The sequence below is a fragment of the Erpetoichthys calabaricus genome, chromosome 12 (assembly GCF_900747795.2).
Source record: "Erpetoichthys calabaricus chromosome 12, fErpCal1.3, whole genome shotgun sequence".
NCBI classification, from domain to species: Eukaryota; Metazoa; Chordata; class Cladistia; order Polypteriformes; family Polypteridae; genus Erpetoichthys; species Erpetoichthys calabaricus.
In genome coordinates, this window is record NC_041405.2 from 146,534,504 (window position 1) to 146,822,861 (window position 288,358).

Below are 288,358 nucleotides of genomic sequence, written 5' to 3' on the forward strand. Positions count from 1 at the left end.
ATCCCATCCGCTCCATACTCATCGAGCTACCTATGGAATTAAAACAGGCATTTGTTAGATTTAAAAAAAAAAAAAAAAATCCAATTTTTTAGGTACTGGAAAGCAATTGATTACAAAAATGGGGAAAAAATTTGTCCAGAAGAAAGTAAAACTGACTAACCTATACCTCTGTCAAATGAATCGCCAAAACCTCTTGACATGCCAACATCACCTCTGCTAAAGTTCTGATCAAAGCCTCCACCTAGTCCACGTTCCATCTCTAAAAACAAAAAAGATTTAAACAAAAAAAAAAAAAAAACACACCAGGGATTTAAAAAAAAAATTATATATTCTTACCATTCATCCGTCCCATTCCTGTTGGACCAAAGCGATCCATTCCACCCATGACACCTCCAAAGGAGCTGTCCATGCCTAGGAATTTAAAAACATCCAGAAAGTACCTATTACCAAGTAATCTACCAAACTACCAACATTCTCTGCTCAGATGCAACAGATTAAAAAAAAAAACAAAAAAACACACCATACCTCCCAACCGTCCCATGCCACCATAGTTCATTCCATCAATGCCTGCAAAAATAAAAAGTACCAGTATTCAAACATGCATTCAATCCCAAAAGAAACTTGAATGACTCCAGATGGGGCAGACAAGCATTCAAATAAACAGGGGTGGCCAAACAGTAGGCTTACAGTTATGAATATGTGAAAAAGTTTCTTGTATTACTTATTAACTAGCCGACGCACGCTGTACCATACGGCGGTGTAAGAATAGGAATGGAAAATGGTGAGTAAGGAATTCAGAAATCAAGAAATAAATACTTCTTGAAAGATGCAGTGTGCATGTAGAATTTCCGGCCAAGCAGGATAACATGTGAAAGTGATAAATAAATCAGGCTTTCCGAATTTACGTACTATGGCCATGGCATCCTGATAGTTTTGTTGTATGTATCTTGGATTTCCTGGAAATGTGGACGGTAATATGATCATTTTGCCTACACGTACGTTACTTTCAGCGTTTGCTTGCAGTGCGTCTGATAGTTCCATGCACAGATCTTGTTGATGCAATCCGAGAATTGAGACGCGCGCCCTGTTTTAACATACGCGTCTACGACGTACTGTTGGAATAGTTTGCCGCTGGAGTGCAAAATACTACATGTATTCCTCATTGCTAATCTGTATGCGTAAAATTGGCATCGAGTAAGCCTTATTCACTTGGCACTTTTTATCGGGAACATTTAAATCCTTGTGCCAGCCAATGTCTCCGTAGGGGAATAAAAGCGGGAAACCATAGGATCGCAATTCATATTGAGCGTGGAAATCGGTTTACAGGAGTTGCCTATGGGATAGATGCAAATGTTCCTTTCGGCAGGCGTTTCGCCATCTTCTCCGACGAAAATCACTGCAATGTCGGGGCATTGTATCGTCGTAAATCCTGCCTAGGGTTTTCCTTCATACAGATGCTGTTTGGACTGAGCGATTTCATGCATGTGTTTGTATGATTTAGCGAAGGGGTTGATAGTTCAGAGCATGGAATCTAGCTGGAGAAGTACATTTTCGCTGCATGCAGAGTTTGCTTTATTTTGTAAGTGTACTTCAGTATCTTGCGCTCTGTCAAAAACATACAACTGTCCATATCCTGGAGAGGTAGAAGTGTTAGCATATGGTGGAGAGATTTGGTGATAAATTTGCCCGTGTATTTTAAAACCGAATTGTCTGTGGCCAGGAGGTTGAGTTATCTGTGCACCCATGGAAGCAAACGCTAGAGAAGAGTTGTATTCTCAAATGTGTTCATGATCATTTTTAGCTTCTGATGTTTGCTGTGTAAGAAGCTGTTGTAAAGACGCAGGTGGCTCCCGCAAAGGTGGTAAAGCTACTTTACCGTTGCGGCAGCACCTCGAGTACTTGTTGGATGTATTACGCTCAGCAGGCTAGTATAGTGCATGACATGAAGAGGACGAATAGGAATCAAGAAATGCCGAGTCAGCTGCGTGTGGGTGGGACCGGTTTTGAAGTGGAAGCAGGACAAACCAGAAGAGATATATAAAAGATTGTATTTGTCTCCTTCATAAGGGTATCGAGTTAATAAAGCTATCTTAATAATCATAACCTGCATGTCTTTTTCCATACAACTGTAAACCTACTTTTGCCCACCCCTGTATAATTCCAGATTAGTAGACTTGCCTCCACTTCCAGGACCCATAACATTGCCAATACTACTTGCTCCTGATCTGAGTTGATTTGCATCAATGGGTTGTCCACCAGGTCCTAAACCCATTCCAATACCACCAAGTCCATCTACAAAGAGATTAAAGGAGGATTACTAAGATAAATGGCACCTTAATAGCTGAGCCACAACATATTGCCAAACACTTACGAGGTAGTGATGATCTGTCCTGAGAGGAGAAGTCTCCTTTAACCACTGCTTTTTCATCCTGTAAAGACACAACTGAGCATCAAGAAATACTTTATTTAGAAACCCTGCAAGATACTCTGAGCAAAGCAACACTTACCATCTTGACATGCATAGGTCTGTTGAATAGCTGTTGTCCATTAAACATGGCTGTAATGATTAAGGCAAATAACAAAAATACGAGGAGGCTGCAAGTTATTTACCAGCACTACTCAAAATGACCCTTATCGCCATGCCAATTCACGTTAACACAATACTTTGAAATACAACATTGCTGCCATCTGAACAGCTAGTTTGAAAGTAAGTTATCCATTCCCCTAAAACAAAACCACTATATTTCAACCTCAAACATTTGCACCACACAAATACAAATACATTATGAAAATGGCTGATCGCTAACAAAACCTTTAAAATGTTTTACTTTCACATAAATCAGTAACAGCAACAGCAAAATAAACCAGAGCACAAAATAAATGTAAACTGCTCTATTAAACGTATCAATGTCGCTTACTAAAAATCGCAACATGTTAACCCCACTGTCTACACATCAGTTATCAGTTAACAGCTGCTACTGTACTACATAAACATTATCAATTTTCTACATTAGTTAACATTCTTAGTTTTGTTTTTCACTCTGCAGAATGATCCAGATTCCTAATTTGTTGCTACAAAAGTAACCCTCCTTTCACTGGATTGCTTTTTAAATTCCCCTTCCTAAACAGACCCCACTGTAGTAAAGAGTTTTGGTAAATATGTACATCTTTATGGGTTTACAGTATTACCTGTGGTTGCGAGTATCTAGTACAACATGGGCATTTACTTTAATGTACAATTTAAATACCCCAAATACAATTACACATTAACCCAACAGCTTTAGAACACCAGGTCATTTGACACCAAAAGGATACAAATTGCCTGAACAGCTTCAAGTGACTGCTCAAATGTGACTGTGCCCATTCCTCTGCTCTTCCCATCCTTGTCTTCCAATATATCTGCTCGTACCACATTTCCAGCCATGCCAAAGACTTCTTTCAGTTTTTTCCAACCAACTTTGTAGTCAAGCTACAGAACACAAAGGAACAAACATGTTAATGCTACTTACACAGGTAAATCATACCAAGGTGTACTCAAGTTATGCTGAATCAGTTTTGTATTCTTAAAAATAGGTACATGGCTGTAATGATTAAGGCAAATAACAAAAATATGAGGAGGCTGCAAGTACATCTCTGACTAACATTTACCCTAATCAAGCCCAGTGCTTTCCTTGTGCATTAAATCTCATTTACTACAGAATGTGAACAAGAGTAATTAAAAGTCTAAATCTGACAAACTACGCTTTATGCAACAATGCCCACCTTCAAATAAACTGTCTCAGAACTGTTACTATAGGGCACTGCCTTGTTATTGCTCCTCCAGTTTCTGAATGCAAGTGTCATATCATCCAGTGATGAAGTGATTTTACTTTTTCCATCTTTAGTATATTAGGACTTTGGGCTCCTGCAGCTTACTTGTAAAGAAACCTTTTAACACCATGATTAAAAAAGGAATAGAATATTCTGTTAAAAAGGCTTGGCAACTAATTCCAATGTTACAGAAAGGGGGAGATGTTTTCAGTATAGCTCTTAAGATTCCAACCAAAGTCACTCAGAAGCAAGATAGCAGAAACAGTCCTATGCAAATTTTCAACAACCCACCAACAGGGAAAAAATTTCAACATTTACATTTAACTTTGGGGACAGATCAAATGCTACAGACTATGATTCTGTTCCTCCAAGACAAACCCTTTGATCTAGACTGCATCATATATGTTGGTAAAATTTGAAAGTCTTCAAAAATGATGACATGTTTAATTTTATCATCAATTTTCAGTTTCACCAGTAGCCACTTTTATGAATTGACCTTTCTATTCTGGATAGCGAACAGCCAAAAAAACAGGAAAAATGTAGAATTAAACAATATTTGCTTAAATGTAAAAGCAGATGCATCTACTCTGTATATTTAAAAAAGGTCTACAAGCTTAAAAATAATGAAAATTGACAAAAATCCAGCTTTAAAACAAGCCTTAGTTAATGATCTGTATACATCCTGCAGAAATAAAACTTTCATAAACATAAGCACTCAAAGTCAAGACAGACTTACATTGGCAACAAAAATGGTACTACCAAGTCTCCCAGCCTGTAGCGCATGAATAATCTCACTGGGGATGTTTGGATTGTTTTGAAGACTAGGAGGAATATTGGTCAGTGGTGTCATATTAGGACCCATACCCATCCCTCCAGATTGCCCTCCTCCTGCTCTCTGAGCTGCCCGGCGTGCAAGCTCCCCATCAGGATCCTGAAAAGTAGGGAAAAAGTGAATACTTCAAAATTACTGTTTGTTCTAAACTTTAACAATCCACTGTCTGGAGTCTTACCTCTCTCACTTTAAGAGGACGGCCATTCATGTTGTACTTGTGTACTGTCTCCACTGCCTTTTTCATGAGCTCCTCAGTTCTGAACTCAACCACCCTGTAAAAGGTCATTTTGGTCAGCAGAGGACAAGGCTTAATATACATTACACTTAGACACAAGAAGTCTAAAATTACTTACGCACAGCCCTGGAATCAAAGGAAGAAGGCCAAGGGAGGAGATATAAAATAAAACAAAACACCAAACATTAGACAAATTATTGAGAGATTGCTAAAAACTAGCACCAAAAAGATATGCATAAACCTTTGGAAATGTCACCTCCTTTCATACTTTTACAACCTCCTCCTGCAGCCTAGAAACATGCAATTTCAATCAGTTGACTGCCAATTACTACAGAACTAAACAATTAACTGCTTCTTCCACTGTATCAACCATTACAATCCCCCAACTGGTCCAACCACCATCTCAGACATGCACAAATGGATTTAACATAAAAATCCATAATCACTAATACCTTCATACAAACCAAAAAGGCAAAAAGCAATAATGACTATCTTAACAGGAGGACATTAGGAGTATCTTAATTAAATATAAAAATCCAGACTCAATACAACAACTTAACACCACCTATGTTGGAGATCACTTGCAAGTCAATATACAATTAAGGACCAGTATAGAATATGGATGTTCAATTGGGACTTTACCCGGGGGTCTTACCCCAAGAACTGGAGAACATTGATCTCGTGCCTGTACAGCACCCCTAATTTACCACACGCAAGCGTGTAAACTTAATGAGACAAAGGCACAAAACCTTAAGTTTTATAGCTGTGTATGATGTGCCTCAAACTACAAAGCCATTGAATCCATACATTAAAAGTAAAAGAAAAAGCTCAAACTTACGAACATAAAAACGTCCATCTTTCACTTACCCTCGACTTGCCTTCTGCGTCCATTAAGTGCTCCACGTATGTTACCTCACCCACTACAAATCAGATTCCAGACGACACACACCAAGGGAGAGAAGCCAAGAAAACAATGGGGATTTAGAAAAGACATCGACAACCTTGCGATGAGCACCACGCTTCAGTTTAAGAGGCCTGGGCCTTCTGCGATACCTCAGCTACCAACACTGGTGGTACAGGTGTACAAAGAATTGGTGCACATGTCCAGGAGTTCAAAAAGTCACCTCCCTTGGCATAAATCTACACCAATGAACAATTGATACATCAACAGAGGCCAATTCATTTGAAAATCCACAACCTATTTGTGAGCAAGGACCACTTTCTTAGACGGTGGCCTTAAGGTAGGGCCCATGTGTGTCAAATAATCATGGTACCCTGTACCCACAATTCCAAGATACTGTCTGCAAGTGCTACAAAAGCCACTTCAAACACTGCACACCAGGTCTGACTGCCAAGTGATTTACCGTAACACAGGTGACAATGGCCCAAAACGCAAATACCCAGACTTTTGTCTTCCTCAAAAGTAAGCAAACCCTCAAGAGTCACAGAGAAGTTTGTTACTATATATAAAACCAGCGCTCCACAACTCTGGACCTAGGAAACCACTGACTGTGAACTTCTAAGAGGCCTCAAAATCAGAAGTTTACTACAGCATTGTTTTATTTGTCACTGGGTGGTCAGTGAAAACTGCTGCAATATTAGGTGTGGTCTTAATTATCAATACGCTCTTTTGAGTAAACACACAGAACCACGTTTTGTCAAATTAACCCCCAAAAAAATCAAAACTATAGAAAGCTGGCCTTAAATTAATAGGAGAACATGTCAGTGGTCTTCAAGGGCCAAGGAAACGAAACACTGATATACCGAACAACAAGCTTTAAAAGAAAGCAGTCAAACAACAGATGACTTCATAAAACTCCAGACTAGGAGCTGCTAAGTTTCAGACAAGTGCAGGAAGCAATCTTTCTTTGTAGACCTGTACCTCCACCCACTCCTCCTACACCAAAGACAACATTTCAAGAGAAAATTAACAATTTGCCAATGTGGCTTCATGGCATGGCATTGGGATTTCAGTCAGGCACTGTAATAAATGTGGTGTAACCTAAAAAAAAGAAAGCTTAATTTTAACACCACAGAACCTTTAGCTACTCTACCACAATGCCAAGATAAAGCCTTCAGGCTGAAAGAAAAATAAATCAGCCAGATCACAGTTCATGTGCCAGTGATGAAAAAACCACTCCTGGTCACGACTGAAACAAGATTGGTCAAAGAAATATTTCACATTTACAAGACATACGATAAGCAGAATAAACTGTGGTTATTTGGCCACTCTTTTCTTGGCATTCTTATCTGTGGAACACTAATCCACTAAAGCCCAGAAAGGATGCCAAAATACCTTCAATAAACTAAACTCCTCGGCATGAAATAAGCCACTATTTGTAAAGGAAATATTTAAAATGACTGCCAAAGCTTCACAATTCCAGGTATGAAATCAAGATGGGCTGCAAAATCAGTTGCGATCACGAGTGTTGTTGATCCCCAAATGGTGCTCCAGGGTTAACTCGCTTCAGTATCCCAGGAAGGACCAGCATGATCCCCACTGATGGCACACTTTCTAACCAGCACACTGCTGCAGGTCAAGTCAGTCCATCTTAATGCCAAGAAAGTTAAATATTAATACTTTGCATTCCAGTATCGCATCCATAAATGTCTCCAGGGAACCTACTAAAGAAAGAGGCAAACAGCACAAAAATCCTCCTTACAAGTTAGTTTGTATAAGTGGCTTAAAACACATACAGCAGTTGCCATACATCTCCTAGATGCTACATTAATGACAAGTTTAATTGAAATGAGTTATGTCAGGCAGCTATAAAACACGTCTTAACCAGACACAGAGCACATCATATTAAAACGTTAAAGAAAGTTATGCCATTGGTATATGAATAAGATTTGAGCTTGAAAAATTCCACCCAATCAACAGCTTAGCCATATGGAGAAAATTAGTTCAGAAAACATTTACCAAAAGTGAAACTGATATTTTAAGGTATTACTGGATCTGAACTACAGTTAGGTCTATAAATATTTGGTCAGAGACAACTTTTTTCTAATTTTGGTTCTGTAGATTACCACAATGAATTTTAAATGAAACAACTCAAATGGAGTTGAAGTGCAGACTTTCAGCTTTAATTCAATGGGGTGAACAAAACGATTGCATAAAAGTGTGAGGCAACTAAAGCATTTTTTTTTTTTTTAACATAATCCCTTCATTTCAGGGGCTCAAATGTAATTGGACAATTGACTCAAAGGCTATTTCTTGGGCAGGTGTGGGCAAGTCAGTTATATCATTATCACTTAAGCAGATAAAAGGCCTGGAGTTGATTTGAGGTGTGGTGCTTGCATGTGGAAGATTTTGCTGTGAACAGACAACATGTGGTCAAAGGAGCTCACCATTCAGGTGAAAGAAGCCATCCTTAAGCTGCGAAAACAGAAAAAACCCATCTGAAAAATTGCTACAATATTACGAGTGGCAAAATCTACAGTTTGGTACATCCTGAGAAAAAGCAAGCACTGGTGAACTCAGCAACGCAAAAAGACCTGGACGTCCACGGAAGACAACAGTGGTGGATGATTGCAGAATCATTCTCATGGTGAAGAGAAACCCCTTCACAACAGCCAACCAAGTGAACACTCTCCAGGGGGTAGGCGTATCGATATCCAAGTCTACCATAAAGAGAAGACTGCATGAAAGTAAATACAGAGGGTGCACTGCAAGGTGCAAGCCACTCATAAGCCTCAAGAATAGAAAGGCTAGATTGGACTTTGCTAAAGAACATCTAAAAAAGCCAGCACAGCTTTGGGAAAACATTCTTTGGACAGATGAAACCTAGATCAACCTCTACCAGAATGATGGCAAGAAAAAAGTATGGAGAAGGCGTGGAACAGCTCATTATCCAAAGCATGCCACATCATCTGTAAAACATGGTGGAGGCAGTGTGATGGCTTGGGCGTGCATTGCTGCCAGTGGCACTGGGACACTAGTGTTTATTGATGATGTGACACAGGACAGAAGCAGCCAAATGAATTCTGAGATGTTCAGAGACATACTGTCTGCTCAAATCCAGCTAAATGCAGTCAAATCGATTGTCCATCTGTATCATGAAATGCCGCCCAATGACCCAAAACATACAGCCAAAGCAACCCAGGAGTTTATTAAAGCAAAGTGGAAAATTCTTGAATGGCCAAGTCAGTCACCTGATCTTAACCCAACTGAACATGCATTTCACTTGTTGAAGACTAAACTGCAGACAGAAAGGCCCACAAACAAACAGCAACTGAAAGCCGCTGCAGGAAAGGCCTGGCAGAGCATTAAAAAAGGAGGAAACCCAGCATCTGGTGATATCCAGGAGTTCAAGACTTCAGGCTGTCATTGCCAGCAAAGGGTTTTCAACCAAGTATTAGAAATGAACATTTTATTTCCAGTTATTTAATTTGTCCAATTACTCTTGAGCCCCTGAAATGAAGGGATTGTGTTAAAAAATGCTTTAGTTGCCTCACATTTTTATGCAATCGTTTTGTTCACCCCACTGAAGTAAAGGTGAAAGTGTGCACTTCAACTGCATTTGAGTTATTTCATTTAAAATTCATTCTGGTAATGTACAGAACCAAAATTAGAAAAAAGTTGTCTGTCCAAATATTTATGGACCTAACTGTAGGTAGAGACCCATGATGCATAAAGCCATTCACTCAGAAAGTGTCAAGTTGGAACCACACAGAATACACCTTTGCGCCATTGAGCAAGTAAACATCCTAGAGGTCCCAAAATGAGGCTTTATAAAGAAAGAACCACCATAACGTGCCTGTCCAAAAGCCCGAACTATGCTTTAAGAACACAAAATGGAATATGCCAAGAACATTAAAAAAATTACACAGATATCACTACACAAGGGATAGTCATATTTGATGCATTAATTACCATCCTATATACAAATTAACATTTGACAGATTAACCACTTCAGTAGATTAATGTGCTTTCACTATAGGAATGCCCGATTTTCAAATCTGAAACACTCAGGATATAGATCATTACAGATAAATCAAATTCTCTTCTGGTTACTAAAAACACAACTTCATATGAATTGCAATAACACAAACATAATGCCTTAAACTATTTACTCACACTTTTACATTAAAGGTCCAGACACAATAAATGTATTCCAAGACAGAAACTGAAATTGTTACAAAGAGTAGTTGTAATGCAAAAAGTATAAAAGCCTTATAAATAAATTACCAATTACAAACCTTAAACTGCAACATATGCAAAACTAAAGTAGTTCAAAACACTGAAATGCCGATCAGTGTCAAGTGCCATAAAATTATTGACACCTTGAGCCAACAACTATGATGTTACAATGTGTATACTGTTTTAGTGTCCAAGGCATATCCTCTAAACCAGGGGTAGGCAACGTCGGTCCTGGAGTGCCACAGTATGTGCAGGTTTTTGTTCCAACCCAGTTCCTTAACGAGAACTCAATTATTGCTGATGAAGCACATATTGCTTAAGTGACATTTTAATGCTTCATTTTAGTGGTCTCGCTTGTTAAGGTTCTCCAACCTTAATTGCTTATTTCAATCTTAAACTGCTGCATTCAGTGTTTTAATTGCTCCTTATTAGCAATAAGATGTAAAACAGGGGTAGGCAATGTCGGTCCTGGTGAGCCGCAGTGGCTACAGGTTTTCATTCAACCCAATTGCTTAATTAGAAACCAATCATTGCCAATCTCAGACCTTATTTAATTTTATGGCTTGTTAGTCTGTGCAATGTAAGGCTTTTATATCGTAGATTTTTTTCCTTTCCAAGGTTATCATCCAAATGATTTGAAGCCTAAAACAGATCATTTTCAGTCTGTCACATTTTTCTATTAAGTGTTTTATTAAATCAAACCGTGCATGCATGATGAACACACATGTAATTGGAAAAAAGCTAGCTGGAGAACTGCTGGCTGCTTTGTCTTTTACATCTTATTGCTAATAAGGAGCAATTAAAACACTGAATGCAGCAGTTTAAGATTGAAATAAGCAATTAAGGTTGGAGAACCTTAACAAGCGAGACCACTAAAATGAAGCATTAAAATGTCACTTAAGCAATATGTGCTTCATCAGCAATAATTGAGTTCTCGTTAAGGAACTGGGTTGGAACAAAAACCTGCACATACTGTGGCACTCCAGGACCGACGTTGCCTACCCCTGCTCTAAACAGTACTGGAAAGTGCCACTAGATGCTCAGGCTAACAGTGTTGAGGATTCCATCTTACTACAGGAGGAACACCAGACTAGATGGCTCCAATTCTAATCCCACTCAAAATAATCCATTGGAAAGTAAACCTACAGGAGGCCATGCAATTGAATTAACTCAAAGATGTGACCACCATTTTAAAATTAACTTGTTTCCAACCGACTAAAACAGAAGACTAACAGGAGAAAGTTATATTTAAGTGTCCAGATTTCTGTTAGTACTAGGGTGTTGTACCGTGTTAGCCATTATGAATGTAGAGAAAAGCCAAGCAAAATGACACCTTTTATTGGCTAACTAAAAAGATTATAATATGCAAGCTTTCGAGGCAACTCAGGCCCCTTCTTCAGGCAAGAAGGGGCCTGAGTTGCCTCGAAAGCTTGCATATTATAATCTTTTTAGTTAACCAATAAAAGGTGTCATTTTGCTTGGCTTTTCTACAGATTTCTTTTGGAATTCCCATCTACAATAAAACATCCATTATTATAATACTTAAACTTCAGACAATCAGTACACTTTGCTACAGTCCGACTATTACATTTTATAGATCGGCACAAATATATGAGACTAGCTTGGATTCTAACAGGTAAAACTGCATGAAAAAAAGCCACCACTCTTCTAAACACTTCCATCTGCACCAAAAACAGATCCATCACATCAAAAGATGGTACATAATACTGCAAATCCAGAACTCTGGAAACTAAATGTTCAATGTACAAAACACTTAACTAGTGTTATACTCCTCAGAGTTGATGGCACAGAATTCACAGATGCCAACGTTACCTTTTTCCTTCATTAAATCTTTCAAAGACTGCCACTTGACATCAAAAGGGATGTTGCTGACAAAAACTCGATATCTTTTGGATGGATTTGAGTAGGGCTCAAAACGGGTGTTGCCACCTCCTCGCTTCTGAGGCCTCTCTTTCCGACTCTCATTTGGTTTGCCATTCACCTCACTGTAAAAAAAAAAAAAAAATATTGAATCCAGGATCCTAAATTGGAGTTTGTGGGATTAAACTAACATTTAAACATGGATCATTTTTCATATTCAACAAATACCTGAACCCTGATGAAAAAAGGCTCTTGAATCTGTTTCAGCAAAGCTTCAAGTTCATATTTGTTGTCTTAAAACGTGTTCCACCTTCTTATTGAGGCCCAAAGCCTAACTCAAGTTTTTGGTCATTTTTTATTTTAGGGTCATGATTAAACTATGGACATATACAAACACTTCACAAAGGTGCAGATAGAAAGCATGTACAGGAATGAAAAATTCAATCTACGATAGACGTAATCACTTACTCCAACAAAAAAACAGTGTAAATATTTGGCACAGTGAATTTCTTATTTTAATCAGCAGTAAATTTGACTTTATCCACAGATAATTACCATAAACCTTGGCCAGAAGGCCACCAAGCAGACGTATCTTCTGGCACCATTCTTAAAATTACAGCGCCACATTTACTTCAACTGCTGTTTAACCGGTTTCAGTTAATTCGTCAGAGATTCATTTTATTCAGAGACAAAATTTACCCAGAATCAAGTGATCATATCAAGATGAATATGAACAGAAGGCAGTCACTAAATCACCATTAACATTTAACGTATCTTGTTTTGAGCAATTAAATCAAGATATAGTGCAATTTGAATAAAGAAAAGGCATGTCAAATTTGGGAAAAAACAACACATTCTTACCTTTGAATAAGGCACAATTGTGTACTACTTTATTAATGTACAAACATGACACACAACTATCATTAATCGGAGAAAACTATTCATGATTACAATGCGTATTTATCTAAACAAACTTGAGTCCACCTGGAAAAGAGCTGTAAAGTGTGCTTGTTATGCCAAAGAATTTGGACTGTGTGTTATGTTCAAACCAACACCCAAGTTAAAGGCTAGATCTCTCACACACACACACACACAAAATCTGGCTTAAAAAGATCAAGATTTACTGCAGTCAACTTGAAGCATGAAACACTCCATGAAGCTACAACGTTAAATATAAAATATGCTTCTTTAGCAAAGTATGGACGTTGTCCTTTCAATTTTGTATTTCAAATTAAGCTCAACAAGTGCACCCAAGAAGGTAGCACATCCTTTTGTAGAACTCAAAATGTTAATGCAGATTATACTTTTACACATTGTATTAAATTTGAGTACACACTTATTCTGGGCATGCTTGTGGGGGAGCTGCAGCCTATCCAGGCAACCATGGGGCGCAAGGCAGGAATCACTGGACAGGGTACCAGTCCATCAAAGAATGAACACAGGCACATACAGCACACACACACACTAGGGCCAATTTAGTACCCAATCCATTTAACCTGAATAGCTTTGGATTGTGGAAGGAAATCCATGCACCTGGAGGGAACCCACACAGACCAGCAGAGCTCCACTGTGCCTCTAAGTTACTTAATTTTTTAATGAGTAAATACCACATTCACAAATGCTATTGTGGTCATATATTCCATCTTTGAATTCCTTTTCAACTGAGTTTCAGACAAATATTTATATACTTGTAAAGCCTAGTTATCCTCTAATTATTATAATTTATCACTTAATATACTTTCAGTACTGTTAACTTACTGTAATCACTGAATTGTCTTTTCCATATTTTTGCTAACCATTTATAATAAACTTTAGTGTCAGCAGCACTAATTCAGGGTGTGCATAAAAAATGAGACCTTGTGCTTGACATGTCATTTTTAACTTTCACTCAGAGGGCGTGGACTACTGGCAAATGTCAAAACACCACAATCATGAAAAGCAAACTCACAATAGTATTACACTCACAAAACTTGGGGTTTGGTAATTTAGGCATGTGGAAAGAGTAACCCTTGGGGTCGGTTGATACCCAGCTTCAAGTTATTCCTGATCTTTTTTGCTAAAGACGCCAACTGGTTTATTCCTTAAGGGTGTATTTCCTGCACAAAATATGGATAAAAAAATACCCCCAAATTTTTTGGGCTTAGGGAGCCAAAATAGGAGGAACTCTAAAAAGACCATCAGCTTGCACAACTAGACACCAAGAAGAATTGAATGGTATATTATATATTGGTGATCTCAAAGGATGGTGATCTCAAAGGATGTAAAGATGCAAAAATAAACCTCAAGTGATTTCAAAGCATTAATCATTCTTACGAACACACAAACTCGATGAAAGTCAATACTACTGCTTTCTTCCCCCCAGACACTGGCACACTGGGATCACAAGTAACAATCCATTATTTCCAAATACTGGATGGAAGTTCCAACTTTTACTTGTAATTAATTAATCTTCTAGAATGTATTATACATTCATGGATATTTTAGATAATTAGTAAATGTTATAAACAGACTTCTATTCTCAACTTTAATATTTAAAAGACAGTAAATAGGATAGATTTAGCAGCTTTTGTGGTACCCTATTTCAAAGCACCAGACCATTTAGTGTTCTAGTATTTCCCCAACACCACACAGCAAATAAATACCTTCCTTTACCACTAATCTCCCAAATGTTTTCCCCATTCCCTATAAAATGCCTTAGCTATACATTTAAATTAATATTTGTCTAAAAGTACCAGAGAAGATTTCTGTTCTAAACAAAAATGAACTTTTAGCTAACTTACATGCTCTTTTAATGACATAAAGGACATTTGTGAGCAGGGATCCACAAAAACTTCAATGTTTACAAGTTATTGCGTATTTTACTTTCAGTTAAAGATCACTTCTATTTGATGGTTTAACATAAGGCCTTCACAAATAAACGAGTTAAAATACCAGCATTCATTTCCCTATTTTAAATTAACAGACGTCATGCCTGCTAAAAATAATTCATTTGAAACTCGTATGACTTTTTCTATATGCACGTTAATAATAACTACTTCAGGTTTCGCACGGATCCTTCATACTCCGCCCATTCCTGTTCCCGTTGTTCCCAAGTACAAGAGGACCAGCGCCAGGAGCCACGCTTTAGGCCTCCGCACCGCCTGCGAGAAACTTTGAGAACATACCTGGCGACGCATTAATCGCGACAGAATTTTCACCAAATGGTCATATCAGCGACAATTCTGACCTGGAGTTTATCATTCGGTCCCTCACCTCTCTTACAAATTACTTGGTTAGACGGGGCCCTTAATCCTCCACCGACACAAAGAAACCCCTCACCTCTAAGGCCTCTTTTCAGAAAGAGATCGCAGATCAGCCTTCAAAAGCCGGCACTCCATTTGTACCAATTTAATAAACAAATACCCACACAAGTTAAAAAAAACACACAAACTTTGGAGAACACGAACGGCGACACTGCAGATCTCCTGCAGAAATGAATGAAGTAGTTGCACAAGACAATCTGATGCTAGGCTTTAGTTTATTGAACAATCGAATGGATGAGATTGCCGAAAGGGCCACGCGCTTATTCTCAGCACCACTCAAACTCATTAAATGAGTTAAATATGCGCACAGAAAAAGACACACTGTCCCTACATAGAATAAATGAAGTTATGGATAGAAAAGCATGATGCAAATATAAAACACCCACCTTTGGCTAGTTGTCTCGGCGCTTTCAACTGGTGCCTCTGCGGACATCTTGACGTAGTTCTTTTCGTCTTCCTTATTAAATTAGAAAAGTTAGAAGTCTAATAGTAAACGGGTGGACACGCAGAGAACAGAATGCGTTGCAAATGCAAACCTAGATGCGAGGTATGAAAACAAAAGTAACCTGCCACACAAACCCGTGGAACAACGTAGCCACTACCACTCCAAGATAAATGAAATGGCGGCAAGCGCGTCGTTAGGTAAGTTTTTATAGGCGCGCGATGTATGCTGGGAGTGACGCCATAGCGTAAGAACGCGCGCGCTCTTATAAAATGGCAGAAGTGCTTAAAAAAAAAATCCGACTACCAATGAATTGAAATGCCACCTGCTGTTAAAACCAAGAAGACGAAGACGAAATATATGAAGATTAATTTCATTATATGTGAATATGATAGGTAATCAGATAGATAAGCAGATATTACATGCAAAATGAAAACCTGTACAAATGTATAAACTTACAATAGTGCAGATGTCGTGAAAACGTTTAGATAGATAGATACTTTATTAATCCAAAGGGGAAATTCACAATTTTAAACAAGATGATGAAGCAGTCAGCCGTTTTCTACATGAAAAAAGGACAGAAAACTAATTTCTAACGAAACCTTATAATTTCCCTATTATATTAAACATAATGACCATGTCTGGTAGCAATCCGAAATTTTCGACCGTAGGATGTGTGCAGAAAATTTCCCAGGTGGGGATTTTCTGTGCCCCTCATAATATGTTATGCGAAACACAAGATCAATGAACGTTCATGAAGAACAGCACGTAAAAAATGAGCGGTAAACAGTATTTTGATAGTAAATAGCAATATTAGAAAATGACATCTAACTTCCTGAGTCTGAAAAATCATTTTTTTATATTAAGCATTTCAGTCAGTGTATCCAATAAAGTCTAATATTGTGAGGGTGGATAGAGACGACTATAATATGCATGGCTGGATCTACCATTATGGTGAATTGGGAGCGAGCGCACCCTCGGGCTTTTAAGCAGCTGCAGCAGATGCAAGAGAAAAAAAAAATGACTTAAAAAAGGAAAGGTCCACGTTTTCACCAACAGTACAGGCGCCCACATCAGTCTGCTGTGCAGCACACACCCCTGCCCCTATCCAATCAAACATAAATACAAAGCATTTATAGAAGAAAACTGTGGGTCCTGGCTGGTTGACGTGAATGCAGCATGAGCAGAGCAAGTCTCCCTGATGAGATTGGTCATTCAAAACAAGATCCCAGTGGTGCAGCAAAAAATAGATGGAAACAAAAAGCCCCATTGTGTTGAAAACGATACCAGACATGTAAAGAAAAGTAAATAAAATAATGATTTGAATAAGTACTTTGAACAAGCTGCAAATACTGCAGTTGAGACTAGTGAGAATAACGTTACAGATAAGGAGCTTTTCCTCCTGTGGGAACTTTGTTTTCAGGAACCAATGAGTTCATGTAGGCCCTGTGACCTTTATACAAAATATGTGATGTGCAAAGAAGAGTGATGCAGTGTGAAGTGTGGTGCTATCAGAACACGCATAATAATGACTAAAAAAGGAAGAACAGTAAAGAGAATGCAAACATCCGACTGAACAGTCCTAGTCATGAGGCGCTATATAGGAGTATTGCTGGTGGTATGAAGGAGCCCCCGTCATGTCTCTTGACACACTTCTGTTGAATAAATTATTGGCTGAAAGTCCTCAGTGTTAGTGTGTCAAGGAGAGGATGTGCAGCATTGTTCAAAATGTCACTCAGTTTTGTTTTAGTTCTCTCGTTCACTACAACCTCCAGGAGGTCCAGTGTGTGTTCTGTAACTGGGCCTTTCCTTTTAATTAGCTTGTTGATTCGGTGGGACTCTCTTGAGGTGATGTTACCAGCCCATGCCTTGGTATGGACGATGGCAAGTTTTTAAGGTGTCTCAAGGGTACGCTTAAGGATTCCTTGATTTATTTTTTTTTGTTTGCCATTGTTTATTTGTTCTGCGGTGGATTGGCACCCTGCCTGGGATTGGTTCCTGCCTTGTGCCCTGTGTTGGCTGGGACTGGCTCCAGCAGACCCCCGTGACCCTGTGTTCGGATTCAGCGGGTTGGAAAATGGATGGATGGATGTTTATTTGTTTTATGCCTTGAATTCATAAAACATTATGATATTAAACTGTGTGCATTTCCATAAAAACTGAAAAAACTAAAACATTTGACCAGTAGTGTATACAGGAAAAATGGCACACTAGATTACATCTAAACAATAGCTCACAAACCGTCAAACACTTTACGGACTGTCCTTTTCAATGCCACAGAGACAAGAACCACAGTTTACAGCATTCCATGCAGTGCATGCCCAGCGGTATACGAGGGACAAACATCTAAAAGACTTGCAATCCCATCAGAAGGAAAGACCCACGGTCTCTGATTTACACACATGCAAGTTCCACCAGACACACACGTTTAACCCGAGACACCGTGAAAGTAAAATTCAGGGCCAATGCTAAGAGTTCCAGAGAGCGGTCAGAATCGTAGCTCTCTAATGAAAACGCCATTAACAGGCACTTGGACTTAAACCCAGCCTATGCAGGCTTAAAAAGAAGAACATGCAAACAATAAAAAAGACTTTATGACCAACACCTTCCGAACCCCACCTTATTAATCCAAACCTACTCACTATATATACATTGCCTTTGATTCCTGTACATCTAATCGTTTTCCACTGATGATGACACCTGGTAGGTTGACAAAAGCTTAATAATAAAAAAAAACTATTTTCAGATACGTGACTTGTTTTCTTCCTTTGTGGATCCCCAGCTACAGTATATTGTGTCTTTTAACATTTTTTGTTAATACTCAGTGAGACGTCAAGAAAAATGACACGTTTTATTGGCTAAATAAAAAGATTACAATAGTTGCCTCGAAAGCTTGCATATTGTAATCTTTTTAGTTAGCCAATAGATAGATAGACAGATAGATAGATACTTTATTAATCCCAAGGGGAAATTCACATACTCCAGCAGCACCTTAATGATACATAAAACAATATTAAATTAAAGATTGATAATAATGCAGATAAAAACGTGTCATTTTGCTTGACTATCACTACATTGACAATGGCTAACACAGTACAACACCCTAGTGTTTTATTAACTCATTAATCCTTTTTAAACTTTTATCCGGCAGAGGGCGCCAAATATCCATGATTATCGCAACAGACATGGCGAACTTAGCGGCAGCCCGCAACACACTCATCCAAGACAACAGACCTACTGTACTTTGCAGCGTGCTATTTAATATTATTATTATTATTATTAATACCTAATTACATTTATATAGTGTTTTCCTAACTTACTCAAATGCTTTACGTCAACAGTGTAGAACCACTTCAAAACATATCAGGAATGTGGTAGAAACCCCAGCAACGTATTAGCGTGAAGATGGAGGGATCAGTGACAGCTGTCTTGGTTAGAACTCTCTCTCTCTGTCTTTCGTGGTCCCGTTACTACAACTCTCAGCCCTGTGCAACCCTTAAATGTCTGGGTTTCAATGGCAGTGATGATCCCACTTTAACAAGTCACTGTCATCTGCTGGCCAGTCGTATTTGTTTAAGATCAAATTTGTATGAATTGTTATCAATATGTAAGTCAAGTAATCATAAACTATTAAATATATATATATGTATATATATATATATATATATATATATATATATATATATATATATATATATATACATATATATATATATATATATATATATATATATATATATATATATATATATATATATATACTGTATATATAAAAGGGAATACAGTCAAATAAAAAAGTTTGGGAACCCCTCTTAATTCTTTGGATTTTTGTTTATCATTGGCTGATCTTTCAAAGTATCAACTTCCTTTTAATATATGACATGCCTTATGGAAACAGTAGTATTTCAGCAGTGACATTAAGTTTATTGGATGAACAGAAAATATGCAATATGCATCATAACAAAATTAGACAGGTGCATAAATTTGGGCACCCCAACAGAGATATGACATCAATACTTAGTTGAGCCTCCTTTGTAAATATAACAGCCTCTAGACGCTGTTCTCCTATAGCCTCTGATGATTATCTGGACTCTGGATGGAGGTATTTCTGACCATTCTTCATACAAAATCTCTCCAGGTCAGTTACATTTGATGGCTGATGAGCATGGACAGCCTGCTTCAAATCATCCCATAGATTTTCGATGATATTCAAGTCAGGGGTCTGTGACGGCCATTCCAGAACATTGTACTTCTCCCTCTGCATGAATGTCTTTGTAGATTTCGAACTGTGTTTTGGGTCATTGTCTTGTTGGAATATCCAACCCCTGCGTAACTTCAGTTTTATGACTGATGCTTGAACATTATCCTGAAGAATTTGTTGATATTGAGTTGAATTCATCAGACCCTCGACTTTAACAAGAGCCCCAGTCCCTGAACTAGCCACACAGCCCCACAGCATGATGGAACCTCCACCAAATTTGACAGTAGCTAGCAGGTGTTTGTCTTGGAATGCGGTGTTCTTCTTCAGCCATGCAAAGTGCTTTTTGTTATGACCAAATAACTCAATTTGTGTCTCATCAGTCCAAAGCACTTTGTTCCAAAATGAATCTGGCTTGTCTAAATGAGCATTGTCATACAACAAGCGACTCTGTTTGTGGCGTGAGTGCAGAAAGGGCTTCTTTCTCATCAACCTGCCATACAGATGTTCTTTGTGCAAATTGCTTAGAATTGTAGAACGATGTACAGATATACCATCTGCAGCAAGATGTTCTTGCACATCTTTGGAGGTGATCTGTGGGTTGTCTGTAACCATTCTCACAATCCTGCTCATATGCCACTCCTGTATTTTTCTTGGCCTGCCAGACCTGCTGGGTTTAACAGCAATTGTGCCTGTGGCCTTCCATTTCCTGATTCCATTCCTTACAGTTGAAACTGACAGTTTAAACCTCTGAGATGGCTTTCTGTAGCCTTCTCTTAAACCATGAGACTCAACAATCTTTGTTTTCAGATCTTTTGACGAGTTGCTGTGAGGATCCCATGCTGTCACTCTTCAGAGGAGAGTCAAAGTGAAGGAAGCACAACTTGCAGTTGACCACCTTAAATACCTTTATATCTCATGATTGGACACACCTGTCTATGAAGTTCAAGGCGTAACGAGATCATCCAACCAATTTGGTGTTACAAGTAATCAGCATTGAGCAGTGACAGGCATTCAAATCAGCACAATGACAAGGGGACCCACATTTGTGCACAGCCAGTTTTTCACATTTGATTTAATTTCATAAAACTAAATACTGCTTCACTAAAAATCTTTGTTCAGAAAACACCGCAGTACTCAGATGGAAATGAAAGACATACCACTGTTATCTTTTTGGTTGAAAGTAGAGTCTATTATTATGCAGGCTGAGAGGGGGTCCCAAACATTTTCATATGACTGTAACATTGCCAAAGGAGCAAATGAAGAAGTGGACTCAACACTTATTGTTGATGGCACATCTATAGAAATTTTCTATAAAGAAGGCAGGGAGTCAGACCAGGCGATACACAAGGATTGATCCAAGGAGAATGACTTGAATCAATCCAAAGCAGAACCGCTAATTCCGTGTTTCTCAAGGCAAGAGATAAGCAGAGAATGGGTCACAGTATTGAAAACTGATGAGCGGTCAAGAAGGGTGAGGACAAGGGAAAGAGAAGCATCTCCAGGAGATCTAAGACCTTTGGATCATCGGTAGGTAAAGTGACCCTTGCAAAATCCAGATTGAAGTGTTTCTAATAGATTATTGTCAGAAAGAAATGAAGAGAGTTGTTTGTAGACTAAGGTAAGAGTCTTGGACAGGAATGGCAGGTGGGAAACAGGAGGGTAATTCTTAATGGCAGAAGGATTGAGACAGAGTAGATAGATAGATAGATAGATAGATAGATAGATAGATAGATAGATAGATAGATAGATAGATAGATAGATAGATAGATAGATAGATAGATAGATAGATAGATAGATAGATAGATAGATAGATAGATAGATAGATAGATAGATAGATAGATAGATAGATACTTTATTAATCCCAAGGGGAAATTCACAAAATGCACAGAAAGATACAAAACAAAACAAAAAAGGTAGAAGGCAAAAGAAGACTGAAGCCCAATATGAGAGACAATAATCGACTGTGGTTGAGAAAACAAGAGGGTCAAAACCAAAAGTCCATGCCAGAAAAGAGAGTTTTGTGTTCTTTAGAGTTCTGGTATCTGCAGATCAGATAAGAATTTGAACTCAGAGCTGTCCTTTTATCCCATTGTGTCAACAATTCCTGGGTCACAACATCAGAGGCCACGCTCTTAGCAATGCAGGAAGCGGACCTAGCAACGGAATTAAACAATGAAGGCATCTGAGGACCTAATATCATACCAAATTATGAATGTTCCTTGAGAGTTAGGATTACATGAGACTTCTTGAAGTTAGGAGGAAAGATACCAAGAAGGCATTGAAAAGAGAAGAGATGCAGAGCCTCGGTGTCCAGCTCTGGTCCTGGAGGGCCGCAGTGGCTGCAGGTTTTCATTCTAACCTTCTTCCTAATCAGTGACCAGTTTTCACTGCTAGTTAACTTCTTTTCCCTTCATTTTAATTGAGGGTAGGATTAGGGTTAGGGTTAGAATTGATTCTTTTCTTCATTAAATGGCAGCAAAACAGAAATGAGATGTGAAACGAGTAAACAGATGACCAGCTAAACTGGGGATTCAAACTCCAAGCAGTTTCACTCCAACCCGTTTCTTTATGAGAAGCCGATTCTTGATGTCCGTTATTTCATTCCATGGCTTGTTACTGCTCTCATTCTGCCACAGCAGACATTTCCAAAACTGCTGATTTTCAATTTTTTACTAAGAACATCGTCAAAAAGTTTTGGTGACCTGAGAGATCAACCTTACTGAGACCTTCCTCCTTCTTTATTTTCAGATATTGTGTGGTGGGCACAGATGAGCTGCTCATGTGGTGGCTTGTTTTGTGTCTCATTATTGTTTGGCTGCTAATTAAGGAAAAAGGGACAACTAAGGGGTCTGAGTCAAGTTAATTAAAAGTAAGGCAAAAGAAGTTAATTAGCAGAAAAAAAAACTGGTCACTAATGAAGAAGACGGTTAGAATGAAAAGGATTCCAGGATTGGAGTTTGACACCCCAGATGTGGAGGATCAGGGAGAAAGAGATGAACCAAAGAAGATGTAAAGGAATGGGGTCCAGTGTGTGGGTAGAGAGTGTCTGTGGTGGCAGAGCAAGGTCAGAAATGTCAGATTCATTTACAGTACTGAAGGAAGAAAGAGAAGAATGACGCAGAGGAGAGTCACAGGAGTTTTTGGGGTCTTTGAACAGTTATTGGATGTTGGTGACTTTGGAAGAGAAAAAGGAAGCAAAGTCATTAGGAAGAGAAGGATTATGATTTGTTAGCAGCAGGAGGGCTTAAGAGAGACTTGAGGAGAAGGTGGGCATTTCTATTTAAGTAGTGTTTCCTGACCTTTGTGGTGCCCTGACTTAGTTTTTCACTTGCCAATGTGTTTGCCACCAATGGGGGTGGTGGTAGTGGTGTTGGCGCTCAGTTCAGCACCATCGTCTGAGTGGGTCCCAGGCAATCACCAGTGCTTATCCGCCTTGGTGAGTTGAGAGTGATCGTAAGAGCAGGGATTGGGGAACCGTTTCAGGATCGGCTGCTGTCCACATATGATGCAATCATTGGGCAGGTGGATCCAGGGCTGGCACCACCATTAAGGCAAATTAGGCATTTGCCTAGGGTGCAGATCATAAGTGGACAGAAACCCAGCTGCAAGGGTTAGCTACTGAACATTCAGTTGGCACACTAATAAGCTTGGCCTAGGGCACAAAATAACTGAGCGCCGGCACTGCAGTGGATCAGGGCCGTCTTACCAGCATCATAGTTCCCCAGGTAAAGCAGGGTGCTGGGGCCCCTGTTTTGACAGGAGAAACAGAAACATACATAGGCATCAGAAACATTGTGCCCATACGTTAAGATGGCCTTCAGTGGATGGGATTTCATCCCCATAGGTTGGGGAAAGCTGTTTTAGAGGATACAATTAAGTTTTGAAAGAAGGATTTCTTTGCAGATTTGTGTAATGTATGATGAAGAAGCTTAATTTAAGCTTTCATTGCCTTGTGTCGCTCGATTCTGTCCAATGTAAAGTATAATAAAAGCCGTTTTTGTAGCCTGGCATCACTCACTTCACCCTGGTATAAAGTGAAGCCTGATTAATTCTGCACAGTTTAGTTTAATTTAATTCTGGGGTGTGTGTATGTCCTGGTTTAAAATACAGCTTATTTTAAGCCTATGTGTCCCTCGGTTTAGCCAGATGTAAAGTGAAGCTCAATCCCCTGCTGTGTAGCCTGGTGAAAGATCAAGTTGAAGCAGCCTTACATAGCCTGACATCGTTCAATCGTTGACACTTAATTTAAATGTCGGGAGGCTGATATTGCTCACGTAAGCTGAACTCCGTATCATTCTCGCCCATCTCGGCTCTTTTCTGCAGCTGGGTACGCCTTCTTGACGTCCTGTGCGGCCGGACAGCCATAGTCGACCCCTATTATAGAGGACGGTGGTTCCTTATCATTCTGCTGCTCTCTCAGATTTGCGTTTCATTTCCTGCTCCCGGTCGGTTGCGGTGCCGTGCGGGCGGGCTCGTTACAGCACCTTTAACATTAGGCTCCGCCCCTTGGCTGTAGTCCCACCGAGAGGCTCTGGGCAGCTCCTGCGGTCGAATGTGATAGCCTCATTGTCTGCCGTCTGCGGACGGGGGTGGCGGTGGTTAACTCAAAAAAGGAAGAAAAAAAAAAAAAAACGGCATTTCGCAAGCAGCATCGCGCAGCAGACAAACCCCTCATTCGTCGCTTCGCGTTCGGGGCAGAACATGGGGAACCGGGACGACGAGTACGATTTCTTATTCAAAGGTAAAGGAATATCAGCAATTGCCGCGGCGTGTGCTGTCTCCTTCTGTATACATAAAGCTGCATATACGTGTGTGTGTGTGTGTGTATGTGTGTGTGTGTGTGTGTGTCCACAAAGCAGCGGACTGCTGGGGATTTTGTACTGCATGTATTGCTGCTCTCCACCCTTATAATGCTGACATCTGCACAAATCCCCTTTGTTTCATTAAGATACGAAAAAACGGAGAATCGCAAAAGCAGAAGCTAGAAATCGCGAACATACGGAGGTATTCACCGCAAACCGCCAAAAAAATAAATCAGCCTTTTGTCTTTGCACACGTTTTTTTTTTTTTTTCAAATCAATAATTCAATGTCAGGCGAATGTGACATTAAAAATGATGCACGGCGTTGTTTAGCGAGCCAGTACTGCATGTCGAGTAATACGTCATAAACCCGACATACAACTGCCAAATAGATGAAGTCATTCGACTTTATTTAACGGACGTGGTACATTCCAGATTTCGGTCGGATTAGGGTTAGTGTTGGACAGATCATTTGGCAAGTAGCCTGAGAGACCCCAAAGGTATAAGGAAAGTGCGTTAGTCGGGAAGTCCCCCGGGGCGTCGGGGTTAGCGCCTTGTTATGATGCCATAAGTCCGCAGTGTCACCGAGGACTGGCTGAGCACCTGGCTGCACCGTTAGAAAAGGCGTGACGCATCAAGCAGATCATCAACCCGCATATCAGGAGTCGATAACGAGGCTCAGACAAAGGGCAGGCGGAAACAAACAGGGCGCAATCGGCAGAGGGGCTGCTGTAGTTATATAGCGTCTCTATTGTGAGGTCCCGCAGAAAGCTGAGCATCGACTGCCCGCTTTGGTGGTCGCTTTGAGATGAATGTGTGAATGCGAACAGCTGTGAATGATCTGCATTATCTGTACTATGAAGCTTGTTTTTATGGTTGTTTAAAACCCTGAGGCTGTGTGGCACCTTCAGCTCCCTGGGTCATCAAAGCAGGACGCTTTTCTGGCGTGTAGAGGAGACAAAACGAGCCAGTGGTATAAAGAAATACATTCATTTATCTTTATTATGAAGTAGTGGAGATATGACAGAATTTATGCAGTGGGGGAAATAAGTATTGACGGGGTGAACATTTTCTTCAGTAAAGGCTATTCACATGAAATTCTCCAAAGACATTGATAGCAACTCAAGAAATCCACAAATATATCGAGTTCACAACATTAAAGGCCGTAAATAAAGGTAAAGAGGAATGACACTGGGTAAAAATATTCGACATGCTAATTTAATTCTTAGTGGTCAGGGCTGGTGACACCATTAAGGCAAATTAGGGTTTCACATAGGGCACAGATCATAATGGGGGGGGGGGACCCAGCAGCACGGGTTAGCTACCGACAAGTCAGTTGGTACACTAATAAGCTTGGCCGAGGGTGCAAAATAACCGACTTTTAGTCGACACTGTTAGTGGAGAAGCTTTTGTTTGTAATGACAGCTTCCTGTATGAAGAAACCAACTGCCTGCAGTGCTCAACTGGGATTTTGGCCTATTCTTCTAAAGCGATTGTCTTTAAATCTTGAAGTTTCCGGGGGTGCCCTCTTGTGGACCCTCATCTTTTATTTCCTTCTACAAATGGGGCCACTACTTTTTTCAATTTACATCCTGCATTTAGGTGCAATTTGGGTGGCACGGTGGTGCAGTGGTAGCGCTGCTGCCTCACAGTTAAGAGACCCGGGTTCGCTTCCCGGTTCCTCCCTGCGTGGAGTTTGCATGTTCTCCCCGTGTCTGCGTGGGTTTCCTCCGGGCGCTCCGGTTTCCTCCCACAGTCCAAAGACATGCAGGTTAGGTGGATTGGCGATTCCAAATTGGCCCTAGTGCGTGTGTTTGTGTGTGTCCTGCGGTGGGTTGGCACCCTGCCCAGGATTGGTTCCTGCCTTGTGCCCTGTGTTGGCTGGGATTGGCTCCAGCAGACCCCCGTGACCCTGTGTACGGATTCAGCAGGTTGGAAAATGGATGGATGGATGGATTTAGGTGCAATTTTCAGAAAACATGCAATCTCATACCACCTATATGCTGACGACTGCCAAATTTATTTCTCCCTCAAGTCAACTGACTCCACTAAACCTCTTCTCGACTGCTTATCTGACATTAAGGACTGGCTGGCTGTAAACTTCCTTCACCTGAACGATTCAAAAACCGAGGTCATTGTTTTTAGTCCTGACCGCAAACAGACCTTACCCTTTGGCCTCGACTTTCTTCCCATTCCAGTAACTTCGTCTGTTTCCAATCTTGGAATCAAAATGGATATGGTCCTGAAAATGGATGCTCAAGTCAACAGCACAGTAAAATCCTGCTTTTTCTATCTCAGGCGAATTGCCAAACTCAAACCAATTCTGTCTTACCACCTCCTGGAATCAGTAATCCATGCATTCATTACGTCCCGGCTCGACTATTCTAATTCCTGCCTATATGGTATTAGTAAAGCCACTCTTTCTAGACTCCAATTGGTTCAAAATGCGGCTGCAGGGCTTTTAACTGGAAACAGCAGAAGCCAACACATTACACCGATTTTAAAAACCCTACACTGGCTGCCGGTTAGATTTAGAATTGATTTTAAGATACTCCTCTTAACCTATAAGGCACTAAATGGTCTAGCCCCTGCCTATTGGGATTAATAAAGTATCTATCTATCTATCTATCTATCTATCTATCTATCTATCTATCTATCTATCTATCTATCTATCTATCTATCTATCTATCTATCTATCTATCTATCTATCTATCTATTTGAGTGTCTTGCTCCATCGTCACAATCCCCCTCGTGTTCTTAGATCCGCAGATCAGCTGCTCCTAACCGTTCCCAAGGCACGTTTTAAAGTTCGTGGTGAAAGGGCTTTTTCCGTCTGTGCACCCAGGCTCTGGAACTCCTTACCTTTAGTGGTTAGGCAAGCCGCTTCAGTCGCCTCATTCAAATCACACCTAAAAACGCACTTCTTCACATTGGCTTTTAATTCTTAACCTGTCTTATTTCCACTTGCTTTTTGCTATTTCTCTGTTTTATTGGGTCCCTTGACCTGTTTTTACTGTCTCTGTTTTAATTCTCTCTTAATGTTTGTTTTTAATATTTTGCTTTTAGTCTTGCTTGTTTTAACTGTACAGTGCTTCGGTCAGTTGTAATGCTGTGTTTTAAGCACTCAACAAATAAAAATGGTATGGTATAGTACAAATGTTCTATTGGATTGAAGTCAGCTGATTGACCGTGCCATTCTAATAAGTTGAATTTCTGATACCAGTTGAAAGTTTCCTTTGCTGTATGTTTTGGGTTATTGTCCTTCTGGAAGGTCCACCCACGTCTCATCCTCATCATCCATCACTTCAAGAATCTTTCTGTGCATGGCCCCATTCATCATTCCTTCAATTGCATGAAGTCTGCTAATACTATGAGATGAGAAACAGTCCCACATGATGCTTCCACCTTCAAACTTCACTGTTGGCGTATGGTGTTTTTTGGGTGAATTGCAATGCCATTCCTCCCCCAAACATGATGTGGAATGTGACAGGCAGAAAGTTCAATTTTGGTCTCGTCTGACCAGACTCTATTCTCCCAGTATTTCATAGGCTTCTCCAAATGTTGTGTAGCAAACTTTAAATGAGCTTCAACATCCCTTTTCTTCAGTAATGGAGTCTTGCAGGGTGAGTGTGCATAAAGGCCGTGCTGGTGGAGTGCATTGCCTATTGTTTTCTCTGTAACAATTACACTCGCTGCCTCCCGAGACTTTCTGAGTGATCTTTGGCTCTTGGGCTACTCTTCTGACTTATCCATCAACTCCCTGGTCAGAAATCTTACAGGGAACTCCTGTGTGTGGCCGGTTGATGGTGGACTGGTGTTCCTTCCACTTGTAGATAATGGGCTTACTTGAAGATTCAGAAGTTTTGAAATACGCCTGTAACCAGTTCCAATGATGTAGTTTGCAACAGTCAGATTGCACAGGTTTTGGGAGAACTCTTTGCTTTTACCCGTCATGAAATGTTTCTTGTGTGACACCTTGGTAGCAAAACCCCTTTTATAGCCCATCAATATGTGCTAATCCAGCTGATATCAATTCGCACAGATAGGAGGTGGAATTACTTTCTAACTACAGTAAAACCTCAATTATCTGTCAGGGGTCGGGACCGAAGCCACGATGGATAAGAGAAAAGTCGGATAACAGAACAGCTACTTAGAAAATGATATACAGTAGATTAGTTTAGTGAATAGTCGTATTTACTTACAAAACAAAACTATCCATCCATCCATTTTCCAACCCGCTGAATCCGAACACAGGGTCACGGGGGTCTTCTGGAGCCAATCCCAGCCAACACAGGGCACAAGGCAGGAACCAATCCTGGGCAGGGTGCCAACCCACTGCAGGACACACACAAACACACCCACACACCAAGCACACCCTAGGGCCAATTTAGAATCACCAATCCACCTAACCTGCATGTCTTTGGACTGCCCGGAGGAAACCCACGCAGACACGGGGAGAACATGCAAACTCCACGCAGGGAGGACCCAGGAAGCGAACCTCAGGTCTCCTAACTGTGAGGCAGCAGCACTACCACTGCGCCACCCAAAACAAAACTATATTAACAAAATATAGTATTAACAAAATTAATTAGTTCATATAATATTGTCTGCGGTGGGCTAGCGCCCTGCCCGGGGTTTGTTTCCTGCCTTGCACCCTGTGTTGGCTGGGATTGGCTCCAGCAGACCCCCGTGACCCTGTAGTTAGGATATAGCAGGTCAGATAATGGATGGATGGATATAATATTGTAACGACCAGAATAATAAGCAAATACAACTCAGAGGTAGTGGAGTTTTCTATACGTTTAACTTGGAGTCTTAGTTCCATAACAAACGGTGCCCTGTCTTATCTGGGTTACGGTGCACACCTCCACAACAGTCAAAGTGAGCTCTCCCTACCAGTCAGCTTATCTCCTGCCACTCACGTTCCTTTTTTTCTGTATACCACAGACACTCCTGCTTCTTGTCCCGACTCCCTACTCCGCACCGTCCTTTTTCTGCTGTCACTCCTGTCCGCCCCTCACAGAACAGAAGCCCCTCATTCAGTCCCACCACTTACAGCATTCATTCCACCCTTTCTGCTCCCTGACAGCTCATTACAATCTCCCTTCTTCTTCTTTCAGCTTCTCCCGTTAGGGGTTGCCACAGCAGATCATCTTCTTCCATATCTTCCTGTCCTCGTCATCTTGCTCTGTCACCCTCATCACCTGCATGTCCTCTCTCACCACATCCATAAACCTTCTCTTAGGCCTTCCTCTTTTCCTCTTCCCTGGCAGCTCTATCCTTAGTATCCTTCTCCTAATATACCCAGCATCTCTCCTCTGCACACCCTGCACATCACAATATATTATCAAAACATAACAGAAATTAAAAAGAAAAGTTCAATTTATATTAATACTGAATAACAATACCGTCAGTGGCTTCCATTTTCGACACATTTTTCAATTGTGTTAGCATTGCGCTTTATATCGTTTACTGTTGTTCTTCATACTCTGTAAATTGAAGCAATACTTTCACCATTTCCAACATGTGTAATAATTTAAATTTTTTGTGACGATTCCAACACTACACGCATATATTTATCGGCCATTACAATGTATGTTAGATTAATTATAACAAGAGAAAATCTACAAAACGCCATTAAAACTGAAGGTCTGTAACTAACTCTGTGATTTCACAATGTGGCCCGACATGCTGGTGCTGGGGATGAAGACGACGCGCTAGCAGAGGGGAGAGTCGCGCCAATGTGCAGAGCAGTAGTAGGGCAGTAATAGGTGGGCTCTGCCGTGCACAGTGGTGTTTTTATTTATTTATTTATTTTGACAGTTAATGGAGACTGACGGTTAATCGAGTGACGGATAATCAAGGTTTTACTTTACTTACACATTTCAGCTGCTTCCTTGCCTTGGTCTACTCTTTTTTCTTAGTGTATACAATGCTTTTTCTCTGTGTCATTCCACTTTATTACTCCTTACCTTTATTTATGGCCTTTAATGTTGTGAATTCCTTATATTTGTGGATTTCTGGCGTTAATACCAATGTCAGGTGAGAATTTCATGTGAAGAGCCTCATTGGAAATATATTTACTGAACAAAAACATTGACGCGTCCAATACTTATTTTCTCCACTGTACATAGTGGCTATACAGTATATACAGTGAACCCTTGTTTATCACGGTTAATCCGTTCCAGATCTACTGCGATAAATGAATTTTCGCAAAGTAGGATTCATTATTTATAAATCGAATATTTTCACAGTTAGAGTATAGAAAAGGCAGCACGGTGGCGCAGTGGTAGCGCTGCTGCCTCGCAGTTAGGAGACCTGAGGTTCGCTTCCTGGGTCCTCCCTGCGTGGAGTTTGCATGTTCTCCCCGTGTCTGCATGGGTTTCCTCCGGGCAGTCCAAAGACATGCAGGTTAGGTGGATTGGTGATTCTAAATTGGCCCTAGTGTGTGCTTGGTGTGTGGGTGTGTTTGTGTGTGTCCTGCGGTGGGTTGGCACCCTGCCCGGGATTGGTTCCTGCCTTGTGCCCTGTGTTGGCTGGGATTGGCTCCAGCAGACCCCTGTGACCCTGTGTTCGGATTCAGCGGGTTGGAAAATGGATGGATGGAGTATAGAAAACCTGTTTACAACCTTCTAAGTACGTTTTTTTAACATTATTAGAGCCCTCTAGACATGAAATAACACCCTTTAGTCACCATTACACTCGTATTACCCAATATATTAGAGAAAATAAGATATATTAGACGTTACAAATATCATATTATTAATATTGTATTGTACATTTAATTACACACACCCACAGGTCTTACACACAACCACTAACCTATGAAGGCACGAGCTCAGTAGGAGAGTCTTCAGGTGGTGCAGTATCTTCAGCAGGTGCGTCGTTGTCTTCTTCCGCTGAAGGAGTACTAGGAGTAGGCAGTGGGTGTCTGGGTGTGCGGCTGAAGAACATCTTGATAGGCAGTTGCTGGCGCTGTCTTTTCATACGCGTGAGGAGGCTTTTGTAGGGTATTGCCATCTTTGATTATATCCAAGAGTTTCACCTTCTCCTGGATGGTACGCATCTTCCTCCGGCGCTTAGTTTCATTGTCAGAAGGCTTTGAAAAAGCAGCACGTTTAGGAGCCATCATGGGGCTTAGATAAAAGTTCTCAGAAAGCGCATGCATAGTGACGTAAGCGTGTATGAGAAAAAAACGCGATAGAGTGAAGCCGCGAAAGTCGAAGCGTGATATAGCGAGGGATCACTGTATATATATATATATATATATATATATATATATATATATATATATATATATATATATATATATATATAGTCAGGTGAAAAAGTAAGTACACCCCAGTAAATGTGTATTAATTTTTTAACTTATGTAGACAAATCAAGATTTGATTGTCATTTAAACAGATGTACAGATAAAGGTGCTATAATATAACAAACATCAGGCCACATTTCCATTTTGGAGTTCCTTGTATAAAATTTCACTTATGGATAAAGTACATGCTGGTTCTTTAATGGTTCTTTACTGGGTTGTGTGGTTCCTCCTAGAGCCATTGCTTGACAAAGCACGTCTTCATTCTGGGATAGGTACTTTGTGCTTTGAAAAACTTCCTAATATGTGGAAAACAAGGAAGAAAAAAAAATGTTTAATGTTTGGTACGCTACCCTAGCAGGACATAACAAATTAAGAAAACCTGGAGTTAGTCTGTGTAATTGAATACAGGGAGAGTCCTTTTAAAATCAGGACCCATCTGTTCACGGCTCTTCACTGTATGGAGCCTGTTACAGATTAGATAAATAAAAGTTTCTTTCTGGAACCTTCTTGTGGATTGTTCTTGTGGGAACCTAAAATGGCTCCCCTATGGCACTGCTATAAAGACCGGTCCAGCACCTTTATTTTTAAGAGTGTAGGAATAAAAACTTGAACTATTTAATGTATGGTTTGCTACCTAGCAGAACACAAACTCATTAAGGAAACCAGGACTACGCCTGCTGTGTTATTGTATTCAAATCGGGAGCCATTGGTATCTCACAAATCTGTTATCATCTATTCATGGTTATTTATGGAGACAGTTGCGGCACTAAATAAATCAACGTTCTTTGTGGAACCATCACGTGGGTGGGTTATTTGGGAACCACAAATGGCTCCCCTATGGCATCGCTCTGAAGAACCGCTCTGGCACCTTGATTTCTAACAGTGTGCACCCTTACATTTATCACATATTACAATCGGGTGCAAATGATTACAACTTCAATAAAAAGGATCTCATCTTCACCCATCTTATTTAAACCTCAGACACTTAGTTTGCTTTGCTCTTTGTTGTTGAAGTGTGTGTTATCACCATGAAGAGACTCAAAGAGCCCTCTGTGTCCTTCAGAGAGAGGGTTATATTTATTTTTGCTTCACGCCTTCCCGCATCATAACCTATTGATTATGATTTGGCTCAAAAACTAATCAGCACATCGTCATCTCATAACAGGCTTAAGTTTTGAGTTTGTTTTTTTCCGTCCAGCCATTTTAGCTCAAGACCGTCCTCATGAAACTGTGACACACAGACACACACCCATCATCGAGATATCAGGGGATACTAAAACATCGAGATCATTCCAAAACTGGAGGTCGAAATGTTGGAGGAATCTTAAAGCTTTCGCTCCTCTCCCATAGACGATAGGTTATAACAGGGGACGACACAAAGCAAATATGAATTCCACATGCTTCAGACAGACTGGTACAGACATGGAAAAGGACCAAACATGACATTAAAAAACATGGAAACTACACTCACTGGCCACTTTATTAGGTACACCTGTTCAACTGCTTGTTAACACAAATATCACATGGCAGCAACTCAATGCATTTCGGCCTGTAGACCTCATCAAGACCACCTGCTGAAGTTCAAACTGAGCAGCAAAATGGGGAAGAAAGGGGACTGAAGTGACTTTGAACATGGCATGACTGTTGGTGCCAGACAGGCTGGTCTGAGTATTTCAGAAACTGCTGATCTACTGGGATTTTCACACACAACCATCTCTGGGGTTTATAGAGAATGGTCTGAAAAAGGGAAAATATCCAGTGAGCGGCAGTCCTCTGCATGAAAATGTCTTGTTGATACCAGAGGTTAGAAGACAATGGCCAGACTTGGTCGAGCTGACAGAAAGGCAACAGTCACTCAAATAAGCACTCGTTACAACCGAGGTGTGCAGAAGAGCATCTCTGAGCACACAACATGTCGAACCTTGAAGCAGGTGTGCTACAGCAGCAGGAGACCACACTGGGTGACACTCCTATCAGCTAAGAACAGGCAACTGAGGCTACAATTCACATGGGCTCACCAAAATTGGACAACAGAAGATTGGAAAAATGTTGACTGGTCTGATGAGTCTCGATTTCTGCTGTGATATTTGGATGGTAGGGTCAGAATTTGGTGTCAACAACATGAAAGCAGGGATCCATCCTGCCTTGGATCAACAGTTCAGGCTGGTGGTGTAATGATGTGGGGGATATTTTCTTGCCACACTTTGGGCCCCCTAGCACCAACTGTGCATTGTTGAAATGCCACAGCTTATCTGCATATTGTTGTTGACCATGTCCATCCCTTTATGATCTTCTGATGGCCCCTTCCAGCATGATAACATGTCATGTCACAAAGCTCAGCTCATCTAAAAGTGGTTCCTTGAACATGACAATGAGTTCACTGGTCTCGAATGGCCTCCACAATCACCATATCTCAATGCAGTAGAGCACCTTTGGAATGTGGTGGAACCGAAGATTCACATCATAGATGTGCAGCTGACAAATCTGCAGCAACTGCGTGATGCTATCATGTCAATATGAAGCAAAATCCCCGAGGAATGTTTCCAGCACCTTCTGGAATCTATGCTATGAAAAATTACAGCAGGTCTGAAAGCAAAAGGGGGTTCAACCTGGTACTAGCAAGGTGTACCCAAAAAAAGTGGCTGGTTAGAGTATATTTATACTTGGACTAAACTATAGCATGCTACTGAATCAAAAATATTTAACTCAAGGATGCATGGGTATACTTATAGTGCACAATATAAAAACTAGGAAAATACGGATCAACATATATTTAACCGTTAATCTCTGGTAAAAAGTCGCAGAGTGGGTGTCCCTAATTAAGGAATCTCTCGGCTGCCAGTTCGTAAAGTGCGTATTGAAAGATGCTGTCAGTTTCTTCCATGCTGTATTCCTTCAGAATGTTGTGAAGGTATTTTCACAGGCGTCCTCCAGATCTGATATGAGATCTCTCACAATATGTATTATATAGAACTAGCTGACCCGCGGCGTAGCATACGCCGCATAATTATTTATCGATGGGTGAACACTTCCTGAAAGACACAGTTGTCCAAATGGGGTGGGTTTGAGGATACGACTGTAAGTGAATGAAAAGATGGAACTCTGGAGACAGCAACATACAATTGTCCGTGACTGAAAACTGGGTTTGGCAGATGCAGGCATATCTTTTTTAAAGTTTGTCCCTGTGCCTTATTAATTGTCATTGCAAAGGCCAATCTAACAGGAAATTGTCTGTGTGTAAAAGTAAAAGGCAAATTTGAATCTGATGGGGTCAGGGATATCCGGAGAATAAGGACAGTTTGTGAGGTAGGAGCTGCGATAGTTTTACACTCCAGTACATTGCGGTGAATGCTGGTAACAGTCAGTCTAGTGCCATTACAGAGACTTCTTGCTGGCATGAGGTTTCTGCGAAGCATGACGACTGAACCAATTTTAATTTTGAGTTTATGCGGAGCCATGCCAGTGGGAATAAGACTGCTAAGAAATTCTTCGGGGAATGAAAGTTGATCTGCGGGATCGTTTGTGACGATGGAGTCAACACTAGTGAAAGTTACTTCGTTGGTAGGGATAAGTTTCAGTACTTGTTCATTAAGGTGTAGCGAGTCTTCGTTGGTGAAGCGACTCAGGATGTGTTTGATGAGGAGTTGGGGGCGGGCACATGAGCAGGCAGTGCGCATGCCTTGAGAGCGAGGGTGGACGCAGGAGGAGGGTTAGAGTTGGCGGGCGGGGCTCTGTCGTGCGTACCCCATGGTCTTAGAGTTGGCGGGCGGGGCTCTGTCATGCGTGCGTACCCCATGGTCGGGCGACTTGGTCTTTTATATATATAGATTATTGTGCTCTACTGTGAAATTCGTGCTGTGATGAGACATTCTTTATGAATTTTGTCCCACTTGTGACTAGGTGTTTTATACATTTTGGTGACTGTTACTTTAATTTGGTTTATTAGGACAAATTGTGTGGCTAACGAATGGCAAGTAGCAACTCTTCTGTCGTATCTTCTGTAGGTAATTGGGAAATGAGTTAGTGAGAGACAATTATGCTTCAAATACAATTCTACTAATGTGTACCAATTCTGCCTGAAGACGAGACGAGGTCTGGGAGATGAAATGTTTGTTAAAGCTGAAACCATAAAGACCAAACACTCAACACCAAAGCCTAATCAGAAATCAGAAATTAAAGTCAAAGGGAGAAACAGTAGAATCAGTAACCAGAAAGTTGAAAAATAATATGTGTTTTGTTTGGTAGAGTTTTTATCCCAATTACGGATAGTGAATGAATCTTTGTGCCAGATTTAAAGGGTCGTACCGATGACGCAAGGTGCAGTGTCGTGCTACGCAACTTTCATGTCAACAGGGGGCCACATGCCAGTAATGGGAATGATAATGTGGCCGATTGTTAAACAAAATAATGTCACAGCACTGCAAATAATTAATCACTACATTCAGGTAACATATAAAAGCAAAGAATCCACACAGAAGACGCTAGAGAAGAAGTTGCCCACATTCTCACGTAATATATTAATATGTAAAAAGCATTTTAAGAGAGAAAAAAAATTGTCAAAGTGCAGAATTCATAACAGAACCTCTCATTGTCATTACTTTCCATACGGGAATTTCAGCGCCCTTTCATGTGCTTGAAGTGAATAACATTTATAATAACAACAACGGCACTCATTTCGATCTAACGTAGCTTAACGATTACAGTCATCTTTATGTGAAGCACAATGTACTTTTTCCCTGTGCTCAGTCCCTTTAAATCGAGAGGACTTTGTAGCAGCATGTTGTTAATTGAGAGAGGACCAGATGTTAATAGGTGGCACTGCTGCCATTTATGAGCAATCAGAAAGCTAGCTGAGCAAACTGAGGAGAAACATGAGACCAAATTAAGAGTAGCTGCAGATTAGTTAAGCTTGGGACTGATCTTGTTTCACTGTTCACTCCGACTGCACTTACACCTGAGGTTCATCTCCTCTATGTATCGCATTACGTACTCTGGGCTTGATCCACTGCTAGTACAGGGCTCTGCAACTGACCCGTGATGATCAATTCTGTATACTCGTAATGTAACGTGTTCCCAAACAGTCCACCAAGCTGATAGTTGCTCGATTATGTTGACCTCTTTAGTAAGTTGCTTTGGAGAAAAGTGTCTGCTAAAACCGATGTCACATTATGCAACTTTTTTTTTGTCAGATTTGCCAATCATGGTTGCTGATCTCGTTGCCAGACCAGGTCAGTTTCAACAACTGAAAATCGATGGCCATCTGAGCGCCGATCTTCCAACACGGCTGTACTCACCCCTTTTTTCTCACCACTTTTTCTGTAGCGGCACCTTGCAAAGGGTTAATAGCTCTGGTGCGTTCAGTTGCAGTCTCTGCCTTTTTTTCCCATTCTGTTTTAGTACATAAAACACAGGACATCAGATATATGATCTTCGGTTCTGTTTGTGAGGTTCCAAACACCCGTGTTCCTTATTCCTTGTCTCTACAGTCGATGCATTGTACTTTCTAGCTGAATGCTCATTGGTTCTCAACTCTCCCAAGCACAAAGCCCACCCCTCTGACAAAAGGGAGAATCAAAGCTGTTGACTTTATCTTAGCCAGTCACCGGCTGCAGAAATGACAAGTCTCAGAAAATAAAAGTTGGGACGCCAACCAGGTAGCATCTTTTAATTCAACTGAAAGTCTTAACAAAAACGATACCTTTTGGTGTCTAGGCTTCTCACCCTCAAGCTTTAACTGAACAAAAAGGTTTGGCTTTGGCCACACATTAAGGGTCTGCACGTCACAGGCTCCGTCCGACGGGTCGCTCTGGTCACAAAAGATGCCTCCTTCTAGGCAGCTGGGGTTCTTATAGCTGGGGAAACCGGAAGGGGTGGGGCTAAGTGCCCTCACTGGGCGGTTGCTCGGTGGAAGAGAATGTTAGCAACAGCGCCCCCTCTCGTCTCGGCAGAATGACGCACCTCGATTGAGCCTGTGAGGATATCTTCCACCACGCATGCATGACGCTCAGCTTCACTTGTGGGTTTTTAATTGTGTTCACTCAAGAAATTTTTTTCAAGTTTACCAACAGTTGTATGTTCACAGAGGAAGGGGAATGCAGTAGTTAAAGAGGAAAAAGTGTCATTTGTAAATGCAACATGTCTAAATACAATTCAAGATGAGACAAAAAGATGGACACTAAAATAAACGCTGTAATCGAACGAGACAATGAAATTGTTATCCCAAAGTGGCTGAGAGAAAAACACACACACACACACACACCCACACACACACACACACAGAGCAGTTCCCACCTTTTATGACGTGCCACAGTTGTCAATGCTCTTATTTAGATTTTGTGAGTGCCAATAAAATCGTCTGGAGAAGCACACTGGCTGATGGGAGCTGTAGTCCCCACATCACCATTTACAACAAGGTTGTAGATAAGATAGGGGAATATATTATTTAATATCTTTTTTTTTAACTGAATCAGTTGTGCTAAAATGACTGTGTTCACAGCCACAGCACCTGGCAAAAGCGCACCTGCTAAACACGTCTTCATTGAGCGCCGCCAAACTTTCCTCCTCTCCCTTCGCTTCTGCAGGTGGCCTTCATTTGCATAAAGCAGCCTGCCTTGTTTCTCCATGCGATCGCTGTCAATATGTTAGAGTGTACTACTTGTTAGAGCGTTATTCACAACAAGTATCAAGAAATAAAAAAAAAACGTGTCAGCTAATTTTCTTTTTCCTACAATGTCGTCAAATTTCAATCATATCCATCAAAGCACTTTTGAGATTTAGAGGTGTTTAGGTTTTCTATTATGAATTTTTTTAACCTTAAATATTGAAATTTCCTTTCTTAGTGGATACCCTTAACCTTAAATGTATTATCCTGCCAAATATCAGATTTTAGTTGAATGGGAAATAGTGTTTTGTTATTTTGTGTGTAGTGTACTAAGTAATCATATTTATAAAAGGCACCGTATAAAGCCTAATTTAACCACACACTAGATTCTCAATATAGGATCATTAGAAAAAGTAAATTTCCAATTAATAAAATGACAAGTGTCTGTGTGTCGTCTGTCTGGATGATGTGTCTCTGTTCTGTGCCATTTGGTATGGGATTAATAAAAGCAGGGCTAAAGTTTGTGTTGCGTCATCTGTTGGAATGACAAGTGCAGTGCATTTTATTACTACAAATGTTTGTGATGCACCATCTGTTAGAAGAACAAATGCAATGCATATGTCTCTGTTATATGCTCTTTGGTATGGGGTTTATAAAAGCAAACTTAATGTTTATGATGCACTATCAGTTGGAAAGATAAATGTAATGCATTACTACTATTTGTGTAACAAAATACATTCCAATAGATAACGCTGAGGTCTATGTTGATCACTTAGATTACTACCAGTCTACCACTTTTTAGATCTATGTTACAGTACGAACAGAAATACATATGGAGAGGGGGGGCTCGGCCCCTATGAGACTTGAGCTGCCAAAATAGGGTCTTTAATTAACCTTGGTGGAGTCTCTACTGTAATTTAAATGTTCAGTCTTCAATATTAAATTATTTTATAAGCTATGTATTATAATTATAAAAGTAGAATACGAACTGTCTGTGCTAAAAGTGCCACCCGCATAAGATGAGCTGAAATCTAAGAAATCAACTGAGACCTCAACGTTAATGCTGGCTGTGCACCAACTGTTGGAATGTATCTTGTAGTTTGTTCAGTAACAAAATGCATTGCATTTGTCATTCCAACAGATGGCACATCACAAACATTTGTAATAATAAAATTCATTATTGTGTCTTGTATGTAAATAAAATAGTATTTTGTATAAATCTGTACATAAAATGTATTATAAATTTAAATTTGTAATTTTCCCTTAGGGATAAGTAAAGTATCTATCTATCTATCTATCTATCTATCTATCTATCTATCTATCTATCTATCTATCTATCTATCATATAGTGCCTTTCCCTTCTATCTATCTATCTATCTATCTATCTATCTATCTATCTATCTATCTATCTATCTATCTATCTATCTATCTATTATATAGTGCCTTTCATATCTATCTATCTATCTATCTATCTATCTATCTATCTATCTATCTATCTATCTATCTATCTATCTATCTATCTATCTGCTTTTATACAGTGCCTTTCATATCTGTCTATCTATTATATTGGGCCTTTCATATGTATTTATCTGCTGTTATTTGGTGCCTTTCATGCCTGTCTATCTATTTATTGCCTTTTCGATCTGTTATTTAATGCCTTTCACATCTATCTATTTATTATATAGTGCCTTTCATATCTATGTATCCATTATATAGTGCTTTTCCTATCTATCTAGCGATCTTTCTATCACATTTTAGCTCTGTTATATAGTGTTATATAGTGCCTTTCATATCTACCTATGGCCTTTTAGATGTGTTATATGGTGCTTTTTCTATCTATCGCCTAAGCATGTTTTCAAATGGATGAATTTTCATATTCATTTCTGAATAACAACAATAAAATTGTGTTAATGATTTTGTAATTTTCTTTGTGGGAGGTTAATTATAGTTCTTAATATGTAAGGCCCCATGTAACATAATGATTCGTTGATTTTTTTACGTTTTTGCTCTGGACATAAAGACAGTCCAGATCTGATCATGACCTTTGTCTATGTGATGTTCTTCTTGGTGATTCACTTGTTATGAAAGGTGCTGTGTACAAGAAGGTTGTGCTTTTTAGGTTTTGCAGACTTTATTACTTGCCTTTGTCATTCTATTGTTGGCAGTGCAGGTGGAGTATCTGAAGTGAAAAGTGAGGGGATGTCGGCTTTTATGACTGCAGTTGCTGATCGCATTGCCAGACTGTGTCATTTCACCTGACTGTAATTGCAGGGTTTGTCAAATTAAACAACTGTGTAATGGCTTTCCAGCACACTTTTACATTTCTAAATTATCGCAAGCTGGCAGCCTTTTTTTAACAGCCAGTAGCATGCTGCCTGACAGAGCCAGTGCCCGTGCAAAGCGTAGGGTAAGCTGAGCCGCAATCTCTTTCCCTTATTTTTTCCTTTTTCCATTCTGTCGTCGTACATAAAACACAAGACATCAGGCAGACGAGCCTTCTTTTTGCGAGGTTCAAAATGCTGCCGTTGCTTATTCCTCGTCGCTGTGTTACTGTATGTACATTGCAGTACTGGGCCGAACACTCATTGTCTGCACTAGTTGGACTGAGTCGCTGGGGATGTCACACTACACGACTCTGGGGGGCTTTGATTCACAAAGGCAGTTGCAGTCTGATTAATTCTGTAGCACACAAGGTATCTGCTTCCCCTCAGCATTCAGTAACATTGGCACCCATGTCTACACTGCTTTTTACTAACTGTGAGTACCTGGATGCAAATAGGACAGCAAACTCCACAGACAAAAGAGGAGTTAAAAAGAATGCAGGAAAAGCCGGTGGTTCACATCAAAGGGGCCCTTCCCTGCATTGAGTCTCCATGTTCTCCCTGTGTGCAGGTGGGTTTCCTTCGACAGCCACAAAGACAGGCAGGTGTGATGAACTGATGTTGTTAAATTGGCCCCTGATGTGTGTGTCTGTCCTGTGATGGACTGGCGTCCTGTCCAGGGATTGTTCTCGCCTTGCACTCTTTGGTCACTGGCGTAAGCTCCAGCCCCCTTGGTAGCACTTCTCAGGATAAAGTGGGTTTAGAAGATGAATGGATGGATAGTAAAAGAAAGAATTTCATTCACATGTAACTATCAAGCTAACACATCTTCTGAATGCAAAATAAGAGAGCAGACATTTAAAGAAGTAAGATGGTAACTGGTTAAAATGAAAACCAGCAGCCCCACTGGTACCCCAGGACTGAACCTGAGAACCGCCGGTCTGCACAAAGTAATACACCACGTGAACAGGGCAGCTCATGAAAGGTGTTCTGTAAAATAAAGAGTCTGATTAATCCCATTGTCAATGGAATCTGTGATTTGGGGGTTCAGTTGCAGGGGTGTAGCACCAAACTCTGGGCCCTGTGCATAAGCAGCCTCTGCGGGACCCTTCCTCCCTCTCAGAAACAAACCTTTCATTCCAGGCTTCAAGCCAACTACCCGCCACCTCTCCTCCTCCTCTTCCTCAACTCCCCTGCAGTGGGCCCTGGGTAATCATAACCTCCCCCACTACGACGCCATGTTCAATTGTAGTGCTAGCTATGAAAGGTGCTATAAAAAATAAAGACTTAGTTATTTTTGTTCAGCTCCTAAAGGCAAATAGCATCTTATTATTGCTTTTGCCCCACTTCTAGTGCTATTACACGAAAGGCGCCATGTAATAATACTCGATTATTTTTCTGCTTTGTTTCATACAGTAAGGAGTAAGTGGCGTCTGATTTCTTCTTTACTCTGTTGTTTCACTCGGCCCTTTTGAGGTGTCTCGTGATCACACCCTTTGTATGTGGAGTTACAGTTGATGTTTGCCATTGGAAGGAAGGAGGCCCAGAGCTGCTGATTTGGACTTCCTCTTAGATGCAGCAACAGGACATCAGGTCATCCACAAGGAGACATGGCTTCCTGACTTGATGTTTAAAGCTGCAAGCCAGTGTGTACAAATTAAATCTGTCACAGGCTCCTCTAAGCAGCACTGGCTCGGTCCCTTAGTGACACCCAAAGCATCCAGCAACTCTTGTTAGTAACGTGAAGACCACTTTAACATCCTCCATAGTGAAAGGTCACTTTGAACCTGAGTATCTACTACAGTACATGAACACAACATGCAAGACAACTATGAGCCAAAGAAATTCATAATAATAGTAATAATAAAAACAACTTCATACAGCACCTTTCATACATAGAAATGAAGCTCAAAGTGCTTTCCATAGACTGTAGAAATGAAAACGTCTCTTTAGTTTGTAAGTCTTGTGTGTTTAAGGGAAGTTGTTGTTGTTTGTTATATTTCTGTATTTCATGAACTTCTGTAAAAAGCTACATTGTGTGGGGACAAATTATCTACTGATTATACAGTGATTATATAGTGTTAATTATATAGTGATTATATAGTGTTAATTATCTACTGATTATACAGTGATTATATAGTGTTAATTATCTACTGATTATATAGTGCCTTTCACATCTCTCTATTGATCTATCTATACAGTATATATTTATTATACAGTCCTTTTCAGATCTATTTATCTACTGATTATACAGTATCTCTTGATCTGTCTATACATTATATAGTGCCTTTCACATCCACATCTATCTATTGATAGTACGTCTCCTATCTACATTTTTATTGATTGTGTAACTCCCATCAGATCTATTTACCTATTCTATTGTGCTTTTCAAATCTATTTATCTATTGATTGCATAGTGCCTTTTTGATCAATATATTTATTGATTATATAACACCCATCAGATTTATTTATCAATTGTATAGTGCCTTTCACAACTGTCAGTCTATCTATATATGTATTATATAGTGCCTTTCACATCTATCTATCCATCAATTATATGGAGCCTTTCACATCTATCAATTATATATTGTCTTTAACATCTGCCTATGGTACCTTTCAGATTTATGTATTTGTTGATTATTTATCATTTTTAATTATTTATCTGTGTTTTAATTACATACAGGGTGGTTCAGATCTAATTATGCAACTGTTCGACTGACCACCGTCTCCCCGCCATTTTGGAATGTAGGGCAGGTGCTGCCATCTATCGGCAACAAAAAGAAATTTAAATGAAATCTCTATGTAATAAACTTACTAAGTTATAGCATAATGAAAATTGCATAATTAGATCTGGACCTTCCTATAGTGCCATTCAGATCCATGTATTTATTGATTATACAGTGCCTTTCATATCTATCTCTTGACCTATCTATACACTATATAGCGCCTTTCACATCCATATCTATCTAGTACATCTCCTATCTACATATTTATTGATTTAATTGCCATCAGATCTATTTACCTATTTTATTGTGCTTTTTCAAATCAATATCAATGTTTTAATTACATAGTGCCCTTCAGATCCATATACATTATTTATTGATTATATAGAGCCTTTCACATTTATGGCTCTATCTATTGATTATATGGTGCCTTTCACATCTATCAATTATATATTGTCTTTAACATCTGCCAATGGTACCTTTCAGATTTATGTATTTGTTGATTAGATAACACCCATCAGATCTATTTATCTATGTTTTAATTACATAGTGCCATTCAGGTCTATTTATCTACTGATTATACAGTGCCTTTCACATCTATCTCTTGATGTATCTATACATTATATAGTGCCTTTCACATCCACATTTATCTATTGATAGTACGTCTCCTATCTACATATTTATTGATTGTGTAACTCCCATCAGATCTATTTACCTATTCTATTGTGCTTTTCAAATCTATGTATCTATTGATTGCATAGTGCCTTTCAGATTTATGTATTTGTTGATTAGATAACACCCATCAGATCTATTTACAATATCAATGTTTTAATTACATAGTGCCCTTCAGATCCATATACATTATTTATTGAATATATAGAGCATTTCACATTTGTGGATCTATCTATTGATTATATTGTGCCTTTCACATCATTATCTATGTATCCATCTATGAAACAAAATGACAAAAAAACATAATAAAATTAGGCATTGTGTAAAAATAACATTCTAAATTATAATAAAGTGAGAAGTCAAGCAAAATGATACCTTTTATTGGCTAACTAAAAAGATTACAATACGCAAGCTTTCGAGGGGACTCTGGCCCCTTCTTCAGGTGAGATGTAATCATACATTATATCATAAATATCATATCATAAATATCAATATCATAAATTATAATAAATAAAATCAAAAATCTCTGGTCATTAACAATAGGATGGAAAAAATTGTAGATTAGATTTTATCATTACTAGTTTTAAACTGTAGTAAGTTCTAAAGCAGCGTGTCGCGAGTTGCTATTGCTTATAATGGTAGTTTGCCACAAAGTGGGCTGTGGTGGGTCACCACTCGGATATTTATGCATTGCTACACCCCAAAAGTGACCCTCAACCATTCTAAACAATAGCAACTCACAACATGCTGTTGTAGAATGTACTACGGCTTAAAACTAGTAATGATAAAATCAGCCAGACTTGGGAGGGAACTCACTCAGTTAACCAATTAGGCTTCCCTGTTCTCGTGATTTCACTCAGCTCACCAAGGGGGAAACTCTGATGATCGCAAACAATTCACCCACATGGTGGGCCGCGATGACACTCACACGGGAAAAACTGGGTCGCAACACCAAAAAGTAGAGAAACACTCTTCTAAAGTGTAATTTGTTTTCTGAGTACATATGTTTATCATCAGAGCACACCGTCCTGATGTCATCAGCATTGTTAGAGACCCTGTGTTTAGCTCCAGAGATTGTGAACTTTGACTAACAACAGATCCTTGAGCTCTCGTCCCCGTCCGAGATTGTGGATTCAAAACCATTTGCGGTTCATTTCCTTTCTCATTCTTAAAAGTCCATGCTGGTTTTTTGACTCATGCCTGTATTTTTTAATTTGACTTTTGACTCTTGTTTGGGTAGTAAGTGTGGTTGACCTCTCAGTTCTTACTTCTACTTTATTTTCAACTGCACCTCTTCTCTCAGTATTGCCTTCAAATCTTTTTTTTTGCAAGTGATTTCGCATAACAGTACCGTGGAACCTAACATACCACTGTCAATTGTTTTAAATATATATAGAAAGAATTTTACCAAATCTCTGGGTTCTGATCTGAATGACACACTGGTAGCACTGCTGCCTTGCGGTAAGGAGATCATGGGTTCGCATCCTGGGTCCTCCCTGTGTGGAATGCAAAGTGCTTTGAGTAGTGAGGAAAGCACTATATAAATTTAAATAATAATAATTATTATTAATAGGTGGTCATCTCTTCAGCAGACTGTAGCTGTAAGAACTAGATAGATAGATAGATAGATAGATAGATAGATAGATAGATAGATAGATAGATAGATAGATAGATAGATAGATAGATAGATAGATAGATAGATAGATAGATAGATAGATAGATAGATAGACTGATGTTAAAGACACTATAAGATAGATAGATAGATAGATAGATAGATAGATAGATAGATAGATAGATAGATAGATAGATAGATAGATAGATAGATAGACTGATGTTAAAGACACTATAAGGTAGATAGATAGATAGATAGATAGACTGATGTTAAAGACACTATAAGGTAGATAGATAGATAGATAGATAGATAGATAGATAGATAGATAGATAGATAGATAGATAGATAGATAGATAGATAGATAGATAGATAGATAGATAGATAACTTTATTAATCCCCAAGGGGAAATTCACAAAGTCGTACACGGAGCTGCTCCCGGCGGCGCCTGTTATGTTAAACAGAATATCCTTCCAAAGGTCCCTTTCAGAGCAAATATTTTAAATCAAACAATATGCTCACTGTGGGTCCTTCTCATATATCATTCATTATTTATATATATATTTTTCTATTTTCTCATTTTCATGTGTATGAGGACACAAACAGAAGTTTCTTGTAATATTTGCGAACCTCTTTTAATTTCAGTGGTGCTAATCGGCGACTCCGGAGTTGGGAAGAGTAACCTGCTCTCTCGATTCACACGCAACGAGTTCAACTTGGAAAGCAAGAGCACCATTGGAGTCGAGTTTGCTACCCGCAGCATCCAGGTGGACGGCAAGACGATAAAGGCTCAGATCTGGGACACGGCAGGACAAGAACGCTATAGGGCCATCACCTCTGCGTAAGTAGTAGTCGTAGTATTGTCATGTGTACAGAGTATAGTGAAATTCTTACTTTCATTCCCAACCAACAAGCAACACGTTACCTCTCCCTGGTGCTAATCAAGAATGTAATGAGGCAGAGAATTCATTTTATTTCATAGAAAGCGCAAGTAATCTTTCCTGTAGTTCCTACCCCCTCTTTAGTTATCTTCCCAGTGTTTGAAACCGTGTAGAAGAACTCGAGAAGAGTTACAAAAGATTTATCCATATATACAGTCATATGAAAAAGTTTGGGAACCCCTCTCAACCTGCATAATAATTTATTCTACTTTCAACAAAAATTATAACAGTGGTCTGTCTTTCATTTCCTGGGAACATCTGAGTACTGCGGTGTTTTCTGAACAAAGATTTTTAGTGAAGCAGTATTTAGTTGTATGAAATTAAATCAAATGTGAGAAACTGGCTGAGCAAAAATTTGGGTCCCCTTGTAATTTTGCTGATTTGAATGCCTGTCACTGCTCAATGCTGATTACTTGCAAATACTGTATATTTATATATAAATATGCCTACTGTTTCTTTTAGTCCACTATATAAAGAAACACAGTGGCGGATGGTAGTAAAAAAGATGGAGCAGGGTACTGGGGCAGGGGTTGTGGGTTACCGAGAACAATCAGCACAAATTTCTTTCTAATCTAAATGGGAGTTGGCCACTTTCATTTTAAACTAATGTCACATTACAAGACATGTAATCAGAGGGAACGTTAAACTTGACAGCTGCAGTTACTGATCGAGGGATGTCACAAGAAATCACAGGGGATGACAACTGAGACGACTGTGTAATGACTCTCCAGCACAGCTTCATATCTCCAAAGTATTGCAAACTCCTCCCTTCTGACAGCTAATAACGTGGCTGCCGGACAGAGCCGCTGCTGTACGAATCTCATCCAGGTACAGCAAGTTCACCCCCAATCTTGACCCTTTACTTTCTTTTTTTTCTGTTCTGTCGTGTTGCACAAAACACGCAACAATGGATGGATGAGCCTCTCTTCTGTTTGTGCAGTCCAAAGCACCTACGTTCCTTATTCCTTGATGCTACATTACACGCATTGTACCTTTGTCCTACGACACTTGTCCCCAAGATTAATACTTCCTTGATTATTTTGACCTCTTTTGTAAGAAACTTTGGATAAAAATATCTGTTAAGTGCACTTCTAGGTGTGGTCGGCGTGGTCGGCGTGGTGGTAGCACTGCTGCCTCACAGTAAGGAGACCTGGGTTCGCTTCCTGGGTTCTCCCTGCGTGGAGTTTGCATGTTCTCCCCGTGTCTGCTCCGGGCGCTCCGGTTTCCTCTCACAGTCCAAAGACATGTAGGTTAGGTGGATTGGCGATCCTAAATTGGCCCTAGTGTGTGCTTGGTGTGTGTGTGTGTGTGTGCTTGGTGTGTGTGTCCTGTGGTGGGTTGGCACCCTGCCCGGGATTGGTTCCTGCCTTGCGCCCTGTGTTGGCTGGGATTGGCTCCAGCAGCCCCCCTTGACCCTGTGTTCGGATTCAGCAGGTTGAATGGATGGGTGGACTTCCAGGTGTGTGTTGATTGGTTGTCCACACTCATAAACACAAAGCCCATCCCTACACTCAATGGCCACTTTATTAGGTACACTTTGCTAGTACTGGGTTGGATCCCCTTTTGCCTTCAGACCTGCCGTAGTTCTTCTTAGCACAGATTCAGCAAGGTGCTGGAAACATTCACCAAGGATTCTGGTCCATATTGACATGATAGCATCAGGCAGTTCTCGCAGATTTGTCAGCTGCACATTCATGATGCGAATCTCCGGTTCCACCACATCCCAAAGATGCTCTACTGCATTGAGGTCTGGTGACCGTGGAGGAGTTTGCATGTTCTCCCCGTGTCTGCGTGGGCTTTGTCCGGGCGCTTCAGTTTCCTCCCACAGTCTAAAGACATGCCAGTTAGGTGGATTGGTGATTCTAAATTGGCCCTAGTGTGTGCTTGGTGTGTGGGTGTGTTTGTGTGTGTCCTGCGGTGGGTTGGCACCCTGCCCGGGATTGGTTCCTGCCTTGTGCCCTGTGTTGGCTGGGATTGGCTCCAGCAGACCCCCGTGACCCTGTGTTCGGATTCAGCGGGTTGGAAAATGGATGGATGGATGACTGTGGAGGCCATTTGAGTCCAGAGAACACTTTTTCATGTTCAAGAAACCAGTGTGAGATGATTTGAGCTTTGTGACATGGTGCATTATCCTGTAATAAAATGGATTATATGTTTAATCTCTGCACAAAAGGGGCAATACTATAAATAAATCATATAAAGCATTGTAACGGTATATTGTGAAGTAATAGAAATCCTAGAAGAGACTGAAACCTCTTAATACCAAAGGCCATCACAGGTATTCTTATATAATTTCTTATGTCTCGTCTTGTGAAGTACAGACACTGTTTGTTAGAAACTGTCCACTAGGTGGCAGCAGAGAGTTGTTTTATTGTGTCTTTGTAAAGTGGGAGGATACTCAGGCCGTACAGGCAGGCTTAGTAATTAATCAAAGGTTAAAAAGTATAATAAAAGTTTAAAAAAAAGGTACATATTTGAACGTAGCACATCACAAAAACTCCAGTCAGCACCATCTAGGGGGAAGTAGGGGTTGTGGGGATAAACCGCTGGAGGGTCCATGGTCATTTATAACAAAGTCAGAAACAGTCAAGAGTCCCTGGTAACACATTTAAATTGCCATTTTTGCACTAAATGTGCCTTTGCTGTTTGTGCCTCCGCCTTTCATAACAAATTCTGACTCGGCTAAACGACTTTTTTTTTATTTAACTTTCTGAAGTCATCAGTAGATTGTAAATCAAAGGTATTAGTCTACTGAGAAGTAATAATTTGAAATCCTTTAGCTACAGGGCTCCCCAGCTGCCTGCTTGTATAAGAGAAGCCCTTTCAATTTCAGCTTTTGAACCTTTTCAGCGTTATGTTTACCCCCGGAAAAAAACAAGCCAGGAATGCTGAATTCTTTTCAACAATAAAACAAATATTATGTGTAACAGAAACATGTAAATACCAAAACGTCACCATAACTGCAGAAGGGAAAGCTACGTCTAGTGGCCACCGCTGTACTGGTGCAAATGTAGCACACATCCTTCATGTGACTTACTTTGAAACTGTCACCAATGCACAGCCCGCTGTCGCAGCTGGGACAGTAGAAGGGGGTTTCTTTGCGCACTTTTCTTTTCTTTTGTGCTTTTTGCGATTGAGAGGGTAGAATGTCAGCGCCTGAACTGCACGACTGATGCACCCCTCATGTTGTTTGCCTTTCTGTCACGTCGATACTGCATCCCGCAGCAGCTTTACATGACAAAAGTTGCCAAGCATATTACGGTGGTTTGGTTGTACTGTGCCATATACACCACTTTCACTATCTGGGTCAACGTCTAATGCAGGGGTGGGCAGCGTCGGTCCTGGAGGGTCACAGTTTTTTTTTGCAGGGTTTGGCTCCAGCCCAGTTTCTTAATGAGATGTCAATTATTGCTGATGAAGCACGTCTTGCTCAAGTGACATTTTGATGCTTCATTTATAGTGGTCTCGCATGTTAAGGTTCCCCACTCTTAATTGCTTATTTCAGTCTTAAACAGCTGCATTCACTGTTTTAATGGCTCCTTAATAACATCCATCCATCCATTTTCCAACCCGCTGAATCTGAACACAGGATCACGGGGGTCTGCTGGAGCCAATCCCAGCCAACACAGGGCGCAAGGCAGGAACCAATCCCGGGCAGGGTGCCATCGCAGGACACCCACACACCAAGCACACATTGGGGACAATTTAGGATCGGCAATCCACCTAACCTGCATGTCTTTGGACCCAGGAAGCGAACCCAGGTCTCCTTACTGCGAGGCAGCAGCGCTACCCACTGTGCCACCGTGCCACCCTCCTTATTAACATTAAGATACAAATGACAAAGGAGCCAGCAGTTCTCCATGTAACTTGTCTCCATTTACACCTGTGTGGGTTCATCATGCACTATTTGGTTTAATAAAACACTTAAGATAAAACATTACAGACTGAAAATGATCCATTTTAGGTTTCAGATCATTTGAATGCTATCATTGGAAAAGTAAAAATATACATTGAAAGAACCTAATAATAACAACATTTATTTCTATAGCACATTTTCATACAAATAATCTAGCTCTCAAAGTGCTTTATAAGATAAAGAAAGAAAAAATATAAAAACAAAATTAGGCAATACTAAGAAATAAAGAATAAAGTAAGGTTTAAACCCAGGGAGGACTGAAAAAACAAACAAACAAAAAAAACTCCAGACAAAATCTGCAGGGGTTCTGAGGCCATGAGACCACCCAGCCCCTACTGGGCAACATTGTAGACTAACAAGCCGTAAAATTAAACAAAGCCTGAGATTGGCAAGGATTGGTTTCTAATTAAGCAGTTGGGTTGCAATGAAAACCTGCAGCCACTGCGGCCCTCCAGGACCAATGCTGCCCCCCCAGTCTAATGACCAATTCACACTGTCATCACTGTCACTTCCATCCATCCATCCATTTTCCAACCCGCTGAATCCAAACATAGGGTCACGGGGGTCTGCTGGAGCCAATCCCAGCCAACACAGGGCACAAGGCAGGAACCAATCCCGGGCAGGGTGCCAACCCACCGCAGGACACACACAAACACACCCACACACCAAGCACACACTAGGGCCAATTTAGAATCGCCAATCCACCTAACCTGCATGTCTTTGGACTGTGGGAGGAAACCGGAGCGCCCGGAGGAAACCCACGCAGACACGGGGAGAACATGCAAACTCCACGCAGGGAGGACCCAGGAAGCGAACCCAGGTCCCCAGATCTCCCAACTGTGCCACCGTGCTGCCCCTCACTGTCACTTGATTCAACTAATTCAACTTCACTTGCAGTTTGTTCTAAAATTGGCTTTACAGATTTTTTACATGCCATTGTGTGTTTTGGTTGAAGGCTGAATATTAAAAAGTGGCATCATGTTTGCTACGTCATGTTATGTTATCCACTAGACGGCAACTGTCCCGGGTGTTATTGGTGCTTAACACTTTACACTGGGGATCACAACAGCTTAACCCAAGAGACACTCGGGCCTAACCATTTTTACATAGAATTTCAAGCCAGAAACATACTCAGGCCTATTCCCAGATGAGGACTGGTGATGAGCAAAGCAGGAAAGTTTCAAATCTACATACAGTATTGTGAAACCGACATTAAAATTTGTTACGAGAAACTCATTAAAACGTTTTTGGGGGGAGGGAGTTGAAGGGATTTTTTTAGGATGGGAAACAAGGAATACTGCCCCTTACCGCCCTGTGTTTACCTGTGCCCCTTTCTGCTGTGGCATAAAGAATGTATTCCGTCAAACCAATGACAGATCAATGACCGACACCTGTCAAATCAATTCCATTTATGTCTTTCATTCACATCACAATGCATTTGTTTTTAAAAGATGTGACATGCTGCACATTTTCCATACAAAGACACACCAAAATGCACCAACATCCCATGACTGTGATCTGTCACTATATGGGTAGCCCTACCCGACCCCCGCTGTTACCTAGCAATTGCCCTTTCCTGTGCCCTCATTCCTTCAGATGAGGGTTTGCACACTTCAAGTGTCGTGGAGTTTCCCATCTCTGATGCATCTTTAGTTTTGCAATCACCAAGAGTATCACCATAGTTGTTTTTATTGCATTTTGGAAAATATCCCCACTTTTCTGGAAGTTGGGGATTGTAAATAAAACATCAACGGATATTCTATTGAAATTAAGCAGACACACTTATGTAAATTTAACATTAACCTTAACTCTCTAAGATTGTCTCTCACAATGAGGGTTTATAAATAAAACATCAGCGGACTCATTTCCCGTCACATGAAGCACATTTCGTTGAGCCGCCAGACGTGTCCTGGTAGTACGATCTCCACTTTGCCAGTTATGATGACACTCTTGGTGATCGCAAAACTCGAGATGAGTCAGACACGGGGAAGTTAAGTGAAGCGGAAATGGGGTTTGTAAACACTGAATTACAGGGAGATACATTCAGAGTTAATGCATGTCAACACTTCCAGACAGAAACTAAACTTTCTAAACTAAACTATCTACAGTGCATCCAGAAAGTATTCACAGCGCATCACTTTTTCCACATTTTGTTATGTTACAGCCTTATTCCAAAATGGATTAAAGTCATTTTTTTCCTCAGAATTCTGCACACAACACCCCATAATGACAACGTGAAAAAAGTTTACTTGAGGTTTTTGCAAATTTATTAAAAATAAAAAAACTGAGAAATCCCATGTCCATAAGTATTCACAGCCTTTGCTCAATACTTTGTCGATGCACCTTTGGCAGCAATTCCAGCCTCAAGTCTTTTTGAATATGATGCCACAAGCTTGGCACACCTATCCTTGGCCAGTTTCGCCCATTCCTCTTTGCAGCACCTCTCAAGCTCCATCAGGTTGGATGGGAAGCGTCGGTGCACAGCCATTTCAAGATCTCTCCAGAGATGTTCAATCGGATTCAAGTCTGGGCTCTGGCTGGGACACTCAAGGACATTCACAGAGTTGTCCTGAAGCCACTCCTTTGATATCTTGGCTGTGTGCTTAGGGTCGTTGTCCTGCTGAAAGATGAACCGTCGCCCCAGTCTGAGGTCAAGAGCGCTCTGGAGCAGGTTTTCATCCAGGATGTCTCTGTACATTGCTGCAGTCATCTTTCCCATTATGCTGACTAGTCTCCCAGTTCCTGCCGCTGAAAAACATCCCCACAGCATGATGTTGCCACCACCATGCTTCACTGTTGGGATGGTATTGGCCTGGTGATGAGCGGTGCCTGGTTTCCTCCAAACGTGACGCCTGGCATTCACACCAAAGAGTTCAATCTTTGTCTCATCAGACCAGAGAATTTTCTTTCTAATGGTCCGAGAGTCCTTCAGGTGCCTTTTGGCAAACTCCAGGCGGGCTGCCATGTGCCTTTTACTAAGGAGTGGCTTACGTCTGGCCACTCTACCATACAGGCCTGACTGGTGGATTACTGCAGAGATGGTTGTCCTTCTGGAAGGTTCTCCTCTCTCCACAGAGGACCTCTGGAGCTCTGACAGAATGACCATCGGATTCTTGGTCACCTCCCTGACTAAGGCCCTTCTCCCCTGATCGCTCAGTTTAGATGGCTGGCCAGCTGTAGGAAGAGTCCTGGTGGTTTCAAACTTCTTCCACTTACAGATGATGGAGGCCACTGTGTTCATTGGGACCTTCAAAGCAGCAGAAATTTTTCTGTAACCTTCCCCAGATATGTGCCTCGAGATACAGACAATTCCTTTGACTTCATGCTTGGTTTGTGCTCTGACATTAACTGTCAACTGTGGGACCTTATATAGACAGGTGTGTGCCTTTCCAAATCATGTCCAATCAACTGAATTTACCACAGATGGACTCCAATGAAGCTGCAGAAACATCTCAAGGATGATCAGGGGAAACAGGATGCACCTGAGCTCAATTTGGAGCTTCATGGCAAAGGCTGTGAATACTTATGTACATGTGCTTTCTCAATTTTTTTATTTTTAATAAATTTGCAAAAACCTCAAGTAAACTTTTTTCACGTTGTTATTATGGGGTGTTGTGTGTAGAATTCTGAGGAAAAAAATGAATTTAATCCATTTTGGAATAAGGCTGTAACATAACAAAATGTGGAAAAAGTGATGTGCTGTGAATACTTTCCAGATGCACTGTATATACTCACGTGAAAAAATCAATCATAAAATCAGACCCTGACTTATACGCCTGTTCAAAAATGCAACCCTTATTTTTTTTTACATCTTTTTGCCTCCTCCCGTCTCGCATCAGTTTCTCAGACGCATCGAATTTTGTTGCAGCAGCGTAGTTACCAATTTCTTTAGCTACTTCAATGACGTTTAATTTAAAACCAGCTTCATATTTTCTTCTGATTGAACGCTCCATCGTAGAAAAGGGATGCTATTACAATGAAGCTGTATGCAGGGTGTGAGAAACAAAAAACTCAAATCAGTGCAAATGGTGCTTAGGAATAGTTCAGGTGTTACCGTGTGGTCACGTGGGCACAATAGAGAGACAGAGAGAGGTTAGGAGCACAGGCTGGTACAGCGCATTGCCACACCCACATAGAAAAGAAAGGCCTTGTGCTCCATGGTTACTCTCCCAGGTGGGTATTAGCATATCCCTTGTACCAATAGCGTGAGTTTTCCACATTCGACTTATACGAGCGACATTATAAAATACCAGAAAATATACTGTAAAATCAAGTCCTGACTTATCCACGGGAGAACTTATCCACGAGTATATACGGTAAACTAAACTTTCTTCTTGTTTCAATGGCACGGGTTACTCTGGAAATAAAACAATTTATTTTGTGAAATTTTTTTATGAAGCATAACATGACGTTTTGCTGCAAATTCAGTTTCTCATCACTACTGTAGATGGATGACTTTAGTCAGGCATACCCTGATTAGAGCTGCTGATTATTTGTGTATAATGCATCTTTGTTTGTTAGTCATCTGTACTAACTACTAATAGAATTAAAACAATAATTCTGAGCTGTTACTAATCCTCCTCGATTTTGTTTCTCTTCACGGTGTTCTGCTTTAGTACTTGGTGCCCTTGCTCTACTGCCAAGCTGCTTGCTTGACTTTTCGTAAGACACCTGTGATACTGGGAGCCTTGGAATCAAACAATGGAAAGTTTCTGTCATCAGATTAGACAGCCCAGCACTGACTTTACTGTAGTACTGCCAGGATGGAGTGGGCAGCCAGTTGTGACTTGTTCTGCCAAAGCAGAATGGTTTTTATTTCCCGGAAGACATAAACGAGAAAAAAACAGAGTCAAACCCAAAGAGAGACAAACCAATCTTTCACCAAACCAGAAACGTGAGGCAAGAATCAGAATTGTAAACCAGAAAGTAAGTCAGAAAAACAAGAGAAACAAAATACAGAGAATCACAAGTTAAGTGTTTTAGATTTTTCCAAAATAGGGATTCCCAAATGACACAGAAATGACCTTTTTAAAGGGTCGCACCGATGACGTCATGCGAGCCCACTCCCTGGAGACTTCTGGGAGGTTGCCTTGGTAACAGCCGATGCGAAAATCACAAAACAGCTCTGCCCGTCAATATTCAAAATGGCGCCACCATAAGATACCAAAAAGTTACGACTTAGTCAAGAACCAAGATAGGATGAAATAAATGGCATAACCCCCAGAATAGCCAACAAAAAGCCCCAAAAACTCCTTAGGAAAGTGTCAACAAAATGAATAAAGAACACCAATCACAATATGACCACGTCTGACATTTATCTTCCTAACTGACCGTGGATTCCCCAGAATTTTAGTTTTACTCAGAGGCATTGCTGACTGTGGTTTTGTTTTCCTCTCCTCTATTGTCAACTGGTCATAGTTCAACAAAATCCACAGATGTTTATTGTTAGGATCCTTTTGTGTTAATCACTTTGAAATTATATTGTTATCTTTGTCTTCACACTAATCTATATTTTTATGTGGTGGCTCTGAGGCTCATTCCAGTTCCCGGTTCGAATCCCGTAAATGCCAGAAGTGAGTCCACTCCGTTGGGCCCTTAACCTTTAATTGCTCCGTCCTGAGTATGACGTTAATCTGCGTCCAGCCCTGCAAGCAGGTCCTGCAACATGTAGAGAGAACTTGGGGGGTCGGTGGCAGGACTGGCACCCCAGCCACTGTCAAAAACCTCCCAACTGTTCCACTCCATTCAAACTAGTGTGGTGCTGAGGTATCACCCGTTCACGACTGCACTAGGGTCCTAATTTGGGATCCTCAGGTGGTGGGTGCGGCACCACGCTGTATCAGTGCATGCTCCCAACCTCTCATTATGAAATTTGTAAAGTTTGAAATTTTATTTTACTTGTGGACTTCCAGTGTGCAGAGCACTATACCTACCCAACCTGACTTGACTTGGAAGCATCTAACATCCATGCAACATTTTTGAAACAAAGTGTGGCACCTTTGTGAGATCCTTCCTTTGTATCATTTTTATTTTTGCAGGTATTATAGGGGTGCCGTGGGCGCCCTGCTGGTGTATGACATTGCCAAACACCTCACATACGAAAACGTGGAGCGCTGGCTGAAGGAGCTGAGGGATCATGCCGACAACAACATTGTCATCATGCTAGTGGGAAACAAGAGTGACCTGCGACACCTGAGGGCCGTGCCCACTGATGAAGCCCGTGCCTTTGCAGGTGTGGTTTTTTAAATTGTCCTCCCCCTCATGTCTGCTCTCCCCCACCTACACAAGCTAATACATGTCTTTTGATTTTTGTCCTCTGATACAGAAAAAAACAACTTGTCATTTATTGAAACATCAGCTCTGGACTCCACCAACGTAGAAGAGGCGTTCAAAAATATTCTGACAGGTAAAACGTCTGAAATGTGTGCAAGCCGGGGTTGTTAGATTACATAAATGTACTGTGCACACATGACAGTACACTTGAACTGTGTCCATAGCTCATCTGACCTGGCAGCACTGGGCATAAGGTAGGCATAAGGTAAAACCAAGCGCTGGCTGCTATGCCAGTCAATGTTTCACACACAAACACACACACACCACAACAGTTGTGACTAATGAAGTAACCAAACATGGACACCTAAGGGATGGGAGTCTGGACTATGGTAGGATAAGGGACCGGCTAGATCATTCTGGCACCTTCTGACATCATCTAACAAAATCTAGACATGTAGATTTAAACACTAAGTAGATCCGGGTAACCATTGAGTGTCAGGGAAACATGTTGGCTATGAACTGCAGGAAACGAAACAGAAACGCCTTGAGTTTAGAATCAAACAGCTTTGAGGTAATGAAGGACAAGCCGCAAAGACACAGACAGCCCACATGGCATAGCGCAGCCTGCACACTGCATGCCCAGTAGCAGTGCCAGCTGTTTGCTGGTCAGCGTCAAAGCATCAAACATCCATCCATTATCCAACCCACTATATCCTAACGCAAGGCAGGAAACAAACCCCGGGCAGGGCGCCAGCCCACCGCAGGGCACACACACACACACACACAGAGGACAATTTAGAATCACCAATCCACCTAACCTGCATGTCTTTGGACTGTGGGAGGAAACCCACGCAGACACGGGGAGAACATGCAAACTCCACGCAGGGAAGACCCGGGAAGCGAACCCAGGTCTCCTAACTGCGAGGCAGCAGCGCCACCCACTGTGCCACCGTGCCGCCCAAGCATCAAACAATTACAAAAAAATAAAGTAAAAAAAGATTTTCTACCCACAGACCTATTCTTTCCATACCCGGATTTTGCACTTGTTTGAAACAGCAGCAGCACACCGCTGGCTTCTTTACCACAAAGTGGAAGGAGTAGACGTAGGCTTCTGTGGTGGCCTTTTCAAATTTAGCATGACCCTTCTCAGAAATGGGTGCAAATCAAGATGCTGCATGATGTCTTTGCTCGATATAAACCTAATATAGACGTCCTTTTCCTTTTTTCTCAAATTACTGTGGCTACTTTTAGGGAGCAAAGGATACTGGGCTTTTTGTACCTCGTCAAAGGCGTGTGCTGCATTGCCTTGACTGGGAAAAGCTCCCAAAAGTGGGCAAGTAACAAGGACAGGGTAGGAGTTCAGTTTGTGCCACCCTCAAAGAGCTACTTAGGGCAGGGGTTTTCAGACTCGGGACCCCCTGCGGCTGCAGGTTTTTGTTCCAGTCAGATTCCTAATCAGTGACAACACCTGATCACATTGTTGTCATTTAATTAGCTGGTATGTTTTTCTCTTATTCTACAATCAGAAAAGCACAGCAGCATGATTTTTACATTTAGAAATATTTCTGCTTTTGCTATAGATTTAAATGCTGTAATAAAAAGGCGCTATATAGGCGCCTGACCTGACACAGATGAGCACAGAGGCACGTATGAAATGAAAAACTTTTTATTTTCTCTTCAGCCGTGGGGCACGTCTTCCCCGTGTCCCACAGGCCCAACACAGTCCCAAAAGCACAAGCAAAGAGACACAACACACTCTCCGACTCCTACTCCTACTCCTACTCCTACTCCTACTCCTACTCCTACTCCTACTCCTACTCCTACTCCTACTCCTACTCCTACTCCTGACTCTGGCCCTTGAGTAGTGGCTGCAGGCTCTTTTTGTAGCCCTCCCTGTAGTGCTCCAGGTGGTAATTGGCCTAATTAGGCTGCACTTTCGGGTGTGGCTGCATTCCAGCCCACAGGGGCTCGTTAAGCCTAGCAGCTCCTCCGGGTGGTGGCCACGGAGCCCAACAGGTCTGAGTCCTGAAGTCCCACACCTGTGGCCCCGATGTAACCCAGGAGGGCTGCCACCACGCGTTCTGGGAGACGTAGAGTGCATCCCATGGCTGCTCCCCCAAATCCAGTGTTGAAGGGGCGTCCCGGCGTCCCGTCACAATGCTTAACTCTCTTTTGTTGGTTTCATTCTATTTTGCCCTTTCTCTGTGCAGTTTGTTCCTTTTATTGTATCTTATTAATGACAATTAAAAACAAGCAGAGCAGACACCCAGGCAGACAACACTGAGTCACGAAAGGCTGCAACTATTGCAGCGTCAGACTCACTAATCAGTAAATAATGGATTAATTAGACAATTAGAGCACCTGTAAAAACAGAATGAACATCAAGATGAAAATATAGTTTTCTAATTTTTGTATTGTTCCCAAAATACAGAATCTGGGAAATAAGAGTTCACTCAGTTATCCCAGAAGTCCAATTAAAAACATAAGCTGCTTGGAACAAAAACCAGCAGCCACAGGGGTGGGGTCCCCAGGACTGAGTCTGAAAAGCCACGACTTAGGGGTACAACGCACAACAGACTGAGCGTGGGTTTGTCGGTGCCTGAAGAGACGCTTTTGCTTCTGGGTATTAAAATCTTTTAAGATAACTGTCATGTTTGGTGTTCCCGTTATAAAATACATCTTTTCCAAGTTCTTAGTTATTGATATTGATTTAATGAATTACTTTATAAGAGCCATTTGTATAATAATATGTAAATGCCTGTATTAAAGTATACGTAAGTATCAGTTGATTAATCATGCCTGTGTATAATAAGTCGTTGCTCCATTAGTCTGTCCTGCCTTAACGCTGTAAAGGGGAATGGGTGATTTGATTGCTGTCGAGCAGGACATGGAGCAACAGTTTTTTGATCATTTTAGTTGGATATAATTCCATACAGTCACTGACCACTTTATTAGGTGCACCTTGCTAGTACCAGGTTGGACCCCCTTTTGTCTTCAGAACTTCCATAACTCTTCATGGCACAGAATCAACAAGGGATTTTGCTCCATATTGACATGATGGCATCACGCAGTTGCTGCAGATTTGTCAGCTGCACGTCCATGATGCGAATCTCCCATGCCATCACATCCCAAAGGTGCTCTACTGGATTGAGATCTGGTGATTGTGGAGGCCATTTGAGTACAGTGAACTCATTGTCATGTTCAAGAAACCAGTTTGAGATGATCTGAACTTTGTGACATGGCGTGTTATCCTGCTGGAAGGAGCCATCAGAAGATGAGTACACTAAAGGGATGGACATGGTCAGCAACAATACTTAGGTAGGCTGTGGCATTTAAACAATGCTCAGTTGGTACGAAGGGGCCCAAACTGTGCCATGAAAATATCTCCTACACCAATACACTACCAACCTGAACCATTGATACAAGGCAGGATGGATACCAGTTTTCATGCAGTTGATGTCAAATTCTGATGTCAGAATGTCACAGCAGAAACTGAAACTCATCAGACCAGTCAACATTTTTTCTAATCTTCTGTTGTTCAATTTTTCTGAGACCTTTGAAGACTTGTAGCCCTCAGTTGCCTGTTCTTAGCTGACAGGAGTGTCACCCGGTGTGGTCTCCTGTTGCTGTAGCCCACCTGCTTCAAGGCCTCTACGTGTTGTGTGCTCAGAGATGCTCTTCTGCATACCTCGGTTATAACGAGTGCTTATCTGAGCTCCTGTTGCCTTTCTATCAGCTTGATCTATCAGCTTGGCCATTCTCCTCTGACCTCTGGCATCAACAAGACATTTTCACCCAGAGAACTGCCGCTCACTGGATATTTTCCCTTTTTTTGGACCATTCTCTGTAAACCCTAGAGATGGTTGTGCATGAAAATCCCTGTAGATCAGCAGTTTCTGAAATACTCAGACCAGCCTGTCTGGCACCAACAGCCATGCTACGTTGAAAGTTACTTCAATCCCCTTTCTTCCCCATTCTGATGCTCGGTTTGAACTTCAGCACATCATCTTGACGAGGTCTACAGGCTGAAACTCCTGCCATTTGATTTGCTTATGAGATGTTTGCATTAACAAGCAGTTGAACGGGTGTACCTAATAAAGTGGCCTGTGAATACAGTAAAGGAAATTGCATTTTTGGAAATGTTAGGCCAAGTTTAAAACATTTAGTATGTTTTCTAATTTGCCTGTGTTTTGTAATAAAGTTCTTTAAATCATATGGAGGAGTAGTTTAATGTGTCGGAATCTTCAGTCCTGATGAAAGTGGCACTTTACAGGGGCTCACCACCATATACTGGGTTTTAACTAATAGCTAGACTTGAGACTTATTTCAGTTTGTTTCCTCCTTTAAGGTAACTGTTAGCGATTTTATGCAAGTACTAGCCGACGCCCGCCATAGCATACGGTGGTGGAAGAATAGGAACAGAAAACGGTGAGAAAGGAATTCAGAAATCAAGAGGAAATAAATACTTCTTGAAAGACGCAGTGTGCATGTAGAATTTCCGGCCAAGCAGGATTACATGTGAAAGTGATAAATAAATCAGACTTTCCGAATTTACATACTATGGCCATGGCATCCTGATAGTTTTGTTGCATGTATCTTGGACATCCTGGAAATGTGGACAGTAATATGATCATTTTGCCTACACGTACGTTGTTATTTTCAGCGTTTGCTTGCAGTGCGGCTGATAGTTCCACGCGCAGATCTTATTGATGTAATCTGCGATAGTTGAGACGCGCGCCCTGTTTAAACATACGCATCTATGACGTACTGTTGGAATAGTTTGCCGCTGGAGTGCAAAACACTAAATGTATTCCTCATTGCTAATCTGTAAAAAATTGGCATTGAGTAAGCCTTATTCGCTTGGTGCTTCTTTTATCGGGAACATGTTGTAAATCTTTGTGCCGGCCAATGTCTCCGTAGGGGAATAAAAGTGTGTAAACCATAGGATCGCAATTCATATTGAGCGTGGAAATCTGTTTACAGGAGTTGCCTATGGGATAGATGCAAATGTCCCTTTCGGCAGGAGGTTCGCCATCTTCTCTGACGAAAATCGCTGCAATGTTAGGGCATTGTATCGTCGTAAATCCTGCCCAGGGTTTTCCTTGAAAACCATTCATACAGATGCTGTTGGATTGGACTGAGCAATTTCATGCATGCGTTTGTATGATTTAGCGAAGGTGTTGATGGTTCTGAGCATGGAATCTAGCTGGAGAAGTACATTTTCGGTGCATGCAGAGTTTGCTTTATTTTGTAAGTGTACTTCAGTAGCTTGTGCTGTGTCAAAAACATACAACTGTTCATATCCTGGAGAGGTAGGAGTGTTAGCATATAGTGGAGAGATTTGGTGATAAATTTGCCCGTGTATTTTAAAACAGTATGGTCCGTGGCCAGGAGGCTGAGTTATCTGTGCACCCATGGAAGCAAACGCTAGAGAAGAGTTGTATTCTCGAATGTGTTCACGATAATTTTTAGCTTCTGATGTTTGCTGTGTAAGAAGCTGTTGTAAAGACACAGGTGGCTCCCGCAAAGGTGGTAAAGCTACTTTACCGTTGTGGCAGCACCTCGAGTACTTGTTGGATGTATTACGCTCAGCAGGCCAGTATTGTGCATGGCATGGAAGAGGATGAATAGGAATCAAGAAATGCCGGACCGGTTTTGAAGTGGAAGCAGGACGAACCAGAAGAGAAATATATATAAGAGATTGGTCATTTTGTATTAATAATTTTTATTTTAGTAATTTCATTTTGTATTAATAGTTATGTTTATTTTGGTAGTTTTTGGGTACTACTTTATTGGGCATACTTTCAAATATGTTAGTTACAGACCCTCCACCACTAACACACATCAATCAGTGTCTTTTGTTTGTTGTTTTTTTGTTTTTTACATCACTGGAATTGAAATCTGCCGTGTATGAAAGTCTGTGTAGGCTACATGTTTAACTACATGACATTGTAAAGTGCACATATTTAACATAGTCTACTAACACATGCAATTGTATACATGTATTGCTGTAATTTCTCAATATGACTCATTGCCACAAAAATATTTACTAAACAAAAGTGGGATAACAGACTCTTAGAAGAAGAAACTAAAAACAAATGCACAATGCTGCAACTGTCACATCAGTTAGTCCCTGAACGCACCTGAAGGTCACGCCATGCATACATTTTCTAATTTGTTCAGGAATAATTTAGCTACTCAATAACACTTTTTTTTTTTTACCCAGTTTATTGAATTTTTAAATGATGACTGGGATACTGAACTATGTGCATTAACACTATCAGATATAGAGAAGACGTGTTCCAAAAAACACTGTCTTCTTTAGCCTTGGTGTTAACTATCCCAGGCACGGAGCTGGACAGTTTGACATCCGTCGCGGAGTGACGGGTGCTGAGCAGACTCCTGTCCATCATGGAGAATCCACTGCATCCACTGAACAGGATCATCTCCAGACAGAGGAGCAGCTTCAGTGACAGACTGCTGTCACCGTCCTGCTCCACTGACAGACTGAGGAGATCGTTCCTCCCCCACACTATGCGACTCTTCAATTCTACCCAGGGGGGTAAACGTTAACATTATTCAAAGTTATTGTCTGTCTGTATACCTGCATTGTTATCACTCTTTAATTTAATATTGTTTTTATTAGTATGCTGCTGCTGGAGTATGTGAATTTCCCCTTGGTATTAATAAAGTATCTATCTATCTATCTATCTATCTATTATATAGTGCCTTTTCTCTATCTATCTATCTATCTATCTATCTATCTATCTATCTATCTATCTATCTATCTATTATATAGTGCCTTTTATCTATCTATCTATCTATTATATAGTGTCTTCCATATCTATGTATCTATATCTATTATATACTGCCTTCCATATCTATCTATTTATCTATCTATCTATCTATTATATAGTGCATTTTATCTATCTATCTATCTAACAGTGGAGCTCATTTCAAAAATATTATTTGAAAAGTAATATTATCCATCCATCCGTTTTCCAACCCGCTGAATCCGAACACAGGGTCACGGGGGTCTACTGGAGCCAATCCCAGCCAACACAGGGCACAAGGCAGGAACTAATCCCGGGCATGGTGCCAACCCACCGCAGAAGTAATATTATATAATGACATAATAAATCAATTGCGTTGATTACATTTTTTTTTTAATCCATCGCCATTTGTCATGTGACTATGTGAAGTGACCATTCCTTTCAAAAATAATCACATCTCCGCACTGCTCAGCTTTACTAAAGTGTACACTAAGCACTCACCCTGGCAGTGATAGGCCTCACTCCCGGTTTTCAATAATATTTATTGTTTTATTAACAATATATTTGGTTTCCAATTTTCTCTTTCGGTTATATTCATGCGGTAAGTATGCTAGAATGGAAACAAACACATTAACTGTTTTTTGTTTGTGCCTAGAGGGGGTTGGGTGGTCTCATGGCCTCGGAACCCCTGCAGATTTAGTTTTTTGTTTGTTTTGTTATTTCTGTCCTCCCTGGCCATTGGACCTTACTTTATTCTTTGTTAATTAGTATTACCACATTTTTATATATTGTTTCTTTCTTTCTTCATCTTGTAAAGCACTTTGAGCAAAATCATTTGTATGAAAATGTGCGCTAGAAATAAATGTTGTTGTTGTTCAATTGTCATTTTTAGCTGTCTGCGCACGGCTCCACTGTCGTTATGTTAACAATTCTCTTATTGGGCTCAAGTGTGGTACCAATTTTCTTATTTGGGTCCTCGTATTAAAAAGTTCAAGAACCCCGGTGTTAGGCCTAATCATAATAAAGAGGCTAATCTGCCTTCTGATTTTCAATGGGTTATAATGCCCCTTTTTTTTAATAATGGGGATCATTAAAGCTCACTCCTATTTCTGTTCTACCCTTTTAGAGATTTACCGCATCGTATCACAGAAGCAGATAGCTGACCGGTCAGCACACGATGAGTCCCCGGGCAACAACGTAGTGGACATCAGCGTACCACCCACCACCGACGGCCAGAGGTCCAGCAAATTGCAGTGCTGTCAGAACCTGTGACCTCCAGCACCTTCCTCTTGAATCTGCCGACTGTCCGTTTCTCTGCTTTTGACCCCCAAGTCTTGTGTCTGCGTGTTTTTTTTTTTATTATTATCATTATTAATGTAACAAAAGAGCTCCCCCAAAGCTGCATTTGATTAGCCTGCCCTCCTAAAAATGTTTTTTTTTCTCTCAAGTAGTTTGTGGTTCATACAGAGCTGGGGGGGGGGGGTTGTAGGGGGGTGCAGCAGGAGAGATGATGGGAATGGGCAATTTGGGGTTTGGAAAGAAACAGAAAAATATCTCTTTATAATGGGAAGGGCAGCCCTGCCAAAGCCTGAGTATAATAGGAATACATTTCAAACACATTTATTAGGATATACATGCTTTTTGGGGGGGGGGGGGGGGGGGGGGGGGGGGGTGTTGTACATCACAGTAGGCCTGCAAAAATAGAAAAACTGGCAAAAGTTTAAATGAAATAAAATTAATGTCAATCTTCATTTTTAGAAATATATCCACATGTGGAGCATCTTGACAGAAATAATCACAAACAGTGATCTGGAGACCCAGTTTTAATAAAAAATAAAATGTTCATTATTAAATACGTGCTTACTACTTGGATTTTTTAATTTTGTTTTTAACAGCAAGACAATTTAAAGCCATAAGAAAAATCTGCTCACTTTCTTACCTTCACACCTGATCTACAGACAAAGAGGAACTGTGTGTGCAAAGGCACTGAGCAGCTGTGGGCAAGAACACACACACGTCCTCACATTCACATACACACACACACCCTCACATACTAACACACACACACACACGTCCTCACATTCACATACACACACACGTCCTCACATACTAACACACACACACACGTCCTCACATTCACACACACACATATTCACACACACACACGCCCTTACATTCACCCTTACATTCATATGCACACTCACACACACCCTCACATTCACACACACACACACACTCAAATACAAACACACACACACCCTCACATACAAACACACACACACACTCACATACAAACACACACACACATGCACACACACACACCCTCACATACAAACACACACACACCCTCACATACAAACACACACACACGCCCTCACATTCACACACACACACCCTCACATACAAACATACACACACATAGACGCCCTTACATTCACATGCACACACACACACACCCTCACATTCACACACACACACAAACGCCCTCACATTCACCCTTACATTCACACACACACACACACCCTTACATTCACACACACACACACACTCTTACATTCACATGTACACACTCACACCCACCCTCACATTCACACACATGCACACACACCCTCACATTCACACACACACACCCTCACATACAAACACACACACACACCCTCACATTCACACACACACACCCTCACATACAAACACACACACCCTCACATACAAACACACACACCCTCACATTCACCCTTACATTCACACACACATACACACCCTTACATTCACATGCACACACACACACAAATGCCCTCACATTCACCCTTACTTTCACACACACACACACATGCACACTCACCCTCACATACAAACACACACACACTCACCCTCACATACTGTACAAACACACATTCACACACACACCACATCCTCACACACTCACACCCACCCTCACATTCACACACACACAAACACACACTCACCTTTACATTCACTTACATTCACAGACATGCACACACCCACAGACACACACACTTTCACACTCCCTCCTACCAGCCAGTTTAGGGCTGCTAATCAGCTGCAGCTTTAAGAGGTAGAAAGGAATCTTGAGTACCTGGGGAAACAAACATGAAAACTCCATCGAGGTGAGATTTAAAGCCTGTCGTCTGGAGCTATGAGGCAGCAGCCTTCAGCACTGTAGACAAATAAAATAATATTTATTACTTAATTACAGTAGCATAGTGTCATTACACTGGTGAGTATACATTACATGAATACACAATGAGAAGTGTGAGACCTGAAAGTACCTGCCTTGAGAAGGACCTGGGAGACACAGTTGACTGGTCACCATCTACACCCAGACGATGGAATGAGAAGGCCAATGGTGGATGTGTGCAGTAAATTTCAAACAGGGTTATGCTTAAGCTTTATAACACACTTTTGAGGCCTCAACAGGAGTACTGAGTGCAGTTTTAGTCTCCATATTATAACAAAAGAAGCAAAAGAAGATCAAGAGGAGACCTGACTGAAGTGTTTAAAATTATGAAAGGAATTAGTCCAGTGGATCAAGACGGAGACTTTAAAATGAATTCATCAAGGGCTGGAAACTTCTGAAGGGTAAATTTCACACACACATTAGAAAGTTTTACACAGAGAACCACATACACAAGTTAGTGTGGTAGACAGTAAGACTTTAGGGACTTTCAGAATTCGACTTGATGTTTTTTTAGATACACAACGGGAGGTCAGAAAATCAAAAGTTCACCTTATGAGAAGATTTAGGAGTCACAGTGGATTCGACACGATCAACTGCCAGTCAGTGTTCAGAAGCCATGAAGAAGGCTAACAGAATATCAGTTTATATAGCGTCTTGATGTGTGGAGTACAAGTCACAGGAGGTTGTGCTCAAGTCTTTATAACACACTGGTGAGGCCTCATCTGGAGTCCTGTGTGCAGTTTGGGTCTCCAGGCTACAAAAAGGACATAACAGCACAAGAAAAGGTCCATAGAAGAGCGACGAGGCTGAGTCCAGGCCTACAGGGGATGAGTTATAAGGAAAGATTAAAAGAGCTGAGCCTTTACAGTTTATAAGAGGTGACTTGACTGAGGTGTTTAAAATGATGAAGGGAATTAGTCCGGTGGATCAAGACTGGGACTTTAAAATGAGTTCATCAAGAATATGGAGGCATTAGAACACTCTAGATGAGAATAGGCCATTCAGCCCAACAAAGCTCGACAGTCCTGTTCACTTATTTATAGTTGGAAACTTGTGAAGAGTAAATTTCACACAAACATTAGGAAGTTTTTCTTCACACAGAGAACCACAGACATATGGAATACGTGACCAAGTAGTGTGGTGGACTGAAGGAACCTTCAAAATTCAACTTGATGTTATTTTAGAATTAAGAGGACATGACTGCCGTGCTTTGTTGGTCTGAATGGCCTGTTTTAGTCTAGATTGTTCTAATGTTCTAACTCAGGGGTCCTCAATCACAGTCCTGGAGGGCCGCAGTGGCTGCAGGTTTTTGCTCCAACCCAGTTGCTTAATAAGAGCCCTTATTGCTCAAGTAACACTTCTGCATCACACACGTTAAGATTTTAAACCCTTATTGCTTATTTTAGTGCACTATTGGGTTTAAATAAATACTTGGAAGGAAAGTGAAGAGAAAAAAGTGAAAGACTGAGAATCACTCATTCATTTTAGCCTTCAAATCATTTGGATGATATCCTTAGAAAGGGGAAGAAAACTTAAGATATGAGAACAACCTGACATGGCAGAGTTAAAGCACCAACAAGCCATGAAATTAAATGATAGGCAAGAATTGCTTTCTAATTAAGCAACCAGGTTAGAACAAAAACCTGTAGCCACTGCAGCCCTCCAGGACTGTGATTGAGGACCCCTGATCTAACAAATGAGAAAATGTACACAACGGTGTGACATTCAGGGCATTCATAGGCCTAGTTAACCGATTTCAGAGTTTAAGGATTTCAAAAATGTTTTAGTCTATCATTTAGTTACTATATTTGAGTTTATTAAAAATGTAATGTAACAGTGAGTCATTTTCAAAAAGAACGGTGATTATGGAATGCTTTACTCTCCTCCTGGGAGCTTCATCCTACTTCCGCTCCCGACTCTCGCTCCTCGACTGTAGGAAGGCGGCCCCTTTTATTCTCCAGGAGCCTGATGACACTCTTCCGGCAGCACTTCCTGGTGTGGCGGAAGTGCTGCCCTTGCACCCAGAAACACTCTGGGCGTCCCTGGAAGGATCTTCCTCCATCTTCCTAGGTGTGGTGGAAGTGAATGTTTCCCAGGCTCCATGAGATTCGGGGCGCCCCCTGGAGGTGGCCACAGGCCCCAATGGGCTTGAGCCTCCTTGCTCCTTTCCCGTGGTCCCTTCAAATCCAGGGCAGTTGCCCCCTCATGGCCCAGGGGACATATACGCCACCTCCCAGTCCTTCCAGGTATCCCGGCTGGGTCTGTCCCCCAGCCTCCTGTGACAGTGTCTAAACTTGAGTTGCAGATCAATATGGAATAACATTTTTGGCTTGAAAAATGGATGCATTTTTTTTTTATAATGGTAGGCATATGCTCTATTATAAAATGCAAGAATGGGCTAGTTATTTTTAAAACTTTAAAATATGCTTTACTTTAGAATACAAGTTCATTTGTCAAATGAATATACATGATAATTGTGAAGAAATAACTTTGACTTGAAAAACACCAAACGCATTCCTTTAAATATTTTTGTGCTGCTGATAATAATAATAATAATAATAATTCATTACATTTATATAGCGCTTTTCTCAGTACTCTATCCACACAGGGAGGAACCGGGAAGCGAACCCACAATCTTCCACAGTCTCCTTACTGCAAAGCGTGATGTCATGTGATACGACTTCAGGGGGCGTGTCCTCAGCATAGGGCACCACATAATTGCTGTGAGTGCACATAGAAAAAATAAAATATGATTGGAAAATAAAATAACAAATCTCAAATTAAAATGAAAGTGAATCAAAGTAAAAAAAAAAAAAAAGGTCCCAGGAAAATGTATTCAATCCAAAAAAAATTTAAAGAAATGAGGCCAACAGAACACCAATCTACCTTCTCAACATAATTTTGTGCTCAGGTCCCAGAAACCAGTGATTTTGCAGATTTGGGCAGCAGCTACACTACTGGCATTCATTGTGGTCAATTCTGTCTGACACTTTTGTTTTCATTGGTTTTGCACGTGTGGGCAACATTCAGGATGCATGTCTGCTCACACTCAGAAGATCTGGGCTGTAGGAAAAATAATTTGAGCAATATTTGTGGCAAAAAGCAAAACTGACTCACTTTTAGCTGCTGTGGCTTTAGAGTTGCCAGTGAATCTGACATGCGTACCCAGAGAAAAGCCGACATGAACGCAGAGAGAACGTGCAGCAACATTTATTTATATAGCACATTTTCATAGAAATAATGTAGCTCAAAGTGCTTTACATGATGCAGACTCCACAGTGATAATGGTGCAAGGTTCAAATGCGACACTGCGTGCCCGTGAGGCAACAGGGATAACCGCTTCAAGACTATGCCACACACAATCTTACGAGAGGTATGTGATGGGAAATGCGCCTACATATGAAGGAGTGATGTCAGGTAAATGACGTGTTTTCTTAAGTAGGCCACACTTGTTTGTACCGTATATACTCACGGATAAGTCAGGGCATGATTTTACCGTATAATTTCTGGTATTTTATAATGTTGGTCGTATAAATCGAATGTGGAAAACTCACGCTATTGGTCCAAGAGATTACGATATTCTAACGCCCACCTGAGAGAGTAACCACGGAGACCACAGCCTTTTTATTTCTATGTATTGTGCCCACGTGACCACACGGTAATACCTGAACTATTCTGAAGCGATGTTCGCACTGTTTTGTGTTTTTTTTTGTATCTCACACCCTCATACACCTTTATCGTAAGAGCATCTCTTATCTACGATGGAGCTTTCGATCAGAAGTAAATATGAAGCTGGTTAAAAATTAAAAGTCGTTAAAGTGGTGAAAGAAATTGGTAACCGGGCTGCTGCAACAAAATTCCATGTGTCTGAGAAACTGATGAGAGATTGGAGGAGGCAAGAAGATGTAAAAAAATAAATAAATAAATAAATAAAAAAATGCAGATGTACAATTTAAACAGATTGTTATTTTCATGGGAACTGTTACATATGGATAATAGACCTAACTATTTTACATTACAGCGAGTAATTAACCATAGTAAAAAATAGCAAAACGTAATGAATTGAAATAATATTATGTTTCATGTTGAGTTAGAGGACTTCCTTCTATCCATCAACTGTGCGATATCCAATATCTAAATGGTACTGATAATAACTGTGCAATATCTGTATACTGTACAATATCATTACTCTCCGGGTCCAACATCCACTACTCACTGCACATGATCATCATTACTGTGCAATATTTAAATTGTGTGCAATAACCCAATAGTTATTTATTCTTTCCAGTATTTAAATAATGTGCAATAACCCAATAGTGCAATTGTTATGTATTCTTTCCATATGTATATAGCGTCGCAGAACTTTTTTGCAACTTCTTTGCAACTTTTTGCACCATTTGTTTATTTACTTGTTGTGTTCTACATGTATGTCTGCACTGAAGGAGCTGCTTTTAATCTCATTGTACATGTGTATAGTGATAATAAAAGGCATTCTATTCTATTCATTGCGTAATAGCCTACGATTTCATTCTGTTTGGCTTTGAAATTAACATGCAAATACTTTTTAAACTTACACTTTTACTGTAAAACTACAGTAAAAACAAGAATTAGAATGAACTTTTCTTTAATATCGCATTGAATTTTGATTCTGTGTTTGGACTTTTCATCGTGACAGCGCAACGTATAACTGCCCGTGAGTGAATATCGTTTCTTTCTCTCTAATAAATAAAATGACTTTTTCGAATGTTTGTCCCTGTGATTTGTTAATTGTCACAGCAAAAGCTATTCTAATGGGAAACTGTAAATGTTTTAATACGAATAGCATATCAAGATCTCCTTTGGTGTCTAATGTCATCCCCTGAAGATGTACTACATTACCTTTCTTGTCGCCTGTTAAAATTTTACATGTCAGAATTGTTCGACCAATTTTGAATACAACTAATCTTGTCCCATTGCATAGCCCATCACTCAGACATAAATTACGCAATAACATTACGATACGTCCTTCTTTCAACAGTAATTCGGCCGGTGGAAGACCCGACGGTGTTAACGGTTGTAGATATTCTTCGTGATATTGTAAGTTGATGTTTTCATCTTCCGTACCATCACCACCAACTGTTTCAGCAGAGTCTATTGATACGCATTTAACCAATTTGCTGTGTAACCGATTGATAATTTTCGCATTAATTCATTTGACTTCATCGTTTCTCGGTGTTTGGATTGCCCGTGTACTCATTTCTTCTGCTGATAACCCTTCGAGATGAAATTCTTCAATAAGATTTGGAATAAGTCTTCTTTTATTGGGAACTTAAAGTGAGGAAGACGTAAAAATTTATAAGAGCTGAGAGCGCAGGAACTGTGTCTGACAAAAGCATTCACAGGAATGAGAGATGAGAGGACTGCAGGCGTGGGCCATTAACCGTAAATGGTTGTGAGGAGGGCGGAACTTGAAAAAATCTCTTGGCAATAGTCTCGTCTCAAGATTTTCTTTTATAATAGAGAGGTGTATTCTTATAATAATTGGTAATTTCTATGTATTAGAAAAATATTATAAACACATGAGAAAAGTAGACACTATATTTTACTAAGCATTAAAATGTAAGAGTTAGGATTAAAAAAGATTTATGCCTATATATTTTGTATTATTCAGTATGAGCTAGAAACCACCAATAGTTTATTAAGCCAAAGGTTAGACGTGCAGGAGAGCTGAAAAAAGATGGGTCCCTCGCTTAAAGAAAGAATGTGAACTCTGGCTGTAAATTATAGTAGCAAGCAAGAATAGTCCTTATCAATCAGATAAGATGGACAGAGCGGGGTTTGATAACCCCTTAACTAAGAATTATAGGTGGAATTAATTAGAGGCAGGACTAGAGCAATGGAATGCTAGAAGTCAGATCATGAAGAATGATGGCTGAAATGATAAACATTGTAATAAAAGTAAAAGGTGCTCACTGCTGGGGCTCATTGTTCCATCGTGAGTCTGTATGCGCGCTGTACAATAATTAATTCTAAACGCTTAATTCGCTATCTGTTCTGAGTTTCCGAGTACTTTCATTGGGGCTAAGGGTGCCTGTGTCAGCCTACTTCAACAACATTTCTATAAATGCATGGGAAGAACATGTAGAGTCTGGTGTTGTGAGGCTGGAATGACAGCCGTGCGCTACCACTCTGCATATGTTAAACCATCTGTATTAGACTTAACTAGACATCAATCTGATTAAACTTAGGTAAACTGGCGTTACTAAACTGACCCTATTATTAACCGAGAATAGCAATTAATAATATTAAAATTCCTGGGTGGGTTGCACGGTGGCGCAGTGGGTAGCGCTGCTGCCTCGCAGTTGGGAGACCCGGGTTCACTTCCCGGGTCCTCCCTGTGTGGAGTTTGCATGTTCTCCCCGTGTCTGCGTGGGTTTCCTCCGGGCGCTCTGGTTTCCTCCCACAGTCCAAAGACATGCAGGTTAGGTGGATTGGCGATTCTAAATTGGGCCTAGTGTGTGCTTGGTGTGTGGGTGTGTGTCCTGTGGTGGGTTGGCACCCTGCCTGGGATTGGTTCCTGCCTCGTGCCCTGTGTTGGGATTGGCTTGGCTCCAGCAGACCCCCGTGACCCTGTGTTCGGATTCAGCGGGTTGGAAAATGGATGGATGGATAAAATTACTGGGTACAGTGGTAGCACTGCTGTCTCACACTGAAGGAGATCAAGGTTTGCCACTGTGTGAAGTTTCCCCCAGGTGCTCCATTTCCCTCCCACAGTCGAAACACATGCAGGTTGGGTGGACTGGCATTGTTAAACTGGCCCTACTTATGTGCCCGTATGTATATTCACCCTGTCCAGGAATTGCTCCTGTCTTAAGTCCAATGTTTACTGGGATAGGCTCATGACATTTTTTCCTAAAAGTAGACCAGACCTTGTTTTGTAATTCCTGCCTACTTTCAACCTAGCAATTGTCAGCGACCAGACTGACTGACTACAGCCCACCAATAACTCCACCACACGGAGCACACTTGTCAGTGGAAACATTGCAAGAATGCAACTTTGAACTGTGACACTACCCCCCCCCCCCTTTTTATTCACCAACTTTTCTTTTTCCTGAGATGAACGAACACCGGGTGTGGTCACTGTTTTGACACAGATGATGCCGCTGACGATGACTGACGAGGTGCTGTAGTGTTATGACTCGTGAGGAGTTTCATTAATCCGAGGGCAACCAGAGGCCGAAAAACCGGTGGGAGAAAAGCATCCAACTTTATTGAAACTGCACTGAAAATGACCTAAAACGGCATTGTGCTACACCCCTTCCTTACAATTTATTTTTGTATAGCCCAAAATCACACAAGAAGTGCCGCAATGGGCTTTAACAGGCCCTGCCTTTTGACAACCCCCCAGACTTGACTCTCTAAGAAGTCAGGGAAAAACTCCCAAAAAAAACCTTCTTGGGAAAAATGGGAGAAACCTTGGGAAAGGCAGTTCAAAGAGAGACCCCTTTCCAGGTAAATTGGGCGTGCAGTGGGTGTCAATACAATACAATACACAGAACAGAACAAATCCTCAATACAGTATAAAAAATAAAAATTTTAGAAGTACGGAGCAGAATTTAACAGTAGATGATATCACATAAGAAGATTTGGATATATTTATAATAATAATTTTTTGCATTTATATAGCGCTTTTCTCACTACTCAAAGCGCTCAGCAATTGCAGGTTAAGGGCCTTGCTTAAGGGCCCAACAGAGCAGAGTCCCTAATGGCATTGACGGGATTCGAACCGGCAACCTTCCGATTGCCAGTGCAGATCTCTAGCCTCAGAGCCACCACTCCGCCCTGGAGACCTCATCCATCAAGCTGCCGCCCCCATTTGGCCATTCCACAGCTGAGTTAGTGCTGGGCCAGCCAATCCAATGAAAGGATCCCTCTTTCCCACGATTCCTGCGATCCTCCATCAGGGATGACTTTTCCTTAGGCAGGCAAAACAACTTTGCAAGTGGGCCATGGCACCAAGTGCCACATTTGAGTACCGAGAAGAGAAACAGAATAGGTGAGGGCTAGTATCCAATTATAACTATCATATTACTTATGTTTTAGTGCTAATGACTGACAACAGATATGTAGTCTGTACAGTTAATCAGCAGCTCTAGTCAGGGTGAGCTAAACTGAAGTAATGAGTCTTCAGCCGGGATTTAAAAGCTGAGACCGAAGGAGCATCTCTTATAGTAGCAAGCAGACCATTCCACAGTTTAGGGGCCCTGTAACTAAAAGCTCGACCTCCCATTGTTATTTTATTAATCCTTGGAATCCTAAGCAGACCAGCATCTTGAGATCTTAATGTGCATTCTGGTTTGTAAGTCATGATAAGTTCAGACAAGTAAGCCAGACCTTGGCCATTTAATGCTTTATATGTTAAAAGGAGGATTTTGAAATCTGCACTAAACTTAACCGGGAGCCAGAGTAAGGATTTAAAAACTGGAGTTATGTGTTCGTATTTTCTTGTTCTTGTAATAATTCTTGCAGCCACATTTTGGATTAACTAGAGGCTGTATAAAGTACAGTTTGAGCATCCAGTGAACACCGCATTGCAGTAGTCAATCCTACTAGAAATAAATGCATGAATTATGTGGTAATTACCAGGTAAGCTCACTTGGCTTCAGACCCCCCCTTGTATACGCATAAAGCAATTTCTGACTGTCCAGCAGTTTCACTCTTGTTAACTATTGCAATACACCGTCTTTAAGACTGTATTTTGTAATGCATGTAGTTATAAAAAGTGCATTGCATTTTTCATTCCAACAGATGGCATATTGCTGCTGAGATTCCGATTGCAAATGGTATACAACTGAAGTAGCAGACAAACAGACAAACTTTATAACTTGATAAAGGAAACTTAAAAAGAAAAAAATCTCTATATGTAAAATCCATCGTCTGTCTGTTTTTCACGAGAGAACTACTTCACAGATTTAGATCGGGTTTTTTCTATAATTCGCTTGAACATTCCGATTAATTTTGCTACTTCTCTCATCGTGCTAAGAATCATAGTTGGCTTGAAGAAGCGATTTATTCACGCTAATCCGAGAGAGGCTGTGGGAAGAGGGAAGTGTGATGTCAGGAGTGGGGAGCCAGGCAAGGACCCTCTTCACTTACCCGCCAGCCTTCGTTCGAATTGCTCTACTTCTCGCCACGTTTTGCAGCGAACCTTGCCTCTGTTTAGCTAGCGATACCTTTTTTTTTTTAATCGATTTTTAAAGTTTGTCCTGTTTCACTACTACATGGGCAGAGCCGCAAGGGTTAGCTAGTAGTAAATATAAATGAATGATAGAGGGAAAACCAAACTCATTTCTAGCCATTAAACATTTTTAAAACTTCCATGAATTTCAACAAGTTTGGTTATCTTTGAAAATTGTAATTTTTCTATTTGTTTAAGAGCAGGATAAAGAGCAGGATAAGAAAGAGAACAGCATTTCTGTGAAAGATGATGTCAGAAGAGGAGTGGTTGCTGCAGTTTTACCTCCAGCCACAGGGTGGCGGTGATAGGAGACCGAGTTACGGGGGTCGAATTGTACAGCAGATGGCACAGAAATGAGACAAATGGACAATCTGACACTATAACTTAAAAGTGATTTTAAATAGAAAAAATACAGGAAATAAAGTATGATAGAAGGAGTATTAATTTCATTTGTGGCCATTAAACATTCTGGTTATCTGTTCCTATTAATGCAGCAAAAAAAAAAAAAGATGTAAATAAATAACAGATTCTATAAAATCGCTATAAAGTGGACATCATGGCCTCTCAGGATCTGAACTTGAAACTACCCCCCCCCAGTCAGACCATGAGCGTGACACTCAATAGGCCTCCAAAGACTGTACTTCTACTTTAGATTCATCAAAAATATCGACCTCCGGTTTCCAATGGGTCTCAACGTTTTGGGGTCCCCCGATACCAAAAACATCAATACCCCGATGATGGATGTGTGTGTGTGTGTCGGTCTGTATGTCATAGCTTCTTGAGAATGGTTTACAGCTAAAACGACTGCATGGAAAAATACCAAACTTGAGACTTAAGCCTGTTATGAGATGATGATGTGCTGATTAGTTTTTGAGCGAAATCGTGCAAGAGAAAAAGGCGCTCTAGAAGAACCCTCATATACCGTAATTCTGCAGTGAATTATGAATTCCAGCCAGTTGCTATCGTAATGACCTATTTTATGATCAGAAAGATCAGTATCAGAGCAGTAAATAATTATTAATAATTTTTTTTTTAATTTCCTTTATCAGGTTATAGTGTTGGTTGAACTAGAATGATAAAGGTAAAGACTTACCAGCATAACAACATAATGGTTGCCTGACCCAGCATGTGCATCTCCCCATCCAGGTTTGGTTCCAGATTTGCATTCTGTGCTACAAGAATAGACCCCAGCCCCCAACATTACAGTGTCCTCCATAACGTTTACAACAAAGACACATTTTTCTTTGATTTCCCCCTCTGCTCCATAGTTTAAAATTACAAATCACACAATTCAGACGTCATTATTAAAGTGCATATTGCAGACTTTCGTTTAAGGGGATTTTACAGACATTTTACAGTCAACACTTTTTCTACATGGAGCCTCACCCATTTCAGGGCACCATAATGTTTGGGACAATTGCCGTCACAGGCGTTTGTGATTCCTCAGGTGGATTTCACTGCTTCACAAGATACCTCAGCTTGCTTCTACCCTTTGGAGTCTGTAAACTCAATTTACAGTACCAGTGGCAACTTAATCCATTAATGCCAGATGATAAGGACTTTACAAAATGCATCTATTTCCACACTAATTGATATTTTCCTAGAGACCAACAGTTCCCTGGAGATTTCACTCTGGAAGCACTGAATGCAGTTTTAAAAGGACAAATCATCCTCTTAAAATAAACTGCAGACTAGTAAGGCATCACAGTTGATTACCAAGATTTCCATAACTGATTATGAAAACGTTAGAACGACAAATGAGGCATTGGTGTCTCAATCTGGGAATTCACGGTTTACCTGCAATGAACTAAAAGAGGCCTTTGGGTTACACAGTGCCAGTCAAAGGTATTCATTCCTGCTGGACTTCCTCATGCTATTATTGCTTTACAACACTCAATTGCAATGGATGTAATCAGGATGTTTATCACTGCTTTATCAAGAGAGGTGAAGAAGAGAGTGCAGGCAGGGTGGAGAAGAGTGTCAGGAGTGATTTGTGACAGACGGGTATCAGCAAGAGTGAAAGGGAAGGTCTAAAGGACGGTAGTGAAACCAGCTGTGTTATATGGGCTGGAGACGGTGGCACTGCCCAGAAAGCAGGAGACAGAGCTGGAGGTGGCAGAGTTAAAGATGCTAAGATTTGTATTGGGTGTGAGGAGGATGGATAGGATTAGAAAAGAGGACATTAGAGGGTCAGCTCAGGGTTGGGAGACAAAGTCAGAGAGGTGAGACTGCGTTGGTTTAGACATGTGCAGAGGAGAGATGCTGGGTATATTGGGAGAAGGATGCTAAGGATAGAGCTGCCAGTTAAAAGGAGAAGAGGAAGGCCTAAGAGAAGGTTTATGGATGTGGTGAGAAAGGGCATGCAGCTGGTGGGGGTGACAGAAAAAGATGCAGGGGACAGGAAGATATGGAAGAAGATGATCCACTGTGAGGACCCAAACAGGAACAGCTGAAAGAAGAAGAAGATCACTGCTCATCAGAAAAAGACTACAAAAATGATCTAAATTTACTGCAGTTATTAAACACAAAACAATTGATTACCTACTTACTCATGGCACACCTAAATCATTACTGGTGTAGCCAACTGTTTTTAAAAATGAAGTTTGCAGTGGAAGTGTTTTGAGTGACTGTAGTATAACCACACCTGTATCTGAAAGGTGAAAACTGCTTGGAGTCAGGTAAACTAACATTATGAGACACGGGAATGCACCAAACAACTCCAGGACAGGGTTATTGAAAAGTTACAGTCAGGAAACAAATACAAGAACATTCACTGACAATCCCAGAGTCATTCAGTGAAAAATGGAAAGAATCTGGCACAGCTTCAAATCTGCCTAAGCAGGCTGTTCTCAAAAACTGACAGACAGTGCAAAGAGGGCATTAATGTGAAGACCTGTGACAGTTCTGAAGAAATCATAAGCTACAGTGCAGACAACAGCTGTGTCCAGGTTCTTCACTAGACGTATCTTTTAGGGACAGTGGCAACGAGAAAAAATACACACACATCTCAGCACAAGGGAGACTCTGAAGTCTGCTGGTAGAGGGTTCTATGACCTAAGTGCAGTGGTTTTTGTTCTAACCAACTTCAGTTTTTCATTGGACTTTCAGCCTAATTAAGTGAGTCATTATTTCCCAGTTTCTGTGTTTTGGACACAATGTAGAAATTACAAACTAAGTTTGGTAGATTTTTATTAAAATATAAGCAGTTATATGGGGAATATGTAGTTTTTTGTTTTAAGTCGTTAACAGTATTTTCCACCTAATGTTCATTCTGCTTTTCCAGGTGTATTTACTAATTAGCGAGTCTGACACTGAAGTCGTTGCTGCTTTCATCATCTCAGGTGTCTGCTGTGCTGGTTGTTAATTGTCACTATTAGGGTAAAATGAAGGGAGCAAACTACACTGGAAAAGGGGAAAATAATAGGAAAACAACAAAAGAGAGTTAAGCATTTATAGCTGTAGAAAAAAATAAATATTTCTAAATGTCTTATAAATGTAAAAAACATACTGTTGTGTTTTTCTGAATGCAGAATGAGAGAAGAGTAAAAAAAGACCAGCTAATTAAATGAGATCAGTTATCGATTATCACAATTGATTGTGAATCTCATTGGAACAAAAACATGCAGCCACCGTGGGTCCCCAGGATCGAATGTTTCTGCTGCCTCTTTTGAGTTTTGCTGAAGTTACTTATTGCAAAAGATTCCCAGTATTCTACTGCAGAAATGGGGATTTTTGGGTCCTTTATAATTTACATTACAGTAATCCCTCACTTATCGCGGGAGATAGGTTCCAAGGCTGACCGCGATAACTGAATTTCCGCGAAGTAGGGACACCATATTTATTTAATGTGTATTTGGACGTTTTTAAACCCTCCCTGTATTGTTTACAACCCGCCCTTTACTCTATTAATAACAGGGACAACTGCTAAGCAATATGAAATCGGTAGATAAGTTTACATTTACTGTATAGCGAAGTACACGTAGCTATATATGACGTGATGATGGTGATGAATATGCTGCGCAGTAAAAATGATGACGATGAAGGTGATAATCCCCTGAATGCAGTAGCAAGAGCACGTTAATGCTGAATGAGTGAGATGAGACTTCCTGGTTAATGCAGCACTCCGTCGCTGAGCCAATCATCAGCACACAGGAACTTAACTGCATGCTCTGATTGGGTAGCTTCTCAGCCATCCGCTGATAGCATCTCTTGTATGAAATCAACTGGGCAAACCAACTGAGGAAGCAAATACCAGAAGTAAAAAGACCCATTGTCCGCAGAAACCCGCGAAGCAGCGAAAAATCCGCGTTATATATTTAGATATGCTTACATATAAAATCTGCGAAGTCGTGAATCCGCGTAAAGTGAACCGCGAAGTAGCGAGGGATTACTGTATTTTGTGATCAATTGCGTATTTGAATGAAATGCTTAAGAGCATTTATCAGCACACTAAAATCAGCCAAATGTCGCATCGGGTTTGGACAAATACTATTTTCTAGAACGAATCTACGCAACAATGTACAAAATACCATATCACTTATTAAAAGTGCCGTAAATTACCAAATTCAAAATCTATAGGTAGATTCAAAATTATCTCATTGATGGAAGAAACAATGAATAAAGTGAAGCCTATTTTTGTGTAACTGGCAAACCAACTGTTCCATTTTGATTTATCTGCTCTTTATGGTGAAGGCCAAGGTGCAAATAAACCATGTTAATATGAATAGATAAAAGACTTGGAGTGTGCTTGATGATGCCTTTATATTCCCTTTGCATGAAAGTAATTTTTTAGGAAGTCATTCGGGCAACCCTGAAGTACTGGATATGCTCTTTCTATAGGACTAATTGTTTTGTCCCTGTTGTTTGTAAAATCACCACACAGTTAACTAATCATGTTATCATCAACTATATTAAGGTCCACTAGTTAGTCTTTATTTTTCAGAACAGTATTCATATTATTAAAGTGGACAATTTTGTTAAAAAGTTTTGCTTCCTGAAAAGTCTTTGGTTATTACGATAACACACAGATACTGTATATGTTCAGATTGACTATCATGCAGGGATGCAGAGAACATGAAATGTAACTTCTGTTGAATTTAGTGTGTTTTAATGTTTAATGATGCCAACACATTGCATTTGTTCAACTAAGCTCTGTAGTTACTAGGGTGTTGTACCATGTTAGCCATAATGAATGTAGAGAAAGCCAAGCAAAATGACACCTTTTATTGGCCAACTAAAAAGATTACAATATGCAAGCTTTCGAGGCAACTCAGGCCCTTGCCTCGAAAGCTTGCATATTGTAACCTTTTTAGTTAGCCAATAAAAGGTGTCATTTTGCTTGGCTTTTCTCTACATTCAATTGAGCTCAAAATGTTTTGCTGCTGATTTTTGTTAGTACTCAGTATCTGATGTCTTCTGTTTTAGTCGGCTAGCACTGGTGAATTCCACTTGCCCCGATACTTTGTTTCCATCTTTGCAAAATCTCAGCAAAACTGTTCACCGTGTCAGTTACTGTGTCAAGATTAACATGGAAAAACTCCAGGAGTAAATGAAGAAAATAAATCTTTAGTGACATTTTGCACTTCATGGTTTTTGTATGCCTGAAGCATATTGTCAACCAGATGGAAGTAGTTTGTTGCAATGCAGTTGCCAAGAAAATTCTCAACAACATCCTTGAATGCCCTCCATGTGATTTTCCTCAGGCCACACACTAGCAGATCTTTGAACTGCTCATCATTGATGACATATCTGACTTATGGAACCACAAAAATTCCTTCCTTAACTTTGCAATCAATTACTCTGCCTCAAATGCTGAAATCCCTCACCTTCCTTGTTCATTGATTTCATGAACCTTTTCATCAGTCTTGGTTTCATATAAAGAGGCGGCAAAAATAATTTTGTTGGGTCGACAAGTGGTTTATGTGCCACACTATTCTCTCTTTATGGAGTGGCTAGTTGTTTTTAGCGTAATGCGAGTCATTAGCACGACTGTCCCACACGCAGTACTTAAATCTGAGCTGCATTCCTTGTAGCTGTGCCACTACTTTTAGATCTCCACAGATGTTCCAGTTGTAGTTTGTGGCGGATGGCTGGGGCCCTTGCCCGGCCAGGATGCCCAAAGCGTGGAAGGACCGGGGGATGGAGGATTGTTGGGACAGTTTCTTCCCTGGGGCGATAGAGGGAAGCCCCCTTGGTTTCCAGTGGGGTCACGGGTTATGAGCATGGGGTTCAACCCTGTTGGAACCCGTGGCCACTGCTAGGGGGCACATGGACCTTTCCAGGGCCTTATTTGGTCATGCTTCCGCCAAACCAGAAAGTGTGGCCAGAAGAAGCTCGTTAGGCCATCCAGGTGCCTTATAAAAAGGAGCCGCCTCACTCCATAAGTGGCCAGAGTCAGGAGGAGAGGACAAAGCCTGAACAGGAGTGGAGGGAGAAGGACTGGTGGCAAGAAGGGACTGAATGGTGTTGGTGTGTCACGTTGTGGTTAGTGGCATTGTAAACTGTAAATAAACGTGTGGAGTATGGCAAAACTTGTCTCCTGTCTGTCTGTATCTGGGTTAGGGTGGCGGTATGCCCCCAGTGGCTCACAAGTTGTAATGTATATGCATGCTTATGATATGACAGGACATCACAAAAATTTGCAATTGTAATAAAAGTGCACTACTGGAAAATATTAAGACAATTTTTGGAATCAGCAGACCAAAATCTATAACATACGCCCAAAAGTGTTCAGGAAGTAAAACTTTCATTGTCCAGTGTTATTATGCATGTGAATATAATTCTCATACATGTATGGAAAATACAATATTATAAGCTTGTTAAATAGTAAATCACACATTTACTCTAATGCATATGCAAACTTATGTTCCAAGATAGAGGATCAAAACTGTTACAATAACATTTATTTGTAAATTTTAACATTTGTTCAGCAGGCACCTGAAGGTCTACAGTTAAAACCTCACAATATCCCAATGTACAGATTTAAATATAAAAAAAAGCAAGATAAACACTTCTCATAGTTTGATGGGCTACTGGAAGAGGTGATCTTCAGTGCAATATTAGGTTTAAAGATAATTAACAGTAAATGATAAAAACAAATGCTTATTTAGAAAAACTGCACTATAAAGCTTGATTGAATATGTTTCTCCCTATTCCATCCCAATTTAGTTTTACAGCATTTCTTCAATAACCTACTTGACACAAAAACAAAATGATCAAGCTTTTTTTTATAGCACCTTTCATGGTCAACACCACCCTAAATACTTTACAATTGTAGAACAACAACTCTATAGAAGGACATATTTACACCACCACAGAAAAGGCAGTCAAAGCATCTTATTCAGGGTTACTCAGTAATCTAGCAGTGGAATTAATTGTTTTTAACTCTTTAAAACTGAACCACAGAATGCCAGGGGGATAATCCCATATAGATGAATGTGTCAGCAGCAGTCCTCTAAAGCCAGCCTCCCATCTGTTCAGGTAATATATTTCAGTTTGTTCAATAAAATTCTTTTTGGTGATACTCACTAACAAATGAGCTGTTAAAAGGACTGGTTTGTTTATGTGAAAAATGCAGACTCTTTGAAAATCTCCCTAGCATTCATTTTCAAGGGCTTCTCCACTCTCAACATTCACGTCCAAGACTGAGATCTCGCTCTCTCTTCTACTCTGCATCTGGAAAAATATCATTTATTTATTATTTCTTTGGCATTATTTTTCTTTTAAATAAAAACAAATTTGCAATTTTTCCAAATAATTGTTATGAATTGTACTTTACTGTACTGCTAACATTTCTCCATTCAAGTTTAATCCATCATCAGCCACATACTATAATACTATTCAAGGTTACTTGATGCACTTTATGACCATGATCAGTTTGACTGACTGAGAACCTCTCATTGAAATTCAAATATAGTCCACTTGGCAAATTTTGAATTGCCATAAATGTATATAATAACTTCTAAATATTTAAAACACGCACATCTAAAGAATGTACTTATTACAAGTATACATTAAAGCTGAATATATTTATAAATCTTATATACACCAAATTTACAGTTATGCTTAAAAACCCTATACTTTTATATTTGAAAATATAAAATATGGGATAAGTCAAAGTCAGATATTTAAATGTACAATTTTAAAAAGTGGGAAAAATAATGGTTAATTTCTTAATGCTGCATATACTGTATTTTAAACATGCAAAAGTATATCTGGTTTGAAATGCAGGAAAGCAATTTCAAGGGTCTAAAATACAGACTGAATATGCACATTAAAATATGCTACCTGAACTGAAACTGAAGTCGAGGGTTTTTGCTTCACAAGTGCTAAATCTACTTGAGAAGCAGATGTGATTTTTCCCTAAACATATGGAAAATCATTTGGCATAATTACATTTTCATTCCATCTTACAAGAGCTCCATTGAATTCACCTGCTTTCTCCTTGGTTAACGTGGGTCAATGTATACTCCATTACAATTCAAATCTTAACTACATAACTGAAGATAGCAGCAATCATCATGGTGCATGTAAATATAAATTTCACCCAGTATAATAACATAATTTTTAATTAAATTGTGTTTGTTCTGAATAACAAAGTCATACAGAATCAGCACAGACAATCATTGTAGATATATATATATATATATATATATATATATATATATATATATATATATATATATATATATATATATACTGTGTAAATGCACTCGAGTCTTCTATAAGTACTTGTAGCAAACTGCAGCACCTTAATGTTAGTTCAAAACTGACTGCAAAAAAAAAAAGGAAAAAAATGTCCTTCCAGTCCATTACGTCTAAACAGATGGATTTTTAAAAAATCTTTATTGAATCACACTTTCTTTAAAAAAAGATGCTCTTCAGCATGCAAGAAAACACATTTGTGTGTACCTTTTAAGTGTGAACTCGTTTATTCACTTCACTACTTTCTTCCAGCACTGTGCCACAATCTTTAACAATGATAGGATATAAAACATTATTGCACATACTTGTGGACAGCAGAGCTCAAATGGTGGTCTCTCTGGCTGTCTACAGAGAAAAGAAATTATACACCATTCAAGGTCCACTACCACAGTGGGGGCAGAGGGAAAGGAGCATGGGACGGTGTGGAAGGGGCATAGACAGATAGATAGCTTTTACGGGGTAACCTACCTACATATATCTACGACGTATTCATTATTCACCAGTTTCATAAAATATTCATGCACTTCACCCTCTCGGCTCCACCAGAAAAATAGTATAAACAGTTGGAAAATCTATTGTAACAAAAGGACATGTAATATACTATAGTTATTTAAGAGAAGTTGTTAATGACTGACAAAACAGGCAGGTATACGGATGTAAACTGCAATATTATTCCCCCCTAGAAAACAAATTAACATCATTAGATCAGCGTGTATCTGCTGGTAAGTACAGTCTCTTGTATGCAAAATTGAACTACTTATTTTAACAACATACGAGTATCACCTGAAGAGGAATGTCTGGGGTACTGACATAGGCAAAAATGATCAGAGAATGGATGAAATCAAACAAAACCAAAACAAAGTAATGAACATTTGCAAATTTCAAAGAGGCTGGTTTCAGAAATTTAAAAAAAGAAAAAAAAAATCTTGATGGCTGCCGGACGTTGGTGATTCACGTTATTGATGCGGAGAACAAGATGATCCCACAATGCTTGCGCTTGGATTCAGTGAAAGAGCTTGTAAAGAAGCACGCAGATACACTCACAAAATTATACTGGGACAAAACTGACAGAAGAAAAGGGTGACCTTGAAGGCTGAAACTTTATAAATCTTATTGATTCCACTATTTCCCCAGAACTCAAAAAATTAGGAATGGGGCTAGGGTGCTGTGTATAGTTCATACAATTGTCTCATCTGCAGTCTTTTTCATTATCTTTGTGGAGAGCAAGGAATGCTGGGTAGAATGGGCGCCCTTGGCATCAGGAATCAATAGGCGAACCTTCTGATTGGTGCGTCTCCACTCGGAGTATAGCTGACAGTGATAGCGGAATGAAACCTAGGAAGTGATAAGAGTACAAAAAAAAAACCACATAAGCTTTCTCTTAAGAAAATACCACAAGCAAACTTTCAAGGCAACTCAGGGCCCTTCTTCTTCTTCTTGTAATCTTTTTAGTTAGCCAGTAAAAGGTGTGATTTAGTTTGACTTCTCACTACATTTCTAATGGCTAACACACCCTAGTACTACAGAAAATGCAACACAAAAAATAAAGTGCATGATCTGAAATAAAGTATGGCTATAAATAACGGACCAAAATTTGCCAACAGGGTTCACACAATCTTTTCTATTGAGATACATACAACATTCAATAATGTGCTCAAACTAGTAGCAATGAACATGCACTATATGAAGAAAAAGCACTCTTCTGCTCTAGATCAGGCAAGATTCTTGCTCAAAAATGGTGAGCAATTTGTTTAGCTCTAAACCTTATATCTGAAACATGGTACTCACAAGGGTCCAAAGGACGTAGATGGTGAAAAGTGCAATAGTCAAAGCAATGAGCCCCACTGCTTCCAGCCGGCTGTTGAACTGCAGATGGTCCTGGGCTCCCCTAAGACATAGCCAGCCTGAGATGGCAGCCAGAGGAGTAATGAACAGGAAACAGACCATATCACAAAAAAGTGTCCTCTTCTCATTGCGAGGTCCAGGGTCTCTCAGCCACTGTAGGATGATATAATTGCAGCATTAGCAGGAATGTAAAATAATTTTTTTTCTGAGATCAAAATGTTAATTGCTTGATAGATCATACTAATTTACCAAAAGAGGTAGTCAAAAATCTCAAATTACAAAGGGGTGTTAAAATAAAAGGACCCAGGATCCACATCAGCTTATGTCAGAAAACATGTTTCACAAAATATTATTTTTTGCTTTATTGGTGAAAGGAAGCCTAACTCATTTATTACACTGGTCAGTAGAAACTTCAAATAGCCCATTGAAAGTGATAAACTAGGAGAACAGAATCTAATCCATATAATGCAACGGTGAGTGGAAAGTGTGGGTATAAAGCCTGTTACAGCCTGTTTGACCCAGGAGGCCTGCATAAGATTGAGGTCATCTCATCAAGTCTGTGCTAACAGAAATGCCCCTCAGTCGAAGATGTACACACAACTCTCAAAGACATAACTGAAGAACTGTAAGACAACTGTATCGTCCCATGGATTCTCTTTGGCTATACATATACAGTGGGGGAAATAAGTATTTCATCCCCTGCTGAATTTGTAAGTTTGCTCACTTACAAAGAAATGAACAGTCTCTAATTTTTATGGTGGCTTCACTGTAATGGAGTGAGACAAAATATCAACCAAAAATCCAGAAAAAACACATTACATAAAAGTTATAAATTGATTTGCATATCACAGAGAGAAATAAGGATTTGATCCCCTAAAACCAAGCCATAATTTTGGCTCCCACAGATTGACTGTGTGCCCATGTGGCACACAGACTACAATCAATCAATCAGTCAGTCAATCAATTACAGATACTCCTGATCTCAACTCGTTATGTGTATAAAGCACAACTGTTCACAGAATCAATTTCTTCCATTCCAACCTCTCCACCACCATGGGCAAAATCAGAGAAATGTCAAAGGACATCAGGGACAAGACCTGCACAAGGCTGGAATGGGCTACAAGACCATCAGCAAGAAGCCTGGTGAGAAGGTGACGACTGTTGGTGCGATTATTCGGAAATGGAAGAAATATAAAATGATCATAAGTCGCCCTCGGTCTGGATCTGCATGCATGGGGTGAGGATGATCAAGAGAAAGGTGAGGGATCAGCCCAAAACTACACTGGAGGAACCTGTTAATGATCTGAAGGCAGTTGGGACCACCACAGTAACCGAGAACACCATTGGTAACACGCTATGCCATAATGGATTGACATCTTGCAGTGTCTGAAAGGTCCCCCTGCTCAAGAAGGCACATGTACAGGCCTGGATGCTAACTGGCAAACTTAAGACGGACGCAATATCAATGTAAATATTTTCAGGATTGCTTGTGATAGCACTGTAAAACATGCCTTCTAAGGCTGCTTTTAAAGTATACTGATCCAAAAATACAAGCAACATACTGGTAAATAACCTAAAATGGTTGTGTTTGGTTTCAAAAATAAAACACATTCAATAATAAAGTAAGTCAAAAGTTAGCACTATTCATTGTTCAGTGTTGCTATCTCACAAATTCAACATCCTAGGTTAATATCCCACACCTGGTTGTTTTCCGCATTGAGTTTCCACATTAGTTCCATTTCTGAAAAGGTTTTCTTCTCGGTCCTCTGTTAAATGAGTGTTTTATTACCTGGAAATTCAAAATAAGCACTATGTGTGTGTGTGCTGGAGTAGACCCTGAAATGGGTTGGCATCCTAGCCACAGTTAGTTCCTAGCTTGTACTACAAAAGTAGGCACCTGTGTCACATGATCTTGAATTAGATTAAACAAAGTTTTAAAATGTTATTTATTGTCTAAATAGGTAAATGGCGGCAATGTGTTTGTCAGCTTACCACCTGCTCCATAACCCTCCTACCTGTACTACTGCGTTGTTTATTTTGTCCAAAGCTTGATGTTTCTTCATGTTTATGATCATCAGACTCTTCATAGCATTGTTTGTTGTGGAGAATGCGTATAGTGGATACCCAGAGAAATACAGGCTCTTTAACCGATACCTAAAGGTGTCTGCCACTTTTGCAGCTGCTACTCTTTTCAAAGAAATGGCACAGAAAGAAGGGATAATGATAAAGCATCCTAATGAACATCAGGAGAGGTCACAGGTGCAAGCATCTGGTGATGTTGTGTCATTTCTCTATCTATCTATCTATCTATCTATCTATCTATCTATCTATCTATCTATCTATCTATCTCTGGGTGGAGACATAGGATGGTCTCAGCCTGTTGTCCCAGACTGTTTGTCATCATTTTTTGCAGCCATTTCCTGCCTTGTGCATTTCAATTACTTTTTTTTCCTCACATCTGCAGAATGTGCCTTTGTCTTCATTTGTAAATTGATTGTCCAACAAAAACTGTGGCCCTTACAAAGGGGGCCTTTTATATCCACAGAGATATAAAGGACTCAGAAGTAGTACTTAATTATTTTTAATTATGGTCAAATGACTATTTCCTTTGTGTTGTTTGTGATTAATTTGTCATTTGTTTAATCCTGGAGCCTCCAATGCACAGAGGTTTAAATACTTAGTCAAAAGTTTGCTTTTTTCTTTCTTCAGTAAAACATCTACAGAAAATGGTTTATTTTGACTTTGAAAATGTATTGTTTACTATAAAAAATACTGAATGGATAAATATGTGTACAAATCTTCTGTCATGCAGAAAATCATGACGACTCTGAAGGAGACTGAATACTTTAACATGCCACCATAAATGGGAAAAAAAGCTATATTGTGTGTGTGTGTGCGCGCGTGTGTGCATGTGTGTATACAAGCATCAATGAGGTCAGACAATGATGCTCGGTGATTAGGTGTGGCTTGTAAAAGGCACTCAAATTCATCAACAAGGAGTTGAGTTGAGCAGAGGTTAAGGTTCTATGCAGGCCAGTCAAGTTCTTCCCACTCTGCTCTAATCAAACCATTACAGCATAGACCTCATTATCATGCTGAAAAGGGATATGACGTTCTCCAAACTTTGGCCACAAACTAGGAAGCTCGGAAAGTCAGTGTATGCTTTGGAATTAAGTTTCAGCATCACTGGAAGCAGGGGCCTAGCCCAAACAAAAAGAACCACCTGAAGACCATTGCACCTCCCCAACCACACACCTCAGATGGCACTACTCACTGAGGCAGGTAGCTTTATCCAAGCATCTGCCAAAAATCAGACACATCTATCAGATTGCCAGACAGTGAAGTATGACTCATCACCTCAGAAAATACACTTCCACTGTTCCAGTGCCCAATAACACTCTAGCTGACACTTGGCACTGCAGATGGTGATCACAGGCTTAGGAGTTGCTGCTTGGCCATAGAAATGCATGTTGTTTAGCTCCCAATAGAACAATATGTGTGCCGACATTACTTTCAGGGGCAGTTTAGGTTTCAACTGAGGCTCGACAATTTCTGTGCGCTATGTGCTTTACTTCTGTGCAGTCCCTGGCACTTCAGGGGTAAGCTGCTGCTACTGGTCATATACATTTCCACATCACAATAATGTCACTTACATTTGAGAAGGGCAGCTAAAGCAGTACGAAAATTTGATGCACAGGTGGCATCCTATGATAGTTCCTTGTTGAAAGTCCCTGAGTTCCTCCATTTCAATTCAATGTTTTTCTATGGAGAGTAACGTGGCTGTGTCTGCAATTTAACACTTGTGCAAGCAATGGGTGTGTCGTAAACAGCCAAAATCCACTAATTAGAGGCTGTGACAGGGGAACAATTCTGGACAGAACACCAGTTCATAACACGACACTCACGCACACAATTATATTGAGCAACTTTGGGATCTCTAATCTAATACATGTGTTTTTCCAGTGTTGGAAGAAGCAGAAGTATTCAGTGAAAATCCAAGTGGATTTAGTAAGAATGTGTGAACAGACGGTGACCAGGCTGGAATTTTGTTCAGCTGTGAGGAAGCAGTGTTAACCATAATTAAAAACAGGAGCAAACATGTCCTACATGCTAAAAAAGGTTTACGGCAATTAGTAATTTCAAGTGACTGATGACACTAAAGGTTAAGTAGAAACAGCTTTTTTTTAAACTGTACAGGAAAAACACATTATCTAAAAATTCTATCAGATAAACTTCATGTATACTTCCCCCATTATCAACAGAGCAGAAAGTTACTGAAGATTCTGTTAGCTTCCCAGGTATCTTGCTCTTTTATTATATACAGCCATTCTTTTGCCAACATCTGGAGATGGTAGAATGCTATACAAAAAGAGGACTTCCTTGCTTGGTAATTTAAAATGAATAGAAACAACATGAGAAGTCAAGCAAAATGACACTTTTTATTGGCTTACTAAAAAGACTACAATATGCAAGCTTACGAGGCAGCTCAGGCCCCTTGTACAGGAAACCACATCTTGACTGTCTTGAAAGCTTGCATATTCTAATCTTTTAAGTAAGCCAATAAAAGGTGGCATTTTGCTTGACTTCTTATTACATCCATAATGGCTAACACAGTGCAACACCCTACTACTATACAAATAACATGCACTTCTTATTCTTAGTTTCCATATTTTAAAGTTCAAGATTAAAGTAACATTAAATCAAATTAACTAGTTAAAATGTTCTAAACATCCATTTAATCATGTTAACATTTAAGGCAAATGTTTACCAGCAATAAAATAAATCTCCATTTTGAAAACCAGATTTGTTGTAACATTAGAAGGAATAATATATGGGTTTGAGCATTGACCTTTGTTACCTCTGTAAGGGGCCGAGGCCGTCTCTCAACTGTGAACTCTGTGTGACACAGCTCACAGTAGCTTGTATTTGAGGAGGAAAGCCACTTTTCCAGGCAGCTCTTGTGCACTGTACCCAGCGTACCAGTGCAATCGCATGGGGACAGCAGTCCTTCTCCACTGCCTCCCTCATGGCAGATTCGGCAGATAGGCCCTTCACTGTGAAATTAGGAGAATGGATTAAAACAACAGAACTTTAATGGGACGAGTGTATTAACATTTTTTTTAACAAAATCAATGACAGTTAATAAAACTGCTTCAAAATGAAATTATAATTACTGACCAAGGTTTAAAAGACTTGAAGCAACATCACAAACTGGTAAGACCGCAGTAAGAATTTAAAATTGTACTTAGCAACATTGCATGAATGTCAGCAATTTCAAGAAAACTTTTCCAATACCAGCTGCTTATATAGATGACCATAGTTCGCCAAATAACCATTAAACAAGAGGTACAACCAGTAATCAGTTACTCAAGACTATAATCTTATATCAAAATGTGCAAGTAATTTAGACTGTGGAGAAAGTCCATCCAGCTGAAGTTGCAGGGTCCAAACTAAGGAAGGCCTATTACCTTTTGTTTTTAGTCGACTAGATTTTTTTAATGCACTCCTAAGAGGACTACCTAAGAAAGACATCAATCTGCTGCAATTAGTCCAGTCTACAGCAGCCAGAATCTTATTCAGAAAAAGAAAATCTGAGAACATCTTGCCAGTTTTAACATCATTACATTGGTCATTAAACTTACTTTAAAATACTACTAATGGTGTACATAAAGCCTTAAATAATCTTGCCACATCCTATATTTTGGAATGCCTGCCCCCCTACACCCCAAGTTGTAACCTTAGATCTCTGTATGGAGGTCTGCTTATAATTCCAAGAGCCAAAATTAAAAGAAGTGGTGAGGCAGTCTTTTCCTATTATGCACCAAAAATCTGGACTACTTCAGCAATTAATTAAGATGTTGATTTCTACTACAGGTCATTTTAAAAAAAACTGCTAAAAACCCATTATTTTAATACAGCTTTTTCATAGCTACATTTTAGTTGTATTTCCTGATAGACTATATGGGCATAGAATAATCATATTCTTCAGGATTCGCTGTCTGTGCTAATCTCTACTATTCTTTGCTGTCTATTCCGGATCTTCTGCGGTGATCTATGCCACCACCACCTAATCAAGGCATCATTCAGCCCCTTTGTATTAATGGATTGAAGGTGGGTGTCCCAGCTGTCCACAAGAGCAACATCATCAAATAGTATCAAGTGAAGTGAAAATAAACAGGACTGATTTATGACCATTTATATTAGGTAGAATGCCCAGTGGGGGCTGGGCAGTCATTTTGGCATTGGTACCCCTGCAGATTTTGTTTTTTTCTCTGGCCTAACTGGAGTTTTTTTTTCTGTCATCCATGCCATCCGACCGTATCTTTTTCCTTTGTTATTTATTCTTGCCTAATCTTTTTTTTTTCTTTTTTTTCTCATCTTATAAAACTCTTTGAGCTACACTGCTTGTATAAAAATGTGCTATATAAATAAATGTTGTTGTTGTCTTACCGGTACTCTGTTGTCATAAAGGATTCCTTGGGATCTAGGGTATTGCTCAATGTCATGTCTAAACGGCCAACCATGACCTATTCATTCTGGCCCCCTAATCATTCCCTGTTCCTTATTGGCTAACTCCCTCACCTCTTCACCACCTGATAGCTAACGTGTGGTGAACATATTGATGCAAAAAATGTCTGTCGCTGCATTACCCAGATAGTGAATCCTATTAGTGGTGGTTGAATTCGTTGCCCACTGTCTATGTAAAATGCTTTGAGTAGGTTAAAAAAGCAATAATGTAACATAAGGAGTGTAACATTTTAAAGTTCTAGTTATTCTTCCACAAAACCCCACCCAATCCCAACATAGTCAAATATTTACCATTTTTAATATTTGACTTGCCTTGTTTAGTTCTTATATATTGTTAAAAGGTATCTAAAAAGCAGATCATAAAAATAAACCAAGATCAAAAGATTGATTGATTATTACTGTTCGTAAATTCGTGGGCATATCTATGACATATAATGGCAACGTGTGGCACCTGGTGAGTCAGTCTGGGGATTCTCTTACTTGAAATCTATGTCTTTTGTAAAGATAGTAAGGGGTTAATCTCAAACAAGTTAGTGTATGTATATTTTGCTTTATTTAGACACCTTTATTTATAATGTTTCAAATACTGGATTTTGTTGATTTTTGTGACCTCCTGCCACTCACTCATCATGTCTTAGTTTGTACCGCCAACTGGTATTCTTACTAGCTGACAGGATGTTAAACAGTGCTTTACAAAAAAAAAAAAAAAAAAAAACGTTAAGTGTCAAGACCCCTGGATGTTTCTTTGATTACATACACGTAATCTCTCGTTTAGTTAACTTGTTGCTCAGATCCTTCTGGCATTCTGACCTTTTGCCAGTCTTTGACTTTGTCTAGTTTACTCCTTTTAAGGTATCGGTCTTCTGCTGTTAAGGTTTTCCATCTTAGTATGGCTCTTGCTGCTCGCATGATCATAACACTGCTTAGATAAATACTTCCACAACACCAGAGAACCACCTCTGGACAAGATGGAAACATCTATCTTTCAATAAAAGTGCAACAGTCATTGCTGGCAATTTGTTAACTCTTTCAACGATTTAATCCAGGAATCCCATCACTGATCCCAACACTCTTCAGATTTGTCTTGTGTTCTTTTTACAAAACATATTTTAAAATGTGAGGCTATAGACTGTACCGCCAGTAAGCACCATACTAAAGTTACATTATTTAAGAACAAAGTGTAAAATGAAGCCTGCCAACCATGGAAATAATCTGTATTGCTTTTCCACTCCATTCCATACATCTAACAAAAAGATCTACAAACACCGAAGCAGCAAACTTTGTGAAAACCAATATTTGAGTCATTCTCAAAACTTTGGCCACGGCTGTATTATGAGAAATGCTTGCACATTTTTTTGTTATAAATACCCAGAACAGTTTATTATATTAAGACGAGTATTACATATTTAAGAAACAAAAGTTGGTTACAAGTAACTTGAAACTACAATGGGCCACCATCTATTGGCCCCTTATAACTGAGTTTTGAGCACAGAGCAGAAACATTAAGTGTATGATGAGTGACAGGTTATGTTAATCAGCCCCTGTGTGTTTATTCAAAATACAGGAGAAAGAAAACAAATCTTTCTGTCCACTTTCTTAAATCAGGTTCCACAGTTGCAGGGTCTAAGGTTTTGTGGAGACAAGTCTTATAACCAATATTTGAACAATTTTCTTTTACTGAGATCATTCCTCATTTTTCACTCTCTTCTATTTCAGTCATAGCACTACTTTACAGAATGTCTCTATAAATTTGCTAACCTCTGATGGGCAGACATCAGTATGAAAGATATTTTTTCATTATTATCTGTTAGGTGGAACACAAAATTGTTGCATTCGATTTCTGCAATCTCTTTTATATATGTTTCTCTTCTGGTTCGTCCTGCTTCCACTTCAAAACCGGTCCCGCCCACAAGCAGCCGACACGGTATTTCTCGATTCCTATTTGTTCTCTTCCAAACCCTTCACCACGCTACCTGCGGCTCCTCTTCAAAACCGGTCCCGCCCACACGCAGCCGACAAAGCATTTCTCGATTCCTATTCGTCCTCTTCCATGTCATGCACTACACTGGCCTGCTGAGTGTAATACATCCAACAAGTAGCTTTACAATCATTGCAGGAGCCACCTGCGTCTTTACAACGGCTTCTTACACAGCAAACATCAGAAGCTAAAAATGATCGTGAACACATTTGAGAATACAACTCTTCTCTAGCGGTTGCTTCCATGAGTGCAAAGATAACTCAACCTCCTTGCCACGGACCATACTGTTTTAAAATACATGGGCAAATTTATCACCAAGTCTCTCCACTATACGGTAACACTTCTACCTCTCCAGAATATGGATAGTTGTATGTTTTTGACAGCGCAATCTACTGAAGTATGCTTAATAAATAAGGCAAACTCTGCATGCAGCGAAAATGTACTTCTCCAGCTAGATTCCATGCTCAGAACCATCAACCCCTTCGCTAAATCATACAAACACATGCATGAAATCGCTCAGTCCAATCCAACAGCATCTGTACAAATGGTTTAAAAGGAAAACCCTAGGCAGGATTTACGACGATACAATGCCCTGACATGTCACACCGATGTTGTAGCGATTTTCGTTGGAGAAGATGGCGAACCGCCAGCCGAAAGGGACATTTGCATCTATCCCATTGGCAACTCCTCTAAACAGATTTCCACGCTCAATATGAATTGCGATCCTATGGTTTACCCACTTTAATTCCCTTACGGAGACATTGGCTGGCACAAAGATTTACAACATGTTCCCGATAAAAGAACTGCCAAGTGAATAAGGCTTACTCAATGCCAATTTTACGCGTACAGATTAGCAATGAGGAATACATTTAGTATTTTGCAATCCAGCGGCAAACTATTCCAACAGTACGTCGTAGATGCATATGCTAAAACAGAGGGCGCGCGTCTCAACTATCTCAGATTACATCAACAAGATCTGCGAGTGCAACTATCAGACGCACTGCAAGCAAACGCTGAAAATAACAACGTACGTGTAGGCAAAAAGATCATATTACCGTCCACATTTCCAGGAAGTCCAAGATACATGCAACAAAACTACCAGGATGCAATGGCCATAGTACGTAAATTCGGAAAGCTTTATTTATATATCACTTTCGCATGTAATCCTGCTTAGCTGGAAATTCTATGTGCACACTGCGTCTTTCCAGAAGTATTTATTTCTTCTTGATTTCTGAATTCCTTTCTCACCGTTTTCCATTCCTATTCTTACACCGCCGTATGTTACGGCGGCCATCTGCTAGTATATAATATTACCAAAACAAAACCTGTCTTATATCATATTGTTTTTCTTGTATGAAGTTACCATATGACTGAAACAAAACACAATGGCAAATGAAATGTCGAGCCCCTCACAGACCGAGAATGCCCTGATTAACTACAAGTCTCTGGTCTGGCAGAGTTTTGGAATTCCAGTAATAATGAAATTGTCTCCTGATGATATATAGTAGGTTGAAATATAAAATAATCTGTAGACTTTTTAAAGCTGTGCTTCCATATAATGGTAACAAAACCAGAAATAAGATGGTGCATTTGCATTGCTACAACAAGGAGAAATTAGCCCAAAACACACAGGTGTTAAGATTTAAAACCCAGCTACTCAACCAATGGACAAGTTGTAACCAGAAATGAAAAATAAGTATTTGATAATTGTGATTTCTGACCTTGGATGATTAAAACATGCCTGACTCATCACCTCAGGCGGACCCATCACTTTCAGGCAGAGGCCATGAGTGATTAGAGCATGTGAACTGTGTTTAGATAGGAAAAAAATGCTATTTGGGTCTTAGAAGAGCACAGTCCATATATAACGTAAGTTCAGATGGTATTTACCCACACCTGACAAGTTTCATAAAGAGCTCAATAATATGTAAAATGTGTGAGTATTTATAATGGTGAAGGACTGTCTAGTAGTCAGAGGACACCTACAAGAAGAATGCCTCCTGCACTTCACCGAACCGGACAATAATGGTATTACTCCACTGGTTCTCTTCAGTCTGGATATATACTGGATTGGGCAAAAGTAGGGTTACAATTGTTCATATGGAACAAAGACACACAGGTTATGATTATTACAATAGCTTTATTAACTCAATAGCTTGATTAATTCAAAAGAATGTCACAATGGCACAGTGCACTTACAGTAGGTGCAATCTGGTAAGTGCTCAAATTGCTAGCTTCACGTACTCACAACTATAAACCTACTTTTGCCCACCCCATATATATATATATGATTACATTCCATTATATATTGGAACTGAAAGCTGCATTGTAAAGCAAGTTAAATATATATATTGTTTTTGGTACCATTCTTTTCTTGTCTGATTATTTCTGCCATGGTTACTGAAGGACTATATATACATACAGACTCAAATATGTCCTGCATTTCTACAAAAGAATACAATCCCAGGAAGCAAGTGCCCCATACTGGAGACACAAGTGAGCTTGTTGTAACCTTTCTGCAGCAAATTTCCACGAATGTCCCAGAGATCTTAGGAAATTACTAAATGCATTGTAATGTACATAACTCGTCACATAAGTCCCTTTCTGTCACCAAAAGCAGGGCTTTTAAAAAGCTGATTGAAAGGCTAGAATCAAGCTAGAATCTGCCAGAACTGCTATTCCCAGTCTCTATAATGATGTGAAGGATAAAGTTGCAAGTGGCATTAGGGAGTCAATTGCTCTCATTACTGACTGTTAGACATTTGCAACTACAGATTTATGTTATAATCATAGCCAATGTGATCACAACAGCTCCAAAACTGGCAAGCTTCTTCTTCTTTCAACTGCTCCCGTTAGGGGTCGCCACAGTGGATCATCTTCTTCCATATCTTTCTGTCCTCTGCATTTTGCTCTGTTACACCCATCACCTGCATGTTCTCTCTCACCACATCCATTAACCTCCTCTTAGGCCTTCCTCTCTTCCTCTTGCCTGGCAGCTCTATCCTTAACATTCTTCTCCAAATATACCCAGCATCTCTCCTATGCACATGTCCAAACCAATGCAATCTCACCTCTCGGATATTGTCTCCCAACCGTCCAACTTGAGCTGACCCTCTAATGTCCTCATTTCTAATCCTGTCCATCCTCGTCACACCCAATGCAAATCTTAGCATCTCTAACTCTGCTACCTCCAGCTCTGTCTCCTGCTTTCTGGTCAGTGCCACCGTCTCCAACCCATATAAAATAGCTGGTCTCACTACCGTCCTGTAGACCTTCCCTTTCACTCTTGCCGATATCCATCTGTCACAAAATCACTCCTGACACTCTTCTCCATCCACTCCACCCTGCCTACACTCTTTTTCACCACTCTTCCACAATCCCCATTACTCTGTACTGTTGATCCCAAGTATTTAAACTCATCCACCTTCGTCAGCTCTACTCCTTTCATCCTCACCATTCCACTGACCTCCCTCTCATTCACACACATGTATTCTGTCTTGTTCCTACTCACCTTCATTCCTCTCCTCTCTAGAGCATATCTCCACCTCTCCAGGGTCTCCTCAACTTGTTCCCTACTCTCGATACAGATCACAATGTCATCAGCAAACATCATAGTCCAAGGGGACTCCTGTCTAATCTCGTCTGTCAACCTGTCCATCACCACTGCAAATAAGAAAGGGCTTGCAAACTATATACTTCATGGTATATAATTGTACTTAGGGCTGGCAAGCTATATACTTCATATACCAATGAAAACTGGCAAGCTATATACTTCAAAAGAAGTCCTCTACATAAACTGTACACCAGCATCAATATCGGCAAACTACAACAGTCTGCTGTAGAAAAGTAAGAGAGATCAAAGTCTCAGACTGCTGTTGTGACAGACAGCGTGTGTAACATGGACATCGCTGTACGTGATAGATGGCTAGGACAACATACTGTGCACACACCTAATTAAGAAGCCCAGAAAGGTTTGAAGATACCTCGACAACTTCTTTCTCTTTTGCAGATACTGATCCAGTGATAGGAGGCAGATTTTAGAAAATCTGGAATTATATATAGTAGACCTCTGGGCTAGTTACGAGAGAATGAAGCTAAATTCCTAATGTTTGCCAAACCATATGTCTCTGCATACAGAGATAGCAGGGACAGAGACATATTTTTAGCCGTTGGGGAAATTGTCAGAGTAGTGAGGTGTCAGCCTCATGCAAAAAGTGATGGCATACTCATTTTCCTTAAAAACAAAGAAGCAAACAAAAAATGACATCCCAAGTCTTTCATAACTAATGGGGTCAGTATAAAATTCAAGCAGGGAGTATAAGAACAGCTATTACTTTAGCAATGTTTATATACAAGTTTGCTCTTTGACATTAACTCAGAAAACAAAGATTTTAAAAATTCTGATTGCTTTGTACTGCAAAGTTAATATTATATCACTGCCGTGCAAATACTTAATAATATTGACTAAACTACTCTGTTAACATTTAAAAAGAAAAAGCTTAGAACAGCTTATATAGAGGGTTACGTTTTTGTACAAGGATTTTAATTTATTTGCAGTGTTTTGAATTAAAAATGACTAATAATAAATTAGTAATTTCCAAAATGTTTCTAGTTTACACTCTTTAACATTTATTTTTAAGAAAATCTCATATAATGGGACTATTGAATCATGAAGCCTGAATTGCCATAGGAATTGCATTATGGGCTAAGTGTATTGTTTCATGCCTATCTTTCACACCAGTATTTGTTCATCATTAGCCTGGTAAATAAATTACCTTGCCAACATTATGCAGCGTAAATAAAGACTATTAATTTTAAAAAAAAGTACAAATCTACAATGCTGCCAGATTTCTTTAAATGTAAGAATAGGGAAACATCTAGTAAGATTACGCAAAATGTTCTACCACAGACTTGGAGCACTAGAGTTGGTGGCTATCAGACTGACTATAATGAATGCTCTCCAAGACCAAGTTAGCTCACTAACAGTCTATTTTGACAAAACATATGAGTATGATATGCAATCAGAATTTGGTATGTGTTGTGGAAATGTTACTGTAGTGATCTAGCAGGATGAAGATTTGCTTACTGGTGGGAGATCCAACATTAGTAGATTGATCTAAAAAACAGACCATTAAGTTACCAAAAGGTAAATTACGCCAACAAGTGAAAGTGGAACCTTCTTTAATCAGTTGGCAGAGTAAACAAAGACCACATCTACATCATATATTTATAAGAATTACACTTGAAAAAACATATGTGCACTACCACTGTAGCATGAAATACTGACCTGTTAATTTCACCAATTTACTGCTAACATCAGCTAAATGTGCCAGGAAATTGTAATCTGAACATCTTAGTGCTCCATGTTGGCCAAATTTGATATTTCACAAAACTGATTTTTCTGAAGTACTCCGTTATAATTCCTCTTACTGTTTGCAAATAAACAATGTACACATTCACTGATTTAACATCACAAGGAAGTAAAAATATGAAACAGTATGCAGAAGCAGCCTGCAAAAGACAGCAACATTTTTTAAAAAAGGTAATCCATATATCCTGAAGTAGTAAACATTTGCCCCATGAAGACTAAGGGAGTCCTCTCATCCCCTCAAGCAAATGGCAGAAAAGCTGTGGTTTGAATACATCTGTCTCTCTAAACCTTTTGATCATATATTAAATAGTAAAAGGACTACCTCCTGTTGAGTTATCATAGTGAAACATATGATATAGCCATATTGGGTTCAATAAAACACAGAAGCAGGAGAGCACAGAAGAAATATTTAAAAGCTGCATTCCATTATATGCAGCACACAATGGCTGCTCCAAGTTTTCCACTTCCATGTTATTAAAAAGAGGACAGCACAACCCCACACCTAACAGCTAAAGCACTGTGTTTCAACATGCACCGCTGCTTCAAAAAGCTTTACAGGGGGCTGCTTTTTGTGATATTTAAGATTACTGTCGAACAATCCCATCATTTAGGCCATGTTTATACAATATTAGCTTGTTAAATTTTATGAGTTTATCAGTTTCATCAGACCTGTGTTTAAGGTTAATTGGCTATTGTAAACTGACTCCTGCAAGAGTGCCAGTGTGGCTATGTGGGTGTGACTGAGCTCTGTGAAAGACTGGGACTCTGTTCAGGGATGGTTCTTTAGACTTTTCATGGTCACAAGTGTCCCACTGTGTTAATCTACTTTCAGAATATTATGCTACAGTATGTTTACTAGTGAAATACCATTTGACTCCCTACAGTTTTTAGAAACCACACCCCCACCTTTTGTTCATAATAACTTCCAATGTACAGATAACAATGAATGCACCATGAAAGCTTTTTGTTCTTTAAACCAACCTCATGAAAATACTTTTTCGATACAGAAAATATCCTGTGTATATTTACCACATTTTAAAGTGTCTGCTCAAAAATGGCTTTCATTTAAATGGAAACTAATGCAGTAGTTCTAGGAATCTGTTCTTTAAGCATTTACATAATGTACTCAAGCACTTATGAATAATCGCACTACACCTGAAGAAAAAGAAAAACAAATGTCCAGCTGGGAAAGATTTTATTAAAAGTAAAACTAACACATCACATAGCTTTCAGTTATTCTATAAATGTGGTTTAACAAGATGCCTTCTCCTTTTGAGTAAAGTTAGGATTAGGTTTATTATGCTATAACTTCTGGCTTTTGTTAATTTGTCGAAATCATACAATTTACAGACTTTGTAGGCAGGGTCAGGTTTGTGTGTTTAAAGCTCATAAAAATGGGAAATCATCAGCTTCATTTTTTGTATTTATTTGCTGTTCTACTTTAAATATAGGCAGTCCCCATAACTATACACATAATATAAACATCTGAATCCTAGGCTTTCTTTGACCCCTCTTTAGGAAACCAACTATGACTACAACCGTGAGGATTGCTAGAATCTATATTTACTCAGAAAATACAGAACAGTAAAAGAGAGGTATAACACTAGTTTCAAACCTATATTGTTGTGTTATAGGTACACTAAGTATTGCTAACATGGCTAGATTCAAACAGTCAGTTTAAAGAAAAGATAAACCACCAATATTCTATAAATATTTACATCTTCAATGCATAGACTCATATACCGAAATCAGAATCACACCTCAACAATATAAACTGGGTGCTGAATTCATCATTTACCTTTATTAAAAAAACCACACCTATTACACAAATATACAGTAATACCCTCACACTTGAATCCCCCCCCCCCTTAGCACAACATGTCAAAATCAATCCTATAAAAAGAATAATGCATCAACATAAAACAGTCTCAAATGAAGGTTAACCTCATGAATCAAGGCTTGGAGAAGGAGGACATCTCACAATCCACTAAGATACAGATGCTACATCTTGAGCCCCAAATCTAGGAGCCAACAGAACTAACAATCCTCAAATCTAGAGTGTACCTTTTGATACCAGCTTAGTAGTTCAATTGAAGGTCAGTGTCCTCCCTCCTGTAGCAGAAGAAGTCAAACTCTGCTTCTTTCTTTCTTCCTAAGCATTTTGAAACTGGCCCGGTTCCTTTATCAAGGACTAATCTCATATGGGAAATGATGCACTATGTCTTAAAAACACATTAGGGAACATTACCAAAACACAATAAACTTTGCACATCATAATCCCTTACACATACACACACAGTAAAAACAAAATTTGGGACCCAGTTTATATTGTTGAGGCTGATATCAGTATGTGGTTCTATATATTGAAGATATAGATATTTATAGAATGTTTTTATTACAGTGATTTATCTTGTCTTTAATCTGACTGTTCAAATATAGCCATTTTAGCAATACTTACTGTTGTGTTAGAGATGCGCTATAGGTTTGAAAATTGTGCTACACTTCTCTTTTATTGTTACTCTCTTTATGAAATACATGTTAAAGTAAGAACTGGAGAGAAAACAATTTATAACAAGAAAATATATAAAAAATAAAAAGAACTTGATGAACATTGCCTTTTTCCAACGTTGAGATGGAAGGTTCTGAAAATATTCCAACAAATTTGTGCTACAGTATTTTTGTGCAAAATTTAATAATTCCTCAAAACCAATAACAAGTGTGCCAGTTATAAGTGCAATAAAATACTGGCACTATTTGCCAACTGACCTCTGCGGCCCCAGTGCTTTGATGACAGTGGAAAGGAGTCTGCCGTCCTTGGCGGTGACCTGGGTAACGTACTGTGCTCGTCGGATGTCGGAATCCTCCACTGTCTTTGACAGAGCGGTGTTGCCTGTGCAGTCACACAGTGATCCAGGAAGATGACAGCACTCTCCAGTGGTCATGTCAGTTTACAGGGAATGCGCTCCCTCTACTGACACATCAGGCTGGCCCTACGATTAAGCAAACTGACAGGACGTTAGCTCTCTCTGTTTTCCACTTTTTACCTTTTCACTTCTATACATACTAAATAAAAACAGAACAGACTTTCTAAGTTCTAAATTACTACACATATACAATATGAATATATTCCTAGTATATTTCTGTGATGTTTTAGGGAAAAAGTTACCTTTGAATTAATTGTTGCCTCACCAATATGTCTGCTCAAAAGTAAACACGATTTTTAAAAATGTGTACCACAATATCAATGCACAGCCCTAGTATCCCAAATATTCACACAGAAGCTAAATATACCAAATTCTAAATTTACCTGGTAAAAGGCTGAATCAGGACAATCAGGTTTTTTAATATACACATTTTTAGATCATCTCCTTAGTCAGTGATTTCTATTAGGACGACCATTAAACAGAACAGAATACAAAGCTGACACCAAAAAGGGACACAATTCTAAAACAGTACACGGGGGAACAGATAATTAAAATCAAATCAACTTTTCTTTATTCAATATTTTGCTATAACAGCTATTACTTTTTTATATCACAAATCTGTTTTTTTTGGCTATAAAGTACATTTCATCCAATACGCCTGTTATAATAATAATAATAATAATAATAATAATAATACATTTTATTTATATAGCGCCTTTCCCATGCTCAAGGCACTTGAAAATGTTAGAAAATGTTCGTCACACCATGCAAGCGTGGATGTACAAACAAAAGTACTGCTGTTGGCATCCAGGTACTTTGAGCTATCTCTTGATAGTGCGGTGCCTCGGTTTGAATTTTAACTACACCCTTACACAGTGGCTACAATTATCACTAGTATCAGTTTAATCTCAGAAAAGTCAAAACATACTCCAATTTATGTTTTAATTAATTTCATAACTAAAGTTTGCAGTGAGACAAGTCAACTATGCTGTCAGCCTGGGAGGCAAGCTTTTTCCTCTACACAAATGTGATAAAGATCCAGTTTTTCCCTCTTATATACCATACCCTGGCTAATGTGAGAAATTATTTCCATCTTATTAGTAGTTTCTTTGGTAACTGATGAGTGAATCATTTTATATACTGGAAAAACAAATCAAGGGGTGATGGTTACATTATACGTTTAAGAGTGTCAGTGGTAAATTGATTGGGGTTTTTTTGATCAGATGAGAGTGCATTATTACTTTCCTCATATAAAATTGTAAGTAAGAAATAGATTTGTTGATATGTTTTTTTAGACCTGTTTTCAGGAATGGATTTAAAAATCAGATAATAAGGGGTAACTCAATTTTAAATTTAGCCTCATTTCCTCTTGGAAATGAGACAGACTATTGAGCTATAATAAAATTAGATTTAAACATGTTTCAGAAATGTCTGTTATGAAATGAACTTTCATTTCTTTAAGTACTGAAACAATAAAAAAGGAAACTACATGTAAATCTTTTAACATATACAACAGTGCATTGTAATCAGTTACTGAAAATTGATGTAAAATTTACTTTTTTTCTTTAAAGAAATCTGCAGTATTTCCTTCCAATGATTTCAAAGCTCTGGTAAAATGACGTTAAGTCACAAAAAAGCCAGATTACTGATCCCAACTGTGCCACCACTTTAGAAATATTTGAATATGATGGTATTAGCATAACAACAATGCAAATGTGAGCTCTGCTACTTTATGCTCACTTTATCATTTTTCAAAAAATCTACATTATTTCTAGGATATGCAAGTTTTTAATCCACCAATGAATTTACTGAACATGCCTAATCCAATTTTAGGGGCACAGGGAACTGAAGCTTTTTAGGCAAGTAATTGGGAACAAAGCAAGAACCAAACCTGGAAGGTGGTGACTGTATCAAAAAGCAGTTATTACGGTAATATTTATAAAAACCTAATGAAGTATGTTTTTGCTTATTCCTCTACTGTAATAAAAAGCAACTCTGCAAAATACTATAGAGACTGTCAAAGTTAACTGTGAAACCAACATTTACAAATATCACAGACATCTGAAAATATATCACTGAATGCCTGCCAATAAACACATTCATTTCTACTTGTGACTAAAAATCAAATTTAGTATCTTCTTAAATTATTTTTATTAAAATAAATTACCAAGCCAAATATACAAATATTAGTCATGTACCACTTGTAGGTGCTTTCACATAATGCTAAGCACGTCTACCATATCTGTCTGTGTCTGTACCAAATGGATCCAGATGGACCAATTTTGTTGAAATTGGACACACTTTAAGGAAATTTGTTGGGAATGGGAATTTTCATTTGGATACCTCAAAAAATGGCAAGCTGTACAATTTTTTGAAATTTTAAAATGCCACCTTGAAAACCACTGGTGCTCCTGTAAACTAAATAAATTTAAAACAATAATATATTCTTTGTGACTTCAATTAGTGGTTAGTTTACTGATTCAAATTTACCTTGAGAGTGGTCACTTCAACTTGTATATTTTGTATATTCTCCTCTTTTACGCGTCCAACAGCCAGTCCTGATGATAAAACAGATCCCCAGTACAAGTTAGTCAAATACATGGTGAGGTGCACACAATGATGCTTGAGATAAGTTAACCATAAAAGTTATTAAAAAAAAAAGTCACTTACATAATAAATTTCCTCTCACAATTTGTAGATAAGTGTTGCTCACCAAAAATTGAACAAATTTGTACTCTATATTAACAGTATGTTATACTAATTATGCTGAATTACTGCACAGTATGATTCAGTCTTTCTCTGACACTATCATTTAATAGGAAAAATTTCAGACCTGCTCACCATCATGGTTCGAAACAGCTAATAATTTTATCTCTAGACTTCACCAGGTTTCATCTCTTAGGGTACATCTTTTAAAAATTTTATTTAAAAAATACAAACATCTCTAGACTTCACCAGGTTTCATCTCTTAGGGTACATCTTTTAAAAATTTTATTTAAAAAAAACAAACAAAAAAAAAAAAACCCGAATGACATTTAACTAGACCCACCACAACCAAAAAAAAAAAAAAAAAGATGTCAATGGACGACATTTTAACATCACTTAAATTGCCATCTGCTGTCTGTTAAAGCTATTGGGCCAAAACATGCCTATTATGGCTTTATTTTTTGCTTTGTGCTATTTTAAAGTCTGTTAAAAAGTGTGTATCTAATGTAGTCTACTAACACATTTAACTATATTCTACTATCACAGTTATTGCTTTGCACCCTTCCCAGCTTAAACTATCACCTGTGGGAGAGGAGCGAAAGCTTCAAATTCATTGAAAATTTCAATCTATGGTTTTCGACGGATCGCGATGTTTTAGGGTCCCCCGATACTGAGATCTTGATGATGGGGGTGTGTCTGTCTGTGTGTCACAGTTTATTGAGGACGGTCTCAAGCTAAAATGGCTGGATGGAAAAACACCAAAATTGAAACTTAAGCCTGTTATGAGATGATGATGTGCTGATCAGTTTTTGAGCCAAATCGTGCAAGAGAAAGAGGTACTCCAGAGGAACCCTCAAATACAATAATTCTGCAATGAATTATGAATTCTTCTCGTCAATTACTATCATGATGATTTATTTAATGATCAGAAAGATATAAATCAGAGCAGTAAATAAATACTGAAATGTTAAGAGAATAGTTTGGATAATTTGGTTCCTAAGGGGCAAAGCCTACTGATGCTCACGTCCAAATTTTTTTTTTTTGAATTGTGACTTAAGGTTACAAAAATATTTAATAAACAAAAATGTGATAACTGTTTAAATTAACTAAACAAGTAACAATGCTCCAAATTTAAAATCAATTAACTAAGCCTACCAACACAACTGGAAGTGACAGCAACCATACATTTTCAGAATCAGAATCACTTTTATTCGCCAGTACTTAATGTACAGGAATTTAGCTTGGTAGCTTTAGAATTACTTACAACAGAACAAACATCACATCCAAATACCATAAATAACAAAGTAAGTTAAACAACATACATTAAAAACAGGTGCAGAATAGTGCAATTATAAAGAAGTTGTGCAAATGATGTTAAAATAAAAGCATGCAGGTGTATGTATAGTGTGTATATACAAACACCCACACATACGAGGGTCATTTGATAAGTATGATAAAAAAGCAAGTTAAACACCATTTTTTTGGGGGAAAAAAATCACTTCAAATGTCTATAAAACATAAACAATGTGCTGCTTTTGGCTGAAATTAGGCCTGACCTAGTTTGAAGAGTGACACTTGTTAGCCGTAACGTCACCAAATGAACTGTGGCTCCATCTCACAGAAATTTACCAAACTTATCAAACAACCCTTGTACTTGTCAATATCCATACACCCACTCACAGCTTCATATATGAAAAAACAAGAATAAGTGAGGAAGACAGGCTAAATTACAGTTTTTCTAAGTTGTTTTATTTTAATACTGTGTAGTTGTGTTTGATTGATATTGCTTTTTTTTTGATAAGAGATTAAAACCTTTCTGGTAATTTCAGCTACTTATGACACGTTTCAGTGACGCGTTTTTTGATTAGTGGCGTATTAATTTTACTGGTCTGTTTCCATATACTTGCTAACATACTGAAATCTATTAGGTGTGTAGCAGTAATGGTGCTACGTAAAAACAGGCTTGTTGCAATTCATGCTACTATGAAATGATGAAATGTTTGATGTATATTGGTCTACAGCAAAACATTTTTACTTGAGAGATACAATTATTTATAACAACTGGTTAAAACAAGACATAGTATTAAGATGTCTGGGTCTCTTTAAGTATGAAGGTACATAGTGCATTCATTTACATTTGATCCACTTTAACCAATTTCAAGGTCCTAGGGTTTGTAGCTTATCCCAGCATCAATGGAGCAAAGGCAGAAACTACCCCTGGAGAAGGTGGCAGTCTTTTGAATGGCATACAAAACCACATATCCACATCCACATCCACATCCACACACACAAACTCATTCAGAGCTAATTTTGAATCACCAAATTATCCATGACCAACGTCACTGGGATGTGAAAATACAAATCTGGCCAGACTGGGATTTGACCTTTGGTCTCTAAAAAGGAGTAGCACTGATCAGCGTGCCGCTTAGAAAACGTAAACTGGGGAAGAAAAAACTTGTCATGTTAAGCATATAATCCCACCTGAATTTGACATTAATTAATAGAAGTTATGTAAAACAGGGCAAGGTCAGAAGTGTAGCTCAAGACTAAAATTCTGCCTTAGTGATCTGCCACATTAAAAGCTAACAAGATTAATGCAATTCTGGACAATTCATACCACACACAAAACCCAGTGTGAATTGCATGACATATATAATTAAAATAATATTGACCTCTGGTACTTGCTTCAGTATGGTCATAAAGTAGAACTGTCTGTTGAAAGTGTGTCAGACAGAATGGGATTGTAAAATTCTAGATAGATAGATAGATTAGATAGATAGATTAGATAGATAGATTAGATAGATAGATTAGATAGATAGATAGATTAGATAGATTAGATAGATTAGATAGATAGATAAAGATAGATAAGATAGGATACTTTATTAATCCCAAGGGGAAATTCACATACTCCAGCAGCAGCATACTGATACAAAAAACAATATTAAAGAGTAATAAAAATGAAGGTAAAAACAGACAATAACTTTGAATAATGTTAATGTTTACCCCCCCGGGTGGAATTGAAAAGTCTCATAGTTTGGGGGAGGAACGATCTCCTCAGTCTGTCAGTGGAGCAGGACGGTGACAGCAGTCTGTCACTGAAGCTGCTCCTCTGTCTGGAGTTGACACTGTTTAGTGGATGCAGCGAATTCTCCATAATTGTTAGGAGCCTGCTGAGCACCTGTCGCTGTGCCACAGATGTCAAATTCTCCAGCTCCATGCCTACAATAGAGCCTGCTTTCCTCACCAGTTTGTCCAGGCGTGAGGTGTCCTTCTTCTTAATGCTGCTTCCCTAGCACACCACCGCGTAGAAGAGGGCACTCGCCACAACTGTCTGATAGAACATCTGCAGCATCTTATTGCAGATGTTGAAGGACGCCAGTCTTCTAAGGAATTCTGTTGCTTACACGGTAACAAAGATTTTACTTTAAAACAGACAAAGCCTATAAATAAAGTACAGGTGGTGTCAATAGCAAAATAACTAATTGATAAAGTTAGGTTACAATTTACAAATGTAAAGCAAAACTCCAGACCCTGATGAAATTGGATGTAAAAATTTACAAACTCAGATGAACCAGTCATCACTATATTTTCAAAGGTCTATCAACGGTCAGTACATAGCAGGGAAGTCACTGGCCATTGCAAGAAAAGGAAAAAGGAAAAAAAAATGCATCTGTGGCCAAGAACAATAGACCATGACTAATGAGTCATCTGTATCCTGTAGGTTTAACCTCAATACCCTTGAACCGTTCTGAGCAGAGTGTATTAAGACAACATCCATCCAGAGTTCACTCTAATTTTGGACTTAAACCCATATAATTAACAAGCAAAAATCAGTGCAGAGGATACCCTTTAAAACCCTTAACTATGATGGTCCAGATTGGCTGTAGTTGCCATAATGTCCTTGAACATGGGACCGTCAATAGTCAAAACTGAGATGAGCAGGGCAATGAGAACATTTAACAGCAAGAGGATGGTGCAAAATGTAATTGTGCATTTATTCAAAACAAAAAATACCGTCCCAAACAAAACACTGTGCTTCTTAATGAATAAATAAATAATCCATGATAAAAACCAGCACTCTTCAAGTGGGAGTAAATTCAGTAATAAAGTTCATAAAATCCAACAATAAAACCCTGCAGACATCATGTTCCTTCGACTCCGATCAGCCTTGTGTATCTTTCCACCTCCCTCAGCAAACCCTTCAGGTCTTGCAGGCAGAGATGATAACAGCTGTGGTCCCTGGCTCTCATCCCGACTGCCTCCTCCTGCATCTGCCAGGACACTTAGAGCAGACTCCCTCATTCCTGCCTCCACCATCAGGCTCTGCATGAGCTTTCAGAGCACTCGGTCATTCCCTGTGGTGCACAGCAGGAGTGATCTGCACTTGAAGTGCCATTGCTCTCATTCCCTTGAAGGGCTGCTAACCACTCTGCTTTCTCTCCAACCCGCTGGCTCACATTCCAGATTCTGCCATTGCTTTCCTTTAAAGTCCGATCTCACCCACTATCCTGCCTAGGCTCCATTTTTAGCATTTATTCAGACCCAAGTGCTATGAGGAAACTGGCTGCCCTGCACATCCACACATGAATGCAGGCTCGCCAATCTCTCAGTACTCTGGGTGCCACTCGACCACACTACAATGCACCAGCACATGTCCAGAGGCCACATGCTCCACTTATTTAACACTGCACATGGCCACAGACCTCTGTCACAAGCTATACTACACACACTCCACAGAACCCAATCCTGCCAAGCCTACAATGGCACGGATGGGACTCACAGTCAGAGCAGCCAGTGCAACTGGCAGCCAAGGTCAGTCATGTGGCCTTCTCACACTCTTATCACTACTAAAAACATTAAAACAGAAACCACACAAAAACAAACTCGAGCTAGCCTTTAAAAACAGGACATTAAAAGAATAAGAACTATTTAAAAAATGCAATGAAACAATCAATATATTGTTCATTAAAAGTTCAGTTATTCCATTCTTCATACTTGGGTATATGGGTTCTTTTTAAAGTCAGCCACCAAATCCTCTTGTTGTATTCTTCTTTCATTCTTTGTTTCTCATTGCCATTGGCTCATCCCACCCCTACCACAAAATGTGATGGTCCGGATTGGCTACAGCTGCCACACTCCTTGAATACAGAACCGTCGATAAATCATGATCTGGATAAGCCATGAAATGAGGACACATAACAAACAAGAGTGGTACAAAGTGATCAAGTGCTTTTACTTTACAATAAGATTGGGTTCTAAACCCCAAGGTGTGAAAAGGCAGTTCTTCAATAAATAGTCAATAAATAATTCACAAAAACAGGTGATAAACAGCACTTAGAAAGTCAACACTAAATAAACAAATCCATAAAAACAAGGTTAAAATCCACTGGTAGGTTCCATCCACAAACACAGTGATGAGCTTCAGTACTTCTTTCTAAAAACTGACGTTTCCTCTCTTTAACCTGAAAGGGTCTCCGCAGCAAGAGGAGACAGCAACCATTTATCGTAGCTCAGGTCCATACCTCTAATCTTAAACATCACACTCCTTACTCTTTCTTAGCCCTTAGTCCTTAGTGTTTGGTGGCTCCTGCTTACATATTTTTAACCTAGGCTGAAAATACTTCACTATTTTTTAACCTGACACTTCAGTATAGAAATGAGAGACTAACTGCATTAACATGAGGAAAAATGGATAACTGAATGATCACATTCTACAAATATTTAGGGAAGTAATGTGACAATTGAAATGTTTATGATTGTTAAAATGGTTATCTGTAATCACTGCACAAAGTGACTGAAGCAAGCTATATTACTTTGCTGTTAATGGATTCCATTGTGCATATGCTGCATAATTCTATCACATTATTAAAGGACAGATATTAAGGTTAACAAAAATAACCACAAAATTTCCCTAAAGCATCTTCTTCAGATTCCTAAAAATCTCATAGTCTTCACTATAGATTCTGACTTAGCGGTTTAAAGTCTCCTAGGACGACTACGATGTCAACAGACAGTACATTCCTGAACAGTAAATCAACTCTTAAAAAAAATAATACTCTGAATAATTGTAAAAAGCATACACACAAAAAACAGTAGAAAGCTTCCACTCTCAAAGCTAAAGTTGCACTGAAGAAACTCTTCCACCCACTGGCATAAACTCCAATTTTATGGAACCCATCAGGGGTGTTGTGAATATCCACACTTCCAACCCAAGGTCCTTGCCTCTGGAAAAACTACAAAGTACAAGGGTAACAACTCATGATGTCTGGTCAAATACATGACATTACATATACATATTTGGCTGACATCTTTATCCAAGAAGACTTACAACATTTATGGCACAATTGGTTACATTTCATTTTTGGTTTTCCAATCCAAGTACAGGGAGGTCAAGTGACTTGCTCATGATTACAAAGTGTAAGTAGTGGGATTTGAACCCCAGAGTCAATTCTGAGAGTGGAGAGAATACTCCTATCTAGATGGTGGCTACAGCTCTTCCCATGCCAGAGAAATGTCAAGGTCCTGTACATGTGGTGATCCACCTCATTCATTCTTTTCCCAGTTCAAGGAGGTTCAAACAGGTTTGTTAAGATTTTAGGGAAGTCTCAACTAGGGTTTGGGAAACTATTTGCACACACAGGAACGATAGGCAGAACATCTCTCAGAAAGGGTGGGGAAACATGGCGCTCAACTATGGATATTGTTGAGAGAGTACTTTCCATGAATGAATAATAGTATTTAAGGAATCCGTTGCTTTGTTATTTGTTGCTAAAATGCTTCCTGATGATAATGACAAAAATGTTAATATGACTAAAATGCTGCATAGAAAGAATGATGATGACTAATTCAGCATACTAAATTGACTAAATATGTTAGAGCAATCTGTGCACAATTTATGTTGCCCGTTTAAGTTGTCTTTTTATATCAAAGAGTTTTTCGACTTTTTATTTGAACAGATGAATCATTACCATATTAATTGTTTATTTTAAAATACTATCATCGAAGGCCATTCAGTGAATCAACATATTACAAAAATTACTGCTTCTGACAGTTTCTCAGAGAAATGATCAATCATCTCCACAAAAGAATGCACCTTATGTCGGGTAGTAGGCTGGCACGGTATACCAGTAGTAAAAAAAGTACCAAAAAAAAAAAAACAATTTCTTAAATGGTACATTATCGGCATTTCTGTAATTTCAGTAAATGAAGTAAACGGTAGTTCTCAAGCAGCTACTATTCAGCTGTTAATCAGCATGAGCACAACTCCCCATCGAAACAATCCCCACCCAACCTGCTGTTCGATGAATAATATATGTATTACGTCTAGCCTGATTCACCACAGGGAACCCCCAAACGCACCAGCCCCACCTTTTGAACATATATATGGGGTGGTTATCGATGACCAGCTGTCCTTCAAGCACCAAGTTGCTACGGTCTCTCCATCTTGCAGATTAACTCAGTACAATATCCGTAAGATCAGACCTTATCTGACAAGATGATGTAGCACAACTCTTGGTCTAGACTCTGATTTTGTCATGGCTGTATTACTACAATTCTCTGCTAGCAGGAGCACTGGGCATGTGTCACCAAGCCACTGTAGCATGTCTGGTGGTCCAACCAGCCAAGGTGGGCACAGGTCACATCTCTCTTCAGACCACTACACTGGCTTCCTGTAGCAGCAATTGTGAGGTCCTATGCTTCTTCTTGATCCCTCATATCTGCTGGTGAATAGCAACTGGTAACGCCACCTCTCTGTGGTAGCAAATCTCAGTCCACACTCTTTTCATGTGTAGCTTCTGGCTGAAGGAATGGGCTAACCAAATCCAATCGAAGCTCTAACTCTCAATGTGTTCAAGAAGTGTTTGAAGACTCTCTTGTTTTGTGAATCCCTGTCTATACATTTTATACGAGGGACGTTCAAAAAGTTTCCTCACTTTTATATTTTCATTGGAAACGGTGGAGACAGGAGGAGTAGTGATTGAGCATTAAAAAGTTGGTACAAAACTGGGAAAATTGCATCACAAAGGAAGGTGACTATGTAGAAAAGTGCTTGTCATTTGTTTTTGAAATTCTTCATAGAGTTAAAAAAAAGTGTGGAAACGTTTTGAATGTCCCTCGTAAATCTGAGACATGTAAATTACTTGTATTTTGTTCTGAGTTCTTCACTTGGGATGATCAGTTTTGTACCCTTGTCCTCAAACAGTTCCCAGGCTGATGTTATCGATTATGTTGATGTTTTGTAAGTCAGTTTGAACAAAAACGTCTGCTAAGCAAATAAATGTAAATGTAAATATTAACAGGGCAGGGAGGCACACCATGGTGTGGCAAAGCAGGAAGGCTGCTGTGAGATAGGGATGGGGTGTTTAGGAGGTAATCCGTTATTTGCTTTGGTACAGCATTGAGATCTGAAAGCAGGTATTGATTCTGAAGCCAAAATTGCAGTTTGAATCCAACATTACCAGGTAGACACTCAGCACTGAGCTGGACATCAGGTATGGACAAACATGTCCAGGAACTCATGAAAATCTATTAGAAGCTCACCTGTCAACCTTTGCACAAGCTGGTAATGAAAACAACTCATTCTCAGCAACATACACAAATATGCAGCTTCTGGAATGTCCACCTTAAAAGAACCAAATAGTCCCATTCCTTGCAGTTGGTTACAGTGTTCTGCTATCCATCAGACAGTGCTGTATCTTCTGCACTTTATCTCAAACTATTTATCATTCACAGTGCTATTTCTTCTACACTTATCAATGTGAACGAAATGTACAATTTTTTTTTCTGATCTCTACATTTTAACAATAAGGTCCTATGATCTTTTGTTAGCTGAATAAACCCTCAGGGGAGTCTTACAAGGAACAGCATATTTTATTTATGGCAACTCATAATTATGGAAATAAATGTCAGGTCAAGGCAAATTACTTTTGGGCATAACTTAGTATGCGAGTGCTTACATTTGAACACAGTTACAAACCCCATTATAAACAGCATGAACATTTATGCAAGCGAGACACTGAAAGTTTTTTCCCCTTTTTTCACTTAATACTGTTGGTTAAAAGATTTTACTAAAGGCAGAAAAACATTACACAATAAGCATTGTACATAGCTGGCCCCACCCAAACAATAAGTGCTCTCATTTTCTGGGCGCTACACTACCAATAATTTTACTTATTCCACATTTGCAACCTTTTCAATACTTAAATCAATTAATTAAATACATTTATTAATTATTAAGATTTTTCTAAATAAAAAATTCATTCCAAGTAGTAAAGGCCTCTACTGGCTTGTAAAGAAATGTTCATTGTTAATGGTTATTTACTCTCGACTAAAATAATGAAAGGACATTTGGTGTCATCCTTGTACTTTCTAAATAGTACGCATTTGAACAGGTTCAGAGAGTAACATAAAAGTAAAATAATTACTAATGCGAGTACTTTTTGCAGGAAGCAATGAGTAAAGTTTTCCTATTACCATTAGACAGAAATAAGCAGCAACTTGCAATGGATTACTTTCTTTGAGTAACCACTGCAACTCTGCAAAAGCTACCTTCTCAGTCTACAACTTTATACTATCTAGTTTATTGCTAAATAAACCCATTAACACATTAACTACTACAGTTACATTTTCTCATTTGCTGGATCATTTGCTGTGCAAAATAAAATGTGGACTGTTAAAATTTTGATAGATTAATTTGGATTGGTAATCACAGCAGGCCTTGCATTCTTACACTGTTTCATACTTTAGTTCATCCAGACCGTAAAGTTGAATTTTTGTCTCCATTTACGCTCTAATTGTTGGCAATCTAATTAAAGAGAGTGTATTATGTCATTAAACCACTGCATTTCCCTTTTCATGTAAATTAGCTTTGTTTTGAGAGGAGCTGCAGGTCTCTGTTAAAAAGCAGTTATTTGCAAGGTGATCTGCACTAGCATTAGTCTGATTGCTTTGTCCTAAGATTCAGAGAATACTAATAAATCTTGACTTGCTTTATTAATTAGATAAATTACAGTACTGGTTCAAAGCATGATTGGCAAAGGCCGGAGCAGAGGAAAAAATCAAAAAAATCCACCTAATCAATATTACAACATGAAAGCACTGTATGCAACATACATACTAGCAAATATATACTGTATATAAAATTGCACAGTATGTTGCATACCATATATACTTTTTTGTGTACATTTGGGTTAGTATTTGTTAGTACTGTGGTACTGTCCCTGTTCCAAGTAGTATGAATTTCATTATACTATGTTTTTGATGTACACAGGACAATAAATCTGGAACTTGAAATGACTTTATAAACAGCAGTGTTTTTGAGTATAAACACCATGAGTGAAAATTCAATGTAGTTTTGACTACAGGAGGAAGATGGGCCATTCACATTTTGGAATAAAAAAAAAAAAACACTACAGAAACAATTAAAAACATAAAACATCTGCCATGTTTGATTCAACATCCATTCCAATAATGATATCACCGAATATGATCCAACAATATTGATTTACCCTTGGATAGAAGGTTATAGGTTTTTCAAATTTATGTCATAACTGCATTTGGTTTAATCTACCATATCGACCTCACTGACTGCAATACCATCTCACCTGTTTTAGAGATTTCTGAAGTTTAACATAAAAAAATCTCTCTAAGCTTATGTCCTCAATTTGTAGTACATGATATTCTTGGAGGGGCTTGACCTATCAGTTGAAGCTTCGCTAAATGAATAATGCCCTCATGTCTCAGTATTTTGTTTGGCTAGGTGGCCTTTTTTGCCCTAAAACACCTGAGGGGGTTTCATTTCTCCAGCATCCCACCAACTGAAGTTTTTATTTTCCTTTCACCTCTGGCCATTTGCCCCTAGTTTTTGGTTACCAAGATGTACACTTTGATTGTCATTTCAGCTGTTTTAGGAACCTTTATATTCTTTTGTAAACTCTAGCCATTTTTATTGTAAAATACTCTGAACTACTTTCATGTCTGACTCTGATAATGTGCTACATAAATACATGTAGTAGTTGTTGTTCAACAGTGGAGAAATAAAAGAAAAGCCCCAGCCTTTGTTTTACATGAGGGACACTATTTTGTATCTAATCCTGTTCACTAACTTTCAAGTATTCTTTATGTGTAGAGTGTATTATTGTTCTTATTGCACTTATGGTTTGTAAATGTATTATATTTTGACTGGAGTGACAGAACAGATACTCTGTGTGACATCCCTGTCATTTTCTGAGCATTACCTTTAGGAAACTTAACAACTCAGCTTCTTCAGACCATAGAGTATGTGTATGCATACACACACACACACACACACACACACACACACACATATAATTTTATTTATCTGTCTATTTATGTATTAAGATATTTAAGGAGCTTCTATGAACAGCCAAATTTCAATCTTGGGAAAAATAAAGTCTTATCTGTTTATCCATCTATTGTTATGCATGCATAGAAGAAGTGATGGTAATTCCCAGCTGCTCCACAGGTTGATATTGTATACCAATACCTTTTTTCTTACTCTCCCTATAGACTGGAAGACTGGTGGTTTTAACACCAATGATGCCATTTCCAGTGTCTGTTCCCATGGACCTGCCTCTTCTTGTCGGAAGTCCTTAAACCACAATAGAGTCTAACTTCAAACCTCCAGAGCTCTGCTTCGTTAAGGAGCTATCTGAAATGTGTATATTCTGTGATGTTCAGTGTCTGGTGCACTATAAGTCAGTGATGTTATGCGGTACTGCCAGTCATTCAAGTGTCATTTTGACAGTGTATCTTGCTCTTCATTTTCATAAAAAATTTAGGGAAAGTTATCTGACGGTTATATTATAAATGATGCCTGTTGGGTGGGTGTGTCTTGGAGTAGGCATGTCATGTAGAGCAACTGTCTCTTAGATAGCAACTGTAATCCATGTGACATGAACATACAATCCGATTGGCTGTTCAACAGGGATACTGAATTCCGGAACTGTGGATGTCTGCTGCTGGACCCATCACCCTTAAGGATGGAACATCTTTCATCTTGGGGAGTCAAGATGAAGACTCGTGCCTGAAAAGTCATTTTTTCAGAATGTTGTTTGTACACTGCAATTATTTCTCATTGTAATTATACCAGGTTTGTCTAGGGATGCCTCAAATCTTTGTGTCTCTGCTTACTTTATTGCACTAAACTGCTAAGCTTTGTTGGGATTAATGGCCTTTTTTCATTAAAACTGTTCTAATATTCTACTATACATATAAAAATATTTACTAGGCATTATATCAAAAAATCAAATAAAAAAAGAACAAAAGACTAGAAAAAGATTCAACTTTGGTGTCTTCAGTATGAAATTAACCAGAAACAGAATGCAATCCAGTTGCCAAATTTAGACAGATTGTTAAAGTTTGCTCCTGAACTGCTTTTCTCATATTTTTTGCTTAATAAGCTTTATGATGTTTATGAACCGCTATCTCAACCAGTAAAAAGAGCCTTAAAAGTGAAGAAAATATGGGTCTAGTATATAAGATATATAATAATTTATCAAGTGATGGACAGATCATTAATATGCGGTCTAGTTCTTTTTCCTCAAAATTCTCCAAAATGACTAGGGGTGTAACAATTCTCCATATCCACAGTTCGGCTCAGACTGTTGATTCTTGATCCACAGTTTGGTTCATACCTCATTTTCAAGAAAAAAAAAAAAAAAAATTTTTCTGGGTTTTATTAAATTATCAACGATTAGTAAGACGAAAGAACACCAAAGATCATGGCAGATTAACTTAACTTCAAATAAATTAACTACAGTTAGATCCGTAAGTGTTTACACGGTGTCACAATTTTCATAATTTTGGCCCTGTACGCCAGGCATGTCAAACTCACTACCATTGGTGGGCTGCTTCGACTGCCATACGTGCATCAGCAGGCCGCACTGTAACAAATACTATTATACAAAGTTACTGTAGCTTTCTTTCCAATACTGAAAACTTTAAAAAATGTAACACTTAAAGTTTAAAGTTTAAAGAAAAGCAATTTATTTCCATACAGTCTCCATATAACAGTGTAGAATTACAGTCTTAGCCTCTTAGCTAGGTCCTTATTAGATTTTATTCATTATATTATATTCATTGCTTATATAGGAGCCTTACAGTGTGAGATTTATTTCTTTTGTCCCGACACTTGGCATCACTGGTTAGTAACCAGTTCGTCAATATCAGGCTTGAAATCTTGTGAAACGTGAAAATATGTGGGCTATTACTACTCGTGATGGTCAGTTCTGCCCAGTGGCCAGTCTCAGCAGCCCAGTCAGTAGTGTAGCCTTGGCAGGGGCAGCTTGTGGCGGGCCTAGGTAGAGAAAGAATCGGTGGCCCCTTCGCCTGGCAATGTCAATACGGTATCTTATGCACGGCGGATGGCCACATCCGTTGCGGACACTGCATAGCCGCCTCGTGCTCATGACACGCTTCTATATACGCGTGTCCGTAACTTGAAAACCAAGTGGCGGCCCATGATATTCTCATTACGGTAGAACGTTATAATACTACATATAGCTTACTGCTCCGACTCTAGCGACATTTGTAAATACAGCATACTAATTAACAAGAAACACAATGTTTTTCAGCCACATTGCTGTCAGCTGTGTCATTATTTTCTCCTTCTGTTTTATATTTAATATATATTGGCGTGACGGCCCCTGGGATTTGGTGGCACTGTGCAGGTGCACAGTTTGCACATGCCTAAGGCCGCCCCTGCTGCTGCAGCGTAGCACTTCAGTTGTGACGCTGCGGCTCATTAACTTTGGTCAAGGCTCATGGCTATACTAGCAGATGACGTTTCCGGTACTGTAATGCCATGGGAAAACGCGCTTTTGTCAGAAGGCAAAAGTAAGAAAAGTCAATAAGTAACACCAAAGATGCAGAATGATTCAATCACAAACAATAGTAATCATTTTGTACAAGTTCAGTGCTAACTAGGATCTGTCATGCGGGCCGCACAGATTTCTGTTGCGGGCCGCATGTTTGACATGCCTGCTGTACGCCACCACAATGGATTTTAAATTAAGAAATCATGTGATTGGAGTGTAGACTTTAAGCTTTAATTTAAGGGGTTTGCCAAAAATATTGTATGAGCCGTTTAGGAATGACAGCCATTTTTCTGCATAGCCCCCTCCCCATTTCCAGGGGCTCAAAAGTATTTGGACATTTGACTGACAAGCTGTTCCAAAGCCGCGGTTGAGAAGTTCCCTCATTATTACATTAATTATTCAGCAGGTGAAAGGTCTGGCATTGATTCCTAGTGTGGAATTTGCATTTGGAAGCCGTCGCTGTGAACTCTCAATAGGACATCCAAAGAGCTGTCCATGCAAGTAAAAACAGTCCATCATTAGGCTGAGAAGACCAAGCAAACCCTTTAGAGAGATAGCAGGGACACAAGGAGTGGTCAAATCGACCATCTAGTACATTCTTAAAGAGAAGAAACACACTGAAAAACTCAACAACACCAGAAGGTCTGGACAACCACAGAAGACAACAGTGCTGGATGACTGCAGAATTCTGTCCTTAGTGATGAAGAACCCGTTCACAACATCTAGCCAAACCAAGACCACTCTCCAGGAGGCAGGCCTATCAATGTCAAAGTTTACAATCAAGAGAAGACTTCGTGAAAGTAAATACAGAGGGTTTACCACAAGGTGCAAATCACTGGCAAACCTCAAGCATAGAAAGGAGAGATCAGACTTTGCCAGAAAATATTTTTAAAAGCCTGTCCAGTTCTGGAACAATTTTCTTTAGACAAAGAAAACCAAGATCAATATATACCAGAATGTTGGAAAGAGAAGAGTATGGAGAAGAGAAGAAATGGCCAATGATACAATGAATACCACATCACAAACATGAACGTGAAACATGGTTTAGGCAGTTTTATGGCCTGATCATGCATGGCTGCGAATGGAAGTCAGTTACTGGTGTTTATTGATGATAGGACTGCTGGCAGAAGTAGCAGGGCGAATTGTGAAGTATCCCAGGGGGCTGTACTGTTTGCTCAGATTCAGACAAATGCTGCAAAACTGATAGGACAACACTTCACAGTACAGATGGACAATAGCTAAAATATACTGTGAAAGCAAACCAAGTGCTTTTCAACACAAAGAAGTGGAATATTCTTCAATGGCCAAGTCAATCAACTGATCTCAACCCAACTGACCATGCATTTCACTTGCTGAAAACAAAACTGAAGGCAGAAAGTCCAACGAACTTTCCAACGAGCACCTGAAGACTGAGGCAGTAAAGGCCTGTCAAAGCATCACTGGGGTGGAAACCCAGCATTTGGAGACAGTCATTGACTGGAAAGGATTTTTGACCAAATATTGAAAATGATCATTATTTTCATGATTATGTTAAGTTTGTCCAAATGCTGAAAAAAGCGGGACCATGTCTAAAAAAAAAAGTGATTCATTCCTAAACAGCTTACACAATATTTTTGATAAACCCTTAAAATTAAAACTGAAAGTCTACACTTCAATCAAATAATGATTGCTTAATTTCATATCCACTGTAGTGGTGTACAGAGACAAAACTATTAAAATTGTGTCACTGTTCAAATACTGATGGGTCAAACTGTCTGTAAACTTAAATAAATAAATAGCAATCCCCTTAAGACTAGTCTAAGTAAACAAAAAATAAATAAAAAAAATAAAAACCCATTCCAAAATGAACAGTGGTTGGTGCACTGTTAATCACACATTTTTGTGGAAATGCTTCAATTAAGTTTTTTAAGTTTTTCTTCAAGAGCACCATCATGTCCACATTCTCAGGTGAGAGGCTTGCTCTCTGTGCTGTCACAATGTCCCCTGCACTTGAGAAAAGCCTCTCACTGGAGACAGATGTCGCTGGAAAGGGCAGGGATTTATAATGTGGGTCAAGTGCAGTGCTCACACGAAAGAACTGAATTAAGTATCACCCAGTCAGGGGAATCTGTTGCTGAATTCAGATGCAATTGCAGATTTGACATCTTTCACAACTGCTGAATCAGAGTAACTCTGCTTTATGGCTGCCAGGATTGTGTCTTCCAGTGGCATTATGTCATGTCATTATCCTAACACTGGGTCACTGGGGTCTGCTGGAGGCAATCCCAGCCAGCAGAAGGCAGGAACAAATCCTGGGCAGGGCACCAACCCACCGCAGGGCACATACACACACCAAGCACACATCAAGGACAATTTAGGATTGCCAATGCACATAACCTGCAAGTCTATGGACTGTGGGAGGAAACCAGAGCACCCAGAGGAAACCCACACAGACACGGGGAGAACATGCAAACTCCATTCAGGAAGGACCCGGGATGCAGAGGCCTCCTTACTGTGAGGGAGCAGCTTTACCACTGGGCAGTACCACTGCGCCACCGTGCTGCCCAGTGGTATTTATTATTGAAATTGCTGGCTGCTATTCAGTGCTCAACAGAGTTGTCACCGTTTTCAGTTGTTTGAGAGCCTGAACCATGTCCTCAGCTACTTTTACATCTTCATCAGACAAGAGTAATAATGTCCTTAATGTTCATCTTAATACTCCTGTCTGTAAGTGCTGAGAAAACAGCAGCCTGCTGTTCAAGGTAGCGTTCAAGCATGTCATGGCTCCAGATCCACCTAGTGGGAACATCTTTAATAAGCTTGTGTGAAGAAAGCTGAAGCATGTCTTGTTTTTCCTTTAGCACTGCAGCAGTAGAGCTACGATGGAAAAAACTGACCACTTTTCTCATTCTGTCTAATAGCTGGGCTAATCTGGCTAACACCCACTCCTTTCTGTTATGCCAGGTTCACTGTATGTGCAAAGCATCAAATGTGTGGTTAAAATCCAGCCTCTTCAACTCCATTCACAATGTTCTTCCCATTATCTGTTGTGATGGGAATGGTGGAGTTTGGTCTGTCAATACTAAACTCTGCTATAGCTGCCTATAGTATTGCTGACCTGTGGTCACTTGTGTGACTTTCGTAAAAAGCGCATGTCTGAAGAACGGGATTTGAGGAAATTTAGTGTGCAGTGATTACGATGAAGCTCTCTGTTACATGTGAGACACTCAGCATGGTGGATCCTCAGGGCCATCTTACCAGTATCATAGGGTCCCAGGCAAAGTAGTGTGCTGGGGCCCCTATTTTGAAAGCAAACCAGAAACATAGTGGGCCCCTATGCTCCTGGGGCCCCCAGCCAGTGCCCATATTGTGCCCTTATGTTAAGATGGCCCTGGGCCCACTCATCTGTAGTTAAACCAATGTGCTTTTAATTGGTCAAATGCACCTGCAGTTTAGCTTTTACTGTTACAAAGGCAACACATTTTTGACTGAAATGCGATCAGCTTGACATTTCGTATCTGATTTCCAACACACTAAGCAAATAAGTATTCATATGATTTTTTGTAACTTCTTTTTTCACTTTTGTGGTTGCTACCTCGTGCTTTCACCATCTTTGCGGCTATGCAAAGTAGAGAAAAAAAGTTTGAGGAGCGATATAAGATGTCATAGATTTTGAGGTGTGATTGACATTTTTGACAAGGGGGACTGACCTGGATGACATTTTTGACAAGGGGGACTGAATTGGATACAACACCTGTCTTGGTCACCATACCATCATAGAGGAAAGAACTCCCCATGCATTTGTTGAATATTTTCCTGGTTTTGTTAAGATCTCGGCAGTCTCAGGCTCTCCCGACAGCACTGGCTAGTGTTGTTTTTTTTTTTTTTTTAATGTATTATTTTGATGTTAGCGCAAAAGATCACAGAATTCTAGGGAATGACTAGTGAGAAAAAAAATATATTTTTTGCATGTTAGCAATTGAATTTTTCTTTACTGCATTTTATGGGGTATTTCATGGTTACTGTGTTACGAAAAGTGAATATTGTCAAAAACAGCGTTTTTGTTAAAGAATTCCATGACGAAAAGTGCATCTCTAGCAAAAGATTACTGTTTTTGTTTATCACTGGAACCTAACTCCTCATTTCCCATAAGTTAAATGTATTAGCAGTTGCAACTTCAACTTTTTGTGTAGTTTTTTAAGAACAAATTTCCTGCGAAAGTTGAGGATTGACTATTTACAAAATATACAGTTTGCCCTAACTTTAAACAGAATGGTACCTTCATGATTTACATGCTTCATAGTGTTAATTGTGAAATAAGAAATGAGTTTTGCAACATAATGAGAGCTCAACAGGCTGCTGCTAAAGCGGTGTCAGCGTGTTGGTGGGTGTAGCAGGTCCGTCTTTCACAACTGCACCATGAGGTCATGGATGTTTGAACGGAGGTTTTGGTCTTGGCTTCTGAATCGTCACACACCTAAAAATGACCTTTCTTAGTTCTGCTCAATCCATCTCAGAGTCACTGGTAGCCACAGCGTATTCGGGTAACATGAGCTGCAAGACAAGAGCCAACACTGGGGTGCTAGTCCTCTGCAGACTCCACTCATTCACACAGGGACAATTTGGAATCAGCATTCAACCTAATGCTTACATTTTCAGGATGTGCGAGTAAGACGGAAGATAAAACACTATATTAGCACAGGAAAAACATGCAGAATCTACACAAATTTTGCTAAATCTTTTGGTGGCCAATACAAGTTATTTCTTTGTACAGATTTGAAACAGCATTTCTGTTTGTTATAATCTGAATTATACAGGCTGAAATATACTCAGCTTATAGTACCTTCAGTATTAAGAAAACTGCAGCCAAGGTCATATTACTACCATCAAGAAGAACATCCAAGGGACAAGAGCTAAAGCAATTAAAATGAATTTAGGCTGTGTTGTCATCACAGATTTCTGCCAACCCCCTAAGTGGGCCCTTTCCTCTCTATTTAGACTACAATATTTATGTTTTAGAGGTAACCAATATCGGGGTGGGATTGTGGTAGCGCTGCTGCCTCGCAGTAAGGAGACCCGGGTTCACTTCCCGGGTCCTCCCTGCATGGAGTTTTCATGTTCTCCCTGTGTCTGCATGGGTTTCCTCCGGGCGCTCCGGTTTCCTCCCACAGTCCAAAGATATGCAGGTTAGGTGCATTGGCAATCCTAAATTGTCCCTAGTGTGTGCTTGGTGTGCGTGTGTTTTGCGGTGGGCTGGCGCCCTGCATGGGGTTTGTTTCCTGCCTTGCGCCCTGTGCTGGCTGGAATTGGCTCCAGCAGACCCCCCATGACCCTGTAGTTAGGATGTAGTGGGTAGGATAATAGATGGATGGTAACCAATATCTGCTTTGAATTTAAAATTCATACTGCAAAAAATTAAAAACGGACAAACTGTGATGACATTAACATCTTTATTTAGCTGATACTTCTATTTCAAGTGAATCATTTTCAGAAATACTATAAATATTCAAGAGAGTAATACAGGCAATAAGTTACATGTACATTATTTTTAAATAATTCTGCGAGTGTTGGATAACAAAATACATAGAATGTAAATAAGTTTAGTAAATGCTACATATGAACAGTCTGACCTGTACATAAAGCCAATCATTCATACATAAATACTGGTTTTGTAAAAGTGACAAGCGTTTACTCAGAGGTGTCTGAAGTGCTCAGCAGTTAGATGATTAAGTTTCCAATGTGCACAGTGAATTCCCGGATTACAGTATAGTTATTAATAGAGCCAAGATGTTCCCATTTTCGAAGGATCACGCTATGCTTTGCAAAAGATATCTTTAAAAGTCTGAGAAGTGATTGAAATGCGTATCATGGTGCTATTCTGAGCATGATATTGGAGAGAGGAAAAAAAGTGTAGCTATCAGACAAAAAAAAACAAAAAACTGATTTTATCCATGCTACAAACTACACCCCTCTCTCAGTATGAGAATTTGTCTTAATTTTCACATTTATAGTTAATACATGTTTTGTTACTTTTGAGATATGTATCATTTTTGTCTATGCATGTTCTATTTTATGTGTCTGATATGCATTCCATGCCTTAGTACATAAATTTAATAAAAAGGAAAAAGCAAAAATGAATTAAAAACTTATTTCACTCAAACAACAGAACTTTAACCAAAAACAAAAACAAAAGTAGACATATTTTATTGATTCTACAGAGTAATATTAGGTTTGGCCCAAGTAAATCTGCTGCAATTTTTAATATACCAGCAAACCCGCGATTCTCACAAATCCAAGAATGGCAATCACTTTTTTGTTCCCTCCGATATTTGGAGGGAAGAAAAATCATGGAGGGTGGGTGCGTCCTGGGAAAGTTTTCATTTAATTAAATTAATATATTTGTACTAAAGCGGTTTCTTTTTGGAGCCGTGACTCATCTGATTCTGGTCTTTCAGAAGCGCGTTGTAGGTGCCTGTGTTCATTGTTTTTATCCATGCGGTGTCATATTTTTTTTTTTATGGCTATGTCGTTAGCTAGAAGTCGTTTGGTGATGGCGGCGGATTTGCGTGCTGAAGTGACCATGGCGGCGGATCCAGGCTTGGAGGGCTACATTACTAAACGAAGGTGGTATGTGCGGTCGTGTTCGGGCCGAGGTTGTACGGTGTACGGCTTGCTTGTGGCCTCTGGCATCTGTGCATATACAGTGATCCCTCGCTATATCGCGCTTCGTCTTTCGTGGCTTCACTCCATCGCGGATTTTAAATGTAAGCATATGTGAATATATATCGCGGATTTTTCACTACTTCGCGGATGTCTGTGGTCTACAGTACGTGTGCTTCCTCAATTGATTTACCCATTTGAATTCAAACAAGGGACGCATTTGAATTCAAACAAGGGACGCTATTGGCGGATGGCTGAGAAGCTACCCAATCAGAGCACATGGTTAAGTTCCTGTGTGCTGCTGATTGGCTCAGCGACGGACTGCTGCATTAACCAGGAAGTCTAATCTCACTCATTCAGCATTAACGTGCCCAAGCGCCAACAGAAGATGCAAATGATTGCAGAAAAGGTAAAAGTTTTGGATATGTTGAAGGAAGGAAACAGCTACACCGCTGCAGGACACCATTACAGCATAAATGAGTCCACGATTCTTTTTATTTAAAAAGGAGGAAAAGCATATAAGATCTACGGCCGCAGTGTCCTTTAACCAGGGCGCAAAACGAGTTGCAAGTGGACGTGATAAGGCAGTAGTCTGGATGGAATCTGCTTTAGGGATTTGGATTGAAGAGTGATGGAAGAAGAACAATGGCTGTGCTAAACAGTCGCCTGAAGAGGCTCCTTTAGAAGCGCTGTAACGCTGTCCTTTATTGTGCAGTAAAATTAAACTCATCGTTATCGGACAAGTCGTCGTGTCATTGTTGGTGAGTAACCATAATTAATTATTTACATATAGTACTTATTACATGTACATAGTTTAGTGTCACTGTACACACATTTTACTGTATACAATTTTTCTTGCATTGTACGTATTTATTGCTGGTGGCCTGTCTGTCGTAATGGCTGCAACATATGTGATATCGGAGACGCTCGATATCTTTAAAATAATATTTAGGTTTTACTGTATGTAAACTGTGTTTACATACATAATTTCAATGAATCTTACCTAATATCTAAGAGAATACAAAGGGTTTATGCTGTATAATTGTGCGTGAAATGTTTATAATAGTGTGGGAGAGTTTATAAGGGCTTAAAATATATAAAAATAACCATATAAACATATGGTTTCTACTTCGCGGATTTTCTTATTTCGCGGGTGGCTCTGGAACGCAACCCCCGCGATGGAGGAGGGATTACTGTATACAACCTGGCGTGCACGCTTTACCTCAAGTTTAGTTTACAGGTCGTGTTGTGCTGTTTGGACGCCACCTACTGACTCTGGGAAGCTGAGGCGCAGTATGCGTGTGGCATCCGTGCATATATACAACCTTCGTTTAGTAATATAGATATCCGCTGCTATTTTTTTCTGTGTGTGTGTGTGTGTGTGTGTGTATATATATATATATATATATATATATAATATATTATATATATATATATATATATATATATATATATATATATATATATATATATATATATATATATATACACACACACACACACACACACACACACACACACACAGTGGGGCAAAAAAGTATTTAGTCAGCCACCAAAAGATGAGAGAGGCCTGTAATTTTCATCATTGGTATCCCTCAACTATGAGAGACAAAATGAGAAAAAAAAAATCCAGAAAATCACATTGTCTGATTTTTGAAGAATTTATTTGCAAATTATGGTGGAAAAAAAGTATTTGGTGATCCGTATCTGTGATACGGTTTGCATATTTGCAGCTGGAGATCCACAAAGGGAGAAAAATGAATCACGTATCACAAAATAGTTTTTATTCCTGAGCTTTCAACCCCTGCCAGGGGTCTTCATCAGAGGATAATGCTTAGACTTACAAGAATCAAAGGCAATATATAGGAATAAATTACGTGGGGGGGGGTGGGGGAGGTGGCTAAGGTGGTATTGGGTGTAAAGTCTTGTTTAATATGAATATGTTCTTCTTAAGTTTGCATATGCTGGATTTATGTCCAAGTGTCTGTTGATGGCGTTCTCATTTGATAACCAGGATTCGGCCAGGTCTCTGGCACTTTTAGTACTGGCCTTGAATTTTACTTGTACATTGTCCCAGTTAAATGTATGTCCTGTTGATTTAGTATGTGTATAGATCAATGATAGTAAGTCCTTTCTTCTGACAGCGTTGCGATGTTCCTGTATATGTGTTGTGATTCTTTTTGAAGTTTGTCCTATGTATACCACCGAGCAAGAACTGCATGGAATGCTATAAACTGCGTTTCGTGTTTCTGCTGTCGATTTCTTGTTTTTAGCATTAAAGAGGACCGTGCGTAAATTGTTCGTGGGTTTGTATGCTATTCTGATGCCCGACTTGGCCAAGATGTGTGCTGTACCTTCAGACACCTTGTGGTGATAAGGGAGTGAGTGCCAGGTGGAAACGCCAGGTGGAAATCCAGCATATGCAAACTTAAGAAAAACATATTCATAATAAACAAGACTTTACACCCAATACCTCCGCACCCCCTGACCACACTGACTTAGCCACCTCCCCCACCCCAAGTAATTTTTTCCTATATATTGCCTTTGATTCTTGTAAGTCTAAGCACTATCCTCTGATGAAGACCCCTGGCAGGGGTTCAAAGCTCAGGAATAAAAACTATTTTATGATACGTGATTAATTTTTCTCCCTTTGTGGATCTCCAGCTGCAAATTATATATATATATATATATATATATATATATATATATATATATATATATATATATATATATATATATATATATATATATATATATATATATATATATATATATATAAATATATAAAAAAAATGATTTAGATAGGAGGGCGGCACGGTGGCGCAGTGGGTAGTGCTGCTGCCTCGCAGTTGGGAGACCTGGGGACCCGGGTTCGCTTCCCGGGTCCTCCCTGTGTGGAGTTTGCATGTTCTCCCCGTGTCTGCGTGGGTTTCCTCCGGGCGCTCCGGTTTCCTCCCACAGTCCAAAGACATGCAGGTTAGGTGGATTGGCGATTCTAAATTGGCCCTAGTGTGTGCTTGGTGTGTGGGTGTGTTTGTGTGTGTCCTGCGGTGGGTTGGCACCCTGCCCAGGATTGGTTCCCTGCCTTGTGCCCTGTGTTGGCTGGGATTGGCTCCAGCAGACCCCCGTGACCCTGTGTTCGGATTCAGCGGGTTGGAAAATGGATGGATGGATTTAGATAGGAATATAAGTAACAAGCTGGTTATGTTTGCAGATGATACCAAGATAGGTGGATTAGTAGATAATATTGAATCCGTTATATCATTACAGAAGGACTTGGATAGCATACGGGCTTGGGCAGATTTGTGGAAGATGAAATTTAATGTCAGTAAATGTAAATAATTACACATAGGAAGTAAAAATGTTAGGTTTGAATACACAATGGGCGGTCGGAAAATCGATAGTCCACCTTATGTGAAGGATTTAGGAGTCATAGTGGACTCTAAGCTATCGACTTCCAGTCAGTGTTCAGAAGCCATTAAGAAGGCTAACAGAATGTCAGGTTATATAGCGCCTTGATGTGTGGAGTACAAGTCACAGGAGGTTCTGCTCAAGCTTTATAACACTGGTGAGGCCTCATCTGGAGTCCTGTGTGCAGTTTGGGTCTCCAGGCTAAAAAAGGACATAGCGGCACTAGAAAAGGTCCAGAGAAGAGCAACAGGGTTGATTCCAGGGCTACAGGGGATGAGTTAGGAGGAAAGATTAAAAGAGCTGAGCCTTTACAGTTTAAGTAAAAGGAGATGAAGATGAGAACTGGCTGAAGTGTTTAAAATTATGAAGGGAATTAGTCCAGTGGATCGAGACTGTTATTATAAAATGAGTTCATCAAGAACACGTGGACACAGTTGGATACTTGTGAAGGGTAAATTTCTCACAAACATTAGAAAGTTTTTCTTTACACAAAGAACGATAGACACTTGGAATAAGCGGCCAAGTAGTGTGGTAGGCAGTAGGACTTTAGGGACTTTTAAAACTCGACTTGATGTTTTTTTTGGAAGAAATAAGTGCATAGGACTGGCGAGCTTTGTTGGGCTGAATGGCCTGTTCTTATCTAGATTGTTCTAATGTTCTAGTACAAAAATATATATATATTTGTTTGTCTTGCTAAGTTTCCTAATGATGTGCCTAAGAATTGTGAGGTGATCTTTGACTGGGATGATTTTAAAATTATCAACTGAAGAGGGCTACAGGAACTGAAAGCAAAATAGACATCATGTTTCAAAAAGTATGAGTCACTACTTTAGTGCATAAACACAACATTTTTAATACAAAATCATCATTGAATTAAAATTAGTGTTTACTTGTCAAAAAGAAAGAGTTTATAGTCTCAATTTCTATGCACTGCTAACAGGGATTGATGTATGCAGTAAGAAACAAAAATTAGATGGAAAGTCTCAAAGAAATTCATATTGTTCATGACCAGTGATGAGCAAACACAGCAAAGTTTGTTTTGCTGCGAACTTAATGAAATTACAGAAATGTTAAGGGAAGTTTGACGAACTCAGTGAAATGCTGCAAAAGTCAATGGGTTTTTAGTGGATTCAAATGGTGCAAAGGCCTTTTAAGTATCCCTGAAGGCTAGACAAGCTTCTGCTAACTATGCTGGACAAATTATTGTGGTTAAAAGTGTGACTTGAGCTGTGAGGCAGCGTTGTTTAACACTGCACCACCATGCCTCAAAAAACAAACAATGCACACAGGACGATAACCACAAACTAGCAAAAAGGTTAAAAAACACAATCACTTCACTCACAGAGTTCAAGTCTTCAAAGCACTGAATGGCCATGCCACAATGCAGCAACGCAAGACTGGCTCATTCCATTGTTTGAAGCTGCACCTCCACAAAACTTTACTTTATTTGCTTCTGATCTATCAATGCAGATGCTTCACATTTTATTCTTCCATCAAGATGACAGTAAACAGTAATCATTTTTTCATTATTATTATTTCACAGGGTTTCATGTGTTTTCTGCCTCTGAGAGAAGTCAAGGTCCTTTAACTCTTTTAGGGCTAATTTTTTTTTTGTTTCTTTTCTCCCAGGGCTGAATAATTTTCCAGAAACTAACATTTTTTAAAAAAGAACACAAAGCAATTGTTTAACATATCAAATCAACAAAAAATATTTACTTTTGACAAATGTTACTGTCTTGCATGTTGTATGAGCCTGAATTCTCTATGATTTCACATACATATCACATACATTTTACACAGTAAAGTCTGATCTCGCTCAAAGCAGCCAATTTCAGTCATTGCCACATTGCACTCCTTACAATATGTGTTGTTTTGATGCCTATTTTTCAATTGTCTGTTGCTGCATTTTCTAACATATATTGTTAGTGTGTACTGTAGAGAGACATCTCTATTTGTAATGCCACAGCGCGCTTCATCTCGTCTTTCGTTGTGGGTTTCCACTTTGAAAAACGAGAATGCAATGCAAACGCAGCCCGCGATTCAAAAAAAATCTCTGCCTACCTGTTTGTCTCGTCTGACAGTAGCTGAAAAGCAGCATCAGGAGAGAGCAGCCTGAAGTACAGCAGCTGGTGATCTGTCGTGTCCAAAAGCAAGCCATGCCATCTTGTAAACTCCGGTAGCCAGATCGGCTCTCAACGGATCAATGTATGTGTATTTATCCCATGCGAACCTTGCCGTAGATGCATCGGCTGCGCGAAGGCACTCAACTGGCAGCAGATCCGCTCGCGCGGCATCGGCTGGTGTCTGATCAGCTGATGCCTGCTTCTAACTCTCTTGCTCGATCTCCTGATCACTGCCAATAAAGTCCAATTCTGAAAAATCAAGAGTCAGACTCTGCGGTAATGCGCAAAACAACGTCTGCCAAGTGTTTTCTTTTCTGCACTTGCTTCGCTGCCTTTTCACATGTCGGTGCCATCTTGCCTTTGTTTACATTTCGCAACTCACGCACACGCAATGTTTATTTGCCGAGTCAACGAGTCTAGCATTCCTCCAAGCACAGAGGGAATGCCTGTGACGTGACAGTGAGATTTGTCGCCATTAACAGCTGATTGTCACCCTTTATCCCTGGATGTCGACTTTTGTCGACATTCGCCTTCAACCCCTCCTGTCGACAAAAGTCGACATCCGCCCTAAAAGAGTTAAGGTTTATCTCAACTGCCGCTATGCCTTGTGGCTATTTGCACATGCTTTCAGCCAGAATACTATTAGCTTTGTGGCATGGCAGTGATTCAGTGAGTGCACAGGAAAGGCGCTATAGAAATAAAATTATTATTATTATTATCATCGTCATCATACATTCAGCAGCAGTACTGATCACATTCTCATGTTAGTCAGTTAATATATCCCTTAAATGAAAATTCTGCAAGTTTTTATTTTTCTTCTTTTTTCAATGCATAGTGTGTGCAAATCCATGTGGAACACCAAGCGGGTAGTGACATCACAACATGTGTAAAGCAGACTGGGCAACAACATAAAATGTGAGGTGGAGTAAGCTTATAGTGTTCATGCATGAAAGTTCTACGCATGGCTGCTACAGCTCTGCGATGTCACAATGATCTTACAAAGCATCATGGGGCACTGGGAAAAAAGGTTGTCTATGCCAGGTGCACGGCAAATTTCCAGGAAAATATACAGAAAACAAGTTCACTGACAAACATAACATATTTGCTGTGAAAAAACTGCTGAATTTCACTGACCAGTAAAGAGTGGAGGTGACAGCATCCTGTTGTGGGGGTGTTTCTCTGCTGCAGGGCCTGGGGCTCTCATTAGGGTAGAACGAAAAATGGATGGGGCAAAATACTGTCAAATTCTGAGGAAAACCTGCTATCCTCTGTCAGAAATCTGAAGATGGGCAGAATGGTCACCTTTCAACACGACAACGACCCGAAGCACACAGCAAAATTGACCACACAATGGCTGAAGGAGAAAAAAAATGAATGTCCTCATGTATCCCAGTCAGAGCCCAAACCTAAATCCCATTGAAAATGTGTGGAAAGATTTGAAGATAGTAGTCCACCAACGCTCATCTTACAATTTGACCGAACTTGAACAGTTAAACTGTAAAGAAGAGGGGGCAAATATTACACAATCTAGATGTGCAAAGCTGATAGAGAAGAATCCCAACAGACTCAAGGCTGTCATTAAAGCAAAAGGTGGTTCAACAAAATGACACTGACATTAGGGGGTGATCCTTTATTAATCTCAGTATGTCTTGTTTTTGATTTTGTATAATTTTTCTGAACTGTAGATGTGATATCTTTCACTTGGATGTTATAGGTTGCATTGAGTATTTAAAGCTGGGAAGAAATATTTTTGTGTGTGTTTTCATTTAAGGCTGTAAAGCAAAAAAAATGGGAATATTTCAAAAGGGGGGAATTTTTTTCTATCCCCCTGTATCTGTAAAGCTTGGACATTCTAGTTACTTTTCTTTTACTAATCACCTACACATGAAGAGAACAATAATTAGAATTAGGAGCTATTAAAGGGATCACTAATTTTTGCACCTTGTTTACTTTAACTTAGACAACGTGATGTCTGGTACTGGCACCTAAATAATCACAATTTACATCTAGCTGTCTAGTAATACAAACTATTTATAGTAAAATAACAATTACACTAGAACAACTTAGCATTGTTACAATTGTGCAAAAAAAAGTTACAAAAATAGCTTTAAAATTAACTTATTGATTTAGAAATGTTTCAGTAATTCATTGTTTGAAAAAGAATAAAACGGTGGCTCCCTTGTATTTTCCTGAACAGCCAATGACCTATTTCAAGATGGAGACAAGGATCCCAGATGTTTGCCTGTATTTTTATTTGAAACCCCAAAACAGTCTAGTGCTTGAGTTTAAAACAAAGCTGTATTCTAGGCACTTGCTTAAGAAATTCCATGCTCCATGCCAGGCATCTAGACGGAAAGAATAACTCACATATACAGTACACACAGGGCCTGGGAATGACTCCACATCAGCAAACAACACAAGCCAGTGACTAAATCTCACAACTAGGAGCAAATATTCAACCCTGAAAGGAAGCTGACCCTATGACTCAAAGCTTAACTTAGCCAATTAGATTACAACACAGGGCTTAAACACGCTAATAAATAAGGTGTTTAAGTACTGCAGTGCATATAAAAAGCCTTAAACTACGGATAACTAGAATACTTAAGTGGGTAAATTAGCAACATCAAAGAAAAGCAGCAACAATTAGTATATTATGTAAATTCTACTTTAAATGCTCAAACACCTAACTAATGGAGGACCAACATGGTAAACACTGACAAAACAAATACTAAGCAGCAGCAAATATAAGGACGTTCTGCTAGCACAGGCAAAGACAGAACAAGCTCCAGACTTCAAAAATATAAAACAAAACCCAAGGTTTAATCCTGAAGAAAGGACTTGCCAAGAAAACAATAATTGGCTTATTTAATGCTATGTTTACGTAAGCGTGAAAAAAAAATCAGCTGGTAGAAATACTTTAACATAAAAACCTGAAAGCATTCAAGTTTTTTTTTTAATATGCTAATATACAACACAGAATGTTACTAGAGCACAGATGTTCTGTAGCTAAGCCAACAAAGTTATGCTTACTACCAGACTGAACAAAAACTTCTTTCAACTGGTCCTCCTTCAAAAATCCTGTCTGTCTACACTTAGGTCAGCTCAACAAGTACAACAGCATACAGCCTGAAAAAAATGCACCACAGAATTTCAAATGGGATCCGTAACTTGGGATGCTCTAATCTGTGGTCATAAGATATGTAGTTGAGGTACACTCCAGTCAGTAACAACTGACACAGTGTGATGTTTTGGGAATTGCCATTACCATTAATGGAGTCGCCTATTTCCTTCATGTTCAGTATCAACAATGTTATGAACAACGATCACTATCTGGGATTTCTAAATTTCTAGAAACCCGTGCTAACAAAATTGAGGCCATGCTCTAGGTGTTACTGGAGCACCTGAATACTAGACCTTCTAAAAAGGTACTTTTTGCTTACGGTTTTGTGATGTCTTTTGCATTAGAGTACTCTCCTCTGCAATGCATTGCAATTGGTACTAAACCTTTGGGTTTATTTTTTTAACTGCTTTAACACCAACAGCATTTTTTATTTTTAAATCCATCAGGTTACTATTGCTAAAGTTTTAAAAACACTTCAATGCACTATCCGAGGTGTTTCTTATTACAACTTGCTTAGGCTCATATTGTGGGATGTATGGTGAGGGATAAACCAGCAACCTTCTCTTTCACAATTCATTTGAAGTACCACTATCTTTTACTTTTACCTCTATGTATCCACAGATCTCTCTCTATATAAAATCCAATGTCTGTCTGTCTGTCTCCACTTTTCACGAGAGAACTACTTAATGGATTTAGATCTGGGTCTTTTTATATGATTTGCTTGAACATTCCAGGTTTATTTTGCGACTTCTCTCATTGTGCTATGTATCATAGTTCACTTGCGGCAGCGATTTATTTGTGCGAATCCGAGAGACACGCAGCGGGCCTAGGCCCTGCTCACTCACCAGCCAGCCTCGGGGCGTACCTTACCTCTGCTTAGATAGCGAATGAGAGAACTACTTTGCCGGTTTTAGATCAGGTTTTTTTCTATAATTTGTTTGAACATTCTGATTGATTTTGCAACTTCTCTTATCGTGTTAAGAATCATAGTTCGCTTGCAGGAACGATATATTCGCGCTAATTCGAGACAGAGACTGTGGGCCAAGAGGAGGAGGAAGCATGACATCAGGAGTGGGGAGCCGGGCAGGGCTCTCCTCATTGTCCTGTTTCACTACTAAGTAGGCAGAGCCGCGGAGAACGGCTAGTATATTATATCTACTGTTTATATATAAAATCCTAAGCCTAAAAGTGCAACGATTTTATGTGACTTTTTTGTCACGTTTTAAATCGGGCTTATTTTAAAACCTACATATATATGTTTGGTATCATTCTTTTCAGAATTTATCAAACTTTAATGTGATGTTGTTAGATTTTTTAGATTCTTATTCCATTTTTAAATTATAAAACTAAAAAAATTTAAGAACTCATGTCCCGCGAGACAAGACTTTGTACCTAGAGATTTAACCACGCCCAGAACCGGAAATAAAAGACAAAGAGTAGATGACAAACACAGCTGCTGTACAGGCTTTTATATGTTCAAAGTGCCATACGAGATGCAGATCACGCGGCATGGCATGATCGAGCAAAGAGGAGGTTAAAAAAAAAAAAAAAAACTATGTTTCCCATTGTATCACTGTTTAAGAGAGTGTTTTGGAGGAGCGACCGCGTCTCCTTGGGGTGCGTTCAGACCCCTCTTCACAACACGAGCGGCAGAGACGTGCAGTAGCTGGCACATAGCACAGAAAGGGGCGGTTGGCGAGCGAAGTGAGCAGGGGGGTAAGCCCCCTAGTTGTATTTATGTATTTTAAATATATATATGTATATAAAATCAACACAACAAAACAGGGAAAAACAAACATTGCCTGCATGAAATGTCTCTGCCGTGTTTCTCAAAGTCACAGCTCTGTTAACTTCACTGTCCACCTGTTCTCATGTACAAACTAACTATAGTCTGATATTTTGAAGTACATTTGTCAGTCTTCTAAACCCACTTATCCAGGGCAAGGTTGCAGGGCAGATGGAGTCTATCCCAGCATCCACTGCACAAGGCAGGAACAATATCTGGACAGGGCACCTGCCATCACAGGGCAAATTCACACACACAGACACACAATTGAGCCAAATTAGTAATGGCAACTTGTCTAACCTGCAAATCAAACTATAAAATTATTTTTCACTCCTATTTAAAATCTAAAAATATTGAAGGAAAATATTTACATATATGTTCTTGCTATGAAAGGCACCATCACAAGATGATTTAGAAAGAAGTAAACACCTAATATCAGTAATAACCTAACAACAGAAACATGTGGACAGTAGACTTCTCTATTCCACATATTCACCTCCTCCTGGGGAATTCCCAAACACTCCCACACCTCCTTTAAGATAAAGTCCTTCCTGAATGTGCTACATCTAATGTATCAATAGATGCCAAATCCAGGTTATCCGGTTTTACTCACTCCAGAGAAGCAGAAGTTCTAACTCTTTGGTAAGTATCCAACGTTCATGGTGAAAAAAGAAAAAAACTGATTGCAACTTAGACCTTTTTCTAAGTATTTAGGCCCTACACCACAAACTAAGGTCACTGCACCACTGTTCAGTCTCATAAGCTCCTCTACCTTCAATTACGAACCAGACTCCAAAGTACTGAAACTCTGTTGTTTGGAGCAGATGATCTTCCTTCACCTCTAGGGAGCAAACCTACTTTTTTTTTTGCTGTGAAAGGACTATGACTTAAGATATTAAGGTGTTATTCTATTCATAACCATATCATGCTCTGCTGCAAACCACTTCAGTTCAAACTCAGACAAGACCAAGCAAGTCTCAAGTCCCAAATTAGATCATTTCCAAGCCTTGCCTAAGCTGTGCTATCCTTTTCAACAAAAACAAGACAACAGGACTTGATGTACAATTTTTACAGTGTCCACCTTAAACAGATTTAATTTAGTGACAAGTATCTGAATGCATCGTTCCTTGAAAGGCCAGAGTTTGGTCAAGTCAACTGGTTGACTCAGTTATAAGATTTTGGCTAACTCTCCAGAAGAAGTGAGACAACATGGAGTACAGTATCAGCTTATCATAAAAGAATTCCAAATGAAATAAGGCTAATGGCAAATGAGGCCACACCACCTCTGTATAAAACTCAAAGTCATGGGTATCCCTAAAGCAGCTAGGCACAAGGTACAGAATATTGTAAATAGCTTATTTCAACAATAAGCAAAGTATTTTCAGAGGGGTTTTGCCATCTTTGCAACAACATAAGCCAATAAAAGGAGGATTGGCAGATAACCTAGAATTCATTCAATCATTACAGAGGGACTTGGACAGAATACAAGCTTGGGAAGAGCTGCGGCAGATGAAGTTTAATCTAAGTAAATATAAAGTATTACTGTATATACTCGCAAATAAGTTCTGCTGCGGATAAGTCAGGAGTTGATTTTAACGTATAATTTCTGGTATTTTATAATGTCGAATTTGGAAAACTCCAAGAGCTTATGGTATGCCAACGCCCATCTGAGAGCGTAACCGCGGAGCACAGCCTTTTTTTTTTCCCTTATGCATTGTGCCTACGTGACCACATGGTAATACCTGAACTATTCCAAAGCAACGTTTGCACTGTTTTGTGTTTTTTGTATCTCACACCCTCATACACCTTTAACGTTAGATCATCCCTTATCTACGATGGAGCGCTCAAGTAGAAGAAAATATGAAGCTGGTTTTAAATTAAACGTCGTTGAAGTCGCGAAAGAAATTGGTAACTGCGCTGCTGCAAGATACTTCGATGCGCCTGAGAAACTGATGCTAGATTGGAGGAGGCAAATTTAAGAGTCGCATTTTTGAATGGGCGCGTAAGTCGGGGTCTGATTTTCTGATCGATTTTTCAGGTTTCAAGATCCGACTTATACATGAGTATATGTGGTATGCGTAGGAAGTAAAAATGTTAGATTTGAATACACAATGGGAGGTCTGAAAATCAAAAGTACATCTTATCAACTTTCAGACAGTGATCTGAAGCCACTAAGAAGGCTAACAGAATGTCAGGTTATATAGACGCCCTGATGTGTGGAGTACAAGTCACAGGAGGTTCTGCTCAACCTTTATAACACACTGGTGAGGCCTCATCTGGAGTACTGTGTGTAGTTTTAGTCTCCAGGCTACAAAAAGGACATAGCAGCACTAACAAAGGTCCAGAGAAGAGCGACAGGGCTGATTCAGGGCTACAGGGGATGAGTTATGAGGAAAGATTAAAAGAGCGGAGCCTTTACAGTTTAAAGAAAAGGCAATTAAGAGGAGACACGACTGAAGTGTTCAAAATTATGAAGGGAATTAGTCCAGTGGTTTGAGACTGTGACTTAAAAGTGAGTTCATCAAGAACACAGGAACACAGTTGGAAACTTTTAAGGGTAAATTTCGCACAAACATCATAGAACACGTGGAACTGACCAAGTAATGTGGTCAAAGAGTAGGACTTTAGGGGACTTCAGAAGTTGACTTGATGTTATTTTAGATTAATTAAGCGGACAGGACCAGCAAGCTTTGTTGGGCTGAATAACCTGTTCTTGTCTAAATCTTTCTAATGTCCTTAATGTTAAAAAAAAGAGAAAAAAAAGATTACTAAATAACTAGTGTAAGTGAGAAATATATCTGGAGGGTTGTACATTTGAAAACTAGGATAGGTTTTCTCTAAGCAAATCTGAAAGTCAAAGTGACTGTTTATGGTGTTATGTGTATACAGTAATCCCTCCTCCATCGCGGGGGTTGCATTCCAGACCCCCCCGCGAAAGGTGAAAATCCGCGAAGTAGAAACCATATGTTTATATGATTATTTTTTATATTGTCATGCTTGGGTCACAGATTTGCACAGAAACACAGGAGGTTGTAGAGAGACAGGAACGTTATTTAAACACTGCAAACAAACATTTGTCTCTTTTTCAAAAGTTTAAACTGTGCTCCATGACAAGACAGAGATGACAGTTCCGTCTCACAATTAAAAGAATGCAAACATATCTTCCTCTTCAAAGGAATGCGCGTCAGAGAGAGAGAGAGAGAGAGAGAGAGAGAGAGAGAGAGAGAGAGAAAAGCAAACAGTCAAAAATCAATAGGGCTGTTTGGCTTTTAAGTATGCGAAGCACCGCCGGACAAAGTAGCTGAAGGGAAGGGAGCAAGCATTTTTTAGAGGAGCGTCCGTATCCTCTAGGCCAGTGTGCGAACAGCCCCTCTGCTCACACCCCCTCCCGTCAGGAGCAGTGAATGTCAGAGCGAGCGAGAGAGAGAGAGAGAAGAAAGCAAACAATCAAAAATCAATACGTGCTGTTTGATCTTTTACGTATGCGAAGCACCATGCGGGAAGCATATCGCTTGCAAAGCAGCCACATGTAAGCCCAGCAAAGAAGGGAGCACTGTGAAGGTAATCTTTCAGCGTTTTTTGAGGAGCGGCCGTGTCCTCTAGGGGTGTAAACAGCCCCCGTGCTCACAATATATTTGAGGAGTTTTATTTAATACATAATACGCGCTGTGGTTGGGTAGCTTCTCAGCCATCTGCCAATAGCGTCCCTTGTATGAAATCAACTGGGCAAACCAACTGAGGAAGCATGTACCAGAAATCCGCGAACCAGCAAAAAATCCGCGATATATATTTAAATATGCTTACATATAAAATCCGCGATGGAGTGAAGCCGCGAAAGTCGAAGCGCGATATAGCGAGGGATTACTGTATAGGGATGGGATTAGATAGATAGATAGATAGATAGATAGATAGATAGATAGATAGATAGATAGATAGATAGATAGATAGATAGATAGATAGACAGACAGACAGACAGACAGACAGACAGACAGACAGAATATACTGTAAATCTGCAAACATTGTGTTTGTGCCACTTTGTTGATATTCATTCAGGATTTAGCAAAGTATAAGTTTCCCCAAGTTTTGTAATTGTTATACATCAAAGGAGACTCTTCCACTTTAATCTTAATACAGTAGCATATGGACCATATTATTGTTAAAACACTGATCCTCTTATGTGGAACTAAATGCAGAATGGGAGCTACCTTCACAGCATCACTCTTCTACTGAAAAACACTTGATAAATAAATGTGACTAAATAACATTGTATTAAATTATGATAAATTTAAAAATTGTTCTTGATACATGGTCAAAAAATGTGTGTAGGACTGGTTTACAAGTCTTAAATTATGGATTGATTTGAGTTTTTGGTTTATTTGACAAATTGTTTTTTTGCAGGAAAGGCAGTTCAGGAAACTAAGCTTGTGCAATGTTGTACTTTTGTTTTGCTGTGTTTCAACCAATACCACTAATCAGCTACTGCACACAGTTATTTCCTTGCTTTAAACTATGACATGATGACAAAACCTTTTCAGGCTCTTCAGATACCAAATATTCCTCATGACTAATCAAATATTTAAACCATGTTTTTAACAAGTCTTTTTTTTTTTAAGTTACCGACATTATATTTATGTTGTGTTAAGTTCCATGTAAAATTACCCTCTTTGAAAGCTAGTAAGTATAAAAAATAAAGGCTAACTTTACTAATAAAGCACCTTGTGGTTTCTTTTAAAAAAAAAAAAAAATATGGATGATTGAACTGATGAAGTGCCTTGTGACTGTGACTTTTATGCACAGGGTTAAACAAACCACTCGGTTTTTTTTTGTTTTTTTTTTTTTTTTTTTTTAAACATCATACAATTAACATGATTTCACAGTGACCAAGATATGGCTAATTAAAATCTTCCATTTGTTTCTGATGTGTGTAATAATCTACTTCCAGTTAATCAAATCAATTTTCCAAACCCCTTAAGGGGCCCATCTCACACTCTTATTTTATGTAGTACCCTTCTATAATAAATATCATGTGTTTACACACATATACATTTTTATGTTAAATGTACACACACACACACACACACACATATCATGTAAGGGAGGCACTATGTCTATAGTAACCTCTTCTCCCTTTTTACCGGCAGACAGAAGGATGTTTCTGGAGAAAACGCACAATATCCCTCCTGGTGCCGTGATGGAAACCCTTGCCCTTCCATCAGGATAACTACATAAGAGTGCAAAACACCAGTGGTTGTCATTCACTTTTGAATCAAAAACTTGAGGTGACAAAATATGTACCTCAGAATTCAAGTCAGGTCAAGTGGCTTTATTGTCATACCATCAACACATAGCAGTGTAGCATATAGCTGCATAAAATAACATTCTTTAGGACCGCAGTGGGACATATACATACACTAAACACAGGACAAGTGGGAGTCAGGAAAAGAACTATTCTACACTGTAAATAAATAAACAAATAACAGGTAAGTGAACAGATAGTAGTAATATGAAATACATTAATAAATAAATACAACTAATAATTCAAGTAGCAACAAGTATGCACATAAATAAGCCACTTGGATCAGATCTGATGGCAGGGTGGCAGCTCAGATTTCAGAGTCTGGAAAGCCAAGGAGTAGATGCTCTTTTAGAACCTGGCAGAACTGGTTCGGATATTACAGTAACATCTGTTAGATAGAAGTGCAACAAAGAGACCGTGGGAGAGAAGGGAGTGGTCCTTCATAATCCTACAGGCTTTATAGACACAACACTTTAAAAAGAGATCTTGAATAGAGGACAGGGAGGTCCCAAGGATCTTTTCTACTGTGTGCACTATTTGCAGTAGGAGATAACGTTCAGAGGCACTGCAGTGAGAGTGATGCAGATGGTCATGACACTCTTGATTTTTTTTTTTACAGTATATTTTATAAACACACACAGTATATTATACTGTACATTGTGAGGGATGGCCGGCCAAATATTCCGGTCCATACCTCCAGGCCGCCAGATGGAGGTCTCCCAGCAACATGGAAGGTCCCCAGATTCCAGCAGGGCATTATGGACATTGTAGTTGTTATAAACAACCCGGCTGGATACCATGGGGACCACCAGGAGCTGCTGTAGAGAGGTTTACGGAAGGCTACGTGCCCTATAACCCGGAAGTGCGTCATGATCACATGACCGGAAGGAACGACGTGCTTCCGGGTTGAAGAAAAGGACTTTTAATCTGACCCGGAAGTGATGAGGACTTATGGATTGTTGGGATGGAACCACTTCCGGGTCAGGGACTATAAAGGACTCTGGGAAACCCCAGACGAGTGAGCTGAGCTGGGTGGAAGGGTGGCAACGTGTCTGGGAGTGGAGGATTGGTTATTGTTTATTGATTATTGTGTTATTTATGAGTATAGTGGAGTGGAGAGTGCTTGGTGCACATAATTATTATAAAATAAAGTCATATTGGACTTTTATCTGGTGTCTGACGTCTGATCTGAGGGTTCAAGGGGACGACAGTACCTCTATCTTTCACAACATAAGACGGGTAGCTTATGTTAGCCAGTATTTCTAAGCTGGTAGTACTTGGGGTGAGTGTGGGTGTGAGTCCCAAGGTGGTCTTGTGCACAGTGATGCTGGGAAAGGTTAGAGCTGCCCAGGACTCTGAATTAGATTAAGCTGGTTTGAGAAAGTGCATTTTTCTTCTTTAAAGAAATTCATCAAGTTTAAAAGGCTTGTTCAAGCTCATATAATGTGTCAAACAGAAAATTTGTGACATAGTTCAGTGTATTTGCCACTAGGATACTCTCTTTGCCACAGCCACTTACATCTGAGCAATCCACAAATGCCAAGAGAAGGTGCAACCACTACACAGATATTGAGGAATACTTCAGACAAAATAAATATGAAAAGGCATTGTGAAATATGGCATTAATTAAATAGAAACACAACAGAATGTGAGCATAAATAATTGAATGATTCATAAAATATGTTTTTGTTCCTTACTTCTTTATTTATTTAAATATTTTAGCGACACCACATGCAATGTGAAATACCTCCGGAAATGAAAATTGACATTTTCACCTCTTAGAGTTGAGAGGTTGAGCTCTAGTGTGGACTGTATTATGATTGGTGAATTGTTGATAGAATGTCCATAAATCGTTGATTATCAAGTGCTACAGTGACAGGCAGACATTTCAGATGCACACTCTGGAGATGATGATGATGAATTCAGGGCTTAAGTAGCTGCAGTAATTCTGGCTAACATTTTCTTGCACTTATATCCAACAAGGATGCACACAGTCACAACTTTGAGCATGTGCCTTGCTTACCTTGTACATGTGCACAGTACCATGTACTGTGCGTGTCCCTTCTACTAAGGGGTTGCATATTTATGCTATTTTGTCCAAAATGTTCCTCCATGCACAGCAGTAGTGTCGCATGGTACACTAATGCCAATAATATATGGAAATAGCAATTTTTTTTAAAACAGAACTATACCAGCATTATGCTATGCTAACCTTTCACTCTGACTGCCACATTCTTCAAAGTAATAGATTTACTGTATTTTACCATGCTTGAAACTCAAGGAGGAAACCAAACCCCTACGTTCCCCATTATTAAACATGTATATCAGTGCAGTTGGTGTACCACTCAGATTGCCCCTGACAATGGGTGAGCAGAGTGCTGTGGAATCAGGTGGCACACATGTATGTAGGCTGGTGAGACAAAACAACTGGGAGCCAATAATGACGTGTGAATGCTGGAATCTTTACCAAAGTCAAAATGTTTTGTAATAATAATAATAATAATTCATTACATTTATATAGCGCTTTTCTCAATACTCAAAGCGCTATCCACACAGGAAGGAACCGGGAAGCAAACCCACAATCTTCCACAGTCTCCTTACTGCAAAGCAGCAGCATTACCACTGCGCCACCTGTGAGGATCCAACACTAATACACAGAATTGAGGACCCGATCCTTAACCACTGCTGTTCTTCTCTATAATGAATAGTATAGAGAGGGTAGAAGTGTAAGTAAGTGTGCCTTTGTGACTATGCACCCATTTTGTGATTTTTTAGCCCGCTTATCAAGTTCAGAGGACTTCAAGTGCAGGGACCTGGCACTATTTGTGGGTGTGGTGCATGCAAAGAGGGGACTAACACTTAACGGGACACACTCATGCACACACCCACACTGCCCAGTTCAGAGTTGCCAATTGGCCTAACTGCTGCATCTCTAGGATGTGGTATAAAAAAAGAACACTACATTTCTCTGAGAAATACTGTTGTGCAAACTCAACACGGGCTGTGGGTTTCAACCCAGACGTCTGGAGTTGTGAGGAAGTAACACTGACCACTGCATCACCATAACATCCCGTCAACAAAAAGCAGCAGGAAGGATTGAAACAAAAAACAGGAAGTGCTAACACATGACACCAGGGACACTTAAAACACATCTCAAAATTCTCCTTCTACCTTATAAAGCTGTGAAAGGTTTCACCCCTCTTTAAACATTAACATATGAAGCTAAACAACAAACCACCATGTAGTCTCCAATAATAAAATGCAGGCCATCATATAATTTTCTAGGATAATTCAAATGCATGTGAGGTACGGGCTGGAAGTTCAAGGCACATAAGCTTTGATCCAAGGCCAAGTGCAAGGGGTGTCTCAAGAAGGCCAATGACTTTACCTCTGGCGGTGTGTTCCCGACATTAGTAATATTGTCTTATCTATTGAGCGCTTTACCCTTTTAAACACAGATTTCAATAACATCGTTTTGTGCCCGTTAAGCCAGCTATGATAAAGTGCAACGCGCTATATAAAAACACCCGAACCTGAACACGAAAGTATTTACAGGTATAACACAACAAACACATTTCTGCACTGTAGATGCCTACAAATGGAATACGCGCATCATCAAAAATCTGCCAACGTATCAGGATGTCTAAAGCACTAATGGGCACGAGACATGAATAAAGGTGACATGGGAAGGTGTATTCCGTTAAATGTGAATGGGAGCGAACCCTGCTGCTCGCGCATCCCTGGATGAGCACGGGAGTTGCGGGAGGCCCGAACACTTGCAGTCCTCCGCCAGGTGTTGAGGTCACTGGCCAATCGGGGGGGGGGGGGGGGGGGGGGGAGTTGTGTATTGTACACTGGTTTTAAATAAATGTCCCCAATACATATGCTAAAAGGTCAACCCGTGGTCACGTACAGCGTTTGAAAAAAGAAATAGAAAAGGGCAAGAGCCCAAGGCCTTGCAACCGAGCACCCACCCCACCGTCCAAGCTGTGAAATTACACGCATGTCACGCGTTATAACACCCAACCACATCGTAGACCCCCCCCCCCCCCCCCCAATCCATATCATATGCATTCGCGCTCCTTTTATAGTCAATGTTATAATGACGCTTCTTTAAAACATACAAATCCATACGTACACACCCCCGACGAATAACGGTGGAAGTCGCGCCTGACAAATAAATAAGGTTAGTTAGGAAAAAGGCCACTCACTGCGTTTTTGCCTTCTCATCTTCAACTGGTGTCATTCGACGTACATTGACGCTGACATGGGCACATCTGAAGTGAGACAGTTTAGGATATATTTCAGTCCGTGGCTGTTGTCTGTATCTATATTCCGCGATTTATGTATTAAGTGTTTTCTTTCCTTTCGTTATCCCGTTCCCGTTTCTCCACCTCCACCTCCTCCTCCTCCTCCTCCTCCACTCCCCAACCGGCCGAAGGAAGAAAAAAAAACAGCTGAAGACAGCCTTTTCCGACCGCTAGTGCTTGTGCGCGTACCTCGCACTCAATCACTTTACGCCCCCGCCCACACACTCGCGCGCGCGCGCGCGTCGGAGAAGACGTCAGGGGAGGGCGGGGTTTGGTGTGTTGGGAGCTGACGCATCGCCACGCAAACACAACATAACGTAACGCTACAGTCTCAAACCCACTTAATCCAATTTAGTTGGGGAGGGAATCAGGCAGCATCAGTGCAGGTCCGTCAATGGGCAAATTCGGAATCTCCAGTCCACTTAAACAGCACGTCTTCGGGGATGTGGGAAGAAAACCTACGTTTATTTGGGAGAGAACGTGCGAACTCGACTCGGGCAAAGACCGGGCTTAGGATCTGAAGTCAGGACTCTGCATCGGTGGCAGCCATAACAGGGCAATTGTAAAGGTTTAGGAGAAGATATTCGAGAACTGTGCGTTCTATGAAATTGACGAGGAAACTAAACCTGCTTGTTTTAAAACTGTGTTTGAAATACTTTTTGGTTTGGAATGAAAAGATTTTTATTTATGGCAAACGTCAGAGTAAAATTCAAAAGTATACATTTTTAAAATGTATTTCAACAATATAATGATTAGCACGGACCACATTTTCAGTGAGGTGGTGGCGCAGTGGTAGAGCTGTTGCCTTGTAGTAAGGAGGCCAGGGTTGCAGAAGGCATTTCAGGACCTCCCCACATGGAGTCTGCATGTTCTCCCCATGTCTGTGTTGGTTTCCTCCCACAGTCCAAAGACATGTAGGTCTGGCGAATTGGCGATGGTATACAGTTAGGTCCATAAATATTTGGACAGACAACTTTTTTCAAATTTTGGTTCTGTACATTACCACAATGAATTTTAAATGAAACAACTCAGATGCAGCTGAAGTGCAGACTTTCAGCTTTAATTCAGTGGGGTGAACAAAACGATTGCATAAAAATGTGAGGCAACTAAAGCATTTTTTGAACACAATCCCTTCATTTCAGGGGCTCAAAAGTAATTGGACAAATGAAATAACTGGAAATAAAATGTTCATTTCTAATACTTGGTTGAAAACCCTTTGCTGGCAATGACAGCCTGAAGTCTTGAACTCATGGACATCACCAGATGCTGGGTTTCCTCCTTTTTAATGCTCTGCCAGGCCTTCACTGCAGCGGCTTTCAGTTGCTGTTTGTTTGTAGGCCTTTCTGTCTGAAGTTTAGTCTTCAACAAGTGAAATGCCTGCTCAGTTGGGTTAAGATCAGGTGACTGACTTGACCATTCAAGAATTTTCCACTTCTTTGCTTTAATAAACTCCTGGGTTGCTTTGGCTGTATGCTTTGGGTCATTGTCCATCTGTATCATGAAACGCCACCCAATCAATTTGACGTCATTTAGCTGGATTTGAGCAGACAGTATGTCTCTGAACACCTCAGAATTCATTCGGCTGCTTCTGTCCTGTGTCACATCATCAATAAACACTAGTGTCCCAGTGCCACTGGCAGCCATGCACGCCCAAGCCATCACACTGCCTCCACCGTGTTTTACAGATATGTGGTATGCTTTGGATAATGAGCTGTTCCACACCTTCTCCATACTTTTTTCTTGCAGTCATTCTGGTAGAGGTTGATCTTGGTTTCATCTGTCCAAAGAATGTTTTTCCAGAACTGTGCTGGCTTTTTTTAGATGTTCTGTAGAAAAGTCCAATCTAGCCTTTCTATTCTTGAGGCTTATGAGTGGCTTGCACCTTGCAGTGCACCCTCTGTATTTACTTTCATGCAGTCTTCTCTTTATGGTAGACTTGGATATCGATACGCCTGCCCCCTGGAGAGTGTTGTTCACTTGTTTGGCTGTTGTGAAGGGGTTTCTCTTCACCATGGAAATGATTCTGCGATCATCCACCACTGTTGTCTTCCGTGGATGTCCAGGTCTTTTTGCGTTGCTGAGTTCACCAGTGCTTGCTTTCTTTCTCAGGATGTACCAAACTGTAGATTTTGCCACTCGTAATATTGTAGCAATTTCTCGGATGGGTTTTTTCTGTTTTCGCAGCTTAAGGATGGCTTCTTTCACCTGCATGGAGAGCTCCTCTGACCGCATGTTGTCTGTTCACAGCAAAATCTTCCACATGCAAGCACCACACCTCAAATCAACTCCAGGCCTTTTATCTGTTTAATTGATGATGACATAACGACAGACTTGCCCACACCTGCCCATGAAACAGCCTTTGAATCAATTGTCCAATTACTTTTGAACCCCTGAAATGAAGGGATTGTGTTAATAAAATGCTTTAGTTGCCTCACATTATTAGTTGCCAATTAAAGCTGAAAGTCTGCACTTGAACTTCATCTGAGTTGTTTCGTTTAAAATTCATTGTGGTAATGTACAGAACCAAAATTAGAAAAAAGTTGTCTCTGTCCAAATATTTATGGACCTAACTATATGATAGGCCGTAGCACGTGTTTGGGATGGAGGTGTGTTTACCCAACGATGGACTGGTGTTTGTTTCTGCCATACACCCAATGCTAGCTGGGATAGGCTTCAGCCCCCATGGCATCACCAATGATCCTGGTCTAGATTAAGTGGGTTAAAAGATGGCATGACATTTTTAATGCATTTATTGTTATGGGTAATTTTATAATAGAACAAATAATATGAAGATGAGAAGACCTCATTTCAAGTAGTTTAAGAACACACCAATATTTTAATATTTAGAGTGCCAGTCCAACGTCTGGACACACTCAGAAAATTTCATGATTTTGATAAAAACTGATACCTTTTTTTATAAAGACGCCATTGAATTGGTTTAAAAATACCACCTAAGACTTGGCCATTTCTGAACCCAAAACTGAACTTTAGGAGTACCAGCTCCTTGTAACCCAAATTAACTGGATAACCAGTTTCAACAGTGCTAATGCAATTAGAAAGGTTTCTCTGACAACCAATTTGCATTTAAAATGACTCATTAAGGCTAAGATAAGGCAGTTGACCATTAGGACACTGAAGGAATGCCTGCTAAAAATGGGGCTTTGCAATCATGCGTGAGTAATAAATAAACAAATCCGGCATTTCAAGTAGTAATAGCCATTTCTGGGTGTATTGAGAGTATTGACTGGTGCTGTATGTTGTGAAGCCACCAGGGGGCGTACAGGCACCCTAACTCAAATACAAACAGGCAGGACACAGGTTCAACACAACACCCGGGTTTATTTACAGTTTATAGAGTGCACAAAACACCAACACACAGTCCCATCTTGCTGCCAGTCCATTCACCTCCTCTCCTCCTCAGGCTTTGTCTTCTTCCTCCCAACTCTGGCCCCCCGATTGCAGCGATGCGGCCCTTTTTATATTGGTCCTGGATGTGCTGCAGGTGCTCCCTAACGATCTTCCTGAAGCACTTCCTGGTGTGGTGGAAGTGCTGCATAGGCACCCGGAAGCACTCCAGGTGCGCCCGGATTCTCTTCTGACAGCACTTCCTAGTGTAGCGGAAGTGCTGCAGTCCATGGCTCCAGAATTGTCCAAGTGCCTTCTCGTGTCCCGGGAGAGATATTGCCTCTCTCCCGGTCCTCTCATCCTCCAGGTGTCCCAGCTGAGCAACAGCCCCAGTCATCCGCCACAATGTAATAATAGAAACAAAAAGTAAAGTCAGCCAGTCAGTCATTTGGTAATCTGCTTACTCCAGAACAAGGTCATAGGGGTCTTTTGGAGCCAAACCCTGGACAGTGTGTCAGTCCATTGCAGAGTGAACACACACACACTAGGGCCAATTTCAAGTTGCCAGTTCACCTAACCAGCTTGTCAGTGTGTGTGTGTGTGTGTGCCCTGCAGTGGGCTGGTGCCCTGCCTGGGGATTTGTTCCTGCCCTGCACTCTGTGTTGGCTGGGATTGGCTCCAGCAGACCCCCGTGACCCTGTGTTAGGATATATCGGGTTGGAGAATGACTGACTATATTTGTTCCATTCTGTTAAGAAATTTGAATACAAAAAGTCATTTTTTAAGGAATACTCTGTGAAAAAATGACATTTATTTGTTTATTTGTTCCATGTAGTTTGTAGTGATTGCCGAAAAAATTTTAATTTGTTTTGTAATAGGTAACTGCTGTGAAGGAACCGGGCACCAGTGAGCCCCAAGCACAATCCCAGGTTCAAATAATAGATGATTTATTATCCAAAAATAAATCTAACCAAGCACAAGTTATCTTTCTCTTCCAATCTCCTCTCCTCTCACCACCGCACTGCCCTCCTCCAGTCGAGTGCTGCCATCCTTCCTCCCAGCTTCAACTCGCCTGGACAAGGCAATGCTGTCCCTTTTATTGAGGACCAGGAAGTACTTCCGGTGCCAGGGCTGTTGCCCGACGGAATTACTTCTGGAATTGTACTGGGGAGTGCGTCTCCCTGTAGCATCCCCTTGCGGCACCCATGGACCTTAGCAGGGCTGGGTTGCTGGACTACAATTCCCGGCATTCCCTGGTGGTTCCTGAATGGGCGCTGTCATGGAGGGCTGCTGCCATCTAGCGCCTGAGGGAATTATATATCTTTCTGTGACAGTTCTCCCCATCTTCTTCTTTTATCCTGGCCAGCGAAGGTATTTAGTACATGTCTGGTCGGGACACCTGTCCATTTATTTGGGGCTTCCCACCCGGGTAAGGAATTATCACTTCTGTTTGGGATGTCCATCCAATCCCTTAGGGTAGCCTTGTCCGGGTGCAACCTCCTTCCCTGACTTGGCCAGGATGCCTTTCTGTACTCTTGGGGTCTCCCATCCAGGTTAAGGGATCTTCCTGACTTCTTGTCGGTATGCCTGTCCATCCTGTGTGGCTCCTACATTGTTTATCTTTGTTGCATTGTATTTACTATATACATTCTTGTGTATCAGCCAGTCATTACTTTAAGTGCCTTGAGCATGGGAAAGGCGCTATATAAATAAAATGTATTATTATTATTATTATTATTACTTTATATAGAGTGATTGCTGGCATGCAGCTTTGCAAAGCGCTTTACAACATTCCTTCTTTTTCTTCTTCCTCTTCATCTTTTCCCACTTCTATTTCGAGTTGATGTGCTTAATCAACCTTCTCCATACAGGTCGGTCCTGCACCTCCTTGCCAGTCACACCCTTTCCTTCAAATCTTCTTTTACTTTATCCATCCACCTCCGCTTTGACCTCCCTCGATTTTCTTCCCCTGGACTTTCATTCCCATCACTCTTTTGTCCACATATCCATTATCTCTCCTCACCACATGTCCTTACCACTTCAGTCTACTTTCCTCTGCTTTCTTAGATAGCTCTGCCACTTTTGTTGTGCCTCCAGTTGTCTCATTTTTTATTCTGTCTTTTTTTGTAACTCCACACATCCATCTCAACATTCTCATTTCTAACTCATGTAAATTCTTCTCCTGTGCCCTGTTTACTGTCCATGTCTCTGCTCCATACATCATTGCTGGTCTTACTAATGTCTTAAAAACCTAACCTTTAACCATCAAATTAATTCTTCAATCACACACTCCTGATACCTTTTCCCAATTGTTCAATCTTCACTGCACTCTATGGGTTATCTCTTCATCTAGTTTTCTATCTTGGGCTACCACTGATCCTAGATATTTACATTTATCCACTCTTTACAATAGTTCTCCCATCAGGCTCACCTCTGAATCCTGATCATCATTAAAACTCTTATATTCTTTCCTTTTCCTATTTATCTTCAATCCTCTATCTTCCAAAGCCCTTCTGCATCCTTCCAACTTCCTCTCCACTTCCTCTTTTCCGGTGTTACACAACACAGCGTCATCAGCTCAATCCAGGGGGATTGCTGTTTTATCCCAGGAGTCAACACATCCATAACCAGACCAAAGCGGTAAGAACTTCAAGAAGACCCCTGGTTCGGACCTCCTCTTACTGGGAACTCTTCTGTTACCCGAGTCATCCCTTCCTTATACAAATTGGGTTTTGAGTGCATAGACCATTCACCCTTCTCACCAGAGGCCTGATGTATAAATGTTGCATATGCCCGTTTCCACGCTTATGTCAAGATGTACAAAAAATAACTTGACATAACGCTACGCACATTTTCACGGCAGACTCGGACCATACGTACGCAAGTTTCTGCTTTGTTTTGTAATTGGGCGGCACCCAGTGTCAAAGCAGTAGTACGGTTTCTGTGTGGCTTCCCTTTCTTTATACTTTCTCGTACGTATACAAAGTATAGGGAAAGTATTGTAATCATCCAAAAATTCAACCTCGAGATTTTGGTGATTCTCGACGTTTTAGACCTCCCGGAGTCCCAATTTACTTTCTTGTAGGGAAAGAATTATAATCGTCCAAAAATTTGAATTAGAGATTTTGATGAAACTCGACATTTTAGACCTCCCTGAGTCCGAAAGTACCATTTTTGCAATTCTGCCTGTGTGTGTGTGTGCAAACACGACAACTTGAGTACGTTTTCACTTTGGTCAACCAAATTTTGCATCCAAGTATTAGGTACAAAACGTAGATTTCTGTCAACTTTTGAGCTATTCCCGCTAACTGGCAGTGGTACTTTTTTATTCATGCAGCTGCAGAGACCGATTTATTCAACTTTACTTTTATAATAATTGTTCAGTATATTATTCATTTCATTTTATTTGTTGTTGATGGTTCTTTAATGCACGTAATATAAAAATATAATCATTGTCTTGCGGTTTACTCCTCAAATATCCATTCCCATATCTGAGTATAAGAGACAGTCAAGGGGAGACCACTCCCGATTTTTTTTATATTCACATCCACGGCACGGTCAAATGCACCAAAATTAATTGCATATTGTTTACAAATTTAAAGCAATTCATTTGTAATCAATCTGTAACCGTTGCAGGAGATGGCCGGCTGTTCATCCCGGCCAATACCCCCAGGCCGCTAGATGGAGCCCTCCCTGTAGCATGGGAGTGCCCCGAAGACCAGCAGGGAATCATAGACAATGGAGTTTTTATTCCCGAACCCTGCTGGACACCGTGGGGCCCCTTAGAGGACGCTGCAGGGAGGCTCAAGGACTTATACGTGCCCTATAACCCGGAAGTGTGTTCTGATCACATGACCAGAAGGAACGACGTGCTTCCGGGATGAAGAAATTAACTTTTAATCTGACCCGGAAGTGATAGCGAATCATGGACTGCAGAGTTGGAATCACTTCCGGGTCAGGGGATACAAAAGGACTGTGGGAAAGCCCAGACACTGAGCTGAGCTGGGAGGAAGGGTGGCTAAGTGTCTGGGAGTGGAGGAATTGTTATTAATTGCTTATTGATTATATGAGTAGTGTGGAGTGGAGGGTGCTTTGTGCACTTTGTTATTATAAAAATAAAAACTCTTGGACTTTTACCTGGTGTTTGGCGTGGTACCTGAGGGTTCAAGGGAGCACTAGCGCCCCCTACTGTTACACCGTATAATGGAGCACAGAATGGCCAAACTACTCCAGCTACCATCGCTGCTGTAGCATTGTTAGAAGACTGCAAATGGAAGAATTAGAGCGCATATTTAGATATCATACTGATCGATTTCAGTTTCCAGGAGTTCTCCTCTTGGTGCTGTGTGCTGAACTGGCGCCTGGCTTTACAAAGGCAGACCTGGAGGAATTGTGCGCTATCTGCTCCTTTGCAAGGTCTGTTCACTCTCGGGTTTTTATCCACAGGAGCTTTCCATCGTGATCTGGCTGACTGATTGGGTATTTCTCAGTCATTTCTGATTCACGCCATGCCAGCTGTATGGGATGGTATTACCTGCTTGTCATCCAAATATATAAGATTTCCTTTCACTGTTGTTGAGCGGCAAACATCAAAGCACAATTTGCAGCAACGTCCAGTTTTCCAAATGTAATCGGAGCGGTCGACTGCACACACATGGCTATAAAGGCACTTTCAGAGAATGAATTTGCTTATGTAAATAGAGAGCATTTCCACTCTATTAATGTGCAAATTATCTGTGATGCGAAAATGCATCTCATTAATGTTGTGGCGAGATGGCCTGGCTCAACTCATGATTCACTCATTCTGAGAAATGGTAGTGTTGGGAACAAACTTGAAAATGGTGTTGTGTGTGATGGCTGGCCTCTTGGTAAGATAAGACATTTAACATTAGCCCTTTGGTCAGTGGCTGTGGGGAATCTGTTGGTGAAGAAAGATTCACTGATCTTGACTTTGCTGACGATGCTGTGATCTTTGCAGAGTCAATGGAGGTTCTGATCAGGGGTCTCGAGAGACTGAGTGTTTGGGCTTGCGAGTGTCCTGATAAAAACCAACATCCAGGCCTTTAATGACCTCTTGGGCACGGCCATCAGCAGTGAGAGTGTCGACCCTGTTGAGAGGTTTACTGACCTCGGCAGTGACATTCATGTCTCTGGTGACTCTTCCTATGAAGTCTATAGATGGATTGGGAGAGCATGGGGGGTCATGAGGTCGCTGGAAAGGGGTGTGTGGCGCTCCCAATATGTCTGCATAAGGACAAGGTCCAAGTCTTTAGAGCCCTGGTGCTTCCTGTTTTGCTATATGGTTTGTGAGACATGGATGCTATCCAGTGACCAGAGACAGCGCTGATTAGAGTCACCAATGACCTCCTGATGGCTGCTGACCATGGCTCTCCATCACTCCTTATCCTCCTGGACCTTACAGCTGCATTTGATATGGTAGTTCATAATATTCTCCTTCATCATCTTCACTATACAATTGGACTTTCTGGTATTGCTTTGGAGTGGTTCGAGTCCTATCTTACAGACAGGACTGAGTATGTGGCCTTGGGAGATGCTAAATCTCATACCCACCCTGTCACCTGTGAGGTCCCACAAGGATCAGTCCTTGGGCCAACCCTCTTTAATATCTATATACTACCTCTGGGTCACATCATCCGCAAGCATGGAGTTTCATTCCATTGCTATGCCGATGATACGCAGCTCTATGTGAGACTGGATTCGACTTCTCTCACACCTCCATCAACGTTTTCCTCTTGCTTGGATGAGATTGAGGCCTGGATGTCCAAGAACTTCCTCAAGCTGAACAGCTCCAGAACTGAAGCTCTTTTAATTGGCACCCTCCATCAACTTCATTCCTCTGTAAATTGTATTTCCGTTTCTGACCGTACCATTGCCCTTTCCCCTTCTGTTACAAATCTGGGTGTCAAGTTAGACTCCCATGTGTCATTTGATACACATGTCCATCACCTCAGTAAAATTGCATTCCTTCATCTCCGAAGCATAGCCAAACTCCATCCCTACCTCTCCCTCTGTGATGCTGAGTGCTGGTTCATGCCTTTGTCTCATCCAGACTGGATTATTATAATGCACTCCTCATCGGGATACCCAACAAGAGCCTTGAAAAGCTCCAACAAATTCAAAATAGTGCTGCAAGGATCCTGATGAAGGTGCGGAAATATGACCACATTTCACCAATCCTTCGGTCACTTCATTGGCTCCCTATCCACCTCCGTATCGAATACAAACTCTGTTTACTCACCAGTGTATCCATTAAATGCTCCACAATATCTTAAAGAACTCCTTATACTACAATCCACTACAAGAAACCTCCGATTTACAAATACCTACCGCCTTCGCCCCCCTGTGACCAAACTTCATACAATGGGTGACCGAGCCTTTGCAGCCGCTGCTCCAGGGCTCTGGAATGTCCTACCAGAGAGCCTGAGAACACAGCAGATTGTGAGCTGTTTTAAAAAACACCTAAAGGCTTTGCTATTTAGGAAAGCTTATTAACAAGAATGCTACTAATTATTGTTGTTTTTATCTCTGTTTTTAACTTGCTTTGCCTTTGTTTAATATTTTTATGTTGCACTTTGAGATTTACTGCTAATGTAAAGTGCCCCTATAAATAAAATGAATTATTATTATTATTATTATTATTACCTGAGACGAAGACTAAACTCCTTCGGTGTCTCTTTGAAGAATCCTTGGGTACCTCTGGTTTGACTTTGTATCGAATGAGTGCTTACTCATGGAGTCCCGAATGAGGCACATTACCTGCATTGTGAGGGAGAATCAGTTATGGCACTACGGCCTTGTGGCGCGTTTCCCTGAGGGTGATCCGGCTCGTAAGATCCTCATTGTTGGGGACCCGAGTGACTGGACCAGGCCAAGGGGTCGTCCACGTAACACCTGGCTGCGGCAGATAGAGGCTCATTTCCGGTGGGTGAGACTGGACTGCGTGTCTGCCTGGTAGGTTGCCAACATGGGATCCCGAGTTGTTTCATCGTATAGTGAGCGCAGCAACGCACTATACCAGTGCACGCTCACCAACATGACTTGAAGCATATAACACGATTGCTTAAGTGACATTGGGTATCCACTAAAGATGTAACTTCTCACTCCACTCGCTAACAAGAGAGATGTTATAATGACCTCCGCTCTCAGGCTCGAGTGGTGGTAAAATGCCAGTTCTAAATGACAGGCCAATAATTGCAGCAGCTCGTTGCTCAAACTGTGTGAGCCTGGAAATTCCGCTACCTCCTCCAGTGGTGTTAACACTCCAATGGTGGGCTGCAAGTCATCATTTCCGATCAACTTTGATATTTGACCACTTCTTTTTTATTTCAGACACTGTGCGACTTTCTGAAATTGAGCTTTTGAGTGGCTCCGCCACACTGTGCCACTCCATCAATTTCCTTTTGTTGCTTATACCGCTGCTTAAGACACCGAATAGTACGTTTTTCTTTGCCTCCACTTCACATTCACTGAAAGTCTTCCTTTGTACATGTGCTTTTGCCATTCTCTTTTAACAAAACACTGAATGGAAGGGGCTATTGATATTGATTTGCATCCATCCATTTTCCAACCTGCTGAATCCAAACACAGGGTCACGGGGGTCTGCTGGAGCCAATCCCAGCCAACACAGGGCACAAGGCAGGGAACCAATCCCGGCCAGGGCGCCAACCCACCGCAGGACACACACAAACACACCCACACACCAAGCACACACACTAGGGCCAATTTAGAATCGCCAATCGACCTAACCTGAATGTCTTTGGACTGTGGGAGGAAACCGGAGCACCCGGAGGAAACCCACGCAGACACGGGGAGAACATGCAAACTCCACGCAGGGAGGACCCGGGAAAGCGAACCCAGGTCTCCTTACTGCGAGGTAGCAGTGCTACCACTGCGCCACCGTGCCGTCCTGATATTGATTTGCATATTCAAATAGGCACAATTCTGGGAGGAGTCGGAGTGGGGCTGTAGGCTTGTGTCTGTGCATTACCAAAAAAGACATCAATCGTTTGCAACGAGTGCAGAATGCAGCTGCTAGAATCCTAACCAGGAAAAGAAAATCCGAGCACATTTCTCCAGTTTTGATGTCACTACACTGGTTACCTGTGTCATTCAGGATTGACTTTAAAATTCTGCTTATCCTCTTTAATAAAATCCCTGTGTGCGTCCAGGTGTGTGTTTTCTGGTGAAGTGCGCATGCGCAAGGCACGGTGAGACGCGCGATATTACTGTCAGAGAAAGTTAGAGGCGTTTTACGGAAATACAAACCAGTATTACTGCGAGAGGAAATTAAAGGTACACAATACAGTGACGCATATTACAGCCGCATACAAGCCAGTATTACTGTCAGAGGAGATTAAAGGCATATTACCGACGCGCACGCCTGTATTACCGCCAGAGAAAATTAAAGGTATATTACGGACGTACGGACGTACAAACCAGCGGACGTACAAGATGGCATCCTTCAATAAGGGCGCACAAAAAGGTGAGCCTCAAAAGGGCGACCTCAATTGGGCGCAGCGAATAAAGGCGCGCGCAAATAAAGATCTGCACCTTTGTTGCTCTTGACATATTCCAGAGCCATTTGAACTAAATTATCTACGAACGCCTTTATTCGCCGCGCTCAGTTGAGGTCGCACTTTTGAACCTCACCTTTTTGTGCGCGCCCTTATTGAATAGAGCCTTGAATACAAGACAGTATTACTGTCACAGAAAATTAGACACACAATACACGGCGGCAGCCCATGAAGAACGGTCAGCTCAGCAAGTAAACATCAACAAAAGAAAGGCTGAAAGACAAAGAAAAATACGACCAACAAAAAGAATGAGGTCAAAGTCCCTTGCCATTTAATACAGACTGTACCTACTAATGTTTATGCGCTACTGTTCTAGCGCCCGTTATTGTAACGGGCTAAATGACTAGTCCTCTTTAATAAACCCCTGTGTGCGTCCAGGGAGTCCGTGTGTGTGTCTTCTGGTGAAGTGTGCATGCGCGGGGCCGCGCATCGCACAGTGCCATGCGCAATGTTTATGCACTACTGTTCTAGCGCCCGTTATTGTAACGGGCTTAATGTCTAGTGGTTTATAAAGCCTTAAATAATCTCGCCCCATCTTATATATCGGAATGTCTGACATCTTATATTCCAAATCGTAACCTCAGATCCTCAACTGAGTGTCTCCTTAGAATTCCAAGAGCAAAACTTAAAAGAAGTGGTGAGGCGGGTGGCCTTCTGCTGTTATGCACCTAAAATCTGGAATAGCCTGCCAGTAGGAATTCGCCAGGCTAATACAGTGGAGCACTTTAAAAAACTACTGACAACACATTACTTTAACATGGCCTTCTCATAACTTCACTGTAATTTAATCCTGATACTCTGTATATCCAATTAATTATAATAACTATTCATGGTGGCTCTAAAATCTGTACTAACCCCTACTCTCTTCTGTTTCTTTTTCCGGTTTCCTTTTGGTCTACCACCATCTACTCAATGCACCGTGATGTTCCAACATTGATGGATTAAAAGCCAGAAGTCTGCATGACCACCATCATCAAGTGACTCCGTGAGAACCCTAACTACAAAGAGGACTATTTCATTTTAGGGGACTGGGTGGTCTCGTGGCCTGGAACCCCTGCAGATTTTATTTTTTTCTTCAGCCGTCTGGAGTTTTTTTGGTTTTTTCTGTCCTCCCTGGCCATCGGACCTTACTCTTATTCTATGTTAACTAATGTTGTCTTATTTTAACTTCTTACTTTGTCTTTTATTTTTCTTTTCTTCATTATGTAAAGCACGTTGAGCTACTTTTTTGTATGAAAATGTGCTATATAAATAAATGTTGTTGTTGTTAAAACTCAGGTCGATTGGGGCTTATAAAGGAGAAGTGCATAGAACTTTTCTTACGCACAGTTTTATACATCTGAATTTTTTTGTGCATTCACACATTTCTAGTTTTGTCCACACACCATGTTTAAGTGTCAATTCAACACAAGAGGCCCCAGATCTTGCTCCACTGGACTACAGTATATCCTGTTTACAGACCTTAAAAAGAGTTTGGAAGGGTGGCAATTTTTGATCGATTGGGAGGTGACTGCAGCAGCAGAGCAGTATTCCCGTGACCAGACAGCAGAATTTATTTTATTTATTTTGGAAGGGTGACAGAAACTTCAGACACGATGTGCCAAGTGTGTTGAACTTTGGGGTGAATATGTGGAATAACATGTAAGTTTCATGGCTCCACGTCATTAGAGCTTTTCAGTAACCCCTCATAATCCGTTCCCGATTCGCATATCACAGTCACTTTCTTTCTTAGGCCTGGAATGTCTTTTGATTGAGGCTTCGGGTGCTGCCTGTTGAGACCTTTAGCCAACTTCACATTGCTGGAAAGGTTCTGTTCAAGAGATGTCTGGATTTAATAAGGCTGGCAGCCTTGGGTGTGTCTAGTCAAAGTTAACCCATTATCATTGAAATTTGGTTTATTGGTCTGTCCAGGCGTGAGGCGTCCTTCTTCTTTATGCTGCTTACCCAGCACACCACTGCATAGAAGAGGGCACTCGCCACAACCGTATGATAGAACAGCTGCAGCATCTTATTGCAGATGTTGAAGGACACTAGCCTTCTAAGGAAGGATAGATAGATAGATAGATAGATAGATAGATAGATAGATAGATAGATAGATAGATAGATAGATAGATAGATAGATAGATAGATAGATAGATAGATACTTTATTAATCCCAATGGGAAATTCACATTCTTCAGCAGCAGCATACTGATACAATAAATAATATTAAATTAAAGAATGATAACAATGCAGGTGAAAAACAGACAATAACTATGTATAATGTTGAATGTTAACGTTTACCCCCCCGGATGGAATTAAAGAGTCGCATAGTTTGGGGGAGAAACGATCTCCTCAGTCTGTCAGTGGAGCAGGACGGTGACAGCAGTCTGTCACTGAAGCTGCTCTTCTGTCTGGAGATGATACTATTAAGTGGATTCTCCATAATTGATAGGAGCCTGCTGAGCGCCCTGTCCTTTCTTGCACATCAGTAGTGGCAGTCCAGTCCAATTTATCATCCAGCTGCACTCCCAGGTATTTAGAGGTCTGCACCCTCTGCACACAGTCACCTCTGATGATCACAGGGTCCATGAGGGGCCTGGTCCTCAAATATAAAATACTAGCTGTGCTACCCATCTAAGACGGGCTGACATCTAATTCATCAGTATAGACCTCAATGTGTGCAGTGTTTATATTTATAGTACGCCATCTATTGGAGTGAATTTTGTAATGCACGTAGTAATAAAATGAATTGCATTTGTCATTCCAACAGATGGTGCATCACAAACATCTGTGGTAATATAATGCATTACTACCACTGTTTGAGATGTGCCATCTGTTGGATTAACAAATGCAAAGCATCTGTCTCTGTTGCAGATGCCCTCCATAATATTTAGAGCAAAGACCCATTTTCTTTGGTTTGCTCCTCTGCTCCACAGTTTAAAACGACAAATCAGATAATTCAGACATTGTGATTAAAGTGTGCATTGCAGACTTTTCATTTAATGGGATATTCAGAGACTTCGGTCACACTTTTCGGCAACACTTTTTCTACATGTCCTCCCATATCAGTACACCATAATGTTTGGGACACAGCAATGGCAGGTCTATTAAAGTCCTGGTCATATTTAGGACTTTGTCGCATATCCCTCACATGCAATGACTGCTTGAAGTCTGTGAATACTTACGTACATGTGATTTCTCAGTGTTTTTATTTTTAATAAATTTGCAAAAAACTCGAGTAAACTTTTTTCACGTTGTCATTATGGGGTGTTGTGTGCAGAATTCTGAGGGAAAAAATGAATTGAGGGCGGCACGGTGGCGCAGTGGGTAGCGCTGCTGCCTCACAGTTGGGAGACCTGGGGACCTGGGTTCGATTCCCGGGTCCTCCCTGTGTGGAGTTTGCATGTTCTCCCCGTGTCTGCGTGGGTTTCCTCCGGGCGCTCCGGTTTCCTCCCACATTCCAAAGACATGCAGGTTAGGTGGATTGGCGATTTTAAATTGGCCCTAGTGTGTGCTTGGTGTGTGGGTGTGTTTGTGTGTGTCCTGCGGTGGGTTGGCACCCTGCCCAGGATTGGTTCCCTGCCTTGTGCCCTGGGATTGGCTCCAGCAGACCCCCGTGACCCTGTGTTCGGATTCAGCGGGTTGGAAAATGGATGGATGGAAAATGAATTGAATCCATTTTGGAATAAGGCTGTAACATAACAAAATGTGGAAAAAGTGATGCGCTGTGAATACTTTCCGGATGCACTGTAGATAAGAATAATGTGTTTTGTTTTTTTAACAATATTTTCATCTTGATTTTCATTCTACTTTTCCAGGTGCTCTAATTATTTAATTAATCCATTATTTACTAATTAGTGGGTCTGATGCTAAAGTAGGGTGGTGCAGTGGTAGCACTGCTGCCTTGCAGTAAGGAGACCTTTGGGGTCCTCCCTGCATGGAGTTTGCATGTTCTCCCCATGTCTGCGTGGGTTTCCTCCTACAGTCCAAAGACATGCAGGTTAGGTGCATTGGCGATCTGAAATTGTCCCGTTTGTGGGTGTGTGTGCCCTGCGGTGGACTGGCACCCTGCCCAGGATTTGTTCCTGCCTTGTGCCCTCTGTTGGCTGGGTTTGGCTCCAGCAGACCCTCGTGACCCTGTGTTAGGATATAGCGGGTTGGATAATGGAGAGATGATGCTAAAGTAGTTGCAGCCTTTCACGATTCAGTGTTGTTTGCCTGGGCGTCTGCTCTGCTCATTTTATTTGTCATTATTAAGATACAACGAAGGGAGCAAACTACACAGAGAAAGGGCAAAATGTAATGAAACCAACAAAAGAGAGTTAAGCATTTAAGTCTATAGCAAAAATAGGAATATTTCCAAATATCTTATAAATGTAAAAAATCAAGCTGCTGTGCTTTTCTGAATGTAGAATAACCGAAAAATAATACCAGCTAATTAAATGAAATCAGTGTGATCAGGTCACTGATTAGGAATCTGATTGGAACAAAAACCTGCAGCCACAGTGGACCCCCAGGACCAAGTCTGAGAACCCCTGCTCTAAAGAGCTCTTTTGCTGTTGGCATCATGATGATGATGATGACGATGATAGCACACACATCAATAGCAAAGAGAACACCAGATCCTCAATCTCTGAAGTTTTAACAAGACAGTAAGGTCCGCCTGCAGACTCCATGAGAGTCTTCTAGTGATGGCCACCTCATCTGAAACACCCGATACTAATTTGATAGATTTGAAGTGGTGATAAAGGGAGGGGTGGATTTACTTTTCCATTTGACAAATCTGCATTTTTTTGTTAATTTAAGTTATGAGGATGAATACGCCATGTTAGTTTGATGTGTCACTTGTTCAAGTAGATCACCTTTATCTGTAGGCACTGCCTGCATGAAGATCTGCTGTCTGCCTCTGGAACACGTCGACCACTTCCATGGGTGCACTTACTTATTCACGCGACTGTGCTTGGCAGCTTCACCGTCCATAACCTGTGGATATGAGACACAATAATCTGGGAAAACGGAAAGGTGTTCCGACGCTGCTGGCAGGGTGAAAAATGTCCTCTTGTGGAAAGGAAGGGGAAGCGTATGGGAGATGGAAACCAGAAAGCGCTGTGGAAATCAGGAGGACGGCGCCAAGTTATGTAGCTGAGGCGGAAATCCTGAATGGGATATGGTGGACCCTGACTGACCGAACAACCTTCACGGAAACCAGGTTCCTACTTTTCATTTACATTTTAATTTATGTCTATGTGCCTATTTTTTTGCCATAATGACTATAAAATTCTTTGATTATACAAAGTAAAATTTGTTACTTTATTGTCTTGTTTAATGAGGTGCGCTTTAGACACAGAGCTCTTGCCACTAATTTTCATGTCACATATTGCATCAGAAGCACATTCTTTACTTAAGGTTCAACAAAAAAATAAAAATCTTCCACTTTCATAAAGGGATAAGTGTCTGAGCAGCTGTGTGTCCATCCAGTTGCTATGTCTTTGTCGTTCCAACAGATGGTGCATTACAAACATTTGTAGTTATAAAATGCATTGCATTTGTCGCTCCAACAGATGGTGCATTACAAACATTTGTAGTTATAAAATGCATTGCATTTGTCGCTCCAACAGATGGTGCATTACAAACATTTGTAGTTATAAAATGCATTGCATTTGTCGCTCCAACAGATGGTGCATTACAAACATTTGTAGTTATAAAATGCATTGCATTTGTCGCTCCAACAGATGGTGCATTACAAACACTTGTAGTTATAAAATGCATTGCATTTGTCATTCCAACAGATGGTGCATCACAAACATTTTTCTTTTATTAAAAAATATCTTGGAAGAAGACGAGACGTGATTGTCTCGGAGACACTTTCACGTCCCGCGAGACGAGTCTTTGTGCCAAGCGATGTAACCACGCCCAGGGCAGGAAGCCCAGCGAGACAAATACTTATGCAAAGAGATTTGGAAAAGTCCTGCATAGTTATGTCAGACACATTTCTTGTAGAGAGAAAGAAACGATATTCACTCACGGGCAGATGTAAGTTGTGTTGTCACGATGTAAGTCCAAACATGGAATCAAAATTCAATCCAATATTGATGAAAAGGTAAAAGCGAAAAAAGATTGAATATATGGACATAGGTGATATGACAGAAGTGCACCACCTGAGACGCAGATCACACGGCACGACAGCAGCAACAAGCCAGCAGCTGATCGAGCAAAGAGGAGGTAAAAAAAAATATTTGTTTCCCATTGTATCACCATTAAGAGGGGGTGTCGGAGGAGCAATCGTGTCTCCTTGGGGTGCGTTCAGCCCCCCTCTTCACAACGCAAGCAGCAGAGACGCGAAGTGGTTGGTGCATAGTACAGGTGGGGGTGGGCAAGCAAAGGAAGCAGGGGGCAAAGCCCCCTAATCTAGTAATAAAAGGCATTGCATTTGTCATTCCAACAGATGGTGCATCACAAACATTTGTGGTAATAAAATGCATTGCATTTGCTATTCCAACAGATGGTGCACCACAAACATTTGTAATAATAAAATTCAGTGCATTTGTCATTCCAACAGATGGTGCATCACAAACATTTGTAGTAATAAAATGCATTGCATTTGCTATTCCAACACATGGTACACCACAAACATTTGTAGTAATAAAATTCCGTGCATTTGTCATTCCAACAGATGGTGCACCACAAACATTAGTAGTAATAAAATACATTGCATTTTTCATTCCAACAGATGGTGTATCACAAACATTTGTAGTAATAAAATGCATTGCATTTGCTATTCCAACAGATGGTGCACCACAAACATTTGTAATAATAAAATTCAGTGCATTTGTCATTCCAACAGATGGTGCATCACAAACATTTGTAGTAATATAAATGCAGTGCATTTGTCATTCCAACAGATGGCGCATCAAAAACGTGTAGTAATACAATGTACTGCACTTCTCATTCCAACAGATGGCACATCAGAAACATTTGTAATAATGGATTTTATTACTACAAATGTTTGTGATACAAAATGAGCCAAAACAACGGATGTCCACCATACAATATCTGGAAATAAAGAAAGGTGAAGGTCTCAGGAATGCTGATCCGCTCAGGTCCACAAAACATTTTCACAGTGCTCTTAGAAAAGAGAAAATCAACAATTTCAGAAATATCTGCTATTGCACAATGAGAACAGCGACAAGCCCTGGAATTAAAGAACGGGTTTAATTAACAACAAGACTCGGTGCCTAATTAATCTACTGGTTGGAGTTTCAGGCCCTGACTTAGTTGGTCTTCTGTTGGTGCACTCACTTCACATTTCATTTCATTTCTGTTTAAGGATTGAAATGAAGCAATTCAGAGGAACAAGGGTTAGAATGAAAACCTGCAGCCACTGTGGTCCTCCAGGACCGGAATTGGGGACCCCTGGTGTAACTAAATCCCTTTTTGTGATGAAACTCCATAAACTCTAGGCCAGGGGGGTCAATTCCATCTATAAGGTTAATTTCCTGAGGCAATTCTGCAGGCGATCGCGTCATTCCTTCTCCCGGCTGAAATAATCGGTAGAGCAGTAGGGTTTGTATACGAGAAAGTAAAAATAAACAAATAAATAAATAAATAGTGAAAATGTGGGTTCTGTATTCTTTCAACATTTCTGTTTTGTTCAGGTGTTTCGGGTGACTTTTATGGGGTTGATTACGGAATTGGAAGTGTTCGGAGTAAGCGATTTTGCGGGACATTTGAACTTGTCGGCATTCGTTGGCTTTCTTAATGAAGTGTGCGGTGGGTAACGGGGTCTCATCTGCTCGTAACAGGACTTACACTTGAGGCCGTAAGTTCCCATACTGTACACCTTGGCTAAAAACTTTCAGACTCAAAATCCCCGAACTTCACACACACACACACACCATGCTACCAAACGCTTCATGTGTAAAGTCAATTAGTGGGTCTACTTAATTTCCATTAGACTTTTTTCTCCAAAACATGCATTAGCTGACTCATTTATTTATTTCAGCTTTTAACCACAATGTTGGATTTTCAGTGGGTCAGAACTTTACGTACACCAAACTGACAGCAAAAATGACTCCAGTAATAGATGTCATCACATTTAGCACCTTTGGAGTTGCAGATTGTCATAATTAGTGGTTAATTTGTGTGTGTGTGTTTATGCGTGCATCATCCAGGTATCTGAAATCCTCAGAGGCTCTGATAAAGTTGATCAGGTAACCAGAGGTCGCCTTAGGGGTGGGCGGGGCCTAGGGCCGGTTACGTCAAATGCTGTTACCCATAGACATAGAATTACTAGACGCCTCATGACCAGCAGCATCGTACGTCAACGTCGCTGCCATATTGCGAGTGGCACTGCTGTGCAGTGAAGTAATGGATAAAGATGCTGCAACCTCGCAGTAAGGAGACCTGGGTTTACTTCCCGGGTCCTCCCTGCGTGGAGTTTGCATGTTCTCCCAGTGTCTGCGTGGGTTTCCTCCCACAGTCCAAAGACATGCAGGTTAGGTGCATTGGCGATTCTAAATTGTTCCTAGTGTGTGCTTGGTGTGTGTGTGTGCCCTGTGGTGGGCTGGCGCCCTGTATTGGCTGGGATTGGCTCTAGCAGACCCCCGTGACCCTGTAGTTAGGATATAGCGGGTTGGATAATGGATTGGTGGATGGATAATCTTAACTTTAGCTATGCCAGGCTAAAATAGTGAAGCTATGCATTTATGTGCTCAAGTGAGCCTCAAAAACGACGTTTTGGCTAAACATATTTAGTCACTAACTATGTAGATTGTTGTTAACTGTTAACATTTCTCAAACTTTGAAAGTTTCCCAAAGAAATCCACCTCAGGAAGCAGTGGGAGGTAGCCCTTAGACAGGATTTTGAGAAAGTTGTCCTGTGATGTGTGCCCTGCTAGTTTGGTAGCAGATGCTGTACCGGCATCATATGATCAAAGCTACCACTCGCTCACATTAAAAAACAAAGGAGGTTTGGTCAAGGTGGTCAAAGTAGCTGAGCGTGTTATCCGACAGTGGACATTAGGACAAGCTGTCAGTGGATCGTTGATCGATCAGTTTGTTCAGGCTCAGATTGGTTCAGATGATGTGTTTTTTCTCAAGGAGCACATCGAGGAACCCCAGTTTGAAATTGACAACCATCATTTTATGCTCATGTCTTTAGTTGTCTTCCACAAACTAAGGCTGCACCATATTGCCGGACTGAATACTCTCAAATTACAGGGTGGCAACACACGGAAAAAGCTATGTAAGACAGTTCTGTTTCATGGATTTTAGATCCTATCCTGTATATATTAAAGTAACCACATTGTGTGTGTGTGTGTGTGAGATTGAGAGAGGAATGAGTGAAATGTTTTCAGAAATTAAGCCAATCTGTATACAATAAAATTGTTTATTCTTGTCATTGAGTATCATTTCACTGTTAAAAGAAAGACAAACAAAGATAACTGGCAGTAACAGTGCAAAATTCACAATTGGTATGCCAGTTTGAAAAGATAAGTTTTGAGGGTAGTTTTAAAATGTGTTATTGAATCGAGCTGACGGATATGAGAGGGAAGAGAATTCCCGAGTTGAGGAGCACAATGAGAGACGCTCGAGCTCCCACAGAACTGAGTCTGATGTGCGGTACAGAAAGTCGAGCTGCAGAGGAGGATCTGAGTGAGCGAGAGGAGTGTCAGTCTGGAGGAGATCAGTGAGGTTGTGGAGAGCTTTAAACGTTAAGAGCGGTATTTAGTATTGTAATCGGTAGTGAACTGGGAGCCAGTGAAGTTGAGAGAGGAAAAGGTGAAATATGTTCAGTGGATTTAGAACAGAATTCTGGCAGCAGAATTTTGAAAAAGTTGTAAGCGATGAATATGTTTTTGTGGGATGCCAGATAGAATAGCATTACAGTAATCTATACGTGAGGTGACTCGGCATTAGCCAATACTTCAGTACTGTGCTGCATAAGAACAGGACAAAGTCTAGAAATGTTTCGGAGATGGAAGAAGGCAGTCCGAGAAATGTTACTTATATGGGAAGAATTATTTAATAATTATTATTATTGTCATTATTAGTGTATAAATGGATATAAATAATTGCATTTAAACAATTCGCCAAAATCTGCTGTATGTAAACGATACTGTTTTAAACGTTATTGTTTTTACATCAGAAAACCCGGTTTCCACGTCTACCTGTATTAGTTTAAATGGCACTTTTGCCACTCGCAATATGGTGGACGCGCTGACGTATCGTGTCGAATGGGCAACACAGTGAATGCGCCGTCTACCTATATATGTCTATGGTCGCCCCACTTGGCACCTCCAAACGCCGCTCTTGCCAGCAGCATTCTTTCAGCTTAACGGTGAATCGCCTACTCGAGGACTTCAGTGGAAATTAAGGGGAAGTTCATTTAGGACTGAAGCTAGGAACCTCTTCAAAGAGTTGTGGGACTCAGGAACAAACTACCGAGACATGGAGTCAAAACAGAAACATGGACAACCTTTAAGAAGAATGCGGAGGAGATGCTGGGACAGCTTGGCTATTAGCTAAACAGATGGGCTTGACAGACTGATTGGTCACCTCTTGTTTGTCAAATTTATGTTCTTGCGTGTATATACTGTATATATTTACTTAAAAAGGTTTTTGTAAAAAGGACAAATTTCCTTCTGGGGACAAATAAAAATCAATCTATCATATAGTGCCTTTCCCATCTATTTATCTATCTATCTGAGACACTTGGTGTGATATGTAAGGGCCTGCCTGTAAAGCCAGTGCCGCCTTCTAGTTTTTATCTATTTATCACTCTTTAATTTAATATTGTTTAAATTAGTCTTGTCAGTATGCTGCTGTTGGAGTATGTCAATTTAATAAAGTATCTATCTATCTAGTTAAATCAAGACCTTAGGGGGAACACCAAATCTTCACAAGTCAGGTTCCTCCTTAGGAGCCATCTCCAAAGGGTTCAAGGTACCAGGAGCAACGGCACAGTCAATAGTATGAAGATGTAAAAAGCTTAGGACTACACAGACTTTACATGGTTCAGGAAGAAAACATAATTTGACTCTCACGGATGAACAAAGTCTACTTGGAATTCCAAGAGATAAACTTAAAAGAAGTGCTGAGGCAGCCTTCTGCTGTTGGGCACCTCAAATCTGGAATAGCTGACCGATAGAAATTCACCAGGCTGATACGGTGGACCACTTTATAAAACTGCTAAAAACTCCTTACTGTAACATAGCTTTCTCGTAGCTTCATTTTAGTGTAACCCTGATATTCTGTATATGCGTTGAATTCTCATTTTTATCATGGCTCTGTACTCACCCCTACTTTCTCTGTTGTTCTCCATCCGGTTTTCTGTGGAGGTGATCTGCACCCCCACTACCTGATCAGGGCACCATGCAGTCCTTACATTGATGGATTGAAGGCCAGAGGTCCACATGACCATCGTCATCATCATCATCATCAAGTTCTTCTATGTGAAGCCTGAAAACCATGAGGACTGATTGAGGTCATTTATGTTAGGCAGAATGCCTAGAGGGGAGCTGGGTGGTCTTGTGACCTCTAACCCCTGCAGATTTAATTTTTTTCTCCAGCCGTCTGGAGTTTTTTTTTTGTTGTTGTTGTTTTTTCTGTCCTCCCTGGCCATTGGACCTTATTTTTATTCTTTGTTAATTAGTATTGCCTAATTTTATTTTTTATATTTTGTCTTTTTTTTCCCTTTCTTTATCCTGTAAAGCACTTTGAGCTACATCATTTGTATAAAACATGCTATAGAAATAAATATTGCTGCCGTTGTTGTCGTTCTGTTTCAACAGAACTCCAAGGTAACAACTAAGGAACTGGTGAAGGAGTTGGAGGCATCAGAAACAACACGAGAGCTCTTTATCCCCACGGCCTGAAAAGCTGTCAACCAAGGAAGAAACCATCAAGAACACAGCATTAAGAAACACGTCTGCACTTACTTACCAGGGTGAAGATATAATCTTTTGGAGAAGTGGTCTTTGAGCAGACAAAACAAAACCTGAACTCTTTGGCCATAATGATCAGCGATATCTATGGAGTCTGAAGGGTGAAGCTTCTAAATCAAAGAACACCAACATCAAATTGTGACGGTCGAGATTTGCTGAGAAAGGGCCTGGAGCACTTCATGGAATAGACAGCATTATCTGGAAATTCTGAAGCAGCCAGTAAACTAAAGCTTGGTGACTAATGGGTCTTCCAACATCACAACGATCCCAAGCATACATCAACAGGGGCTTGCAGACAACAATATGGCAGTATAAGTATTGGAGTGGCCAATCAGCTTCAGTCACACCTTACGCATTTCAATTGATTTGAGAAATTCCAGTCTGGTTTCCGCACTGGTCATAGTACAGAAACGGCACTAACGCGGGTTGTAAGCAACATTCTGATATCCTCTGATGAAGGAAACTCCACTGTAATTATTGTATTAGACTTAAGCGCAGCATTTGACACCATCGACCATGCGATTTTACTACACAGGCTGGAAAGTCACAGGCAGTGACTGTGCTCACTTGGTTTAGTTCTTATTTATCAAATTGATTCCAATATGTACAGAAATGTGCTGACAGGACTCCATCATTATACACAGAAGTTCAATATGGTGTCCCGCAGGGCTCAGTACTGGGACCTTCACTGTTTTCACTTTACATGCTTCCACTTGGATCTCTCAATAGGAAACATCATGATAATTTTCATTCGTACGCAGATGACACCCAGTTATACCTTTCATTTAGATCAAATGACGTTTCTCCAATGTCGTCTTTAATTAGTTGTGTTAGTGAATTAAAGGAGTGGATGGATGAGAACTACTCATCTTTAAACACAGATAAAACAGAGATGTTAATTGTTGGAGGGAATGATGGCGATCACGACAATATTCTGTCATCATTTAACTCAACTAGAATCCCCATTAATTTTACTGAATCAGCCCACAATCGAGGAGTTATCTTTAACTCTAGCATGTCATTTAAAGCGCACATTACAAAGTTGTCCAAATCAGGTTTCTTGCATCTTGAAAATGTTGGGAAATTAATGTGCTTTCTAAATAAACAGGATTCTGAGAAATTATTCATGCGTTTATTTCTAGTAAAATTGACTACTGCAATGTGGTGTTCACTGGATGTTCAAACTGTTCTTTATACAGCCTCCAGTTAATATGAAATGCTGCTGCAAGAATTATTACAAGAACAAGAAAATACAAACACACAACTCCAGTTCTTAAATCCTTACACTGGCTCCTGGTTAAGTTTAGGGCAGATTTCAAAATCCTCCTTTTAACATATAAAGCATTAAATGTCCGAGGTGCGGCTTACTTGTCGGAACTTATCATGACTTACAAACCTGTGCACACATTAAGATCTCAAGATGCCGGTCTGCTTCCGATTCCAAGGATTAATAAAATAACAGCGGGAGGTTGAGCTTATAGTTACTGAGCCCCTAAACTGTGGACTGGTCTGCCTGCTACTATAAGAGATGCCCCTTTAGGTCTCAGCTTTCAAATCCCGGCTGAAGACTCACTACTTCAGTTTAGCACACCCTGACTAGAGCTGCTGATTAACTGTACAGACTGCATCTCTGTTGTTAGTCATTAACACTAAAACATAAGTAACATGATAGTTAGAATTTGTTATTAACCCTCACCTATTGTGTTTCTCTTCTTGGTACTCAAATGTGGCACTTGGTGCCATGGCCCACCTGCCAAGTTGTTTTGCCTGCCTAAGATAAAGTCATCTCTGATGGAGGATCACAGGAATCATCAGGTAGAGGGGTCCTATCATCGGATTGGCTGGCCCAGCGCTGACTCAGCTGTGGAATGGCCAATAGGGTGGAGGCAGCTTGATGAATGAGGTCTCCAGGACTCTCTGAACAAATCCAAATCATATTATGTGATATCATCTACTGTTAAATTCTGCTCTGTACTTGTCATATTTTTATTTTACTATTATATTGATGATTATTTGTGCTCTGTGTATCACATTGTGTTTACCCCCCTTTATTTTTGACACCCACTGCACACCTAACCTACCTGGTCTCTCTCTGAATTCCCTTTCTCAAGGTTTCTTCCATTGTTTTTTTGGGAGTGTTTCCTTGTCTTCATAGTCAAGGCTGGGGGGCTGTCAAGAGGCAGGGCCTGTTAAAGCCCATTGCAGCACTTCTTGTTTGATTTTGGGCTGTACAAAAATAAATTGTATTATATTGTATTATAAAACCCTGCCTCGAATCCCATAGAAAATCTGGACTGGAGTGAAGAAACACATTCAATCAAGGAAACCAACAAACTTGACTTGATTACATCAGTTCTGTCAGGAGGAATGGGCCAGAGTTCTGTAAGATATTGTGAAGAAGTTGAGGAAGGATATCAAAAGCATTAGCTAAAGACAGCACCCCCTAATACTAACTTGGTGTATGTAAACTTTCAACTCTTGTGAAGTCTGACAGAATGGTTCTTAGTGGTTACTCGACTTGATATTTTGGAAGGATTTGCTGGATAGGACTGGCGAACTTTGTTGGGCTGAATGGTCTGTTGTCATCTGGATCATTCTAATGTTCTAAAAACTTAAAACACATCTGTCTTGTAATGATTCTTTTGAGAAGTCAAGCAAAATGTCACCTTTTATTGGCTAACCAGAAAGATTACAATATGCAAATTTTCGAGGCAACTCAGGCTGTATACTTAAGATCTCGCCTGAAGAATGGGCCTAAGTTGCCTTGAAAACTTGCATATTGTAATCTTTTTAGTTAGCCAATAAAAGGTGACATTTTGCTTGACGTCTCACTACATTCATAATGGCTAACACGGTACAACACCCCACTACTAACGATTCTTTTGGGAAAAGGAAAAAAAAAAAAAAAAAAAACTTACGGAAATCAAGTAGCATTTCCAATGGACTTCACATGCAGATCTTTTGGTAGTGTCACTTGTGTGAGGTTGGAGAATTTTGAACGTCGTTAGCCAAGGTGTTTGTAAACTTATGGCCTCAAATATTTCAGTCATTTTAATTCCTGTATGAGCAAAACGGCCCTATGACTGGGCGTAGAACTGGAATCTGTAATTAGTAGCCCTCTAAAACTATTAAAGCAATGGTCGATTTATTTTTTTGCTTTTAAACGTAAGCTGGTGACCCATATAGGGTGCCCAGAGGCCCACATTTGGGTTACGACCCACAGGTTGAGAAACACTGCACTAAATGGTTACAATTTGTGCCATTTCTACTATTAGAACAATCCAGATGGGAACAGGCCAATGAATTCAACAAAGCTCACCAGTCCTCTCCTCTTAGTTGAAGTTGAGGTTTGAAGGTCCACAAAGTCCTACTGTCTACCACAGTACTTGGTGTCTGTGGTTCTCCGTGTAAAGAAAAATGTCCTAATGTTTGTGTGAAATTTCCCCTTCACAAGTTTCCAACTGTGTCCCCGTGTTCTTGATGAACTCATTTTAAAGTCACCGTCTCAATCCACTGGACTAATTCCCTTCATAATTTAAAACTCGTCAGTCAGGTCTCCTCTTATAAACTGTAAAGGCTCAGCTCTTTTAATCTTTCCTCATCACTCATCCCCTGTAGTCCTGGACTCAGCCCTGTTGCTCTTCTCTGGACCTTCTCTTGTGCCGCTATGTCCTTTTTGTAGCCTGGAGACCCAAACTGCACACAGGACTCCAGATGAGGCCTCACCAGTGTGTTATAAAGCTTGAGCAGAACCTCCTGTGACTTGTACTCCACTCATCAAGGCGCTATATAACCTGACATTCTGTTAGACTTCTTAAGGGCTTCTGAACACTGTCTGACAGTTGATAGTCGAGTCCACTATGACTCCTAAATCTTCTCATAAGGTGGACTCCCATTGTTTATCTAAACTAACATCAAGTCGAGTTTTGAAAGTCCCTAAAGTCCTACTCTCTACCACACTACTTGGTCACTTATTCCAGGTGTCTGTGGTCCTCTGTGTAAAAAAAAAACTTCCTAATGTTTGTGTGAAATTTCCCCTTCACAAGTTTCCGTGTCACCGTGTTCCTGATTAACTCATTTTAAAGTCACCATCTCGATCCACTGGACTAATTCCCTGTATAATTTAAAACACTTCAGTCAGGTCTCCTCTTAATCTTCTTTTCCTTAAACTGTAAAGGCTCAGCTCTTTTAATCTTTCCTCATAACTCATCCCCTGTAGCCCCATAATCAGCCCTGTCACTCTTCTCTGGACCTTCTCTTGTGCTGCTATGTCCTTTTTGTAGCCTGGAGACCCAAACTGCACTCAGGACTCCAGATGAGGCCTCACCAGTGTGTTATAAAGCTTGAGCAGAACCTCCTGTGACTTGTACTCCACACATCAAGGCGCTATATAACCTGACATTCTGTTAGACTTCTTAAGGGCTTCTGAATACTGACTGACAGTTGATAGTCAAGTCCACTATGACTCCTAAATCTTCTCATAAGGTGGACTCCCATTGTTTATCTAAACTAACATCAAGTCGAGTTTTGAAAGTCCCTAAAGTCCTACTCTCTACCACACTACTTGGTCACTTATTCCAGGTGTCAGGTATATAACCTGACATTCTGTTAGACTTCCTTCGTAATGGCTTCTGAACACTGTCTGCCAGTTGATAGTGTCGAGTCCACTATGACTCCCAAATCCTTCTCAAAATAACTATCAGCGCCTAGAGCACGGGAAAGGCGCTATATAAATAAAATTATTATTATTATTGAATCTACACTTTTATGAAAGCACAATATACTGTTCACTATAAAAGGTGTTATTGAACAGATGTATTGAACAAGTGATTATTTTATTGGAAAAGAAAGTGCTAATGAAATAAAAACTTATCAGAATGCAACAGAAAAAACTGTCCCCAGATTTAAAAAAACAAAACAAAAAACCACACCACAACACAAACCAATTCTTAGGTTTGGCAATGTATTCATCCACCATATGTTACCATGCACAAACTGAGTGAGGCGTATATATATTTACATAGTGGATTGCACTTAACAGAAATACAGGTACACCTGCAGAACAAAAGTGAGAAAGATGGCAGGGAGGAGGTGAGGAAAGTAAAAAAAAAAAAAAAAAATGGTGATGCACTTAAACAATCAAAACAGTAAAAAAAAAAAAAAATGCTTACAAAAATAAGTAAAGCTTTGCTCCTGGGAGCTAACTGTCAAAATTCAATAAATTCAAAGTGTTCTTAAATCGACCGCATGAATGGTAAGTACAACCTGTACTGTTTCAAAGGCAATTCTCAAAGTGGAGACAAGCAGGAAGAAGGAAAGGGAGAAGTTAGTTTCCTAAAAAAATGACAATGAGATTCAGCTGATCCAAGTACGTTTGTTTTCTTCTTTTTTCTAATAAAGCTTCCCAGAAATGCATTAGACCAGGTGCTAACCTTGGGATATCAAGAAACAACTTCATTAACAGGACGTCCTGACTGTCAGATCTCACAGACTTCATTTGGATTTTGAGTGGACCAAGTGCCTACCTGGAAGGTCTACGATTCCAGGACACAAGTGGTCATCTAAGGCCACTAGGTTGCATGTCCTTGGGCTGTACAGCCAAAAACAAGACAGGACAGACAAGAAGGAGGAGGAGGAGCCCGATTTGTTCTCTTCAGGCACCAAAGCAGACAGACCCTCACAGGAAAAAAAAAAAAAAAAAAAAATAATAATCATAAAAAAAAGGAAAGTGTATGCATTTCTGTCAAGAACACTACCAAGAGCCCTACGCAAGCTGCGTTATACACGTTACCGTGACAGGCGTTGCGCGCTAATATCTAAAATAATGGCTAAGGATATACCGTATTATTTTACAAGAAAAAAAAAAAAGAAAAATGAGGAGTCACGTGCAAAGGTGACCAAGGTTAGATGATCCTGTCATACGATTTATATTTTTATACATCATATATATATATATATATATATATATATATATATATATATATATATATATATATATATGTATATATGCTTATGTGTATGTGTGTATGTATGGATATATATATTAACCAGAATGCATTACTTAGGCGGTGCAGTCTTCAGACCTCGACTGGACAAGCATTGCAGGGTGTGAAAATTTTGCCTTATCACTGCATGGGTACATCACACACAGTTTAGTGTTTAACACCCACTTGAACCCCCCCCCCCCCCCCCCAGGCCTCCCTCCTTACATTAAAAAAAGAGGAGGAAAAAAAATCTAGTTTACCATTCAGTGCAACACCATACAAGTTCTGGAAGACTTTGTCTGATATCCAGTCAAGCACAGGTAGGGAAAAGGACATCTACAGAATACAAATAATGGCGAGTGCTATGTGACGCCTTATGTGATGTCTGGTATGGGTTTGGGGGGGGGGGGGGGGTGCTCAGCTTGCAATTCTTCAATCAGTCTAAGCCACTTTTTTAATATATCTTCAAGTTTTAAACTGCCTAGCATATGCACGATTTGGTAGCATTCTATTCCGAATATATTTAAGTAGCAGAGGGGAAAGGTCATTCCATAATAGATTACAAAGAGATGCTGGACCTTAAAAACAAAAAAAATAAAAAATAAAAAAAGTGTGAGCCTCAAGCTAATGCAAAAGATTTTTCTTTTTTGGTAATGATTGCTGATTCCTTCACTGTGGACCTGCTCAGTTTCACACTGCTGCTTTTGCAATCATCAAGCAGCATGCTAACATAGTCAGGATCAATTAGCCATCTTCCTTTTGTTTTATTTATTAGCACATACGACCACATTTCACACAGTGTGCAGACCCAAGGGCTGTCCTGATCTGACTAGCAGCCCTTCAGAATGTTGCTTGGGCTGGGGTAGCTAGCCAGGTTACCTGGCCGTTCCAACAACTGATCTCTCACCAGCATCCTTTTCCAGGTGTGGATCACATGATCAGTGCAGAATTTTTCCAGCCCTGAAGAACTTGTCTCATTGAGAGAGGAAATTGTCAAAAAAAAAAAAATTATAAAATAAAATCAATAATGAGAGGGCAAAAAAAAAAAAAGGCTGGATTGGATAGAAGGAGTAGGATAAATTATAAAGGGAATGTCAGAGTTAGACTTGTAGCTTTGGAAAAAAAAGGAAGGAAGGAAGAGCATAGAAATCACAGGGTATACCGGACAGCAGCACGCACAACACACAAGATCAAAAGCGGAGAGCACTGGGTAGGAAGGATCCTGGAGGAGGGAAGGAAAGGATTTGGAGGTCACAGATTCTGACAGCACTGCAGTTTGTTGGCTCTCTGCCCGTCCGTGGTGGGCGGCACACTGATGTCTACCACATTGTTGCCAGGAGATTCGTCGTGCGCTGACCGATCAGCTATCTGTTTCTGTGATACAATACGATATATTTCTGCAAAGAAGAAGAAATTAAAAAACAAAACAAACATTCAGTGCCTTGGTACATGTTCACAATACAAAGCTAACCTTAAAAGAGAAAGACAGTGCCATATTACAAATTTCCATTAAAATGCCACCTGCATTAACCTGTTTTTGGGTATGAGGTGACCTAGCATATACAGAAGACATGCGAATATTATAAAAACACAAATCCTGAGTAATACTTTTTGGTCTGGATTAGGACAAGGTGTGGAACATTACTGACTATCCTTATTTAAAAAAAAAAAACAAACCTATACTCGCTAAATTCTACAAACTTCAGTGCTTGTAGCTGCAGGATAAGGCAAACTTTAGAATTCAAAAATCTCGTCCATGCTGGAAAAAATACTGCTCAGTTTCAAGGACTTAGACAGAATCTCTGAAACATACAAAATTATTTTACAGTCCCTCCCTTTCAATGATCCAAGAGGACAATGGGAAAAAGATCTCTTAATCAATATACAATAATCCCTCGTTACTTCGTGGTTCACTTTTCGCGGATTCACGACTTCGTGGGTTTCTAAATACAAGTGATTGCCCGCCTATCACTGAAGTTATGTTCCAGACCCATCAGCAACAGGAGAAAATCCACGATATAGAAAGACCATATAAATAAACATTTTTATAGTTTAAGCCTTAAAATACCCATCCCACATGCTTTAAACACATGTAAACTTATAAAACACACTTTGTTAACACATATGATATGTGGATGTCGGGCTAAGGATATGAGTAACATCTCACTATTATAAAACATTTTAACTTCACGCAAGACAAGACAGTGAGACAGGAAAATTGGTGATGTACAGGCTTTTAAATTATTGCCAGGCAGAGCGACAAGCAGCACAAAGTCCACTTCTCCTTAGCGTTCATTCAGCTCCCCACCCCCTTGACAATGTGAAGTGGCAGGAGCGTACTGCGCCTCCGGGGAGGGGGGTTTGAGCGAACGTGCGTTCAGCCCTCACACACCCCCACTCCTCCTCCTCCTCCTTCCGAACGCGCAGAGCGACAAGCAGGCTTTTTGGCAGAAGCAGCACAAAGTCCATTTCTGCTCAGCGTGAGATCAGCTGCCCCCCTTCACAAAGCGAGTGCAGACACATTGACGTCTGATCGCTGCGTGCAGTGTGCAGTGTTGGTCTGCGGTGTTTAAGAATGCAGAAAGTGTTTAAGAGCATAGGAAGTGTTTATAAGAGTGTGGGAAGGGTTTATAAAGCCTTAAAATATGTATAAATAATAAAATAAATATAGGTCGCTACTTCGCGGATTTTCACCTATCGCGGGGGGCTCTGGAACGTAACCCCCGCGGTAGGTGAGGGATTACTGTATCAGAAAGGGAGTGGAAAGTAGCAATGCAGAGACTTCACTCGACCTCTATATGCACAAATCATGCAATTATTCAACTCAAAGTTATATATCGAGCACATCTGTCTCGCCTAAAACTGTCCAAAATGTTTCCAGGGCAAGATTCAACCTGCAAACGCTGCAATCAAGTCCCAGCCTCACTGGGTCACATGTTTTTCGGCCTGCACCAAATTAACATCATTTTGGACTAAAAGTGCCTCTCAGACAGCCTTGGGGTCACAATCCCTCCTAACCCATTAACAGCTGTGTTTGGTGTTCTTCCAGATGGGTTTAAAGTGGAGAAGGACAAACAAACTGATTGCATTCACTAAACTTTTGGCACGCAGACTTATTTGGCTAAACTGGAAGAATCCTAACACGCCTCTTTTAAGTCAGTGGGTAACTGATGTTTTATACTACTAGCCAACCCGCGGCGTAGCATACGCCGCATAATCACGCCGCTTCTTTAATGATTTTTAAGCACAGGGAGAAAAATGAACATTTGCAAAATTCGTAATTTAATTCGTAATTGCAAGCCCTGGTCTCCAGCACAAATGGGGTTCAACGGCCTACCCACGTCTCTAGGCGCCGAGTAGACTCACGTTGATCCATTCAGTGTAGCGCACGTGCAGTACGGGACATCCAAGGGCATCACAGACCTGTTAATGCTCAATCTGATGCATAATTATTTATTGATGGCTAAACACTTCCGGAAAGACACAGTTGTCTAAAAGGGGTGGGTTTGAGGATTGAAGTCCTCGTTACAAAATGTGCAATTGAAGGTGAGAGTGGAATTAGTTTGTAAGTGTTTCTTGAGAGCGCGAGTTGTTTTGAAGCATTGCTGGCAATGTTCAAAATTGCATCATTCGATTAGTGTTGTGTTTTTTTAAATGTGCGTTCAGATATTTCTGCACTCGGAAGCTTTTGGAACAAAAGGTGCATTGGAAGTCCTGTGTGGAATGCGTTTGTTCAGGGGAGTGTGTCTTTAAATGTTTTTCAGGAAGAGGAGAGTGGGCAGGTGACATCACATTAGTGTGGCGAGCAAGTGGGTGTGCACATACCGACAGCGTCAAAAGATGTCACCAGAAGGTAATCACGTGTGCATTTGAGAGGCATGAGAACCTCGTAATGCCCATGATCCAAAAATCCGCTAAAGAGCAGGGATATGGAGAGACGTTGGGCCAGATTGTAAACTCGAGGAGAGGCATGAGGACGTTGTTGGAAGTAAATGGTGATAGTAGCTGGAAGCATTAGGGACATTGCCACAATTTCTGCCTCGCCACCATAGACTCCAGACGTATTCATATAGTCAGCGTATTGTTGAGCAGACTGTATAACAATGCTTCTGTGACTAACAACAACGGACACCACGTCGCCAAAGTTATCCCAATGTTGGCAAACAAAGCCAACAGCCATGTTGCAAAGTTTGAGAGCAACAGTTTCATCAATGACATTTTTCCAGAAAAACTCGACTGATAGAAACAAACAGCTACCTGATGCAGGAATTTGTATAACATTGAAAGAAGTGTTGTTTCCATGAAATACATTTGAAGCGGTAGCCATGGAGGGCAAATGAACAATCAACGTGGCTCACAGTTGGATGTGGACTGTAGCACAGACCAAAGTGAGTGAGTATGTGTTTGGTGAGCTGTTGGGGGTGGGCACATGAGTAAGCTGTGCCTCGAGAGCGAGGGTGGACGTGGGAGGACGTTTCGAGTTGGCGGGCGGTGCTCTGAGGTGCGTTCCCTATCACGTGGGAGGAGGGTTAGAGTTTGTGGGCGGGGCTTCGTTGTTCCTTTCCCATGGTTTTCGATGATGGATGCGGTAATGTGTCATAACCGAAAAGAATAATGAAAAGTTAACGTGGCTCAGAGGTGCATGTGGACTGTAGCACAGACGAAAGCGACTTACGGGGTGGTTAGTGAGTTGTTGTGTGCGGGCACATGAGCAGGCAGTGTGAATGCCTGGAGAGCGAGGGTGGACGCGGGTCGGGGAATAAGGAGTGTTGGTGGGCGGGGAAACGTTTTCTGTGTTCCTGCAGGACCATCTAAGACAACACATGTTTGTCGCGGATGCGAATCGCTGGATGTAGCGTGTAAAACAGTTTGCGATGGTGCACGCGGTCGTGCGTTGTAACCGAAAAGTCAACGTGGCTCAGAGATGCATGTGGACTGTAGCACAGATGAACATGAATTACACCGTGTTTTGTGAGTTGTCACGTCCGAGTTGGTGGGCGTGGCTCTGTGAGTTGTCATCGTATCCAATGGTCTTAGAGTTGGTGGGCGTGGCTCCGTCCTGTGTGCGCCATGGGTGTCTTACTTGCTGGCGGCTTAGTGAATTATATATATATTTTATGGAAAAAATCAAATATTCAGTTAGAGGACGTGTACAGAATTTTTTTAAAACCTGGCAGGATATAATCAATAAAATTTTAGAATAAGCTCTTAAAGCACAGAGGAAGCAATTATCTCCGCATTTCTTTTTCTTCTCCATTCATCTCTACTGGCCTATTAAACTCATCAATTTAGGTATGTTTACAAGCCTTAAGTTTTACCCCGTTGGCCATGCTCTCTCTCTCAGGGGTGGGGGTCGACTTGTTTTTTCAATCCTATTTTTTGTAAAAATTGATTGATTTGTATGGAATGATTATAATAAAATTAAAAAAGAAAAAAACATTCAAAAATGTAACATGGAAGCCATCCAGAAGCAAAGAAGGAAACAATACTGTCCTTATCCTGTCATATGAAAAAGTAAGTGCACGCCATGAAATGTTTTTTTCTCTTTTAACATACGTGGACATCAACATTTGATCTTCATTTAAACAGTATTGGGCATCATGGTGGCACAGTGCCTTGTAACAAGGAAACCAGTTTGGAGTATGCATGTTCTTCCTGAGTTTCTTCTTGGTGCTGCCGTGCCCTCCCTTAGTAAAGGTATGCAGGTTAGGGGAGTTGGCATTGCTAAATTGGCGCATGTGTGTGTGTGTGTGTGTGTGTGTACTTGAGTGCCTTTACAGTGTGATGGACTGGCGCTCTGTCTAGGGATTGTCTCTCCGCCTTGCACCCAATACTTGCTGGGATGGACTCTAACATCCCCGTGTCCCTGCTCAGAATAAGAGGGAAATGAAATGGATGGGTTAAAGAACACCTATAGATAAAGATAGTATAACAAACATATTTCGTAATTCACTGTATAATTTAAATAAACATAAATGTAAATTTTGCATGTGGAAAAAGTCAGTGCACCCCTACCATTTATCACCACTCCAAATATCTGAAATTAGAACTGGGTGTTCCAGATCAGATGTAAATGGTTAGAGCCATCATTAGGGAGGATCTTGTCTGAGCCATTCTTATTTAAACCTCAGATAACTCATTTGGTTTGCTCTTGTGTTATCATCTTGCTGAGATCGAAAGAACTCCGTCATTCAGAAAGAGGGTTATCAAGTGCCACCATGCCCAGATCAGGCTATCCCTAGACTTGCTGAGGTTTCTGCATTGATTACTTAGATTTCAATCCATCTTAAGCTGGGTAGCACAGCTAGTTTAAAAAAAAACACTGGCCTACCATGTGTAACTGGCTGGGCACTTTCCAGCACTGCTACAAGGTTCTCAATGCTATTCTCCCAATTACTTTATGACAAATTAACTTTTATATTATTACACACAAAAATGCCAGGAACTGAGAGCATAGAGACAGAGGTAAGGAGCTCCTCAAGAAGATGATTTTCTGTTAATTAAAATGAAGCTATGCACCTGAATTCCCCCATGGGATTAATACAGTTTATCTAAAGTTTATCTAATCTAATTTAATAAAAAATTAGAATGGAGTGAAAAAGCACATGGTAATACTAAAAATGATAATAATAAATTTTATTTATATTGCACTTTATATTTTACTATTATTAACTACTACTACTCACTGGTCATGGGTTGATCAGTAGCACCAATGGATGAGCAATTAGCTTATCATAACTGCTACAAAGACAACAAATGATTTCTTGGTATGATTTTAATAACTGCAAATCTTGGGAGGGCTCTAGTTGCTTCCTTCATAGTTATCCTTATTTGTTTTTTGATCACACTTAATCTATACATTTGTTACAGCCAAAACATGAAGTTCTGCCAGTTCCCGAATTGGCCGGCCATTTCGCATTTTGGCCGAGAGGTGTGGCCAAAGTCCAATTACTAGAAATGACCAGTGTATATGCTACTTTGGCCGGCAATTTAGTAAAAGTGGCGGGAAATCCCTGGCCAAAATTTGTTGTGCTGATATAAGACTGTCTGGTAGTCGGCACATCTTTCGCTTCTGGTGTGACAGTGGCGTGCACGTGGTAACAAGGAAGGTGCCACTACAAACCATCATGTCTTCCCAATCACTGACTGGCAGCGAAGGCTACACTCAATGCAATTACACAACAAATCGCTGCAAATGTAGAAATAAGAAACTTATGCCAATCGAAAATGTCATAAAAGTTCATCTTGTTGAACCAAGTGATGATGGATATTCATAAAGTAAAGAGATTGTATAAAGTATGAAATTATAGAGACCCACCAAAATCTGCTCATGCCTTTTTTCTTCTGACTTTGGCCGATCGCCCCATGCTATTTCGCAACCTTTCTGGCCAAATCCCGAAATCAAGGAAAGATTGGACATTGGCTGGTCAATTTACAGTGACATTGGCCATAACATACATTATATATATCTATATATATAAAATCCCTATGTGCGTCCAGGTGTCCGTGTGTGGGTGTCTTCTGATGAAGTGCGCATGCGCGGGGCACGGTGCGATGCACGATATTACTGTCAGAGAAAGTTAGAGGCGTTTTACGGAAATACTAACCAGTATTACTGCAAGAGGAAATTAAAGGTACACAATACGTGACACATATTACAGCCACACACAAGCCAGTATTACTGTCAGAGGAGATTAAAGGCATATTACCGATGCGCACGCCTGTATTACCGCCAGAGAAAATTAAAGGTATATTATCGACGTACAAGCCAGCGGACGTACAAGACAGTATCCTTCAATAAGGGTGCGCACAGGCTTCCTTCAATAAGGGCGCGCACAAAAAAGCGAGCCTTAAAAGGGCGACCTCAATTGGGCGCAGCGAATAAAGACGCGCGTAAATAAAGATCTGCACCTTTGTTGCTCTTCACATATTCCAGAGCCATTTGAACTAAATTATCGCCGCGCTCAATTGAGGTTGCCCTTTTGAAGCTCGCCTTTTTGTGCACGCCCTTATTGAATAGAGCCGTACAAGACAGTATTACTGTCACAGAAAATTAGACACACAATACACGGCGGCAGCCCACGAAGAACGGTCAGCTCAGCAAGTAAACATCAACAAAAGAAAGGCTGGAAGAAAGAAAAATACGACCAACAAAAAGAATGAGGTCAAAGTCCCTTGCCATTTAATATAGACTGTTCCTAATAATGTTTATACACTACTGTTCTAGCGCCCGTTATTGTAACGGGCTAAATGACTAGTATTATATAAACGTCAATGTATGTGTGTGTGTGTGTGTGTATGTATGCATGTTCCAGCATCACTTGCGAACGGCTGGAGTGATTTTCATGAACCTTGGTACACATGTTTCTCATTGGTCAACTCAAATTACTGTAGGGTGAAATCAACCCTAATCCACCACCTTCCAGGTAGGGTGGGGGGTGATCTTACGGTCTTGTATGCACGTTATCATCCAGTTGACACTTGGAACAACCACCAGAAGGCGAATGGAGGTGACTGGCAGCATTCTTTATGTTTGAGCAGCAGCGCCCCTGTTGCTTTTGAAATGAAATCGAGTTGGCCGGTTCTGAGCGTAACATACCTACAAGACCGCAAGAAAAGCACATTAGTGAGTCTTCATTGTTTGTTATTTTATTTTTAAAGTTGTCTTATTTTATTTGTATGTGAATTTCCCCTTGGGATTAATAAAGTATCTATCTATCTATCAATTTTTATTATATTTTTCTCAAAAAAAAAAAAAAAAAAAAAAAAAAAAAACAACTTTATTTTCCTCCCAGGCTACGCTAGGTATTTCAGCTGATATAATATTTAAATACAACAAAACACAAGTGTAAAAAAAAATTCAGAAAGATTTGTAAGGAAGTTCTTTTTCACAATGATGACTAAATAAGCCTCGTCTTCAGGAGGAACTCTCCTCACTGAGAATGGTCCTCACCCACAAGCTCTGAAAATCAAAAAACATTCAACTTTTAAGAATTTTTTAACAAAGCAGTTTAACGTTTTTTTTTCCACTTGCTATTATGTTTTTTTTTTTTTTTTGTATTTCTTCAATAACTAATACATGATGATGACACACATTAGCGCAATCAGTTGGAAATCAACCTGATATAGCACGAAAAATGCTGTGATCTGCTGTTCAGGAGAATTATCCTTCATAATTTTAACAGGTCAGCAAAGTCAGCCTACCATCTGCTCTCGCACACAAATATATACGGTGGGAGAAGTAGGTATTGAACTTGTTAACGTTTTTGCGCAGTAAATATATTTCTAATGAGGTTATTCACATGAAATTCTCACCTGACATTGGTATTAACTCAAGAAATCCAAAAATATAAAGAATTCACAACATTAAAGGCCATAAATAAAGGTAATCTATAATAATAAAAGGCAAAGCCCTCACTGACTGACTGACTGACTCACTCATCACTAATTCTCCAACTTCCCGTGTAGGTGGAAGGCTGAAATTTGGCAGGCTCATTCCTTACAGCTTACTTACAAAAGTTAGGCAGGTTTCATTTCGAAATTCAAAGCGTAATGGTCATAACTGGAACATATTTTTTGTCCATACACTGTAATGGAGGAGGCGGAGTCACGTATCGCGTCATCACGCCTCCTACGTAATCACGTGAACTAAAAACAAGGAAGAGATTTACAGCACGAGTCACACGCGGGAACGAAGGTAAATGACGTTAATTTTTGACTGTCTTTTAATACTGTGTAAGCATACATATTAACACATGTGCAATTAAACGTGTGCATTTACGGGGTGATTTCTCAGGCTTAAAAGCTCACCTTTTATCAAACGCGGGAACAAAGGTAACTGACGTTGTTCACTGTCTTTTAATACTGTGTAACCATACATATTAACACATGTGCAATTAAACGTGTGCATTTACGGGGTGATTTCTCAGGCTTAAAAGCTCGCCTTTTACTAAAAAGGTAAATGCAAAACTATTTTCAATCGGTTTATTGAAACGCTCCCGTTAAGGATTGCAATAACATATTCGCGAGATAAAAGAACGAAGTAGGGGGAAATGGAGGAAGAGCCGCGAACAGCTAAGAGCAAAAAATTAATTAAACAATTGAGAACGGAGCGAGTTAAGCATACAAGCATGTTCATAAGGGAAACAAAGCACGGTGTAAAACGTAAGTTTCAATTAAGTTTATAGAAACGCTCCCGCTGCGGATTGCAATAACATATTCGCGAGATAAAAGTTTAATGAGAAGACACGAGGTATAAACGAACCACACACCGTGGCGCAACGTTAGGGGCAACAGTTTCAACCATTCTATGATCTGCTTCTCGCAACTGAAAGACGGCACATGGCGGATGTTTGCCGACTTGCTGACCGCAACGTTAGGGGCTTCAACTATGGCGCTGACGCCACATCTCAGTGCCAACACTTTGCAGACTGTACTTAAAAGACACGCCCTACTCACTGCACAGTTAAAAACACCAATCAAACTAACGATGACATCAAGTATTACCCAATCCAAAGTAGGAAAGGAGGCATCTTCATAAAATGCGTGTGGGATGATTTGCATGAGACGCTGCTTTAAAAAAAAAATGATAAAAAAAATACGGGATAAATCCCGTCCAGTATTGATTCAAAACGGGACGCGCAATTTCATTCTCAAACGCGGCACGATTCCGTATTTTAAAGGACGGGTGGCAACCCTACAGTGCCAGGTAACCACCCATACAATCAGATTGTGATTCAGACTAGGAATGCAATGAATGTAATTACCCCGATTTACATACAAGGCGAAAGTCTTGCAACATTCAAAGATGATGGTTTGGGATAAGTACACCATACAACATAAAAGAGCTTATGAAGCCTTGAACCGAAAAAAGCAAGATCTCAGAGATCGTAAAAAAAAAAAATAGGAGGTAATGTCGTTTTACTCGCTGTAGATTTTAGTCAAACATTACCAGTTATTCCACGAGGGAGACCAGCAGATGAACTCAACGCGTGTTTAAAATCCATGCTTCTCCCACGCTCGGTTATATGTCGCGTGTTCTCGGGTAGGTGCACCAAAAAATTTATACATTTAAGCATGTAATGGGCAAACAAAAAATGAGGTATACCCGAAGGCACTGCAGTAGTACTTCATGTAACTTTACTTCTTAAATGTTAATGTTTTACTGTTTAATAATTTATACGCTTCTTATATGTTGTTCAAATTCTTTTATCAAAATACCACTGACAGCGCAATGCACGATAACATGGAGTGAATACACCATACGCATCCGCCCACGGCTGCCCTGCTGTGCGCAGATAGGAGTTGATTCTACAATAAAATAAAATAAAGATTAAAACAGTAAAACAATCATCACCCATAAAGCGTGTGTGTGTGTATATATGTGTATATATATATGTTGATATGTGGATGTGTATATGTATATATATATATATATATATATATATGTAGATATGTATATATATGTGTATATGTATATGTATATATATGTTTATATGTGTGTGTGTGTATTTTATATATATAAAACACAGCAACACTCATAACAATGACAACACAATTACATTGACAATCATGTTACGTTATTTTTAAAATGTTTCCTTTTTTTTTCATAACCTCTTTAACACACTACTTCTCCGCTGCGAAGCGCGGGTATTTTGCTAGTGTGTAATAAAGTGGAATGACACAGGGAAAATTTTTGAACACGCTAAGAAAAAGCAGTACATCAAGGCAAGGAAGCAGCTGAAATCCAAAATTAGTAAGAAAGTAATTCCACCTCCTAATTGTGCAAATTGATATCAGCTGGGTTAGCACATATTTGATGGGCTATAAAAGGGGTTTTGCTACAAAGGCGTCACACAAGAAGCAGCTCATGATGGGTAAAAGCAAAGAGCTCTCCCAAGACCTTACCAACTATGCTGTTGTAAACCACATCAGTGGAACTGGTTACAGACGTATTTTAAAACTTCTGAATCTTCCATTAAACACCATTGGGCCCATTATCTGCAAGTGGAAGGAACACCAGTCCACCATCAACCGGCCACACACAGGAGCTCCTTGTAAGTTTTCTGACCAGGGAGTTGATGGATAGTTAGAAGAGTAGCCCAAGAGCCAAGGATCACTCGGAAAGAGCTCCAGAAAGCCTTGGGAGGCAGCGGATGTAATTGTTACAGGGAAAACAATAGGCAATGCACTCCACCAGCACGGCCTTTATGCACACTCACCCTGCAAGACTCCATTACTGAAGAAAAGGGATGTTGAAGCTCATTTAAAGTTTGCTACAAAACATTTAGACAAGCCTATGAAATACTGGGGGAATAGAGTCTGGTCAGACGAGACCAAAATTGAACTTTCTGCCTGTCACATTCCACATCATGTTTGGGGGAGAAATGGCATTGCAATTCACCCAAAAAACACCATACGCCAACAGTGAAGTTTGAAGGTGGAAGCATCATGTGGGACTGTTTCTCATCTCATAGTATTAGCAGACTTTATGCAATTGAAGGAATGATGAATGGGGCCATGCACAGAGAGATTCTTGAAATGAAATCTGCTGCCATCCACCACATAGATGCGGGTGAGACGTGGGGGGGACCTTCCAGAAGGACAACAATCCAAAACATACAGCAAAGGAAACTTTCAATTGGTTTCAGAGAAAGAAAATCAAGTTATTAGGCCCGGTCAATCACCTGACTTAAATCCAATAGAACATTTGTAGAAGGAACTAAAAGATCAGGGGTTCACAAGACGGCCGCCCGGAATCTTCAATATTTAAAAACAATCACTTTAGAAGAATGGGCCAAAATCCCAGCTGAGCACTGCAGGCGATTGATTTCTTCATACAGGAAGCAACTTGAAGCTGTCATTACAAACAAAGGCTTCTCCACTTACGCAGGCTTTATACTTCACGCGACACAAGCGGTGTACTGTTTATACTTGTGCGCACACTGTATGTAAATATTAAAGATTCCACCAGGTGACAGTGCAAGATATCATCATGGTGAGAAAACGTTCCGCTTCGCTGTGTTGTGAATTGCATGAAACGTTCATTAAATTCCGAGGACACCTTGTCACAATATCTCTGAAAAGGATGTTTAATGATTACATCCATCAGTCCAGGTATGTGCCCATTCCAGCAAGTATCAGGCGCGACATAGAAACAATCCCTGGATGGGGTATTAGCTCATCGTAAGGTGAACACAAGCACACACATACACTGGCGTCATTTTAGAGTCACCAAATCCCCAAACCTTCATGTCTTTGGAAGGAAACCGTAGCACACTGTGCCAGGCAGGGAACACCAGGGATGTGACTCCCTGTGAGGCAGCAGTGCTACCACTCTGCCACCGTGCTGCCTCCACATGTGTAATTATTAACAGTATTCATTATTTACATGAAGTTAACGACTTACTTGTAAAATCTAATATACATACTTTAGATTTATACTTGAAATGCACTAAAGATTCAAAATGTGCAGAGAGCTGGAATATCAGTGTTTTGTGTGGCTTGCCGCTGCTTTCAGTTCAGGTGGAAGCCCCAGAAGCACATAACGATTTAACAACTGGGTCAGTTTTTAAAATGATGTTTACAACGGTCTACTTTAATGATAAAATATTCTACAAGATTAAAGTTGACAATTCGAGATTAAAGCCAAAATTTCTATTTTAATTACAAAATAGACTTTTTCACCGTATCCTTAATTTTTTTTCTATGTGGCTCAAACACGCTGCCGTACATTTTGATGCCGTTGTGAATGTGCCCAAAAAAAAAAAAAAAAAAAAAGACGGCACAGAAGATGGTATGTAAGACTTTTAAAATGTATCATGTCATTACGTGGGGGGAATATTTGACACTTGAATATAAAAGCTCCACAAATGCATTTGTATGTCGGTGTTTTGCTTCACCACATCAAACCATTCATCAAACATCGAAGCAGGCGCATCGATCCTGTAGGATCCGCAAAGCGGCTTTCTGTCACATGTAGATAGTAAACAGAGACTCTGACATTACGTTCCGACGTGATCACACTACACCCCCCCAACTTTTTGTTGGGACTGCAACTCGCGCACGCATCACATTCATTTCTGAGGACATGCTCAGAGGATGCATCAAATGAATGCTGGGAACGCGTGGCAGCCATGATTCGTGCGCGTACACATTCTGAGCGTGAAGTATAAACTGGCCCTAAGTGTTAAATTACTGTTTTCAATACTTTTTCTCTGTGTCATTCCACTTTATTACACATGCCTTTATTTATAGCCTTTAATGTTGTGAATTCTGTATTTGTAGTTTTCTTTAGTTAATACCAACATCATCTGAGAATTTCATGTGAAGAGTCTCATTGGAAATTATATATATATATATATATATACACATACAGTGATCCCTCGCTATATCGCGCTTCGTCTTTCGCGGCTTCACTCCATCGCGGATTTTAAATGTAAGCATATGTGAATATATATCGCGGATTTTTCACTGCTTCGCGGATGTCTGCGGTCTACAGTACGTGTGCTTCCTCAGTTGATTTGCCCATTTGAATTCAAACAAGGGACGCATTTGAATTCAAACAAGGGATGCTATTGGCGGATGGCTGAGAAGCTACCCAATCAGAGCCTTTGGTTAAGTTCCTGTGTGCTGCTGATTGGCTCAGCGACGGAGTGCTGCATTAACCAGGAAGTCTAATCTCACTCATTCAGCATTAACGCACATTACTGCTACTGCTGCAGGAGCCGTATCCAAGCGCCAACAGAAGATGCAAATGATTGCAGAAAAGGTAAAAGTTTTAGATATGTTGAAGGAAGGAAACAGCTACACCGCTGCAGGACACCATTACGGCATCAATGAGTCCACGATTCTTTTTATTTAAAAAGGAGGAAAAGTATATAAGATCTACGGCCGCAGTGTCCTTTAACCAGGGTGCAAAACGAGTTGCAAGTGGACGTGATAAGGCAGCAGTCTGGATGGAATCTGCTTTAGGGATTTGGATTGAAGAGTGATGGAAGAAGTACAACGGCGGTGCTAAACAGTCGCTATAAGAGGCTCCTTTAAAAGAGCTGTAACGCTATCCTTTGTAGTGCAGTAAAATTAAACTCATCGTTATCGGACAAGTCGTCGTGTCATTGTTGGTGAGTAACCATAATTAATTATTTACGTACAGTACTTATTACATGTACATAGTTTAGTGTATCTGTATACAATTTTTCTTGCATTGTACGTATTTATTGCTGGTGGCCTGTCTGTCGTAATGGCTGTAACATATGTGATATCGGAGACGCTCAATATCTTTAAAATAATATTTAGGTCTTACTGTATGTAAACTGTGTTTACATACATAATTTCAATGAATCTTACCTAATATCTAAGAGAATACAAAGGGTTTATGCTGTATAATTGTGCGTGAAATGTTTATAATAGTGTGGGAGAGTTTATAAGGGCTTAAAATATATAAAAATAACCATATAAACATATGGTTTTGACTTCGCGGATTTTCTTATTTCGCAGGTGGCTCTGGAACGCAACCCCCGCGATGGAGGAGGGATTACTGTATACAACCTGGCGTGCACGCTTTACCTCAAGTTTAGTTTACAGGTCGTGTTGTGCTGTTTGGACGCCACCTACTGACTCTGGGAAGCTGAGGCGCAGTATGAGTGTGGCATCCGTGCATATATACAACCTTCGTTTAGTAATATAGATATCCGCTGCTATTTTTTTATATTATATTATTATATATATATATATATATATATATATATATATATATATATATATATATATATATATACACACACACACACACTGAAAAAAATGTTGACATGTGCAACATTTATTCCACAATCCCCTCCCCCCCATTCCCATTCTTCTAGTTAACAGCCATTTTCTAAAGCAGTGTAAGTGAGATTATATTTTCAGCACGTGAAAAATGTGCACCGTTATATCCCTCTTTTTTATTTTTTACCTGTCAATATATTTTTAAATGCCTCTTCTACATTAGTGGAGTCCAGGGCTGATGTTTCAATAAATGACAAATTGTTCTTTTCTGTAAGGAGGAAGACAAAAGTATTAATCCCCATAAACCTAAAATCAATAAAGAAATGCTGATTTAAATACATTTTAATTCTTTCTTTTTTTTTTTATCAGCAATACAAATTTACCTGCAAAGGCACGAGCTTCGTCGGTGGGCACGGCCCTTAAATGTCGCAGGTCACTCTTGTTTCCCACTAACATTATGACAATGTTGTTGTCAGCATGGTCCCGCAGTTCCTTCAGCCAGCGCTCCACATTCTCGTACGTGAGGTGTTTGGCGATGTCATACACTAATAATGCACCCACAGCACCCCGATAGTACCTTTAAAAACAATGTATTTAAAAAATAAATGAAGTATACATTTATACAACAAAGAACCCTCATGCTCAGAGACAGCATGCAGTCTAAATTGGTTACGTCTGAATTCTCTTCTTACTATGGCCACACACTGGTGCATTTGTCTGTCTCAAGACAATGAGAAGTTGGCACAATATAAAAAAGGACTGAGACCAAAGATGAGTAATGTGCCCACTTTTCCATATTAAGGTGACAGAAGAGCAAATCAATCCTTTTACAGGGATGTTCTGATTAAAACCCTGTCAGTCACTGCACTGATCTCACATGCACACAATTATGCTTATGACTATGCCCTTTCTTCGCCCCCATCTTACCTCCTCCAAAGACCACCCCATACTTACGCAGAAGTGATGGCCCTATAGCGTTCTTGTCCTGCCGTGTCCCAGATCTGAGCCTTTATCGTCTTGCCGTCCACTTGGATGCTACGAGTGGCAAACTCGACTCCAATGGTGCTCTTGCTTTCCAAGTTGAACTCGTTGCGTGTGAATCGAGAGAGCAGGTTACTCTTCCCAACTCCGGAGTCACCAATCAGCACCACTGAAATTAAAAAAGAGGCAAAATCATCAAAGGAATGTTAAAATACATTGCTCTTTGTACAGTTCAGTAAAACTCCCACAGCACAAGAATACAAATCTACTCAAGGAATACTAGCAATTAACATTAATGGTCTTTTCAAAATGTTTTACAAAAGAACTTAATTATCACTACTCAGACCTTTTTAAACTATATCAGTTTATTTGAAAACTTGAAATTAGGTTTCATCCTGGTAACAATTGAGCATCTATAGCTAAGGGTTAAATGCTGCTTTCGATACAAACAGATCATGTGGTTATACAGTGGTGGGGATGTGGCACACTGATTAACACAGTTATCTCACATTTCTAGTACGCATGTGGAGTTTGCATATTTTCACCCCATATATACAGTGCCCAGCATAATACAGTGGTGTGAAAAACTATTTGCCCCCTTCCTGATTTCTTATTCTTTTGCATGTTTGTCACACAAAATGTTTCTGATCATCAAACACATTTAACCATTAGTCAAATATAACACAAGTAAACACAAAATGCAGTTTTTAAATGATGGTTTTTATTATTTAGGGAGAAAAAAAATCCAAACCTACATGGCCCTGTGTGAAAAAGTAATTGCCCCCTTGTTAAAAAATAACCTAACTGTGGTGTATCACACCTGAGTTCAATTTCCGTAGCCACCCCCAGGCCTGATTACTGCCACACCTGTTTCAATCAAGAAATCACTTAAATAGGAGCTGCCTGACACAGAGAAGTAGACCAAAAGCACCTCAAAAGCTAGACATCATGCCAAGATCCAAAGAAATTCAGGAACAAATGAGAACAGAAGTAATTGAGATCTATCAGTCTGGTAAAGGTTATAAAGCCATTTCTAAAGCTTTGGGACTCCAGCGAACCACAATGAGAGCCATTATCCACAAATGGCAAAAACATGGAACAGTGGTGAACCTTCCCAGGAGTGGCCGGCCGACCAAAATTACCCCAAGAGCGCAGAGACGACTCATCCGAGAGGTCACAAAAGACCCCAGGACAACGTCTAAAGAACTGCAGGCCTCACTTGCCTCAATTAAGGTCAGTGTTCACGACTCCACCATAAGAAAGAGACTGGGCAAAAACGGCCTGCATGGCAGATTTCCAAGACGCAAACCACTGTTAAGCAAAAAGAACATTAGGGCTCGTCTCAATTTTGCTAAGAAACATCTCAATGATTGCCAAGACTTTTGGGAAAATGCCTTGTGGACTGATGAGTCAAAAGTTGAACTTTTTGGAAGGCAAATGTCCCGTTACATCTGGCGTAAAAGGAACACAGCATTTCAGAAAAAGAACATCATACCAACAGTAAAATATGGTGGTGGTAGTGTGATGGTCTGGGGTTGTTTTGCTGCTTCAGGACCTGGAAGGCTTGCTGTGATAGATGGAACCATGAATTCTACTGTCTACCAAAAAATCCTGAAGGAGAATGTCCGGCCATCTGTTCGTCAACTCAAGCTGAAGCGATCTTGGGTGCTGCAACAGGACAATGACCCAAAACACACCAGCAAATCCACCTCTGAATGGCTGAAGAAAAACAAAATGAAGACTTTGGAGTGGCCTAGTCAAAGTCCTGACCTGAATCCAATTGAGATGCTATGGCATGACCTTAAAAAGGCGGTTCATGCTAGAAAACCCTCAAATAAAGCTGAATTACAACAATTTTGCAAAGATGAGTGGGCCAAAATTCCTCCAGAGCGCTGTAAAAGACTCATTGCAAGTTATCGCAAACGCTTGATTGCAGTTATTGCTGCTAAGGGTGGCCCAACCAGTTATTAGGTTCAGGGGCAATTACTTTTTCACACAGGGCCATGTAGGTTTGGATTTTTTTTTCCCCCTAAATAATAAAAACCACCATTTACAAACTGCATTTTGTGTTTACTTGTGTTATATTTGACTAATGGTTAAATGTGTTTGATGATCAGAAACATTTTGTGTGACAAACATGCAAAAGAATACGAAATCAGGAAGGGGGCAAATAGTTTTTCACACCACTGTATAAGAAACAAAGGCACAATTTTCTTTGATTCACCAACCTGCTCCAGAGTTTAACATTACAAATCAAACAATTCAGACGTGATTAAAGTGCACATTGCAGACTTTCATTTAAGGGAATTTGCATAAATTTCAGTCACACCATGTCGAAATGACAACACTTTTTCTACATGGTCCCCCATTTCAGGGTACCATAATGTTTGGGACAATTGGTGTGACAGGTGCTTGTCATTCCTCAGGTGGGTTTGGGTGTTTAGTGCAGGAATAAGATACCTCAGACTGCTTCTACCCTTTGGAGCCACTGTTCAACTCGAGGACAAGAGTAGTGTCCATGAAAGTCAAAAAGCCATTATGAGGATGAAAAACAAGAACACAACCATTAGAGACATCAGGAAAACATTAAACATTACCAACCAACTGTCTGCAAAATAATTAATAATAAAGAACATACTGGGAGGCTCAGTAAATCACAAAGGGACTGGCAGGCCAAAGAAGATCTCAGCTGCTGGTGACAGAAAAATCCTCACCATGGTAAAGAAAAGGCCCCAAATGCTTGTTTGACAGATCAGAAGAAGTCTTCAGAAGACAGAAGTGTGTGTCAGAGACAATCATCTGCAGAAGACTTCATAAACAGAAATACATAAGCCACATTGCAGGATGCCTATGACTAGTGAGCCATTAAAACAGGATGGCCAGATTAAAGTTTGTGAGCGTGAGGAATTCTGGAAAAAGGGCTTGAGGACAAACGAGACAAAGATGAATCTGATCAAAGTGATGGCTGGCAAGAGCAAAGTGTGGAGACAAAAAGGAGCACCTCATCTGTTAAACATGGTGCTTGAGAGTATTATGGCTTGGGCATGTATGGCTGCTACAGGTCCTGGCACACTTCTCTTCATTAATGATGTGATTGCTGACATCAGTGGCACAGTGAATTCTGAGCTGTGTAGAAACACCTTACCTGCTCAAGTTCCAGTTAATGCCTCCAAACTTATTGGAAGGCACTTCATCCTACAAAAGATAATGATCCAAACATACTGCTGAGGCAAATCAGGAGTTTGCTAAAACATGGAAAATTCTTGAATGGCCAAACCAGTCCCCAATTTAAAATAAATGCAATGGAGCAAGACTTCTATATGCTGAAGAGAAAAATTAAGGGGACAAACCCCCCAAAACAAGCAGGAGTTGAAGATGGTTGCATTAGAGGCAAAGGCAGAGCATCTCCAGAGAAGATCCTCAGCACCTGGTGATGTCAATGAATCACCAAACTCAAGCAGTCATTGCATGTAAAGGGATACGAGATAAGTCCTAAATATGACAGCCTTCATAGACCTTCCATTGCTGTGTCCCAAATATTATGATACCTTAAAATGGGAGAACCATTGTTGGCATTACTACATGGTATCATCAAAATGTATGCAAATCCCCTTAAATGATAGTCTGCAACATGCACTTTAATCACATCTGAATTTTCTGATTTGTGATTTTAAACTGTGAAGCAGAGGAGGAAAAATGTATCATGACCTTAAACATTGTGGAGGGAACTGTATATAAGTTTTCATTCTCATAAACTAACACTGCAGTCTTATTGATAACTGCCATAACAGAGGGCCCTGCAATGGACTGGTATCCAGCATTGATTCCTAATTTGCGCCCAATGCTGCTGGGTTAGGCTCTGGATATTTGCAACACCCATACAGATTAGGCAGGTCTCAGAATATTTTGCTAGGTTTTTATGTGGAGACTGGGGAATGTCTAGGTACTCTTTTAGGTCATTTCCAGCTATTTATGAAATTGTTTTCAAAATATACAAAAATCTATTGAAAGGGGGATTTTATTTTTAGATCAAGTTAAAAGTGAAGTTCTAAAAGCTTTAGTTCTGGGACAATAGAAATACCAATGACATACTTCATTCACTGTTGACTAATTGATGCTTCATGTTATTGGAGTACTGGGAGAGGGTTGGGCAGAGGAAGAGAAGTCCCATTGATTGCTGCTTTGGGAGGAAGGGTGTATTTTATAGGTGGTTACAATGAAGTTCAAAGAGAACATGTACAATATACACACACTATTATATTTTATATATATACACATATACACACATATATATATATATATATATATATATACACATATATATATATATATATATATACACATATATACATACATATACTGTATATATATATATATATATATATATATATATATATATATATATATATATATATATATATATATATATATATATATATATATATATATACACACACACACACACACACACACACACACACACTAGGGGGCTCTGCCCTCTGCTCGCTTCACTCGCCCACCCCTGGGATTGTTTAACCGTATATACAATTTAAAGAGATTGTTATTTTCATGTGAATTGTTACATATGCATTATTTTCAGTTTTACTTTAAAACTTTTGCAAAAACAATACTTGTCCTTTATTTCCGTCCCCGAGTGTGGTTAAATCTCTTTCTTGCAGGACGTATAACACTGCTCGCGTTGGGGGGTGGAGGAATGCATGCTAAGGAGATGCTGTCGGATCAGCTGCTGTTGGCGAGCTGTGTGTTCTTTTTGTCGTGTTGCGTGTCGATCACTTCAAATCCTGTACAGCTTCTGTCCTTTTGCCACTTTGCGTTGCTGCCACCTGCATTGTGGAGGGGGGTATTTTTGGCTGAATGCATGCTAAGGAGAAGCGGTCGGATCATCTGCTGGCTTGCTGCTGCTGGCGAGCTGCATGTTCTGCTTGTCACTTGTTGTTGTTTTAAGAGCTGGGAGCAAATAAAGTGTGTCTGCCAAAAGCATTCCAACAACTGCTAGGTTAAACGTCTGTGGACTTATTTTAAATGTTGTCTCACTGCCTTGTCTTGCAGGACGTTAAAGTGTCTCTCGCGGGACGTCAAATTGTCTTCTGAGAAAATCAATAGTACACCGGGGGGTGCTTCCGGGTACCCATGCAGCACTTCCGCCACACCAGGAAGAGCTGCAAGAAGGTCATCACAGAGAACATCCGGGTGTGTTATAAAAGGCGCCGCCCTAACTCCAGTCGGGGAGCAGAGGACGGAGCTTACGAGAAGAGGAGTAGAGGCGGCAGAAGAATAGAGAAGAAGAGACAGAGAATGAAAGGCAAAAGAAAGGACTGAATAATTATGGGTGTTTGGGGGCACTGTATTGTGTGCTAATAAGGAGCAAAATAAATGCGTGTGTTTTGGACTTCTGGCTGTCTCAGTGTCTGTGTCTGGCTTCTTTCACAAAATAAATATATATATGAGAAACATTTTAAATACATAATCATTGTGGAATTCTCTCATATTTCCCTCTGGAAAGACTGGACAATGAAAGAATCTTTTTCAAAAACTGTAAAAGGGTATACCTTGTAAGTTTTTTGTTCACCACAGTCAAATCTGTCATATTCTAGGGGACAGCGGCCTTGATGAGTCTTCTCTGTATTTGTCCATCTTGCTTGCACACGTTCCTCCCTCAGGTCTTTCCACTGCACATCCCTGCCCACGCATTCCCTCTTTCCCTGTCCAACCCGAACATTCTCTCTGCGACTGACCTTTTCCAGACTCTCTCAACCATGCCTAGATACCACTTTTCCATATTATCTCAATATACCTTCTCTAATTTCCTCACTGATTGTTACCATCTTCTCTTAAGGTGTTTTTACACCTAGATAGTTTGGAACAGTTTATTTGAATTTAGGATTGATTTATCCTGTAATCTGGTTCATTTAAAGCAGTGTCATATTAGATGACTTTTCCAGTGATTTTCAGTCGCAGTCTTCATTTACATAATCTTAGCCAGTCAGAGGCAGTCAGTGACACACTCCCGTGAAGACAACTGTCTAATGTGACATACCCAACGACTGAGACCAACTAGTCTGCGACTGGCCAGGATAAAATCAAACAGAACTGACTTTCTCCTTGGTAGGAGGGTTGAACACTTTACATGCAAGAGTTGAGAGCAATGAACGTTCATCCAGCAGTACAATGCATAAAATGTAGCAACAAGGAAGAAAGAACATGTTTTGAACCTGGTCTGTGTGATACGTCATATTTTACATTACACAACTGAACTGAAAAACAATTAATGGGCAGAAATTGCTGCTGAACTCTCCACAGTTCTTAACTCCATGGAAAGTGCTGCTCCGCCAGGCAGCACGCCATTGGCTGTCAGAGAAAACACAGCTGAGAGATCAGAGATTGGTTGGCAAATGCGATATGGCTGCAATTTTTAATTGTTTAATTTAACATGGTGTAGCAACTGTAATCGGCAAATATGACATGGCCCACAACAAAGAGTCTTGTAGATGCAAACAAGCCAATCACATTCTGGTGAGGACCAAAACAGCGGAACATTTAGAAAAGTATTTACAGTAATCCCTCGCTATATCGTGCTTCAACTTTCGCGGCTTCACTCTATCACGGATTTTATATGTAAGCATATTTAAATATATATCGCGGATTTTTTGCTGGTTCGCGGATTTCTGAGGACAATGGGTCTTTTAATTTCTGGTACATGCTTCCTCAGTTGGTTTGCCCAGTTGATTTCATACAAGGGATGCTATTGGCAGATGGCTGAGAAGCTACCTAATCAGAGCGCGTATTATGTATTAAATAAAACTCCTCAAATATATTGTGAGCACAGGGGCTGTTTGCACCCCTAGAAGATACGGCCACTCCTCAAAAAACAATGAAAGATTACCTTCACATTGCTCTCTTCCTTGATGGACTTAAATGTGGCTGTTTTGTCAAGCGACATGCTTCCTGCATGGTGCGTCGCATACTTAAAAGCTCAAACGGCACGTATTGATTAATAAAGTATCTATCTATCTATCTATTGATTTTTAATTGTTTGTTTTTCTTTCTCTCTCTCTCTAACTCTCTCTGACATTCTGTGCTCCTGACGGAGGGGGTGTGAGCAGGGGGGGCTGTTCGCACCACTAGATGATACGGACGCTCCTCTAAAAACATGCTGAAAGGCTATCTTTACATTGCTCCCTTCCTAGCAGCTGCGTTGTCCGGCGGTGCTTCGCATACTTAAAAGCCAAACAGCCCTATTGATTTCTGATTGTTTGCTTTTTTCTCTCTATCTCTCCGACATTCTCTGCTCCTGACGCGCACTCCTTTGAAGAGGAAGATATGTTTGCATTCTTTTAATTGTGAGACGGAACTGTCATCTGTCTTGTCATGGAGCACAGTTTAAACTTTTGAAAAAGAGACAAATGTTTGTTTGCAGTGTTTGAATAAAGTTCCTGTCTCTCTACAACCTCCTGTGTTTCTGTGCAAATCTGTGACCCAAGCATGACAATATAAAAATAACCATATAAACATATGGTTTCTATTTCGCGGATTTTCACCTTCAGCCGCTTGTATTCGCGATCTCGTTCTTTCGGTCACTACCCATAGCTCATGACCATAGGTAAGGGTAGGAACATAGATCGACTGGTAAATTGAGAGCTTCGCCTTGCGGCTCAGCTCCTTTTTCACCACGACAGACCGATGCAATGCCCGCATTACTGCGGATGCCGCACCGATCCGCCTGTCGATCTCACGCTCCATTCTTCCCTCACTCGTGAACAAGACCCCGAGATACTTGAACTCCTCCACTTGGGGCAGGATCTCGCCACCAACCCTGAGAGGGCACTCCACCCTTTTCCGGCTGAGGACCATGGTCTCGGATTTGGAGGTGCTGATTCTCAGAATACAAGCGGCTGAAATGAGTTTCCTCCGCAGGGTGTCTGGGCTTTCCCTTAAAGATAGGGTGAGAAGCTCAGTCATCCGGGAGGGGCTCAGAGTAGAGCCGCTGCTCCTCCGCATCGAGAGGAGTCAGATGAGGTGGCTCGGGCATCTGATCAGGATGCCTCCTGGACGCCTCCCTGGTGAGGTGTTCCGGGCACGTCCAACCGGGAGGAGGCCCCGGGGAAGACCCAGGACACGCTGGAGGGACTATGTCTCTCGACTGGCCTGGGAACGCCTTGGGATTCTCCCGGAAGAGCTAGAAGAAGTGGCCGGGGAGAGGGAAGTCTGGGCATCTCTGCTCAAGCTGCTGCCCCCGCGACCCGACCTCGGATAAGCGGGAGACAATGGATGGATGGATGGATGGATTTTCACCTTTCGCGGGGGGGTCTGGAACGCAACCCCTGCGATGGAGGAGGGATTACTGTAGTATTTTAAGTATTTAGAAAAGATGTCCATGGTGCGGTACCAAGTAAATCCTGGAGTAGTTCACATAAGGTATGACGGAAATGATCTACATACACAACACCATGCACAACTACCATTTAATCAGATAAATCCTGGCACTCGGTTCAGTGTCAGAGCATCTTTATCTCTCTCACAATAAACGGTAGCAGTTGATTACGTAAAACCAATTCACTTGCGATAAGGCAGATCAAACCATATACAGACACGTGTCCACAAAGTAATACCCATGTGACCGATGATTAATCTGCACAGTTAGGGTGAAGCAGGCAGGTGGGCTTCCTCTCAATGCAATTGCACTTCAGGCATGATGCAGACATTGGAGACGCATTAACTTCGATTCTATAAAGAAAAATGTTAAATCAAACATTCTGGAACATTAACAACACATATTTACATTCTTAAAGAAGGCAGACATGCGATTTCAGGTAAAATAAAGAAAGGTGACGGTCTTACAGTAGGCTACTGGAGTAAATACACAACCTCATACGTTGCATTAAAAATCACCTGATTAGGTTTACTGTCTAAAATTGCTTCTACCCAATGAAAGAGGTCTACAACACGCCGATGCAGTTTTTATTGTTACTTTTGGTTTGCTTGATAGCTTGCTGTGTGAAAGGCCATCAAACCAAATGGAGATGGAAACAAAGTTTCTAATCATCTCCCGATCAGGCACAAAGCAAACTGACTATGACTGTGAATACAACCTTAATCTTCTCGTTCCTTTGGTTCTTCCTCAGTGAGAGGCTCAACGCCTACCTAAGCACTCTCATTTCAGCTCTTTCAAGTTTCTCTTTTGCTCCATCTCTCTCTTCTTCTCCGGTTACTTACCATAACCTCTGATCTTTCAGCACTTTGTCCTCAATGTTCTAGGACTTCCCATCAATTACCCTCTTCTACAAATCCTCCTCTGACCCTGCCATTATCAGCAAGGTCATCAGCACATAACTATTCTCAGAATTCGCTACTCCACATATCTTCAACAAGGAAAAAAAAGGGAAAGGGCCAAGGGGTGAACCCAGATGTAGATCTACTTGCACATTAAACATTTGTGTCTCCACATACAAGTACAGTTCTCACCACTATTACTGATCCCTCATACTTCACTTCTGCCAGTCGTGCCAGTTTTTCTGGAACTTTTCTCTTCCTCATACCCTAAAACAATGCATCTCTTGGAATGTACCTAGATTTATACACACATGATACAGTTTTAACGCTCTCTAGCCTTATTTCTGTAATTGCACAATAAATACTGCATCAACCATTCCTTTAATGCTATTGAAACCATACTGCCTCACAAGTTCCCTTAATCTATCATCTATTACCCTTTCTATCACCATCATCAAGTGTTCCATTAACCTTTAACCAAGGTACAGATCTCAAATTTCACTTTGTGGTCCATAAAGTGAATCTGGACAAGAAAGTGGACAGGGAGAAGCAGGTGGGTGACTCATTTAGTTTTGCTGGCAACAGACTCTCTAAGATAAGCACACAATGGTTTTAAATGTCACCATTGAACAAGAAGCTTCAATGCAAGTGATGCCTTATAATTCAAACATTAATGGTAGGATTACAAAAGAAATTTACTTTCTGTTTGCTTTTGAACTGGTTTACTATAAAGCACAGGAACATAAATCTTCTGGTTGAGATAAAACTATACATAAAACCTGGAAAGGGGTCTCTCTTTGAACTGCCTTTCCCGAGGTTTCTTCCATTTTTCCCTACTAGGTTTATTTGGGAGTTTTTCCTCGTCTTCTTATAGAGTCAAGGCTGGTGGGCTATCAAGAGGCAGGGCCTGTTAAAGCCCAATGCGGCACTTCTTGTGTGATTTTGGGCTATACAAAAATAAATTGTATTGTATTGTATTGTATAAACTCCTACAGCATCACACCCTACAGGCGTGTTTTTGTCCTTTTTTTTCTGCTGCTTACTGCAACAATCAGTCTGGGTCATACTGTGGTCATTTATTCCTCTCCAGTTACATTCAAGTAAATTAGAATCTGAAGCAACATAACTTTGTCACATTATGGATACCTGCGGCCTGGACAGCTTGACTACTAGGTCATTACTTCAGCTTCCTTGACGGCACCTATAGTTTTGCATTTTTCATTTATGCCAACTGTTTGGTACTTTTTTGTTATTTGCTTTTACTGTTGACATGGACTCTCAATGATGATTAATCACAGAATCATTTACACTCCTTATTTCCAATCTTACATAACCAGAAAAATAGATACTTATCAAAAGGGTCATTAAGTGAGCCAATAATGAAGTCAGAATGCATTTCAGGTTGTAGTCATACTAGGAAGCAAGGACAATTACAACATCCCTGCCAGGTTTCTGTACACTTGCGCAATCCTGCATTATTGAAGTCAGCTGGACCAATAATTAAGATTTCAATGTTTTACACTAGAAATGTATGTTAATTGAAACATAATCAGAAGTGGGTGGGATAACAGAGGTCCGTGGCAAAGCGCAATCTGTATTACTAAACCACAGTTTAATTCATGCACGGGCGCACCGAAATGCATGCGCACTGCGCTCAAACGCAGCGGTTTCCCACAGTCAGTAGGTGGCACCCACTTCAGACACACCAGAAGCAAACACGTCACGGCTCCACTTTGAAAGAGCTCAACTAACGGAAATACAAAACGAGCCCGTGTGGATAAACACAATGAACGAACGTGCCCACAACGCGCTTCGCCCGTATGAATAACAACAATGAACGAAGGCGCCCACACAAAGAAACTGCTGTTGTACAAATATGTGTAGTTAAATTTATGCACGGCGGACGCACCGAAGCGCAATGTGGTGCCACAGAGTCAAACGCAGCGGCTTCCCAGAGTCAGTAGGTGGCGCCCACTTCAGAAACACGTCACGGCTCCACTTTGAAAGAGCTCAACTAACGGAAATACAAAACGAGCCCATGTGGATAAACACAATGAACGAACGTGCCCACAATGCGCTTCACCCGTATGAATAACAACAATGAACGAAGGCGCCCACACAAAGAAACTGCTGTAGTACAAATATGTGTAGTTAAATTTATGCACTGCGGACGAACCGAAGCGCATGCGCACTGCTGGGCCCACTTCAGAAACACGTCACGGCTCCACAATGAAAGAGCTCAACTAACGGAAATACAAAACGAGCCCGTATGGATAAACACAATGAAAGAACGCGCCCACAACGTGCTTCGCCCGTATGGATAAAAACAATGAACGAAGGCGCCCACACAAAGAAACCACTGTAGTACAAATATGTGTAGTTAATTAAATGAAACCTTTACCATGGCTATGACCTGTGAAATACACCTGAGGTAACGCGTGCACGCCAGGTTGTACCAGATGAGTCACAGCTCCAAAAAGAGCCCGCTTTAGTACAAATATATTTATTTGATTAAATGAACTTTCCCAGGACGCACTCACCCTCCATGATATACCACCCCTCCACGTATCGGAGGGAACAACAAGTGATTGCCATTCTTGAATTTGCGATTCTTTCAAGAATCACAGGCTTGCTGGTTTTAAATAATCAGGAGTCCTGAAGCATGAAGGCTCTAGGCAGATGCATGCGTTGTCCCGAGGCTGACTGGGTTGCTTGGCTGATTGTGCACTCAGCGGGTCGGTCAAGTGTATCATTCATACCTCTGAGCAGGTGGAGGGCAGCACTGGCACCCAATCAAAATCAGGAAGGAGAAGAATCAGAGGTTAAAGAAAGATCAGAAGTAAAAGACAAAGAAAGGGTCAGGATAGAAGAGGAGCGAGCCTGTGCAAGTGGAAAGGAAGCAGATGGTGAGGAAGAGAAGCACACAGTGGGAGCATGAGGGGCAGGGGTCAGTGCTGCTGGGTAATCTCAGAGTAGGGGCGATCCAGTGCTCAGTATGGACTTCTGCCTTAATAACAATAATTATTTACATTTATATAGCACTTTTCTCACTACATAAAGCACTTTACATAGACAGTAGGGAGCCACGTCAACCACCTCCAATGTGCAGCATCCATCCACCCGTCACTGCGATCCACATTCAGAACACAGGCTAAGTTCCCCCAAACTTTTCCTGGTTTGTCTCCCATTCAAGTACTGACCGGGACCAAACATGGATTATCTGTTCTGAAGTGCATCGGGTATGGCTGCTGTGGCAGGGGACGGGAGATGGAGCAAGGCATGGCATGCCATCCCACTGAATTGCAACAGGGATCTGTGCTCTGTTATGGTTGACTGCACCTGGTGTAAGCAGTGGAAATGTCCGTTTTTAGAAAGGAGGCACTGTGGCTCAGGGTTGCTTTTGAAGGACAGGTTCTGCCTGGGATTTTAACCTCATTTGAACAGATTATTTATTGTTTTTTGACATTTTAACCTCCCCTTTTTAGCACCTTTTTTCTTTTTTAATGGGTAATGTATTGTTGGAGCACTGCACTTTAGGGCATTTTGTCTTTTTTGTGAATAAAATCACTATAATACTTTGCATCAGCCCTTGCCAACTGTGTGTGTTCTTATTTGCATGGCTCATAATCAGATATGCTATTGACAGTTCTGGGTTCAAGTGGCTCCTGGAAGTAACCAAGGAATGTGGAGCTGACCCAGAGGGTCACAGTGAGTTAAAGATTTCAAAGAACAATTGCACATTCCCATAGGAAGTGAGAGTACACCAACAGGTAGACCACCAAAATGCTATTTTCAGAATAAATGATTAAACCTTGATATATCTGGCAGGTAATGGCGTTGATGGTAACTAGGCTAAACCAAGGGAGATCAATGTTGGTCCTGGAGGGCCACAGTGGCTGCAGGTTTTTGTTCCAACTCAGTTGCTCAGTTTTTAAACAATCCTTATCATGACTTTAAACTCTACAACATCAGGTCATCCTTAAATTGTAGATTTGTTTTCCTTTCTAATAATATCATCTAAATGATTTGCAGCCTAAACCGGATGAATAACTTTCAGTTTGTCCCCTTCTCTGCAGTTTTCATCTATGTATTTTATTAATCCGAATCATGATGAATACACACGGATGTGAATGGAAACAAGGTAGATGGAGAACTGCCAGTTCCTTTGTCATTTGTCTCTAGTTGCTAATAAGGAGTCATTAAAAACAGGGAATACAGCTGTTTAAGACTAAAACAAGCAATTTAGGGCGGCACGGTGGCGCAGTGGGTAGCGCTGCTGCCTCGCAGTTAGGATACCTGGGTTTGCTTCCCGGGTCCTCCCTGCGTGGAGTTTGCATGTTCTCCCCGTGTCTGCGTGGGTTTCCTCCCACAGTCCAAAGACATGCAGGTTAGGTGGATTGGTGATTCTAAATTGGCCCTAGTGTGTGCTTGGTGTGTGTGTGTGTGTCCTGCGGTGGGTTGGCACCCTGCCCGAGATTGGTTCCTGCCTTGTGCCTGTGTTGGCTGGGATTGGCTCCAGCAGACCCCTGTGATCCTGTGTTCAGATTCAGCGGGTTGGACAATGGATGGATGGATGGACAAGCAATTTAAGGGTTCAAAATCTTAACCAGTAAGACAACTAAAATGAATCAGTAAAATGTCACTTGAGCAATAAGTGCTTCATTAGTAATAAGTACCTTCTCATGAAGCAGTTTGGTCGGAATAAAAACCTGCAGCCACTGTGGCCCTCCAGGACCGACACTGCTAACTCCCAATTTAAAGGATCAGAGGCTTAAATAGAAAATCAATTAAATGAAGTTAATCAGTTATAAAAACTGGTCACTAATTAAGAAAAGGGTTACAATGAAAACCTGTAGCCACTGCAGCCCTCTCACTTCCGATTAAATAAAATAATCTTAAATAGAAAATCGATCAAGCAATAAAAACTCGTCACTAATTAAGTAAAGCTTTAGAATTCAAACCTGAAGCCAATGTGGTCCTACAGGATCGAAGTTCGACACCCCTGGGCTAAACAATGTGGTTTTGAATTCTGATAAAGCTTCAAGTTAACTAACCAGTTTGGCAGTTATTACTATATTTTTTACATTAAAGCAGTTATTACTGTATTTTTTACAATTATTAATGTTATTTGTTTTTACTGTTAAGATTTGGCCTCTGGCATGTTAAATGGGTTTTAAAATTGAAGATATGCTGCTGTCATCAAAAAGCCAAGTCCATTTCAACTGCCTTTTGGATGTGCTGAGAACTTGAAAGAGGTCACAGGGAAAGCAAAAAGGATATGAAGTTAAGTGTACAATATCTGAGAATGTAAGAGACTCAGAGGAATGTCAAGTGGGAAATATTAACTATTCCCATGCTCAGCTGTTAACACTGTGATCACTAGCGCCTAGAGAGCTCTATGACAACTAATTGGAGGAGCAGATTGTCCAAGGATGGAAAACAGCACGTTCTGGCAGCATGAAAAATAGAGGGCTTCTTACCAGCCCATAAACAAAACTGCTTACGGTGGTAAGAGCCTTTGATTACATGAGGTGTCAACATTTGGAATTACCTACAGCCAAATGTAACAAGTGGCTCACATTTTTCAGGATCTAAAATTGTATATCCACCTCATCCTACAAAAGCACACAGTGGAGCAAAACTGGCACTGGACTTGTAAACTTATCAGAGGAGCAGGTCATTAGTGGATAGTGAAAGGAAAGATCTGGAACGAGGATAAAAGTAAGGTGGAAAAAATTCAGTACTGACCTGCCTCCACTTAATGAGAAATGTGCAATCTCTTTTTAAAAAAAATGTTGGATGAAGTGTCACATCTCATGGTGAATCATAGCAAGGTCAGGTGCCGAGACATTTTGAGTACTGCAGAGAACTGACTTAAAACTTATTTCAGATGCGATTTTCATGCTGGACGAGTTTCATCTTATATGGTAAGACAAAGTGGAAAAGGCAGTAGGGGGACTAGAAATCTACATATGAGAAAAGGTAAGGCAAGCACATTATAACTAAAACTAAAATGTATAATCCAGACATTGAAATCTGGCCACATTATCTGTGTAGGGAGATAAAGTTACGTCATCCTGGTTAATGTTTATTAACTCAACAACAGAAACGATTCACTCTGTTACTAAAATTCTAATGATCAGTCACTCTCTGACCCCGGAATGCTGGTAACTTCAACCAAAAGAAGAAACTTCTATCAGCATGTTCCTTCTGTGGACACAACAAGATGGACCTGCTCTATTCCAAAGTAAATGGTTTTAAATGTAAACCTGTGGTACAACTGGGCAGGTCTGCCCTTATCTTACTGTCAACTTCAAGTCTGACCGAAACTAGCACCTTTGACTAACAGTGGGCCGTGTGATCAATGATATGCAAATTGTCCATTGATCAATGGCCAGGAGTACCATTCACAGAGATCATTGATCACACGGCCCATTGTTAGTCAATGGTGCTAGTTTCGGTCATTACGCAAAATTATTGTTTATAAGGTTGGAGAACCCCCGTGACCCTGTGTTCGGATTCAGCGGGTTGGAAAATGGATGGATGGAAGGTTGGAGAAACCGGCAGTCAACTGAGACTGAGGAAGTCACTTGGATCAGTGATGTAACGTATCTTCTTGGGAAAGAACTATGTCCAGATGAACTGAATCAACTTTCTAGAAGTCGCTCTGTTCAGCTTTTCCCTGACCCTATTTTCCCAGTCCCTGCTGCCGCCACCACCATGCCTCACTGTTGGAAAGTTATTGTACAGGTGGTGAGTGGTGCCTGGTTTCCTCAGTCTGGGATTCCCTTAAGTGTCTTTTTGAAAACTCCAAGATGGCTTTCAAGAAAAGAGGCTACTGTCTGGTCACTCTGCCACAGTACCCAGATTGGTGGAGTGCTGCAGTGATGGTTGTCCTTCTGGAAGTTTCTGCAGTTGCCATGCAGCTTCTCTGGAACTCAGCCAGAGTGACCATAGGGTTCCTGGTCACCTTTCCTACCAGGCCCTTCTCTTCCAATTCCTCAATTTTACTATGTGACCAGCTCTATGGAGACGAATGTGCTCTTGGGAACCCTGAAATGCTACAAGATTTGTTTCTGGCAGCTTTCTCCAGATCTGTGCCACAACACAATCCTGTCTCTAAGCTCAACAGGCCGTTCCTTCAAACTCATGACTTGGTTTTCGCTCAACTGTGGGACTTTCTATACACAGATGTGTGCCTGTTCTAATCATACTAGGGGGCTTCGCCCCCTGCTCGCTTCGCTCGCCAACCCCTGGCGTTGGGGCATGACAAAGAGTGAGATGTATGATTTAGATATAGTACAGTGTGCAGGTTTGGATGATGCGTATAGAAATAAAAAATAGAGTGTTTGGCATAGAGTAATGTTTTATTGGAATATTTCTTTGTATACAACATTAGTAGTAAAGATGGTGTCTTGTCCTTGAATGAGTCTTCCTTGGCATGGATCATTTATAATTTTAACTTTAACGTCAGATGAACGTCGAACACGTGAGAAGGCAACATAAAGTTGTCCATGTCCAAAAACGGGTTCAGAGAGGTAGATGCCAACTTTGTCCATGGTTTGTCCTTGTGATTTGTTGATGGTCATTGCAAATGCAGGTTTAATGGGGAACTGTTGGCGTTTCAATGTAAAAGGTAATTCTAGGTCAGAACTCGTAAGGTCAATTCTAGGAATGAGAACAGTATTGTTAGCATGTGATCCTGTAAGAACTGTTGCTTGAATAACATTGTGTGTCATGGTGTTGACGACTAACCGTGTGCCACTGCATAAACCCTGTTTAGTGTTAAGGTTTCTTAATAGCATGATTATTGTTCCGTTTTTAAGGGTAAGGTTGTGTTGTGGTAATCCGGCCGGGTTAGTCTTGGATCTTGTTCTTTGTCCTTTATCAAGACCAAAGCAATTGTAGTTGCCGCTATACCGTCTGCATTTGCTTTTGTATTGGCCTCCTTTTCAACTTCATGTAGCATTTTTATAGACTTAGCCAATGGGTGATTGTTTATGACATGAGAGACGTTTCTCATTATAAGCTTTGTGCATTGTTTGTTTTCAGGAAGGTTCATTCGTTGATAGATTGCCTCATCTAGATCTAGGATGTAGATTTGTGCATATTTGCGTTGTTGATTTGTTTCAGGGTGCACTGTTCCAATGCGATGCAGTATTTGTGCACATATGCGAAAGCAGTATGGGCCATTGCCTTTTGGTGGCCTGATATTTACTCCGGTAGATGCAAAAGCAAATGAACTATTGTAGGATCTAATGCAGTTCATATAAAGTTTTTACTTTCAGGCACATCGTTAGTTAGAAGCCTCTGTAGATATTCAGGATAAGAATGTAAAGGAGTCAGTCTAATCTGACCCTTTTGACAACAATGTGTAAATTCATTATTTGTATTGCCAGTTGTTTCTTCTGGGAAGTTAAGTGAATGACAATGATTGTAAAAGACATTCATTAATCCCAATGAATTTTCCTCAATAGTGGATTCATTATTGAAGGCGTTTTCAGCCATTTGGCTTAAGCGTTTAATATGTGTCTGGCGTTGATGTCCGCTACGTGCATGTTTTGCTTTTGGCGTTTGAGTGCCGCGTTGTTGCATGTCCAGTATTTGGGACGCGCTATTTTTTTCTTTTAATTTATTCGCCTCCGCTTCACGCAAAGACCATTTCAGTCTACGTCTTGCATTGTTTGTATCGAGCCTTGTCCGTTTTTGTATGTCGGTCATTTGAGCTTTCTCCTTTTGGAGTCTTGCTTTCTTTTTTTCTGGCAGTTCATTTGTACTTTGTACACGTCAGCGTTCATTTATTTTTTCTCTTCGCTCCCTTTTTTGTATGTCTGAGACGCGAGCTCTTTCGTTTTGAAATCGTGCTTGTTTCGATGCAGCACTTTGAGACGCGCGCTGTATAACCCTATGTTCATCGTGTCTGTCCATTTGGGCAAGTCTCTGTAACGGTGTTACTTGTGCTTTGCGTTTTTTGATCCGCGACATTTTTTCTGCAGGAGTTTCAGAAGCGCGTTTTATGCTCCGCCGTCTATTTTGTTGTTTCTTTCGTGTTCGTGTGTTTGTTCCTGTTATCCTTTCCTTTTCGTTTTGTACCCGTGATCGTGTATTCATGACTTGTTTCTTTCTCAGCATGCGAAATATGGATAAGTAATAAGGAGGATCGCACTCACTGTTAATATGTTTCCTTTTCTGCAGTTGAACGGTTAATAGTGCTTTATTGTAAGGAGATCCACCTATGCTGACACCTATGCTGCCTAGTATGAAGGTGTTGACGTTCACTTTAGAATATGTGGCTTTGGGTGTCACCTCTTATGGATGTGTGTGGGGGGGGGGGGGGGGGGGGGGTGAGGATTATTGTTGCGCGAGCGTCTTCTTTCTTTTTGTGTTCCTGTGTCTTGTTGAATCCCCCTCTTTGTGTGTGTCCCGTCCCTCGCTTGTAGGGTCTGTGGGGTGGTTTTGTGTTCTTTTTTTTTGTCTTCCATGGGCTTGTTGAATCCCCCTCTTGGTGTGTGTCCCGTCCCGTCCCGTGCCTGTAGGGTGGGGGGGGGGGAAGGGGGGGGGTGGTCGTGCCTTGCTGTTGTGCGCTCGTCTGTTCTTTTTTTTTGGTGTGTTTAGTTTCGTGTGCAATGTGTTTCGTGCTTTGCCCGCGTTTGACTACTTTTTTATGTGCCTTTTCCTTTTTTCGGTGCTTGTTGCGCCTCATTTCTGTGACTCCTTTTTGTATGTGCTCACTCCTTTTTTCTGTGGTCTTGTCCGCCTCTCGCGGCCCCTCATCCGCCTTTGTCGCCCTCTTTTGTCCGCCTTTCTCCGACTCTCGCGGACTCTTTTTGCGCCTGCGCCTCTCGCGGACCCTCATCCGCCTCTCGCGGACTCTTTTTGCGCCTGCGCAGTACGTCTTTTTGCAGCTACGGCCCATGGCCGGATGTGCCTGCGTCCATCATCCGGTTTAGCATTCTCGGTTAGTAATATGGATGCCATCAAATGAATTTACCACAGAGAGACTCCAGACAGGGCGGCATGGTGGCGCAGTGGGTAGCGCTGCTGCCTCGCAGTTGGGAGACCTGGGGACCTGGGTTCGCTTCCCGGGTCCTCCCTGCAGGGAGTTTGCATGTTCTCCCCGTGTCTGCGTGGGTTTCCTCCCACAGTCCAAAGACATGCAGGTTAGGTGGATTGGCGATTCTAAATTGGCCCTAGTGTGTGCTTGGTGTGTGGGTGTGTTTGTGTGTGTGTCCTGCGGTGGGTTGGCACCCTGCCCGGGATTGGTTCCTGCCTTGTGCCCTGTGTTGGCTGGGATTGGCTCCAGCAGACCCCCGTGACCCTGTGTTCGGATTCAGCGGGTTGGAAAATGGATGGATTGAGACTCCAGACAAGGTGTAAAAAAAATCTCAATGATGAGCAATAAAAAGAGAGTGTCCCTGAACCAAATGTCAAGTGTCATAACAAAGAGTCTGGATACTTGTGTAAATGTGATATTTCAGTTATTTATTTTTAATACATTTGAAAAAATTTCAAAAATTGTGTTTTCACTTTGTCATTTTGGAGTATTGCTTGATGACGGGAAAAAAATTATTTAAAAGATTTTAGAATAAAGCTGCAACATAGCAAAATTTGAAAAAAGTGAACTAAGCAGTTGAAAAAAACTTCTTGCTCGGGTCAAAGGCACCAGGTACAGGAAGGTGGTGATAGGAGGACATGTTGGCTCATTTTTCCACATTAGTAGTTGACAGAAAGGGCTGAGAGTAACTAACATACAGAGACAGAGAGCTACCTGGTTATCTAAGCTTACAGAATACTTAACATAAAGCATATCATATTACTATTTTGTCAACATCTGTACCTGCTTGCTTATGTTTTGGGGTATTTTATGTATAAGACATGAATTAATGTGTTACATTTTTTTCTCCTGTCAGTTTTAGCTCTCTATCTTGTTGCCTGAAGTCATAGATATAAAAGGTAATGTAACATATGAGGGTTAAACAGGGATTTGGGGCATTTTAGATTAGATTAGACAAATATTATAAATCCCAAGGGGAGACTGAGATTCAAACAGCAGCAGAAACATAAAAACAAAGATACAGAGTCACATTACAAACACAAGAAATCAGTCAATCAGATAAATTTGTATTGTCCAGAAATTGCAAAATGAACTTTGAGTAGCAGAATTTAGTTTGAGATGTCAGAAGGAAGCAGAACAGACCCTCAGAGGTTCTTCTTAGCACATTGTGGTGGAAGACAGCACCCCCTGGGGGGGGGGGGGGGGGGGGGGGGGATGAAGAGGATTTTTCAGGGTGGCATCCAATTTTGCTACCATTCTCTTCTCCACAATAGCTTCCAGTTATTAAGGTTTACATAATAAAAGACTAAAAAAAAAAAACAAAAAAAAAAAACAGGGTCACCCTAGGACCCCACCACAACAAAACACTAGCTTCACCTGGACAATTACCAATATTGCTAGTCAATTTCTATTCACTTGCACATTACTCGAGTTTAGAAGTTTCCAAATATACTGATTTCTATCACACCATTTGGCATCTTATTCTATATGTTTATAAATTTCTGTATGAAAATCTACTAACATTTTGAAAAATTTACCTTACCAGTCTCCATTCACGTCTCCGGGTTCTTGTTGAAGAACTCATTTTACGGGAACCAAAAAAGTTACTTCATTTGATATCTACTGTATTAACATAACATACACTGTATGACATATGAAGAATAATTTTGATGCGAACAGGTCACTCAGGCCAACATATCTCGTCAACTTCTGTTTAGCTAACTTCTACAAAACACAAGAGTTGAGGAAGGAAGACCCCTAAAGTACTACAGCCCATCACACTATTTGGTTACTTAGATATGTGGTGTATGTTTTTTCTGTGAAGAAAAACTTTCAAATAAACTTTCATTCTGTGCCCCTGTGTTCTTGAAGAACTCATTTTAAAGTAACAGCTGGAATCCACAGTACTAATTCTCTTCATCATTTCTAACACTTCAATCATGACACCTCTTAAATCGGTGTTTACTTAAAGTAGGAAGGGTTCAACTCCTTTACTCTTTCTTCACAGATCATACCTCTCAGTTGCTCTCCTCTTAATTTTCTCATTTTTGTATTATGGAGACCAATGCTTCACACAGCATTCCAGATGAGTCCTCACGCACGCATTATATGGCTTAAGTACAACTTCCTTTGACTTGCACTCCACAGATTGTGCTTTGTAGCCTAAAATCCTGTCAACCTTCACATCCTCTTTTATACTTGTATTTTTCCTTGAAGATACTGATGTTAATACATAATGTACATATATCGAAGTATATTGACAAAACCAAGATCACATTTTTTTAGAGACAATGTGACAGGTTACTTATGGCCATTCTGCTATATCTGATCTCCCAATGTATATGGTGCCCACAAAGCTATCCCTTACATACGAAAAAGTTTGACTTTACAGAATTGTTTACTTATTGTCATGGGCAGAAAAAAATAAAAACGCAGTACTGTTCGAGTGTGGTGTGTGAAACAAACCTATGGAATCAATGAGAATGAAGAACAATGACAGTGCAAGGGATGCAGACATGTAATTAGACTGAATCTTTTTTACGTCTTTTCTTTAGCATTACTGGGAGTTTACTGAATTGGGTCAATGGAACATGTTGCAAACATCCAATTTGGATAAATAAAGAGCTTATAAATAGTCAAATAATATATTATTTTTCCTGATCCCTTTATCCAAAGCACCTTACAACACTTAAAAGACACAATTGCTTATATTTCTTTTGTTCTTTCAATTGGAGCACACGCAGGTGAATGGACTTGCTCATGGTCACACAGTGTCAGTGTTGGATGGGGATGTCACTACCTTATCTGTGACACTTGCCTGATTTGCGTCACACATGCTCAGAGCTTTCACACAAGTGTATTTCAGGCGTACTCCACCACACGTTTTATGGCGCAACCTGATCTGCTTCGTGCATGTAGAAATAATTTATGACATACATGCATGTGTGATGTCACTATTCAATAGGTACTTCAGCATGATTTACACTATGCTTGCATAAAAAACGGCAAACAAAATGTTATTTTCATTTGAGGAATACATTTGCCGACTATAACAAAATGAGAATACAGTGGAACCTCGGTTTGCGAGTAACTTAGTTTACGAGTGTTTTGCAAGACGAGCAAAAATTTTTAATAAATTTTGACTTGATAAACGAGCGAGGTCTTGCAGTACGAGTAGTATGCATATGCTTTGTCTGCTGAGCATCACAACTGAGCTGATGGTTCTCTCTCTCTCGCTGTGGGATTGTGGGTAATCGTCTCCTATTCTCCGTCTGAGTCAGCGTGCCTCACTCATATTGTCAACATCTGTACAAGCATATACTCTTTACTACAGCATTGTGACTGTGTGTGCGTATGTGTGTGTGCTCGCATGTGAGTCCCCGTCTTGCACCCTAAAACAAGAAGCGGAGTCTCAGTACTTTAGCAACACCAGCTTTATTCAGCTTGAAACAGCAACAGCGCGGTTATTTATACACAGACACAGCAGTCAGGCAGGGCCCTGCGCATTTATAATGTTCCTTGTTCCTTGTATCACCCATCGACGGCAGGCGCTTATAGTATGTCCGCGATCTTTTCAGATTCGCTTTTACGGCGAACTGCTACAGCACTGGGAGACTGTGATTGCTTTGGGACGCTCTTCCGCGTGTCGTCCCGTTGGGTGCAATCCCACAAGAGTTTAGAAACTCACTCACACCAGCCATGGTTCTTTTCAAAGGTAAAGTGCAGGTTAATTTGTTTTATGTATTTTTACTTTAAATTTTGTATTAATCATTTTTATATGAATAGTTTTGGGTTGTGGAACAAATCATCTGAGTTTCCATTATTTCTTATGGGGAAATTCACTTTGATATACGAGTGTTTTGGACTACGAGCACGTTTCTGGAACGAGTTCTGCTCGCAAACCGAGGTTCCACTGTATTATCTAAATACTTCATTAGTTTGCACAGCTTCATTATATGTTGTGTGTTAACTGTGAGACTAAGTATGCTATGCTCCTCACTATGTAGTTTAGAGAGGGTAGTGACAGACTGCCCCCCCCCCCCCCAAGTATATAACACTGACCCCTTGCATCACAGGCTCTGTGGGTGTTGGATATTCGTAATGATAGGAGCTGGGGAGACACAGAGAGAAAAAAGAGAGTATAGCTGTATCTCAGAGAGGCACAGTAGTTGGCACTGCTGCCTCACGGCTCAGGTCACATTTCTGGCCACAATAATCAGTCCAGTATAGTTAGCAGATGCTTCTCTAGCCCTCAGAGATACTTCAAAGACCATTGCACAATTATAATCCACTCATTATTTTCCAGTGAAGTTCAAAACTAGTGAGCTCTCATTTTACCTTTATCATGAATTTATCAACGTTTATGCCGCAGCATGTTCACCTAACACGAAAATAAAAATGGAGAGCTATTTACCACAGCATAAACAAAGTTGCTTACAGTGGTAGAATCTTTCATCACAGAAGGTGCTAACACTTGAATTACCTACAGGCAAATGTAACAAGTGGCTCACATTTTTCAGGATCTAAAACAGTGGCTTAAGAGTGATTACTTTAGTACATCCACAATCATCCTACACAAACACACAGTGGCGCCCAAATGGAACTGGACTTGTAAACTCAGAGGATGGTGAAGGCAAAAATCTAGAAAAAGGATAAAGGTAAGGTGAAAAGGTTTCAGAATTGGCCTGTCTCCATATAATGAGTAATGTTTGATTGTTTTTAAATAAGATGGATAAACTGTCACATCTCAGGGTGAGTCATGCCGAGTTCAGGTATTGTGGCATTTTGGGTATGATAGAGAAATGACATAAACCTCTTATCTCAGACGATATTTTAAATATGGATGGGTTCGATCTGCCAGAGTGGAAAAGACAGGAGGGAAAGTAGAAATTTATGTGAATGAGCAATGGTAAAAAACAAAAAAACAAAAACAAAAGCAAGCACATTATAAAAAGAATTAAAATGTGTCCTCCAGATACTGAAATACTGACTGAGGTCGTCCATGTTACTACCTAGGGAGATAATAAATTTTACCAAAGACAATGTAACTTAACTCAGCAACAGAAATCATTAATTCTGTTACCAACACTCGGATAACGAATCATTCTGACCCTAGAGTGCTGGTGGACTTCATGCAGGGGAGCTATGGAAGGAATAAACTTCTCTATCCAAATATTAATGCCTTTAAATGTAAACCTGTAACACAACTGGGCAGATCTGCTTACATCTTACTCCCACTTTCAAGCAGCAGCACTTCAATAATCCAAGCCAGAAGTTCTTGCTTTTTTCTAAAAGTTATATTTTTCTATATAAAAGTTTTTCTTTTATAAAAGTTTTTCTATAACATTAATTTCATCTTGGAGACAAAACTAACTCCCAGTGCAACAATACAGTTACTTGAAATTAAGATTGCAGATGTTCTTGGGCAACCTAATTAGTCATGATCTCAATTCTTTCAGAAATCCTTGGCAAGATCTCAGAATTTCTGTACATCCCTATTTCCCCACTAACTTGACACAGACCTGTTTGAAACTCGCAAAGGGCATATATTTCTCTATCATCATCTGTAAACATGAAGGAAATCTATCCATAAAGATGACTTTGGTGTTACAACTGCCAGCCTACTGAACCTGGAGGGAACACCAAGAAATACTGTCATGTTAATTTAAAATTTTTTTGGTTTGAACCTTCCCATAATTTTTTTGACAATCTGGTGAATTTTTTAATCTGTTTGTCATATTCAGATGGATTTTAATCCCCTGTTTATTTTATGAGGCGTGTTTTGCACTGCTAGTTTCATTGCTGCACACATTTTTCAATACAATCAAGAGTAAATATTTATCTATCTATTAATCATGTTTATCACAGGTGACAAGATGATGTAATAGATCATGGGGACATGGTAACATAGTCTGCTGGTATGCCCTGTGTTGGACTGGCACACCATCCACAGCTGGTTCCTTCCTTTAGCCCAGTGCTGCTGGGAAAAGGCTCAATCTCAGCTATTCTGATTTGGATGAAGTGAGTCTGAAAATGGATGGATGGAAGGTTATCATTACAGTAACCGATACCATAAGCATCCAAGCCATGCAGCTAACACTCCTTACAAACAATTAAAGAAATACTCCACCCAAAAAGATTTACTTATTCTGTTCATTCATTGGTCAAGTGACCTTTCTTCAATTCAAACACACAATATTATGCAACATCTTTTCAAGGAAATATTAATAATATTTCAGGAGAAAATGCAGAAATTCTACATATTTTGAATACGACGAATGGATAAAGGAAATGTGGATTATGTGACACGTTATGCAAAAATTGTTTCTTTTTTTTCCCATGGACATTTTTCACATAGTTTACACCTTCGGACAGAACGGGTCACCATTAGGTTCCACTGTTTCATAAACTGCAATAAGACAGAAGATTACAAATTTTTCCACAGACACCACTACCCATTAGCATTGAGTAAGTAACACTTAAATAAATATCATTTTTGGGTTGAGTAGTACTTTAATATAAGCTTTAGGATTTATATATATTCCCAAAATATTATATTTAACTTTTGTATTAAATAAAACAATACTTCATTAATGCATTCTTTGATAAAAGTGCATTGAATTTTATACAACTCATTAAAATATATTTTTTTTCATAGTTATTCATGTATTTTTATTTCTTCTTCATAGGAAGTTTGCAATAACCTGTCCATTCTCATATACTAAGATGTGCATTAATATTATTTTTCTTCTCTGGAAGTATAACATTATCTATTTATATATTCTGCAAATTTCTCTGTTCCCATATCAGGTCTATTGGCATAGATTTATACTTTTCCTTTGATTAGCCTCGTTGGCCCACCTCACCCTAAGACCACTAAACCTCTTAAAGCTATGGAATGTGGCATTACAATAAAAAGAAGAGGTGACATCATTAAACTCAGATGCCAGATTGAGCCATTTAGGCACTGCACAGGTCCCTAACTCATTCTGACACTTGCCAGGATAGTCAAAAGGCTGCCTGAGGGTCTGGATGACTTGATGACTAGGACTAACTGAATTTCTTTCTACAGTATTTAAAGGATTGAAGGCCTATGGGAGAATTCCTCCCGGATGTGTATCATGCTGGAGCGGGTGTATTCGTGGTTTAAACTCTGGTATGTGCATGTGTTGTGTATTTCGACTTCTGCGTAACTTATTGAATTGTTCATTTTCACACACATTGATACAATTCAGGGTTTTAACCTAGGTAATAACGTGAAAATACAGCACCAAAGTGCATTTCATTTTACCCTGCCTTCTTTGCCTAAAAAAAGAAAATGCCTTCACATTTCATAATGCTGTATTTTCAGCTTATCTAATCGAAACACTTGCTGCTAATAGCCACAATGACCTTGAGTCTAATGCTGCTAGGAGTCTCATGGTACAGCTTCCTTCTAGCTGCCTGGAAGTATGACTTCTCTAAAACGGGAAATGACGTTAACAAGTTATTTGTTCATGCTAGGGCAAGTAAGTGTAAGTAAGTGTGAGCCAAGTCCTGCTTCTAATTACATTTTATTTTTTGTGGAGGAGAAAACTGTATCGTTGATCTGACAGTTTCAAGACAAAGCATTTAGACTAAAATAGTCGTATGGCAGCCAGGGCCTTTCTCTAATCTGAGAAGCAACATTAGCAGAGCCAGATGGAAACAACATCTCAGCAGGCAACACAAACGTATGTGGACACAAGTCAGCAGGTTATTTACATTTGGAGAAATCTCAAGTTCCATGAGTAATGGTACCAGGGAAAAAGGACCTCAAAATAACCATAACAGCAGCACAAGCACCAGGATGAGGAATCCAGTAGACATCTGCTGCAGGTACAACACAACAAACTGCAGATAATGGGCCAAAGATTTAAAATATTAGAAAATAACGATACCAAGTACACTCAAACCAAAGGAGGCCACCAGAGAAGTAGGAAAATGTTAATACTCGGTGTTCAAGTCCAGCAACTTATGATGACAAGTCTGCATGGGGAGAACATTGGTGATTACAAATTTCTGCTACAAAGCGTCAGCGAAAAGCAGGCCAACTTGTTAATGTTTCACAAATTAATGTACCTAGAGCGCCATATAATTTTTTTAAATCAATCTTGCCCTTCTTGGTGTCTTCGAGATCCAGCCCAAGATGACCATCAGAATCAGGTGAAGAGAATCGCCACAGATGGGCATAGCAGGGGGGTTCCCCCTTGGAGAATCACAATCGACATTCATAGTGGCACAATATCGATTGCTTAAACAGCGGATTGTGACCCATCATGAGACAATTCGCTAACCATACTAAAACCTTTCCCATTAAATGAAACGGTGAGTCACGACCCTGCGTGATGTATGCAGCAGCTGTGATGTATGCTTTAGAGTGAGGTGAATGTGAGACGCAAAGGAAAACACACCACTAACAAACACAGGATTTAAATATTAAATTTCACTACTAAGATACTGGTTTCCTCCATGGTTTGAATAAAAACATTTTAAACTATGATTTGAGAATTGTACTTTGGCATGAATGCCTTCAGGTGAAATATCACAGTATGGCTATGAGAACACTGAGAGCCTAAGAAACAATGCAATACATGACCCATTCCCAACACAGAAAACAGACTAAAAGAAAGAACAAATACAAGATGGTCAACGTGCCCTTTATAAATGGATAATGTGCATGTGTAACTGTGAAGGCCATGACACAATAGAGACAACTCTTCCAGTGATTTTCAGTCACAGCTTTCATTTACATAGTCTGAAGGAGTCGGTGGTGCGCTCTGGTGAAGGTCAGTCGCCTAGGGTGACACACACAGTGACTGCAGCCTGCAAGTTGCCTAAATAAATTAAACCGGTTTGATTTTTTCTTTGGTTTTAACTTCAGGCTGTGTGTGCGCATGACAGCTGACAAGCAGTTAACGCTGAGCTGGAAGTACAATGCATATAATGCAGTGATGAGGAGAGGAAAAAGGAACACTGATGTTTAGGACCTCACAAACTAAAGAGAAGCTTGTCTGCCTGATATCTCGTGTTTTAACCTCACAAACTAAAGAGAAGCTTGTCTGCCTGATGTCTTGTGTTTTATGTGCCACAACAGAATTTTGGGGGGGGGGGGGGGGGGTTTTGAGGGTTTGGGGGTTAACCCTTCGTACAGCATTGGCTCCGTCAGACAGCACATTATTGGCTATCAAACGCGGCTGTGCTAGAAGATCAACACATAGTTGCTAAATTTAACATGCCCAGTGATTTCTAGCCATGTAAACTGACAAGGTCTGGTGAAGAGATCAGCAACTGTCTGATAGACCTAGACAGAAGTAGTTGTGTAATGCGACATCGGTTAACCTCTCAGAATGTCAGCTTTCAAAGCAGACTTTGATAGAACAACATTAACAGATCTGTTGCTCAAATGTACCAAGTCATTATCCTTACTCCTTGTTTTACCACTCTCTCCCAGTGCCTTTCACCAACACAATGCCCCCATTTAAACACACACATTCTGTAGCAAGATGGTTTGATGAGTTTGACACCAGCATCATCAATACTTCATGGCCTTCTCAAATCTGAACTATCTTGGGCAGTGAAGGGCATGCTACTAAGCCTTCACATGTGATGAAATTGAGAATTCAATATTTTTACATACATATATCAGCTACTTTAAGGGCTGTGTAAACATATACTGAGTATATACAAAATATTAGGAACTGAAGGTGAATTTGACCTTAAAAAACAAAAGCAACATTCTAAAAACATCTTAACTGTTGAACCTCCATCACATATGTCATAGGGAGCCAAGCCGATAAGACATACAGATGAGAAAGGGATACAAGCCAACCTGAGATGATTAGCATGGATTAGCAAAGTGTGAGAAGATAAAAAGTAAGAATAAACAATTAGTCAATTGCTGGGAGACTCAAGATCAGGGTTTATACACCAATTTGGCCTAAAAATCTGGAATAGCTTGCCAATAGGAATTCGCCAAGCTAACATGGTGGAGCACTTTAAAAAACTGATAAAACCCCCTTACTTTACCATGGCTTTCTCATAACTTCATTTTAGTTGGATCCTGATACTCTGTATATTCAATTAATTATCAATATCATTCTCTACTGTTCTTTTTCTGGTTTTCTGTGGTGGCGATCTGTGCCACCACCACCTGATCATAGCACCGTGATGTCCCTCCATTGATGGATTAAAGGCCAGAAGTCCACGTGACCGTCATCATCAAGTTCTTCCATGTGAACCCTGAATACCATGAGGACTGATTGAGGTCATTTATATTAGATAGAATGCTTAGAGGGGAGCTGGGTGGTCTCGTGGCCTCGGAACCCCTGCAGATTTTATTTTTTTTTTCTCCAGCTGTCTGGAGTTTCTGTTTTGTTTTTTTCTGTCCTCCCTGGCCATTTATTTTATGTTAATTAGTATTGCCCAATTTTATTTTCTTATATACAGGTAAGCCCTCGATTCGCTAGCGAATCGGAAATCCAAGAATGGCAATCAGTTTCTGTTCCGTCCGATATTTGGATGGATGACATATCATGGAGGGTGGGTGCGTCTGGGGAAATGTCATTTAATTCAATAAGCATATCTGTACTAAAGCGATTTCATTTTGTGAAGACGTGATTCTGTTGCCTTTGCTGACACCGACTCTCGTTTTGTATTTCCGTTAGTTGAGCTCTTTCATTGTGGAGCCGTGATGTCTTTGCTTCTGGTGTGTGTGAAGCGCATTGTGGGAGCCTTTAGTTTACAGGTTGTGGTGTTCGTGTGCCAACCACTGAGTCTGGGAAGCCGCTGGGTTAGAGTCTGTGACCGTCATGTGATCTATATTACTGGCACAGTGGATTAGAGCAAGTGTAGTGCGCTGCGTTTGACTCTGGACTGGGGGCGCTCACAGGTTGTGTTGTTTGGGCGCCACCTACTGACTCTGGGAAGCCGCTGCGTTTGACTCTGGGACGGGTGCCACGGTGCAGTACGTTGTGTTATTTGGGCGCCACCTACTGACTCTGCGAAGCCACCGCGTTGTGGGAAGCTGCTGCGTTTGACTCTGGACTCTGGGGCAGGTGCAAAGGCCGCAGTGTGCATGCGCCTTGGTGCGTCCGCCGTGCATAAATTAACTGTGGTTTAGTAATAGAGATTGTCTTTTTTTCCCCCTTTTTCTTCATCCTGCAAAGCACTTTGAGCTACATCATTTGTATGAAAATATGCTATAGAAATAAATGTTGCTCTTTCATTCTTCTTTTTTTGTTTGCAGGCCACAGGAGACCTATAATCTCTCTGGGATGTCTTAGGTCTTCCCTTTAACTCTTTGAGGGCTGAATATTTTTTTCCCAAAACATGCAGGTTTCTGAAAAGCATCCAAAGCAAGGGTCTCACACTTAAATCAACCTAAAATATCAGTTGCTGGGTGCTGTGGTCCGCCAGCATTCTACATTTCCAGAGAGCAGGAATATCATGAAGTGAATGTATTCTGTGCGACGATCGCTGCCTGAGCCTCCTCAGTGCAAGAGGAAGTCAGTTTAAGAAGAGCGTAGCGATTAACAGCTGGGTCGGGGAACACTTAACACAAAGCATTTAATGTGCTACATTAACTCATGACAGGGTTTGAGAAAATCTAGTAAATTAAGCATTGATTTTAGGATGAAGTTTAGTTTATGACATTCTACTTTAATTATAAAATAAACTATGAGAATAAAGTGGAAATGTCGACTTTATTCTTGACATAAGCGTCGAGATTAAAGTGGAAATGTCGAGAATAAAGTCAACATGTCGACTTTATTCTCGACATATAGTTTGTTTTGTTTTTTTCTTCACTGTGGCCCTAATACACTTCCGTAGGGCTATACCACAAATAGCATTATATATGTAAGTTGCAGGTTTATTATTTATGCATATAGCTTAGCTTGAAGCAAGGTCCATGTTAATGCAGTTTGCCTTAATGATGGTTCATTTGTTAAAGATGTCATCACCAAGTTGCACTTGTTTTATTTTATTTTAATTTGGTGAACACTGTGTAATGCACCTGGGCTTGAAGTCTTAGAAGTAATAGTATTATTACTGGAAGTTGCATCATTATTTATTTTATTGTTATTACTTATTAGTTTAAATATTATGCAGTTTAATGATGGTAAAATTGTTTAGAAAGGTGCTTTAATGTGTCAGTGGACAGAGATTGTTAACATTAACAAAGTGTAGTTGGTTTACAAAAAATATTTACTATTTATTCCTTTTCTAAGACATGTTCAGTGCAATACAACTTTTGATAAGCACCTCTGGATATTTTACTAAGTCTAAATGCCTCTTTGGATGGTTGAAAATATGTTGTCAAAATTTTAGTTTAAAGTTGTTTGCAAACTTTGTTCAATAAAAAGGTTCTATATTTTGACTGCATCTGTCATGCAATGTGAGTCCTTCTTTTCATTAGTGCCACCTCCTTGAAAACTATCACTTTATGGGGCCATGCAAACCTGTATTAATACTTGTGTGCACATTAAAATCTTTTTTTTGTACAATGTACAGTTCTCATGACCGTGGAATAGGTTATTCTTATCCAGTAATTGCAGTTAAAAATGTGGTTAACACCAACTCATCCATGGGGAAAAAAATACCGTCCAATACCATGAAACCAGTATAATTTTGAAAAATACCGTGATATAGAATTTTGGTCATACCGCCCAGCACTAAGTGCAGCGCAATCTGTTTTGTACTTCGTGTCATTATGAGTGGCGATCTTCATCCACACAAATGCGTTCGTCACCATGACCAGCTGGAGATCAATCAGCTGATGCTGGTTCCTCACTTTCATTTTCGATCACCAGATCACTTGAATCATAGTCTGACAGGTCAGAATCCAATTCAGTGATAATATACAAAACATCGTCCACAGAGTACTTTCTTTGTGCATTCGCTTCGATCTCTCACCAGATGTCGATGCCATTTTTGTCGTTCTACTACTCCCGCAAGCACATGGGAATCTCGGTCAAACCAACAAAGCTAACTTTCCTTTTAGCAAAGAGAGTTGAACTCAAATGTAATGGCGGGTTTTGTCACCGTTTATAATTGCATGCTGCTCTCAACCCCTCCTGCTCACAAAAGTCGACATCTGCCCTGAAAGAGTTAATGTCATTCCTTGTCTGGCTCACTTCCAATATAGAGGAGCACCAGTTGTCCAAAAACACATCAGGTTTCACTTCTTGGAAGACTATACAGTACATGTACCACAGTGGGTTTGGAGAGGTCTATTGTTTTTTTAAATTAGCTGAGAACACGTTTAAAGTATTGACCACACACACACACAACTAAACCAAAAAAAAAAAAGGTATACAAAGGAGAAATGGAGATTAATGCCATATCACCTCATCTCTTACTTGTATCATTAAAAGCAGTTTTTCTGTTTTATATACCAATTCAGCAATTCAGTTTTCTACAAGTAAGCCCGCGATTCGCTAGCGAATCGAACAGCCAAGAATGGCAATCAGTTTCTGTTCCGTCCGATATCTGGATGGATGACATATCATGGAGGGTGGGTGCGTCTGGGGAAATGTCCTTTAATTAAATAAGCATATCTGTACTAAAGCGGTTTCGTTTTGTGGAGACGTGATTCCGTTGCCGTTGCGGACACCGACTGCTGGCAGAGTGGAGCAGAGCAAGTCCAGTTTACAGGTTGTGGTGTTCGTGTGCCAGCCACTGAGTCTGGGAAGCCGCTGGGTTAGAGTCTGTGAACGTCATGTGATCTATATTACTGGCACAGTGGATTAGAGCAAGTGTAGCTCACAGGTTGTGTTGTTTGGGCACCACGTACTGACTCTGGGAAGCCGCTGCCTTTGACTCTGGGGTGGGCGCCACCGCGTTTTGGGACGCCGCTGCGTTTGACTCTAGACTCTGGGGCGGGCGCCAAACTGAATGACCGTTATGTGATCTACATTACTGGCACAGTGGATTAATAAATAATAAAATAATTCATTACATTTATATAACGCTTTTCTCAGTACTCAAAGCGCTATCCACACAGGGAGGAACCGGGAAGCGAACCCACAATCTTCCACAGTCTCCTTACTGCAAAGCAGCAGCACTACCACTGCGCCACCTGTGAGGTTAGATTAGAGCAAGTCGATTCCGTATTGTAATACTGTAATGTGATTCAAATATGCTGTGTAGTCTGGACGTCTGGGGATTCTGTACTGTAATACTGTAATGTGATTCACATATGCGCTGAATCGTTTCGTTTTTGTTTTCTCCGTGGCTGTGTCGTTAGCTATGGGCTCGGATTTGTATTTCCGTTAGTTGAGCTGTTTTGTTTTTGAGCCGTGACTCCTTTGCCTGGGAGCTGTTTCGTGCGCTTCATTTGTCTAGAGGGTGTGTTTTCCCCAGTGGCGATCATACTGGTAGGCGTGTTTTCTGTGGCTGTGTCGTTAGCTATGGGCGGGCTCGTTGCAGTGCGCATGCGCTTCGATGCACCCTGCATCCATAACCTTCTGTTAGTAATATGGATACCCACAAATTTTCACCAACTGATGACATTAAAAGCAGTTTTTCTATTTCATCCTGCAATTTTATGATTCAGGTTTCAATACCCACCCATTTCATCCAACTGGTGACACCTCGCCTCCCCACAGCTAGTCAAATGTACAAGCAACTTTACACTAATGCCAGCAGCTTGGTTCTAGAGCCTTTCCCTTCATAAGCAAGGGCTTTAATGGAAAGTTGCTGATCACAACATACATAAGCAACAGCTATTTGTGCACTTAACCCAAAAGAGTAAACATCTGCAGTGTTAATTGTTCTTTTTGCATCATTTTTCTTTATTGCCAATGTTTTACACAGTTAGGGGTGCCCAGTTCTTCCAGTTTCTTTTGACATTCTTTGCTTCATAACAGATCAAAGTCTCCTAGTAGCACTGGAAACTGTCACAAAGTACCCACACTTCATCTTGCAGCCCAGTTCTACTGATACTATCTCTCTATTATTAAAAAAAAAAAAACTTGCGACGAGATGTGATCTTTTGAGAGACAGAGACACTTTCAAGTCTCGTGAGACAGGCAAGTCCCGTGATACCAATGCAGAGCAGGTTAGAGACAAGGGAAGTAGGAAAATTCGAAAGTCTCAAAAAAAATGAGAGTAAAGATCACATTAGCACAAACAAATGGAAAAAATTACTCAGTGAAATAACGGAACAGCGAGATCGAATAGTGTTTGAGGATGTCTGGGAGAGAAGAGACAAGGCAGTGACTTTAAAACATTCTAAGCGCCGCACGAGATGCAGATCACGTGGCACGGGAGCAGCAGCAGCAGCAGCAATCCAGCAGCTGATCGAGCAAAGAGGAGGTAAAGAAAAAACACAACTGTTATTTGTTTCCCATTGTATCATCGTGTAAGAGGGGTTTCATAGGAGCGAACGTGTCTCCTTGGGGTGTGTTCAGCCCCCCTCTTCTCAATGGCGCGTAGCCGTAGAGATCGCTTTAGCGCAAACAAACGGAAAATATTACTTGGTGAAATAACAGAACACCGAAAAGAGATAGAATCCTCACAGGTGGCGCAGTGGTAGTGCTGCTGCTTTGCAGTAAGGGGACTGTGGAAGATTGTGGGTTCGCTTCCCCGGTTCCTCCCTGTGTGGATAGCGCTTTGAGTACTGAGAAAAGCGCTATATAAATGTAATGAATTATTATTATTATAGAATAGGGTTTGAGGATGTCTGGGGGAGAAGAGAGACAAGGCAGTGACTTTAAAACGTTCGAAGCGCGGCACAAAATGCAGATCACGCCACACAGGAGCAGCAGCAAGCCAGCAGCTGACCGAGCAAAGAGGTGGTTAAAAAAACAACAACTTTTATTTGATTCCCATTGTATCACCGTTAAAGAGGGGTTTCGGAGGAGTGGCTGTGTCTCCTTGGGGTGTGTTCAGCCCCCCCTCTTCACAACGGAGTGTAGCACTTGGCGAGCAAAGCCCCCTCGTCTTTCCATAAAAATCAAATATTGCACAAAAAATCCAGACAATGTAAGCAAGTGCATGAAACACACTTGTCACATGTATGAGGGCATGGGCTGTAGCCAATGTCACCATGGCCTCAATGAGGATCTAACAAACCTGAACAGGCTCAACATACAGAACAAGAACCAGCCACTGCAATAAACACACAGATGTGTTTTGATAAACCAATTGGAAAACGTCACTAGTGAAAGAGCAGCAACAATGTCCACAGAAAATGGACAACATCATAATGCAGACTCGCCTTGCGCATCAGGCACTTTCTTTTGCAACCCGGACCACAGAAACAAACGCAGCTGCTATGTCTTCAAGAATGTCGTCATCTCTCGTTCCCAATAGATATTTCACTATAACCCAGGGGGACATTTTCCTGTTTTATCATTTGCAAACAGTCATCCTGTTCTGCCTTTGTAAATTGCTGGAAACATTCTTCAAGTAATACAGTAAACAAAGGTTATTTACAGGACACGTCTGCAGAGATTTTAAAGTTTACCCAAGGTTTAAAATGAAGTTGCATTTAAAGGAAACATCACCCAAAAATATTTTTTAGTTTTAGCTCGTAGTGATGGCTAAGAAAAAAAAAAAATTGTATCTAATGTCTTCATGGGAGAACAGAGATAACAAGGTTTATGCTAGAATGGCGTCTTTTGGTGACCAACACAGGACAACAGCAAACCATATAATAACATCAATGGAAAAAATCTCATATTCCTAGTGTTGCATAATCCACGTGCCAAGCCATCCAGTCATAAATGTTCACAACATGCAAAACACAAGCATATTTTTGATAAAATATTGTTAAACAAGTAAGTGTCCCCATCATTCACTGGTGAAGACTCCCGTCTTCAATTCAAAAGCTTGTTCCTGTGTGAAGAGGTTTCCTATTTGTGAACTACTTTCATTTTCTGTTGTTATTTATTTAACCCTTAAACCGCCAGAACCAGCTATACAGTAGTCGGTTCCCAATACAATTTGCCAGCACAAAGAAGCCGAGTATATTCGGCGACGTACATTCATGGAACGCTGCTACCGGCTATATTTGGCTCCCAGTGCAATTTGCCAGCATGCCGGAGTTGATCAGTCCATGCCGTACATTCCTTGAGCAGCCAGCTCATGACCACTGCCGCCCCCTGCAGCATCATTGTGCGCTTGCGTGCAACCAGTTCAAGCGCAGTTGGCTCAGTGATTTACTGAATTTCATTAATTGCGTCAGTTACACCGTGTATGCATAATAGATTGTTGCAGCAGTTTTTTTTTTTAATACAACATTTATTTATATAGCACATTTTCATACAAAAAAAGTAGCTCAAAGTGCTTTACATAGTGAAGGAAATAAAAATAAAAGACAAAATAAGAAATTAAAATAAGACAACATTAGTTAGCATAGAAAAAGAGTAAGGTCCGATGGCCAGGGGGGACAGAAAAAACGAAAAAAAAAAAAAAAACGCCAGACAGCTGGAGAGAAAAAAATAAAATCGGCAGGGGTTCCAGGCCACGAGACCACCCAGTCCCCTGTGGGCATTCTACCTAACATAAATGATCAGTCCTCTTTGTATTTAGGGTTCTCACGGAAGGATTTGATGATAATGGTCATGCAGACTTCTGACTTTTAATCCATCACTGTTGGAACATAATAGTTTTTACAGTTCATTTTGGCAGTGTATAAAATGATCAGTGTTATAGTAATTATGATGCTATTTGCATAATAAAATGTGTTCCATTAAAATTTCACTTTCTCTTGCTGAATTGTGACGTTTCTTTAAAAAGTGTAGCAAAAAACTATTTGGCGTCCAGGGGTGCATTCACCGTCAAGTATGTGGCAGTCTAAGGGTTAACAATATTAGAGCAAAAAATGCAAGCCTTTTGAATGCTGCTGAATGGATTATGCAACACCGGTAATGTGTGATTTTTTTTTCACCGATGTTTTCGTCATCACAGACTCCTATCCATATTACTAACCGAGAATGCTAAACCGGATGATGGACGCAGGCACATCCGGCAATGGGCCGTAGCTGCAAAAAGACATACTGCGCAGGCGCAAAAAGAGTCCGCGAGAGTCGGCTGAGGAGCCAAGAAAGGCAGACAAAAGAGGGCGAGAGAGGCGAATGAGGGGCCGCGAGAGGCGGACAAGACCACAGAAAAAAGGAGTGAGCACAGGAAAAATGGAGAAATGAGGCGCAAAGAGCACCGAAAAAAGGAAAAGGCACATAAAAAAGTATTCAAACGCAAGTAAAGCACGAAACACATTGCACACGAAACTAGACCCAAAAAAAAAAAAAAAAAAAAAAAAAAAAAGAGGCTCGCGCACAACAGCAAGGCACCCCCCCCCTACAGGCACCGGACGGGACACACACCAAGAGGGGGATTCAACAAGACACAGGAACACAAAAAGAAAGAAGACGCTCGCGCGACAACAATCCTCAACCCCCCCAACACACACACACACACACACATCCATAAGAAGTGACACCCAAAGCCACATATTCTAAAGTGAACGTCAACACCTTCACACTAGACAGCATAGGTGTCAGCATTGGTGGATCTCCTTACAATAAAGCACTATTAACCGTTCAACTGCAGAAAAGGAAACATATTAACGGTGACTGCGATCCTCCTTATTACTTATCCATATTTTGCATGCTGAGAAAGAAACAAGTCATGAATACACGGTCACGGGTACAAAACGAAAAGGAAATGATAACAGGAACAAACACACGAACACGAAAGAAACAACAAAATAGACGGCTATGCAGCATAGGTGGATCTCATTACAATAAGGCACTATTAACCGTTCAACCGCAGAAAAGGCTCCATATTAACAGTGAGTGCAATACTCCTTATTACTTATCCATATTTCTAAAAGAAAAAATGTCTCGACTCCAAAAACACAAAGCTCAACTAAAGCTTCTAACTAACGATGTACCTAAAATTAAAAACTTTATGAACTGCATTAGATCCTACAATGGTTCATTTGCTTTTGCATATACCGGAGTAAATATCAGGCCACCAAAAGGCAATGGCCCATACTACTTTCGCATATGTGCACAAATACTGCATCGCATTGGAACAGTGCACCCTGAAACAAATCAACAACGCAAATATGCACAAATCTACATCCTAGATCCACATGACGCAAACTATCAATCAAAGTGCTGCATCACAACAGGCACGGATTCAAAACGAAACACCTCCCGTCTCAGACATACGTTAATGGCAGCGAAGGCTACAACGGGCTTCTCACACAGCACAGGCAAATCGATTACAGCTCCAAAACAACACGTCCCAAATACTACACATGCAACAACGCGCCTCTCAAACGGCACAAGCAAAACATACACCAGGAAAATTCATTCGGATTAATGAATGTCATTTGCAATCATTGTCATTCAGTTCAATTCCCTGAAGAAACAACTGGCAATACAAGTTATACATTTACACGTTGTTGTCAAAAGGGTCAAATTAGACTGCCTTCTTTACATTCATATACTGAATATCTACAAAAGCTTCTAACTAACGATGTACCTGAAAGTGAAATCTTTAACAACTGCATTAGATCCTACAAATCGGTATCCACTATGAACATTAACGGTGGCACTGCACGTGACATCCGTCTTGAAAAAATGTTGTTTATTGATGAATGTACAATGGCATGAAGTCACTTACTCAACACCATTCATAAACTTCTACAAACGTTTATGAATAATAATATTCCATTTGGAGGAAAGGTACTTTTATGAGGAGGAGATTTTAGACAGTGATTAGCTATTCTTCCAGATGCCATGCACTCAGCTATTGTTCAGTGCACCTTAAAATACGCAGACAATTGGCATTGCTTTCAAAAGATACAGTTAGTAAAAAAGATGCGATGTCCAGAACCAGATCATAACAATTGCTTATTACAACTGAGAGATGGTACACTCACCAATACAGATGGACTTCAGCCACATATTATTACAATTCCTCAAGCCTTTATCTGCGACGACTTAGTTACAGAGACATTTGGAACAGCAATCTCATTAGACCAAATGCCCCTTTTAACACAACGCACTATATTATGTCCAAAAAATATTAATGTGGAAAACATTAATACCCAAGTCATTCCATTACTTCCTGGAGAGACACAACTCTTTCTAAGCTCTGACAAACTTGACTCTGATCACAACAATAACCATCTTAAATGACCTTACAAGTTCTGAGCTGGAATTACCTTTTACACTTAAACGGCGTGTACAAAGAAATTTTCAAATAAACCTTTACACTGTGCCACACACTTTATTGTTTGCTTTCTATTTGCATCATCTACACCGTCACACTATTCTATATCTCATTCATACATCACGCTCTTTGTCATTCCCAACACCAGGGGTTGGCGAGCAAAGCGAGCAGGGGGCAGAGCCCCCTAGTTATATTAGAAATGTTATCTCGGTTCTCCATAAAAACAGGAGACTGGCTGAGAAAAATCTTGAAACATGAAGCCCCTCACACGAGATCACACTTCTGAATTGAAGACGAGACTCTTGATCGATGAATTAAGGGGAGAGGTGAGTCTTTGAGATGTATTAATTTTGCAAAAAAAAATGCATGTGTTTTGCACATTGAGAACATACAACTGGATGACTCGACATGTGGAATATGCGACATGAGTCATGGGAGATTTGTTGGTATTGTTTGCTGTTGTCCTACACTGGTCATCATAGGCTTCAAATTTATCAGAAACTTTGTTAACTCTTTTCATCATGAAAACATGACATTAAACACCTTTCTCAGGCATGGCTACACACTGCATGGGGTAAGTAATGTGTGTGTGTAACTCTCTATATATATGTACAAGGGGGCTCCACCCCCTGCTCACTTCGCTCGCCTACCCCCAGCGTTGGGTATCCTGAAATACATTAGTCGAGCTTGTTCATTTTGGAGCTGTGCCCGCGGCATTTCAGACGCGCGTTGTAGGCGCCTGCATTCATTGATTTTATCCAGGCGGGCTCGTGTTTGTATATCCGTCAGTCGAGCTTGTTCATTTTGAACCCGTGCCTGCTTTGCTTCCGCAGTTTCAGACGCGCGTTGTAGGCGCCTGTGTTCATTGATCTTATCCAGGTGGGCTCAAGTTTGTATCGTTGAGCTGTATTGTGTTTGAATTTGGTGTAAAGCGTTCAGCAGTTTGTACAATTCCAAGCAGCACATTATTCCTAACTTCACTCCGCAGTAGTGCCACTCACAATATGGCGGTGACGCCTGCGCCTTCACTCCGCAGTAGTGCCACTCACAATATGGCGGTGATGCCTGCGCCTTCCGTACTATGTCGGGTTTCACTATGCTGTGTAGGCGCCTTTGCCTTTAGTACTTTCCCGCGCCTTCAGTACTAAATTTGTAGACCTGTGGGGCCTCCGTAGCCTCTTCCGTTTGAATCCGGGCTACACCGCAAAATCCTCTTCTTTGTGTGGCTGTGTCGTTAGTCATTAGTTATGGGCCCGTTATTGCTTCATTTCTCATTCACGTCAGTTGAGCTCTTTCGTTTTTGGGCCGTGACTCCTTCGTGCGCGGTGGATACGACTTCGCTTGCGATTTATGAGACGTGCGCTGTACGCGCCTGCGCAGTACGTCTCATGGTCCCATCGCTGTGTACCTGTGTCCGTGCCATCCGGTTTACCATTCTCGGTTAGTAATATGGATATATAAAATACGATGTCTGTCTGTCTGCTTTTCACAAGAGAACTACTTAATGGATTTACATCAGGTTTTTTTCTATAATTTGCTTGAATGTTCCGGTTGATTTTGCGACTTCTTTCATCACGCTAAGTATTATAGTTTGCTTGCAGGAGTGATTTATTCGCGCTGAGCCGAGACAGAGGCTGCGGGCCGAGAGGAGGGGGAAATGTGATCTCAGGAGTGGGGAGCTGGGCAGGGCCTTCCTCACTCACGCGCCAGCTTCCATTTGAGTCGGTGTACCTGTCGCCACATTTTGGAGAATACTTTGCCTCCACTTAGCTAGCGATACCGGTTTGCTTATTGATTTTTAAAGTTTGTCCTGTTTCACTACTATGCGGGTGGAGCCGCAGAGGACAGCTAGTGTGTGTGTGTATATATATATATATATATATATATATATATATATATATATATATATATATATATATATATAGTAATAAGGCGCCATATTGCACCCAACCCGGCACAGACTCACACGGAGGCACGTGTAAAAACAAAGACTTTTATTTTCTTCACCTGTGGGGAACGTCTTCCCTGTGAACCCCACAGGCACAACACAGTCCAAAACAGCACAAGCACAAACCACAACAGTCCCTTCTGGCACCACTGCTCCTCCTGTCAAGCTTCGTCCTCCTCCTCCCAACTCTGGCCAATGAGTGGTGGTTGCTGGCTCTTTTTATTACGCACCCGGAAGTGCTCCAGGTGCTTGATTGCAGACATCCGGCTGCACTTCCGGGTGTGGCGAAATTAGTGCCAAGAATGGGCCAGCAGCTTCTGCTGCAGTACTCCCTGGCAGTGCCTGCGGAACCCCCATGAAGCCCTGCGGGAGTCCAAAGCACCGCTGCAACCCAGGGAGGCTGCCGTCTAGAGTCCAGGGGAAGATACTGGGTTTCCTATCCTTGCTCCCTTAGAACATATGCTGCAGGGGCGTATACAGTCAACCCTTGATATACGACCAGCCTGACATGCGAACAACCTGATTTACCACCAAAATTTTTGTTTTGATTTATGACCAACGTCTTGCGTTACGACCTGAATGTGGTCACGTGTATCCGCTTGCACGATTGTAAACAAACAGCCGAGAGCGTTCGTAAGTGTCAGTTGGAGCCCAGATACATGTGTTTGTGGATGTACTTTCGGTCAGTGCAGTGATTTATATAATTTTTTTCGATAATTGCTAAGGAAGGAACAGAAGGTAACGAAGGTAAAGAAAGCAATCACAATCGAAACGAAGAAGGAAATTGTGCGGAGATATGAGGGTGGTGTTCGTGTGACCGATCTCGCTAATATGTACAGCATGTCGAAATCCACCATCTCGACAATTTTACAAAGAAAAGATTTGTATAAGGAGGCTCCTTCCAAACAATAACCACCTTCCATTTCATTCTCCTCCTCCTCCCTTCCTGCAGCCCAAAGATGTCAAATTAAATGGTGAGTACAGTATGAAATTGTTGTTTCTGGTAGGCTAGGCACTTTTTATAACTTTTTGGTTAGTACATTAGAAAAATTATTGTTGTTTTGGTAAATTATGCACATTATACAACCCTTTTTTATTATGAAAAGGTTAAGTAAGTGTTGCTGTGGGAGGTTCGGAACGCATTATGGGTATTTCCATTATTTCTTATGGGAAAAATAGTCTTGACTTACAACCAACTTGAGTTACAACCAGCCCTCACGAACGAATTGAGTTCGTAAGTCAAGGGTCCACTGTATATACACACATACACCAGTAACGGCACACTGCACGATAACGTGCCGTGAATACACTTGACTTACTTATAGTTTTCCTCCTCTTTCTCTGTACGTTTATCATTCATTTGCTCAGAGGTTGATGTGCTTGCTGTTTCCGGAGCACCACATCTTCTCTCCACCCTAGCGGCCCGCTTCTCCCCTTCTTTCATCGGCATCTTTTTGCATTAAAAATGATTAAGTCAGTGTTTGTGTTGCAACTACTTAGTACATTTTCCTTAATTTTTCACTTAAGCTGGCACTTAAGTCTTCAATTGCCTCAAGAATGATTTAAGATATGAAGAGGTAGGGGAAGTGACGGTGATGGTAGTAGGGATGAGAACGGCACCCATACACATGCGCCGCATGGCCGCCCTGCTGGCTGCTGCTGAGAGTTGATTCTACAATAAAATAAAGTAAAAATAAAAAGAGGAATAACCTTGGAGGTCAATCATCACCCCAAAAGCGGATAGCAGGCATCACGTAGTAGTTGTGTACCAAATTTCAGGTCAATATTTCAAATGGTTTGCGAGCAACAGGTGATTTCACATCCTGGACAGACAGACAAATGAAAAGCCATGGTAGTTTATTATAAAGATATAAATAAATAAATGCAGGGGAGTATTCCTCTAAAGATCTCGGTTGCCTGTAAATGCAATTTCAATACACATTGGTGTAGCTTAATTACAAGTTTATTAACCACTGCACAGGTGTGCACAGACTTTAAGCAAATTCCGGATTTCTTTAATTTTTTTTCCTCTCTTTTTTAAAAATGTAAACTTCTTGATACAGGTTATTATGTGGCATCCACAATTATTAGGCACAGCAGGCTGTTCGGCACGTGACCTATAGAATATTCTGGAAACAGGCCAGAAGACTTTTTTTTTTGCCTCCTGCTGGGTATGAATTGGTTGTGTGTTTTTGGAAGAAGAGAGTGGCGATTGTGAAGAAGCGAGAAGGAAACAGAACCGGCAGCTGTTCTGTTCTGTGGAGCAGTAAGATTAGCATCTAAATATGTACCACCAATTGAGAAAAAAAAGATAACACGGAGTCGTCTGAATCAGAAAGGCAAACAGGAAATGATAATTATTCAAAAGAGATGTTCACTTTTAGCAGAACAAATCACTGAGACCGAGTGACTGCATAACCAACCTTTTAAGTGCATTATGTATCAAGAGGGGTTAAAACGGACATGCAGTCAGCATTGTGAAAAATGATTTACTTTTATCAATAAATACACATATATGGCAAAATTGATTTTATAAAGCTCATTATGACAATTCACAGAAAACCTGAACTCAAACCAATGGATTAGAGAATAAATCTTAGTAACATATGTAGCATTAACGGGGCTGCCTGTAGAAATTGGAAGTAGCCTTGCCAGTGTTACTTTTTTGGTTTTACAATTTCAAACAAGGATTCCATTTTAGGATACTGAAAAGCAAAGGAGAATAACGGTTACTTGTTTAAAAGACCAATTTAACTCTCTAAATAAAGATAGCACAGATAATAAATAATTCTTTGCATTTATATAGCACTTTTCTCACTACTCAAAAGCGCTCAGCAATTGCAGGTTAAGGGCCTTGCTCAAGGGCCCAACAGAGAAGAGTTTCTTTTTGGCATTTACGGGATTCGAACCGGCAACCTTCCGATTGCCAGTGCAGATCCCCAGCCTCAGAGCCACCACTCCGATCAGATCAGTATCTTCAACCTCAGAATCAAACATTCAATTCATTTTTTAATCCTAGTACATTTGCCATTGACATTTTCAAGTACAAACAGCATTTCTCTGTTATAATACGGTTGAGAAAAATGATGTCATGAAAGTGGCAAACTTGTTTTAGACTAAGCCTTCAGTGTTGATATATATAAGCTTTCATTTAGACCTGGAAATGCTAGCAGGGACTGCAGAGAATGAGATATGAGAGGAAGACACCGTGCTTTTTAGACGTAATGTGCCATTACTTTAGAGCAGTGTTTCTTAAACTTTTTTTGTCACGACCCGATCTTGCCATCCTTAGCGTCTTCCCTATTCCTTGTCTATCATCAGAACTAGGGGATTTGTTTTCGGAGTGATCTCCCTGGGAGACTCACAGACCATCTTCATTATGTGGGGGTTCCCCTTGAAGAATCGTTGGCCAATCTCAAACCGTATGTGACCCGTTCACAATAAATACAACAATGACTTGTGAAACAACAACAGCACTCTGCAACCCATAGTTTAACAAACCCTGCTTTACAGCCTTACACCTTGGACTTTTAAGGGAAAAGGCTGAAACTTCAAACGATACCACAGAATTTCTATATACAGATGACCCATCTACCTATTTTCTGTCATTTATGCATCTCCGGGTCGAGAGGGCAGCAGTCAAAGCAAAGATCCCTATACATCTCTTTTCCCCTAAACACCTCCTGCAGTTGGGGTGTTGGGGATCGGGATATCAAGGTGTTCCCAGGCTAGCCGGGAGATATAATCTCTCCAGTTTGTCATGGTTCTAGACCAAAGTCTCCTTCTCTTTGGACATGGCTAAAACACCTCGCCAGGGAAGCATCCTAATGAAGTCCCCAGACCACCTCAACTGGATCCTTTTGATGAGGAGGAGCAGCAGCTTTACCTTTGAGCTCCTCCGCCCCCAGACACCCTGCAAAGGAAGCTCATTTCTGCCATTTATATTAGCAATCTAATTCTTTTGGTCACTACCCAAAGCTTATGAACTTAGGTGATGGCAGCAATGTAGATTGGCCAGTTAAGTTCACCACAACTGACCAGTACAATGTCCAAATAACTGCTGATGTTGCTCCGATCCACCTGTTGATCTCCTGCTCCCTTCTTCTCTCACTGGCGGACGAGTTACCTGAGCACTTAAACTTCTCTGCTTGAGGCAGCATCTCATCCCCAACCCAGAAAGAGTACTACACCTTTTTACAGCTGACAACCAGGACCTCTGTCCATTTAGAGAATTATGGAAACAACTATCTGAGCCATAAGGCAAAGCTCTCAATTTACAAGTCGATCTATGTTCCTACCTTCACCTATGGTCATGAGCTATGAGTAGTGACCGAAAGAACGAGATCGCGAATACAAGCGGCTGAAATGAGTTTCCTCCGCAGGGTGTCTGGGCTCTCCCTTAAAGATAGGGTGAGAAGCTCAATCATCTGGGAGGGGCTCAGAGTAGAGCCGCTGCTCCTCTGCATCGAGAGGAGTCAGATGAGGTGGCTTGGGCATCTGATCAGGATGCCTCCTGGTGAGGTGTTCCGGGCACGTCCAACCGGGAGGAGGCCCCGGGGAAGACCCAGGACACGCTGGAGGGACTATGTCTCCCGGCTAGCCTGGGAACGCCTTGGGATTCCTCCGGAAGAGCTAGAAGAAGTGGCCGGGGAGAGGGAAGTCTGGGCATCTCTGCTCAAGCTGCTGCCCCCGCGACCCGACCTTGGATAAGCGGAAGAGGATGGATGGATGAGGATGGATGAAACAACTATGTACTTTAGAGAAAAAAACAAAATAACTAAAAGTAATAATGTCATCCAATTCTTTTTGTTGACTGTTCTGATTAGGTGGATTGGCGATTCTAAATTGGCCCTAGTGTGTGCTTGGCGTGTGGGTGTGTTTGTGTGTGTCCTGCGGTGGGTTGGCACCCTGCCCAGGATTGTTTCCTGCCTTGTGCCCTGTGTTGGCTGGGATTGGCTCCAGCAGACCCCCGTGACCCTGTGTTCGGATTCAGCGGGTTGGAAAATGGATGGATGGACTGTTCTGATTTTAAAAAGATAAATAGATAGATACTTTATTAATCCCAAGGGGAAATTCACATACTCCAGCAGCAGCATATTGATAAAAAAACAATATTAAATTAAAGATTGATAACAATGCAGGTATAACAGACAATAACTTTGAATAATGTTAACGTTTACCCCCCGAGTGGAATTGAAGAGTCGCATAGTGTGATGGAGGAATGATCTCCTCAGTCTGTCAGTGGAGCAGGACGGTGACAGCAGTCTGTCACTGAAACTGCTCCTCTGTCTGGAGATGATCCTGTTCAGTGGATGCAGTGGATTCTCCATAATTGACAGGAGCCTGCTCAGTGCCCGTCGCTCTGCCACAGATGTCAAACTGTTCAGCTCCATGCCTACAATAGAGCCTGCCTTCCTCACCAGTTTGTCCAGGCGTGAGGCGTCCTTCTTTATGCTGCCTCCCCAGCACACCACTGCGTAGAAGAGGGCGCTCGCCACAACCGTCTGATAGAACATCTGCAGCATCTTACTACAGATGTTGAAGGACACCAGCCTTCTAAGGAAGTATAGCCGGCTCTGTCCTCTCCTGCACAGAGAATCAGTATTGGCAGTCCAGTCCAATTTATCATCCAGCTGCACTCCCAGGTATTTAGAGGTCTGCACCCTCTGCACACAGTCACCTCTGGTGATCACGGGGTCCATGAGGGGCCTGGTCCTCCTAAGCTCCTAAAGTTGCTGAGGATATGTCTATCCAACTTGGCATTTCAACAGCTTATACATAGAAGGTAATGTGAAATCATCGATTTTAACACACCATCATAAAAAGCAGGCAAGAGGAAATTGAAGTTTTATTATGTTCCTACATATGCTATGGATGGAGAATCAACACAGCTTTCTTCCCACTGTCGCCTTCTTTTTGTCATCTGCAACAGGTTCCAAGGAAAGGGTATCTCCATGGCAATGTTCATTTCAACGTGGGCTTATATGTCTTTACAACTTTAGAAAATCTAACCAGTGGCACATGCAGCCAAGGATGAGAGAGAGAGAGCAGCTCCACAGAAAAGCCACGTGACAAGTTAAGAGTTAGATTTGCAGCTAAATCTTCTTTAGCTAAGAAACAGACACAGAGTAAAGCATCATGGGTTCACAATTCACCTCTGCCATCTCAGGGAGGATGACTAAAGAGAGAGTGGGAGTGTGGAACTGAGTGAGAAGCACACAGAAGTACTCACCAGCTTCAAAGTCACTAGACAGCGAGATGGAGAGGACAGCGTCCCCTTAAGACAGTTTTCACTTTAGCGTGAGAGTGTCATTTCGACTACATCATACGATACAACTCAAAAAGAGTGTCCTTCAAAAAGAGGACACATTGTTACAGATGAATGTTTTAATGACCAATCTGAAGCATTTTTGAGCCATAAGCCAAGGAGAACTAAAACACTTACTTACATCCCTCCCAGACTGAGAAACATTGACGTAACTAATTAAATTAATATTCATATAAGCTTTGGATCTCAGCTTGATCACCTTTTAGTCCATTAAAACTGCAGATTGAATTATTGCTATGCTAATAAAGTAAGGCAAACAAATTATATACAGATGAAAATGTTTAGCTTCTTTATTTAAAACTAGCCGATGCCCGCCATAGCATACGGTGGTGTAAGAATAGGAACGGAAAACGGTGAGAAAGGAATTTAGAAATCAAGAAGAAATAAATACGTCTTGAAAGACGCAGTGTGCATGTAGAACTTCCGGCCAAGCAGGATTACATGTGAAAGTGATAAATAAATCAGGCTTTCCGAATTTACGTACTATGGCCATGGCATCCTGATAGTTTTGTTGCATGTATCTTGGACTTCCTGGAAATGTGAATGGTTATATGATCATTTTGCCTACACGTACGTTATTTTCAGTGTTTGCTTACAGTGCATCTGAAAGTCCTTTGTATTGTTCCACGCACAGATCTTGTTGATGTAATCTGATCGTTGAGACGTGCGCCCTCTGTTTTAACATACGCATCTACGACGTACTGTTGGAATAGTTTGCCGCTGGAGTGCAAAATACTAAATGTATTCCTCATTGCTAATCTGTACGCGTAAAATTGGCATTGAGTAAGCCTTATTTGCTTGGCGGTTCTTTAAATGTAAATCTTTGTGCCAGCCAATGTCTCCGTAAGGGAATACAAGAGGGTAAACCATTGGATCGCAATTCATATTGAGCGTGGAAATCTATTTACAGGAGTTATCTGTGCACCCATGGAAGCAAACGCTAGAGAAGAGTTGTATTCTCGAATGTGTTCACGATAATTTTTAGCTTCTGATGTTTGCTGTGTAAGAAGCTGTTGTAAAGACACAGGTGGCTCCCGCAAAGGTGGTAAAGCTACTTTACCGTTGTGGCAGCCCCTCGAGTACTTGTTGGATGTATTACACTCAGCAGGCCAGTATAGTGCATGACATGGAAGAGGATGAATAGGAATCGAGAAATGCCGTGCCAGCTGCATGCGGGCGGGACCGGTTTTGAAGTGGAAGCAGGACGAACCAGAAGAGAAATATATATAAGAGATGCTCATACATGTTTTACATTGTGTTAATTAGTTCTAATAAAACGATAACAGTGCCAAGCTAAGCATGTTTGGGACCAGCCAGTACTTGGACGGGACACCATACAAGAAAAGCATGGGTTGCTACTGGAAGAGGTGTTGGTGAGGCTGGCAGGGGGCGCTAACCCTGAGTTGTGAATGTGGATCCCAATACCCAGGAACACTGTGCTGTAAAAATGGTGCTGTCATTCTGATGAGACAGAAAACTGACACTCTGGGGTACACTCTTTTTCAAAGGATTCCCAGGGATCTTAAATTACCACAATTTCCGGGCTTAATTACCCATCACAGCCTTGTCCATTCTCACCCCTAATTATTCCCGGTCTCTAACTGGCTAACTGTACCCTCTCATCACCTTTACCACCTAACAACTAATGCACGGTGAATGCACAAGCACAAAAATGGCTGCTGTTGCATTATCCAGGAGGATGCTGGACATTGGTGGTGGTTAAAGCGATTGTCTATGTAAAGCAGTTTGAATGTCTGGGAAAAATGCCACATAAATGTAACTATCTTTTCAAAAAGTATACAGTGTCTTTATTGTTGGTCAAACAAACAGGAATATGGTTACATTTGATCAAAACCATATTTTATTAACTTATTTTTAACTGGCTATTTAGGTAGCTTTTACCAGTCATGAGGTCAACGTAACTGCAACTCCTCCAACTTAGTATGGCTGTAACCAGTGTGGGAAGCAGCCCTGATACAGACAGGCGGACATCATTTTGCCACCCTACACACGTTTATTTACAAACTATTTACAAATGTTAAACACGCACACCCCAGAGCCGCAGCACCAATCACCCCAAAGTCCAGGCCTCTTTCCTTAGTGCCTCTCTTCGCCGCCTCCACTCCTCTGCTCCAAGACTCTTGTCCACTTCCACCCGACTCCAGCCCTGAACGAAGGGAGGCGGCCCTTTTTATAGCCAACCGGATGTGCTCCAGGTGCTTCCTGCCAATCTTCCACCGGCACTCCCCAGTGTGGTGGAAGTGCTGGCTGCATCCCCGGAAGCACTCCGGGTGTCCCTGCTTCTCTTCCCCCCAGCACTTCCGGGTGTGGCGAAAGTGCTGAGGTTCAGGGCTGCAAAGGCATCTGGGTGCCCCCTGGCGGTGACCACGGGCCCCTACAGGGTTGAGCTTCAAAGCTCTGTACCCATGGCCCCCAAAGCAACCAAGGCGGTCGCCCCCTCGTGGTCTGGAGGAGGCGCAAGTCCTCCTCTGGTCCTCCTGGGCGTCCCGGCTGGGTACCACCCCCAGCCATGTGCCACACAAGACATATAACAAACATCTGGAGGCAACCACGAATAAATTTTGCTTAAATCTAGGTAGGAATAACTAGACAGCTCACTGAGTGTCACATTTCTAAACAAATCCAACACCTCATGAAGCAGAGGCGGTGATTTTGAAGTGCAAAGATCAGAGGTGCTCTCATTAACCAGGTCCGACAGAGAGGAGGGGTCTGATTACAATGAACCATCTACAGTCGACAAGTCTCTTAAAAAAAGCTCATTAAACAAATAAATATGTGTCATGTGTGCAGAGAGCACATTAGATATTATAAAAGTAAACATAACGTAATGCAACGGAAAACCTCTCTGCAGCAACAGATTACACATTGGTGTTCGATGGCACCAATGGACAAATGTTAAATGTTAACAATACAATTTTGCAGGAGCTGTGTGGGCTCTCTGTTGTTCAGCGTTACGACGACAGTTTAGTGTAAGTTTGGAAGAACTGGCATCCATATTCAATATGAACTGCAAAATATGAATCTGAAGTAAACGGAGTGTCACACTGTGTGTCAAAAGAACTGCCGTTAAGAGAGCGGATAACGAAGAGCGACAGGAGATGCAGATTTCAGTACTCAAAACACCCACATCAACAAATCTGCCTAACAGCACCAGAGATGAGGCTGCACGACATCCACCTGACTGCAAGTCTAAAGGAATATGTAAATACATGTTAACATTACTGTTTAATTGGAAATGCAAACATGTCATGACAGAATAGCCACAGCATTTTAACACGTTGTAGACGGTGGCACTGACCAGAAAACAGGAGACAGAGCTGGAGGTGGCAGAGTTAGAGATGCTAAGATTTGTATTGGGTGTGATGAGGATGGACAGGATCAATGTTCCCTCTAAGCTGAGCGCGTGAGCGATCGCTCACACGAATTCAGAGCGTCGCTCATACTTCCCGCACGATCGCTCATTCCGACGGTGTCGCTCGTACTTATCGCACGATCGCTCACTCCGACTGTCGGAGTTGGTGCTCATAAATTTTTGGCTTAAACAAAATGTCGCTCATAAACAATGTTTTTTGCTCACTATATGCTACTCCTTAGAGGGAACATTGGACAGGATTACAAATGAGGACATTAGAGGGTCAGCTCAGGTTGGACGGTTGGGAGACAAAGTCAGAGAGGCGAGATTGCATTGGTTTGGACATGTCCAGAGGAGAGATGCTGGGTATATTGGGAGAAGGATGCTAAGGATAGAGCTGCCAGTTAAGGGGAGGAAAGGAAGGCCTAAGAGAAGGTTTATGGATGTGGTGAGAGAGGACATGCAGGTGATGGGGGTGACAGAACAAGATGACGAGGACAGAAAGATATGGAAGAAGATGATCCACTGTGATGACCCCTAAAGGGAGCAGCCAAAAGAAGAAAGAGGAGATATCCAAAGACCACAATGCTTATCTAAACACTGTTTGCTGGCATTACGTCATATTGTGATGCAACAGTTAAAATGACAAAGATATCATAGCAGACAGAGGCACTTCTCAAATAGTGTGGAGCCATATAGTTGTGGTGATCTATGGGTGTGTCCACTATCACAGCACTCACTTGCATATTGTAATCTTTCTAGTTAGCCAATAAAAGGTGTCATTTTGCTTGGCTTTTCTCTACATTCATAATGGCTAACACAGTACAACACCCTAGCACTCACTGTAATTCATTATTAAGCTGCAGGTACTTTGTGCTACTGAGCTAATGAATAGATAACAGCAATTTTAACTTTTTATTTTCTCGTAGCATCAAGTCTTTTGCTCTCTCCCAGAAACCCAGTGGTGGTTTAAAATGCATAGATTAGAGAAATTGGGTGGGTGCGGAGTGTTTTATACAAAGATGTCCTGTGGGCTGACCCTTTGCAGTTGCAGGATCATGTTGCTATTAACTACACACTTTTTAACAGGATGTCCCCAGACATGTATTCACATTTGAGAATCACGTCTGGTTCCACAAGACTACCTCCAACTTGTATTTTCAGCAAATTTAGGCAGCAAAAGCCATTATGCTTATTTTTTTGTAATTGATATTATTTTGCCTCCATCACCATTATATAAAAGGTTAGACACAAAGCATCCATTCTTCTTATTTTTTCGGCTGCTCCTGTTAGGGGTTGCCACAGCAGATCATCTTTTACTATCTCTTCCTGTCCTCTGTATCTTGCTCTGTCACCCCCATCACCTGCATGTCCTCTCTCACCACATCCATAAACCTTCTCTTAGGCCTTCCTCTTTTCCTCTTCCCTGTCAGCTCTATCCTTAGCATCCTTCTCCCAATATACCCAACATCTCGCCTCTGCACATGTCCAAACCAACGCAATCTCACCTCTCTAGCTTTGTCTCCAAACCGTCCAACCTGAGCTGACCCTCTAATGTACATTACAGACAGAAATTCTGTGACAATTCTTGGGACTAAATGGTGAGGGTACTGGAGTTGGGGCAAGTATTAACTGCATGATAATGCTAATCTCTAAACTGCTCAAAGAATTTCAGATTATCACTTGCCTGAACTCATTACGCACCACACTATGTTTATCAACTTCTGCAACAGTGGATTACATTAAGAAAGGACATCATGATGAGATGGATGTTGTGGCTGGGCAGCACAGAGGCGCATACAAGGTGAGACACAACAATAACCGGACCGGGCTTGGGGCTTTCCTGGAAAATGGTCTGGAGGTCGGCTGGACATGAATCCTAGTACTATATGCCCTTCTACACATACTCTCAAAACGTCGACCAGCTAGGTATACCCTGTGAATAGCTCAGTCAGTACTTGCACAACAATCACTAAACAAGTTGCTGCGACAATGTCAGGTGAAAAAAGTGAACAGTGAGACGAGAGAAGACAAGACATGCTTTTTCAGTAAAGCAGTTTTTGACTGACAAAAAACATTCCTGTCCCCGATCATCCTCCCTATTCTCCCGATTTAGCTCCCTGTGATTTTTACTTTTTCCCGAAAATCAAAAGGGACCTGAAGGGAACATTTTTCTTCAATGGATGAAGTGAAGACAGAAATGGCAAGCCTGTTGAAGAGCCTCAAGCAAGAAGACTTCTAGCACTGTTTCAATCAATGGAAGATACGTACGGAGCGGTGTAGAGATCGGGAGGGGGAGTATATAGAAGGTGACAATGTTTAGAATGCTGTAAGTCATCAGTAAATATATATATTTTTATTACCAATCCGGTTATTTTTGTGTCTCACCTCGAATATTAGCACTGCTTCTTCATGAATTTAGCATTAATCCTACTTTGTGAATTTCCCCTTGGGATTAATAAAGTATCTATCTATCTATCTTCAGGCTGGATGGATCCTGTGTGGAGTTTGTGTGCATGTTTTCTACCCACACGTCAAAGATGAACACGTCAGGTTCACTGGTGATGAAAAATAAGCCCTTTGAGAGTGTGAGCTGGGCTTGGGGCTAATTCCTGCCTTGTACTTGATGCTGATGCTCCCAACAAAACCTCCAAGTGGATTAACGGAGGTTGAGAATGCTAAGTAATCAAGCACATGCAGCACGGCAATCTGCAGGTACTCGCAAGCTGCTGTGGCTGGAACCTTGAGCTTTTGAGGACCGGAGGTCTGCATGTTTTCTATTATTATACAACTAGGGGGCTTACCCCCTGCTCACTTCGCTTGCCAACCCCCCTTGCCTGCGCTATGTGCCAGCCACTTTACATCTCTGCTGTTCGTGTTGTTAAGAGGGGGGCTGAACGCACCCCAAGGAGACACGATCGCTCCTCCGAAACCCCCTCTTAAACGGTGATACAATGGGAAACAAATACAGTTTTTTTTTTTTTTTACCTCCTCTTTGCTCGATCAGCTGCTGGTTTGCTGCTGCTGCCGTGTGATCTGCATCTTGTGCGGCTCTTCGAACATTTAAAACCCTGTACAGCAGCTGTCTTTGTCATCTACTCTTTGTCTTTATTTCTGGCCCTGGGCGTGGTTAAATCTTTTGGCACAAAGTCTCGTCTCGCAGGACGTGAGTTCTTGATATTTTTTAGTTTATAATTTAAAAACCGAATAAGAATCTGGAAACACACTAACAACATCACATTAAAGTTCAATTAATTCTGAAAAGAATGACACCAAATATATATATGTAGGTTTTAAAATAAGCCAGATTTAAAACGTGACAAAAAAGTCACATAAAATCATTGCACTTTTACTGTAGGCTTAGGATTTATATATAGAGATATAGATATTTATGGAAGAGAAGGTCTGTGATACAGTTTGCATATTTGCAGCTGGAGATCCACAAAGAGAGAAAAAAGAATCACATATCATAAAGTAGTTTTTATTCCTGAGCTTTCAACCCTTGCCAGGGGTCTTCATCAGAGGATAATGATTAGACTTACAAGAATCAAAGAATAGAGATATACAGTGCATCTGGAAAGTATTCACAGCGCATCACTTTTTCCACCTTTTGTTATGTTACAGCCTTATTCCAAAATGGATTAAATTCATTTTTTTCCTCAGAATTCTACACACAACACCCCATAATGACAACGTGAAAAAAGTTTACTTGAGGTTTTTGCAAATTTATTAAAAATAAAATAACGGAGAAATCCCATGTACATAAGTATTCACAGCCTTTGCTCAATACTTTGTCGATGCACCTTTGGCAGCAATTACAGCCTCAAGTCTTTTTGAATATGATGCCACAAGCTTGGCACACCTATCCTTGGCCAGTTTCGCCCATTCCTCTTTGCAGCACCTCTCAAGCTCCATCAGGTTGGATGGGAAGCGTCGGTGCACAGCCATTTTAAGATCTCTCCAGAGATGTTCAATCGGATTCAAGTCTGGGCTCTGGCTGGGCCACTCAAGGACATTCACAGAGTTGTCCTGAAGCCACTCCTTTGATATCTTGGCTGTGTGCTTAGGGTCGTTGTCCTGCTGAAAGATGAACCGTCGCCCCAGTCTGAGGTCAAGAACGATCTGGAGCAGGTTTTCATCCAGGATGTCTCTGTACATTGCTGCAGTCATCTTTCCCTTTATCCTGACTAGTCTCCCAGTTCCTGCCGCTAAAAAAACATCCCCACAGCATGATGATGCCACCACCATGCGTCACTGTAGGGATGGTATTGGCCTGGTGATGAGCGGTGCCTGGTTTCCTCCAAACGTGATGCCTGGCATTCACACCAAAGAGTTCAATCTTTGTCTCATCTGACCAGAGAATTTTCTTTCTCATGGTCTGAGAGTCCTTCGGGTGCCTTTTGGCAAACTTACTAAAGAGTGGCTTCCGTCTGGCCACTCTACTATACAGGCCTGATTGGTGGATTGCTGCAGAGATGGTTGTCCTTCTGGATGGTTCTCCTCTCTCCACAGAGGACCTCTGGAGCTCTGACAGAGTGACCATCGGGTTCTTGGTCACCTCCCTGACTAAGGCCCTTGTCCCCCGATCGCTCAGTTTAGATGGCCAGCCAGCTTTAGGAAGAGTCCTGGTGGTTTCGAACTTCTTCCACTTAGGATGATGGAGGCCACTGTGCTCATTGGGACCTTCAAAGCAGCAGAAATTTTTCTGTAACCGTCCCCAGATTTGCACCTCGAGACAATCCTGTCTCGGAGGTCTACAGACAATTCCTTTGACTTCATGCTTGGTTTGTGCTCTGACATGAACTGTCAACTGTGGGACCTTCTATAGACAGGTGTGTGCCTTTCCAAATCAGGTCCAATCAACTGAATTTACCACAGGTGGACTCCAATGAAGCTGCAGAAACATCTCAGGGATGATCAGGGGAAACAGGATGCACCTGAGCTCAATTTTGAGCTTCATGGCAAAGGCTGTGAATACTTATGGACATGTGCTTTATCAATTTTTTTTATTTTTAATAAATATGCAAAAATCTCAAGTAAACTTTTTTCACATTGTCATTATGGGGTGTTGTGTGTAGAATTCTGAGGAAAAAAATGAATTTAATCCATTTTGGAATAAGGCTGTAACATAACAAAATGTGGAAAAAGTGATGCGCTGTGAATACTTTCCGGATGCACTGTGTGTGTATATATGTATATATATATATATATATATATATATATATATATATATATATATATATATATATATATATATATATATACACATATATATACACACACATATATATATATATATATATATATATATATATATATATATATACAGTGGTGTGAAAAACTATTTGCCCCCTTCCTGATTTCTTATTCTTTTGCATGTTTGTCACACAAAATGTTTCTGATCATCAAACACATTTAACCATTAGTCAAATATAATACAAGTAAACACAAAATGCAGTTTGTAAATGGTGGTTTTTATTATTTAGGGGGAAAAAAAAATCCAAACCTACATGGCCCTGTGTGAAAAAGTAATTGCCCCCTGAACCTAATAACTGGTTGGGCCACCCTTAGCAGCAATAACTGCAATCAAGCGTTTGCGATAACTTGCAATGAGTCTTTTACAGCGCTCTGGAGGAATTTTGGCCCACTCATCTTTGCAAAATTGTTGTAATTCAGCTTTATTTGATGGTTTTCTAGCATGAACCGCCTTTTTAAGGTCATGCCATAGCATCTCAATTGGATTCAGGTCAGGACTTTGACTAGGCCACTCCAAAGTCTTCATTTTGTTTTTCTTCAGCCATTCAGAGGTGGATTTGCTGGTGTGTTTTGGGTCATTGTCCTGTTGCAGCACCCAAGATCGCTTCAGCTAGAGTTGACGAACAGATGGCCGGACATTCTCCTTCAAGATTTTTTGGTAGACAGTAGAATTCATGGTTCCATCTATCACAGCAAGCCTTCCAGGTCCTGAAGCAGCAAAACAACCCCAGACCATCACACTACCACCACCATATTTTACTGTTGGTATGATGTTCTTTTTCTGAAATGCTGTGTTCCTTTTACGCCAGATGTAACGGGACATTAGCCTTCCAAAAAGTTCAACTTTTGACTCATCAGTCCACAAGGTATTTTCCCAAAAGTCTTGGCAATCATTGAGATGTTTCTTAGCAAAATTGAGACGAGCCCTAATGTTCTTTTTGCTTAACAGTGGTTTGCGTCTTGGAAATCTGCCATGCAGGCCGTTTTTGCCCAGTCTCTTTCTTATGGTGGAGTCGTGAACACTGACCTTAATTGAGGCAAGTGAGGCCTGCAGTTCTTTAGACGTTGTCCTGGGGTCTTTTGTGACCTCTCGAATGAGTCGTCTCTGCGCTCTTGGGGTAATTTTGGTCGGCCGGCCACTCCTGGGAAGGTTCACCACTGTTCCATGTTTTTGCCATTTGTGGATAATGGCTCTCACTGTGGTTCGCTGGAGTCCCAAAGCTTTAGAAATGGCTTTATAACCTTTACCAGACTGATAGATCTCAATTACTTCTGTTCTCATTTGTTCCTGAATTTCTTTGGATCTTGGCATGATGTCTAGCTTTTGAGGTGCTTTTGGTCTACTTCTCTGTGTCAGGCAGCTCCTATTTAAGTGATTTCTTGATTGAAACAGGTGTGGCAGTAATCAGGCCTGGGGGTGGCTACGGAAATTGAACTCAGGTGTGATACACCACAGTTAGGTTATTTTTTAACAAGGGGGCAATTACTTTTTCACACAGGGCCATGTAGGTTTGGATTTTTTTTCTCCCTAAATAATAAACACCATCATTTAAAAACTGCATTTTGTGTTTACTTGTGTTATATTTGACTAATGGTTAAATGTGTTTGATGATCAGAAACATTTTGTGTGACAAACATGCAAAAGAATAAGAAATCAGGAAGGGGGCAAATAGTTTTTCACACCACTGTGTATATATATATATATATATACACAGAGAGAGAGAGAGAGAGAGAGAAAGAGACAGACAGACAGATATATATAGAGAGATAGATGTATATAGAGAGAGATATTGCCGGTTTGTTCATTTGAATACTGTCACCATGTTGTGGTTTATCACTTAAATTCAGTTTAAAAAGTTAAGTGGAGTATCATCCTCCAGAGCCCTAACTGTATTATTTAACACTGGTGATTTTTGACAGTAAACTGTAATACTAAAGCAAACCCTAAGTTCATCTCTGATTCCACAAGCCATATAACCCAAAAGCAGTCCTTCACATTGAAGCATTTTTCACACTGACCTGAACTCACCAAAGATAACCGCGTGTATTTAATCACCCCAGCTGACCCACTTTACAATGATGAAAATCTAGGTTAATAATCCATGTAGGAGAAAACAAAATGTCAGAACTAAGCTGTAGTTATGAATCTGGGACACAGTCTCAACAGCTGAACTCAAATCTGAATGTACCATTAGAAATCGAGGCTCTTTAAGTAGACATCTGCTATGTTCTACCCACTTCAATTTAAATTTCCAGTTGTTAAAGACACTTCCATTTAAGAGCTCATGCTCTATGATAATACCAAAAACAGTATGGCTAAAAGACATAGAACATTAAGACATTTATATAATTTGACATTGAGTAGGGTTAAAATAAGACTGACTGTCTAAGCAGAATTATTTAAGCAGACGGAAGAGAAAAAAATTGGAGGTGAAAGGATCGGTTAAATGTTCGATTTTTAAAAAGGTAAGAACCAACTGATAGCCACTATGGCTTCAATGTAGAAACAGAAAGCAGTACAGCTGCAGCAGCCAAAAAGAAAGACTTGCAGCCTCCAGCATTTGCTGGCCTGACCTTTGAGTTCCACTCAGCAGTTTATTGCTTGTTATTTCAGCATTTTTAAACTGAGGGAGGCAGAGTCCTCCCCGGCTGTAAGGGAGTAGACACATGAAGGATAAGAAACAGAAGGACCTTTTTTTTTTTTTGAAGGTGGGAAAAAAAAACTACAAAGCACTTCATTGTTAAAGCCCCTATGCTTACATCTCCATGTCTATTTACAATGAACCGCATTAGCCCCAAAGTACAAAAGTTCATTATTTCACCCAAGCCTATCAGACTGCCTTCTTCCTATAAAGCAATCAATCCATTTTTATTTTTCCCAGTTATTATCATAGTAAAAATAACCACAGTGTCCTTTTTTTTTTTTTTTAAATCTGGAGTACGGGTAAGTTAGGCAATTAAATAATGCTCACACAGTAGGCCATCAGTGAAGTTTAAACCTGTGACCCTGAAGCCTCAAACTTCAAACTCCTAGGTTATGGATCTTGTCTAGTAAAATATAGTGATATACAGAGTATTGTACATTATTATTATTTATGATATACTTTATTAATCCCATGAGGAAATTGTCTTTTTTCATAACCATGAAGGGTGTCAGAGAGCAAGGTAAGCCATTGTACAGCACCCCTTGACTAAGTTTAAAAGCCTCTAGGGTCCAGTGGAGTAGGATCCCTTCGGCTATTAATGGGGTTTGAACTGGCAACCTTCCAGATACCAGCGCAGTTCCTTTGCCTCAGAGCCACCACTTATTAGACAGTCTATATACTGTATATTGCACACCTTGGGGTTCTCAGGTTTCTATTCTTTAAACTTAGCATACCCTTCAACTGTCTAACAATAACCAGCACAAAATCTTAATACATCTTGACTGACATAAAACCACAGCAGGGCTCAGTGGATTAAGCACAGACGGATTAATTGGATGTTTGCTCTTGCTTAGGGCATCCTAAATTTCTTCAGAGGTCATAAAAATATACTGAACTAAGAAAGGCAGGAGTATGGAAACAAGCGAGAAGTTAAAACACCGGATAAGGAAGAGTTAGACGGACAAGTTATACACGAGCAGATGTGAACCACTAATAGTAAACTGATAAACTGAAATGATCACTCCCTCTGTTAGAATGTGCAATCTGCTGAAGTGATTGTGTGTAGGAACCACGACAAGAACCTACATAGTAAGACCGGGTTTATACTTCACACGACGCGACGCATGCTGCAGCGGACACTCCTGCCACGCAAGCGTTGTAGTGTTTATATTTGCGCGCGTACTTTGCGTACATCTGGAGGAATCCACCAGGTGGCAGTGTGAGATATTATCACGGTGAGAACAGGTTCGGCTTCGCTGTGTTGTGAACTGCCTGGAACACCCATTAAATTCCGATGACACCTTACCGCAATATCTCTGAAAAGGATGTTTAATGATTAAATCCATCAGTGCGCGAGGCAGAAATAATCCCTGGACAAGGCATCAGCTCATCACAAGGTGAACACAAGCACTCACACACACTGGCGTCATTTTAGTGTCACCAAATCTGCATATCTTTGGACGGAAACCCAGCAGGAAAACATGCAAACTCCAGGCAGGAAATATCAGCGACGTGCCTCCCTGCAAGACAGCAGCGCTAACGCTCCGCCACTGTGTCACCCCCATGTGTGTAATTAACAGTATTCATTATTTAAATGAAATTACCGAGTTATCTGTAAAATGTAACATACATACTTTAATGCTTTTCATCATGAAAGTGATATCTATACTAATAAAAGGCAAAGCCATCACTGACTGACTGACTGACTGACTCATCACTAATTCTCCAACTTCCCGTGTAGGTAGAAGGCTGAAATTTGGCAGGCTCATTCCTTACAGCTTACTTACAAAAGTTAGGCAGGTTTCATTTCGAAATTCTACGCGTAATGGTCATAACTGGAACCTCTTTTTTGTCCATGTACTGGAATGGAGTGCAGCTCGATGGCCGTGAGAGGCGGAGTTGCGTGTCGCGTCATCACGCCTCCTACGTAATCACGTGAACTGAAAACAAGGAACAGCCCCAAAGAGCGTTGAAGAAAACATTCATTACACAATTGAGAAAGCACGGTGTAAACCCTAAGTTTAAATTAAGTTTATAGAAACGTTCCCCCTGCCGTTTGCAATACCATATTCGCGAGATACAAGTTTAATGAGAAGACACGAGGTATAAACGAGACTTTGAATCACTTTGTAACGGACTTAAAATTGCTGTAGCGAGAAACTTTTAAGTGCCGGGTCTTAGCTAACATTAAATAAACCCGTGGACATCGCAACATCACACAAGAGAGCGGCTCACGTGAAGTGACTAAACGCAGCAGGAGTGATCACTTCGATGAATCAAACCTGTTCAAAAAACACATTACACAATTGATAAGGTAGGAAAAGAATATGAAACAAAGCACGGTATAAACCGTAACTTTAAATTAAGTTTATAGAAACGCTCCTGCTGCCGTTTGCAATACCATATTCGCCCCTGCGAAGCGCGGGGATTTTGTTATATATATTAAACTATTTCAACCATTCTATGATCTGCTTCTCCCAACTGAAAGAGGGCACCGTGGCAGAAGTTAGCCAACTTGCTGACTAACCACAACCGTTACCTGGTAGGTAACCACCCATACAATCAGATTGTGAATCAGACTACGAATGCCTGCAATGTAATTACCCCGATCTACATGCTGTCAAATGAACGAAACACACGCCGTGGCACAACGTTAGGGGCTTCGCCTCTAGCGCCGAGATTCGATTCCCGTAAGGGAGTGCAGTGAGTGTGTACGCCTGATGAGCCCACAATTACGGCGAAAAACGTGTCGCGTACTATATCTTCAAAGCACGGTGTAAACCGTAAGTTTAAACTGAGTTTATAGAAACCCTCCAGCCGCCATTTGCAATACCATATTCGCGAGATACAAGTTTAATGAGAAGACACGAGGTATAAACGAGACTTTGAATGACTTTGTAACAAGAGTTAAAATTGCTGGAGCGAGACACTTTTAACTGCTGGGTCATGTCGCGTGTTCTCGGGTAGGTACACCAAAAAATGTATACATTTATGCATGTTATGGGCAAACAATAAATGTACTATACCCGAAAGCACTGCAGTAGTACTCAATGTTACTTCTTAAATGTTAATGTTTTACTGTTTAATAATTTATACGCTTCTTATATGTTGTTCAAATTCTTTTATCAAAATACCAGTAACAGCGCACTGCACGATAACGTGGAGTGAATACACTTGACATGAGCATTCATGTTATTTATCCTCTTTCTCTGGACGTTTACCATTCGTTTGCTCAGAGGTAGATGCGCTTGCTGCTTAATGAGCAGCTCTTTACCCTAGCGTCCCGCTGCTTCTCTTCTTTCATCGGCATCTTTTCCCGTTAAACGACTCATTCGAGAGGTCACAAAAGACCCCAGGACAACGTCTAAAGAACTGCAGGCCTCACTTGCCTCAATTAAGGTCAGTGTTCACGACTCCACCATAAGAAAGAGACTGGGCAAAAACGGCCTGCATGGCAGATTTCCAAGACGCAAACCACTGTTAAGCAAAAAGAACATTAGGGCTCGTCTCAATTTTGCTAAGAAACATCTCAATGATTGCCAAGACTTTTGGGAAAATACCTTGTGGACTGATGAGTCAAAAGTTGAACTTTTTGGAAGGCAAATGTCCCGTTACATCTGGTGTAAAAGGAACACAGCATTTCAGAAATAGAACATCATACCAACAGTAAAATATGGTGGTGGTAGTGTGATGGTCTGGGGTTGTTTAGCTGCTTCAGGACCTGGAAGGCTTGCTGTGATAGATGGAACCATGAATTCTACGGTCTACCAAAAAATCCTGAAGGAGAATGTCCGGCCATCTGTTCGTCAACTCAAGCTGAAGCGATCTTGGGTGCTGCAACAGGACAATGACCCAAAACACACCAGCAAATCCACCTCTGAATGGCTGAAGAAAAACAAAATGAAGACTTTGGAGTGGCCTAGTCAAAGTCCTGACCTGAATCCAATTGAGATGCTATGGCATGACCTTAAAAAGGCGGTTCATGCTAGAAAACCCTCAAATAAAGCAGAATTACAACAATTTTGCAAAGATGAGTGGGCCAAAATTCCTCCAGAGCGCTGTAAAAGACTCATTGCAAGTTATCGCAAACGCTTGATTGCTGTTATTGCTGCTAAGGGTGGCCCAACCAGTTATTAGGTTCAGGGGGCAATTACTTTTTCACACAGGTTTGGATTTTTTATTCTCCCTAAATAATAAAAACCACCATTTACAAACTGCATTTTGTGTTTACTTGTGTTATATTTGACTAATGGTTAAATGTGTTTGATGATCAGAAACATTTTGTGTGACAAACATGCAAAAGAATAAGAAATCAGGAAGGGGGCAAATAGTTTTTCACAAACTATTTATATGACAGCAACACTCATAACAATGGCAACACAATTACATTGACAATCATGTTACGTTATTTTTAAAGTGTTTCCTTTTCTTTTTCATAACCTCTTTAACACACTACTTCTCCGCTGCGAAGAGCAGATATTTTGCTATATATATATATATATATATATATATATATATATATATATATAGAGAGAGATAGAGATAGAGATATATATAGATAGATATATATGTATGTATGTGTATGTATGTGTGTATATATATATATATATGTATATATGTGTATTTATGTTTATGTATATATATGTTTACATAACCTCTTTAACACACTACTTCTCCGCTGCGAAGCGCGGGTATTTTGCTAGTCAAGTATAAATCTAAGGATTGTAAATGTGCAGAGAGTTGGAATATCATTCATTTAATGTGCTCAGTGTGGCGATTGCTGCTGTCTGGACCGGATGGAAGCCCTAGAAAAAAAGACGGCACAGAAGACGGTATGTGAGACTTTTAAAACGTATCGTGTCATTACAATCGGGAATATGTGACGCTTGAATATAAAAGCACCACGAATACATCTGTATGTCGGCATTTTGCTTCACCACATCGAACCATTCCAAACATTGAAGCGCACACACCAATCTCGTAGGACCCACATAGCGGCTTTCTGTCACATGTAGATAGTAACCAGAGACTCTGACGTCACATTCCAACTTTTATCACACTGCGCCCCCCAAAATTTTGCTGGTACTGCAACTCGTGCACGTGTCGCGTTAATTTCTGAGGACCTGCTCAGAGGACGCATCAAATGAACGCTGAGAATGTATGGCAGCCATGATGCGGGTGCATACGCGTTCTGAACGTGAAGTATAAACGAGCCCTAAGAAAGGAGCCATAGCCTTCCGCACATTCATCTAATTTAACAAGTCGTTAATCCAGGGCTGGGCCACAGGGCAGGTGGAGCCTATCCCAGCACTCATTGGGCAACAGGCAGGAACAACACCTGTACAGGACGTCAGGAACACACACATACCCTCATGCAAACACTTTGGGCCAATTTGTTATCACCAATTCACCTAACCTGTGCGAGGACACCACAGCACCCAAAGGAAACTCATGTAGACACTGGGAGCACCCGGGATGTGAATACTGATCACCTTATTATGAGGCAGCAGTGCTACAGCTGCATCACTGTGACACCCAGGCCATGGCCAGTGGTTTTCAAATGTACTTGACAAGTGGAAATGAACTGGTAAGTGGGTATTGGTGGTTAAGTACACTTGCTCTTTCAATATTTTTCTGCACAAAGAACCTTTGCAGAAAGCTCTTAAAAGACTGCCTGGTAAGTGTGAAGTACAAAGTTGATGCATTTCAAAACACAGTATAGGCAGCCATGTTTAGTATTTAGAACTTAAAGTCTACACCAGGTTTAATGACACTATTTAGAGAGATCAATAAAATTATAGTGTTCATCCATCCATTTTTGACGCATAACAAAAAAATTACACTTATAAACAATCCAAATAACTCAACTTTTCTTAAGGGGAAACTCCACCCAAAACTTTTTTATATGTTACTTAACACATGAAATTTGTAGCGATGGCTGAGAATTTTTTTAATCTCGTGTATTCATAGAGAATGGAGATAACGGTTCTGATACAATGGGAGCCTATTGTGAGCCCTTCTCCCCCTTATTCATTGGTGAAGAGTCCTATTTTCAGTTCCAAAACTCAATCCCATGTAAATTTGCATTTCCTGTTTAAGATGTTTTCTGTTTGATCATACAACTGGATAAATGATATTTGGATTATGGGACATGAAATTTTTTTTTCTTTTCTCCATAGATGGTTTACAAGTCATTCGGTGTTGTACTGCATTGGTCACTACAGGCGGAGTGGTGGCTCTGAGGCTAGGGATCTGCACTGGCAATTGGACGGTTGCCGGTTCGAATCCCGTAAATGCCAATAGGGACTCTGCTCTGTTGGGCCCTTAACCTGCAATTGCTAAGCGTTCTGAGTAGTGAGAAAAGTGCTATATAAATGCAAAGAACTATTATTATTATTACTACTGCCTGTTATTATATCATTAACTTTTTTTTAAATCTCTGTTCTACATGAAAACACAAAATTAAAAAAAATTTTTAGCCATTACAACAAACTACATAAGGTTAGAAACATAAAAAAATCACTTTCTGGGTGGAGTACTCCTGTAACCATTTTACAAACTTACATGGAGTGCTAAATTAAAAAATAATAAAAAAAATTAATTAAAAAAATATATAAAAAATTATATACTCACACACACACACTTATTTGGCCGACACCTTTATATATGTCAATTTACAAGATCAGAATATATTAAAAGTAAACCTTGGGGTTTAAAATTCACTGCTTTAGCCACTGCAACACACTGCCTGGACATTGCAGAATGGTAATAATACTTGTTAAAATTAAATAAATCAATGCATAAGCACTACTCATGCCCTGACTATAATACATAACGCACACACGCACAAAAGGAGTTAAACAGGACCAGGAAGAAAATGAATGGCGTCCCTATGCCTTGAAATTAAGGACTATTGTTTTTAACATACCAGCTCTACAGCTAAAATAAGAGAAGACCACCTTCTAACTTCCTTAATTCTAGTAAGCAAATTGACTTGCACAATGCACACCAATGGCGACACAAAATCCTGATCTGCCAAGATGGGACTGTGTTTTTATTTAAACAGAACCAAAATATTTAGGCTGGGTCCCAATGAAATTTGTATAACTATGTACAAATTCAAGAAAAATACTGTATATACTTGCATATAAGTCGGTTCTTGAAACCCCAAAAAAAAACCCATAAAAATCAGACCCCGAATTATTTGCCCGTTCAAAAATACAGCACTTACATTTTTTTTTTTACATCTTTTTACCTCCTCCAATCTCTCATCAGTTTCACAGACACATTGAATTTTGTTGCAGCAGCGCAGTTACCAATTTCTTTTGCCACTTCAACGACTTTTAATTTAAAACCAGCTTCATATTTCCTTCAGATCAAACGCTCCATCGTAGATAAGGGATGCTCTTATGATAAAGGTGTATGAGGGTGTGAGATACAAAAAACACAAAACAGTGCAAACGTCACTTCAGTATAGTTTGGGTATTACTGTGTGGTCACGTAGGCACAATGCATAGAAAAAACAGGCCGTGGTCCCTGTGGTTACTCTCTCAGGTTGGCTTTAGCATATCGTAATCTCTTGGACCAATAGTGTGAGTTTTCCGCATTCAACTTATACGACTAACGTTATAAAATACCAGAAATTATACAGTAAAATCAAGCCCCAACTTATCCGAGGTTGAACCTAAACACGAGTATATACGGTACACATACCGTATTGCTGACGCAGACAGGAATGGCTACCCCCTTTGCTGTCATTTTAAGACATACATAGTTTCTGGTATAAAATTATTTTTACCATCACATATTTACAAATTGGTCTATGGTTATTCTTTTAAATTCCTAACACAATACATGTGTAAAGAAATACCAGACGATCCTACTATTGTTAAGACAACAAAGCAGGGCAAAAAAAAATGACTGCTTAAATTAAGAGTACCCCTCAAGATCCATGCCTAAAAACGATGTGCGCAATTCTTATTTTGAATTACAAAAAAAAAAATAAAATAAAAAAAATGACTATCAAATGCTAACAAAGACCATCCAATTTTTTTTTCCCTCACTCACTTTTCTGTTTCTAATGTTGGAAGGAATTAAGTTTCATCTCAGAAGCTGGGGGCACAAAGGAAGAACCAACTGCAGATGAGGTGCCAATCAAGGGTACACAATAAAAGTCTTTCTAAACTTCTACATCATAAACAATAGCCTGTAAAGTGGCTTGAATGGGGACAGATAGTCAATGGAGAGAACCTGTGGTTTACAGTACAATGTATGACTACATATAAAAATATATATGCATGTCTCTCTCTCTAGGCAGATACATATATTGTATATGATGATATTTATATACACATATACATACACAAACAGATGCATGTACAAATACCTACAAGTATATAGATAGATAGATAGATAGATAGATAGATAGATAGATAGGAATATGAAAGGCACTATACGATCGATCGATAGATAGATATGAAAGGCACTATACAATCGATCGATAGATAGATATGAAAGGCACTATACAATCGATAGATAGATAAAGAAAGGCACTATACAATCGATCGATAGATAAAGAAAGGCACTATAAGATAGATCGATAGATAGATAGATAAAGAAAGGCACTATACAATCGATCGATACATAGATAGATAAAGAAAGGCACTATACAATCGATCGATAGATAGATATGAAAGGCACTATACAATCGATCGATACATAGATAGATAAAGAAAGGCACTATACAATCGATCAATAGATAGATAGATAAAGAAAGGCACTATACAATCGATCGATAGATAAAGAAAGGCACTATAAGATAGATCGATAGATAGATAGATAAAGAAAGGCACTATATAATCGATCGATAGATAAAGAAAGGCACTATAAGATAGATCGATAGATAGATAGATAAAGAAAGGCACTATACAATCGATCGATACATAGATAGATAAAGAAAGGCACTATACAATCGATCGATAGATAGATATGAAAGGCACTATACAATCGATCGATACATAGATAGATAAAGAAAGGCACTATACAATCGATAGATAGATAGATAAAGAAAGGCACTATACAATCGATCGATACATAGATAGATAAAGAAAGGCACTATACAATCGATCGATACATAGATAGATAAAGAAAGGCACTATACAATCGATCGATACATAGATAGATAAAGAAAGGCACTATAAGATAGATCGATAGATAGATAGAGATAAAGAAAGGCACTATATAATCGATCGATAGATAGATAGATAGATAGATAGAGATATGAAAGGCACTATATAGATAGATAGATAGATAGATAGATAGATAGATAGATAGATAGATAGATAGATAGATAAAGAAAGGTACTATAAGATAGATAGATAGATTGATCTTTGTGTATGTATGTGTATATTCATTGCATTCGTAGTCTGAGTCCCGACCTGATTGTATGGATGCTTACCTACCAGGTATGTATGTGGTTGCTCTGTCATTCGGCAAACATCCACCACGGTGCCCTCTTCAGTTGCAAGAAGCAGATCATGGAATGTTGCACAGTTTACTGTCAAATAATGCAAAGAGTACACGACACGTGTTTCGCCCTCATTTGGGCTCATCAGGCGTACACACTCTACTGCTCTCCTTGTGGGGATCGAACCTCGGACGTCAGCATCAGAGACGAAGTCCCTTTATGCTGCGCCACGGCATGTAGTTTGTTTATTTGACAGCCTGTAGATCGTAATTACATTCATTGCATTCGTAGTCTGAGTCTCGACCTGATTGTATGGGTGGTTACCTACCAGGTAATGCATGTGGTTATAAATAAATTCTAGAGAACATGTCGTTTAAACGTGAGCTATAGTCCAGGTCTTCAAAAAGATCTGGACTTTTTCTTTTTTTTTTCCTTTTTAATTCAAAGCAGATGGATGACCCTTCTAGTATGTCACAGAAATTTTCAAGATCCAACCTTGATGCCCAACAAGTGATGAAGTTGCCCTAATGGAAAGTTGCTTATATAAATACACTTAATAAAATATGTTCATTCATTTGAGAAAGCATAATTTACTACAAGTATGTTTGGCCAAATGTCTAAAAACAGGAGAGAAACAACAGAAACTAGCTCAGAAGCACTGCTGGAATACTTATCAGCAGCCAAGAATATAATCTAACATTTAACTTAAACATTTACTTAAACATTAGTAAACTCTGCAGAGACTATCCTTTTACTTAAAGTGCTTTCACCTTGGGATCTACTGAAGGTATGTGAGATTAGTGAATTTCAATACTTGTCTGATCATGGACAACTCACTGCACTGAAGCACAGATACAAAACTTGGTAGCTTGTACTTTACAATTACAAACACCACATACACCAATTTAAATTTGTGTGGGAACATATAGGAACTATCTTACAAATTTCCACTTCTAAGCAGAGGGACACTCTGCCAGTACCCACCTCCTAAACTTAAAAGAACATCGAGCATTTCCTTTAAAAGCTCAAACATTTCCTCACTGCTTGCCTAAGTGTTTTGAAACTGACAAGAGTCCAAGTAAGAGAAGAATTGCTTCATTCAGCATTTGTCTTTTTTTTTCCATCATTATTACTTTTGCCCCTTTAACACGATTTAGTTATCACCATGAATAACACAGAAATAAACAGTGGGTATTCTGTTCAAGAGTAAAAGCCATTATAGCACAAGGTTTCACAGCCCCTGAGGGTTCCTGCTCAGCTCATGTAAACCTTTTTAGGTTACTTTATATATATTTATACATCCATTTTTTTTTTCTAACCTACGTAATCACTTTGGAATAACAGGGAATGGATGATTATGCAAGCCGGGCACAAAGAAAAGAATCAACCCTTGAAGCAGTGCATCAATTTCCAAATTAACCTAACATGAACTGCTATAGCCTGTGGGATGAAAATCCTGCAGTGATGTATGAAGAAAATGCAAACTCCACAGGGCTCTGTCCAGGATTCAAATCGGGGACTGTAGAGCTCTAATACAGTGACAGTAACATTAACCATTGTGCCTCCCTCAGACAAATCTATATTTTATATCAAAAGGGCCAGTGGTAATACATATAGAGGACACTGCATTGACCTTACCCACACACTGCATGAATGCACTGAAGAGCATCTAAGCTGAGCTTCCATCTCGTACATTCAGATATGCTTTTTACTTCCCCAACTCTCCTAAAAGTACTGCTTCTAAAATGGCACTTTACTGGGTTGTGTGGTTCCTCGCTGAGCCACTGCATGACAAAGAACCAGTTCATTATGAGATGGATTCTTTGCATATGAAATGCATTCGTTGGATTACGTGGAGAAAACCGATATCCTGAATGTATCTTGAAGACAGGCTAACTAGCAGTAGAGCTGTGCGAGGTCTTCTAAGTTCACAACGACATTTCAAAACACTGACAATTTAAGATACCAGCGGAGGGTTCGGGGCGGGGGTCCTTGGGTAGAGAGATGCTTGTGGATTATGAAAAATTTGTTGTTCTACCCATGTACCGCACTGATAGTGGAGGGATGGTGCACGTTGTTTTAGCTCAGGACGAGGTAGTCTGTTGTTTCACAGAATGTTGAAACGCAGCACACGTAGCAGTACTGGGTAACGTCATTACGATCATTCAAAGGTGATTCGTTTCAAATTAATTTAAAATTGCTACCACTCACAATTTTGCATTGGCACGAAACTCTAAAATTAGAACTGCCTCATCATAACCTTAACAACATTTATTTGTGTAGCACGTTTTTCATACAAATGACGCAGCTCAAAAGTGCTTTACAAGGTGAAGAAAGAAAAAATATAAAAAATAAAATTTGGCAATGGGCGGCACGGTGGCGCAGTGGGTAGCGCTGCTGCCTCGCAGTTGGGAGATCTGGGGACCTGGGTTCGCTTCCCGGGTCCTCCCTGCGTGGAGTTTGCATGTTCTCCCCGTGTCTGCGTGGGATTCCTCCGGGCGCTCCGGTTTCCTCCCACAGTCCAAAGACATGCAGGTTAGGTGGATTGGCGATTCTAAACTGGCCCTAGTGTGTGCTTGGTGTGTTTGTGTGTGTCCTGCGGTGGGTTGGCACCCTGCCCAGGATTAGTTCCTGCCTTGTGTTGGATGGGATTGGCTCCAGCAGACCCCCCGTGACCCTGTGTTCGGATTCAGCGGGTTGGAAAATGGATGGAAAATTTGGCAATACTAATTAACAAAGAAAAAAGTAAAGGTCAGATGGTCAGGGAGGACAGAAAAAATAAAAACGAAAAAAAATAAATAAAAAATCTGCAGGGGTTCTGAGGCCATGAGACCACCCAGCCCCCCACTAGGCTAATCTCCAAATGTTCCAAAGGTGATGTACAATAGCTGACCCTGCACTCTGACCCTAGACTGTGAAGATGGCGGCGCCCGGCTTACAGAGCTCCCGAGTCCGCGGTGTTTAGTGTTAATCTTTACTGGTCTTTGTCAACTAGTATAAGTTTGTCTTGTCTTTTTTGTGTTTTAATTTTAATTTAAATTTTAATTCTATTTTTAAATTATTATTTGCATCTCATGTTGTTACACTGTGGACCCTGAGCTTCGCAATTTCGTCTATCTGTATACTTGTATATGGTTGAGATGACGATAAAGTTCACTTTGACTTTGAAGTTGTATGCGATAACTACATTTCGTCATCATCATAAACTGGATTTGAATAAATGTCTACCCACAGGAAATTAGGAGTTTTGTTTTCGTTTTGTAAACTGGAAGTTACTAATTACTTTTACTTACTCAAACACGACATCCTCAGTTGTTCTCTTTTCATCATCTTCCGCATAAACAAAACAAACACAGCATGTGTTACAGGAAACCAGTAACGGCGTACTGTACGATAACGTGCAGTGAGTACACTTGACTTGTAGTTTTCCTCCTCTTTCTCTGTACGTTTATCATTCGTTTGCTCAGAGGTTGATGCGCTTGCTGCTTCCTGACCAGCTCTTCTTTTCTCCACCCTAGCGGCCCACTTCTTCTCCTCTTCCGTTGGCATCTTTTCACGTTAAAATTGATTAAGTCAGTGTTTGTGTTGCAATTAGTTTGTATGTTTTTCATAATTTTTCACTTAAGCTGTTGCTTAAGTCTTCAATCTTCCCTCAAGAATGATTTCAGATATCAAGAGGTAGGGGAAGTGATGGTGAAGGTGGTAGGGATGAGAACAGCGCCCGTACGCATCCGCACAGCTGCCCTACTGGCCACTGCTGAGAGTTGATTCTACAATAAAATAAAACTTCCTGACTGGACAGATCGATATCCCTGCAGCTCCTCACATTTAGTGTTAAACTGGGATGATTTAAGTGTTCCCTTCATTGTTTTTTGAGCCGTGTATATTAAAGTAGTAATGTTTAGGACTTTTGTCGCATATCCTTACCACGCAATGACTGCTTGAAGTCTGCGATTCACAGACATCACCAGGTGTGAGGCGTCTTCTCTGATGATGTTCTGCCAGGCGAATACTGTGGCCATCCCCGGCTGATCTTGTCCTTTTTAAGTTTTCTCTTCACCACACAGAAGACGTGCTCAATTGGATTTGTCACAGGTAACTGACTTATGCGTTCAAGAATTTTACAGTTTACTTAAGCAGTACGTTTGGAATCATTATCTTCTTGTAGCATGAGGCACCGAAGCATCCAATGAGTATGGAGACATTTGCTTGAACGTGAGTAGATTTAGATTAAGATATTTCTGTACACTTGAGAATGAATTTTTCTACCGCCATAAGCAATTACATCATCAATAAAGATAAGCGAGTCGGTACCTCTGGCAGCCATAAACACCCAGGCCATAAAACCCCAGTACTATATTTCTTGCCATCACTCTGTTCATCTTGGTCTCATCTCTTCACGAGACCTTTTTCAAATGTTCCATAGTTTACCTACCTATACAGTAATCCCTCCTCCATTGCGGGGGTTGCATTCCAGAGCCACCCGCGAAATAAGAAAATCCGCGAAGTAGAAACCATATGTTTATATGGTTATTTTTATATTGTCATGCTTGGGTCACAGATTTGCGCAGAAACACAGGAGGTTGTAGAGAGACAGGAACGTTATTCAAACACTGCAAACAAACATTTGTCTCTTTTTCAAAAGTTTAAACTGTGCTCCATGACAAGACAGAGATGACAGTTCTGTCTCACAATTAAAAGAATGCAAACATATCTTCCTCTTCAAAGGAGTGCGCGTCAGGAGCACTGAATGTCAGAAAGGGAGAGAAAAGCAAACAAATCAATAGGGCTGTTTGTCTTTTAAGTATGCGAAGCACCGCCGGTACAAAGCTGTTGAAGGCGGCAGCTCACACCCCCTCCGTCAGGAGCAGGGGGACAGAGAGAGAGATAGAGAGAGAAAAGCAAAACAGTGAAAAATCAATACGTGCCCTTCGCACTTTTAAGTATGTGAAGCACCAGGCAGCATGTCACTTCACGAAGCAGCTACACAGAAGGTAGCCAACGTGAAGATAATCTTTCAGCATTTTTAGACGAGCGTCCGTATCGTCTAGGTGTGCGAACAGCCCCCCTGCTCACACCCCCTACGTCAGGATCAGAGAAAGTCAGCGCAAGAGAGAGAGAAAAGTAAGTTGGGTAGCTTCTCAGCCATCTGCAAATAGCGTCCCTTGTATGAAATCAACTGGGCAAACCAAGTGAGGAAGCATGTACCAGAAATTAAAAGTCCCATTGTCCTCAGAAATCCGCGAACCAGCAAAAAATCCGCGATATATATTTAAATATGCTTACATGTAAAATCCGCGATAGAGTGAAGCTGCGAAAGGCGAAGCGCGATATAGCGAGGGATCACTGTACATTAAAATAAAATGTAAAATGTATTACTATTAAAACCAGTAACGGTGCACTGCACGCACACTTGACTCATAGTTTTCATTCTCTTTCTCTGTACGTTTAGCACTCATTTGCTCAGAGGTTGATACGCTTGCTGCTTCGTGAGCAGCTCTTCTTTTCTCCACCCTAGTGGCCCGCTTCTTCTCCTCTTCCATCAGCATTTTTTTGCGTTAAAACTGATTAAGTCGGTGTTTGTGTTGTAATTACTTAGTACGTTTTTCTTAATTTTTCACTTAAGCTGGCGCCTAAGTGTTCAATCTGCCTTAAGAATGATTTAAGGTATGAAGAGGTAGGGGAAGTGATGGCAAAAGTGGTAGGGATGAGAACGGCAACCAATACGCATGCACCGCACGGCCGCTGCCGAGAATTGATTCTACAATAAAATAAAAATAAAAAGAGGAATAACCTTGGAGGTCAATCATCTCCCCGAAAGCGGACAGTAGAGGTCACGTAGTATATGTGTACCAAATTTCAGGTCAATCGGTTTGCAAGCTACAGGTGATTTAAAATCCTGGACAGACAAATGGACAGCCATGGTAGCGTATTATAGAAGAAGAAAAAAAATGTGTACTCTGTTGTGTTCGACTATAGCGCATGTTTTCCCTTTTCTTATGATGCCTGCAAATGAAATGCTGCACAAAACACATAAAGCCGAGTGTTGATTGGTACTGCAATTTCCAACATACGCAATGCGCTGTTCATGCAGGAGGACAATGGCACGGGCTTTTTAAAAACAAAAATATATATAAAACACTGCTTTGATATAAAGTGCAATCAGCTTATTTCAAATGTATGATCTCATGCATACAGTACAACTGCGTTCTGATTTGCCCGAAAGCAGTGCTTGAAGTGGAACCAAATGACTGGCAATAATCGGTTTAGTTAGCGTCTTGTTCCTCCACCCAGTTCATTATTACTTATACATGATGGGGGCGCAGGGGCTTTCCCCTTGGAGGTTGGAGTCTCATGTATACGAGTATATGATATCAAATCAGGTACCCTTGAAGCTTCAACCACCGCCCCTCAAGGACCACCACCCTGCCACTTTTCTTCTCCAACAACTGAATCCCACCTCATACAAGTACCTGCGCTCTTCCCATTCAAAAGTTTGTGCGTGATGCGCCGATCAGGCCACCATCCCTCAACTACAGCACACTCCAGCTAAACTATAAAGGCACGGGAATCTCAAGCGACTCCTGCTGCAAATGCGAGTACACGAAAGCTTTCTTGTGTGGCGTGTGTGAAGAAAATAAAAAAGTGACGGCCGCAGTTTGGCACTTTGAGGAAATCTCTGCAAATGTTTGGAGCCAACTGGCCATCAATGATATCAACCACCATTAGCTCAGCTCAACTGAAAAGGAAACAACAGGTCAAGAAAACTGGAACTTAGCCTGTGTTATAGTAGGCCGCAAGTGTCCTTTTAAAATTAGGAACTCAGTGGTATTTCATTAATGTTACCCTCTCTTCATCTTAGACTAGAAAATATAAGACCAGGGCATGTCAACTGTAGAAATTCTCAGATGTTTCTGCACTTCTGGGGTGCATTGAGAAGGAGGATGAGAAAGAGGAGAGGAGTCAGGGGGAGAACTTTGTTTCTTGGTGCAGAGATATTTGTCTGCAACTTAACCAAGGAACTGTTTAATGACATGCGCCACACAAAAGAGCCTCAATGTCTGGTCACCATTCAGGGAGTGGATGTGGAATTGGTGCATTCCTACAAGTATTTGGGGGTCCATATCAATGACTGACCTTGTAACACAGAGACGAAGGGAAAGAGCAGACTGTGCTCCTTTAATGTGGGAAGTGACATCCTTCACATATCTTAATACATAATTCGCCTGCCTCCTCACTCAATCACTCCCGTCCGAAGCCGAATGTGCAGTCGCCTTCTACTCAGCTGCCCGAAAAACCTTACAAGACCGACATCCAACCCCAACATCGCGGCAGGTGGCGGATTTACGGCCACAAATATTTAAAGAGAAAGGCGACTTCGATTAAAGCTCTAGAGGCCTGAAAGGCGATTTCGACTACAGCTCGAGGCCTAATTACGCATTCATTCAATACACCTATATCAGGTTTGTGGTGCTTATACTTATTACTATTCCATATTGTACTGGAACATTCATCATTCAATATTATACTATAGGCCTGGAAAATTCATCAACTAACAGTACAAGCCTGTACAGTAATGAGTAAAGCGGACTACAGTCATTACAAAACAACTTCTTCGTCACTTATCATTTGTTCTTCATACACTGCTGACACAAACTCGTGCCCGTTTCATCTTACGTTGTCGAAACGGGCTCTTTGTCTAGTCTTCTATAACTCTGTGATGGCCAGTGTGGAGTGCTGGGCCATTAACATCACTTTAAGAGTCGTCCACTGAATCAACAAGCTGAATAAAAAGGCAAGCTCAGTTATGGGACGGACACTAACTAGCCTACCTGGAGATCGCAGTGAAAGAGAGAATGAAGAGCAAACTGACGTCAAGTGAACAACGCTGCAACTCCACTCTGTAACACACCGACACTGAGGAATTTCAGCCAACAAATGATTCAGCAGAAGGGTGTCAGGAAACACTATGGGGGGCTCCTTTACGCCGACGGCAACACGCCTGTATAACGTGTCACTGGGACTGTTTTCGTTCTTTTTAGTCATTCTGGTGTGTATCTGAGAGGGGTTTGTGGTTTGTCATAATAGTATTTATTTATTATTGAACTTCTATAAAGAGCCTTATCCCCCTAGGGGGAAAAATTATTTCTAATTATCTATTTATCATAGTTATTTATTAAAACAGTTATGAAACTAAATAAATAAAAGTTCTTTCTGGAACCTTCACTTGTATGGTTCTTTTGAGAGCCAAATTGGTTCCCCTACGGCATCGCTCTGAAAAATTACTTTTATTTTTACGTGTGTATGTTTTACAGACAGAAGATTTTTTTTTTGGCCTCCTTACCACTCCAAATTTTTCAAGAGCTGGCCTGAGAACACTTTTTCGATAGACAGATTATACTTTATGTGTCCCATTGGGGAAATGACTAAAGTGATGAGATTAACATTAGCTCAATGAAAGAAATTTAAAAAGTTGCATTTCACCTGGTCTCACCTTTAAAAGGTACCCAGAACAACTGTGTCCATCTTTATTGTTAACCTTTTTGAGTTTGCCAACACCATATCCGACACACTTAATTTACACTCAACAGACGCGAGTAATCAGAAAGTATGAGATTTAGAAGCCGGTAGCCCAAAATCTTGAGTCTAACAAAGCCATACTTGTCTCAATGGTAAAACTTCCATTATGGCTGTACTGTAGATATCCAGATGGAGAGCAATAGTGTCATGTTTGGTGGGTCTATCTGGTGAGGTACTGAAGCATGGCATTCATTACAGGACACAAACACACAAGGTCAGTTTAGAGTCACCAATGAACCTAACACAATGACCTTCCTTCCACATCACAAAGACACAAGAACCAGAATAGAATCCATGAGAACACGAATTGGAGTGCAAAGTACAGAAGAACTAAGAACAGGCTGCGATTTGAACCCAAGACAACCCCGCTCAGAATAAGATGGCCTGAAAATGGATGGATGGGACTCTGGAGCTTTGAGGTAGCGTCCCTTTCCAGTGTGTTATCCAGTCTACTAAACACATATAAATCTAAATGTATTCATACACAACTTGAATTAAATACTGCTGCGCAAACCGTCCGGTTACTCTTCATTACAAGCTATAATAAGAAATTACTTATTACAATTTAAATGTTTTCGGAGTTTTATAAGCAAGTACCCTAAATCGCTGAACTCGTCAATATACTGTTATTAAATACATTTAAATCAATCATGAGGTTGCCATGTTATGGGGAAACCCACTTGTATTGTGACAGGAGTCAAAAACATAAACCCGTTCAAGTAGCTCTTCCGGAGATTTCATATAAACTCAGATTTATGTAAACTCACAATTAATCGCTCAGTGGTTATACGACTAGTATACGCTCATCACGCAAATCCATTAATGTTAAAAATCAATAAGAATGCTCTCCAAAAATAAGACGTACTGCACTGTGAATATGTAATCGTTTACACAGATCTCGTCATACAAATTCCACATTTTCTCCTACACATCATTTTCATGTATTATTTTTCCTAACATTAATCAAAAGCGACGTGTTCGCGTCTGTAGCCACTCAAATGTACACACACACACACACACACACACAAACACCTTGGAAACATTACAGGCCATGAATATGAATTGATTTTTCCTCACTATTCAGTCTGACAGATTGGTAAGAAGTACGTTAGAAATGGTGATCTCAGTTTTATCATCAAAGCTTTGGGAAGCTAAACCTTACACCGTCTGTCAATACATCGCTTCCCGACGTAATCCAAAAGGAAAACCCGAGGCTTTCTGATGGCCTCCGTCCCCTCCTACGGGAGAAACCCGCAAGCCAGGGTCCTGCCCAACAGCTCCACAGAGAACAGTCGATTATAACATCGAAGATACAGGTTGGCACAACTTACCTTTAAAGAGATAATCGTATTCGTCATCCCGAGTTCCCATGTTTCTATTGTTTTATTACAAATAAATAGAGCTTGTTTTAATTTTTCTAGTACAGACACTGTCGCCGTACGCCTTCTAACCGGCAGGTAACCAACGGGCTTCTGACAAGGAGAAAGGCACGTGAGATAAATGACAGCATAAACGGCCTATCAGACGAGAAAGCTGATTTGAATGATGGGGTAAATAAACCAATCACGAAGCAGCTAACGGGATTGTGGCGAATGAAAATGACTTGAAGGTGTACTTAAAGAAGTTACCACCTCCGAAAAGGGAGCAGTTAAAGGGGCGAGTTTTGTTCGTATTCTACGTAATGGTTTCTTTCTTTCTTTCTTTTTTTTTTTCAGCTGACTGAAAAAGGGAATCTGGATAGGAAGGTGCTTAGAGCAGACATATTATAGAACGTATTTACGCGTATACACTGCAAATTTTAAAATTCGTAAATTTCCTGTTCCAGTGTACTTAATGTAAAAATTTCAGTGTTAACTATGAAGAGGATGATTTAAGTGAAGGATACTCAGCAATGGAATCGTACATCCTGGTAGTTTTCAAGCTGTGTAAGCTTCCAAGGATGTCACGACTAGCTCTTGATTCATATCTTAATCTTTCCAAAGGCCTCCTCCCACACTGCCTGCCTGTTGTTTTAGACAATGAGTGACTCCAGCATTACATCTAATCATGGAACAAAGTCTAACCGTCCATCTACGGAATCGCTCACTGCTTCAAACTGCTAACAGCTGTGGGCGTTGCAGGACCATCTCACCACCATCATAGGCTCCTGGGCAAAGTAGTGCGCTGGGGCCCCTGTTTCAATAGTAAACCAGTAAGGTACATAGGCATCAGAAACATTGTGGTCTCCTATGCTTCTTGGGCCCCCTTGTCCATATACGTTAAGTCGGCCCTGAGCAGCACTATACTAGGCTGGCCAGACATCTTGATGTCAGGCTATGTGTACAGGTTCGGATGACCAGACGGTTTTGTTTTTTTCCCGTTTTTACATCTAGCATCCTGGAGTTGAACTAAGTTGTTCCATTTGTTCCAATTTGTCCTGTTCTTAGGTGGCAGAAATGCGGAGGGGGACCCAAGGACCCAACAGATGCCAATTTAATGTACTCCATGGGGGAATTCCCCACTGTGGTCTTCAATTTTATTTGCCTCTAGCACACTCCCTAGATTCATAAGATGCGTCCCGTTTTGGAATCATGACAATCTGATCAGCCTACACTATACTAATACTGGGTAGATTATCCTTTTTGCTCTCTAAACAGTCTCAGTTCGTCATGGTGTGAATTCCACAAGATTGTGGAAGGTGGAGTGGTGGCTCTGAGGCTAGGGATCTGCACTGGCAATCAGAAGGTTGTCGGTTCGAATCTTGTAAATGCCAATAGGGACTCTGCTCTGTTGGGCCCTTGAGCAAAGCCCTTAACCTGCTGAGCGCTTTGACTAGTGAGAAAAGCACTATATAAATGCAAAGAATTATTATTATAAGATGTTGGAAACATGACATTGACATTCTGATCTATGTTGACATGATTGCATCACTCCTCTTCATGCTGTGAATATCCCATTCTATCACATACTAAACATGTTACAGAATTCATTATCATTGTCATGAAACCAGCTTTGTGACATGGTATATTATCATGCTAGAAGTAGCCATTAAGAGATGCACCATAGTGAGCAACAATAGTCAGGCCATGGGAACAATTATTTTTTGCAATTCTGTATTATCATGGTATTACCCTCGATTTACTCAAGTTCATTACTGGATTGGCTTACTCTTGCACCTGAAGATTAACACACGCGTACATAGATATACACATTGTAAGTGCCACATGGAATGGACGGGCACCCCGACCAGGGGAGGGAATGGTTCCTTATTCTTTCCCAGATGGGAGGCTCCTAGAGGACAGACAGACATCCCGGTAAAAAGGAGAGAAAGGAACTCGACCCAAAAAATGATTTCTTTGAAAGATGGACGGACATCCTGACCAGAAAAAAGGCTTCCTTACCTGGGCAGAAAGCCCCTGGCAGATGCACAGGTGTTCCAACCAGACATATTTCTAGGACCTTCCCAGGCCAGGAAGAAAAGGAAGAAAGGACGGGGCATGTTCATCTGAGGGATGTTTGTTCCCCCCATTCGCTAGATGGCAGCAGCCCTAGATATCGGCACCCATTTGGAAACTAGCAGGGAATGCAGGGAATTGTAGCCCTGCAGTGCAGCCCTGCTGGGGTCTGTGGGTGCCACAAGAGGGTGCTGCAGGAAGAAGTGCTCCCTGTTATGTGGGACTTCCATGTGACCCGGAAGTGTTTCCAACAGGTAACAGCACTGGCACTGGAAGTACTCCTGTGTCCTTAACTAAAGGGACTGCACTGCTTTGTCCAGGCGAGTCGGAGATGGGAGGAAGGAAGGCAACACTTGACTGGAGAAGAGCAGTGCAGTGGTGAAAGAGAGAGAGAGAGGAAGGATAGGTAATTTGTGCTTGTGGTTTTTGTAATTCATTTATGAGGTATTTCTATAATAAACACCCTTTGATTTGAACCCAAGACTGTAGTGTGCCTTCGTGTTTGGGGTTTGCAGCTCTCTGGCGCCCCCTAACCTTCAGAACATACTTACAGACCCTAACCACATAAGTGCTGTATAAATGACACATGCACAGCCCATCACTCCCTATCATTGGCACGAACAACGTACAATGTCTTAGATAGGTCAGGTCAGGTTGGAGAGCCTGCACTGGTACAGCGCGTTGCCGCCCCCACCACACTACAAAACAGCTCGGAATCCCTGTTGGCAACTCCCCCAGGTAGACATGTGGTCCAGTCTTACCCTCCAGAAATGACTATCTGTCTGCCAGCCAGGTGTTAAATGGGCATCCATTTAGTCTGGTCCAGCCACTTGGGTCCTCTGCAAGCTGGATCTCCCTTGGAGAATTGCCCCAACATGGCCGTTGTGCCGTAACTGACGCTCCCTCACAATGCAGGTAAACTTTTAAACAGTTGCTCAAAGCAGCCAGTCCAGCGGGTCACAACTGCAATGTCATCTGTAAGGACCGTTCCATCACCTGCCCTGACTGCAATTCTCCGAGGAACAGATTCAGATGTGCGTAATGCTTTAGATAGATAGATAGATAGATAGATAGATAGATAGATAGATAGATAGATAGATAGATAGATAGATAGATAGATAGATAGATAAAGGCACTATATGACAGATAGATAGATAGATAGATAGATAGATAGATAGATAGATAGATAGATAGATAGATAGATAGATAGATAGATAGATAGATGAGAAAGGCACTATATGACACATAGATAGATAGATAGATAGATAGATAGATAGATAGATAGATAGATAGATAGATAGATAGATAGATAGATAGATAGATAGATAGATGATAAAGGCACTATATGACAGATAGATAGATAGATAGATAGATAGATAGATAGATAGATAGATAGATAGATGAGAAAGGCACTATATGACACATAGATAGATAGATAGATAGATAGATAGATAGATAGATAGATAGATAGATAGATAGATAGATAGATAGATAGATGATAAAGGCACTATATGACAGATAGATAGATAGATAGATAGATAGATAGATAGATAGATAGATAGATAGATAGATAGATAGATAGATAGATAGATAGATACTTTATTAATCCCAAGGGGAAATTCACATACTCCAGCAGCAGCATACTGATAAAAAAACAATATTAAATTAAAGAGTGATAACAATGCAGGTATACAGACAGACAATAACTTTGTATAATGTTAACGTTTACCCCCCCGGTGGAATTGAAGAGTCGCATAGTTTGGGGGAGGAACGATCTCCTCAGTCTGTCAGTGGAGCAGGACAGTGACAGCAGTCTGTCACTGAAGCTGCTCCTCTGTCTGGAGATGATCCTGTTCAGTGGATGCAGTGGATTCTCCATAATTGACAGGAGTCTGCTCAGCACCCGTCGCTCTGCCACAGATGTCAAACTGTCCAGCTCGGTGCCTACAATAGAGCCTGCCTTCCTCACCAGTTTGTCCAGGCATGAGGCGTCCTTCTTAATGCTGCCTCCCCAGCACACCACCGCGTAGAAGAGGGCGCTCGCCACAACCGTCTGATAGAACATCTGCAGCATCTTATTGCAGATGTTGAAAGACGCCAGCCTTCTAAGGAAGTATAGTCGGCACAGAGCATCAGTATTGGCAGTCCCGTCTAATTTATCATCCAGCTGCACTCCCAGGTATTTATAGGTCTGCACCCTCTGCACACAGTCACCTCTGATAATCACGGGGTCCATGAGGGGCCTGGGCCTCCTAAAATCCACCACCAGTTCCTTTGTTTTGCTGACAGGGCTGGCTATGATGATTGTGTCGGTCCCCGTGGGTGTGGTGACTGTGGTAAAAGTGGCTGCATGTTGCTTAACTTTACAAAAGGTCAGGGGGTGCGGATCACTGGATCCTGGTTCCAGCCCCTATACCGCATCGTTGGACTTGGTACTCCAATACTGGCGGTGCGGTGAAGGAGATCGATCACATCCTCATGGGGAGATGCTGGAGGCTCCTACAAAACTGCAGGGTCTACAGAAGTGCCCAGTTTGTGAATTCTCACCACAGACTTGTTGTTGCTACTCTGAAGATCCAGCTTAGGTCCAGTAAGCTACCACCTGCAAGGAGAATGAGTGGCTGGACCTGGCCAGACTCCAAGGTCAGGCTGTTTCTAATGAGTCTGCATTCAGTTTGTGTGAGGAACTTGCAGACTTTGGTGCGACTGCTGGTTCTAATGTGATGTGGGAGACCTTCCGTGACAAGACCCTGAAAGTTGCTGAGGGTTGTGTTGGTGTTGCAGGTGTTCCCAGAAGGAAGTGTTTCATCTTGCAGGCTTGTTGGCAATTCCAGTCTGTACCAGGAACTGAGAAGGACGTCTGTGAGGCTCTGAGGGAATATAAGGAGGCATTTGTTAGAGGAATAGATATATCTGAGACCTAAATACAGTATTACTTTGGTCTCCAAGAATATATTTAAACATACAAAGGCTCCACATCTTTGTCTATAGGCCACTTATCAACCAATTATGTCTCCTACTGTACATACTGTTCACGCTATGGGATGGAGCGCCCCAGCTCAGCCTGATTAACCCCGGAGTTCAGAGTGTAAGGCAACTTCTGACTGCTCCACCTGCTCTTAAAATTTACTTTATTACTTCAATCACTCTAGATATAAAGACAAAGTAAAGAAATGTAAACGTGACGTGATATTTATTAAAGAACAATAACACCAGTAGAATAAAGGATAAAAGAAAATAAAGATAGCAAAGTCTGGATATATATAGTGTTAAAAAGTGTACTGAAAGAAATTAGAGATGTCAAAGACGAATATCCTAGGCGGCTTATTGATTCAACAAATGACAAAATACATGAGTTTCGCCTTCCGACGTTTAGATGAAATGGTCACGCATGTCTTGGTCTCTTCTTCGGACGTTGCCTTTTTGACATTATTGATTCTTTTCCTCCTCCTCTCCTTTTTTTCTTGTACTGTTGGACAAGCCATTTATATAAAGGGTGAGTCAAAATGATGTTACCACTAATGGATAATTTTTATCTCGACCACACCTTTCCAGGTCGATGGATAGGTCATGGTGGACTATTGCCATGACCTCTACACTCCCCTGATTTGACACCCTGTGATTCCTGGTTATGGGGTGTGGTGAAGGAGTGCATATTTAGCAGGACAGTTCATGATATCAATGACCGGAAGGACAGAATACGGACTGTGGTATCATCTGTTCCCTGTGAAATGTGAGTCCGGGCTTTAAATTAGGGCAGAGTGGTGGCTCTGAGGCTAAGGATCTGCGCTGGTATCCAGAAGGTTGCCGGTTCGAATCCCTTTCACTGCCAAAAGAGATCCTACTCTGCTGGGCCCTTGAGCAAGACCCTTAACCTGTACGTGCTCCAGGGGTGCTGTAGAATGGCTGGCCCTGTGCTCTGACCCCAAGGGGTATGTGAAAACTAACAAATTCCTAATACAAGAATTGTATAAAGCGAAATAAAGAAGATGCTTGTTGGTTTTTGTGCGCCGAATATGATGGAAAATAGGTTAAGACATTCCTCTAAATCACCTTGCACATATGAAGTATGTTTTGTGAATAAATTGTTTCCGCCATTCAAATGCTAATATAATTTTGACTCACCCTGTATATTAAAATTCTGCATCTTTGTGACATGGGATATGGGGTGCTTTGTGATATAGCTTTGTAATTTGGGCTGTTACACCACTGATTGACTGGCTTACAAAGTTCTGTTTCCAAGTGATAAGATAATCAACACAAATGTTGCCTTAGGCAAACCGTCGAAAACAGATGTGCTAAAGTGATAGATTACTGGTATTGTCAATTAAGTTTGAACAAAATCTAATAAAAATATAGGCATCTATTCTTAATCTTTTGGCTACTCCCGTTAGGGTTGCTACAGCGGATCATCTTTTTGTATTGTTAGCCACATGTTGATCTGGCAACATTTTACACCGGATGCCCTTCCTGACGTAACCCTTCCCATTTATCCGGGCTTGGGACCAGCACGAAGAAACACACTGGTTTGTGCATCCCCTGTTGCTGGGTTCTATTATTTAAAAAAAATTCCATATCTGGCACACCAAGACAAATTTCTTATCCAAAGGTATGGCATTTGTCCCCAAAATCTGGAATATTCTCAAAAAAAGAACCTTTGAAATTCCCACGTACCACGCTAGATACGCACAAGAAACGATATGCGTGGGCTGGTGCTCCCGAGACACGGCATAGCCAACCCTCAGTCCTGCTGTGTTAGCCTTTGCGTTCACTTTGTGAGTGGAATCAGAGTTATGATTTACATAAGCCCTGATATTTTGAACATCTGACACCCGATATTCGGGGGGGAAAGGCGGGCCGACCTGTAGTAACCCTTTAAACCCCGCCCCATTTTTGTCCGTTTTCTGTTCCTTCGATTTAATCGTCCATAACTTCATCATGCTTCGTTCAATATTCACGTTCCGCCCCTTCCAATAAAGGTCAGACATTTGTGTTTCAGAATTTTGACACCTCAAGATTATAGTTATGTTGTACACATATGTGGCAGCAGACAAAATTCAGTAATGTTTTTACCTAAAAATGTACTAAGAATGTTATTCTTACTTCTATGCAGTACATGCTGGACTTAGCTTCATAACACTCTAAAAGTGCCAGTGAATGTGTGGGGAACACCCAGAAAAAATGTTGTAATATATCTACAAATAATATGTGTAGTTTTACTGTTTTGAAGCAGTACAAAAAACATTTTATTTCTATGCTTTTTTTTTTACCATTTTGAAATAAGGGTCCATAACATGTGTATCCATTATTGAAGACTAATGGCCTTGTGTCATTTTGAAGGGCAGATCTTACTGTCAGTGTACAGGGTGTCCCAAAAGTCACTATACCACTATACACTTTTAATAAATTCCTAAAAATTACACAAGAAACTGAGTTTATTAATATTTCTAGCATCAACAAAGGAGTTGTTGCAGTTTTACTTGCTAGGCTTGCCATCACGTTCCATCACCTTGAAGCCTAGTTGTATACCTCTGTTTTGTCTTGGTAGAGTGATATTTTACTCTGCTTTCCCCTTTTGTATTATAAATATGGAGCCTTTGTCAGAATGCCTCAAATCTCACAGACTTACCACTGTTTATTAGGTATTGTACCATATAACTTCTCTCCACCTTCCCTTCTACATCTATAATCTCAGGCAATTAGGTGTAGTAAAAAACAAGCAGGAGTTAAGTTACACTTTAAATAATGTATTATTGATAATATTCATAAATAATAACAATATGCAAAGTACATTTGAATATTGGCAACCATACAACCTGATAAATGCTGATGTGTAGTTTCAGGCGGCACACAGACTTGTTAGTTACTTAATATGTCTCTAGTTAAGTCCTCATTTGTGGTCAGCTTTCTTCAGAACAGGCCGCATGCCTGTCTCAATATGGCTGCCGAGTTGTGCTCTTCATTGTGTTGTCCTTTTCAGTTCAGGTAAGAGAGAGAGGGTGAAGTAAAGCAAGCAAATTTATAGGTTTTCTGTCCAACCCCTACAGCCAATAGGACGTCATGATACTTAAAGGTTTCTAACACAAGCCAATTCCAAACAGCCATACTTCAGACCAATGGGGCACAGAATACCTTTCACACCTGCCCTCCAAACCATTAAGGTAAAGTTTGTCAGTTAGGCAGCCTGGCTTTCCTGTGGGGGTTGACTGAGAGACTTCAACAGAACCTTTCTTAAACAAGAACTTTTCTTTTCTTTAATATCAATCTTTTCTTTGTTTTTGTGTGAATTATTTTGTAACGGCCGACCCCTTTCCCAGCCGGCAGCTACACCTCCAAGACCTGTGGCCTGGATGAATTACTGAGATGAATCTAAATATCAAGCCGTACCTCTAAGAAATGAAATTTTCCCCACAATCGACGGTTTAAACAAGCACGCAAAAACAGATGATATGTAAAATAGGTGGTTAATTATATTAAATGAAAACAAAAACACTACTGCACATTTCACACATAGGAAAAAAAAAAAATATATATCTATATCCCTCCACCAAAGCAACAACGTGACACCACCATATATAAACACAACAAACCCTCCCTTGCCCTGTAACATATAACAAACAACGAATAACAACAATGAATGATATACGGAATGAATGATCGTGAACTTGAGTCCAAGTGTACAACTGTCCTGAATGCGGATGACTGGTCAACAGATAAGAGATGCGTTTGTATTTCCCGGAATAATTGGAGCAACCTCACCGTGAATCCTCGGCTTGTGGTGGATGATGTAATCCGACCCCGGGGTCTCTGGTGATGAGGGAATTGAAGTCAGTCTGGCGGAATGAAAACAAACTGGATACAAAGGCGCGATGTGGTGAACAGCAGGTAAGTTGATGCGTCGTGGTGAAAATGACAATCTCCTCTCTCTACTCTCTCCTGAATGCTCAAATAGTACTGCCGGATGTAATTGATTGTGATTGAAAATAGGTGCTTTCCATCTTGGGGCTGCAGTCTCTTTCCATCATCTGTCCATCCATCCATTTTCCAACCCGCTGAATCCGAACACAGGGTCACGGGGGTCTGCTGGAGCCAATCCCAGCCAACACAGGGCACAAGGCAGGGAACCAATCCTGGGCAGGGTGCCAACCCACCGCAGGACACACACAAACACACCCACACACCAAGCACACACTAGGGCCAATTTAGAATCGCCAATCCACCTAACCTGCATGTCTTTGGACTGTGGGAGGAAACCGGAGCGCCCGGAGGAAACCCACGCAGACACGGGGAGAACATGCAAACTCCACACAGGGAGGACCCGGGAAGCGAACCCAAGTCCCCAGATCTCCCAACTGCAAGGCAGCAGCGCTACCCACTGCGCCACCGTGCCGCCCTCCATCATCTGTCCCCCTTGTAATTTACGGGGACAACATTTACTGACGCACACAAACAGCAAACGGGACGATGGAAACAAAACGCACTCAGTACAAACATTGAACAACACTATTATTATGTAGCCCCGCTACAATTTTGCCTTGAATTTTTACTAAAACTTTAAAATTTCACTCCGCGGAGTCAATGGAGGCTCTGATCAGGGGTCTCAAGAGACTGAGTGAGGAGTCTGAGTGTCTGGGCTTGCGAGTGTCCTGATAAAAACCAAAGAGCCAGGCCTTTAATGACTTCTTGGGCACGGCCATCAGCAGTGTGTTTGTCTGCGGAGAGAGTGTTGACCTCGTCAAGAGGTTTACTTAACTTGGCAGTGACATTCATGTCTCTGGTGACTCTTCCTATGAAGTCAGTAGACGAATTGGGAGGGCATGGGGGGGGTCATGAAGTCACTGGAAAGAGGTGTGTGGCGCTCCTGATATCTATGCAAAAGGACGAAGGTCCAGGTCTTTAGAGTCATAGTGCTTTCTGTCTTACTATATGGTGGTGAGACATGGACGCTATCCAGTGGCCTGAGACAAAGACTGGACTCCTTCACTACTGTGTCTCTTCAGAAAGTCCTTGGGTATCGCTGGTTTGACTTTGTGTCAGATGAGCGGTAGCTCATGGAGTCCCGAATGAGGCACATTACCTGCATTGTGAGGAAGCGTCAGTTATGGCACTATGGCCATGTGGCGCATTTCCCCGAGGGTGATCCGGCTCGTAAGATCCTCATTGTTGGGGATCCGAGTGGCTGGACCAGGCCAAGGGGTCGCCCACGTAACACCCGGCAGCAGCAGATAGAGGCTCATTTCCAGAGGGTGGGACTGGACCGCGTGTCTGTCTGGGGGGGTTGCCAACTGGGATCCTGAGTTGTTTCGTTGTGTAGTGGGTGCGGCAACACGCTGTACCAGTGCATGCTCCCCAACTTGACTTGACTTTTAAAATGAAGATCTTGGGTCCGTGGAATTATTTGAACATGCGTCCCACTATTGCCCACTATTAAAAGCTGCAGAACTTTGGTAATTTGGGACAAACGCATCTACAGTGTGTGTGTATGATATTCATTTTAACAGCAAAACACGGTTACTTTAATTATAGCAGTGAGGAAATGATTGATTTTATGCAATTACAAAAATGCATCATTGTTCGCTTCAAAACAGTGGGGCTTGAGTTTAAAGGGTGTGGAAGTCAGCCCTGGACACAGACAGACACCTCCATGTCTACAAAAGCACACGTTTAATTAGCAACTATTTACAATGTCCCGCACACAGCACACGGTGCCCCTGCACCAATCACCCTCTTGAGTCCTTCACCAGGTCCTTCACTGCCTCCACTCCTCTCCGCCGAGCGCTGTCCTCTTCCCCCCAACTGCAGCTGCCGACTGGAGGGAGGCGGTCCCTTTTATATCCAACCGGATGTACTCCAGGTGCTTTCTGAAGGACTTCCTGCGGCACTTCCTGGTGTGGCGGAAGTGCCATATGAGCACCTGGAAGCACTCCGGGTGTCCTCAGTATTCCTTCTGCCAACACCTCCAGGTTTGGCAGAAGAGCTACCGTCTGAGGCTCCACAATTGACTGGGCACCCCCTGGCGGTGGTCATGGGTCCTTACAGGGTTGAGCTTCAATGCTCATACTCCGTGGCCCCCAAACCAGGCAGGGTGGCTGCTCTCTTGTGGTCCTGGGGTGGCACAGTCTCTCTCCTGGTCCGTCCAGGTGTTGCGACTGGGCACTGCCCCCAGGCGACCACCACAAGGGTTAATGTTAAGATTTGGCCTCTGGTTTCATACTAAATGTTGCAAGAATGAATTTTTAAATTAAGTTCAAGAGCTGCTGTTGCCAATGCAGACCTGATTATCGGACCCAAGCTGTGAACTTGAGAGATGTCACAGGGTGAGTGTAAAGGATCTGATGGTATGGAAAATAAAAAGTTATGTATTAGCATAAATAGACATAAAACTAATTAAGAGCTTCTATAAGCATTAAACGTAGTGTGAATTAGATATGTCAAGCAAATAGTTAAATAATGGCATTTGTCATATTTCATTTTTAGTTAAGCTCAAAGCGAAACCACCAATATTGGGTAACTCGGAAAGACAGAGCAGGAAGAGAATGACGTACAGAATTATGTCATCGTCGAGACTCAGACTACGAATGCAATTAATGTAATTACTCCTGTCAAATAAACGAACCACACGCCGTGGCACAGCGTAAAGGGGCTTCGTCGCTGACGTCCGAGGTTCGATTCCCTGAGAGGGGAGCAGTAGAGTGTGTACGCCTGATGAGCCCAAATGAGGGCAAAACACGTGTCGCGTACTCTTTGCTTTATTTGACAGTAAACTATGCAACATATATATATATTGTGGTGGATTGCCGGCTTCTTACCCCGGCCCTCACCCCCAGGCCGCCAGGAGGAGCTCTCCGGACAGCATAAACGTGCCCCGAGTTCCAGCAGGGCCTCATGGACTTTGTAGTTTCTACACACAGCCCTGCTGGATACCTTGGGGGCCACCAGGAGTCGCTGTAGGGGGGCTCGTATGTGCCCTATAACCCGGGAGTATGTCATGGTCACATGACGGGAAGAAACGACGTGCTCCCGGGGTGAAGAAAAGGACTGATTACCCTGACCTGGAAGAAATAAGGACTTGTGGGGTTTGAACAGGAACCACTTCCGGGTCAGGGGGTATAAAGGACTCCGGGGAAAGCCCAGAGATCGAGCTGAGCTGGGAGGTAGGAGGGTGAAGTGTCTGGGCGAGGAGGAGAGTGTATTGTTGAGAATTATTATATGAGTAGTGTGGTGTGTAGAGTGCTTGGTGCACAGTATTATTATTTAATAAATAATAATTACACTTTTATCCGGTGTTTGGAGTGGTACCTGAGGGTCCGAGAGGTGGACAAAGACCTTATCTGCTACAATATATTATATATATATATATATATATATATATATATATATATATATACACACATAGTAAAGGACAGAATGCATGGGCTGGCATCCTGGCTGGGTTTGGTCCCATTGGAACGGAGAGATCAGATGAGGCTCCTTTACAAAGCTATACGCTCCTCTGACCTGCTACATGGCAGCATCCCTGGGCTTTGGGATCGATTCACATACCTGCAGGGAATGTTGGGAACTGTAGTGCAATGAGTCAGCCCTGCTGGGGTCCGTGGGTGCCACCAGAAGGTGTTCCAGGGAGTTACGCTCCCTACTTTAAAGGAAGTCTGATCGACTCAGAAGTACTTCCATCAGGCTATGCCTTGGCACCTGAAGTACTCCTAGGTCCAAGATAAAAGGAGCCACTCGACCTCATCTACGCGAACTGGAGTTGGGTGTGGAGGATGCGCAAAGTTTGCCTGGGAGGTGTGGCAGTGAAGAAAAAAGTGAGAAGAATTATAGTTTGCTTTATGCCATTTTTGAAGCCTATTATTATTAATGAACTTTTTATTTATATTGGGACTTATGTCTGTGAGGTTGTGCCTGAGGTGTGGGGAACTACAACGCCCCCTGGTGGTTACAATATTTATTTTTGACAACCCTGCTATCAACAGTCTGCTTTTCTGACTTGGATGCTGGGGTGAAAACAACAAAGAAGTACTTTAAACTCATGTGTTAAATGTTGGTAAACATGCTCAAAGCTCATGCAGCAGATCAAAGCAGTATGCAGCGTTGTCTGGGTCCGGGTAAGTAATACTGTATTAAGCTCTGGTCATTTTGTGTGCTAGTTTGGCTGCTTCAGTCTGTTCAGATGTTTCACTCGCTCTGAGCCAGCAGGTGGCACTGCTGTGCAAACTGTAGCACACTGTTGTATGCATAGGAGTCTCAAGACACCCAAGTCTCAAAATGATGCAAAAGCACTTCTAATAATGGCCACTAGAGGAAGGTATACTGGCAAACATTGGCTAAATAAATGGACAAACATAAAAGCCTTACAAAATAAAAGATTTGTTTTAAACAAAAATGGTCTGTAGCAATGTGACTGTCTGAGTCAGCTCCACCTTCCCTTGTTGCTCCTTTTCAACCCAAAACCATTGATAGTCACAGACCGAGATGAGCTGGGCAAACGAAGACACACACACTTACAGCAAGGGGTAGGTACAGAAAAGTGTCAAGTGCTCTTATTAATCAGGATCAATCAGATCCACACAGTGTAAAAATTAAAGTGCATTTAAGTCTTTCCACGGGAGACACTACATAATAGGCCGCTGCTACTCCTGCCCCTTCTTCAGCCCTTGGCTCCTCTGCCAGAGGCTCACCCCTGACCACCTGCCCCCGTCCCTCTTTAACACAGGTTCTCCTTCTCCTGCCCCTCACTCCTTCTTTCTTCTTTAACCTCCATTCTCTCCTTTGCCTTTTTCTTCTGATCTCTCTCTCCTTTCCCTCTGCCATGCAGGCTCTCTTTACACGGCCTGATCGGCTGCAGATGTGACCCTCCAGACCCACTCCGAGGTGTGAATATGGCACCTGACCGATCCTGTTGTATTTGGACGTGAGTGCGTGATCAGCCGAGCACCGCAGTCAACACTTGGGGCAGTGCCGTCATGAACATATCTGCACCCATTCTCAGGACACAATTATTTATTTAAAACCGGCACAATGCCACGGACCGCTTATCACAAGCAGAAGGGAAAATGAATTTCCTGAGAAGGCAAGGAAAACACAGTCCCAAAACAGAATCCAAAAGAAAAAAACCAGAGCACAGGTTCAAAAATCCAGTACAGGGGGTTACAACACAATTCCGTTCCTACAACAGTGATGTAACCCGAATTTTGGTGTATGTCGAAACACACCCTAACCTAAATCACTTACCTATCCTAACACATTTGCAAAATCATAATCTAGAATATAAAGACACAACTAAGCCACAGAAAAAGGAAAAGGACATACATATACTGTGCTGTATGCTGTACTGCAGTAACAGAAAAAATGAGTGTAAAAAAAAATCCTTACCTTTATTCCTTCTCACGTCTCAATTTTTTTAAGTTTTTATGGGAGTGAGCGTTGTAAACTCGAAACGTCGTATGCCGAGACGTTGTAACCCGAGGACCCCCTGTAATCACAAAAGGTACCAAGCGAGGAAAAACTCGAGTAAACACTCCACTCCCTAGCGCATTTGAAATGAACTGCCAGGAACTATGGGAGACCCTCTGGATTTATAGGGCAGGGGGCAGTTCCTGGAACTGACCGCCTTCTTGAGGACCACCCACTAAACACATGGGGCATAACTAAGGCATTGACATATAGACAAAATGAAAAACGATAATACAAGTAATAAACACAAGCAATATTCATGTTCTTAACCTAAGGTCCATGGACCCCACTATCCGTGACGGTCAGATAAAAATGAACACTTTATATTCACTATACATCCCAGTACTGTTGATTTAGAATAGATGTAGTAGTAGTAGTAGTAGTAGTAATGGTAGTAGAAAATGAAGTTGTAGTAGTAGATCTATTTTAATTTGCACCAGAGCATCTATACTAATAAAAGGCAAAGCCCTCACTGACTGACTGACTGACTGACTGACTCACTCATCACTAATTCTCCAACTTCCCGTGTAGGTAGAAGGCTGAAATGTGGCAGGCTCATTCCTTACAGTTTACTTACAAAAGTTAGGCAGGTTTCATTTCGTAATTCTACGCGTAATGGTCATAACTGGAACCTGTTTTTTGTCCATATACTCAAATGGAGGAGGTGGAGTCACGTATCGCGTCATCACGCCTCCTACGTAATCACGTGAACTTAAAACAAGGAAGAGATTTACAGCATGAATCAAACGCGGGAACGAAGGTAAATAACTTTAATTGTTGAGTGTCTTTTAATACTGTGTAAGCATACATATTAACACATGTGCAATTAAACGTGTGCATTTACGGGGTGATTTCTCAGGCTTAAAAGCTCGCCTTTTATCAAACGCGGGAACAAAGGTAAATGACGTTAATTGTTGAGTGTATTTTAATACTGTGTAAGCATACATATTAACACATGTGCAATTAAACGTGTGCATTTACGGGGTGATTTCTCAGGCTTAAAAGCTCGCCTTTTATTAAAAAGGTAAATGCAAACTGTTTCCATTCTGAAGGGCACAAACCATGTTAGATTTCATGCTCAACAGTAAGCTCAGCACACAGCTTGGTCATATTACAACCGGAGGGGCGAACTGACAACGTGGTATACAAAGAGATCCTTAACAAATAATTATTGATTCATTTTCCCTCAGTTTAAAAAGGTTTACTTTTTTTCTTAATAAAAATTTTAAAGCAGTACTTCGCTGCTGCGAAGTGTGAGTATTTTGATATATATCAAAATATATCGCGTCATCACGCCTCCCATGTAAGCACGTGAACTGACCTGCTGCCGTTTGCAATGCCATATTCGCGTGATACAAGTTTAATGAGAAGACACGAGGTATAAACGACAGTTTGGATCACTGTGTAACAGAGTTTAAATTGCTATAGCGAGAAACTTTTAACTGCCGGGTCTTAGCTAACATTAAATAAACCCGTGGACATCGCAACATCACACAAGACAGCAGCTCACGTGAATTAACTGAACGCAGCAGGAGTGATCACTTCGATGAATCAAACCTGTTCAAAAAACACATTATACACTTGATAAGGTATGAAAACAATATGAAACCGATTGTGGATTTGCGTACAGCCACCGAAACTTTGTGACGGCACGAGACTTCAGGTCACGTCTCTGCAAAAGAACCTCATTGAGGCAACTATTTTTACTGGCGGTGGCTCAGGGGAGAGAGTTATTATTCCTCGCATCCCCGTTATACCCTCTGATCTCCCATTTCAATTCAAATGCCTACAATTTCCACTAAGGCTCTGCTTCGCAATGACAATTAATAAGTCTCAGGGACAGACCCTACAAAAGGTTGGCATTGATTTGAGACAGGACTGCTTTTCACATAGCAAACTGTAAGTTGCATGCTCAAGAGTAAGGTCAGCACACAGCTTG

At 40.7% G+C, this 288,358-nt stretch overlaps 4 protein-coding genes across 6 annotated transcripts in view; 1 reads left to right on the forward strand and 3 right to left on the reverse strand.

Moving 5' to 3' along the window:
* Positions 1-15,834, reverse strand: part of hnrnpm (heterogeneous nuclear ribonucleoprotein M) — an 18,355-nt gene extending 2,521 nt beyond the window's left edge. The window contains exons 1-13 of the mRNA XM_051935292.1: positions 15,587-15,834; positions 11,851-12,023; positions 4,996-5,797; positions 4,821-4,914; positions 4,547-4,741; positions 3,316-3,469; positions 2,508-2,557; positions 2,372-2,429; positions 2,179-2,292; positions 526-567; positions 337-411; positions 161-259; positions 1-30 (exon numbers count right to left, since the gene is read on the reverse strand). The exon at positions 1-30 is cut by the window's left edge and continues 521 nt beyond it. Of these exons, the coding sequence (XP_051791252.1) occupies positions 1-30; positions 161-259; positions 337-411; positions 526-567; positions 2,179-2,292; positions 2,372-2,429; positions 2,508-2,557; positions 3,316-3,469; positions 4,547-4,741; positions 4,821-4,886 (883 nt within the window). The 5' untranslated portion in view covers positions 4,887-4,914; positions 4,996-5,797; positions 11,851-12,023; positions 15,587-15,834. The remainder of the gene's footprint in view (positions 31-160; positions 260-336; positions 412-525; positions 568-2,178; positions 2,293-2,371; positions 2,430-2,507; positions 2,558-3,315; positions 3,470-4,546; positions 4,742-4,820; positions 4,915-4,995; positions 5,798-11,850; positions 12,024-15,586) is intronic.
* An 8,524-nt stretch (positions 15,835-24,358) lies between these two features.
* Positions 24,359-65,640, forward strand: LOC114662823 (ras-related protein Rab-11B-like). Its single transcript, XM_028816507.2, has 5 exons — positions 24,359-24,584; positions 46,530-46,725; positions 56,780-56,973; positions 57,067-57,147; positions 64,914-65,640. The coding sequence occupies exons 1-5, from the start codon at positions 24,545-24,547 to the stop codon at positions 65,057-65,059; spliced, it is 657 nt and encodes a 218-aa protein (XP_028672340.1). The 5' UTR covers positions 24,359-24,544; the 3' UTR covers positions 65,060-65,640.
* Positions 65,641-84,963: 19,323 nt separating this feature from the next.
* marchf2 (membrane-associated ring finger (C3HC4) 2) lies at positions 84,964-146,955 on the reverse strand. Of its 3 annotated transcripts, none has more exons than XM_028816509.2 (6): positions 146,684-146,955; positions 106,043-106,110; positions 103,395-103,618; positions 91,601-91,805; positions 86,695-86,904; positions 84,964-86,241 (listed from the first exon to the last, which is right to left on the reverse strand). In XM_028816509.2, the coding sequence occupies exons 3-6, from the start codon at positions 103,568-103,570 to the stop codon at positions 86,083-86,085; spliced, it is 750 nt and encodes a 249-aa protein (XP_028672342.1). In that variant the 5' UTR covers positions 103,571-103,618; positions 106,043-106,110; positions 146,684-146,955; the 3' UTR covers positions 84,964-86,082. The 3 variants fall into 3 exon arrangements, with proteins under 3 accessions (XP_028672342.1, XP_028672341.1, XP_028672343.1); XM_028816508.2 differs by having other exon boundaries at positions 103,395-103,633; positions 146,684-146,954; XM_028816510.2 differs by having other exon boundaries at positions 91,610-91,805; positions 103,395-103,633; positions 146,684-146,952.
* Positions 146,956-175,463: 28,508 nt separating this feature from the next.
* Positions 175,464-272,027, reverse strand: LOC114662826 (ras-related protein Rab-11B). Its single transcript, XM_028816511.2, has 5 exons — positions 271,861-272,027; positions 193,351-193,546; positions 192,780-192,973; positions 192,584-192,664; positions 175,464-178,028 (listed from the first exon to the last, which is right to left on the reverse strand). Exons 1-5 carry the CDS (start codon positions 271,898-271,900, stop codon positions 177,883-177,885), a joined length of 657 nt encoding a protein of 218 aa, XP_028672344.1. The 5' UTR covers positions 271,901-272,027; the 3' UTR covers positions 175,464-177,882.
* Between the last annotated feature and the right edge of the window lie 16,331 nt (positions 272,028-288,358).

Excerpts from the sequence above, each read along its gene's own strand:
- marchf2 (XM_028816509.2), bottom strand. The coding sequence starts at position 103,570 with ATGACCACTGGAGAGTGCTGTCATCTTCCTGGATCACTGTGTGACTGC. Across the intron at positions 91,806-103,394 it reads AAAGCACTGGGGCCGCAGAG|TGAAGGGCCTATCTGCCGAA; the intron begins GTCAGTTGGCAA and ends CTAATTTCACAG. Across the intron at positions 86,905-91,600 it reads CCCTTACAGAGGTAACAAAG|TGGCTGAGAGACCCTGGACC; the intron begins GTCAATGCTCAA and ends ATCATCCTACAG.
- LOC114662823 (XM_028816507.2), top strand. The coding sequence starts at position 24,545 with ATGGGGAACCGGGACGACGAGTACGATTTCTTATTCAAAG. Across the intron at positions 24,585-46,529 it reads GTACGATTTCTTATTCAAAG|TGGTGCTAATCGGCGACTCC; the intron begins GTAAAGGAATAT and ends TTTTAATTTCAG. Across the intron at positions 57,148-64,913 it reads GTTCAAAAATATTCTGACAG|AGATTTACCGCATCGTATCA; the intron begins GTAAAACGTCTG and ends CTACCCTTTTAG.
- LOC114662826 (XM_028816511.2), bottom strand. The coding sequence starts at position 271,900 with ATGGGAACTCGGGATGACGAATACGATTATCTCTTTAAAG. Across the intron at positions 192,974-193,350 it reads TATAGGGCCATCACTTCTGC|GTACTATCGGGGTGCTGTGG; the intron begins GTAAGTATGGGG and ends TTGTTTTTAAAG. Across the intron at positions 192,665-192,779 it reads CGAAGCTCGTGCCTTTGCAG|AAAAGAACAATTTGTCATTT; the intron begins GTAAATTTGTAT and ends TCCTCCTTACAG.